Source organism: Neolamprologus brichardi, chromosome 12 (assembly GCF_056152115.1).
Source record: "Neolamprologus brichardi isolate AB-2024 chromosome 12, ASM5615211v1, whole genome shotgun sequence".
Classification (NCBI taxonomy): domain Eukaryota; kingdom Metazoa; phylum Chordata; class Actinopteri; order Cichliformes; family Cichlidae; genus Neolamprologus; species Neolamprologus brichardi.
This window is the reverse complement of record NC_142115.1, coordinates 28,837,556-29,125,913: the sequence shown is the minus strand read 5'-3', so window position 1 is coordinate 29,125,913 and position 288,358 is coordinate 28,837,556. Positions and strand designations below refer to the sequence as shown.

At 38.6% G+C, this 288,358-nt stretch overlaps 10 protein-coding genes and 1 pseudogene across 16 annotated transcripts in view; 4 read left to right on the top strand and 7 right to left on the bottom strand.

Moving 5' to 3' along the window:
- si:dkey-215k6.1 (transmembrane protein 132C) overlaps positions 1-17,692 on the bottom strand; it is a 257,482-nt gene extending 239,790 nt beyond the window's left edge. Inside the window, exon 1 of the mRNA XM_006790028.3 lies at positions 16,875-17,692. Coding sequence (XP_006790091.1) covers positions 16,875-16,956 — 82 coding nt within the window. The 5' untranslated portion in view covers positions 16,957-17,692. The remainder of the gene's footprint in view (positions 1-16,874) is intronic.
- Positions 17,693-62,622: 44,930 nt separating this feature from the next.
- On the bottom strand, positions 62,623-105,465 carry aacs (acetoacetyl-CoA synthetase). Its single transcript, XM_087849297.1, has 18 exons — positions 105,159-105,465; positions 104,047-104,150; positions 103,254-103,374; positions 102,007-102,120; positions 93,760-93,857; positions 92,680-92,794; positions 92,421-92,502; positions 92,186-92,339; positions 89,704-89,784; positions 88,637-88,761; positions 77,604-77,668; positions 72,905-73,027; positions 66,780-66,893; positions 65,789-65,914; positions 65,454-65,523; positions 65,199-65,257; positions 64,683-64,885; positions 62,623-64,566 (listed from the first exon to the last, which is right to left on the bottom strand). The coding sequence occupies exons 1-18, from the start codon at positions 105,295-105,297 to the stop codon at positions 64,429-64,431; spliced, it is 2,031 nt and encodes a 676-aa protein (XP_087705423.1). The 5' UTR covers positions 105,298-105,465; the 3' UTR covers positions 62,623-64,428.
- A 4,975-nt stretch (positions 105,466-110,440) lies between these two features.
- On the top strand, positions 110,441-136,054 carry gak (cyclin G associated kinase). 2 transcript variants are annotated; one of them, XM_087849295.1, is made up of 29 exons: positions 110,441-110,765; positions 115,099-115,160; positions 115,944-116,003; positions 116,574-116,688; positions 117,082-117,224; positions 117,438-117,563; positions 119,559-119,648; positions 119,817-119,952; positions 120,419-120,531; positions 122,248-122,326; positions 124,314-124,431; positions 127,243-127,292; positions 127,442-127,590; positions 127,822-127,944; positions 128,054-128,187; positions 128,294-128,488; positions 128,599-128,716; positions 128,813-128,892; positions 129,068-129,261; positions 129,447-129,608; positions 129,732-129,898; positions 130,041-130,302; positions 130,399-130,593; positions 130,723-130,860; positions 130,976-131,062; positions 131,163-131,429; positions 131,821-131,969; positions 133,338-133,514; positions 133,697-136,054. In XM_087849295.1, the coding sequence occupies exons 1-29, from the start codon at positions 110,624-110,626 to the stop codon at positions 133,796-133,798; spliced, it is 3,933 nt and encodes a 1,310-aa protein (XP_087705421.1). In that variant the 5' UTR covers positions 110,441-110,623; the 3' UTR covers positions 133,799-136,054. The 2 variants fall into 2 exon arrangements, with proteins under 2 accessions (XP_087705421.1, XP_087705420.1); XM_087849294.1 differs by having other exon boundaries at positions 130,976-131,074.
- A 1,148-nt stretch (positions 136,055-137,202) lies between these two features.
- Positions 137,203-149,982, bottom strand: LOC102778502 (uncharacterized). Its single transcript, XM_087849296.1, has 12 exons — positions 149,843-149,982; positions 147,104-147,535; positions 141,840-141,887; positions 140,828-140,871; positions 140,271-140,661; positions 139,986-140,018; positions 139,784-139,834; positions 139,557-139,661; positions 138,618-138,716; positions 138,393-138,506; positions 138,146-138,241; positions 137,203-138,047 (listed from the first exon to the last, which is right to left on the bottom strand). The coding sequence occupies exons 1-11, from the start codon at positions 149,885-149,887 to the stop codon at positions 138,179-138,181; spliced, it is 1,425 nt and encodes a 474-aa protein (XP_087705422.1). The 5' UTR covers positions 149,888-149,982; the 3' UTR covers positions 137,203-138,047; positions 138,146-138,178.
- An 8,190-nt stretch (positions 149,983-158,172) lies between these two features.
- LOC118454098 (uncharacterized) lies at positions 158,173-163,148 on the bottom strand. Of its 2 annotated transcripts, none has more exons than XM_087848751.1 (4): positions 163,122-163,148; positions 159,179-159,275; positions 158,673-158,937; positions 158,173-158,559 (listed from the first exon to the last, which is right to left on the bottom strand). In XM_087848751.1, the coding sequence occupies exons 2-4, from the start codon at positions 159,205-159,207 to the stop codon at positions 158,446-158,448; spliced, it is 408 nt and encodes a 135-aa protein (XP_087704877.1). In that variant the 5' UTR covers positions 159,208-159,275; positions 163,122-163,148; the 3' UTR covers positions 158,173-158,445. The 2 variants fall into 2 exon arrangements, with proteins under 2 accessions (XP_087704877.1, XP_087704876.1); XM_087848750.1 differs by lacking the exon at positions 163,122-163,148 and adding an exon at positions 160,645-160,855.
- A 1,393-nt stretch (positions 163,149-164,541) lies between these two features.
- Positions 164,542-175,822, bottom strand: erap1b (endoplasmic reticulum aminopeptidase 1b). Its single transcript, XM_087849293.1, has 19 exons — positions 175,440-175,822; positions 174,624-175,134; positions 174,138-174,276; positions 173,823-173,957; positions 173,517-173,637; positions 173,028-173,182; positions 172,467-172,580; positions 172,130-172,261; positions 171,768-171,899; positions 171,558-171,641; positions 171,266-171,423; positions 170,377-170,456; positions 170,081-170,264; positions 169,651-169,807; positions 167,371-167,555; positions 167,118-167,279; positions 166,874-167,014; positions 166,478-166,559; positions 164,542-166,331 (listed from the first exon to the last, which is right to left on the bottom strand). The coding sequence occupies exons 1-19, from the start codon at positions 175,474-175,476 to the stop codon at positions 166,161-166,163; spliced, it is 2,880 nt and encodes a 959-aa protein (XP_087705419.1). The 5' UTR covers positions 175,477-175,822; the 3' UTR covers positions 164,542-166,160.
- A 3,361-nt stretch (positions 175,823-179,183) lies between these two features.
- Positions 179,184-188,222, top strand: naaladl1 (N-acetylated alpha-linked acidic dipeptidase like 1). Its single transcript, XM_006790024.3, has 19 exons — positions 179,184-179,562; positions 179,714-179,886; positions 180,305-180,426; positions 181,883-182,002; positions 182,435-182,627; positions 182,737-182,830; positions 182,925-183,029; positions 183,298-183,383; positions 183,470-183,589; positions 183,663-183,748; positions 183,888-183,951; positions 184,206-184,273; positions 184,653-184,741; positions 185,316-185,409; positions 185,730-185,811; positions 186,076-186,249; positions 186,467-186,554; positions 186,658-186,750; positions 187,390-188,222. Exons 1-19 carry the CDS (start codon positions 179,363-179,365, stop codon positions 187,586-187,588), a joined length of 2,250 nt encoding a protein of 749 aa, XP_006790087.3. The 5' UTR covers positions 179,184-179,362; the 3' UTR covers positions 187,589-188,222.
- Positions 188,223-190,514: 2,292 nt separating this feature from the next.
- Positions 190,515-218,269, bottom strand: atosb (atos homolog b). Of its 4 annotated transcripts, XM_006790022.3 has the most exons (12): positions 217,852-218,269; positions 205,618-205,807; positions 202,180-202,322; positions 199,936-200,114; positions 199,459-199,689; positions 197,724-199,032; positions 196,464-196,522; positions 195,668-195,767; positions 193,632-193,790; positions 192,791-192,859; positions 192,288-192,493; positions 190,515-192,023 (listed from the first exon to the last, which is right to left on the bottom strand). In XM_006790022.3, exons 6-12 carry the CDS (start codon positions 198,876-198,878, stop codon positions 191,870-191,872), a joined length of 1,902 nt encoding a protein of 633 aa, XP_006790085.2. In that variant the 5' UTR covers positions 198,879-199,032; positions 199,459-199,689; positions 199,936-200,114; positions 202,180-202,322; positions 205,618-205,807; positions 217,852-218,269; the 3' UTR covers positions 190,515-191,869. The 4 variants fall into 4 exon arrangements, with proteins under 4 accessions (XP_006790085.2, XP_006790083.2, XP_006790084.2 ...); XM_006790020.3 differs by lacking the exon at positions 205,618-205,807; XM_006790021.3 differs by lacking the exons at positions 202,180-202,322; positions 205,618-205,807.
- Positions 218,270-219,506: 1,237 nt separating this feature from the next.
- Positions 219,507-225,670, bottom strand: cenatac (centrosomal AT-AC splicing factor). Its single transcript, XM_006790019.3, has 11 exons — positions 225,407-225,670; positions 223,919-224,085; positions 223,263-223,361; positions 223,103-223,169; positions 222,722-222,784; positions 222,354-222,421; positions 222,130-222,244; positions 221,940-221,970; positions 221,340-221,441; positions 220,982-221,114; positions 219,507-220,316 (listed from the first exon to the last, which is right to left on the bottom strand). The coding sequence occupies exons 1-11, from the start codon at positions 225,521-225,523 to the stop codon at positions 220,208-220,210; spliced, it is 1,071 nt and encodes a 356-aa protein (XP_006790082.2). The 5' UTR covers positions 225,524-225,670; the 3' UTR covers positions 219,507-220,207.
- Positions 225,671-226,794: 1,124 nt separating this feature from the next.
- On the top strand, positions 226,795-229,402 carry LOC102776004 (uncharacterized; annotated as a pseudogene). The gene is made up of 2 exons (XR_015719859.1): positions 226,795-227,042; positions 227,613-229,402. The product of XR_015719859.1 is annotated as an uncharacterized LOC102776004 (transcript).
- Positions 229,403-232,347: 2,945 nt separating this feature from the next.
- Positions 232,348-239,227, top strand: LOC118454096 (uncharacterized). The gene is made up of 2 exons (XM_035907360.2): positions 232,348-232,604; positions 234,730-239,227. The coding sequence occupies exons 1-2, from the start codon at positions 232,433-232,435 to the stop codon at positions 237,204-237,206; spliced, it is 2,649 nt and encodes an 882-aa protein (XP_035763253.2). The 5' UTR covers positions 232,348-232,432; the 3' UTR covers positions 237,207-239,227.
- The last annotated feature ends 49,131 nt before the right edge of the window (positions 239,228-288,358 follow it).

Here is a 288,358-nt window from a genome sequence, read left to right as displayed (position 1 = left end):
TGTATCTGTGTCTGCTGGTTGGAGGGAGTGTGTGCTTTGTGTGCAATGGGCAGTGTGTTCATGCCAGTGTGTTTGTGTTAAGGCATAAGGGGTTTAAGATAAGGTATAAAGGTGCGTTCATGTGACTGTGTTTCTGTGTGTACAAAGCACAGGGGGACGTGTAATAACTTACTACAAGTCCTGTAGCTTGGTGTGTGTGTGTGTGTGTGTGTGAGAGAGAGAGAGACAGGGAGACAAAGAGAGGAATAAAGATGCCTGCTGACTGTGCCACAACTCAGCAGGCTGGGCAACATGACGATAAGTAATCGCCTCTGAACCACTGCACTAATGAGCAAACGCACAAGTACACACACTTGGACACACACGTGCACACAAATGGGCAGAAATGCGCACCTACCATACTATCTCACGCACCATGGTCGTCACTGTTTATACCTGTTGGAACAGACTAAATTTTTTCACAAAAACGGCCTCAAATATATCTTGTATCAGATGACATGAACACACTCTCAGTTAACACAAACTTCCATACACAGAAGCAGATGGCCACACTCATGGAACATTATACAGTGTGTCTAATCCACAGCAGTCTTGTGTGCATTGGCTTTAGCGAGTGATCCATCAGGAACCCTGCTGCCATGCAGAGGTCAAACCCATCAACCCCAGAGACCGCTGCCAGGACAATGCGCACTTCAGCCAAGAACCAATCACAACAAGTCTCGCATGCCTCAAAGCACACCATAGGTCAACCCAATACAGGACAGTCTGAACTAAGTTTCAGCCCAAGCTTATGTAATACAGTGCTGCATAATGTGTGAAATTTATGTAAAGTTGTATGGCCATTTATTATTTGGTCACCTAGAACCACACAACTGCTCTTTTGGGAATTTGAGCAAGCTATTAATCACAAGCGATCTTTGTACAAGGATGCGTGTGCAACCTTTTGTATCAACAGTTCATTACTTGAGATAGCAATAAATTGGCAGTATAGAAAGAAGACTTATTTATTTTCTCCTAACTTCTGCCCTCTCCCCAGCTGCCATTCACTCCTTAACAATTCCCCCACTGTTTTCCAACATGGCTTCCCCCAACATATCCTTGATTGTACATTAAACGTGTTTGTTATGTAATCCCTGTGACCTCCGTGTCCTCTCACCTTTTCTCCCACCACTCTTCACTCCCTCTTCTTTTTCTGCTCGGTGCCTTTGGGTAAACATTTGTCAGTGTAACACAAGTGTCTCAGGTAAAGATATGCAGATTAACTTTAACTCGTTTGCATAACGAGCTCTTATTTGCCAGTCTAATTACGGTGGTATGCCGAGGCTGTCCCAGAGCTGCCCTCAGGTTTCATTAGTGGGGTTCGTTAAGAGGTTTGTTAACGGGCAGTGCTAATCGCTTCCTCCCTCTTGAGCAAATAGTGGAGTCTGAAAGTCCTGAAAAGACTCCCACTAAGCACACAGCAATGTTGGTTTAAAAGAGACACCGACACACATACACACAGCTTTGAAAAGCAAACACACAACTTCCTTCCAAACATGCTGCGCACACATCCACACATATATTTGCTCCGTAGTCAAGAGACCAAAGAGCTGGTCAATGTATTGAAGACATTTCCTTTACACACAGGAAGTTTACTCAGGGTAAAACCACTCACACACTCTGTCTATGAGGACTTGGGATTCAAATAAGGTAATCCATGCTTTTAAAAGAGCAAACAATAGACACACACACACACACACACACACACAGAAGCTCCCACAAGGTCAACGAGGCCTTTGAATGTATTAAAGAAACTCCTAACAGCCAAACAACCAAAAGCCACACTGTTATTTCCAAATAAAGAAAGAAGACATAAAGCCCACCAGTAGAGTAGAGAGTGAATGATCAGACATTTTGAATGGCATCCATTTAGGTAAAAAAAAAATTGAAAAGAAATCAAAAGCTAGTAACAATTACTTTGGATAGCCCTCAATAGAAACATATTAATTGATTTTGCTCAAACTCAACTGTGTTTCAGGGAGAGGGGTCAGAGTAGCATTCCAACCCATCGTTTCATGAAGAATTCAAAGAAAATTGTGCCTGTTGACACTTTCTATAATTGTATTCCTATATTAGAATACACACAAAAAAGCAAGTCCAACTACAGAAATGACTGAGCAAGACAGTTACATAAAAAATGATTTATTGCCGTCTCCTTCATATTATCTCATTTATGCCTGAAAATTCGACCACAATGCCTGAAAATAAGTTATGTATACCTCTAATTTACAAGATTAAATACACTTAGAAGGAAAAATAATGCTGCCCAGACTTAATTTTTATCAGTACTATGAAAACCCGTTGTTAATTAACACAAGCCTGAAGAGGAAAAGGGTGGGCATTGAAGTTCTCCCTTTAATTTAGTCACTGTCACTTTCTTGAAGTCCAGTGCATAATTTATCCAAACAAATAGAAAAGGCTGAATGCTAAAAGACCGGCAGAAAAACCCGTATTAAAAGTTAAAAGTTTAACAAGCAACAAGCAGTAGAAAGAAATTTCAGAACTTTAACAACATAAGGAAATTAAAACAACGAGGAAACTGAAATGTGAGGTTGAAAACAATAGGAAATAGGAAAAAGGTCAGATTGGTGGTTTATAATTCTCTCCAGAAAGCCTGAACAAGACATTTTCTAGGACTATGTAGTATTCACTAAGTATAGTCTCTTTTAGTGAGTCACTGTCTGTAATCACTAAGCTGTCACTGTGATCTTCAACAGATGCGGCTTTAATTGTTCATTTCTTAAGCGCAGCCTGATGCCAAGTCTCACTGAGATGTCAGTGTTCTCGTCTAAGTAATTTTCATGCAGCGATTTTTTAGCAAAACCACTGCCATTTGTTTGCATCTTGATTAGCATGTAGGCTGCTCTGTCAATCATAGCAAATGCACAAGTAACTGTAATCTTTTACTTCAGTAAGAAATCGTTAAATTAAGACAGAGTTCAGCTAATGTTCTAAAAGGAACAGGTACATACGATCGAGTGGTTACAGTTTTGAAAACAAAGCTGGAGTCTCATTTGGGTAACTTTTACTTTATGAGCTTTTTTATTCAATTACTCTGTGTAGTCTTGCCACTACTCCATCTCTGAATCCCTCTCCCTAGCCTCTTAGTAGGCCTTAGGGATTGATGCCCAAAGTCCTTACAACGTCTCTCTTTGACAGGCAGAGTGCAGCCGAGTTGATCATGTTAAACATTATGCAGATGGAGTCCTGAAGCCACTGGGAGTTTTGTAAATAGTGAAAATCTCCACAGTAAAGCTGGCCTACAGGCTAAGAGAAACACTGAATGAAATATTAAATATCTTGCTGTCCCTCGCACTCAAACCACAGCTTTTTCTTCAACAAACACATCTTCTATCCCTTTTTTTGCAGGTATGTTCATCTCCTTGTTTCTTTAACCTCTGCTCCATCTGTTTCCCCCCCTTTTCTGCGACCCATAATTTGTTTGTTACTTCAACTTCAATTTACAATCCCCCTTCTTTCTCCACTTATTTACTGCTTTTCTGTTCTTCTCACCTCATCTAACTCCAATCTTACTCTCTTCCCCCTAAAACTCTTATTTCACACTGCTAGATTTTCATCCTCTTTTCATTTCTCTCTCACTCACTCACTCTCTTCATCTCTGCGTCCTATTTTTTCACAGCGCCCAGATCGTGGCCTGGCCCGGCCTTTTCATGTCCCCCTTTGCTTCTCTCTCCCTCCCTTTTTCTCAGACTGTAGCTAATCCCATCAAGTGTTTGCAGCCGCCCTGAGCCAAACATTCTAACTCTACATACAATAACAAATAAAGAAATAAACACCTGTGAACACAAACTTATTAAAAAATGTTTGTGCAATCACACACAGGCTGTAAGGAGCTGTCAAAAAGCTATCAGCACAAACAGACAAACACGCACATAATCACTTACATTGACATTTCATTTGAATGTCTAATTTTATATTTTACTCACTTTGTGCCTCATGCTCTTTTTTTAAGGGGAAATTATTTATAACAAAAGAATACAAATTTGATTGTCCTTGATTAGTGACAACCTTGAATCTCCTTGATTAGTCCCCTGGTGTGAAAATTTGGTAAGAAAAACACTTTCAATTGTGGTGAACAACTAATTATAGAGAGACATTTCAAGTAAGTCTGTTATCTATCAGTTTAACGAGCACATTTCCCCACCCGATACAGCTGAGACAGCCGTTGACATGCCAGCTACAGGCCCACGAGCTGGTGAGGCAGCCTTATGGCATTTGCCATTCCGCATAAAGTGCTATTTACCATTTTGTGTGGAGGATGTAAAGGAACAATTCACAGTCATGCAGGAAGAGAGACTGGATAGGCACAGGAGGACAATGCACCTATCAGACATAACTTTCGAAAACATCGATTTAGTGGATTCCCATTAAAAGGCCAAAACAACTCTGTCCCATCAGGGTGTGGACACTGGGTTTCCAGGGATCTCTTGTGGTTTCTAGAACTGGGATGTGCTCAGCAAACGATTTGGGGTTTAGGGGGTTATGCTGTCCTTTTTTGGCAATTTTTTCAGACGCTCAAAGTGAGATCTGGAGAGTTTGGAAGTGAAAGTCTTCGGCTCTTTGTTCTATTATTAAAGATTTTTTAATGGAACGTTATCCTAATGTGGGCAACTGATACTGTCAAAGACTGCTGTTGCCACTGGAGGGGGCTTGGTTTGCAACAACGAGGGCTGGTGATACATGTCAAATAACATGTCTGTGAATCACCAGGTTTTTATGAAGAACATTGCAATGCATGTAACAAGACGATTAATGTTATTTAGTTCATCTGTCAGTGACTATGATGTAGCTGATTCAGGTGTTGAACATTCATGCAGTCTCCAAACATTTAAAGATTACGAGGATGTTGTTGCCAACTGGTGCTCTATATCCTAAAGGAATTGAGCTAAACAGCAGCTAATGGATATGATCCATCTAATCATGGTTTCACAACTATAATTTTCATGCCTTTAATTAAAATTGCAACTTCAAATCAATGCTGTTTAGAATACTTTGGATTACCAGTCACCTCTTGGTCGACTGTCTGGATGGGGAGACAAAAGAGTAAAATGGAATCCAAACGTATTAGCCCAGTTCATATGTTTAAGCTCATTGAATTACCCCTTTAAGCACAAAACAACACACTCTCTCAATCTCTGTCAAACCTGCTGCCCTGCGCATGGTTTCATACACAAACACACAGCTGAAGATGGCGCTTTTTGGTCTTTTAGTCTCCCCAAGGACAAGAGTAAAACAACAGACAGGCTAATTGATTTCTGTGCCCTCTCTAAAGTGATTGTCATGCTCCACTAACACAATGCACTTGCTTTCTCACTTTCTAGGGTTTTTTTTCCCCACCACATGCAGTTTCAGGTTCAAAATCAATTTGGCTTGGATGAAAGTTTTCAATTTCATTAGCTTTATCAAATAGAGCACTGTTAACAAGCGGCGGTAATAGAAAATCATTTAGGCCGAGCAGCTCACACACTCTCAAAGGACTGGTTAAGAGGTACTCAAAAAGGGAGATATAGAACTGGAGAGGGAGGGAGAAAGGGAACAGGAGAAAAAGAGGGTGACACTAGGGAAAATATTGACAGGAGACAGCGCGAGAAAAAAAAAAGTGCAAAAGTGTGAAAAAGAAGGTGGGAGAAAAAGGTGCAGAAAAGGGGAGATGATGTCTAAAACTCAGAAGCAAAAGATGATGTGATGGAGTGGGAAAGATAAGAAATAGAGAACAGTAATGACGGAAAATGCAGTGTAAGAGAGAAAGTAAAAAAGATGAATGTGACAAAGGCAGGAGAAATCTAAGACGGCTGCAGCAAAAGATAGAAAGAAACCAAAAGATAAAATGTTAGAGTGATTGATGACCTTATGGAAATGTTTAAATGAGCAAAAATTGCACGTTAAAGCCTGCGAAGAAACAGAATGCAAAGATGAAAAAGAGCAAGGAAGTCAGGGAAATTTGTCTCTTCCCCTCATGTAAGTATTGCCCCATTAAACTCCTATTATTGCTCCTCAGATGTTTGTCAGAAAATTAATGCTGTGATGAAAGAACATAAATAAACGATTAGCCATCAAAAGACTCGGGCCGGTAGCAGACCACCAGCTAAATACTACCACTTCAGTGAAGGAAAAAGCAATAGGAAATCAATCACTAGAATAAGTAATACAGCAGAGGACTGCAGAGGCGAAGCAGAAATCTGACAAACTGAGAGGAGACTACGAAAGAATGATGGATTTACAGACTGGATGTTGGAAGGAAAGTAAAAGAGAAAAACAAAAATTATTGTACTGCTTCTTGCCTGCCTTATGAAAAAAGTTATTTCTAGAAAAACGTTATTGCTCCCTAAGGTAAATGTTGTTTTAGTAGTGGCACGGTGCTGCAAAAGGGCTGCAAAGAAAAACTACATACAGCTTTCTGATTGAAAGCAGAAACATAGAAGGAATGCAAACATAAAAAACACAGTTAAGGTGTTAATTTCAACACTTTTTCATTTCAGTTTGCCTTCTAAAGTAGTAGCATGAAGGAGCTTTTAACACAGTATGAAATTTGAAATGAGTAAACATTATAACATAGTCAATAAAATGTCTATTACCTGTCAAATCCAGCCTGTTAATTACCTAAACAATGCTTCATTCAAAAACATGCAGTAAAATAAACTGATAAGCAATCCAGATTATTGACTTGCAATGTTATTTACCATTTGCAAATGCTCCCAGAGAACTCACAGAGACGGTATTGCAAACGGTAAAGCAAAGGCTCTGATGGCACATAATGTGTCTGATTGTGTTTCTCTACCTTCTTTTCTTTTCATGAGATCTCAGCAATCCAATCTACGTCACACTTTGGGGGTGCTTTACGAGGGAACCAAGGAATTCCAGCATTGGTTAAAACTTTTTTCTGTTACACTTTCACAACAGTTAGACAGCCAGCTTTTTAACAGGCAAGACAGGCAACAGACGAAGGCCATTAGAGCACTCCCAAGGGTTGAAAAACTTTACTTCGGAGCAATGGCTCAAAATGTGGCAACCGCAGCAACCGCAACCCCCCTCCCGCTTAAACTACCAATGGATGATCTGCAATGACATCTCAGTGAGAAACCTCTCTGGAGGAGCTCCCTCGATATCAGCCCACTGGAGTTTATGTTATCTTTAGCAGCGATCAGACATCCTGCTATTTATGTTACTAATATAGGGATTATGTCAAAGCAAGCAACTAATTCAAGTCATGTTTTCATTTAATTATTAAGCAGTGATCAGCTAGCATTAGCTACACTTCTTAGGCACATTTGTGGAGTAGATTTTTACAAAGATGCGCGCACACACACAGGACAAACTCTGCACGCCACACATCTGAATCATTGCAGTTAAAAGAACCTAGAATGTCAGTGTACTTCGAGACATACCCAATTTTTCATATCGGTATTGTATTCTACGAGTTGCAGTCAGCGTAACGGAGAAATGAAAGGCTACCTGTTCGGCTGCTCGTATTTATCATACTTTAGCACTTAATTTCCTTCAAAGCCCCAAACACGCATACCCATACAGCACATACCAATAAATTACATTCAATCAAAATTCAATGAGAGAAATGAGAGCTAATGTTAATCCATTGTTAGATTGCTCTGAGTCATTGTGTCATGGGGATAATGATCAGCCAGCTTCTCTTATGTGCACATTTTCACACTCAGAGTGTGCAGCTAATCAGCCAAGTGAAGCTAATGCAGGGGGAAATGTGTTGCTGATTAGTTCAACCTTAAACCCCAAGACATGACTTCCAGACCTACACTAGTTGTCGCACACATACACACAAACAGACATGCACGCAGGAATGCACACACAAAATTAGTCCAGCTATTCATGCTAATCTGAGGGAAAATGACTTGCTCATTAGCAAGACCCTTAAACCTCTCGACAGGCCTTTGAAACCCGTGCCGTCTCATGGTCACAGAGCATACACAGAAATGCAGGCTCACCAAGCACACACTGGCCTCTGCAGAGGAAGTTGGACTATTCAAAACTACTTAGGCTCATTAGCTGACTTTCAATAAGTGTTGGAGTGGATTCTATTAATAGCAAAAATGTAAACAGAGCAGAATTTACCAATGATGATACAAAGTCCAGAGCTCAATTTACAGAGCAGATGCTTAAAACTTGTGCCAAAATAAATCAATTACATAGGTCATCAAAATTTGGTGAATGGGTGATGATCTGTATTCTATCAGTACAAAAAATCAGTAGACAAATAACCTCTTAATGTGTTTTCATTAAACAAATCCTAAAATTTTATTCCTTCTCCAGTTCAATTTAGCAGTATTACTTTCAGCGTTTACCTTCTAAATGTATACACACACACAGACACACACACATCTCAGAAGCCAGATTTAAGAGGTCTGGTTCTGATCTTTCCTTTTTTTTTTCAACTTTCTGAGGGGACAATCAGTAAGTTGTGCAAAGGATTTTAACTTCTCACTCTCTTTTCATTTCCCGCACAGCTATTTCCATCAGTGTTTCCTTTGAAATGGTCTGCTGTTTTGTATGAGTCATCACACTGACTGGTTACGCTAGAAAAGAACTACTTTTGATGAAGTGTTTCCCAGCCACATCGGAAGCAAAATGTATTTTAGCTGATTCAAACAGCCACACTGAGGCCAAGAGTGACTTGTTGTGCCGTCACATACTAGCAGTATCATTTACGTATAGGGAAAACAGGTGGAACACCTGCATTAGTTGTTTTGCTGTTGATAAAACAGAAATAGATGCATAAAGAAGAAAAGCGATCTCTCTTTCTTGATTTAACTAATGTAATATTGAATACTGGTGTGAGGAAAGGATGCGTCAGAAACTCTTTAACCATCCAATAAGCCCTTCTGAGCTTTAAATTTATTCTTTAAACACACATAAGGTGGAGAATTTTGAAATTATTTTGCTCCAGTGTCAAGTATAGTATCTACATACATATTACATGTACATATTACATAACTTTGTGTTACGACCCGGCTCAAAAGCCAAAAACATAACTAAGGAGACGAACACAAACAAGGTCACCCTGAGTGGAGTCAGTTTTTTTTAAAGAAAGGTTTATTACAAACTATAAACAGAAAACCTACAGGGCTGTGTTCAACATGCCACTGGGCAACCAATTAACTCAATAGGTAAACACAGCTGAGTAAAACAAATGACAACTCTAAACAGGTTAAGCTCAACCAACCCGCAAAGTTCACCACTATGAACAGAGCTGAGAAAGCACAGTTCACAGAGGGAGGCAGAAAGGGCAAGCTGCACAGTCTCCAAAGCAGCCGCCCTGAGTGAAGGATTTCCAGTCTTTTGTAGTGGCAGGTGAGCACGTTCACAGGATTCCCAGGCAACCAATCGCCTATGTGGGTTGACACAGTGCCATCTGCATGGACAGGGGTTGGCACAATCGTCGGAGAGTCCTGGCACTCTTGGACTTGCTTGGAGGGAAAAGGGCGGTCTCACTCCCTCCGAGGCCCAGGGCCGTAACACTTTGTTTCAACCATTTTTTAATTATAGGACCTCAATGAAAGTAAGCCTCAACTTTATTTATACAGCACTAATTCACAACAACAGCCACCTCCAGTTGATGTTTTATTGTCGGATAGAGATAATGCAATATTACAGAAAAAAAACCCAACAAACTAAAACCCAACGATCAGAATATCCTCTATGAGCAAGCACTTGGCTACAATGGAAAGGACGAACTCCCTTTTAGCAAGCAGAAACCTCCAGTACAACCAGGGACAGGGAGGGACAGCCATGTGCCACAATTAGTTGGGGGATTAGAGTAAAGAGGAGAAAACACAACACACACTATGGAAGAGAGTAAATGAAAGTTAACATGCAGTGGTGGTATATAATTACATGAAGATTTAAAAAAAAGAAGTAAAAGTAAGAACAAGTTCAGTGCATCATGGTGTTCCCTAGCAGCCTTATCCAACAGAGGCATAACAAAAGGATGTTCCAGAGTCACACAATTCCTCTCTAACTATACACTTTATCGAAAACAACATTTTCAAGCATAATCTTAAAAGCAGAGTGTGTGTCTGTCTCCCAAAGTTGAACTGAAAGCACTGATCCTGATTGAATTCAAGCAGGTTTGAAGCAAGGGTTTTGTGAAATACAATCAGCAAAACTCTGGCATTACATGAATTACATTTACTTATCATTCACATTAAAATAAACAAGCTACAAAAAAGATAAATATACTAGCAACGAGATTGTACTATACTCTTTCTAACATTAATGCATGAAACTACAAACTAAGAGGCTGTAAATTTAATTATAAATGTACATTGATTCAAATAACTGAAACAGCATGCTCTAAGAATTTCCTTCTAAGCTATGACACTAATTAGTCTTAGTAATTTCATCGTTCTCTCTACAGCCTACCAAAGTATGACATCTCTGACACATACACAAATATTAATGTGAAGAGAGATGATGCTTGTCATGGTCCGGGTGTGTGCTAGTGTGTCTCCCTCCGAGCTGGCATCTCCACCCCTGGGAGGGGCCTCTGTGTTCTGCTGATTGCTCGCACCTGTGGGTAATGAAGCCTGGGACTCATAATGCCAGCGCACTCAACCTCTCTTCGCCAGATTCTCAGCTAACCCTAGTTAGTGCAGGCCACCACTGTGATTTCGCCCACTCCTTGAAAACTACCTTGTCTCATCATGTGTTTTCTTTCATAGCCACGCACCAAGTTGCCAGACACAAATCTCCGCCGAAGAGCTCCAATCCGGACGCTGGACCTCCTGACAGTCCCACGGGCTGTTCACCCGACTCACCCGCCTCCCTCCCTGCCTCAATGCCAGGAATTTTGGACCACTCACCCCTTCATGCCACTACAGACCACCCACGGCAAGTACGCAGTACTAAGGAAAATTCAGAACGAATAGCTTACCCGTATTTCTCCCGAACCATACCTGAACGTCTGTACTCTATTTACAGTGACTCTGACCTTTGCCCCGGACCCAGTTTGACTCTCCCTCCAGCCCAATCCCCGGAACAGCTGTTTCCACTGACCAACCACCAGATTGCTTACTTAGCCCAGGCTGCTTAAAACCCCTTTGGTTTAATTGTGGCATTTAGCACTTGTTAAACTCACATTCCAGTTTCCTGATTGTGAACACTTACTGAGAAAATAAACGTTGTCACTGAAACTACTTACGTGCTGTTCGGCGCCCAGCATTTGAGTCCTTTCCCTTTTGAGGCGGCCTCGGCCGTGACAGTGCTTTGAGTTACATTGAGGAAGAAATTGTATTTAAGGTATTTTCTAGTGCTGATCTTGGCAGCGATACTCTATTTGTAATAAGACATTCTGTTTGATCTGTGTACATTAGAGATAAACTCTAATGACTCCTTTTTGGATATAAAAATGTTTTGTGATGTTTTTCACATTATTCTTCATATATTGTGTTCTCAAACCCTTTGACCACTTGTATCTCTGAGAAATCAGTCTGTTCTTCTGGTCCTATTAAACAGTTCTCCCAAATTTGAAGTTCAAGAGAACTGGACAGGTAGACAGATACTGTAACCAAGAAGCCTAACGTAAATATAATGTGTCTTATTGTGTGTGGCCATGTGCGTGTAAGTGATAGGTGTAAATATCTATACCCTTTGCATCCTTCTTGGTGAGATTTGCTGATACAGAATGAAGTGACACAAAAGGTGAATACACTCACAAGGTAAGATCCTATCTCCCTGTCTGTCACTTTCTTCACTAAAGAGAGATGATGCTCTCGAACTCCAACACATGAAAGATTTTTGTGAAAGGCATAAAGATGAAAACAGGAAAACAAAACAAACCTACACACTTCAGTAACATTCTAGGCTTTGGATAATTAACACAATACGAATGAACGGTGATAAAATCAGGTTCAAAAAGGAAAAGAAAAATAAGCTTAAAGGGCATCAAGTATTCAAATATTCTTAAGCTTTTCGCTTTTGTTTCATGCTGGAAACATGACAAGACGAATAACACTTGAACCTGCCAGCTGGCAGAAGTCTGTATTTTTTTGTGTGGTGTTGAATATTGTTTGCCCAATATATTGTAAGAAATATTCACAACTAATAGAAAGTGAAAATAAAATGTAGATAGTAGTGACACGTCTTTGCTGACAACTCAAGGAACAAAACAGTGAATTAATAAAACCTTCACCCGGTATGTCTGAAGTTTCGGCAGCTTCACAAACTGCCATTTGATTAATGTTCAGCCCTACAATCTTTTCTGCTAGTGCAAAATATATATATATATATTAAATCCTATGCGTTGTTATATTGACTGATTCTGTACTTTCCGGATGACAGGCAAGTGAACGACACCAGCAGCCCTGCAGTGATTCGGTAAATCTGTAGCATGCAAGACACCTCCAAAAAAACAAAGCTCCAAAAAGTTAAACTCATGAATGCTGAGAAAAAGGAGGCAGTCAGTGGAGAGTGTCTCGTGTCCACTCCATCGAATACACCCCTTTTTTTGTTATTCAGTGTCTGTGTGACCTTCTCTGTGCTCTCTCTCTCTCTGTATGTGTGTGCTCTACCCTCTCACTTTCACCACGAGAAAAAGGCTATATGAGCATGTGCATATGTGTATGACAGAGAGGCAAAGTTAAAAAAGGCTCAAACTGAAGTGGCATGATTTTCTAACAATGTGGCGTTTAGGAGTAGCACTCACATCTCACGCTCTCTTTCCCTTCCACATATCCCCTTTTGCTTTCATGAGTAAATGTTACAAGTTCACATTTCCTATCTCTGAAATGCCCCTTGTCTGATTTACAATCTTCTCTGTTGCTTATTTTTCACAGAATAAGCAGCCTCTGTGTGCGGGTGTGTTTGAATGTGCTGTATATGCTTGACAGTGGCTCTGTGTGCACAGCAAAGAGTGATGAGAGTGCGTGCCTGAATGATTCAGTCGGTGAATGAAACCAACAATGAGACACAAAGAACCCAGGGAGTGAAAGCGGCATATAGAAAGGCCAAGGTGAGAAGTCCCGTGACTGTTTTTTTTTTATATCCAAGTGAGGTCTTTACACTGACTGCACACCAAACCATGCAGACTCTGAGTCACTATGGGGACCTCAGTGTTGGTGTCTTCTGTGACAGACTGGTCCGTTCTGTTTCAATGGTTTAAGGTGTAGTTTTAGCTTGTGGTTAGGTTGGGGTTGGAATTAAGGCAGTAGGGAATGCTGGGGGATTACAGTTCCCATAGGGATAGTAAAACAAATGTGTTTGTGCATGTAGGTGTGTGTATGTGTCAGTGATTTTATGTCAGTAATTATTGATGCTCCGTATTCCATGAGTAATGGTGCGTAGTGCTGACACTCTGCTACAGGTTAACGGTGTAGCGCGAAACACGTTTAAGCACATGGGGTGAAACACACTGGGCAAAACACACACACACACGTACACACACATATATATACTGAACAGTGCACCCCCCCCCCCCCCCTTCCCCCTCCTGTCTTTGACAAATAAAGTACAATCTGCCACATAGCTATTCCAGCGACTAATGCTGGAAAGGAGCAGTTCACTGTCATTAACGTCTGTGAAACTGTGGAGCGAGACTGATGAGATTTCCTGATTTACACTTTTTAAATGGCCCCAGTCTGGCAATTAGAAACAAGCATATTCCTTCAATACGCATCAAGAGTATAACCCAGGGCCTATGCATATACTGATATTGAAGAGTTTCAAAAAGACCAACTAAAATATTTATAAATATTATTAAATTCTTCTTATTTTTATTGGTGTGGGGCTGTTACACACTCGGTGTAATAATAATTGTGCATTTGTATGATACATTACATCTACAGTCAACTTATTTTAGTACAAATATCAGTCAGTAAGGAATAGATGACAAAACCAAATTATAAGGATTTTTTTAAAGGAGTTTTTGATTTGACGTCCCAAACTCATGAACGGTGCATAGGAAGAGTAATTTCTGTTATTTCATAGGAAAGTGGTACTAGGAGTGGAATTTTTTTCTCAGCTCATCTGTCATAGCTGTTTCAGTTTTACGCCAAACAGTTACGACAAACCATAAACTAATTCAGTGAAACTATATGCAAGCGTCAGTCGCTTTTGCAGCTAAATCTTTTAAAAAATGTCAAACTATGTACCAAAAAAGAAACTATCAGCCAAATCTCACTGCATGAGAGGGTGTACGTCTTCTAAACCACCCACCCATGACCTCCTGCTAAGATTACAGACCTGAGACATTACCCCCAGTGACTTTTCAGCCTCTGAATCTTCCAGAACAAACTGTTTGCCTCTGAACTGGCACTTGTCAGATCCTTGGTGTTTGAACAAACCTACAATGTCATCCTAGAGATGACCTGGATGATGAAATACCACAATGATGTAATTACAGTGAAACTGAGTGACATGAAAATAGAAATGCCAGTCATAAGGGTGACACAAACGGTGATATATTGGAAGATCGGGGTACAATAAATATCCCTAATTAGGAGGTGATGTGACATGTAATACTTAGAACAAAGCAAAACTATCTCACATCTGAACAAAATGTCTTTCAAAGTTGTTAATTCTGGGACTGAAGTGAGGAGGTGGAAAATTGTGAAGTATTACAGATCGCAGCTACTGTATGACAGACAGCGGCATACACACAAATGCAGATGACTCAGGGCCTATGTGACTAATGGAGGGCACAGACATACACCTACTGTAAATGCGAGCATAGGCTGACACAGCCAATGTAGCAACAAATGAACAGGGAACACTTGCACCAAGGAACCACTTTGACTGTGTACTGAAACGGCAGAATGCACTGGCAGAAAGAGATAGAGTGAAGGCAAGGTTAATCTTTTGCTTTTTAAACAGCCTTAGGTGTGTTATTACACGATTAGAGCCAGATTTCCCCATGTGCCCAATGAAAACTGTTTAACCACAGCCGAGCTGCAGCGGACCTTAACCTGTACAGAGAGAGTGAGAGAAAAAGGGAGAGAGGGGGGAGCAATACTGACGACCATCCAAACCAGAAAAGCTGGTACTAAAAAGCAGTCAAAGAGCAATGTGTACTGTCAGACAAAAGTCACAGACCGTCCATGTCCCTGCACTATTTTGCGTTTCATTCCACTAAGAGAAGAAGTGAGAATGTTACAGGAGAAGAGGGGAGAAATGTTTTAGATAATTTTAGTGTTTGGTTACTCAGCCGTTTTGCGGGACACAGCTGTTTTCCGGCGCGTCGACCCTGCTCGCCATCTCCAGTCCGTGCGCCTTGCGCCGCGAGCACAACGACCACCGTGCTCGGGAGCGCACAACGCAGTCACTGTTAACTGCTAAGTGAGCCGTGAGTGATCGGAGCTGATTAAAACACACAGATACGACCGCGCGCACAAACACAGAAGACACTCACAGGAAACGTGATACTAATGCCGATGATTTGTCATTTGTCTTTAAAACGGAGGCGTAAAATCGCGCCCACGCTTTAAATGCAAAATATTCTAAAGCCTCGTTCCGATTGTGCTTCTTGCCTTTTTTTTCCCCCTCCTCTGAGTCAGGTGGTGTTACCTGAGCAAAATTAATAATATCTCAGCTCTATTTTACAAGTGCTCTTGAGCACGAGAGTGAAAATCCTTTGCGCACTTCGGGCGCTGTGGATAAGAACCCCCCGATGTGGATTCAGTTGATCTTATAAGACCAGTTAAACTGGAGTGTCGTGGTTTTTATGAGTCAGGTCAGATTTATAAAAAGGGGCTTTAAAGAGTTCTGCAAATAAGTCAGTTATTCACTTAACTGGATAATGGAGATATTAACCGCTCTCTTCTTTCTTAATGTGTCCAATTCCCGACAAAGACAGAATCTTATTATAGCTTATTTTAACTTCAATTAACATAGGCGAGTAAGGCAATTACTAGTTTTCTCTGTTCGTCGACACTCGAGTACATTTTAAAAGAAGCAAAAGGGTTGATTTTCTTTCCGTTTGAGGGACTTCGTGTCATTAAAAATCCTTTAGATCTTTTTTCTTTTCTATTTTTAAACAAGGGACAACCTCTAGAGCTTGTTTCATGTGTGCAGCAGAAAATGTTTGCAAACAGTCAGTGCTGATCCCGCCCGCCCCCCAGTATAGAAAAGCAAGTATAGTTTTGTCCAGGAAACACTCAGTCTTTCCTCTCAGAGAACTCAAACTGGCACATGAGCAAGTCAGCAACTAGCCAGGGTTCGCGTGTCTCAGGTGGCACCAGTTAGAATGCATCTGTCATTTGAGCTTGGACTCAATTACTTATTATTCTACACACATGCGCGGATACATGAAGCGTCAAGGTGAATACTGGCTATTCGGTTGTTATTTAGGAGACGAGAAATTGCCTTTTCTTGGAATTTTTAGGCAAGTATCGTGATGTTGCTATAACCCCCTGTCGTTGGTTACCATCTCAGTAAAAAAGCATAAATGGTGTGAATTACTTTAACTTGGTCCAGTGTGACACTTCTAAGACACTTAAGTTATTATTAATATTGTTTCCTTGCAGGATAGAAAGCTGGGTAACTAAGTTTTGTGTTTGGTTTCACTTCACCTCACTGTTATAGTTCAATTTCTAACAGTCTTCAGGGTATTTAATCGCCCTGGGAAACATTTTAACAAAAAGAGTTCATATAAATACAATTATAATGTATGCCTTTGTTGTAAATACTACAAAAAGTTATCCGTTTTGCCTATAATGTCGCATTTCTAAGATGACACCAAATGAAATATCTAGATAAATAATAGCGAGCGGGAAATTCCGTTTTCCAGTCCAGAACAATGAAATAACAGTAAGTAAAGCTGGCAACAAGTTTTTGTTCGCACTTCCATTTCTTACCTTTCCACAGCAGAAGAAGAAGCAGCGTCTTCCAGAGGCGACACCCCAACGGCGCGCCTCCCTTTCTCCCGATCGTCTCCATCCCTCCAGTCGATAAAAACCCCGCGACTGTTCGCAATAAGGATTCAAAGGGCAATATTTTAATTTCTATATTTCTTTCTCCTTTTGTTCCCACAGAAAGATTACTATCGCATTGGTGCCATCAATCTCATTTTCACCAAACTGCGCTCCCGCTGTGCTTGACCTAAGACACCGAGCAGATTAGATTTGGAGTAAACTATAAATCCTTCTTCAGTCAGTAATAAAGAGGAACCCCCCAATGGGCAATTCCGGTGCAAGCTGGCTTCTGTTTTAATCCGCCTCCCCCAAAAAACTCTCTCTCCTTCAAGCCAGAACCGATGAATGAATGAAATTCCCCGTAGTGAGCTTTTCTCCACCAGTGCGCTTCTCTGCCTTATTTATCCATACGGGACGGTTAAAGCTGACGGTTAAAGCGCTGTTCTCTTTGCCTTTGCCGCAGTTTTGTTTCTTGCAAAGTTTTTCAAAAATTACCAGAGGGTCACACGAAGTCCCGAAAAAAAGTGCACTTCACAGTGGACTTTGAAACAGTAAAAAGCAAAGACAACTCTGTCATTTAGGGCTCGCTTAATAAATTAAAATCCAAATTTTGCTCGCTCGGCAGCAGCTCCGTCCGCTCTCCTTTCTTTTCCCTCTCTACCTTTTCTCCGACTATGGTCCTCTTGCTGTAAGTGTTGTCTTGTGTGTGCGCGTCTGGGTTCAACTTGAGAGTCTGTGTACACTCGTCCGTGGGATGGAGTGAGGAGAGGACAGAAGAGGAGGTCTGAAGCTTCCACCAGCCGGCAGAGGTAGGAGGAGGAAGAGGAGGAGAAGGGGGGCTAACAGCGACTGGGGCAGAGGAGGGTGAGGGATAAGGGCGGGATTTGGAGATTTGAATGACAGTAAAGTAACCAATCGAGTGTATAGAACTTTATTTAGATTTTTTCTTTTTTTTTGCCGAATTGTTTTATAAGATGCATTAATATGTTTTTTCCTTACTTTCTTAATACTGGGTCATTGTGGTAAAGAAACAAATACCCACACTGCAACAACAGGAACTCTTTAAGAGGATAGATTTTGCTGCTCTTACAATAATAATGAAAACACGGGAGAACTAGCTGCAGGTGATCTACAATAACACATCAGTGCGGAGGAAACAGGTTAAAGATATATCCAACAGTAATGGAGCTTTTGATGTTAACGAGATTAAGAAAAAAAAGTTTACAGTATGAATATGTCCTATAAGAAGAGGCCTATTTCTCCGCGTTGTTTGTGTGTATTGGTCTCAGCGAAGTGCGTGCACAAAGTCTCTCCCTGCATTATTCATACAAAGACACACGCTACACCTGTTCTCTCCGTAATCGATAGAAGACAACTTCGCACGAGCGCCCACCTATACGCACGCACGCGCGCACCAACCACTTTAACTGGCAGCTTGCACAACTGCTGAATGTGATCCATCAAGCACCTTGTGATAAAACTCATTCACTTTATATTGATAGGATCTCTCTCTCTGTGTGTGTGTGTGTGTGTGGGACAGAGGGATGAACAAGTGAGAAGAGAAAGAACATTAGGCTCTTCTTTGAGTCCGAGATGATATTTCATATGGCAGCATCCCTGGTTCCCTTTGTCAGCTAAACGTGTAAAAGCTAAAGAGATGACATTGTGACTTATTGAATTGCAAATCAGTCAGGGAGAGGATGGGAGGATTTCCGGAGACGGAGATAGTCCTACGTGAGCCTTACTGCCTCTCTGCCCGTCTATCTGCTTGTCTGTCCAGCGACACGGCAATACGCTAAGAAGGAGCGACAGCCCCCCCTAGTGTCGCATTTAAAGAAGAAAGTCCAAGTGACAGACCCCGCTGTCCATTCATCATTAACCTGTCTTTAATTAGCAGTGGGCCTACATGTGATTATCACTGAAGAAGCCCTGCTGCTGATGTAAAATATCGCTCTGTCACTTCTGTCTGTTCCTTTCACAGTGCTTACCCATGTGTGCTTCATTGATCCGACATGCTGTTTTTCCACTTGTCCTTTTCCTTGCTCCCTCACTTTAACCAAACACATTTTTCTGGCCTCTCAGTCACAAGGCAGTAACATCCACAGCATTCAAGCAACTGCCAACACAGCTACATTATAGTGCAGAACTGAATCAGTGCATTTTAAATTATTGTTATAGTGTCAAGTTATATGGTTTTTTTTTTCAGCCAAACTATGCATCTTGGGGCTACAGCTAAAGCAAATAATTAGTTCAGCAAGCATATGGTAGAAACAAGTAATATTTTTTACAATATTAATGTCTGGATACCAGTGAGGCCCCCACTGGTTGTAGAAAATAAATTTGATACTGATTAATACATTCAGATGTGACTAAAAACTCTTGAGCCAGGGGCGATCCTGGCTCAAGAGTTGGGAGTTTGCCTTGTAATTGGAAGATTGCCGGTCCGAGCCCCGGCTTGGACAGTCTTGGTCGTTGTATCCTTGGGCAAGACACTTCACCCGTTGCCTACTGGTGGTGGTCACAGGGCCCGGTGGCGCCAGTGTCCGGCAGCCTCGCCTCTATCAGTGCGCCCCCAGGTGGCTGTGGCTACAATGTAGCTGCCATCACCAGTGTGTGAATGTGTGGTTGGGTAGTGGTGGGTGGTGGTGGTTGTGTAAAGCGCTTTGGGGTCCTTAGGGACTAGTAAATGGTAAATGGCCTGCATTTGTATAGCGCTTTACTCAGTCCCTAAGGACCCCAAAGCGCTTTACACTACATTCAGTCATTCAGTAAAGCACTATACAAATACAGGCCATTTACCATTAAATATATATATATATATATATATATATATATATAGAATTTGGAAAATCTGTCTAAAAAACAATGCTGTAGAAATAACAAAAGATAGATCATCTTAATGTGTTCTGATTAAAAAACACAGCCACACAGGGTAATTTGAGAGCAAATAAATACTTTTCTTTTCTCCTTCATTTCAGTTGTCACTATTACAAATAAAATCTAGGAAGGGAAGGAAATATTCACTAAAAGGAAGGCATTCATCACCAAGACTGCACTGTAATTATTAAGGGTAATTACTAACTAACTATAATTCAACTGCTGATTGCAAAAATGGGGTACTATAGTAAAACAATGCAATGATTTGCAAACCACTAAACACTACAATTATTTGTGATATAGATATAGATATAGAGATATAGATAGATATAGATAGATATAGATATAGATATACATATACATACATATATATATATATACATATATATATACATATATATATACAGAAAGAGAAAGAGAGAGAGAGAGAGAGGGAACCATAAGGATGATTATGATTAAAAAATTTCCTCATCATTTTAAGAACTCCCTTTCTCCGTGTAAAATGACAAACATTTTATCATGGCCAGTACAGTAGATGAGTACTAATGACTGTTGTCTTCAGGTTGTTAGGTAGCACTGTACTAAGCAGCTTTAGCCTTACCTACTGTTTCTCTCCATCTGCAAGCCACTTTGCAACCCACCTCATCTGTAACTCTTCCTTTTTATCATGTTTCTTTTGCTGTTGATGGTAGATCTTTTTTGTGCTGGGGGTCTCGCTGCTCATCTCCCAACCGCTTTCCATGTATATAAAATGGAAGATCACAGAGAAGTGCTGCCCCATAAAAGAGACATATCACAAAAGTTATCATATTATTAAAATATTTGTGTTTTGACAATACTGGTTTTGACTTAATTTAAATTTGAAATTATTGTTGGAAATCGTGGACTAAATGCTTAGCAATTTAAACCAGTATTTTTAAAACAGTTTTTCTAAACTGGTGTCCTGAGGAAACACTTTAAAGGGTATGCCTTTCCTGGCTTCCTCCTCTTATACTGTTGGGTTTGGTAAATGAGTTATCTCATATACAAAAATGGAAGTACGGCAGGATGCCGTAGTGAACAAGGTTCATTGCCTTTATTGTGACAAGGTTTGCTTATTTCAACAAGACAAAGTCAGCCCAAATTCTACACATATTACAGCAACAGAGTTCAGATGCCAAGGCCCTTCAGCCATTAGAAACATTTGGTTGCATTATGAAACAAAGAGAGCCAAAGAGGCAATGTACTGTTGAGCAGATTAAATTTTGTTTCAAGCACTGGAAAGGTTTTGCTTTCAAAAGTACAGCAATTGGTTTGCTCACTATTACAGTTTCATTAAAATAAGAGTATATGCAATACAGTGGTAAAATGGACTATGGTAGAAAACATGCTGTTGTCGCAACCCTTGTGAATCCTGGACAAAATTCGAAATTAGCATACTTTTTTTGATGAGTACATGGTATCAATCAAATTTCTGGATTATAGAAATCCCACATTTAATCCTAAACACTTTTTTCCATTCAATAGATTTACAATACATACAATATATTGCCAAAAGTGTTCACTTACCCATCCAAATAATTGATTGCACATTGCATTGTGTTCCAATCACTTCCCTGGCCATACATATATAAAAATCAATACCTAGACAAGCAGACTGCTTCTACAAATACTTTTGAAAGAACAGGCCACTCTCAGGAGCGCAGTGAATTACATCTTGTTACTGATAGGATGCTACCTGTGCCCAAAATCCAATTAACTTTCCTTACTACTAAATATTCCAAAGTCCACTGTTAGTGATATTAAAACAAAATGAAAGTGACTGTAATAGCAGCAGTCATTACAGTCACAAAGTGATAGTTGACACTGACCCAAATAGAGTGGGGTCAGCAGATGCTGAGCTGTATAATAAGAGAGGTCAACGTTACAGCCCGTTACAGACCTCCGAATTTCATATGGTCTTATTATGGTTTCCATGGCTGAGAAAGTGCACCAAGCATTGTTTGTTTTCAGTTTTCAGTTAGACTAACAGTTAACATCAGATCCAAAATCCTATTATTAAAAAGACAGTAGCATAAAACTGTGTTATTATAGTTATTTGTCATATGCAAGTTGGCACAGGGTCAACATTGCAATGAAATGTATTTGACGAGCAGAAGACAGTCACTCAATGCATACCGTCAGATGCAGTGGTGTAAAACATACTGCCACTGGACTCTAGAGCAAAGGAGATGTGTTCTCTGGAGTGACAAATCCTGCTTCTCAATCTGGCAATGTGATGGACACGTCTCGGTTTGGCAGTTGCCAGGAGAAGGGTATTTTTTTTGACTGCATTGTGCGAAGTGTAAAGTTTGGTGGAGGGGAGGTTATGGTGTGGGGTTGTCTTTTAGGTGCTGGGCTTGACCTCTTAGTTCCAGTTAAAGGAACTTTTAATGCTTCAGTATACCAAGACATTTTGTAAAATGTAGTGTTCCAAACTTTGTGGGAACAATTTAGATGGTGCTTTCCTGTTTCAAAGTTACTATTCAGCAGTACACAAAGCAAGGTCCAAAAATACATGGATGAAAGAGTTTGGTTTGGAAAAACTTGACTATCCTGGACAGAGTCCCGACCTCAATTTGAAAGAACACCTTTGGGATGAATTAGAGCTGGGATTGTGGGAGCCAGGACTTCTCGTCCAACATTGGCGTCTAACCTAACAATGCACTCCTGGTGCACTTGTTAAGAATTCTGTTAAGAATTCCAATAAACATATAAGCCATGTGGAAAGCCTTCCCAGAAAAGCTGAAGCCATTCGGCTGTGCAAAGGGTCAGCCTACCTACATCATTTTAAACCCCGTGGATTAAGAATAGGATGGCACTCAACTTCATATGCATGTGGAAACAGACAAGCGAAAACCTAGCAATACAGTATATATCAACTAAAGATTTTTGTTAGAACTGAAGGTGCAAAATCAAAGTTCAGTCCATTAGATTTAATTCAATTCAATTTTATTTATTCAGAGCCTAGAGAATTAATCCAGTACTACAATGTAAAATCACTTTTTGGGCAAAGAGTGAAATCAGTTTCTGTCTTAGCACCGAGTCATCATCTGTGACTCTGTTTTATCCAGAATCAAATTTAAAATATTCGCTTGATATACAAGACCTTAAATAACCAGGTCCCATCTTATCTTAAGATTTCATAGTGCCATATCACCCCAGCACTTGACAGGCTGCTGGGCGCTGATGCACTATTTCTTCTTCCCTTACCTCTTTTCACTCTCTCCGTTTATTCTTTGTATTTAATCACTAGTTATTAATAATTTCTGACTCTTTTCTCATACTGTGTCTTTTGTCTTGTCTTCCTCCCATCACCCCCAAATTTTCGCGGCAGATGGCTGCCTCTCCCTGAGCCCGATTCTGCCAGATGTTTCTTCTTTTTAAAAGGAAGTTTTTCTTGTCAATCTCCATCAGCCACTTAGCACCAGTGGGGTCAGTGTCATGGTTTTTATCTATAATATTGCAGATATGCTACTAATATCCGAATCAATAGCATGAATATGCTACACTAACAGCTTCTCTCAAAATAGATATTTAACTCTTCCACTGCCAACTTGTGGACCTACATTCCCACCCACATGCAGATACTGAGGCTATACACAGGATATTTGCCTTTCACCATGACATGTCTTGTCTTGAAATAAGAAAATTCCACTCTGAATTGTCCTTTATTGTTCGTTGAGACCCAAACAGCAGTATTTGAAAAGAAATTGTCAGTGTGCAGTCTCTACCTGTCTACTACCCAGGTAGGACTAACAGTGCACAGGTTTATCCAAAATCCAAAAAATGGTTTGATTCAGGTTTACAGAGATTTCCCATAATCCGATTGCTGGCCACACCATTTCACAATCATCCAGAATCTCATTAGGCTGGGCTCGGCATCAGTGGTAATCCAGAATCCTTTCTAGTGGTTCAAAAAAAACAATCTACACAAACAGTACAGAACAATTAACTTTTATTCTATCTTCTGTTCTGAACATGAGCTGATCAACTTCTTTTCTTCCAAAAGGATAAAATCAAATATTATCCATCATGTATAACCAAGTGTGTAAGGGTAGCAGCTAGCATCGCATCTAGTATTACAAATGTCACTTCTAGCATTACAATGTTTTAAACGCTTATGTTACACTACAAGGAACAACAAGATAAAGTAAAAACAATGCACAACATTTTCTGGTTTGTAGCACTGAATGGATATCTTTGTCTTGCTGCAACACACTTGACCCATTACTGGTTGTCACTACCCGATCCGTACAGGAAACCCGATCGATACCACACATGTGCAAAAGGCTACTACTTCCGCTCGAAGCATTTTACGATTGTTACGGGTCAGAGTATCTGTTAAGATATTAACAATAATAAGTATCAAAAAAAAAAAGATAGTTACGGATCAGGACTCCCCGGTCTTTACTGCGCATGTACAAAATCGGGACTGTACAAATCGTGTCTACCTGATTCCGGTACGGATCGGGTAGCGACACTTGGAAAGATCTTACCAGAAAGAGATAGATACCACTTCCTGTGCATAAGGTAAGGTTGCTTTTTCATCCATTAGGTCATGTAGCATACCTTGTTGTTTAGCCACTTTGTTCAGTTCATCAGACATGAAATTAAGCGATTTCCTAATCTCCTCTTCAACTCCTGGGTTTGCTTTTTTAGGCGGCATTTTGAAAATGATGAGATTGGTATTACCTTGTGATGGCCCGTTGAAGTCACTGTCAATTTACTTGTTGGTGCCTTACTAGAAGAGCCTGGGCCCAGTGGCTGCTGGAGGATCCTGGGCCTGGTGGAGCAGGAGGGTCCTGGGCCTAGTGGCTGCTGGAAGAGCCTTGGCCTAGTGGCTGCTGCAGGAGCCTTGGCCTAGTGGCTGCTGCAGGAGCCTGGGCCTAGTGGCTTCTGGAGGATCCTGGGCCTCAATTGGTTGTTGTACATGCAAAACAGCCTCACAGCACCCCATGTGACAATAAAGAGCAATAACTATAAATAATAGGGGGGTTAGCAGCCCTGCATTGTAACATGGGTTACAAATAACTGCAGAATTTAAAATGTATTTTAGTAAGTCTGAGAGGGTTTGGTAATGTGTAGAGGAAGGATAATGGAAGATTGATGGATGGCGTGAAGGAGGACCCACAAAGTTGATTCTCTTCATCTGGACATAATGTCTTTAGTGAGGGAAGTGTTTCATCACTTATCCAACTGACTTCTTAAGCCTGGGACTAAAGAAACCACTGGGATCCCTTCAACCACTTATGTCCAGATGAATAGAATCAGCATTCAGGGATTTCCTTACCTGGATTATTAAGCGTTCATCAAGACATAATTAAGAAGGACTGTGATGGCAAGCCACACGGGGTAACCGCCACACCTCACCATTAGTTGCTTCACTTTAGTTTGCTTTGCATTCACTACTTTAAATATATTCTACTTATTGTCCAATATTGTTTCTTTATTAAATTCATTTATTTTTTCATTACACCTTCGAATGTTTATATGGCTTGCACACACATTAACAATGTGAGGTCAAAGTTCTGATTTATGTTATATTAAAACATCTTTCTTTGTTTGAGTTACCTGGGGTTTGGCTTCTCCTTCCTGGCTGGCAAAAGACGTGGCAAAGGGCTGGGAGAGCTGAAGTACTGCTTGCAGCCTAATTGGATGAAACCACATGATTCATTGCCTGGGGGGGTGTTTCAAGATTGTTTAATTGTTTTGTATTAGTTGGTTATATGGCAGCCATTTTGTTTTCCCCCTTGTGTGTCATTTGGTTTAGCTAAGCCAGTATTTAAATTCCCTCCAGGAGGTCAGTTTGTCTTATGTTTGTTTGAGGCTTTGTTAATTGCTATTGTGCTGCAAAATCACACAAAACACAATGGAAATAAGAAAACAGAAATAGGAAAAAACACAAAAAGTGTTTCTGGGGAGACAATAACCTGACGGACCAGTTGCAGGAACCCAAAACATGGTAGCCGTGTTTTATTATGATTCATATAATACTGATGACAGATTTTTAGGCTAATAGTTAGGCTAACACACTTACCTCTCATCTTTTCTTTCCTCACAAAACCGATAGATCCTTCACTTCTTTTAAGTGTCTCCCAGTGCAATTCTTAGCATATTTTCGTTCCTGCAACTGGTCCGTCAGGTTAATGTCTCCCCAGAAACACTTCCCTTGTGCTTTTGGAAATCCGTTTTTCCTATTTCTGTTTTCTTTTTTCCTATTTCCGTTGTGTTTTGTGTGCTTTTGCAGCGTTTTTCTTATTGCTGGTGTTTTCTTAAGTTGCAGTCCGTTTGCCCTCTCAGGGCAACAGTACAATAAACCCCTTTTTTGAATTAAACACCTGTGTCCTTTATGCCTTACTCCTTGGTCCCTGACAAGGACATACAGAGAGTTGGTGTGGCAGAACAGGATGCTAGGGATAGGGTAAGATAGAGGCAGATGATCCTAGTAGCCAAAAGAAGCATGCATTGCCTTATGAGTTTGAGAAAAAGAAGGCATCTAGACTTCTTAAAGTTTTTTGGATACATTCCCCCTCTTATCCAAGAGCCTTTCATGTGAATCATCACATGACGCAAGTTGTGAAAAACGTTGTGGGTAATTACCATCACCGAGGTGTGGGGATGAAAACAGTAGGAGACCTTGCAATGTAACCTACTGAGGTCAAGACAAGGTTGAGTGCGGGTCAACACCTTGGCTCTTGTGACGACTCGCATGATCAATGGTGGGTCAATGACCCTCAGGATGATCTCCAAATGGGGACAACCCCTTACAAGCATGGGTTAAATAGCTGGACCTCTCCAACTTATGATCTTAGAACTGTGGAACTACATAGTAAACCATATTATTATAATTACATTTAAAATGCTCCACAAGGCACCAACATCACAAAGATGGCAAAGGAGAGACACAACAGGCAACTACTAATGGTAGACGGCTTTCATTTATAGCCACCTGTGCTGCTATACACCTGTTAGTCAAAGCAGCCACATCCCTAATAATCTTTAACTGTTAGCCCAAATACAATTTATATAGATGTGTTATAAGAAAAATTATTTCTGCAGTCAATAGTTAAAACTATTCTATGAACCAAATTGCCCGATTGTACAAACTCTAGTCCATTTACTTCAAAGCAAATAGAAAGGCATAACCAAGCACTAAGCATAAGAGGAGACGCTCATATTATAATCGATATGCTGATCTTGGGTCAGAATAATGTATTTTTTTAGAGCGTATTAGTAAAAGTGGTTCGTTTGTTGCAGTAGACATAACCTGCCTCCTTTTAATCAATGGCTGACAAAGACAATGAGAGAAAGGAGATTGATACAGAGAGTGCTCTTCTTTCTCAGGTCAAATGGCCCTTGTAGAAATCCTGTCGACAGGTTGTTCAGACGATACACTCCACTTGGCAGGTGGAGGAAGATGACCACAACTGACAAAGCTTCCTATTTACTTCTAATATCCTCACTTCCTTCTCTCTCCCTCTCTCCCTCTCTCTCTCTCTCCAGTCAGAAAACCATAGCCATCACTTTGCTCATTGGCCCAAACTGAATACATTAGAATCCAATTAAAGCTGGTGAAGAGAACTGTTCAAGCTTAGAGTTGTGCAGTCATGTGTGTGTCTCTGTGTGTGTTTGTAAGCTCATGGGCCTATTGTGGCGATAGCTTAGGCTCAGACAAAGTGTGAGGAAGTGTGTCGGAAATTTATATTTTTTTCGCTGTTGTTTGTTTTGTTTTTTTCTTTTATTCAGGTAAGGTTGGGGAAGAGATGAGATGAGCAGGTGAGGGATGAGTATGTATGTGTATTTGTGTATGTTGCTAATATGTGCGTTGTCATGGTGCACTAATAGACACCTAGAATGTTTTTCTGTCTCAGCTCATCCAGTTTCTATTGCTGCGCTTATACCTGGGAAGATGATTTTCGGGCATGGTAAATAGGAGCAGTAATATGTCCGAGCATGCTCACACGTGTGTGCTGTAAGAAATCAATAACTCTGTGATGCATGACATAACGCTCATGTTCAATTTGAAATGGGACAGAGTTGTACACATACACTATAAACATGCACAAAAATGGCCTCCTGAAATGTGGAAAGTAAAACACAAAGAATAAACTGAAAAGTTTACTAGCAACTGTGCACAGGTTACAGTGATCCTATCTCCCAGGAGTTATTTTTTTATTTTCAATTAAATTGTAGCTAAAAATAATTGCAGATCAAGTTTCATAGCAACAAAATGAAGAAAATGACTTAGTTAATGTATTTGCAAGGTCACAAATATATAGATATTAAACCTATAAGTGACACAACTTTTTTTATCACTTTATTTTGGTGAAAATATCTGATTGTATCAACATGTAATGGCTATTTCTATACTATATTTCTTCCATGGTAATCTGGACTCACAGTGTTTAAGGTTGAGACTATGGAAAGATCATGTCAGAGATCATTTCCTATGTTATTTATTTAATTTTTGTCTTAATTTAATTTAAACCTTTTTCTAACTTTTTCTGGGTTCACCATCCAGTGCCTAAAAACTGAGTGCACTGATTTTTGAGCCAGTATATATAACAAAGTGAATTTCTTCTACATATATCTAGTGTTTGATATTTAATGATATTTTATTGCACTATTATTAGAAACTTTGTTGTTATGTGCTGTTTGTTCTGTCCTGTAAATGGCCTGTATTTGTATAGCGCTTTTACTAGTCCCCCCTAGGGACCCCAAAGCGCTTTACACACCCAGTCATCCACCCTTTCACACACACATTCACACACTGGTGGAGGCAAGCTACAGTTGTAGCCACAGATGCCCTGGCAGACTGACAGAAGCGAGGCTGCCATATCGCACCATTGGCCCTTCTGACCAACACCAGTAGGCGGTAGGTGAAGTGTATTGCCCAAGGACACAACGACCGAGACTGTCCGAGCCGGGGCTCGAACCGGCAACCTTCCGATTACAAGGCGAACTCCCAACTCTTGAGCCACGTTGGGACTCTTGAGCGAACTTGTATTTCAAGTTTGGCGTTGTTTGTTCACGTCTCCATCACGTCTCCATTTTATCATTTGTATCTGGTTTAAATTTATGTATTTTAAAGCCCCAATCTTAAAATACACATTGTAAAGTTGCTCAAGTAATGTGGTATTTGGCACTGATTCATCTCCCATCATTAGAATAGTTATTTATTAATACACATAATATAACACTTTATGTATATGTATATGTATATGAGGAAATATGTATATTAATAAATAACTATTAACATTATTTAACACATGTATGTAGATTTTCCTTATTCATTTTTCCTTTGTACAGCTACTCTGACTAGCTTTTCTTCTTATGGACTTTATGAAGAAGACCCTACAAAAAGAAATGGTACACAACAAATTGAAAAGCAACATAATATTCATTGGTTGTAAATTATTCTTTAGAACACCTTCCCTATAACAATACAGTTTTATTATTTAAACAAAATACATAAATTATATTGCAAAGACATGATTTATATTGGTAAACTGTCTTTGTAAATGTTAGTGGATTTACAACATGTTTCCACTTGTCAAAAGTAATTTGCTTTAATATAAAGGTAAACACGTTCACACAAAGGATCTGTCTACTGCAGAATATCTTTTAAATGGCTACATAATTCTTTGGGTAGTAAGATCCTTTGTACACTTCAGCAGTTCAGTAGCATATCACTTACTGTAAAGAGGGAACATTAATTGTACCTTTCCAGATTTTAACAAAAAACTTCATAAACATCTGCTACTAGCCTCAGTAATGTTGCATGTATTGTTTTCACTTTGTGTGATTGCATGTGTTAAATCACAGCAAAATGTGGTCAGTGAGATGGTTACTGTAGCTGGAACAAGTGCTTTTTGTACATTGGCAGGCGTATGTCTGTTTTTGTTACAGTTACTTGTTACAACCATGCAAGAAACACTCACAAAACTGTGTTGATTGCAACTGAAGACACATTCAAAGATGGATGCGGTGCCACCCATGCATGTTAGTAGTGTATCTATAATACCATATGTACACTTTATAAACATGGTATATAAATAAATACTGGGGTAGCACGGTGGCACAGTGGTTAGCACTGTTGCCTCAAAGCAAGAAAGTCCTGGGTTCCTGGAGTTTGCATATTACCCCCGTGTGTCTGCGTGGTTTCTCTGTGGGGGCTCCAGCTTCCTCCCACAGTCCAAAGAGTTGCTGTTAGTGGGGTTAGGTTAAGTGGTCTAAATTGCCCATAGGTGTTAATGTGAGTGTAAATAATTGTCTCTCTCTCTGTGTTGGCTCTGTTACAGCCTGCCCCTCACCCTATGGTACCTAAAACAGTCTGGTTCAGCAGCTTGAATTACCTGAGGTGATGCTTAGTGGACAGCTAGTGACCTAATAGGTCTAATAATAACTTGTGGTTGTGCAGTTATCATAAAAAGGAAAAATTACTGATGGAAACCAGGCTTTAACCATGTTTATTTCTGCTATCCCACTGAGCTCTTTAATTAGTACCCAAGGGCCAGTCTTGTTCATAATTCAAACAATTACATTTCAGCTACACACCTGTAAAGTGTGTTGAAGATAATTTCAACAGACAAATTTTCCCATTGGTTAAGGTGCCTTCAAATCCACATTTTGCTATGATTGTGCAAACTCAGACTCACACACTCACAAGGTGAAAACAATACCAGCCTTTTTACTATCACTGGTAATAAATTAAATTGCCTTAGAGATCCCTTAACCCCTGTCCAAGTATATGTTCCAATCAAGCAAAAGGTTAGATGTGAGTGTTGTGCCATGATGTCACCACAAACACACGGCAAGATCAATTACAAAGAAACCCCGAGCTCCTCCCCACTTTCTCTCTCCCACTACAGATGCAATTTACTCACCCACCGTAAATCAATGAAGACAAGTGGGGCTAATTTAGACCACTTGATGTCAATTTGGCCTTGACCCCTCCTCGTCACACACACAAAAGCATACACACACACATACACGCTTGCTTAATGACTCCCTGCACTAGAGTTTATTACGCAGAACTAAGTCACTGGCAAGCACACACAGACACACACTCATGAACATAAAAGCACAAAACAACTCTTCTTCCTGTGTCATGCACACGCTAACATTGAGACACACACACACCATGATACGGGCCATAACTCGTGGTCTCACTGCCCACGATTTCCATATTGGTTCTGTCAGTGACGATTTTGTTTACAGGGCCCTTTGGATGAAATAACAGCACCAGGCACTATCAATTACTGTAAGTGAGACTAGAGTGCAGGAGAAGGAGGGAGGTAAGGATGATGAGGAGGCTGGGAAGGGAGAAGAGAAAGTGATAGGTGGGAAGAAAGAGCTGGAGAGTAGAAGGGAGTAACAAGATGAGAGACAGCAGATTATCGCCAAAGTGAGAGATAGATTTACTTCCTGTACATAAGAGGCCAAAACTGAGGACAAGTTCTCTGACCAAGATCTGTGAACTGAGGTATGGAAAAAAAGAAAAGGAAAAACACGGGTAATACTACCTCGGCTTTTCGTTCTATCTTTCTAGGTTTTAATAGACACTTTATGTTATCAGGAAAGTACATCCTGACCAAGCAAACAAAATCATGTTGAGTGCTAGTACACAAAAGAGGGGTTTTCTCCTCAGGCAGAAGATGTTGAGCTATGAATCAAAGGTCATGTGAATCGAGGTCATACTATAGGACTACCTCTGTTTTCTATTTTATTAATAATCTACAATTTCTGTATGCTATTCTCAGTTATATCCATGTATGCATGCAATTACACTATATCCTATTCCACTGTGATGATTTGGTATTCTACGAACTAGGTTGCCAGATATATAATAATAAAATAAATGTTTAAACAAATATGTTGCAAGCATGCCAGAAGCTCATGAACTCCTAGTCTAGCTCTCTTATTTCACTTTCACGTCCCAGCTAGGTACATAGAAAACAACGAAAGAGTCCAGCTGACCAGCACTGATAGCTACTGTACCACGAAGTCATGGCTAAAGTGTTGGAGATCTGCGTTCTTCCAAAGAGACTGCTTTATATTTTTATACATTTAATATTACAACACTCTTTATCAGTGCAGAATTAAGCTTAAATTCTCAAAGTGTTCCTCAAACCTATCTCCATCGTATATAACGGGCTCTGAAAGTCTTTATTGAGTGGTGCTATTTTTACGAACCATTATACGGTGCCTGATACACTTAAGTGGTTGCTGATTCAAGATGACAGTCCCACTGATATGTTTTCAGATACATTCATTTTAACTGTCTTTATTGCATAAAAGACTTATTTGTCTGTTAATCTTCAAATGACTCACTAAGATCTGTTCTGCTCCTCTGATGGTTTCATTTGCTCGGAGGAAATTGATGAAAAGCTTTTATACTTAGCATTAGTTTTCTATCCTCTTTTCTTATGTTTCAGCACAAACAGTTAGATTTGTCAAACTCCCACACCTTAATATTTATAAAGATGTAAATTATGCCATCCTTTTTAGAACAAAAACTAACCAATCAGCTGCAAGTCAGGCTTAATACATCCACAATAACACAGTAACAAAATATATAGAGAATTCATGGAAATGCCTCATGAGTGTGAAAGTCCATTAAATTAAATTTACTAAGTGGTTAGTAAATCAACATATGGCAGGAACCCGTAACACCAGAACACCAGTCTTTTAAAACACAGGTCCCAGGCTGAACACCGGTGCATTTTACATGCACCAAGTCTTCTTCCTGCTTTTTTTTTTTTCCCAGATCTTGACACCAGATTTTGACTGCACCACAGAGAGGAGCCACTATGAGAGGCTTTTCACCACTTCAATGAGCAATCCCTCCAGATTCACAATATCATTTTAAGGATATTTCTGTGCTTAAAGCCTTAGAAAATGCTCCCAGCCCCTGCTGTCAGCAAATGTTGATATTCACCATTGCAGGTTTTTGATTTCAATCTGTGTCTGTCTTTACACTATTCTCTCTCTTGGCCTGTCTCTTTGAATAAAAGCCTGTTTGTTTGTGTGTGTGTGTGTGTGTGTGTGTGTGTGTGTGTGTGTGTGTGTGTGTGTGTGTGAAGTACTTCACGAATGTGCATTTGGTGGGCAAGAGATTTAGAGCAATATCATAGAAGGTTTTCTAAATATTTCTCTTTATGCCATCCTAATCTCTGCATGTTTCATGCAGTATATGCTCATAAACCACAAAGGCATGCTGATATTGTTTACTGAAAGAATAACAGAAATCTGTAACAACACTCATCATTGAAGAATCAGTGTTTTTAAGTTGTTTTCACACATCTATGAATACATAGATACATACAAATTACTGTTATGTTTTGCAGCCATCTGATTCTATGAGCTCAAGTAAATTCACTAAATATTGGGATTTAGTTTCTATTTTCAAGCTCTTGCACAACTTGTGTTGAGTGGCCTTTATACCTTAGAAATTGGTGTCCTTCAACTCCACTTGGCCTTCGATTAATGCCAATTTAAATAGAAACTGCAAAAATGGATGATGGCTTATTTTCCTTCACTGACCTTAAGTGAACGCTTTATACTTGGGACACTATGAAAAGACCATATCCAAAAGTAGCAACATATTAAGATTATTAGGATTGCTCTGTGTCTCTTATCAAACTAAATATGAATAAGCTGGATAAATAGAAGAAAATATAGATAAAGATATAGATAATATAGATTATTTTTAACTGATTTGAGTGAAAGGAGAGTGGAATTCTGTTGCACAGTGTAAACCACTGCATTTTATTCCCGGTTTGTGATGGATGCTGTGATATCAGTGAAAGCAAATACATTTATTTAACTCTCTACTGACATAAAAACTTCCAAACAAATCGAATCTAAACTAATTTAAAGCAAGAAGGTGTTGGTGGAGTTTCAATCCACTGGCTGGCTGGGCTCTTTCTGTGTGGAGTTTGCATATCCTCCCTGTGCCTGCATGAGTTCTTTCCAAGTATCCCTCTCACAGTCCAAAGACATGCTTGTTAGGTTACTTGGTGAATCTAAACGGGCAAAAAGTATCTGAACATGAATTGTGATCTGTTTCTTTGTTATTCCTGCAATTAACTGGCTACCTGTCCAGAGTGTATCATGCCGTTCGCCCTGCAAGAGCTGGGATCATGATTATTCATGCATTATTAAATATATCTGTATGCTGTTGAAACTGGAAAAGGTCATTTCAATTTCTCTGTGTTCTGCTGAAAGTGCTTAACCCATAATTTATAATGAGAACTGTAGTGTGTATTTTTCTAATGAATCTAAAGTTGCCAAGTAACTGTTACTATATAACTTATTCTCAAAAGTTTGTTTTTAGATAGTTCAATATTGTAGTTATTTATAGTGAAAATCGAGCTACCAAGATGTTAGTAGTTAGGTAAAGTTTTGTACCATTTGTATTAAAGGAAATCCTATTGATAGTAAATAATGTGGTTGGTGTCATGATGCTAAACAACAAAAGTCTGTATAAAGTTTGATTTTATCTTCTACGAGGGAAAGGCAGAGGCTCTGTAAAAACAGCAGTAAATAACTTTGATAATGACTACTTTCTCTCAGTGTTAGTAAATAGCACTCTATTGATTTTTAAGCACACAACACGGGCGCACAATTAAAGTCTTACACATAAATAGAGCCAGACACATGAAAACAGGGTTAAGTACCGAACAGAGAGACTCAGTCTGAGAGAAAGGCACCACAAATTTCAATGTATCACAGATGTACACATTCTGCTGGATAGCTTTCACTTATCTGAACAAACATGCAAAAACGCACACACGCAGGCACACAGTGTCCTGAACTGGATAGTGATTCAAACATCCAATTTGCTGGGCAGATTACCCAGGAGGCCCCCGATGTTTGCCACCTGAGAGGGAGTGGGAGGTGACTCATCGGGAAGATGCTAATATGAGTTTTTACCTGCGCACATACGCACCAACACACGCATGCACACACAGCACACACACAAACATGGCCAGTAAATATTAATTCTCAACAGAAGCACACAGCGACTGGCAACTTAATTACACTCATTTCGCTGTGATTGTCTCCCACAGGAGCACAGAAACACAGACTAACACATTATTGTCATATTGGATCATTTCCCCTATGAGTGTGTGTATTTGTGTGTGTTTCTATGCGAGCTTGCACTCTGTGCGCAATAGGAACCCAAAGCTGCAATTATTAACTGCATCGGCACAACGTTATTCTGCCAGATTTTATTTATTTATTTATTTTTTGCCTTCCGTTTGCTGTTATTTATTTCACATTTTATACAAATCTCTCAAAGTTTCCTCCACAATGATATACACTGACTTGCTGTAGAGAATATGCTGACAACAGATGTCCTAAATTGATGCAGCAATCACAGAATGATAATATATCTCATAATTAAGACAAAAAATGGAAAAGGCTTGTTGAGCAAATTTAAACAAAGGTTGTCTTCTAATTTAAAGTCATTAGAGTAACACAGTGAGGAAGATTGCAGGGAAATTAGTTTCTACAGTTGTTATCTGGTTATTTAAATCTTTGATTCAAAGTTAAAAGTACATTTTATAGTATCATCCCCAAAGTAATTTCACAAAGTACTGCAATTTATTATGATATGTTACTTTTTGAAAACTAGTTTTCAAGATTGCATTGATATATGAAGTTTTTTCCTCTTCCTTTTTTTTACACACTGGGTATAATTTGCTTTAGTTTATGATCAGTGTTTTTTTCATGGGTTGCTAGGAGAAGAGTTCTACAAAGGAAAGAGTTCAGAGCAATCTATTTAAAAAAAAATTAAAAAAGTGATTCTGAACTTCACCATCGTGGGGTATTGTAGGGTCTTTACACTATAAAAGGTTTCTTGAGATCACTGGCACTATATAAATAAAACTGAGCTGAGTCCAGCTTGAAGACTAACAGAGTAGTTTTGATTTAACTACACCACAGCAGTGTCCACAAATGGACAAAAACAATGCAAAACAAAGATAAAGGCAAGCTGGGAATATAGTGACTACCTTCAGCAGTAAGAACAGAGTTTGCATTGGTCTGACAGCATTTTCCAAAGTGCCTTTAAAATAAGCCCCACAGATGTAACATTTCATTCTGAAAAAACGAAAGCAAAAGTTGAGAATACCTCTTAGATAAAATAGATGTTTTATTTCTTTGTTGATTTCCTATCTACATAGGCCACATAAATTCTAAATGTGTAAAGCAGGTTGTTTGATGTAGAAGGTTGGAAAGAAATATGTCAGTGATTTTTCAGTTTGCTAAGCTTGAATATAAATTAGATTTTCTTCAGATTTTTAGCTTCGCTGTAAGACGGCAACCTCATACAGAGAAGAGTCTGTTGAGAAAAGAGTCTGTAGAGCACACTGACCACCTGTCAGGAAAGGATCAATCTATTAAGTTTGATTGAATGTTTTGGATAAAGTTCTCTCTCTCTTTAATCCAAATGGAAGATTAGTAAAGATTGGAAATTAGAAAAAGAAGACATACAGATGGAATTATAAAGCGAACAAACAACAACAAGGTAGAGGAACAAGGAAACTGCGAGATGAAGGTATAGTGACTGAGACAGACAGGCAGATGGAGAGAAGAGTGAGCAAATAAGAGAGAGTTTGGGATGGATGGATGCTGTGATATCAGTGAAAGTAAGCAGGACAGAAATTGTTGAGCTGGTTGTTTGGACAGATGGCTGTCTGTGTGCTAATTACAGACTGAGTGCTTGACACTGTGAACACAATCAAAGAGGAAACTAGCTTTGTTTGTTCAGCTTCACCCACACATAGGCATGCACACAGAAAAAAAGACACTTATATACACATTAAACACCAATGAAAACAGTTTGCAATGCCACAGAGTGGCACAGGCAAATACACAGAAACTCACATTAATACTTACACCGAGGCCCAAAGTGAGACCTGCACTGAAAACACTCTTATCACAAATTTACTATGCACTGCTTAACTGAATTGCCACACTGTCCAAAGGTACAGGATGACAACTGAACACAAACCTTTTATCTTCTATTTTTGTTTTGCTTTTGCTTCTTTTTATTGTTTTAAAAGCTAAATATTTTTTTGGATTTTGGATGGATTGGGTGGATTTTTGGAATAGAGGAAAGGACGGACGGATGGATGTTTAACATAAAAAAGTAGAGACATTTTATACTACAATTTGCTCATGAATTTCTCTCATAAAACATAATATTTAATTGATTCATATTTCTCCAAGGCTCATTATGAACATAAACTGCAGTACTGAGTCACCTCTTATTTCTTTATATTTTGCCTCCAGGGACCCAATTTTCACCCATTCAGGCAAGGCGATGACAGGGCAAAGGACACACTGTAAAATATATCATAAATATTGTAAACATTAGAATTTGTTGCTTCCTGTGTAGTTGTGTCCCAACTGGTCTGAATTTACAAAGCAAAATAAACATGTGGATCTAGAAATTTTAATAGGTATTTTTTTAAAACTATTTTCTAAAGAATTCATTCTTATTACAGAAGGTATGTTTGTTCTCTAGATTTAAACACTAGTCCTAAAATAAATCCTATCTATAAGGGCTAATAATAGAAATGTCAATCACATGTGAGAACTGTTTCCAAGCACTGACAGGTAGGGCTGTTCGATATAACGATATATATCGGATGACGATATAAAAACATCTATCGTTTCATTTTACGCTATCGTTTGTTTGGTGGTGTCGCAAAATAAACTGTTTACGGCAATATTTTTTCATCGTTCTGATTGTCACTGTAGTGGCTATATTAATTTCTTAAAGTTCTCTCTTTCTCTTATATGTAATATAACCACACTACTGACGGACAAGCGCCTGTTTTTATGCGTTGTCGTTAGCAACAACGATGGTAACACCTTCGCTAGTCCGCTTGTTTATGTTCCACATAAACCTTTCACAATAAAGCTCAAGATCCTGTTGAGACTTTTCAAAATAAACTGATTCACGTGAAAGAGCAGATTATTTATGGATGAGAAGTAAAAAAGAGCCGCCAGGTGCTAAAAAATAAACCTTAGACTCAAACGTTAGAACAGGCTTTTCCCCGCAGCACGCAGTGTAATACTCACAAAGAAAACGGCGGCCCTTACAACTTATGTCTAAAAATGTATCGTTTCGGTTAAAACACTCGACTCCAGCTACATGACGCGCAGCTGGAAACACTTCACGCAAGTCGAGCTGCCCGATTCACAGAATTTACAGAAAATGTTACATTTTTGTGATTTATATCGTTATCGGACGATAGAATTCTTATATCGGGATATGAGATTTTGGTCATATCGCACAGCCCTACTGACAGGAGGCTTTGTTGACATCTGAGTCAGCTGACTACACTCCTTCTATGGCACTGTGCACCACTCTAATAAATGCTATTAGCCAATATTTGAGAAATTAAAACAACATTTATATTAAAGATACAATGGGTGTTAAGCTTTTGGTTTTTGCTTTTTTTTTCATTCCAAGTAACCATCCTGCTTAAGCATGTATAATCAATGAGTCCTGGAAGAGGACATCTGTTAGGTTTACTTGAGCTGCAGTGATTTTTTCACTGGCATAAAATCTTTTGTTTGTAGTCTGTTCAAGATGTGTTTGTTTGTATTTTTTGCCTTTATAATTGAATGCATCTGTGACTTACAGGGGGACACTTAAACCTCTCCACTCTAGCCAAAATAAACAGAATAACCTATGAGGCAACAGACTGTCTCTACTTCACTTTTATCTGTGAAGAAAAACACAAACACAATAAAATGGCTATTTTCCATAAAAATGTTCCAGCAGCAAAAAAAATACACCACAGCACTGTAGAAATCATTTTTAAAAGCATAAAGGACACTTTATACCCAAAAACCTGCAAGTCATTCCAAAGGACACCACTGTGTGTACGTATATTCCCATTTGCCCAATTATGTAAAATGGATCATGTTGAAACAATTATATGTATTTCAGACACATAACACAAGCCAACAACTTAACTGAAATGATAGAAGCACACAATTATCAACCAAGGAACTATGAAAATTCAGTCTTTCTTTCCTTCACCAAGAAGAAAACAGGTATATGTGGATTAATTTATTAGGGTTGATATTTTTGAAACCCATGCAACAGACCATTAATGCCCCATGTGATATAATTATTATGATAAGGTATAAATTATGCCATTTATGCTATTCATAATAGGATGGAAATGAAAAAAAATTGTACTTACTCTCTACTTAGATTATGAGCCCCAAGAATTTTCTAGGAAACCACTTAATTCTGGTGGGAAAAATGAAAGTTCTTATATCAAGAGAAAAGGTAGCTTTCTTGACGTTTCTGAGTAAAAAGAAAGAAAAAAGATCAAACCAGGAAACCCAATGAGTTTTTGGAATATAAACCATAAAGACGCTATATGAAATATAAGCAAAACAGGATCAGCGACTATGGTCACTCACATTGGTGTTTTTAAACTATAAGCTATAAACCTCTGCTATGGGTAAAGCTGGGGCAGAGCAATGCTGGGAACTTCAAGAGTTTCAGCAGCATCTCATTAGGACTTGTGGATTGGTGGGGAATTTCAGTTTTGGTGAAATTAAGCACCACCAAAAAGATTAAGATCAAGAGTAAGAGTAAAAGACAGTTTAGTTTAGATGTGCAACTGGAACTGGAACTCTAACTTGGGCTCCCTTCTGTCTGCCTCGCGAGTCCCCCTTCCTTATTGCTTTCCCTCTCTATTCAAGGCCATGTGTAAGCTTGTTGCATTAGCAAGCCACCCATTCCCACATCCCTTCACAGCTCAGTCACCTCCAAGCAGCCTCATTATCAGGGAAACATAACGAGTGGGGTCTTAACGAGCTTAACGAGGGCCTAACGAGGTGTTGGTGTCTGTCGTTACCTTGGCGTCTGGTTGCGCCTCATCAGGCAGCCATACAAAACAAGGTAACGGGCACCAGATGTTCTGTTAGTTTCAGTTTTTGTCTTGTGTTGCTTATTTTTCTGTTTTTATCACCTAGACTTTATTTGGATTTTTTCATACTTTCGTAATTGAAAAAGTTGGTTAAAATGTGAATTATTTTGAACAAATTCTTCAGTTTTTTTCACTGCAGGCATTTTCGTACATCAAAGCAGGAAAAACACAGGTAATAATGATGGCTGCATTCAATGCCCTGCAGTTACTGATATTGATTCTTTACCATGCCTTCCTGCAGCACTTATTGGACTTGACCCTATGTTATTTTTTTTTTTTAATAAAGTAATTATTTTTCAAGTTAGGTTTTTTTTTCTATGCCATGAAAAAGTGATTGATTTGACCTTTTTTGCAGTGGCCTACTTTTTGTATGCCCATCAGAAAAATTGTGCATCTACACTTCAGTTATTCCCAATAAAAAGCTTACTTAAAAAATTAAATTAACATGCGAAATGGAACTAGATGGCCATAACAGGATAACTGATCAACCCAGTCATTATGACCATCAATGTTTTAAACCAGATTTAAATAGCAGCCATGCTTGCAGTCAGCATTTATGCTGGTAATTTTGTGAAAAAGGTTTATTTTAGTCCAGATTATGAGACCCTAAACAAATAGTTCTCTTAATTAAAACTAATCAAACAGGAATATTTTTAACAAAATATTGGCAAACCGGTAATCCACAAATTGCACAAAAAGTGACAGTAAAACAGGACATTGCCTCTAGCCTTGTGGGTGAAAGTCTTTGCAATGCAAAAATAAGCACCTCATTCTTTGAGTCCTTGTGAAACAAACTTTTGTTTGGTTCTTCACAGTGACTGCAATTTTAATGTGAGAAAAATTCAGAGAGTACTAATAGTCATTAGCACTTTATGCATCTGTCCTTATATACCACTGTATATGATGTTCGCCCCATTTTGTCTTTCTCTTGGTGGGTTTGACTAGATAGTTTAAAATGAATAAACTAAAATATTTTTAATTCTTGTACTCAATCTCTTTTGCCCTTTTGTTGGCTTCTGACAATAAGTCAGAGAAGTTGGTTAAACTTTTGCACTAATCCATAGGCGAACTTATCTTTTTTGTTTGTTTTTGTTTTTTAGACAGTGCTTACTGGAGTAAAACAGACCGTTCTGTCATCTGCCAGCTGTCGTGAAACGTTTGCTGCTGACAAGGCCGCTAGCCTGGCTCAGACTGAGCCGCTAATCCTCCAGTAAGAGCCGTTAAACCACTACAGCTGCGGCAGGCAGTCTGCCACCTGAAGCCAACTGGACTGTCTCAAGACACACACATAGGGATAGACTCAAACGCACACACAAACTCAGTGATGTACATCATATACAGTAGAATGTCAGACAAAGACACCACATTTTTCCTCTCGTTTAATCTCTTCTGACAGTCTGTATTTGTATGCGTCTTAGATCGTTGGATACGCACAGGGTCAGCTGTGTGATATTTGTCTGTGTATATGTGCACATGTATAAAGAGACAGACAGCCAAAAAGACCGAAAAAGAAAAGAAAACACAGCAGGACAGAGCTCATGGTTTTGCCTTTTTCTATGTTTTACACAGTAAAACATACATGCAGGAGCTTAGCCCTCTGCCTTAATTATCCCAGTGTGTGTTTGTGTGTTGTTTGTCTATATGAAGCAAAAAGAGAATAATAAAACAAAAGACAATTAAATGGGTAGGTTTGAGAATGTGGCGAAAGGGGCTTACCTGTTTATTTATTCATTTAGGGTCTACACGCACACACACAAACTGACACACATTTGGACAGACCTCGAGTGAAACAGCTTGCAATGAATATTCAGTGAATAATATTGTATGTGTGTGTGTGCGTGCGAAAGAGAGAGAGAGAGATTAATATGGAAGTATGGTTACCGCCTTGTATAATCCCACTCAACAGGAAACCTACACTCCTGGGACAGGACATTTTGTGAGCTGTGTGTCTGTGTGTTAGCTCTCACAGTGAAGTGCTTTAGGGACATGGGGGTACTTGTGTTTCTGAGTTAAGTAGGAAATCAGCACAGCGAAATACAAAAGGTTAGGCTAAACAGAACACAGACACATGCAAACACATCTTTAGCTCTCGGCTGTGCTCATTTTTTATTTAAACTGTCGTGTACAATTCTGCATTGTGTGTCATTTTATATGTAATTATGGCTTGCGTGCTTTGCTACAGGCCAGCTTTTACATTGGGAACAATTAAACACCTAGAGCATGAACTAGATGGCTCTTCAAGCATATGCATAAACAAAACAAAAAGAAAATGTAAATAGAAGATCATATTCTACGATGTTTTAGGAATCTGCACATGTAGGGGACTACTTCTATAATCTACTGTTCTTTACATATGAATAGTCAAAAACAAAAATAACAGACATTCAGTCAGACTTTATGCATGCATTAGGAGATGAGATGTTCATCAGTCTTTATTAAGACACTTTAGGTAGCATTCGTGTGTCTAATTAAGATGCATGTAGTTTCATAGCTTGTTTGGTGCAGAAAACAAATTGGATGATTAATGTGCTGATGAGATGTGATTGGATAAATTGACAGCAGGATCATTTTATCAGCTAGTTATTCCATCTGTTATTCAGTCAGTGAATCCAATATCAGGTTAATTAATCAGTTAAACAGCAGTTGGTTAATCAACCAACCAATCATACTTTAATTAGTTTATTCCTCAAGGAGGTTTTACTTCTCATCACCCCGTCTACCTCCACTATCACCACTATCACCCTTTTAGATAGTTGTACATAGCAATTCAACAAGTCTTGACTTCTCAGAAAAAGGTAAAGGAAGGAGGAAGTTCTCTGCTGGTGTGCACTTATAATACAAAGTAAAGAACTATTATTGCTCTGCTATTAGCTTCTTTGAATGGTTTAGTGCTTAGCTTAGTAATTTAAGCTGTTAGGTTTTGTATTTTGAAATTATGAATTTTTTTTTTTTTTAAAAATCTGACTTCGCATATGAAGAGAAAAATGTGTAAGTTCAGTATTTTACTTATTTACTTATATGTCAGACTTCTGACTTTTTGTCATCTTTACTGAAACATGAATGACTAACCCTTTGAGCTCCTTTTGTTTATAAAGAGATACAAAAAGGACACTTCAACTGTTGCAGTTCCTACAGAAATACTGCTCATAATATAATTTTCTTGCCCTACAACAGACTGGCAACCTGTACAGGGTGTAACAGCTGGGATAGCCTCCAGCGCATTGGCGACCCTAAATAAGCAAGTAGGGGATGGATGGATGGATTTTGTAATGGAATGATTTGAATTGTCATAGAAAAACATAATTTTGCCCTTGCAAAATTTACCCTGCATTACATTTTACATACACATACATAAACTTTCATTCCCCTTATCCAAACAAACATGTAGGCCTGGTCTACTTTGGGTGGCATGGTTGTGTTTTGGTCTTAACAATACAAAGTTTGCCTGCATGGGTTTCCTCCAAAGATCTGCATGTTAGGGTAACTTAGTGATTCTAAACTGGCTGTGGATGTGAGGAAGATAAAATGCTTAAGATCATTGTATGATTGTATGATTAAAACACTTGAACTGGTGCTATTTATTCAAATTCATATTACACTAGTTTAAGGAAACTGCAAATACCACATAAAGGATAATTGATGTGACAGTATTCATGATGCATTACTCATTACCATTTTCAAAAGGTTGCCCACAGTATGCATCCACCTACTGGGAGCACAGAACAGTAAAGGGTTAAAGCTATGGCTGTGCATATAATTACTTCTTGACTTTGTATTTTTGGCTGAATTTATGGTGTTTATATATGGTTAAACTAGATGTAATGTAGCTATTGTTTCCTGATCTTGATCTTAACATGGGGTACATAGTATTTAAAAGTCCTGCACTTCCTCCAGCATATTTCAATCAACCTGGGCAGCTGACATTTAAAGAGCTCCTGTAACTGAGATCTAGCAGTTGCAATGAATGTTGATTAGCAGCCACTGCAGAATGTGAGTCTTCTCAAACTGCAGGGGAAATTATCAGGAGTTTGTGGGATAATTCATAAAGCTGTACAACTATTATAAAAAAAATTCCCCTCTCACCCCTGCGGGCGGTCTATCCTTCAAGCTCGGGTCCTCTACCAGATGCCTGGGAGCTTGAGGGTCCTGTGCAGTATCTTAGCTGTTCCCAGGACTGCGCTCTTCTGGACAGAGATCTCTGATCTTCCTGGGATCTGCCAGAGCCACTTGCCTAGCTTGCTCACTGCACCTAGTGCTCCGATTAATACTGGGACCACTGTTACCTTCACCCTCCACATCCTCTCCACCTCTTCTCTGGGCTCTTGGTACTTCTCAAGCTTCTCGTGTTCCTTCGTCCTGATCTTGCTGTCATTCAGTATCGCTCTAGTCCTCATACTAAAAAATTGGAATTAGTGCATAATTTAATTTAAATTTTAAAATTTCCATTCACATGAGTGTGCTTAAAAGTAAGTTTCTAATACTTTACACAATGTTCAGATGACAACACTTGTGTTTGACATGATTTATTACATATCTTAACACTATGTAGTGCATATCTATATCCCAAATACTAATAATACACATAATTCACATTTCCAGAGTAAAAAAGAAAGACAGAAAAAGTCCACATTCTCTAACAGGCATGGGAACAGGAGTGTTAAACAGTAAAATCCTATAAAAACCTTAAACCCTCTCCTTGGGCTCCTCCTGGTGCTTCTCTTCCTAACTTTGCCCCTTTAGATCCAACCTAGTCTACTTTGTTATTTCTGAGGCAATTAAACATGTTCTTTTACCCAGTCTGTGAATGGTAAAATGGAGTGGATGGCCTTCAGGATAATCCTAGAGAGGGGGCAGAAGGATGCATTTGTAGCAGGTCACTGAGGAAAACGACACAAGAACTGTGTGGTAGTCTGTGAGTGAGGCAGGTAGAGACCGACCGAAAGAAAAGAAAAGAAATGAAAAGAAAAGAAAGCTTTTCCACAAAATCTCAACTCTTTAAATTCTTAAAAAGTGTAGAATCAGCATAGCCTAAACATTACGACTGAAACATACCTAAAGCCAGTCTGGAAATATCACTGATTTATGTGAGAACTGTAGACTATAAAACATGTAAAGTGAATTATTGTGGCCACTAGTAGTAGTATTAATATTATATTATTTAGTTGTTGTAGTTTTTATTGAGTTTGCTACTTATGTGGGTTTGTGAGGGGGAGCATATTTCATTTTACTCGATGGGAGTCACTGAGACTGTTATGAGACGTCATCAGTGAGGTCTGTTTGGAAAACTCAAAGACAATCAAAAGACCAAAAAATGTAGTTTTGTGTTACAGTGGTGCTATTGCACAACAACATCCCCTGTTACCCTTCAACTATTTAACTATCTTTCTGGCCTTTAATTAGTTTCTGTCATCACTGGACGTATTAGCATCAGCCAAGATATTAGATATTCATAAAGATATCCATGCTCCCTTGAGACACTGATTAGGATGAGAAAACACTCCCGGGTGAGGGTTCTTCAGCCCTCTTTAATATCTTAGATGGAGATGAAATCGATCCACAATCCCATTCGGAGTGCTGAGGTGAGGATCTTCCCACAGTGAGCTCACGATGTGTTATATAAAGCAGATTAATATCGCTGCCATATTTGGACCTCCAATAATTATTCCTCAACTTAATTTACAAGATTGTAAATGCTGCACTGAATGCATCTGAACACTAATAAAATAAAGTTTGCATGTCTGATGAAAGTGCGTGTAGTTGATAAGGAAGAAAGACAAACAGACTGTCTTAAGCCGAAACAATAAAACCAGTGTTTGTTTATTATTTAAAATTAAAAGAAAATTTTGTTTTTTATTTATTGCTGAAGTTTCTGTACTGCATTTCCTATTTTGTGCTGCACATTATTTCTTTATTTATAAATATTTATATAAAAACTGGGTTACTGATGTGAAAACTGGAGTAATAACCACAGAAAAGGGTGAAAAGGCAAGTGTAAAGTATATTCGCTGCACATAAATTTTCATTAAAAACACAATTTTGCAAGCTAATAAGACTTCTATGCCTCAGTGAGTAGCATGTTTTTTGCCATATCTGCATTTTACATGCTGGTTAAAGCAGAAGCAGACCTGTGAAAAATCATGTTTCTCATTGATGCTTCCCTTCAATTTCATGCAAATATGCACATCCTGCTCAGCTCAGAGACCAAATATGGATGTAATCCCCATACTGCAAACTTATACATGCTCACAGGCAAACAAATGGAAAGCATAAAAGGACAAAAATGCAAAAAGAAAAAAAAAATGGCAGTGAAGCCGCACTATTACTCTGACCCATGAAGGGTCTATTTCCACCTGCCTATTTACTATTAGAGAAAGTATAAAACAACGGTAAAAGTGTGCCAATTTAGCCAAAGCTAACATGGTTTGATGAGGAGTTTGACATCTTTAGAAACATACATTTCTTAAAAGGAGTTTGATGACAAGATAGATTTTTTTTTTCATTTTTTTTATTTGTTAGCAGAGCAAAAACTAGTATCCAGTGATACAGTATTACTAAGCTCTTGCTTAAAGTAGGCCAGGTTTGTCAACTTTAAATGTGTAGACCACAGTTTCCCCCATTGCTCAACAAGAATTTGGACCAGAGAAAAACACACCTCTTTATAATTATGAGCTCCCTATCCATTTTATATATACTGACAGCTTCATGCATCCTGCCACATTCTTTGTATGGATGTCTTTACTTTTCTCCACTCCTTCCTGGCTGAAGAATTGTAAAATACTTACCATTAGCTAACGTAGCAATACCACACAGTGAAAAAAACTCGCTACATTTAAAATTGGCAAACTGTATCAAAAATAAAAGTTAGATAAATGTTAGTGTTATATGAATCTATATCACTGGTGTAGATTTTTATGGCTGAGCTTATTTTAAATATTTTATATTCAGTTTAATCACCAGTAATGCATCATATTCTCTACATTTATAAATTTATAAACATATTCATAAATGTATTTTTTTATTAACCTGTTTTATTAAACTGGACATGGATGGAGATGTTTGCTTGGTAACGACTCTGATAACTGATCCCGGAGCAATGAAGATTCCCATCGCCATCAAGGAGCTGGACCACATGCATGTGTAAACAATCAAAAAGAGCTGCTTTTGCTATCGGAACATGGACTTGCCTCTCAAAATTACAAGCGCTACTGATTCCAGTGAAATTGGAGTAAAGCAGTAAAGAGTTTATCATGCTTCTAGAAACACTAACCGCAAATTGGCAATAATTTAAAGGATGCAAAGGATGCCTGCTTTATGACAGAATGCTATTTTGAAATACAAGGAGAGAAATTGCTTTGATTTTTACTCACAGCTAATTTTAGATTTCCGTGGAGAAGCATTGCCTGTCTTGCTTGTCCAGTTACATCTCAATTGTTTGACTTTATTTCCAGCATTATAACTCACAAGTCGCATGAATTTTTTACACAGTGTTTTATCATTATTGCACACTTATGCAGCCCCTGCTTGGTCTTACACCAGCAGCACACAAGCTGCTGCACCACATCATGCTCTTCCTGCTGAGGTGAGGCAGTTGTCTGCAATATATTACTTATATTATACTTTATATATATATTTTTTTAAAAAGTATAATCATCCTGGGGTTTGGACCCAGGATTTTAAGTTCTCAATTTATATCCTTCAGTTTAGGATTTTCTTTATTTTTTATAATAATAATTAGGGTTTGATCTATTGTCTCTTTGGATTGTTTATATCTCATTCCATGTGCCTTGGTTTATTCTCAGACCTCCCTTAGTGTTGTGAGACTGTGTATGTTTGTGGTTAGTCTGTGTATCTGTTGGTTTATTTCCCCCTAGAACTAGACTCTGTCCACCTCAAACATATATGCTGTGGCATTGCTGGTCCAGTTGTTGCATTTAACTCTTTCTCACAGAGTGAGTCAGAAACTTCAAGGAATTACCAGGAAGCAAAGAATTACTTTGAGAACCAGGAATTACTCTGAGAATGTTACAGGAGTCTTAGTCACAAGAGGTTGGCTGGAGTAACACTAAAGTGGAGACCAACAATCTGTGAGAGAACAGTTGCCACAACTGATCCTAAAGTAGCACGTACAGATGAGGGATATGAGCTGCAGGTGTAAAGAAGCAAGCTTGGGAAAAAAGATGCTCCACCCACCTCCCACCCACCCAAAAAGAAAGGGTGAAAGAGAGCGCTAGGGCAAGATCAAGAGATGGAAAAAAAAACAGAAAACAGAGAACGAACCCTAGCCTGTCCGTAACCTTAACAGACCACATCAGAGTCTTGTGTTCAAGTCCTAAATTCTGAAATTCATGACATCAAGGCCGTGAATTTTTCCAAATGCTCATGTCAGTTTCCATTTCATGTTGTTTTTATGGGCCAGATTTAAAAATTAGGGTTCATCCAGGACATTTTATGAAGCTAAAACATCAAATTATTTAAATAAGGGGAGCAAGCGTTGACTTGAGATGTTCACTGATTGAGTAGCCTCTTTTATATTTGCTGTCCATCTGGCTTCCTTACACTGAAAGATTTTAGTTTAGTTTTTTTGCATTTGTGGGTCCCGCTTCTTGCTAATAACATGTGAACACTGCAAATAACTCAAAAAATAAATAATTTCCTTAAACCCAGACATCATTATTTTATGATGCATGCTGTGGCACACAACTGATGTAGCAAAAGTGCAGAAAGTTTTAGTTCTAAAAAATAAAAGACAAGGACAGACAGATGAGACAATGGAATAATCGAATACAACATAACCTGCATCTGGATGAACTGCGTAATGTATACAAGAATACACACCTATTTCTATATCTGGGTGTGTATTTGCTGTGTGTACACAAGGTGAGCAAATGCAGTGTGTGTTTAGTCTTTGGGTCAATATCAAGAGTCAAGCCTTATCCCTGTGTAATCCAGCTACCCCGATAAAGCTTTTTTTTCTGTGTGTATGTTTCTGAAGCTCACATACACACACACACACACACACACACACACACACACACACACACACACACACACACACACACACACACACACACACACACACGCACACACACGTGTTGAGGATGCACGTTTTATCCCTGTGTAATCCACTGAACTTGATAATCATGAATGGAAAGTGATACTTCAAATAGGTTTGTTTGTATGATGAAATCCTTTCTCCGTTTTTTCTTTTTCAATTGTATCTCCTTGGGAGTGTGATCTCATAATCAAGGACACAGACTAATGAGCATTTGCAGTAATGGACCGTGGGAAAAATCAACATGACTCATTTTATCCAGACTAATATCAGGTAGACATTCATATGGTCCTTAGAGAGTATAGTTTGGGTCTTCTTTTTTCCTGCTTCTTTCTCTCTCTCTTGCCTTCTCTAACCCTTTCTAGGTGATTATTGGACTGGCTCTGTCTTGCAGGTGCACCTGTTTGAGCCATCCCTTCCACACTATTTCTATATTGTGTAATCAAGTTTCTGGTATTTAAAGGCTGGATGGTGTACCCAGTCTCCACCAGACTGTCTTCATGAATATGGTTGTACTACTAATGGTTGTGGCTTTTGGTCTGTAACGTCATGTATCCATCTTCTTTTCCACTTGGAACCCAACCTGAAACCTGTCCATCTGGTTCTCCACTAAACTGAAGAGTCTTACAAGAACCTCAAGCCAAATCTACCCACTTCATTCTGTTTCTCCCATTCCCAGCCAAGGAAAGGACTTACCTGTGCTCCACCTGCCTACCCACTCTCCACCTGCATTCTCAAGGATTCCCACCTGCCATTTGTGTACGTCTCTAGAGGCCCTATTGAGGAAACAAACAAGTGAGCCAGTGAAAACACACTTAATTCTAAGCAATATTCTATTGTACTCACTTTGGCAGTTGCTAACATCCTCTCTCCTCTCTGGCAGGATTTCCAGTCTCTGCCCTGCAAAATATACAACCTCAACCAGCCATTCACCAGTTGTTGTTTTTTTGCAAACACTTATCTTTCATTCAATAATCCTTTTAAAACTGCCAACTGTTGTTTGAGTCTGTTCTCTGAGTCTGCTTTAAGCCAATACATGACATTCAGAGACTTCTGCTGGTTCCTGAGCACTGAAGGTCATCTTGATTGTCTTGATATGAGTCATGTTTTAACATATATTCCATGTCTGAACCAAATGTGTTTATAGATTCATTACATTCCAATCAGTTTTACTAATATAACAACAACAGTCATAATACTAGTTACATCATATTATAAGATAAAGACCCTGCAAGGTAAAGCAATAATAGAGAGAAATTCAGAGAAACCCCCAACAATCAGAGGACTCTCTATAGAAAAATCTCCCTTTTAATGGGAAGAAACCTCCAGAAGAACCAGCTTCAGGGAGGGGCAGCCGCGTGCTGTAACTAGTTGGTGTTTATGCGTAGGAAACAGGACAAAAGTCAGACTGTGGAAGAGAGTCACAGTTTATTAATGAGTAATGATTAAATTCAAAATGGTGTGAAGAAGAAATATTGAATTTATCATAGGAAGCCCCAGCAGCTCAGGCCTGTTGCAGCATAATCGAGGGGCGGGCGTGGGGGTGGCTGTGTGTGTGTGGTGGGGGTGCAAGGTCATCTGATCAAACCTTAATTATAACCTTTATCAAAAAAAAAAACCCAAATCTTACAAGTAGAGAGGGTCTGTCTCCTGAATCCAAAGAGGTTCCACAGAAGAGTAAATAAAAAGTAGGTCCTTGAAAGACAATTAGACAATTCTACCATCTATTTTTATGAAAAGGTAACTGAACCTAATATATAATATAATATAATATAATATAATATAATAGTACATGGGAATGCAAACGTTAATCCCATCTAAATTCAAAATCTCACCTCGAATCTGTTCTGTATGGCACAAGCAAGTAAAAGACACGTTTTTAAAAAAATAACCATTTACTTATATCTGCATTGTAGAGGTTGACTTTGCCTCCACACTTAAAACAGAAAAAAATGAATACAATCAAGGGTTCATTGAGGGTTCATCCCCCAACTGCCAAATCTCATGGCATCTCATGGCAGTTGGGGGATTTGGCAGTATACTATGTGGGGCATTTCCATCCCCCACACAGTATACTATCTTTATACTAGACAGTGTAAAGCGGGTACAAAGGTTTAGTTAATAATTTGAAGTATAATCAGCTTGTATGCAAATTAATGTTTGCTACACTTGATGTAACCTAACTCTGACCATGAGCATCACAGCCACTGAGCACCAGTCCAACACAGTGCACAGTTTACTAAAAAAAAACATTTACCACAGCTAGCCAACCTGAGATGAGACGAGTCCACAGTCAGAGGTCATAAGAGGACCATTCATCCCCTTCATTTGTGCTGTTTCTAAACTTTAGGGATCCTGAATCCTGACTGAAACTCTTCAGATAAAGACAACAATTGTCTTTTGTCTTCTTTGTAGCTCTAGCTTGTCTGTTTTTTAAATCTTCTACATGACTATAATAAATATTATGTATTCTTTTGTCTTCATCTTCTTTCAGTTGCTCCTTTTAGGCGTTGCCACAGGGGTTCATCTGCCTCTTACCCTATCCCTGGTATCATAGGCACAACACCCCTCTGTATGCCTTCACTACACTTATGAACCTCCTCTGAGATCATCTGCTTTTCCTCCTGCCTGGTTCCTCGATCTTCAGCAGATTAGTGTCTCCTGTGTTATATATTTTATTTATTGATGTTTCCAATTTGGACTAATAATTAAGGCATTTCTGGTTACTCCATCTGAAATCAAAATAAAAACTAGTATTTTTCCAGAAAAATCTAGTTGGATAGATCATAACTTAACTATGAGAAAGCTGCTTATATCTACCCTAGGTCCTGAAAACGTGGAGTGACCAGGGAGTTTGTTACAAGAGGCAAATAATATGATAATAATCTGATTGTAATTTACACTAATCTGCACACAAATAGAAACCTTATCAAGAAGTGGAGTGGGTGTGCTTAAATTTTACTGACATATTAAAGTTTGCCCAACGACAAACCATAAAATTTTATTTTCAGGGTTTTTGTTGACACCTACTGTCAAACCGTAATCTATACAATTATATCAAGGCTTATATGGTACTTTTGTAACAGTCTAATTTGTACTACATGACAAAATAAAAAGGGTACATTAAAAAAAAAAAACATAATGGCCTACTTTCTTCATCAATTTTGTATATATTTTTTTCTGCAGTGATCCATTTCTTCACTCTGGCTGAATTTCTTCCAATGTAAAGTAACTTGCAGCTCAGAAAGCTCCTTCAGCACTGCCTTTCTATCATTTGCATTGTGTCATCTCTAATGCCATTCATTTTTTAATTCATTCATGTTTCCTGTCTCCCTTGAATAGATCTGTATCTGTCTGTCAGTCAAATGTGAAATCTCAGAAGTCAGTGATCCGTTTTTTGGCAAAACTCAAAACCGCCATATTTCCATTTTTTCTGAGATTCCAGGTGTATTAACTCAAAACAGCTAGTGAGACACTGTGAAAGAATGGGTCACTTTCAGGATCACAGTGATTTCCAGTGTGGTACCATGATAGGGTGCCACCTATGCAATAAATCCAGTCATGAAAATTTCTTACTAAATAGTCCACGGTCAACTGTTAATGGTTTAATAACAAAGTGAAGGCAGTTAGGAATAACAGCAGCTCAGCTACAAAGTGATAGGCTACATAGAATTATAGAGCGTGGTCAATGGATGCTGAGGCTCATAATGTCCAGAGGTCACCAACTTTCTGCAGGATCAATCGCTATGGACCTCCAAACTTCATGTGGCCTTCAGATTAGTGCAAGAACAGTGCATAATGAGCTTCACGAAATAGGTTTCCATGGTTTAGCAACTGCACCCAGGCCTTATTTCAATGCAAACTGTCAGATGCAGTAGTGGAAAACACACTGCCACTGGACTCTAAAGAAGAGTCTGGTGTTCTCTGGAGTGACAAATCCCACTTGTCGATCTGGCAACGCAACTTACAAATCTGGTTTTGATGGTTTCCAGGAGAATGGTACTTGTATGACTGCATTGTGCTTAGTGTAAAGTTTGGTGGAGGGGATGGTGTGGTGTGGAGTTGCTTTTTCATATACCAAATATGGGCACGTAAACTAATCTCACTTTGCTCCTTTGAAGCTGAATGTTCAATTAGCTTTGAGCATCCGTGAACCTACCCAGAACAAGAGAAACTGTAATTAAGCATAATCATAATTCCTCAAGCATGCATCCATCTTGCATTGTTGTACAATGAGTGTAAACACACACACACACACACACACACACAAATAAAAACAGACTGGCAGTGTTTTCCAATGTTTAGTAAAACTATTTAAAATGCATCTGACTCGTTATCCATTTTTCACCAAACTAATTCCAATACACAAAAGAGAACAGAGCTGTATCTTCTCCAACAATCAGTCTCTCACTTAACACTGAGTTTCAGATTTTGTTGTGGCATAGGGGAGAGCCAAGATTTTTCAGGCAGTTAAACTGATGCACTTAGAAAGTCAATGATGTCTCCAGCAGTGGAAACTTGGTACAAATACACACTCGCAAACTGCACTCAAATAACAAAACTCATGCTGTGAGAGGAAGCAAGTGAGTACTGGTTATTTTCACAAAGCAGGAAGACACCTACAGATGAACAATCCCACACAAAAAGACGGAAAGATTGACGGGTAGAATTGGAAAAAAATCAAAATGTTCATGGCGTTCAGCCTGCCTGACTTATATTTGTGACTTCATATATGATTCATCTTTTTCTCTTTCATTTCTTCCCCTTTTTTCCTTTACTTTCTTCCCATGTTTGGTTTGTATTTGTGTTTCTTTACACCATCATTTTGCATCAAGATGGATTAGCTCCACTTTCCTCCAACAGTCCAAAGATTTGCATTTTAGGTTAACTGATTATTGGCTATACGTGTCTCTCTGTGTCAACCCTGTGATAGTCAACCCAAATAGCCCAAAAGAATCTCAAATCCCATTTAAATTTATTTGAGCTCAAGTGCTACACCTTAGAGAGAAACAAGATCTCTTTGGATACATGAGCAGAAAGTGCAGTCACTGAATTATTTTCATGCTATTCAGTGACCATTACCAAATAAAATTAACAATAAGTGAATGAAAGACATTTCAATATTTCTCAAATTTGATTTAATTTTGGAATAAGGTCACACTGACGTCTTTCTTAATTGTTTTTCTTTTCGCCCCTTTCACTTTATTCTGAGGTTTTCATTTAGGCAAGCAAACTAAAATGTGGCGCTTAAATGAATGCATTATGTATTAGCAAATTGTACTTAACACAACACCAAGTGAGGGTGTGGGTGGTACCTAGAGTCTTTGCAGTTGCAGCAGACAAGTGCAAAGACTCCAGAATAATAACACTGCTCCACAGGCAACTAAAATGACTAAAAGTGATGCAGGGGAGCAAAACAGAAACTCTTGAAAACAGCAGTGAAACATCGGGAAGCCTGATTCCTCAGACAGCGTTCGCTTGAGAGAGCTTATGGGGATACCTTGATGTTTTCTACTTAAATTGAATACTTTTATCTGTCAGGCACTTGTCAGGCGACAGTAAGAAAAAGTTACTCCTCAGGTAACCTAAAGTAACTGCTGCAGTCTCTTTAAAAGGACACTGCTCGGCAAAAGTTAAGAATGCATTTTCACAATTTCTCAGTCAGTGTTTTGAAAAGACAACAAAAGGCAAAAACGATCAAATGTAATAACTCAGATAAATAACTAGAGGACTTGAATGAACACTTAAGAGGCTGATAGTAAGGTAAAAGCAATTTGACTGATGATGATTTTCAAAAGCATGACTTGAGAAAGGTCTTAAAGGACCATATGAGTAACATCAAATAAAAGGGAAAGACATTTTACTACACTGTGCATACAAAATAAGTGTGAACCAGATTTTTAACAATTTTATAAAATTATTTTTATTGACAGTAAATTGATCATATAAAGACATGGACAGAAAAGAAATAATGAGAGATATAAAGAACATCAGAGGTTTGCTTGTTGCAAACAGGTTTTTTTCCCATTATTTATGATTTTTAGTGATTGTTTTTACACTGTGTTTAATAAATTTAGATGAATACTGCTGCCATTTATCTTTCAGGAGGATCAAGGAGGTATGAAGAGTTGAGAGGAGTGAATTGAAGGTCAGTTCATTAATAGTATGATGCACTGTACGATGATGTATGATGAGACTGTGCACTGTATGGGAAATATGGGAAATGTTAAATAGGAAGTTCAGAATAAGTGATTGTTATTATCACCATGGCAGTCTGATCAGAATGTAAAGACTACAGTCGCCAGTGTTGCTCCAGCGCTCATTTTATTTTTAGATAAAGGCACTTTTAACTACATGGACTACTAAGCTCAGCTAAACCGCTCCACATGAAGAGAGTGGAAGGGAATGCAGTCCTTTAATCATTTGTGCCAGGTGATTTCCATTAATTGACAAAGTAACACAGGAGCCAGTCGGTGATAAGAAAATAAGGACAAGAATTGACATACAGGAGCTGGAGGAGGAAGCATGGATAAGCGAGAAAGGGTAAATAAAATAGGAATCTTTACACCACATTGTCATTATATTAGAAACTGTGCCTGTATAAAACATGCTCATCAGTTAATCAAAACTTGGGAACTAACTATATCATATGCACACAGCAGCATTTTTTTCACTTGCTATAGTTGCCTCAAAATATCTTTGTGCCTCTGTGGCTACTGCCAGGCTCTGTAAATCCTTACAAGAGCTGTAGTGCAAAAGAAAATTAGTCAGGTGACTCATGGAAAGGAACACGATGCAAATTTAGGAGCTGATGAAGAAAACGATACCAGGTGTAGAGGTAGAGGTCAATGCTGAGTGTCAGTGAGGGCAAAAAAAAGCTGAAAGCAAGTGCAGGCCAGAGTTCTTGGACAAGAGGATTCAGTTAGCCGACAAAAAGCTTTACTTTGTTCAATGTTTTAACAGTAAACAACTTGAAAAATTATGTCACATTTTTATAATAACATACTCAGCTCCTTAGCACATTTAGAGCTCAGTATTCTCTCTCTGGATTTGCAGATGTGATTCGACATGGGAGGAAAAAAATCAATAACTCTAAAGGTTATCAGGTTTAAGGATACATGTACATGTTTCATCTGTTTTTCAGTAAAATAACAATACACCATATACCTTTGTATAGATTTTTAAAAATATTTTTGTTATGCAGAATCCTAAACATAGAATTCATTGTCACAAAAACAATATCAGCCTGTCTTGGTTACCCTGACCTGATCAGCTTAATTATTACAAAAAAAAAAACCCCTTTCTGCACCGCATTTTGTTTCATATGAACATTTGGAATGAAAGTGACAAATTATGAACATTACTTAAACCTGTTGCCACCAAATGTCCTCTATGCTTAGTCCTTTTGTCACGTACAAAGGTAAAATTTATGAATTCATTGTATGTCGCACGGATGTTCCCCACATTGCACCGATCCATCATGATGGGCAGACAGAACATGTATCAATACATCAACATTTGGCATTTTGCGTCCGTCATGCTTTGCATGTGCATAATTCTACCGTATTGTCCTTTAACCTCTTTATTGATTATTCAGAATAAATGAAGGTGGCAGTTACAGTGAAATATAAGCTTTCGGGTTAAAATAGGTTGAACTAAATTGTACATTTCCCCTTTACTGTTGTTTGATTTGGGACTTTGTTTCATCCACAATCCCCTACCCACTCTGTCATATACACTCATGCCTGTGGCCTTTCTAGCGCAAAATAAATTGCGTCTAGTCGGCTTTTGAACAGTTTGAGAACAAGGAAATTGCCATTCACAGGTCCCAGGTTCCATGGAGACTGTAACATTTAATTAAATATCCTTTAAACATTTTTTTAAAAAATTACTATTTTAGGGGACATAAGAAAAAAATTTCTATGTGACAATCTGAAATCAGAAAATATATTAGAGCCATTTGCAAAACTGCTCATCTCAATCTGAGCCACTCTACCTAGCCGCGACTCCTTTACATTTTAGCTGCTTCCTGTGTCAAACTCAATTGATTGACCGTATAAAACAAATTGAAATTCAATTGCTTGCAGGGGGACATGAAAGAATTACTTTTGGAGATAACAGAGTGAAGGGAAGAGGGACTCCTCTCGAACAAATTATTGACTGTGAATATGAAATAAAAGTCATGCTCAGTGTGTTCCTGCGAGAAAACAAATCTAAAGATCAAACAGGAAAGGAAGCAGGAAGAAAGCAGACTAATTGCCAAAGTCACTTTTACTGTGTAACTAATGGATGGCTATTATGAATTCTCCTTTTCATTATATGGTTATAACCATACTTTGGGTTTTTTTGTTGTGTATGAAATAGATATGCTATAGCATACACAATCAATGTTGTGGTTTTAGGTGTTGAACATGATTATTCACACCTTTTTTGTAAATCATCAATGTTCATGTTCTGGTTTCCAGTCAGTTATACTTTCTGCCTCCTGCTGGTTTTATGCTCCCCTTATAAGATATCTAAATGCATTTATAATGTATATACCCAAACATCAAACACATTAGCGGCTGTATAAAGACCTGCTTATAATAAGATTTCCCCAGCTCCTAACCCTGCCAACATGTTGACCAAATATGCAGTAGCTTTTACAAAATTACTCGCTACTAACGGGCCCCATCTTCAATGTTATGTCACTGAAATATCAAAACAAATAAATATCAAAGCCATCCAATTTCTGCTGCTAGAAAGGACAAAAGCAGATCTCCGCAGTTTAAAAGCTTCATCTTCTATAGCATCTTATTGCAATCTATTAAATAGCTGTTGCAATATTTCACTCTGGACCACACTGGTGGATTTACCACCATCTGACCCACATTGCCATTCCCAGAACTATATTCCTCGTGCGTCTAAAGATAAATCAAAAGTTTGCAAGTTCAAGGCTAGCTGTGTTTCACTTATTTTGTTTCATTCATTTGTTTAGCTGAGCAGTGATTTAGTCATATTTTGACATTATTAACTGAAAACAGGAAGCCTCATCCACCCCCTGCTTAGAACTACCTCAGATTTACAGCAACCTTTCAACCTGGGCGACAATATAGTTTGGTTTAAGGCACAGAAAAATATAGGTATTATTATCATATTATTATTATTATTCTACGAAGACTTTGTGACTCTGTAACTATGTCACCTCACTTGCTCCCCATCAAGCTTGAAAAAACAACCTATGGAGTTGTTTTGATGACGGGACATGAAGCAATATTCATTTCCTGCAGAATCCCTGCTTACCAGATTTCTTCTGAATTACAGTAGACACTTAGAATAAATAAAACTCTCCCTTTCTCCTCAACTCCCCGTGGTGATCCTGTGTCCTTTGATCAGCCTAAAACGGAGGCTCCTTTCCATTCCTTATATATGAATATGACAGAAACTGGGTGAGGTGCTTCATTTTCACTTCAAGAACAAACATGTCTCAGCTACATTTCTGTCACCACAAAGTCTGTTCAGAAGTACGCGTGTGCAAGCATGTGGAATATTCATTGATGTTGTGATCAGCCTTTCAGGAGAAAGTCCCTTTGGAGCAGTTTAGATTTAACAAGTCTCCAGTGGGGGGTGAGAAGCAAGGGATGAACAAAGTCACCTGAGGATAATTGGGAATGCAGACAATAAAATAGACTAGACAAATTAAGTGAAATGGGATGACAAAGTAAACGTGGAGCTCCCGAATAACTCCACTTTTGTAATGTATGCTCTTCTTTCGTATAGCGTGATTGATCTAACATTTTGTGTGATATCTGTCACGTGACCTCAGAAATGTAATAAACCAAGGTAAATGTTTGCAAACAAAAATATCTTTGTGATTTTCATAATGTATGTTGTCTTTAAATCTGTAACCACATAAACATCAACTACACACATACTGCAGCTAAGCCCCACAGAAGATTGGATCTTCTTCTAACACCATAAATAATATATCAGTATTAAATTTAAACATTGTCATTTAAATAAATCAGTATTGTGACCGGAGAACAACCTTAGTTGATTTCTTTCTCAGTGTCATACAGTTAGTCCCCATAAGTATTTGCACAATGACACAATTTTACCTCTGTACATCACCACATTTGATTTTAAACTGAACAAATAAAGCAAATAATAATAATGTGTGACTGAAGAGCAGACTTTAAGCTTTACTTCAAGAGGTTTAACAAAAGTATTGTATTCATTGTTTAGGAATTACAGCCATTTTGTACATATTCACCCATTTTCTGAGGCTCAAAAATAATTGGACAATTAACTGACAGGCATTTTGTGTACAGGCGCGTCCTATTCCCTCATTATTCCATGACAAATTTAGCGGGTAAAATATCTGCAGTTCATTCCAGGTGTTCCAGTCGTATTTGCTAGCTGTTCACGGAAACACTGTTCAACTGGAAAGTAGAGATGCTGATGTGATGAAGTCATTAGGCTGAAAAACCAAAATAAAGCTATCAGCTATCAGCTTTAGGAGTGACCAAATCAACAATGCAATACATTTTAAATTCTTAAAAAGAATAAACGCACTGGCCAGTTCAGCAATATCAAAAGGCCTGAAAGTCCGCTGAAGATAACAACAGTGGATGACAAGGAGAAAGGCAATCGCCGCCAAGGTTTATAAGGTACAAATCATGATGTTACACTAAAAAACCAGAAGACCTGATTAGGTTTTGTCAGAAAAGTTAAGAGCCTGAACACTTCTGAAGATAATGATAACAATATAATTTGGGGGCTGACAATTAACCTGCTCCAGAAAATTGGGTAGAGAAAAGTATGGAGAAGGAAGGGAATAGCTTGTGATCTGAAGTATACCACATCATCTGTCAAACATGGTTGAGGTAATGTTGTGGCATGGCTCCAAAGTGAACTGAGTCATTAATATTTACTGATCATGTGACTCTTGTTGTAAGTAGCAGAATGAATTGTGAATTGTACAGATAATAAAAAATACAGAGAATTGCACACTGCTCAGATTCAGCTAAATGATGGAAGCTGGCTGGATAGCACTTCACAGTGCAAATGGATAATAACTGAAAGCATACTGCAAAAACAGACCAGGACTTCCTCCATCATTTCCTCTTTATTGTCCAAATACCTGACTGTAAAAAGTAAATATGTTACTTGACCCAGCGGTTAGCTCTCTTTAGCATAATAACAAGAAACTATTCTCTAAGTCACAGGTGTCAAACTCTAGGCCTCGAGGGCCGGTGTCCTGCAGGTTTTAGATGTATCCTTGATCCAACACAGCTGATTTAAATGGCTAACTCAACGTGTCTTGCAGTTCTCCAGAGGCCTGGTAATGAACTAATCATTTAATTCAGGTGTGTTGACCCAGGATGTTATCTAAAAGCTGCATGACACCGGCCCTCGAGGCCTGGAGTCGACACCCCTGCTCTAAGTTAACAATATCAGCTTATGATCACCACTAAAGTGAAACGTTTAAGCTTGATACAAAAATAAAATAAAGAGCTTAGAATCTGTTGTGTAAACTTCAGAACCATAACATACTGCGGGCAACCTTCATAGGAGTGTCAAGCATGTAGTGTGACTTTAAACACATGTTTTACTGCCACAACTATACCAAGCCCATCTATGAGGGCAGTGTTGGTTACTTTTAAAATGTATTCCATTACAGATTACAGAATACATGCCACAAAATGCATATTGTAACGTATTCCGTTACTTTACTCAGTGAGAGTAACATATTCTGAATACTTTGGATTACTTAATATATTATTATGCTTTTTACAACTGCATGAATGTACCATTGCTGTGTGATTTATTACTATTACTGAAGGTTATTCACCATACCAATAGCAACTAGATTTTAAAATCTCAATATAAAATGAGTTACAGTAGGGTGGACATTAGGTAAGGCTGCACGTTTTGCAGCGATCTTGTATAGAAAACTATTCCGCGTGTATATAAAACAGGTTTGCGGCTCCGAGCCGTAAAGGGACCTCCGTCGGGTTCCGTGTCGGGCTCGTAGCTGAAAACTAGCTTTACTTTGTTGTCTGGGTCAGCTTTGCTAAGGAGAGACAGAGAGAGGCGTTGAAAGGCGGCTCCAACGGAACTTATTGTTTCGGAGGAAAACACGAACACAGTGTACAGTCGAGTCTTAATAGCTTACTTACAACTGGGCTCGTCAGGCACTCTTCTTGGCTGCAGTGGTTATTATTATATTTATATGCTTCCAGCTCCCGTTTCTGGTCAGTGACAGCTCGTACTTTTCAACTCTTTTTCTCCCTCCCTCGCGCTCACCGCCACATAACGGGTATGTATGCCAGTCCATTCTCCCTGTAGCACGGACTACACTGCCCATGAGGCTACATTCTTTAGGGCTATGCCTCTAACACTCTGCCTTCATATTAAATCATTTTTTGAACAGTCATTTTAAAAAATATTTCTTCACGTCATTATGAGACGTGAGATTGAGACACAGGCATTTGAGCCTCTTAATGCGTGTTTTGTTTGGGTTTCCACCGGCGTGGAATTACCAAAAATAGAGAGGGCATAGCCTAACATATGAAACAGGAAAAGACCGCCGTGTAATCCCTTTATTTCAACAAAGTAACTATTCTGAATACCACCTTTTTAAACGGTAACTGTAACGGAATGCAGTTACTCATATTTTGTATTTCAAATACGTAACGGCGGTACATGTATTCCGTTACTCCCCAACACTGTATGAGGGTGACCTTAGTTTTGATCTCACACATGCAAAGTTTTGTGAATATGTCCTTACATGATCAAGATGTTATAATTTTGTCAAAAATTGCTCACAAACCAGCAGTAAACACCAGCCAACATACTCAGAACTACCTTTGTGTTAGTTCCCACTACAGGAGACTTCGCCACAACCACATTATTTGAAGCACAAACAAGCTGATACACAGACACAAGGTTCTGGATGGTAATTAGCAGTCAACCTATGTAAAGTGCAACATCAGGTGGTAAACAGTCATTTCCTGGTTTGTGATGTGCTCTCTTATGAGACTGTTGGGATAAATCAAACAACTTAGAGCCCCTTGGGGAACTGTTTGGTACTCAGCACTGATATTTGTTAGCCTTTCTACACTGGGGAACTGGACTCTAACCAAGACTCCCTGTTTCTATTTTTCTCACTGCTACATTTTGAAGTTTGGGTGACTGGCAGGGCTGAGCATTCACACTTATAAAGGTTATAGGGAGCTTTTAAACTGCCAAGTTTATTTCTAAAAGAGCTGTCTGTCAAAATGACTGGCTTTACACAGATCAAAACACACAAGCTGAGACACAGTTACTCAAACACACACGTGCACACACATTTTTTGCTATTCAATGAGTGTGTCAGTTTGTTTTATGGTGTTTTTTTCCACAGTTCGTATGCCGAGTTGTTCATCTCACATCGAAAGCTATAGCACCAGTGCTAATTTAGTAATATCATATTGGCTGTGGATGAAGATAAAACTCAAATAAGCTGTATACCTCAGCTCAGAATATTTAAGTCTATAAACTTTTGGCAACTACTTATTAGTTGCTGGTAGTTTTGTGTCAGAGCTCAGAGGTAAATATTTTAGTTAAGCTGTTAAACATAAATGTTGATTCACGCTCCTGTTTACTTCATACATGTGTGCTGTGCCTAGAAAGCCTTGGATAAAGAGCTTCCCAGTTTATCTTAGGAAAGCAATGTGGATGCGTACTGTAAATTTACAATAAGCATAAAAGGCTTACATTTTGGAACACAAAACTTTTTGTTTGTTCTCAGACTGGCCTCACTTTATTGGTTAGCTGACAGTTTCCAGCCAGAAAATGCATACAACAAAATCCCTGTGTTAAACAGCTTTAAAGTTGTTTCTTACACAGATATTCCCTCGGAAAACTCAACAAAGACAAGGTGTGCAAATAGCATTCACAATCACACAGCTCGAAACCAGACCTACACTGACCAACGTTATCCCGTTATCAAAAAGAACATACAACCTAGAATATCGTCCAAAACATCTGTCATGTTTGATTCTTGCATTCTCAAATTAAATACACACAGTAAAAATGCTTTATCATAAGAAATATTTGATGCCTAAAGAACATATATCCACATGTATCCAGTTAAATGGTTTACAGTTATACCAAATATTTAAAATAATCATAAAGAAAAGAAGCTTAACACACCAACTTATACAGGAAACCACACACACAATAAGCCAAATGAGAAATTGGTCCCTATTTTTTATTTTTTTCAGTTTAATTCTTATCCATAGATCAAATGGCTCTCTGACATCTGTTCCTTTGCACAATTGACACTCTGCTCGGGTATTTGCTTCTCATGGAAAACGGAAATCAAACCCAAAGGAATTGTGTTTTATTACAGATTTACTAGTGCCCAAACCACTACAGTTAATAGCATCAACAAGGCTACAGAATTTGTTATTATAATTAGGAAATTTTAAATAAATAACTCATTTTTCTATGTACAAAGTACAACACATGCTTTTCTTAGCGTTGTAACAATCATGGAACAAATGTATACAACAGGCTTCTGTGGTGAAATGAGAAATGTGCATCTTGACTGAATCCTTGGTACAACAGATTGATAGATAACGACCTATTCTGGTTTTGGATGGGGGGACAACATTGAATAGAGGATTTCGAAAACAAAGGTTCAGAATCAAGTATGAAATATGATATAGCTTTTTAGGCAGAAAAAAAAGCTATATTAGTTATTAGTAAGCTATATTAAATTATATTATATTAGTTTAGTTTTCTAGGCTCCCTTATTCAAGAATTAAGTAAACTAGAACTGTTACACAAACATAATACAACTTCCATGACTTTGGTTAACAAGTTTGGGTGGCTATCGTTAAAGGCATAACTGTAAAGTCAACACAGTTTCACAGTCCCAAAATATATACTGATGTACAAATATATCCACATTAAGATAGCAATCCACACCACATAAACATGATATGGTGATATGAGCCAAAGCTGAGGCGTAACTCCAAGATGCGTGGGTGGATTTATCTACACACCTCCATGGATTTTATTCAGGGACCCACTCAAGGTTACAGGCAGGTGACACAGGGAGATATGGTTCTTCAGTAGCTGATAACAATCAAAGTGTGAAGCAGAAGCAAAGCACTTTATGCTGCGTTTCATTTCTTCAAGGGCTTCAAAGCATGAGCTTATTCACAAGCGCTGCTAAACACACGATATTATATCCAAAGCCTCCTTCAGTGTTCCATTTCCAACACTTAATTGTGCAGTATGGTAGACTATGAGCAGCTGCTTGATGACTTGTGGAACACTATGTCTCTCTGTCTGCCTGATATCATCAATTTATTATTATAATACATCTTGTTTGGTATTGTTATATATTATTTTGACACACATCATCACCTTTTTGCCCTGTATGCAGTGGAGGGTGCCTGTTTGAGGAACCCATGCAATGAACTTTGCACATCACCCTGTACCTGTAAATTTACATAAAGTTAGTCTAAAATCAAAGCTAAAATCTTTTCAGGCTACGTGTCTTTGCCGACCCTCTCTTCAGCTCTGTGAAGCCACATCTCTAATAGTTTTGCAGTTCAGGAATGTTTTTGTAGAGGTCCAGTGAGTCAGGATTGGAGAATGCTCCTCTTTGTGTCACCTCCCGACCAGCAATCACTTGTTTTACAGCTACCTCCACCTTCTTACCGCTGATGGTATACTGTAGAGGAATAAAATAAAGGCTGTCATTCAAGAAAAATGATTTTTCTATTTGCAGCCTGACAGAACAATATAAAGTTTTTTCATAACTAACTGATAGATTTTTTTTTTTCTTACAGGAATGTCTCTGGTCTCCAGCAGCAGGGCGGGTACGTGTCGAGCAGACAGAGCTTTTCTAATGGCTCCTTTAATCTTCGCCACCAACTCTGGACTGAAGGGCTTACCAGGTGCCATCTTTAAGAACAAAATAACTCTCTCTTCTCCGTCAGCGTTGTACTGTGGAACACAAAGACTGTCTGACACTTCCTCAAACGCCTCCACTGCAGAGAGGAGAGCAAAGGAGAGGGCAGAGGGCAAAAAGGCAAACCAAAAAAGATAAGACACAGAGAGAAAAAGATGTGAGAGGTGAAAAGAAAATGAGAGTAAAGATTAAAAGAACAGAAAAGACAAAAAGTGTCCAAACTAAGCAGCGTGAGTACGTACGGAGAATGGCAAGTGAGTAAACTTTAAAAAGTGGACAATGGGATGGCAAAGTCTTATTTTTCCAGGAACATAAAAAGAACCATGACTCAGAACCATTTTCTTTTATTATCTTACACCCACACCCTACTCCATCTGCAGATAAAGACTCACCAATGTTGTAAATCTCTGAGCTGCCGAATCGGACTCCGTTGGGGTTCAGCGTGCCGTCACTACAGAAAAAACAGACTTTCTAAATTCAGAGCTGGCGTTCCTGTAATTGCGAGCCATTTTGCCACAAATTTCCAGAAGAAAAAAATGACTCTACAGCCTAGAGTTGTGACAAAATATCACGCAAAAGGGTATGAAGTACATTTAAGCCTGTCCTGATGAATCAATAAAACGTATTGATTGCAGTTAATGGCTGACCTTCTGCCCAGCATGACAATGCCCCCTGTCTTTGGATTGATTTTACAGTAGTCTCCGTGGGCCCACACCCCTACAGAATGAGAAAAGGAAAAATTTGTCTGAAACTTTGATTTTTTTTTGTGCATACCTGAAGAACACATACTAAAAACAAACATTAAAAAATGAAGGAGCAATAAATGCTAATAAAAGCAGTTACATAATGTAAGCACAGATAAATTTAAACTGGGTGATATTCCTTAAAGGGTAGCTGTACAGCAGGGGTATTACAGGTGTCTCTTTATGTACATGTAAACTGTAAATATGTTTCTATTTTTACACAACATTTGTGTGGTTACCGGGATATGTAGAAAAGTATGCTTTATGATATTTGCTCTGATTCTCGTCATTCCAGAAGTGTGTTGGCTGGCAGGGGATTGGCTTCAAGCAGACAAGCTCCCCACTCTCTCCCCACACAGGCTCACCTGTTAAAACACATATTTCACAGGAACAAAAAGTTGCGGTGTGTGTTTCCCTGCAACCCATATAAACCTGGGCACACATCCATATGCACAAACACATACGCGCATAAGAGACACAGTATAAATCCTTCTCTGATAAAAACAAAAAGAATGTGTGTCGCTCTCAGAGAACCTGATACCTTTAGTGTGTGGTTTCACACAACCCTAACAGCCTCCCTCAGGACGGTGTTATAGGCTTAAAGACTGACTAAAATAATCCCAAACTCTTTCTACAAAACTGCCTTTAAATTATCCTTCAATCCACTCTCCTTTGAGGTGGTGGAGACATGCCAGTACAGCCTGCAGCAGGGAGCTGGGGAAAGAGGGACTGAAATCAATGACAGAAACCTAGAGGGCTTTGAAGACTTCCACCATGATAAAAAAAAAAAAAAGAACACCCTTTTTATTTGAAATTAATAATTTAAAAAAAATGTGTTTCGCTAAAGTTGGTCAGTATATTGGTCCAGGGAAAGTTCACACATTCCTTCAGTTACTTTTTGGCCTGGCATATATATATACATATAAGCTCCACCATCAGTGACATGTAAAATAAAGGGAGCATTTCTAATTTCCTTGGTAACAATTTTTAAATGTTCTTGTGATTAATTTTCCTTATATATATATATATATATATATATATATATATATATATATATATATATTAATACAGCCTGAACCTGAAAGTTATTTAAAAGCTGAGCACAATCCCTTGACTCTGTTGCTCTATTGTCCCCATACAGTAAATCTCTTAATTGCTATTGAGGTTGAATGAAACAGAAAGTGGTAGGAGGGATTATTAAATTCTGAAGAGATTCACCCAGAGTCTTACCGTCAGGGCTCCAGGCTTCCACAGCCATGCCGAGATTTCTTGATTGAATCTCACCTCGATACACTGGAACTGTTGGGTTCTGGCCCATGAAACACGACACTATGTCAGTGCCACCTGGGAAAAGAGTTGAGAGAAACCGGGAAGTTTTCCATTATATTTCTGCAACAGACATATAATTTTTCTAAGAAGTTAAAATTGACCAGCTTGTGTCTTAAGATTTTGTCATTAACGCTGTTGGAGGAACCTTGACCTACAAATAAGACAGAGCAATGGGAAGTCTGTTAACTCTGTAGCGTCTTAATAAATTCATTGCTTTGGTTTTCATTGTACCCTGAATAAAGTCAGTGAACCCTATAACAGTTATAGCAAGGTTTTCCCATTATAACAGAGTACCATCTGTGTTTCAAAGAAGTGTTCTTTTCTTTAAAAGCAATTCTTGTTTGTTTGTTTTTCTTATTCCTCAGTGAACACGGAGCTGATGAGCGATTCTAATTGTGATTTCTCCTACAAGCACTGTTGCTCGTCTACATGTATTTTAGCAAACTTTATGCTGGCTTTTTTATTTCTGTTTTAAAAGTGGAATCTCCTCAGCTCTTGCCACAAAGAACCTGGGCCAAACATTACTATTGCGCCTGTCCTCTGGATCTTAAACTTTATAAATAATAGTAAGAGCTGTGGTAACAGGAACAGGAAGTTGCTTTGGTGATTCTTCTAGTCTTAACTTTGACCATGTTTGGCATATACTTATGACGCCTATGATAAAGACAATCGTTAGTTTCCATATTTCCATATTCCACTTATTTATCACCATTTCTGAGGGGTACCAATAATTTTCTCTACAAATTTTTATTTCAAAAACTTTTCAGGAAGGCGTAGACCATTCTTTAATCCTTTAGAGTCATTGGATGTGCCAGTTTAAGATGACCTAGCAGCAAGACGCAGTCTCCCTTTTAAATTATATTGAAAGTGCAGACAAAAATAGATTGAAGCCAACAAAATTGGGTATGCTTCTGTTTTAGACACATTTTACTGTAAATAGTCAGAAGTCTCTTAGATATTTTATGATGTGATAAAGATAATGAATCACATTTAGTGTGGTAGTGTGGTAGGACTAGGGTTAGGGTTAGCACATATGATGACTTAGACCTCAAATGGTGAAACTGGTTCGAGGGAGGCAATTTGTACGTTTTTACCTTATTTCATTTAGTTTGGAATACTTGGAATGTACAGAGCCACACCCATATCACGTAACTACGTAAAATATCAAGACATCCCTCTTTTTATGTATTCTCCTTTGAACTTGTACAGTATCTTAACTCAATTAAGAACTCCACTAACCCAAAAGCTATAAAAACTATTGGTGTTTGTGAAAAAATCCAAATCTTTCAATCACTTTATTCTTTGGCTTGATCAGTTACTTTCCCCCTAGCATATTTATATTGTTGTTTCTGAATACTGTTCTTGTATTTGTTTATTTATCCATACAATTCTTTTGTAAGTACAACACCATTATTGTGGTACTGTTTAATTCCATTTTGTATTGTACTGATGTTTAAATAAAGGTTTATAAAAAATAATAATAATAAAAAAAACTACGTAAAATATCAGCAAACACTGACCAAGAGACATTGTTACACTTAATACCAGTGTCTTATATTTTTTTGCTCCACACACAGGCAGCATTAGCTCGCTGCTCCACCTTCATTGACCTATATAGGAGTTCCTTCCCTTTGCAGCACTTTCCTAAAACTGTCATGAAGACGCACACATCTATTCATCTCTTTCTACCTTCCAATCATATACCATTTCTGACACGTTCTATTCATCTCCCTTCTTATTGTTTGTTCTCTACCTCCCTATTTCGTTCCACTCTGCGTGACAGATACCATCCATCCATCTTGTTTGCTTTCTCTCAGTTGCTCTATGCCCTTCTACTGCTCCTTCCTCCTTTCTCGCATTTCTTTGTTCTTTACACTCGTTTTCTCCGTCTCTCTTTCCGGCAGGTTCTTTATTGAGCTCTAATTGGCTCCCAGGAGGAAGTAGAAACTTTGTCTTCTGATTAAACACACACACTTATAGTAGGACGATATGCAATTAGATTAATATTACATTTACCTTAATAGGTGAGTACAAACACACAAAAATACATACATACACACACAAACAGAAGCACATTTACGCCAAAAGTCAATGTGGTTTTCTTGGGATGCCTTCCATCATCTGACATGTAGTGTGCATGTGTGAGTAAGGTGTATATACACAAGAGTGCAACGTGTCACACTGATCTGATGCTCCTAACAGCAGTGACTATTTTGAAGTGAAGAAAAAGGTTTTTTGAACTCCCCAGTTAGTTTTCATAGATTTTTTGCACATGTGAGTGTGTGCACACACACATCTTCTTTCATTTGTGGAGGTGTTACTGCTTTGAAAAACTACCGGCACAGTTTGAGGTCAAACAAAGCCACCGACTGAGACAAACCAAGCAACCTACACAGCTAACCTACGCACGAATTCATATATCCAAAAATGAACTGAATTGAAACCAAAAACTAAAGGAAAATTGAAAAGATGACTTGGTAAATACTTCAAAATTAACAAACAGACACACAGAAGAGAAGAGAAGAGAAGAGAAGAGAAGAGAAGAGAAGAGAAGAGAAGAGAAGAGAAGAGAAGAGAAGAGGCAAAATGGGTGTGGAGAGCTGACATATGGAGAGTCAGATGGAGGTATATTAGGATTGAGTAAATCCAGCAGTGAAAGTGTTAAAATCACCCACTGAAGAGCAACAGGGGTCTGAGGTCCCTGCTGAACAGAAAACACACAAACACTCTCCTGATATACACGACAATCTCCATTAAAAGTTTTCACAACCCCAAGTAGACTTTAACTGAAGCACATGTTTATACACACACAGTGACACGGGGTAAAATCAGCAAGGGACCCACATATATGAGCATTCAGAACACACACACACACAGCATTGACCTCATGGGTCAAGGTTAGGTCGGTTGGCAGCCAAAAGGGTTGCAGCCCTCTGTTGCCCTTGGCAGCAAGATGGAAAGTGACTGGGGCAGGACCTGCTGTTTCGAGTCACACATACATTCACAAAGAGCCAGCGCTATAATTCCAAAAGGACGAGTCCAGATGAATATCAAATTGGGTCTTCTTCACAATTCACCACTTTAGCTATCATTTTGTTCAAATATTATAACACTATACTGTCAGAGGAACAGGACAGGAACAGGTTGAGCTCTTTGGAGACAAAGTCAGAGAGGCAAAGCTGAGATGGTTTGCACATTCTAAATAAAACATGTTTGATGGCCAAGCAGCAAGGTATACAGGCATCTGAAATCTTCTACTTTTTTCCTCATACTTCTGCTGCTGGAGTATGGCAGTCCCAAAACCTTATGGTAAAATATAATGTAATTTGGCACAATGGCTGAACTGATGCACCTCAACGGCACTGTTGGGCATAAACTCATTTTTCTAATACCAAAAGCTACAACAGTTACAGAACCTACTGTTTCCATAAGCCATTTGACTCATTAAAAAAACCTTTACAAAGTAACTATAAAGAATCTTTAAAGTGGAGGAAGAAAACAGTTTTATCTGTTCAGCTAACATGGTTTCTCAGTGCCTCTGTTAAGTGATACCATTTAATACTGAACTTGTTTTATTGACTTACTAACGCAATTAAAAGGGGGATGAATACAGCTTTGTATTTACATGGAGCTAATAAGCAAAAACTTATTTTTCCTTGATTCGTTCTATGTGTTTGTCTCATAAAAGTTGTTGATGTGTGTCACAAAATCGTATGAGTTGTTGAGTAACAACCTATAACGCAAACAAACGAAAATGTGTAATTGCCATAACCAACTATTTTTGAAGTTTTCAGCAGATTCTTAAGCCTACAGCAAATTTTGCACAGACCACCTTCCTCACTAAACAGATTTCTTTCTTCACTTATCTTACAGACTCTGCAGAGACACAGATATTTACGACAAAAATAACCTAAGAAAATCTGCTTGCAGATTTCTTCTGTTTATTTTCCATCTCTCACCAGATTTCTGCCTGTGATTGACATTTCAGCTGACGCTTGTGTCCAGCATTTCGACTTACATGTCATTGTGAGCATGTGCAACTTTGCATATGTTTGCTTGTGTATTTGAGGCTATATGCTGTACCCATTTGGGCTGTCATTCACAATGGCTGCGTGTATGTGTATGCAAGCGTGACATTCCAAGCTGCTTCTCAGTGTGCGTATGTGTGTGTGCTTGTGTCTGTGTTTAATACGTCAGTCACCCAAGCTCTGCTAAATGTTAAACGTTTCAGGACTCACAGAAAGAGACAGATAGCATTCTACTGGCCTGACAACATCACAATGGGCTGAGAAGCACTGTGTGCGTTAGACCCATGCGTGTGTGTGCATGTGCGACAGTTGTGGGTGGTGAGGAATATGTAGCCTTCTATACAATTTATTGTTTTATTATTATGCATCAGTCCTTTTGTGCTTGTGTCACAGATGCTTTTCTGTTATAGCTTTAAAATTTCAAAATACAAATACAGTATATATTTGAAATGTTTTAAAATACTTTTTTTTTTAAGTTTTCTAAGGTTTCTGTCATAAAGACATTGGGAACCAAACAATTTGTTGCTCAGACATCACATTATGCACCAGAATCATCTTGGATATAAATATCTTGATTTGTCAATATATATAATATATAACATTAGGTTAAATATAAGTAATCTTACATTTACATAATCCTTTTTTTCTTTCATTTTTGTCAGGGATGTTCCTTACAACTAACTTATTAGTTGTTTAAACACGAGAGAAAAAAATCAAAGTGGTCAACTAGTCTAAATTAAAGAAAACACTCAGAACACATCTAAAATAAACACAATCTAATGGACAAGGCAGGACATTGCATTTGTATTTGGGATCAACAGGCTTGCTAGTTTTGCTAGTGCATGTGTATGTGTGTGTTCTAATGTGCTCTTCTTCAGTTTTGTGAAAAGCACTTTAGGGAGAATTTCAAAAGGTCAGAAAAGCTCATGTTTCAACAACAATGAAGTATTGTACAGTTATGATAAATGTTAAACTGGCCAGTTCACACGTTAATGTTAGCTGTTAGCTGTTAGCAATTAGCCGTTTACCAAAAACCTCGCCTTAGGGTGTCACAAGCTAGTGCCAGTGTTGGTCCCAAGCCCAGGTAATTGGGAGGGTTGTGCCTGGAAGAGCATCTGGCATAAGATTTTTGCCAAATCAAATATGTGGATCCAGCTGCTGTGGAAACCACTGGAGAAAAACACAGAGCAGCTGAAGTTACCTTTATCCAATAGCCACCTTAGCCATCTGTTATCATTAAGGTAGTGGTTAGCAGCTATGGCTAATATTAAAATGATAACATTAATGTGAGAGCCAGGCAACAAACACCATCAGTCTTGTCTGCAGAGTTGTAATGGATGGTGTTAATTTTACAGAATAAAACAATTACGTAAGTCTAAAAAATGCCAAGTTTCTCTGAAAGTACCAGACTGAAACTGAGGAAAGTCTAGACACAAGATAACAGCCTACCTGACTAACTCTATTTGATTGGTAATTAAAATGTGGATCAAATTAAAAATAAACAGAACTTGGTTTCATTTGTTAATGAACAAAACAGACAACAGATCTTTAGCAATAACTGGAGAAAAAAAACAACAGCTGGCACAATTAATCTTTACTTATTGTGCAGGCATTTCATGCATTATGTTCCTAGTTAAGCAGCTATTAATTTGAAGCGCCACAGATTGTCTGTCAAACTTTTATAAAGAATATATTATAGACAATAGTTTTTTTGTCAAACCACAATCTGATTAGCAGAAAATGCACTAATATACACCAGTTGAATATTTCATTCATTAAAAATGTATACTATAAATTGTTCTTATTGAGTAAAAGCTTGACATTTTTAAATTAATTAAAACTGTAATATTAATGTTCAAGAGAAATATTTATCTACAGTGCTTTTTAATGATTAAATGATTTTGTGTCATAATTCTAAAAAAACAATATGTTGTTCTTAAATTCTTAAGTATTAGAAAAATAATATGTGTCCTAGCAGGGTATGTGTTATTGAGTCACCTGAAATGGAGCCCAGCAGCACGGTGCTCTTTATGCAGCGGTAGACATAGTCGTAGACCTGAGGTTTGAGAGGAGATCCAGTAGACAGGATAGTGTGGAGGGACTGGAGATTGTGTGTTTCTGCTAGAGAAGGAAAACACAAAAGATAAAAATAAATAGCGAAAGAAGATGAACAATAAATTCCGTAGTTTAGTTATTAGTAATACATAACTGCGTTTGAAGTCACTTTTTGAATACAACCTAAAATGTTCCTAAAATGTTGAGTGTTAAAAAGTCAGTGAGTTCCGGAAGTACAATAAATTTGGATTGATTAACTGGTCAAAAATAATGTGGTCAAATTGGAAAATCTGAAAAGATTATTTGGGATACTCATTTGCTTAAAGATAGAGCAAATGAGCAAAAACATTGGTTTTTGATCAGACTCAATATGCAGTTGACCTTCTTGTACTGAGACAACAATAGTCACACTTTTATAGTGAGGCTGCACATATTTTAGAATTACTGGTCTGGGATCAGTTATCACAGTGGTTCCCCCCCCCAAAAAAAGCCCAAACCTAACCAAGTTGGAGTCACCAATCATTTGAACCAAATTAGTAAACCAAACACATAAAATGGGTATTCACATTTGAACAGCTGTGGCTTGCCCAACTTGTTGTGTTATTGTAGTTTGCCACCCTGATGTGACAGAGCATGCAACGTACCGCACACATCGCTTTAGCCATCCTCAAGATCCATGTGCATGTTCTCTGTCACACACATACGCCCAAACCACAAGCCAATAACACTCTGGGAACTAATAAGGTTCCAGCAACTGGCCCTTGCTCTGCGCACACACACACAGTTGGACTTTTGCTACCCCCCACCATGCCTCCAGGTGTCCAGTCCAAATGTCATCCTAGGGAAAAGGGCCTCTCCGCTGGGGCAGCCAGTGAAGAAGCTCCCACTATCCTCCTCGGGCCAGTGGAGGCATGCATGTACACACGCACGCACACACACACACACACACACACACACACACACACACACACCAACATCTCCCTTTGCCACGCTCTCTTTCTCTAATAAGCATCCAAATGCACACACACAGTGCCAACTGGATCAAGTGGCTGGCTGACTAATAGGGGTGGGGCAGCGAGCGGGAACAAGAGAGCGAGACAAGCACAGAGACACAGCAATGTTTTATTTTTTTTATGCCTTTCTGTTTAGTTTTAGAATTAGGAATGGATTCAGCTCATTTAAAGTTAAAGAGAGACGCACAAACAATGGGCAACAAATGCAGATTTGTGGCGATTATCAGGATGCACTGTGCTACATGGTGACACTTGGTATATGCAAGTGTCTTCTGTTTGCACTTCTGACAGAAAAATTGTTAAGCCTGGTGACTGCAATTTAGCCATACACTACAAATGTTATTACTGCAATGTGTATGGATGACACACACAGAGCTCTTAACACACACAGCTGGTTTGGTACTTTACTTGGAATCCTATTTCAGTGTCCCACTATTTCCTGTACATTGTACTCCTGAGTGTAGATGGACAACAAAGTCAATTTAGACTAAACTCACATTAAAACCATTATATTTTGATTTGATGAAAATCATGTAATGTTTCTGATATGCCATATAGGCTTAATAAATCCTGGACTTCACTGTGATTTCTTCATGTTTGTTTTAATTTTTCCAGCTGGTAGCGGATGTTTAAACCCATCAATTTTCTTCCACAAATTAGGATAACAGTTGGGCTACAGCCTATCCCAGCTGCCATAGGACAAGAGGTTGGGTACACCCTGGACACAATGCCAATCTAAAGAGAGTTAACACAGAGAGACAAACAGCTATTTCTGCTCACATTCACACCTATGGCCAATAAGAATGTCTTCAGGCTGTGGAAGGAAGCTGGAGAGAGAACCCACGCAGACATGGGTGGAATACAGACAGCCTGTGGATTCGAACCCAGGACCTGTGAGGAAACAGTGCTAACCACTGTGTTACTTCAGAAGTAGCTAAAAATCGCCCCCCAAAAACACAAGTGACTGTAGTTTCGGTAGAGCAGTTCATCCACTTACTGAAAGGTTGGTGGTTCCCTGGCTGCTCCGGTCTGTATACCCAAGTATCTTTGCCCAAGATACGTAACCCCAAGTTAGGGGGTATACGGTAGAAACTATATGAATTTGGCCAGCAGTAGAGATTTTGACCATACCACTCTACTGCGATAGTGCATGTTGATGGTAACAAAGAGACGTAGCACATTTTGGAATATGGGGAAAGCCAAAAACTCCACTCCTCCACTTCCGTGCCATTGATTCATTAATGTTGAAGTCTCTCGCAGCTGCTATATTCCCATGTTGTTGCAGTATAATGACTAACCTCGTATTGCGGATGGATTATCTCAGCTGTTCTCCTGACTGAAGTTTGGTCCGTTTACAGCATCCTGCCATATGACTGCATTTGTCCCTAACCATCAGGAACCCCCCCTTTAATTTTCATCGAGTGGAAAAAGGTTAGCGTTCATCCTCCAGCTTCACTGTTTATGTTATGCTAACATTACTGTGTCGCTAGCAATCACATAGAACATCATTAAATACCAAACTCCAGTAACCCTACAAACGCCACTGCTGTTTAGTTTTCTGTCTTCATTTATATTGGAAGTGATAGCAGAGCTGTACGTTTTAATTTTTTCAGAAGTCTCTCAGTCAGAACATGCTATATCATGTTTAGGTGGAAACTAGCGAGCCAACTTCCTGATACCTTCTAATTCTGTTAAATTTAATATATTCTGTTTTCATGGATGCCTGGATGTTAAACTTGTTATACCTGGTAAAGCAGCAACGCTGATCATTTTATTAAAGGTGAAAGAATTTAGACGGTTTTTAACTCTCAGTGATGCTGCAGTGTTCATTTGACTTTGGGACCTGAAGGGGACGGAGTTTTGGACCCAGATTACTCTGCGAGGCTCCTGACTACGGTAGCCATAATGCTCCGACAATCCATCAAGCGGTGCGGCTTCGTAGCTTAGCAAAGTCGTAATAAAACATTTTTTGACAATTCAGATGAACCAGAATTGGTTTGTAAAAATGGTGCAACTTCAGTGGTGTGGAACTAGTTTGTCCTTCGTCCGTCAGACACACACCGAAGCACAATTTTTGGTAGATCATGCAGGCGGGCCGTCGTTATTACCGTACTGATTTTAGGTGGTACACGGCGCTCAAAAATCTGTCAAAAATGTTTTAGTACGACTTTGCTAAGCTACGAAGCTGGACCGCTTGATGGATTGTCGGAGCATTACAGCTACCGTAGTCGGGAGCCTCACGGAGCAATGCGTACTGTGCTTCAACATAATATTACTGCATTGTGTGCGTATAACTTCTTTTTAGGTTTTGTGGATATTATACATTTTTATGCAAAGGACATGTCTGCCAATTTCCACTGGAAATGCCTTTTGGTTGAACTGTCAGCAAGGAATTTGCATTTGCACTGTTAAATTTTTATATAGCTTTAATGCACATAAAAAAAACCGGCTGCTTGTTTAAGTGAAAATACATCGATGGTGGTTTTTTTGCACTAATAAAGTTGTGGAGGAGACAAAGTATTTTGTCTCGCGTCAATTATATCGTCAGTTATATCGTTATCGCAAATTTTCAAATATATATTGTGATAAATATTTTTGGCCATATTACCCTGCCCTATTGACATATCTATTGTAGTAGTACGGAGGTGGACTACAATGTCAAGCTCAACTGCAATCTGATCAGATCTTAATGCCAGCCCACATCGATCGATGGAAAATCTAATATATTTATATCAATATAGTTAATCTGCTTCAGACTGCCTGCAGTGAATGCATATCTGCAGGTATCTTTAAAAGCCACCTCCGCCACAGCTCCTTCTTTTATGCTGTGTTTCACTTAATCAATGTAATGTCTGCTTTCATTGATGCTTGCTCTATTTTGTGCTAACATCTATGGATGTGGAAAGGCTGGTAGGTGTGCAGTCCCAGAATAGAGGCATCAGATATAAATTACTGAAGATGGAAATAACTGTGTCTCTCAAACTATAGTTTTGCTGTCTAAAATATGGCTGTGTGAAACTGAAATATAGCTTAACTAATTTAACTAGAATTCCTGTTGCTTTCCAGTGAAATGAACACCTACAATAATGCAAAACAGGTATAAAATCTAGAATTCTTACAAATAAGAAAAACCTGATGGAAGTTACTATATAGCAAAGACTAACAACTATGCTGTGATAGTGTTTTGTTCTAACACAATACAGTATCTAATTTATTGCTGCACAAGTTCCAAAGAGTAACCACTACGTGAAAGCTAGCAGCAAGTCAAAAAAAAAAAAAGCACCAGCACAGCTCTGGTTATCTGTCCAGATCTTTTTCTTTCTCTAGAAAATTGTGTCACTAAAAGCAATTAGGTGGACCTATCCATGACTCATATGAAAAATCATAACAGCCTTTTTATCCTTTCGATTCAGTGTCAAACTCCAGAACACAGGGCAAACTGTTATTTCATCCAGTTAATGGAATAAAGGACATTCAGAGTCAAACAACATTGCTATTATAATCATTATTGTGTCCATCTGCTCTTATTGCTACAGATTCCATTCTCATAAAGTAGGTGTGTGTGTCTATATGTCTGTGACCATGCTCACATTTTCTTTTACTCTTTTCTATCCATGAACACAACTTACAGGGTGTCAGGTTCCTCTCCTGCAGCACAGACAGCCACTTGGCCCCGGTACCAAAGATAGTGATGCTGATGAAGAAAAAAAAAAGATAAACATTATTCAGTTTGCCAAAAGTAGCGAGTGTTCTCATATACTTTGAGAAGAAAAAGAAAAAAAAGGAAGAAAGAATTTGCGTCAGTGTTGCCAACACTGACAGTCATTGCAAAAGGCCTCCTACATACATGTACTATATTCTGCATTGTGACAGCAGGAACTCCAAACAACAGAACCAAGCTAGCAGACTTTATGAGTGGGGGTGGCATAAATATTGTTGCCAAGTTTCACTGCAATCTGGCTGGCTATTTTGGAAGGATGCTGCTGGACAAGGTGATGGATGAATAAGTGATAGATTCACAAAGCTGCCAATGATCCTTGTGACATCACAATCTTCACCATCACTGGGATATTCCTGAGTGTGTCAATCACAATTAAACATACCCTGTTTTAGTTCTTGGATGCTTTTGATTAATATCTTTAAACAAGAGAGGTGGTGAACAACTGCAAATATTAAGAGAAGCATTTTTAAATTCTTAAGGAGTTTTGTATTTAAAACCCTCACAAATCTGTGACACCTGTTACACCTACAGGCCAGTAGACACTCTGTCAATGATGAGGATATATACATCCTGGACAGGGAGGAACGCTGATTTGAGCGAGGAGTCAAGGAGGACATTTACGTGAAAAGGGAAAGACCATCTATGAATCGAGGAGGGGGCCTAAGGGTACATCTTTCACCACCTTACAATGCTGTTATTGCAGTAATTCACCAACTCTCTATGAATGGTACTCATGGCAATTGATCAATGGTCATTGACCAGTGGCCATGACAATGAAACTGACCTCATGGCCCATTGTTAGTCAGTGGTGCTAGTTTCAGTCATTATGTAAATGTAATGTTTAAAAGGTTGGGAAAACCTTTTACCAAAAGTCATTTGGATGAGTGACGAAATGTTTATCACACTGAAAATGCTGCATCCAGATGAAGAGAATCAATTTTTGGGGGTCTCTGAATTCTAAAAATGTGACACTTTAGATATTAGATAGTATCAAGGTTATTTAGATGCAAAAACATTGTACATCGTTTTAAACCAACATTTCTTGGTAACAAAAAAAAAAAAAAAGGTGAAGAGTAAATTCAGGTAAAATTAGTCATCAGCCAAGTCAAGTACTGTTAAGTTTATCTTCTTTGTAACATTTGCCAGATTGTTTGCAAGTACTCTACTCTTTATGGGTTTCAAAACATTTTTCAGTTGTCCTATGAAATCCATTGTCAACAAACACATGCATGAGTGCAATAAAGCCCTTATATATCTGTATTAACATCACTGTACATTACTATTAAGGCAACGGTCAAGTAACTTCTGAATACAACATTTGTGATACTTGAAAGACCTGCCAATCTGCTTAAGACTTTGGTACTGAGACTGAACTGTAACATGGCTTCACTTGTTACCCTGAATCTATGCCGACAAGGGATAATTTCATTGTATCTGCTCTGAATGCAAAAACATAAAAAGGGCAACAGTTATTCAGCAGACCTTTGCCCTTAATCCCATGTGCTCCAGTGGAGCTGCTCAGTAGTCTGGTTGGACAAGGAAGCTCCCAGCGGGGGAGTGTGTGCCACTGTGTAAATGTAAAGGAAGGTGATGTTAAAACAGCTTGTGTGCTCATCCTTCTAGACAGATAAAATTTTAAAAAGGAAAGAAAGGGGGGGAAAAAACTGGCAAGGACAACTTTCAACTGGGTAAATACAAAAGAGAGCCGAAAAAAAATAAATAAATAAAGACAAATTGCTTCATTTTTAGATGTTCCGCAAGAAAATTGTTCAGATGAGAATGCAACAACACAACGGTTGCTCACGACAATTCTGGGAAAAATAATTTTAGAAAGTTTTGTCTGCGTGAATTGATGTCACCCTGACAGCTGACAACAGTTGGGAAACGTGGATGGTAAGAAGCGACAAAACGTCACTTTTGTGTTCCCCTGCCGTTTTAATTTTAAAACAAAGGGCCTTTTCAAGCCTGTCTGTAAATGGGTTTATTTGTGTCTCAGTCTATGTCTTGCTGTCTTTTTAAGTTATTTTTGTTGACATTAAATCAATCAAATTTCATCCATCGCTATGGTAACCATTTATGTCAATCATAAAAGGGCTGTCTCTATAAGAACAAACAACAGCTTGATGAACAATAATCAGGAATTGTTTTGCAGTGCAAGATCTCCTTTGCTCTCGGTGGCTCATTTTGATTAGTGGTGATAGGGGTAAATGAAGAGAGTGAGGATTTGATAACGGTCTCAAGATGCAACATGAAGTATGATTACGCAACTGTTGTCAGTGCTCTTTCTGTCAACTCACACTGAATCAAGTGTTTTATCTTGTTTTACCTTGTGAGTCAAATGTTATATCACACTATGTGTAACATTAAATGTTAAACCTATCTGACGTGATCAGACTTAACCAGACTTGGATGGCCATTTTCTGCAAATTCGGGAAAGAAGAACTGGGACCAGTAACAGTGGTTTATGACATTCATACAAAAACTGTGTTTCACTCTTGTCGTCCTGAAAGCATGCCAGTGTTTTGTGGACCACCCATTTGGCACAGCTATAATACCTCAAGGGCACCAACTGTACATGATGGAAAACCAAAATGAATGCTAAATTTTCAAAAGGTCCTTCTCCACCAGCATTTGTACAGATGATTTAACATGGAAACTTACAAGACTTCGGGAAGACAACAGAGGAACGTAAAGTATAGAAAGTACAAAAGTAGAACTATAGTGTCTAAAGTGCCGACGCCTTAGACGTGTGCTTTCAAGCTGTACTTCTCATTCACTTACAGTGTGGTTCATAATAAGGTAATAATATATTTCATGATATTAAAAATCTAAGAAGATTCAAACAGAAGAAAATATTAGAAAAACAACATACTTTATAATACTTATGTATTATTTTGTCAGTAGTTAATTAAGTTCTTTTAAAAATAGATTTTAATCATAAAATCTGTACTTCATCAAATTAATTTACAAAATTATTTCCAATGATATACACTGCAAATGTATTCAAATCCTTTAAATATTAAATATAGTGTGCTTGTTTTAGTTTAAAAGAAAAAAAAAAAGAGAAGATCACACACCAAGCAATTTAGACATATCGATAGACTAATGGATGTTTTTTCTGCATTTTGCATGCAGACCCTTTTTTGTTCTCTAAACCTACATACAGACAGTCATTATCCATCCTATCCATCCATTATCCATCATCTCTGATCCGCATATGAATTTTTTGGTTTCTGGCTACCATGGAAACAGTCGCTCTATTCTGATTGGAGGCAGGTGGCCAGGTGTAGCTGCTAATTGGGTGCTTAGGATGGAGGGTGGAGGAGAAGCTGTGAGTCTCTGTTTGTCAGAGTGTGTGACAGCATGTGCAAATATACCCGTGTCTGTTTCAGGGAAGACATGTTACTGGAAGCTACTAAGTCAATAAAAGACACTCAGGAGCAATCAGACACAAGAGGACCTCTGAGCAATTATCATGGTAATGTGTCCCTACGCGTGTCGTGATGTAGCAATTGAAGCTCCACTTGTCAGCGGAGTTTACAAATTATTCTCACACTTGTTCTCCATCACAGTTTGAGTATGTTGGAGATATGAAGCATTGTCCTCTTCACGTGTGCGTTAGACTAGAAAGAACAATGAGTAACTCCTGTTTGACAGTACATTTGTTTATTCAAATGTGAAAAATGAGGGAACTTTAGTGTAACTGCTATAGTTTACACCCTAAAGCTGCTAAATCAACGTAACCTGGTAACCTGGTAACCTGGATTTCAAAATTAAAGTCGTGACATTCTTTATAAGGTAAATATTGCATTTTGGATGTAAAAGAATTGTTAATTATGTTAATTAATTATGTTAAAGATTTGAAGATACCAGAAAATCCCATTACAGATAAGCTTTGAGTGCTCAAATACAGTAGAAAGCTCTGTATATGAACTATTTACCATATACGATAGATAGATGGATCCAGCTTGAAGAAGTGGATATTTTAATTGTTAAGCCCACATGTCTAAAACTGTAGCTGAGCTGGCAAGATGCAATCTGTTAAACTGTCTGTACTGTACTGAATCTCTTCCAAAGAATAAAATTAATAAATAACTGAGAATTTCATCTGGCAGTAATTAAAGATAAGACTTCCACACAGCAGTCGCTGGCACAAGAGTGGAGGAGGAGTTTTCCCGGACATAGTAGTTCAAAACATAATGAACAAAGGATTGAAGGGAAAACCTTTGAATAAATCTTGTGGCCATTTCATACATAGAACCCATTGAATAAAATTTTATTTTTTTGGCTCTCCTCAGAAATAATGCTAATTCAATTTTTACTCTGGCTGGTAAATCAACTAAAGTATAACACCTTACTGTAATACATTTAGTGACTGACTTTCTTCCTTGAAAGACTTGGAATGCCTTCCATTCAATTAAATGTTTGTATTTCTTGCTTGTCTGAATGTTTTACTTTAGAGATGACATCCAAATTAACATTTTCCATCACTGGGTCCCTTTAGGTATTCAGATCCCTTCATGGCTTTTGGCAGGTTTTACCACTACCTAAGTAAATACAGCTTACTGCTTTTCATCAAAGCCCCATCGTGACCCATTACTAGTGGTTATTTTCCCTTCCTAGCTCTAAAAATTCTTGAATTTTATTTCCATTGATATTCTGATCGGTTAGTAACCCAGCTGCATAACTGCACACCTAGAAGGTTTGATTGCAATCAGAGTATTACCTTTGGATTAAGATAGCAAATGTGATACTAGGCTATGAAGATCTATACTTGGCAAAAGATCTTAGAGCTATTTGTGTGTGTGTCTGTGTGTGTGTGTGTGTGTGTGTAACTGCCACAACTAAAAGATAACATGAATAGCTTTTTAATAAGAATTTAAATGTCTCTGATATTTGCCTGAATCCCAACACTGAAATTAACTCAGAAGCAGAAAGAGAAGACTTCTAAAAATACTATTATCTCTAATGAAGCTTACAGGATGTTTCTGAGGGACAGCTGCAGGGAAGAAAAGAGGGGACATGAAAACATAATACTGTTTTAATAATATTGTGTGGTGGAATTGAGCACTAGTCTCCCAGCCTTGTCAACCCTTTCCAGTTTATCTGGATGTTGCCTAGCAACACAAACAGAAATTTAGAGGCCCAGAAACAATTTCATGACATTTAAAATAGGAGACTGAGATCAAAATTGAAGTGAATTAATGACAGATATTTTTAAGTGATTTATATGTGGCATTTTGTAGGCATTTTGTGGACTGGATTGCAACGACGTGGTCTCGAAGTATTGGTGGTCGATTTTTTTCTGCCTCATAACCATAACAATTTACTTGTACACAAAGAACTAGTAAAATGCCTAACATTTGTTATGGATCATCTCAAAATCAATATGTGCAACCAATTAAAATAAACATCTCTACAGAGATGCTCCGCAAACCTCAGCCTCCCCTCACCTTTTCTTTTCTTTCCACATCATAAACACAGCAAATGTGCTCCAACTGCTAATCTTTTCCTATAATTTAAAATTATTTTATTCAGCATAAATTCAGCTGTTAAATCATTATCATGAAACACTAACCAATAAAACTCGAGGCAAAATGGGGACGCTTCAGTGTATGTTCCACACTTCCTGGGGCTCTAGCAGATTTGGTCCCAATTAAAATGTCCACCTTGAATTGAGAAGATCAATCTGTGAAAAAATTCATGTCAGTCTTTCCCAGAGGATTTTTGTTTTAAACATAGAAACTTGCTAATAGCGCTGACATCAGCTCTTAGCTGATCTTCACACAGTTTAAAAGGTTCTATCCATCTTTCTGTCATGGTGGTAGTCTTTCATTAAATTACGTTGGTATTTTTGCTAACCGCACTCTTACCTTGCTCATTGAATCGTTCCCTGACATACAGGGCCATAACCATCTGGACAATTCTACTTTTGTGTCATTATGCTTCTTTTTTACCAGAACTGTGCGGACACTTTTAGATGTTTTCTGGCAAATTATAATCTGCTCCTCTTGTTCTTGACTGTAACCAGTGGTTTGCACTCTATTTGTAACCATTAAGACATCTCTTGATTGTAGACTCTGACAATGATACGCTTCAGAATATTCTTGATTTCGGTTTTCTTAATAAAGGAAATAATTCTGCGATTATCTGCTTTAGTTGTGTTTTTGTAGTCTTTCGGGCCTTTTGCCGTTAAAATTTTTCCATCTCTCTGATTAATTTATTTTAGGTTTTAACCTACAGTAATAAGAACCTTCTTTAATTGCATCAATCTCTTTAAACCTAATTTCCAGTATGCTACAAATTCCACACTTTTGAGTCAACTCCAGATCTTTTATCGGTTTAATTTGTGATGGAATAATGAGGGCACAGGCCTCATCTGGCAATGAAACTGCTTGTGTCAATTGTCCAATTACAACTATGAACAAATATGGCTGCATTTTCTAAACAGCTAATGCAATACATTTGTTAAAGCTCCTGAATTAAAACTGAAAATCTGACATCTTGAATGTTTAACTTAAAGATTATAGATCCTAATATATCCGATCATTGAAATGACTACTAACAATGAAATTTGGTGTCAGGACCTACATACCGATCCTGTTAATAGTTTCTGCAGGAGTACTTTTTCTTGGCACTTGAGCTACTCCCCATGTGTCAAAATGTTCTCCCCATTATTCCAATTCTTGCTGAAGGCAATATGCCATCTCTGAAGATGGGTCTGCTACCTTAAAGGGTTTTGCTTTTGCTGACCACAGTACATTTCTTTTTCAACTACAGCCTGGCTGAGCATATAAAATAATGCACAGTTACAGTCATGAGTCCCACATCACAAAATATATGACTGTTGCTCGAAATTGTGCAATTGCTCAAAAATGCTAAATACAGGCTAGTAAATATAATAATGGATTGCATTTATATAGTGCTTTTCGAGAACCTCAAAGCGCTTTACAATCCCACTATTCATTCACTCTCACATTCACACACTGGTGGAGGCAAGCTACAGTTGTAGCCACAGCTGCCCTGGGGCAGACTGACAGAAGCGAGGCTGCCATATCGCGCCATCGGCCCCTCTGGCCAACACCAGTAGGCGGTAGGTGAAGTGTCTTGCCCAAGGACACAATGACCGAGACTGTCCAAGCTGGGGCTCGAACCGGCAACCTTCCGATTACAAGACGAACTGCCAACTCTTGAGCCACGATCACTCCCAAATATTATAAGGTACATTGTTTTTTAATTAAATGCAATTCACAATCCATGTAGATGGACTGCTACTAAGTATAAGAAAAGCAAATATTTCTGGTGTAATAATAAACCATTAAGTGTTACTGGGCATTTATTTGGGGCAAGTTACATAATACAGTTTACTCTATCATCTTTATCATCTCAATCTTTCACTTTTTGAACACTTTCTAACTATAATCTCAATTCTTTAAAATTGTGGCAGTAGGTTATTACAGAGAGACCATTATCATATATTATTTTTAATGAATAAATTACTGTATTCAGAATCTATCAAAAATACTCAATATCAGTTTTGTTTCCAGTGGATGATCAAATATACTGCTGGTCAAAATAGCATATCATACTACTGCTGGAAACTTGTATATTGTATTTTGCAGGCAATTATCCCCTGCTATTTTCCACTTTCTCACAGACCATTATTCCATGTCCTAAAACTAGCATTTTAATTGGAAATGCTATGAGTATATCTACTGGAGCAGAGCACTTGCATAGCTTTTGAGAAGATCTACATAGCAAACAATGAGGAAAAATATGTGCTGACCATCTTCTCTATCATATTTGAATCAATTAATTGCTTCTCTGCATGCACACACTTGAATCCTTGACCATTTGGTCTTTATCCCTTCTGCAGTCAAATGATAACAGGGGTTTAAGGTTGTGCTGGTGGATGATGATGTCAGGGAGTAACACGGGTCAAAGCGATTGGCAACTGCTTGCCAATTTATGCATTAAATTAATACAAATATAAGATCCATAATAAATTTCATCTGCCTTGCTGTAGTTTCATGTTGCACATCTACAAATAACTGACACGTGCAACACAGATGTATCTCTGTGTGCACAGACACCCGCACACACCTTCTCAACTTCATGCCCAGACTTCTGCATGCCTTCAAATTAAGTTTTAGAGTGGAGCAACAACACCGATCAATAAACATCACCATCATTATTAAAATCATCAAATGAGAGAGAAACAGGAGGATATTTCTGACTGCTCGTTTGATTTTTAAATTGGAGCGTAATGTGTCTGTAGATTTGCGGATACATTTGTTTATCACTTCTTAACTCCCGCACCATTTTTTTTTTTCACCTAGCATTTTTGTCATAAAAAAAAACAAACTCTGCTTCAGCATCAGAGTACAATGCAGAGTGGAGGACAGACAGATGAGATATTTTACACAGAAAAAAAATAAGTTGACAATGTAGTCAATTAGGTCTAAGGGAAAAGTAAAGAGCGTGCATAAAAAGGCTTAAGGTGTTACCCTAATGAGTGTATGTTAACCTCTCTGACGCCGATCCTATTGGTTATCGCTGATGTCACAGGGCAATGACAGAAGAACTGAACTACGAAGCAGATCATCCAGTTCTACAGAGGATCAATACCCAGTTTAACATTTAATACTTTTGATTCTGATAGTGGTGGTGGGAGGTGTGTTTAGGACATTTACCAAGATAGAGGATTTGCTGGAAATATTGACATTGTAGACTAGACAGTTTTAACAACGTCAAACTCTCGAATCCCAGTAGCAAACTCACCTTTAAATCTTGTTTTACATTATCAATTTATCTCGATGAAGCAAATTTACATTGGGGAAAAAAAAGATAGAATCTCTGAATTTGATAAATCTTGACGAGCTTCTAAACCATGTTTCCAATGTGGGCATGACATTCAAAAATGAAATGAAATTCCTGTCTTAATATGATCCACATTGTGCATCCTTTGAGGTGAACGTCCTCTGAATTGAATACCTAGATCCAGGTTTCGGTACCTGTGGTTGTCTTGCATGGGTTTTTAGGTTCATCCAAATGAACATCACCATCAATCTCCACATCAAAAAGCTTAAAGGACTGCTGACCCTGCTGACTTGGAACAGTCTGTTCAGCTGAGCGCAACACTTCACTGTGCACTTTCAAAATGACAGCAAGGCAGCTCATTTGTGGCGATCAATAATGGAGTTCAGGGTGTCTTTTGTAAGTTTGAGCTGGTTTCTTTTTGAGATATGTGAAACTACAATTATGTTTGGTCCAAATACCAATACATCATATGGTAAAACTGTCACATAGCCGCTGCCTGGTGGCTTGTGACATGACAAGTTTTGGGAACTTTTAAAAACCTGTTTGTTTTTTTTGTTTTTCAAACATATTTTTTTATCCATATAAATTTGTTTAAAATATTCCAAAAATATAACAGTTATCTCAATTACCACTATATGTTCCCTTCATTTCTTCCATGTCTTCCTTTACAAACAATCCATCGTTTTGAGATGATATTCCTTTATCTCTTCTAATTTCATAAGTAATAAGTTATATTGATTGTTAAATATTAATGTGCTGCTGCTGCTGATGTTAACTATTGTATGAACATTTACAAGGGTCCCAAAAAACAAAACTGTATGATTTTCTCTGTATTCTTAATATCTATTTTCTCACCACTATACAGTTAAAGGAAAACTCACTTGTTCTTATCCCTTATTAAGAATGCTGTGTTTCAGGTCCTGGACTTCAGGTCCAGTAAAGCTACAATAGATGTCAGTACGATCTATTAAGAATTTGGAGTGTCCATTTTTTAGACAATTAAGGCACAATGTTCTATCATTTCAGAAGCCCTGGTGCCAAAACCTAAAGCTTCACTTACTAAAGTACAGTCTCAGCTAGGGATGCACCGATACCGATACTGGTATCGGGGCCGATACTTAAAATGTGTGTGTACTCATACTCGTAAAAGTTAACCGATACCATGAACCGATACTAACTTATTTCATTAGTCAGAGGCTGGCTGGTCATTTCTGTTGTAGTTTTTTAGATTGGTCACTAGGGGGACATCCCGCGCTAAACAGGCACAGGGTTAGGCGAGTGAGACTGGCAGCTCCAGATAAAAAAGAGAAACTGGAGGCTGCTGTAGCTAGGCTAAACAAAATGTCAGCAGTGTGGACCGGAACAGCCAACTTTAACTTAGGTTTTGGAAAAGCGATGAAAAATGTCAAGAGAAAATCCACAGGCAGTTAAAATAACAGAGGGTCTGACTCATGTTATCGCTCTGGATGACCAGCCAATGCCGGTCGTGGAAGCATAGGATTGAACAGTCTTCTCAGCATACTCGAGCCGCGATATGAAATTGGACACTCTGCAATAATTTAAAAGTTTATTTTATTCTCAAACCTAATTTGTATTTATTTTATTCCAAACAGAAGTGTTTATTTATTATTCTGAAAGCTCGAGACAGTGCCCAATAGTTCAGTGATATTTTGTTAAATTACAATGTGGATACTCCGCAATAATTTAACAGAAGTGCTTATTTTTCACTTGAAAATTTTTTTGTGGTCATTTTTATTACGATTTTATTTTTTATCGGCAGAGAATAAAATAAGAGCTGACTTCCAATTCATTGCATTTATGTGTGTGTGTGTGTGTGTGTGTGTGTGGTAGAAGTATCGGTTTTTGTACTCAGTATCGGCAAGTACTCAGATCCAAGTATCGGTATTGTATCGGTTTGAAAAAATTGGTATCGTTGCATCCCTAGTCTCAGCAGGTCAAAACATTGAAAACGCTAAGAAAATATAAACAAAAATGTTAAAAACAACTTATATAATAAGTACAAAGAGCATATCCTCTTTCAGCACAGTTAGCCACTGTCATTTCCTTTTTTATCCTCCCCATGTGTGCATGCGTGCGTGCGCATTTGTGCGGCTAACTCACCCCAACTGGTCTGTCAGGTTCCACAGTACATTGGGAGTCGGCATTAGTGGTGAACCGTCATACAAAACAACAGAGGCTCCCACTGCCAGCGCAGATACCAGCCAGTTCCACATCATCCAGCCAGTCTAAGACCACACATGCAAACACAGTGGTCAGTTTATCTGGTATAAAACACCTTTCGTCTTAACACGGATAAAGCAGAGTGTAGCAAAATGGACATCTGCAGCAGACTGTGATTCGCCTGATTATTTTTCTCATTTTACTGCATGCTGAGATACTGCTTTGGCACCTGTCTTCACATGCGAATAAAGTGAATTTTGGTTCTGCTGCACAAAAACTGTCAGTGAAGAGACTTTTACAAAACCGCTGAAACTGCTGAAACTCAGTAAATTAATCAGTTTCAAGAAAATGTCTCAAGAAGTTTAATTTATTTTAGGCCGGTATTGCCAAACATTTGATGAGTTGTTGCTTTTCGTGATGTTTATCTTCTGACTTGCTCTAAATAATTATCATTTGTCCTTCTGACTGCTTTTTAGGAATAAAATACGCTATTTAGATACATCGACTAAAGATTGTTATGTATATATTTCAACAGATTACTTGAATCCAATAGCTGGAACTTCACTGAAATTTAAGTTGGTGCACGCTTGGACACCACATCAAAAAAAACTGTCAGATTTTCACATAATCCAATGAATATTTAAAAAAAAAAAAAACATGAGTAAAAGAAAGTAATTTTGTAAAAAGGAGTTACAGATTCCACGATAGCATTCACAAGACACTGGAGTGGACTTGACATATTCATCAGAGGTTTGTTCAAGTAAATCAAATACTACTATCAACTAAAACTACTATTGGTTAATGCAAAATAGAAGGATTCACTAGTAATCTCAGACTTTTCAACCCAACTTGCACATGAAAAGTTAAACTTTTAATCATTACACACCAGCTGGTATTTGAGGTATGGGAGAAAGAGAGTGTGGGGACCTGTTAAAATACATTTCTTAAAAAGGACTTGAAAATATTCAAACCATGAGTGTGTCACTTTGAACAGGTTGTGAGCTTACCGTAGTGTAGTAAATGATGACATCACTGCTGGTCATATTGCCATGGAGAATGTGTTCTTTCAGGTGCTGGATGAGCGAGCCCTAAAAAGACAACAAGTATTAGAGACTAACGAGTAATCTAATGATCTAATGGTGGATTTATCTCATTATTATCTTTCAGTAAAATTTAGTTCATTTGAGCTGACACAAATTTGACACGTGTCACTCATATTTAAAAAAATTCTATGCAACAGTTCTGACAAGGCTTCGACACATGACACTTTATTTTTAGACTAAAAGGGAAGTTTGTGGTTAAGTGTGAATTATCTTACAATCTCCAGCATATCACAGCTGGGTGCATTATTATTGCTGGTGAAGGGTACGCAAGTATCTGCCCGTGTATTTCGGTTTTGAGCCCATCCTTACAAAGATACAGGTGCTCCAAGCATTCGTGTGTGCATATAGTCTTTAGCTGGACTCAGCTGCCATACCCATCCTTTGGTGCGTGCCATCTTGTTACTGACAGCATGTTAACAGAGCCGTAACAAAGCAGAAAGCACAACAGTACCCAGGCTAATTGGCTGAGCCAGAGAGGACTGCCAGCGTCACAGTACGAAATGTTTTCACCAACGCATTACTGTCCAATTATCGGCTGCAAGGGGAGAAAGGGGGGTGGGGGGTTGGGGGGCAAAGGAAAGAGAAGGGGACAGAGCGAGAGACAATAAGGGAAAGAAAGAAAAGGAAGCTATACTGTAGGAGAAAGAAGGGAAAGCAGAGGAAAACTAACCTGATGAGCATCTTAAAAGAAGAACTAAGAAAAAGGAATGCAAGTTTAGAGCATAAAACCAATGTGAAAGGAAGGTGAGAGACTAAAAGCCAAGTTGGAAGCAGCAAAAGGACGAAAGGAAAAAAACTGGGTGCAGAGAGGCAAAGTATGAGCCCATTAAAAATCTAATTGAATTTTTTTCTTTTTTAAGAACCGCGCAGCTGTGTCTCAGGTGGTAGAGCGGGTCATCTACTAATCGGAAGGTCAGTGGTTTGATCCCTGGCTGTCAAGTTGGCCTTGGGCAAAATACCAAACCCTAAATTGCTCTTGATGCACCCATCAGGGTGTGAGTGTGTGCATGACAGGTAAAAGCCTTTAAAGAATAAAGTGCTGTTGGAATGTGGCTTGTAGTGTACCCGAGCCCTCGGTAAGAATGCTCGTTACCTTTCACATTCTCTCAGAGTATGCTTTCAATTTCTTCTGGTCCATATGCTGAGCCTAACTCACTGTTGTATTCTTATGTCGCAATTATTTTATTAAAAGATAACAGAAAAAGTCCTAAAATAAATTTTGTTTTTTGGGGGAGACTTCCCTCAGACAGATAGAGTGCAAGACCAACTGTTTAGTGAAAATGCATGAATGCATTTGTTTGAGTGGGTTAAACCTTTTGAAATGGTGAGTGCTCCAGCTTTCCAAGTCCAGTGGTCCTTTTTGAAATCAAATATTCTTCTCACACTAGCCCTACCTCTGATGTGGTGTGTTGCAGGGAAATGTCATTCATGCACTCTCTGGAGAGCAAGTAACCTTTTCTAGGATCTGCTGATGGAGGTCTGCTGCCACCTTGTGTTGGGAAGCGGAATGAAACGACAGACCACTTCAGCAGATGTCTTACTGGAGCTGCTTTGTTAGGATACTAAAAGTGATCTCAGTAAGATGTTCAACAGCATTAAAAAATAATAAATTGGATTAATGCCCTTTCAAAAAAGAACAATACAGATAAGACCATGAAGTAATCTGCACTCACACAATGAATATCATAACATTAATAAACAGGTTTTTTCTCATATTAAGCAGGATGTGTGTAATCACGGACATTTTATTTCTATAGCACACATCACAAATCATCCAGCAACTAAATGATTTTTTTTTATTCTGTTTTCAAGGTTGAAAATTAGCTTCAAGACTCAGCATAAATGAGAAATGCTTTCAATGTTGACAAGATGGAAATCCAGCAATCCATAATCTCATGACAACTGGGCATCAATCTGCAATCTGCTGACTGATGCGCTGATGTTTGACTAATGATGATGTGATGTTTTACTGATCAAATGCTTCCTTAAAATTTTCCCTATTTGTCTTCTTGAAAACATTAATCTAGTCTTTTAGAGAGGATCAGACTCTTTACACATGGGTCAGCCCAGGAGAGCTTTGCAAACAGATGTGACCAGAGTGGGTTTTTTCTAAGTAAGTGAGACAGCTGCCTCTGCCTCTCCCCCTTGTGGAGCATTAACAAAGCATGAGCTACAAAAACAGCAATTATGTTTTATGTTATACAAGGACAAACAAGCATACACAGCAACCCATGGGCTTTAATCAGTGATGGCATTGTGATTTTTTTTATTATATAAAGTTATCAGCCGTGTGCTTGTGTTTATGTGTGTGAAAAATACCGTGTATTTGTGTATTCAAACTAAAGACTTTTAATTCAGAGCAAGTGCAAGCCATTGTGTTTCTTACCCCAGCAGAGTGGACCATACATTTAGGAGCTCCTGTGGTTCCAGAGGAATACATGATGAAAAGAGGATGATTGAAGGGAAGCTGCTCAAATTCCAACTGAGGGAACTGGTCACCCTCGCCACGCCCAGATGCCAAAAAGTCATCCATAAATACACTGTGAAAAAAATAGACGTAAAGCATGTCTCTTTTTGTTTCTCAGTTTAAAAACAGTGTAATTATATTTACAGACACACACCTGTTGGGGATTTTGGAAAGGTCAGTTTCATGTTTGGTGCGAGCGTAAGGAATCACAATGACTTTCTGCAAGTCTGGCAAACCTAGAAGACAGAGCGAAAAAGGCTAATGTTTTATATTCTCTTTCATCCTCAAACACAGTTAAAGTCAGCAAGTTGCGCAGAAATTCTGATTTGTAATTACTGTCAGTAAACATACATACATATGTATATATATACATAATTTGCTGGTAAATGTCTTTCTCCAATGTGAAAACCAACCTTTCACAACACTAATTAGCTTTTCCATGTGGTCGTGTGTTTTCCCATTGTACACTACAGCAGCAACAGAGAAGATCAGTTTAGGCTGAATTTGAGAAAACCTGTCAAGGACACCCTGGAAAAAAAGAGAAGGACAGAGTTCAAATTTAGGAATTTAACAAATATACATAAAACCCTTATTTCTGAGAAAAACACACACCTTCCAGAGAAAAAAACAAACATATAAACAAACAAAGAAACCCCCTAGAATAATAATGGAATACAATAATAAAATAGAATAATAACATACATAATAAAATAAAAACATTTTATAACAAAAAGGAAACAAGAGTAGAGCAGAATCCAAATCCACAGGTTTGTTTCATGGTAGCAATGGTAATTCTCTGATCTGCCAGTAGGGGGAGTAGAAGCTCAAAAAATACCGAGACCAAAGGCAAAAAAAGTCTCTCAGGAAAGAAATCTCAAAGGCAAAGTTTACTCCCCGATCCTCCAATATGAGCAGATGAAAGACCAAGAGGAAATATAATACAACAACCCTAATACTACTACGGGTATACTACTACCTAACTTACATCCACAAATATATAAACTACATCTAAGATGTCAGATTAAATACAGCTGGTTTATTACAGCTTTAATACATCCATCCATCCATCCATTCGCTTCCGCTTATCCTTTTCAGGGTCGCGGGGGGCGCTGGAGCCTATCCCAGCTGTCATAGGGCGAGAGGCGGGGTACACCCTGGACAGGTCGCCAGTCTGTCGCAGGGCCAACACACAGAGACAGACAACCATTCACTCGCACATTCACACCTAATGGCGATTTTCCAATTAACCTATCCCCACAAGCTGCATGTCTTTGGACGGTGGGAGGAAGCCGGAGTACCCGGAGAGAACCCACGCAAACACGGGGAGAACATGCAAACTCCACACAGAAAGACCCCGGCCTGATGTTGGAATTGAACTCAGGACCTTCTTGCTGTGCGGCAACAGTGCTAACCACCGTGCCACCGTGCTGCAGAGGGGAAATAAAAGTCCGACTCAAATATATATAAATTAAGAAATAAAGGAAAGTCCTTACATTGACTCCAAAGTCAACAGATGTTGAGCTCCAAATAGCTCCGATGCTGGCTGCTGCTAACATTGCCTCCACTGCGTGGATACCATTGGGTAGGTAGCCTAACACGGGAAGAGAGAGGAGGATAATACAGTTCAGTGCAGAATTTTAAATAAAGGTTTCCTTATTTAAAAATTTGCATGAAAATGATGACTTTTAAAAATATAAAATATAAAAAAGTAGTAAAAGTACACAGTAACTCGTTTAGAACACTTCAGAGACAGAATGCACATAGATTAATCTGATTTCAAAGCAGCAAAAATTAGCTTTGTTTGTCAAGTTCTGTAGTCATATGCTATCCAAAATTAGTACAATAAAACAGCTGGGCTTTTGTAGTCTTATCTGTAGTCATACTGAAAAACTTCACAGTCAGTTCACATAGAGGGGGAAACTTAAATGACAGAATATTGGAAAACATCAAAGAAATGAAGAAGAAACACATGTAGAGAGATACACTGAAATAAAACAATCTGGATACAAAGAAGAGCGAGGAAATACTCTGGCATATTTCATTCTTAACAAGTAGAACTGAGACCATAACTACTGTCTTGCAGTGACATATTCCCAGATCAATAAGTGAAAAGGGTGACCAAGGCAAGCACACAGAGAAAAGTAAGGAATAATTAATTTTGTGTTTTTGGGACAATCCCACTGTAAACTGTTCAAATTAACTTCCCTCCAGCCTCCAGTCATCATAAAAGTTCAGAAAATTACCAAATCTACTGCATTTGATTTTTGGTGATCAATGTTTCATTTGAGCAGGAAAAAAGCTAGATCATTATGACATGCATGACAAAGTAGCAATAAACGCATGACTGGAGCTACCGTGCTACCTTTAAACATAGAGCTGTTCATAATGTGTCTTATCTACCTAATAAAACATAAAACAACCGGTAGTTCCTGCTAGACAAGCTGACAAATAGCAACTATATTGATAATCTCTATGTATAAATTGATTTTTATGGTTGTTATGCATACTCTTGCTGCAACAAGGATGCTGATACTGCCTGATAACATCTCGGGCTGACAGATCACCACCCTGCTACGATGGCTCCTAAACTATTATCTCCTTACCTTAGCCGGGAGCAAATTACGTCACGGATCATATTCATACTACAAAATCCTGTTTGACGACCTCTGTGGCTGTTATTAAGAAAGACTACTTTGTTACACTGTGAGAGTATTGCTTACGCATCAGTGTAACACACTGCCCTACCAGTTTATTCATGCATGCTAAGCTGTCAAGTATACGTGCATGTTGGCAATGAATTAGAGACTAATTTCTCCTCATGTTGACAGTAAGCACTTTAGTGTGATCCAGTTGTTTAACCACACTGGATACTAGAATTCGATGATGCTTTCTTTTCTAAAACAAAAGAATTATTTAAGTAAATACCTGGGTAAAACTGAAAACTATATACTGAATACAGCCTGCAAGGTTTTAAATAAGCTGGGAATTGCTGAGCGAAGTGATTCCCGTTTTTAAGTTTTGTAGGTAAGTGCTTTTTAAATTCATTTTACTGCATCAAGGCTTTTTGACTTTGTCAGGAGTCTCAAATTAAACTTTATTTAAACAAAACAAAAAAGAAAAGAACAATTTCATTAAATTATAAAATCCTCTGATGAAAATTAGGATATTTGTGTTGTCGGTTTTGAACCAGTTATAATATAACACTACAAAAAAATAAAAGTGCTAAAACTGAAATCATGAACACACTCTGAGCTCACCAACACTGTCAGAGAGAAGTTAGGGGCTTCTCTATTTACCTGTTTGTCTCCTTCCCTGAACAAACAGCCCCCTTTATCCCCACTGCCTCACTGAAAATGTCCAGACGGAAATGTACAGATATGTAATGTACGGACCAACTCAGTTTAGTTGGTGACTTGCAGAGTACAAATCTTCAGGTTGTAGCATACAAAAATAAGAAGATTTACAACAAATCAAGCTCTGGATCATATCTTCTGCATCAACAGCAATATGGATGACCCTCTTTCTGAGAAGGACGACGACTTAGATAAATATAGATACATCTGATAAGGAGGTAACAGGTGCTGAAGCTGCTCCTGCTTCTGCTGAAACATACAAATCCAAAAGTGGTTATATCTTTTGGAGTCCAGTACCTCCTGGCTTACATGGCAGGGCAACAGCTGCAAATGACCCCTGTCATTACCCAGTTTGCTGTGACAAGACATGTTTTGATCAGTTTATGCTATTGTCACCAAAGAAAGTCACCACTGCTATCACAGACGTTGAAGGAAAAAAAGTCAATGGCGACATTTAGAATGACACTGATGATGAATACTTGAAGCAAGGGCTGTGCGATATGACCAAAATCTCATATCCCGATATAAGACATTTATCGTCCTGACAACGATATAAATCACAAAAATGTAACATTTTCTGTATATTCTGCGAATCTCGGGCAGCTCGACTTGCGTGAAGTGTTTCCAGCTGGGCGTCATGTAGCTGGAGTCGAGTGTTTTAACCGATGCATGAAACGATACATTTTTAGACATAAGTTGTAACGGCCGCGAGTCTGAGTCTATTTTTTAGCACTTGACGGCTCTTTTTTGCTTCTCATCCGTAAATTCTCTGCATACTCATTCACATGATTCAGTTTATTTTGAAAAGTCTCAACAGGATCTTGAGCTTTATAGTGAAAGGTTTACGTGGAAAACAAACAAGCGGACGGCAGAGCCACGCGATGGTTTTACCATCATTGTTGCTAACAACAACACGTAAAAACAGGTGCTTGTCCGTAGGTAGTGTGGTTATATTAAATATAAGAAAGAAAGAACTTTAAGAAATTAAGATAGCCACTACAGTTACGATCAAAACGATGAAAAGATATTGCTGTAAACAGTTTATTTTGCAACAACACGAAATTAACGATAGCGTGATAGGAAACGATAGACATCATCCGATATATATTGTTATATCGAACAGCCCTACCTGAAGCCCTATACTGGTGTTCCTTTTGCTGGAATGTACAAATCCAGCAACGACACCACTGATAATCACTGGGAAACATCAACAGGAAGAACTATCTGGTCTTTAAGTTTGAGTTCATGAGCTTTTTCCGGGTCCAAACTCCGCTTCAGGTCCAAAAGTCAAATGAACACTGCAGCATCACTGAGAGTTACAAACTGTCTTTCATCTTTAATAAAAATGATCAGTGAGGCTGCTCCACCAGGTGTAACGATCACGTTTAACATCCAGGCATCCTCGAAAACAGAATTTATGAAATTTAACGGAGTTAGAAGTTAGCAGGGAGTTAGCTCGCTAGTCTCCACCCAAACATAACATACAATGATCTGACTGAGGGATTTCTTAAAAAATTAAAACGTACAGCTCTGATATTGTTTCCAACATAAATGAAGACAAAAAACTAAACAACAGTGACGTTCTGTAGGGCTACTAAAGTTGGGGTAGCTGGTCTATAATGATGTGCTACATGGTGGATAGCTACACAGCTATGGTGAGCATTAATATAAACACAGTGAAGCATTAGGATGAACACTAACTTTTTTCCATTCAGTAAAAGTTAACGTGAGGATTCCCGATGGTCAGGGACAAATGTAATTGCATGGCAGGAAAAAGATGCTGTAAACGGACTAAACTTCAGTTGGGAGAACAACTGAGATAATCATCCACAATACGAGGTTAGTCATTCATTTACTGCTGCATGGGCTGGGCTGTAGTTACATGGTAAGGTTTTAAAAACTGAGCTTTAAAATGAATAGTGGTAATAAAAACCGAGAGAGGCCAACAATGATTACTGACTTTTTTAGGGGCTTGTTCAGATTAAATAGAACAAGATACAGAGCGTTAAAACATGTTAAAAACAAAACAGCCTTAATAAACGCAGAGTAGTTTGGACGCAGAAGCAGTGTTCATACATCATCACTTAAAGACCAAATTTTCCAGGTAACAATATCACTTCAGACCTTTTGAATAATATCAAGAGTCCTCAGATTTTAGAACAGCGATACTAGAGCAACATCTGACAAGCTTGCTCACATTAGGGATATACGGAAGAGATGGATCCAGCTCTTTTCACTGATGTTCAACCCAGGGCCAGAGGTGACAGTAGATGAATGTTTTGCCCCTTTCCATGGAAAATGCTCCTTCTGGCAATAAATGCTCAGCAACTCAGGCAAATATGACATAATGTGATGCGATCAAAAACCAGCTATGCATGTAATTGAAGAGGACTGGAAGTTTTGGAAAAGGCAAACCTTCGAGTGGCATTCCTTGAGAAAATTAAAGGAAAACGTCTAGTCCTTGATAAAACTACTGGACTGCAGGGGTCACAATATCACATGTAACAATTTGTTTGCCATCTATGATGTTGGACAAGAACTTCTCAGGAGGAAACGTACCATGGTGAGCAAAATAAAAACACAACAAAGCAAAACATTTTAAATCTGAGCTGCCCCCTGAAATTTTGCAGCTAAAGGACACCACTCCACTTTCTTCAACATGTTTTTATAGACAAAGACACTGGTGTTTAATATTGTCCAAAACAAAACATTTAAAAAAAAAAAAAAATAGAAACACTTTTTTTAAAACCCGTTTCTTAAAGTAAATACGCACGAGTCAAAATTGATCTGTAAAACCAGAGATGTTACTATAGTTAACAATAATAAAATAAAAATAAATAAAACAAATTTAATTTTAGAGATGTGATCTAATACTTCTCAGTAGTAGTAGTAAGGTAACATAAGAACCTTTTATTTTTTTAATATTAATATTAGTATTAAAACCAACCAAATTAAAACCAAACTATTCTTGGACAGGAAGTCTAACGGGGTAGCAAATAGCAATTTTTTTAAACCTTCTGTTTGTTTTAGCTTAATACATAAATGCAACTACACTGCAATTGCTAGAACTGAAACACACTTATTCTCCGTATACTTAGTTTAGTTTTAGTATGTGTTTAAATAACACAAAAATCGAAAGAAGTAGCAGCTGAATGGCGGTCAGGCAAGATAGGGGCTTTTTAACAAAGTGTAGGATTATGCTGAAGTTAAAGCGACCAAGGAGAGCAATGAAAAGCACATGAAAGGGAGAATACATGTGTGTGTGTGTGCGAGTTTGGCCCAGGGTCCACTATAAAGCATGCCAGGCTTCATCAGCTAAGTGCTTATATATCTCCTGGATTACAGACACTGACAAGACATTTCAGTCACAACTTGGGGGACAAGGACATTTCTGTCTTAAACACTTTGAACACACACACACACACATACACACACACGCACACACTCTTGTTTAGACATGCGAGGAAAGTAATTGGGATAAAGGAGTAAAAAGGAATGATGTAGCTGGTCTCTCTCCTTTTCCCTGTTTCTCTAGCCCCTCTCTGCCTTTCTCCATCCTTCTTGTCTTTCTAATGAAATTCCCACAGAGAACAGGTCATTTAGCTAATGGATCTCCCTACCGCAATATTCCTCTTCCTTCTGAACACACATAGCCAGAACCTTTCATATACACCCTGACCGTTCCTCCACAGAACCGGCTCAGAAACCAAACAATAAGCTCATAAACAGTCTTAGAGATTTACCACATTGCTGCCTTGTAACAAAAGCAGAAACCCCTCCTTGATTTACTTTATGACTTTGGATTCTAGCACCCTACTGACGATGGTCAGAATATTTTGTTACACATACTAAGATCTGAAAAATCTTAGTGTAACTGAACTCCCTGATAATACCACAGTATAGACATGTCAATAGACACTCATTTCCATGACATCTACCAGTCTGCCACATCCCAAACATCCCAAAGGTGCTCTATTGGACTGAGATCTGATCTGATGGTGAATAGAGTGAATTTACTGTTATGTTCAGACAGTTTTAGATTTTTGAGCTTTGTAATATGGTACATTATCCTACTGGAAGCAACCATCATATAATGGATACACTGGCTATTTCAGCGTTGTGTTTGGTTAGATGTTCATTGATAAAGACATTAGATCCTTTTAATTTTCTTCCTTGTTTCAGTAGCGTAATCTTGTGCTTTCGATTTACAAACCTTAATATAATAGCCGGTATGTTGCCGTTCCTCCTGGGAAGAGGGTGGCATGCTTCGACAGAGTTACAGTCCAGGGCAATCCCTTTGGACCGCAGGAAAGCAGCCACCTGTTGTTCGGTGTAGCTAATGTCAAGATCTCCAGGTTCCTCATTGCTGTCAGCAGTCACCGCCTGAGCGTATGACCGGGGTTTAATATGGAGCCCAGTGATAATAACGTCGTTTATCCTGGAGTATTGTTCCAGGTCAGCGACCTTACTTTCCAGGTATGCAATCTTTTTATCTTTTTCGGCATTTTGGATGCGGAGGAGCTTTACCTCCTCCACAATTTCAATGATATTTTTCTGCTGCAACCTGATAGTAGAAATTTCCTCCATTATGAAGTCAAGAGACTTTTTAATGTCCTCGACTTCCTCAGCTGTCGGTGTCCTCTTCGGCCCCATTTTATCTGGTTACCCTGGTAGCAGGTTCAGTCAGCTGATTCCTCAGTCAGCTGTTAGCCTGGTAACGTGTTGGCTAGCCTGCAAGTACCTCGTTAACTCCGTTAGTCCAGTCCAATATCCTGTATCAAAGTCGTAATCCAGACAGGGTTGTACCAAAAGTTCCAACAATTTGAGTAGTCTTTGCTCCAGAAATTGATGGCCAAAAATTCAAAAATCCACAGGACACGATGAAAACACAACTTTCAAACAAATGGCAAACAGGAAGTGACGTCGTGACACTGTGGCCATAAAGCGATGGACACAGTCAGCAACAATACTCAGATATGTTCTGACATTTAAACAATCTTCTATTGTCCAATTTGTGTGAGCCCGTGCAAACTGCAGCCTCAGCTTCTTATTCTTAGCTTCCTTCTTAGACAGGAGTGGGACCCACTGTGGTCTTCTCTTGCTGTAGCCCAGCTGCTTCAAGGTTCCACGTCTTCACAGATGCTCTTCTGCATATCTTTGTTGAAATGAGTGATTATTTGACTTGCTTTGCCATCAGCTTGAAGCAATCTGACCAGTCTCCTCTGACCTCTCTCATGAACGAAGCATTTTCACCCACAGAAGTGACGCTCACTGGATGTTCCCTTTTTCCCCCCTTTTCTATAAAGACCATTCTCTTTGAGATGGTTGTGTGGGTGAATCCCAGGAGATCAGCAGGTTCTGAAATACTCAGACATTCTCAGGAATACCTTCTGGCACTAGCAACCACGCCATGTTCAAAGTCACTTAAAACAACTTTCTTCCCATATCTGATGCTCAGTTTAAACTTCAGCAGGCTGCCCTGGCCATGCCTACGTGCTGAAAAGCACAGAGTTGCTCCAGTGTGATTGGGAGATTGATTAGATATTTGGTTTAACAAGCAGTTGAACTAAGAAAATGGCAAGTGCCGTGTCATTGTTGGATTTTTGTTACATACCACATAATGAAACATAGACAGTGATTGATAAGGCTCAGTGTAGCGAACCATGCTTCACCTTTAAAGTATGAAGAAATGACGAACAATTCAAAAACTTTATAGTGGCAAAAAAAAAAAAAACCAAAACAAAGCAAAAGGTAATCTCATTATTTAATGATACTCATCTGGATCTTGTAAATGTAATTTTTTATATTAATCATAAGTACTACAACAGCTATAATCAGACTGGAATGATGCTGATAATAAGTTCGCCACACCAAGTCCACAGTCTGTGTTTGAAAACTCCAACGTATCTAATCGCCAGATAGCCCAGTGTATGTTTCCACAGCCAGCAGCAGTGATACAGACAAACTTGCAAAAGAAACCCAGATTGTAAAAAATAAAATAAATACTTAATTTAAAAAAAAATGACTTGAGAGACGTGAACAACTGCATTACAACTTTTAAGATTACTGTTCACTGGAAGGTTGACCTCTTAACTCTATATGAACAAACTTAATGGTGGTGGCTGAAAAAAACCAAGCACCTCCCTATACAAATATGAACTTTGAAAAAATAAATGGTGCCATTCAGAAAGAGGCTGCAAGCTGAGCCAAAACAGCCAGCCAACCTTCCCAGTGCGTACATGGAACACACTGACAGAGAAGTAAGGGATGAAGTGAAGAGGTTGTAAAGGACAGGAGTTAAATGGAAACAAACTAATACATCACAGTGAACTAATTTATGAGCTATCAACCAGTGTGTGGCTACCAGGCTTTGAACACGAGACTCACCTACGACCCTGTCTCCAGTCTGGACTCCCATCTTCCTCATGGCTGCAGCAAACAACGCCACATCACGCCTCAGTTCTCCAAAAGTCACCTTCACAATTTCCTCATTTGCCTCCTCTGATAGACAAAAACACAAAGTAAATTTAAGACACCTACACAGAAACAAAAATACATTTGTAACATCCAAAAGGTTAATATGCAAATCAGTAAACAGGAATTTAATCACTTGATTTTTGATATTGTTGCAATAAAGTTGCAAGAGGAGTGGTGCACATATTGCAGGTTTATCAGCTTCAAACGCCTTTTTCTACCACTGGTTGAGTTTAAGCACTAAAACTACTTGGTTAGGTTTAGCCTCTTACAACTGCTTGGTTAGGGTAGAACAAGAAGATCACATGCCCCTTTGCACCTGTTATCCTTCTCATTCAAAAAAAAAGTTGGTAGTGACAGCCCAGTGTATCTGATGTCATAACCTGGCATCTCGCACATTCCAGAAAATTGAGTTATATGGGTAAGATAAGATTTTTAAGAAAGAAAGAGCAACATCATCCACAGTACCACAGACAGGAAGAGTCCTCTTATCTCTCTAAGTAATAGTTTACTGACATTTAGAGGCTGCATAGCATTGTGACCAATGGGGCTTCTTATAATTGTGTTACAGCTCCTGAGGGAGCTTGCACACAGGAGCAAGGGCTCAATTTGCCTCATATATATACACACACATAGCAATAAAAGCAGACCTATCCATTAGTACCTGACAGAGAACCATTAATCTAATAACAAAGTGACGTATGAAGCCTCATGCACAACAACGCATCAATTCTGTGCCCAACTACCCTCCCAACTCTGCTCAAACACACATGAAGATCAAATAAATCACTAAGTAATTACAATCTGTGTGACACGGGGAAGAAAAACACAAGAGACAACAGTGCACAATTAGTGGTGGAAAAGGGACATTAAAATTCACCATTAAAAGAAGGACTAGTAATAAAAACAATAACAGCAAAAAAATCTGAACAGAAATGCAAACATTATATGAGCGCTAAGAGATGTGTTTATGATGGAGAATAAAGAGAAAATGAGTGCCTTGTGGTGTCATTTTAAAAATTCCCATTAACATGTATGGAGTTGGCACCAGGATTAGAGAAGTTATTCCCCATTAAAGCATCATAAATTCCGGTGCAGAACTGTCCTTTTTAATTTCTTATACCTTCATCAGCATAATATACTCTTAAGTATATACATACTTGCAGCGTAGAGAGCCACTTTGTCATGGTCTGAGTGTTTGAGCAGGTTCTCAGCGTAGTTGAGCCGAGCTCCTTTAAACCACTCGGGAACATCTGAGATGCGTTTGGATACATCCACCACCTGATAAAAACACACGGAGGGGAGCGACACATCAGAGAAGCGCTGATGCTTTCTATCTTTCTCGTGAAATTGTCCAGACAATAATGTTTCACAACTGCTATGCTCTACTTTTGTTTTTTTACTGTATTCGCAACAAAATTTAAGAATTGCGAACAAAATTTGAAAAGTAAGATAAACAATTTCCTAGAAAACTCCAAGGCAACACTGGGATATAACAGTGCAGCCCACAGTGCAAGACTGTAACAAAACGTTTGATTGACTGGCTAATTGCTTGCCTGTCCTCTATTTATTGTCTGCTTAGACAAAAGAGTGAAGAGGAAACATTAACCATGTGTACAGAAGGGGCGTGTGAACTACACACTACGGTGTGAGACACTATTTATTACCTCACACACCCACGTCAGAGGGTATATCCTGGAACTAAGCAGCATTAAGCCGATGAAACAGGAAATTATATAATTATCAGAATTTAAAATCACTGAACCTTACTTCAATTCTAGTTGGGTTTTCAGTTTAGCATGACCATTATATTGATGTACAGTAAAATATTAAATGTTTTAGTGACCTAAACTGTTTAGAAATGTAGTCTTTGGCTTTAAAACTGGGATAAGAAATACACACATTTTTCTATTCCCATTTTTAGGTTATGACATACATGAAGGTTGGACTCACCTCTTCATATGGCTTTGAGCTCACGACTCCACAAAAGCGCCAAACCTCTCCCCAGAACTCTGGGTAGGAGTCCACTGACCACTGGTACAGGTCACTGTAGTTGGCTAGAAGACAAAGGATTTGTCATTATTTGAGAACAAAAGTTTCCAATTATTATTGTATTATTGTAGAGATAAGAGGAAACGTTAGTGTAAGCACCCCTTAGGCTTAGACCAACTGAAACATTTTGGTATCTCTTCTTTCCTAAATCCTTACTCAAAATAAAATGTATCTGGAAAAACCTTCAGCAGAGAGAAGTGGTTCTTATTCCTGAAAACTAGATCTTTTTATTTACAGGAAAGGTTTTGCTGTCCATGAGATCTACTTAATCACTGTAGGAATGTAGGAATACTGTAAGGATCAGAACACCTGGTGAAATTAGGAACACCAGATTAAGGAAAATAGAAATCTGGATATCAGCACGTTGAAAATAGGATGATACTATTTTTATTGTTTCAATTACACATTCCTTCTACACTGCTCATCTACACTGATGTACCAATCCTATCCTCGTCTCCTCTCTACTTATTCATTAGCCAGCTGGCAAGTTTTTCAGCATTCCTTTAATCCTGTTTCTTTAAAATGTCACGGTACTGGAAAGACAATTGAAACAGGCCGCTCTCTTCCATCCTAGCAGCTCTGCAGGCGCAGTTTTTCAGTTCCGAGCTGGAAGTAATCAAAACACCACAGGCTTGTAAACGGCTAATAATTACTGAACAGGGAGTGTTAGAGTGGTTGTAGGCCATCCTTAATAAAACTCTTCTAAGACAATAAATTCGTAGATTTGTTTATGCTGATTCACCGCCTATACATGTTCTTTACATGTGTTTAAATGGCAATAAGCTAGCTTGAAATGCTCCACAGCAAGCCATCACTACACTGTGCCGACTGTGAGGTAACGTACTGCCTTTAAAACATGAACTGACACATAGCAAAAGGGAGAGATGCTGCTCGTTTCTGTTTTTCTATCTGGCTGAGTTATGCAGCTTCGTAGGCTCAATAATCCGACTTGTATTCTCTCCAGCACACCTACTCTGGAGCCTGTCTGGCTCCCTCCCTCCGACCCCACTCACCCAGATTAAGCCCGTAGTCCTGGTTGACCTGTATCCTAAACTTATCCATCAGTGTGTTCCTCTTAGAATCCGGGTACCACAGAACCTTGCTCTCCATATCCATAATTTTCTCACTCTTTCCTTCCGTGTCTTTGGACATCTTTGTCGAGTCCCTTTGTCGCCTGTTAACAACGAGTTAAAACGAGTCCCGAGCGTCTTATAAAAGCTAAGTGCTCCTGAGGTGACAGCTCTGGGTAAATTAGATCACAGGCTAGCCTCTGAGATTGAATGGCACTACACTCCAGCGCGTGACAGTAGCTACGCTCACTGTCAGTGGAGAGCGTGGGGCTGCCTAGGAAAACTGAGAGGCCACGCCCCGGCGTCGTCACGTAGCAGGGCAAGTTCGGTTCAAGATCGACTTTGGTTGACAAGTGTTTGACAGTGTTACGAAGAATGCAAGCAACAGTTCCTAATTCGTTTCTTTCAGACGTCACAATAGGCATATATGCACACTTTTAATCCTATCTTAAATAAATAACGATGATTCTGAAGAAGGAGGCCTTACTCCTGACCAAAATATTATATTTTTTCATCAATACATGTTAAATAAAATGTTGATATGATGCAAATATGCAACGGTAACAAGCAAATTCTGAGCAATATATTGGTGATCACCTGTAACACATCATCATTGACTGACTGTATTTATCAGATTGCCACGGTCCTTCTGCTGTTGTTCATGTTTAATCATCTACATTATTGTGTTGATATTTTTTAATGATGTTTGCACACAAAATTCTGATACTTAATGAGATGACAAAGGAGGCCGAAGAGAACCATGAGAGGTGGAGGTATGCACTGGAGAGGAGAGGAATTTAAGTCACCTTTAGAGAGCCAGTCAAAGATCCAAGGATTAAAATTGGTAGAAAAATTATCTTAAAGCCATTAATTCCACCATTCAAAGCAGTAGACAGCGCTGAAGAGGGATACTGAAGAGACAATGGGCAGGGTGGAAGATGAGTGTCAAGGGGGATTTGTGATAGAAGGATAGCACCAAGGGTGAAATGGAAAGTTAACAAGACAGTACTGAGACCTGCTATGGTGTATTGTTTGGAGAAAGTGTCGCTAACAAAACAACAGGAGGTAGAGCTGGTGGTGGCAGAGATGAAGATGTTAAACTTTTGTTGGCTGTGTGCAGGACTGAGAGAATTGAGTATGTTAGAGGGACAGCTCGGGTTGAGCAGTTTGGAGTTGGAGAGGCAAAGCTGACCACCACCACTGGCCCTTTATGCCTCTTTTCATTAAAAGTTATCATTCTTTAACCCGCGCACAAAAGCTGCAGTTGCAGAAATCTTGAACATCTCCCGCACGCAAAGCGAAGGCTTTCGATTGGTCCTCAGCGCACTGGCTCCACATCAGCCGACAGATCGCTCTATGTGGGAGGCGCATAGCTGTCAACGGACTGGCGTCTAGGTTGCTCAAGGGAAGGCTGTCTTTTAGGTTCACGATGTGGTTTCAAAAGCATTTGAACCAGTCAAAGAGCAAGAATGTTGGGGTCCGGTTTGAGGGGTGTGCCCAATTAGAATCGAGAAATAACGACACTCCTTATTGCGTGGTGGTGTCATCCAACCTTGTTTTCATTAATTGATGGAAAAGCTTCTACATAATTGTATCATGTCCTGACTGTTCTAGTCTAGATTACATAACATACCAATAGTTTTTTTTCTGTTACTATATTAATAATAATTTGTATATTGATATTAATCCCCAAGCCCAAAATGAATTGTAATCCACTGATGTCAATCTATAGCCTTAAAATATCCATGTACACATGATAGTGAGCATGAAGTCAAAATCTCTAGTTCCCTAGCTTTGGAGTCCAGATTATAATACCAAAGGCCTCATGGCCATTCTACCTGGAGAAATATGGAGCCAACAAACACAATAAAATACTTGAGGAGCTCTGAATAGCCCCAGTGTGTCTTTTGATTTCTTGATCTCAGTGTCTTAGCAACATGCCTTGAGTATACCTTGATAAAAGGCAAAAACAAATAGGGAAGGACAATGAATGTGTTCTTGTGTGTGTGTGTGTGTGTGTGTGTGTGTGTGTGTGTGTGTGTGTGTGTGTGTGTGTGTGAATACATATGTGTGTTTATAAGTCCGGTTAAAGGACGTGTTGCTGAATTTATACATTTTGAGAAGCATGGATATTCATTTTTTCCATGGCAGTTTGCAATTAGCAAATGGAAATTTTCACATACTTTTTCATGCAGGCCTGGTTAGGTTTGGATAGATGGGTTACTTGGGTTGTCTTTGTCTAATATTGAAATTTGTTTATTGATCTGAAACATGTAAGTGTGACAAATATGCAAAACAAAAAAACAAAAGAAAAATACTTTTAAAAAATCAGGAAGGAGGGAAACTTTTCACAGAACTGTATAAGACTTAGATTCAGCCTGCATTGTGGTTGTATATAAATGTATTCATAAACCTACAAAGTGCTTTATTCACATGGGGAAAGTACATGAATCAAAGCAACAGCATAACTTATACAAACATTCTGTGATAAGGGGTTGCTATTCAGTTGAACATATTACTGGTTTGGGAGCTTGACTGTAGTAGAATTAAATGCATAAATGTCACTGCATTTGGAGACAATTGTATTTAGATGTAACTTTTTCAATATTTTCCTAATACATTGAAAAACTGATGTCTAAAAACCCATATGAAACATATATGTTCCATAAAATCTGTAATATTCCTCATTCATTTTTTAAAATAAATTATATCAAATCATGACCAATGACGAACATTTTCATTCAGACTTAAGAAAAGTCTCCCAACTTCTATGTCGTTTTTCTTTTCTTCTTTTCTATTTTTTTGTCTGTTTTTGTTTAAATTGCTTGTTTTAAAGGTCAAAATTCACAATCAAGTGGATTTTGGCTTTGAAAAGGATTTTGTCCAGTTGTAAAATATTGTGCCAAGGTATGAGATTGCTTTAACCTCTTAAGACCCGAACTCTTCCACGGCATGCATTTTTTATTTCTCTTTGATATTTGGGAATATTTGGGCCCGATGAATGTAAAAACAAAGAATTACCAGATTTTTTTTTACCTTATTTTTGTTTTTAAGAAAAATAAGAGCCGCATATGAGGATATTTGTTTAAAACTTTGATAGAACAGTAGCAGTATAATGTCCTAAGTGGATATCAGGCCCTTGTAGAGCAAAATTGAGTAATTTGGTCTAAATAACCCAAAATGTGATGTCCACATATGTGGACGCCAGGTCCTAGGAGGTTAAAGACTTGAAAGAGTTGACCTTTAGGTAGCTTGCTTCATTGTTAGTCAGACAAACCTTCTGTCACTGAATTTAACCCGAAATGGACTCCTGTCATCACGCCACAGTCAGTGTTTCCTTTATCTACGTAATCACATTTTGGCTCTGTATGTCTAACGTGGTCCAGCCATATTTTGTAACAAGCTATGACCACATCTGTAAGTTTATTTTGAATTATTTCACAATGACTGGTCTTTGGATTGCGCAACATAAAATTGACAAGTAACACATTCCATATGGACTGGTTATAGTTAACTACAGCATAACCAACCCTAATTTTGAAAATATTTTGTTTCAAGTTAACCAGCTTAGACTGACATAGGATGACATAGTGTATGTAGAGCTTTTATAATGAATTTTCTTAGAGTGAAGTACAAAAAAGTGTTTGCTTTTTTCATGTGTAATCTTCAGGTTTAGCCATGTGATTTGGCTGGTTTGAGTTGCATTATGCATGTCAAGTGAATATATTATGATAAAACACCTTGAGGATTTAGCTTCTGAATTTTAAACTATTAGGTCTTAAATTTGAGTTTATAAGCCTCCTTTTAATGAATATCACGGTCCAAAGGCCACTTGGATTACAAGACCTTGGACAAACTGAGCAGCATTTAGTATGCTGCCAAAGGGCAGTTTGTGGTTTATTACATTGATTTAAAGTTCAATTTGAAAGCATTTTATGAGGATTGGAACGAATGTTTGAGACTTGTAGTCAGAGATAAGAGCTATAGGAGTGCATCATATCAGTGAGAGTCATATGAAAAAGAGAAATGTCCAAATTTTCATTCTTTAGCTATTACAAAGGTAAAGAAATATCTGCACAATGCACATTGCACGTTAGAGGAAAGTGCCCCTCTAACTGGAAGCATCAAATTCTCCCACCTTATTCTAAAATGGAATATAAATGCAAAGAAGTGCCACCTAGTGGCCAGAAATAACACGATGACAAAACAACAATTGTCTAAATTACATACAGAAACCAATGGGCAGTAAAAAAAAAAAAAAAAAAAAAAGTAACAAGGTATAAATATTGTTCAGTATTAAAGAGGAAAAGTGTAAATTTTGTAGTTCCGTTGGCCTATCCCCTTAGATTTGATGCGCAAGTGATTACGTGTTTTCTGACCTATTATTACAATTGACAAATATGTGCTTGTAGTATTTCCATTATTTTACACTTGATTATTGTTTTGTAGGACTCCATATTAAGACAAAGTCGTTGTTAATGTGTTAAAATAGCCCTCAAATTATTTTCCAAGTTTCACTTGATTTTGCCACATCGTTCATTTTTTTCATCTTGTTTAGCATAACCCTATGGCACCCTGAGATAAAACAGCAAACATGCATTTTAATAAGCCTGTTTCACGTAAGGTTGATTTCCCATAAACTGTGAACGAATACAAAATACTTTATTATCTTAAAATACATTGCTCCAGTAGATGGCAGACTAACATCATGCAGTTGTATCCAGTGATAATCCTATTATTGTTTGTGTGAATAATATTTATATATTCTTTCATATTCATTTATTTATACATTTTCCCCCGAAAATAAACGAACTTAACAAAGGTCTGTTGTGCATACAAGAAAAAACATTCTTACAACGAGCGTAAATAAGATTACTAATAGTTTTGTTTGTAATAATTTTTTGTTTAACTTTTACAGTTTCCCCCCTCATTTTGGAGAAAGCTACGTCTTTTTTATTTTATTTTATTTTATTTTATCGCTTCATTTAGCCTACTCAAAATTGTAATTCCATTCATGCAGAACGTTTAGGGACAGTTTTTAACTGATTTATATGGGGATCTCAAAACAAGATAATATAAATATTTTTTCCATTAAAATTTAAACAAATGTTAATTTTACCAGTTCTTAAAGGTTCCTTACGACACTTTTAAGTCAAACCTACCTTTATTTTCCTTCTACGTCATATGACTGAATCGTGTCACGACGTCATCACCCTTCACGGAAGTCGGTGCGGTGATGATGGTGTCCCCGTTTATGTAGCAGCAGGAAGAGGATGTTTGCTTCCATTGAAAGAATAATATCACCTGCTTGTACATATTTGTAACGTAGTGAACTGCTGTAGAGTTTTTCTGCGGACCCGGTGAAGATTTAGACAGCTCACTCCCTCTCCCGGAGGCGGCCCGAAAACATGTCCCTGTTCCAGTCGGCACTAGATTTCTTAGCCGGGCCCGGCTCCTCCGGAGCGGCCAGTCGGGACCAAAATGATTTCGTCGGACAAGTCGTTGAACTCGGTGACATGAAGCTGAGAATCAGGAGGGTGATCGCGGAAGGTGAGATACGTGCGCATCACAACAAGAAATTTTGGTCACGTCTTCAGCGGCTAGTCATGCTAGTTAGCTGAATTTGCTAACATGTTAGCATTTGTGAAATACCTCTACTGGAGTAAGTGATAATATAGTTAGCAAGTGCAGGACAGCGAGTCGCCGAGCAAACGCCAGGTGATAATTTGGTTTCGACTGTATCTAACAAGCGCTAAATCGATTTCCAGAATTAGGTACTTCAAGGAAACGAATAGACATTTCAAAGTTAAATTTGACGTGTCTGCTTTGTGTTACCGCTTTACACCTCACTGAAGGCTGTGTGCGTGCAGGCAGAGCTGCGCTTTACGTGTCCACCTTTACCGTCTGTCTTTCTTGGAAACACGGCACTCTTTGCTTCATGAGAAAGACTTGATAAAAGTGTGAGTCAGGCCTGCCGGGCCCCGAAGATATGAGTGATGACGGTGTTGTTGCTTACCAAACAAATTGATTATCTGTAACAGGGCAGGCTGGAAACTCTTTACAAGTTTCAGTCGAAACAGAGCACTTGAAAAATTCTGCTGGATTGTTTCTTGTGACGTCAACAAGAGTGGCATTCCTGTGCCAGCACTGGTGCCTGCTTATTGAATTCTTTTTGTTAAGTATAAAAATATTGTCCCACGTTTGTGGTTAGGGCTGCAGTAGAAACAAGTGAATACCACAGATGCCATAAGGAGAAACCTACTGGTAGGTTTGTGACAGCAAGGAAGGGTCTTGCTGCCTGGATTACTGCTTTTTGAGCGTGTAATAAACGTTTAATATATCAGAGTAGACCAATTATGTACCAATTTGGACTGATAGTTTAGCATTACAAAGCACTTAATTTGGTAATTGTCAACAGTTTAGTGTGATCTGATTAGTCGATTAGTTTGGGTTTTTATTTCACAAACTAAATATTGTCTTCCGAGGCAAAAAGGAAAACGCTGATCTGGTGTTCCTGATTTTTCGAGGTATCACTGATTATTTGTTTTTGCTGTGTCAGCAAGTGGTATATTCTGCTTTTTGAGAGCAGGTGAGAAGAGAACATGGCATACCCTGTCAGGTTACATAACATGATCTACTCCAACATTGCACACAAACAATCAAATAATATATTTAGATCCATGATTACTGATGTGATCTCCACCTGGTGTCTTGCAGAAAAGTGCTTAGAATTTTGGCTGATTATAGCTTCAATCTCCCAACTCTATAACTAGAACCTCCAGTTGGAAAGCCAGCATATCATTTCTTCCATAGCAATTTCCCAGACATCCAAAAACCCTTAAATCTACCTAGGGCATCTTTTTATCTATATTGAATACACTTTTATATTCTTAAAAGTGTTTTGGAACACATCTCTATATATCTGTTTTAAAAACCTACTCTTTGACCTACTCTAGTAGACTGGTCATGGTATATTATTTTATTTTGTATGATGCCCCCTGAAAGCTGCTATGAATTTAGAAACTGTGGAAAGCAGTTCTCTCTGAGGGTTAAGGGTGGGCTTCAAATAAACATGCTCCACTTTTCCTTTAATTATCTGTTTGTTTTTTTTTGTCTTGCCTCCTGTATGGTGTGCACCAGCAAACATGACTATGTTGGCAAATAAGATGGCATTTACTATTGTCTACGGCTGATTTCTACGTGTTTTGTCACATCGATTTAAAGTTGACTGAATATGCAAAGCTAGTGTGATATAAGACTTTAGTTAAGTCGTGTTTTTTTTTTGTTGTTGTTGTTGTTGTTGTTTTTTAATAGAGAACATGCAAAATTCACATAACCAGGAGTCCTCTAGCTGTGAGGCATCATTGCTAACCACTGTACTACTGTTCTTCAGATATACTATCAACTTTCTCTCTTTGTTAGTATTGTGATTTCACTTCCCGGTCCACAATAGTTTGATTCAAACAGGTTAAAGGAAACGCACAAGACCTTCCAAATCAAAGCAAATGGAGTGGAGATCATTTTACACTAAAACGCTGCCTGTTTCAAACTCCCATCATGCAATTTCAAAGGTGTCTTTGTTGGGACCTTTTGCTGAGACAAAAACAATGGATTGCTGTAACCAGATGGTTCTGTTTTTTTTGTTTTTGTCTACTACACCAGTTATAGTCCTACAATTGTATAACCCAGGCAAACATATTGTTTAAGAGTGAGATTGAATAAATTAGTGTTTGATAAAGAAGGATTTAAGGTATTTTTAAATACCTTTCTGTATTTTTTTCTTAGACTCGTTTGGAAATTGGAGCAGAGAAAATGGAGCTTCTTAGCTTTCAGTCTCTTACCTTCCGTTTTACAAAATAGTGGAAGACATTTAATCTCCGCAGGGAGGTTATCAAAATGAGTCGCATAACACAACATAACCTGTAAGGAACAACACGCTTTGTTGCGGTTTGATAGTCAACTGGAATGTTTTTTGTGTGAGTTGAGAGTTGAAGCACAGGCAAATAAATAAATAAATGTAGGCAGGCACGAGGTCGTTGGTGAGAGTCCCAGAAAAAGAGGTTTTATGAGAACTGGGGAAGTGACCACCATACGCACATGGGCTTATGCAAAGCAACCTGTTAAAGATTAGATGGCTGGTAGTTGATTTACTCATGTCTGTGGTAATCTTGGCATTTCCTTGTTTGGCTTGGTAAGTAGAAGTATTTGAGACACACACAGCCAGACTGAAGTTTCTCCTTTTCTAGTCACAGTGACCTGGGGAAAAGAAAATCAAAATAATGCAAAAACCGCCCCCCAAAACATTGTTCCATGACTGCATCTGCTGTTTAGACAGTTAGCTTTTATTAATCCCAGATTGATAATGTTATGTCAGTTTAAGGGACTGGCTTTAAGCAGCACAGAAGTTTTTCGTGAAATACATTATGATGAGACTGGTGTTGTTCCCTATGACAGTAGTGTCTACAGAGCGGTATACTACGAAGGAAGTTCAACACAGTCAGGCTTTCTTAGTGTTAGCTGGCTCAACCAAACCTAAAGCCATAGCTGGAGATAACGGGTCTCACAACAGTGGTTATCAACTTTCTCTTTTAAGCATGCTTTCTATTTCAGGCTCTGTGTGTGCTCACTTAAAAAGGAGTGTTTTCATAGGTCACAACTCCTCCACACAGGCAGAGATCCTATCAGATAAAATAGTAATCTAAAAAGAACAGCAATAGACGAACAGTAAATATATAAGATAAAATAAGATAAACCTTTATTAGTCCCACACATGGGAAACTTTAAATTGCAACACTCTTGAAAATAAGACAAGAAAGTATTGCTACTGAAAATCATTAATCTGGTGACTTTGCCGATTGTTTCTAACATGAAAGGTGCTCTTTAGAGCTCTGATAGTTTAAATTTGATACTTTTAAACATTAAATTAGGTTATTTGACAAAATCAATTTGTCAGCACATCAGAATAAAATACATTTTCTTGATTGAATAAGTATTCTTGGTCTGTTTTCTGTTTTATAATTGCTGCATTTCTAGCAGTGTAAAAGAGAGTTAGCAACAGATTAGAATCAAGGATAACAAGGTTTAAACATTTCCTGCATCACCAAATGAATACATGTTCCACTGAGAATGCAGGTGTCCAGTTTGCATTGCTTTAACTTTACAGCTGGGCTTCATTTGTGATCTTACTAAGGTGCAGCTTAACAAGCTGCAGAAATGACACATATTCCCATAGGAGAAAATCTATATTACAGTTGAAACTGCTGTAAATAAAAGAATAAGTAAAAACTAGGCAGCCAGATAACTTTAGACCAAAACTCTGAATGTAACATGTGCCACTTTTGTAACACAGAAAACTCATAGCTGTTAATGTTTTATTAATTGTAATTTATAAAACAGCCCTCTACTGTGTAAATATGGAGAGCGATTATTATAGAAAAATGGATTTGACAACATTATAAGCAGTCAAGGTTTTAGCTGCATCTTCAATGAACAGGATACCCAGTAGGGCTTACAGTCAGTATTGCATGAAATCAAGTGGTGCATGCTGTAATGGTTCTATTCCCAAGTTAAAAAGGAAAACAAGCGCTTGAACACAGCATTAATACAAAAAATAATAATACATTTAAATATTAAACATGTCATCCCATGTGGTTTATTAATTAATTGTCAAGTGATTTTGTCATTTTAATTTCAGAATAATTTAAACATAGACGTTTGATAATAATCCAGGACACCAACTAGACAGTATTACAATATATCCTGGTCAGTATCACAAAATTCTTTCAGTATCCTGAACATTTGAGAATCGTCAACCCACTAACACACTAAATCATAAAAAACTGTAAATTAAATCCTCATCTTCTTTTTTTTTTTTCTTTTTAAGGTGGATTTGCTTTTGTATATGAAGCCCAGGACATGAGCAGTGGTAAAGACTACGCCCTCAAGGTAAGATAAGGTGTACTGACCCACACCCTCAACGTTAAAAATGTTCCACTGTTACGTTTTGGCTGTGTTGCTCATCACTGAGCATGTATTTGTTAATGTGCGTGTCATTGTGTGCACTGTATTACCCAATGCATCAAATCAGGCACATTTGCTCTCCTTACATTGGTTTTTACATTCTTCAGCACCTGCTTTTAATATGCAAAACAGACAAAGTACTACAGGTTATTAGTACATTCACTTGTCAGCAGTGGAATGTATTATTGTCTGCATTACACTGCTGAATCAAAACATGCAATTGGACGCGTCCCTTAACAGAAAGATTTTCCCTTTTTATCTATACAGCTGTACTAATGAGACAGTAACTGAAAAAATGTAGGCTTAGCAATGTGGACGGCCGCTTACCAGGTAGTTTGTTGTTCATATGCAATATGCAATTATTATTTATATTAAAGTCATTTTGTACAGAATGATGAAGCTCTAAACAATTATGTTTGCACCGTTTCCTACTTACTCAATTCTGTTCATGCTGTATCATATATATATATTTATTAGCTTCTCATTTAAGTATAAAAACCTTAAATGCTGAACAATTAAAGTGTCCTTTGAGTGTATTTATCAGATAACCACATAAATTATCTTTAAAGTAATTGTAATTTTACTATTATTATTATTTATTTTGTTTGAAGCTAATGCTTTATAAGCAGTATGCTAGTTCAGTCCTGTTAGGCATGTATTATGTTGATCACAGAACAAAGCAATGGTTTGTATGCATTTTTTTTCCAGAGACTGCTGTCTAATGAAGAAGAGAAGAACAAAGAAATCATACAAGAAGTCTGCTTCATGGTATCCTTTAATTATTAAGAATAGAATAGAATAGAATAATCCTTTAATTGTCCCACAAGGGGAAATTTGGTTGTAACAGCAGCCAAAAAGACACATACAAACAAACAGTACACAGGACACGGAACAGAAATGTACACAATTTTTACATATTTACATCAAGGACAGTGGTTACTATATACAGAGAGTACTGTACAGTTATTAAATAAAATAAAAATAACTACCGATAAGAGGCAAAGCAGGTTAATGAGTAAAAAGTGTTTCTGTAAAGAGTTGTTTTTTTTAGTTTTTAGTTTTTTTTACTTCACACCAAATGTTAATATGTAGCTGACACTGAACACCCATAGATCATCTGCCATAGCTCTCTGAGTAGTTTGCTTTTTGGACACCTGCTGCAATCTAAAACTGCTGATAGCTTAAACAAAGTAGGCTGACATGCGACAGGTGAAAACCAGCAGCTTCTGCCAATAGAAACTGGTTATGATTGTGATTTATGAAACGGCAAATTTAAGGCGAGGCTTGTCACAGCAGCAGTGTTTATTCTGTATGTTCCTTCACCTGCTGGCTCTATAGAAAAAGCTGTCCGGTCATCCAAATACGGTTCAGTTCTGCTCTGCAGCCTCCATCAGTAAAGAGGAGTCGGACACGGGGCAGGCTGAGTTTCTGATCCTCACTGAGCTGTGTAAAGGTAAAAACACACACAGTTTTGTTTCTTTAGTGCTGAATCAGTTCTTACTCATTCATGAAATGCGCATGCAGTAATTCAGGGGTGCTGGAACTGTTTCTGAGTAACTCCCACTGAAAGGCAATCATGATGAAAGTTTCCTGTCTGTAGCCTTTGTTTCCTGCTCTGCTTCCTTTTTGTGTAGTTACAGCAGACAAGGTTTTTTCATTCAGCAGTTTTTCAGCTTTCTGGGCAAATACTTTACTGCTTACCACAATAAGTATGTTAACAGAAATAAATCATTTGTAGGATGTGTGCAAAGCACTTTTTCTTTAATTTTGTAATTTTATTACTAAATACAAGACTTTTATCTACAGTTTCGCATTCTTTTGTCTTTTTGTACCTCTTTCACCTCAGGTCAGCTGGTGGACTTTATTAAGAGGGTAGAGCAGAAGGCTCCTCTATCATGTGACACTGTGCTAAAAATCTTCTACCAGGCGTGCCGCGCTGTTCAGCATATGCACAAACAGAAGCCTCCCGTGATACACAGAGACCTCAAGGTTTGTCTGCCTCTGGTATTTAAAGGATGACTGATGTGTCAGAGGGGAGAATAAAGAAAAATGCACAGTATACAGTGCAGTTATTTAGTTGGTGCTTTTACTTATGACCACATTTTCATCATATCATGTGCTGCCGCCCTTGTTCTGTCTCAGAAGTCTTACTTATGGCAATTAAATGAAATGCTAACTCACTGCTTGGTTGATGTGTTGCAGATTGAGAACCTCTTGATTAGTAACCAGGGCACCATCAAGCTGTGTGACTTTGGCAGCGCCACCACAGTGTCACATTATCCAGACTACAGCTGGTCAGCACAGAAGAGGTCAATGGTGGAGGATGAGGTACCCAAGCATGCAGACAGTTCTTGGTGATCTTAACAGTGACCTGCTTATACACAGTGTTGGGAAGGTTACTTTTAAAATGTGTTCCATTACAGATTACAGAATACATGCCCCAAAATGTATTCTGTAACGTATTCCGTTACGTTACTCAATGAGAGTAATGTATTCTAAATACTTTGAATTACTTAATATATTATCATGCTTTTTACAACTACATGAATGTACTATTGCTGTGTGATTTATTGCTATTACCGAAGGTCCGTGGCTCCGAACTGTAGTAAAGGGACCTCTGACTAATACGGCGGGTTCCATGTCGGGCTCGAAGCCGAAAAATAGCTTTACTTTGCTTGCGAGAGACAGAGAGAGGCGTTGAAAGACTGCTCCAACAAAACTTATTGTTTTCGGAGGAAAACACAAACACAGCATACAGTCGAGTCTTAATAGCTTACTTACAACTGGGCTCGTCAGGCACTCTTCTTGGCTGCAGTGGTTATTATTATATTTACATGCTTCCAGCTCTCTCACCCAGGAGGCACAGCGTCGCCCTGTAACCATGGCAACCGTAACGCTGCCGCCTGGAACAACAGAACATAGCTGTCAAACAAACCCAAACAATCCTGACCTGCGACAATATGAAACAGGAAAGTGCCGCAGTGTAATCCATTTATTTCAACAAAGTAACTGTATTCTAAATACCACCTTTTTAAACGGTAACTGTAACGGAATACAGTTACTCATATTTTGTATTTTAAATACGTAACGGCGGTACATGTATTCCGTTACTCCCCAACACTGCTTATACAGTACATGCGTTGTTAAGCTGTATTGGGTATTATATGAGATGATATTTTCTGAGTTTCATTAATATTGAAGTCTGTCTAAGATTTTGAACATATAGATGGATTAATATATGAATTCTAAAGTTATTGGATTCAAGTCACTTATTATAAAGCAGATTTAAAACAACAGGAGGAGGAGCCACCTCTCATTTCCTGAAATTTTGTTTCCATGGAGCCAGATTTTCTTTTAATTTTTTTTAAGTGATCTTTAGCAGTAGTTCTCTACAATAGTTCTCCAGGCTTTCTGAAGGTCTGTCTTTGGGCATTGGCTCCTTTCAGTCGGAAATACATTTTTAAGAAATGAGGGAAGCTCAAAATATTTGCACAGTACTGTAAATAAGGAAAGGAATCAAAAGTATCCTTAAAGTTTAAAATAAAAAAAAAACATGACAGAAAAAGCAAAATGCTATTAAAGATCCTCAGAGTGAACTAAAAGCAAGAGATAAGCAGCGAATGAAAACAGTAAATAGTAATTTCATCACTGATCACAAGATTGTGTTGATATCCTTGAATATGTGATTAGAGATTAAAGGTTGAAATCTGCTTCACAGGTAGACATTTTATATCGTTTTAATATTTTAAAGAAAACATAAAAGGAAAACTGCAGCCACTTTGATTTCATTTTGTTTCCTTTAGTTGCTTTGTAAAAAGTAGGATGATTAATTGAGAAGACAAAAATACACATACCAAGACAGAGTGGGTCAGTGGCAGTATTGATATGGTGTTGAGCATAAACCAGAAACCTTTAATTGGATTAACAGCCAGAGGTCCAGGAAGCCCTAAACAATCATGTAAATTATATTTGTACCATAACCACACAGCTGCCCACTTACACACTGGAGCTTTGCCACAGATGAACTTCGAATGCAGAACACCAGACGTCTTGGCTTGTAAATCTAATAGACTTCTTGTTTACCAGGCACATGTTGCACATAATAGAATAGAATAGAATAGCCCTTTATTGTCGTTGTACATCTACAACGAAATTATGGAGATGTGAGTAATGTACTCATCTTGTGCACTTCTTGTACAGAGCACATGGCTTTTTCAGTTCTGTCTAATCGGGAGAAAGAATTTTACAAAGATTTACAAACATATGACTTAAGCTTGATATTTGCTTTCATGTCAATTCATTTTAAAAAATGTTTTTCTGTAGATAACAAGGAACACCACTCCTGCGTACCGAACGCCAGAGATGATCGATCTCTACTCCAACTTTCCCATCAATGAGAAGCAAGACATCTGGGTCAGTCATTTTCAGACATTAGTGTAAAGCTCCATTTATAATTTAGACACAACTGACTTTCTCTTCTTCTGCCTTTGTTTTGATTGTCTTTTGATGCATGTTTTTGTTTTTTTGCTGTAAACAAAGGAGTTTGATTATTGTACTGATCATGTGTCGTCTCACATGCAGGCTCTGGGATGCATCCTCTACCTGTTGTGTTTTAAACAGCATCCATTTGAGGATGGAGCCAAGCTACAAATTGTCAATGGAAAGTACTCCATGCCTCAGAACGACGTGAAATACACTGTGTATCACGACCTCATACGTATGTACTGCCCGTCAGGCACCCAGTCCATTTATTAATCGATACCAGCTAAATGCCTACAAGATAAATCTGATGCCTTAAGCCACATTATACCTTTACCAGACTGCCAGATGTTTAGCATTGCACTTGTAACAATAGCATTCATGTAGAAATGTCATGCAATTCAATGCAGTACAAAAATGCATTAGTGATTTAAAAACTTTTAACAATGTTAGTTTGGTTAAACAGTTTACAGTTTAAAGTAAAAGTCTGAATCTTTTTCTTTGTTCACCTTGATTTCTGTGTATGTGATTGTTGACCAATCGGTTATTAATTAATTTTAATCAGCTTTCTGCCATTTTTATTAATATTTTTACAATTGTGTTGTCCACAAACACCAGTTATGCTATCATAAATTTTTATTTGTATCTTTTTTTATAATCATACTAACTTCAACCCACATTCTACACATTCTCCTCCTCTTCAGGTTCCATGTTGAAGGTGAACCCAGAGGAGCGTCTGTCTATTACAGAGTTGGTCAACCAGCTCCAGGAGATAGCAGCAGCACGCAACGTCAACCCCAAGTCCCCCATTACTGAGGTAAGTGCGTGTTCTACCCTCGTCATTGATGTAAGATGTGATAATACGGAAAAAAACACTGCACATTTACAGTAGTTATGGTAAGGCTTGCATGTCTAATCCTTTAATACGTGTAAAGTAGCTCTTGAATCTTCATCTTGAGTTCATCAGACAAGTTGGTAGCAGTTAAAACGTTTCTGCTCCAGGTATCGTGTGACAGCTTTCACAAGTATTTTAGAGTAAACAACGTGATTGGTTAAGGGCACTGAGTCTCATCCTCAGTGTGTGCCAGCCTGTGAAGAGGCTATTGACAGGCCAACCACACGGCTTCTTCCTCTGTGTGTGTATGTGTAAACGTGCACATGTACACACACAACTTGAACACTCTCAAATTGCTGATGCGGTTACATTTGCTAAGCCTCACATACACCACACACAGACGCACAAACACACAAGCACAAAGGAGTCTGTATTCTCTTTCCCAGCGGCCTCTCTTGGCAGCTGGTAAGGTCTTAATGGGCCAAAAAAGAGGGAGAGAGACACACAGAGGTGAAGACTGAGAGAACTGAAATTTAAAGCAAACATGAAGTGATACCGACAGTTCAGTGGTAACACTGTGTTTTCATTGGCATGGTCAGTGTTATGGCAGAAAACAGCTTTTTTGTCACCTACACCGCGGTAGCTAATTGAGCACAATCAGATTTAAGATTTAATCAGGGTTTTGGAATAGAAATCGTTTTACGCTGCATGATGGCTGACCATATTCAACCTATCAGCCCCAACTCATTATGATTCTTACCGCAAATCCTTAAAAATCCAGGTACTTATCACTAAATCCTCGGTCATTGTTGTGATTGACATAAAGCTGCTTTCAGTTTCAACATTTGCCAGGTTTACACTGATTTCATTGCATTTTCCTTGTTTTGTGCTGAGTTGGTCAGTGTCAGTATCCTGAACTAAATTTATATTAAAGTACCGTTTAATCATTAGGTAATTAGCAAATCAAGGCAGATAGACTTTTTTTTACATTTCTACAAATTTCTCACTAAACTGAATCCTGATAAGGCTGGTAAGCGTGTGCAGAGTGAAGGCAGATTTGGCGATTGCTGATCTGATTAGGGTTAAGAAGGGGTTTCCCTGCTGGATGTAAGGAGATTATAATCCTCGGACTTCTACTCCTCCTCTTCTTCCTCTCCCTGCTGCAGTTCAGCACAGACATATGGAGAGGCTGAGAGGAGGGAAAGGAGAAAACTTGTGAGGGAAGTGAGACACTGAGAGGGAAATAAGCAAGACAGTTATGCAGAGGCAATCATCTGACACAGCCTGTTTTTAATTTGTTGTAATTTATCGACTTTTTGGAGTTACAGATTTCTGTTTTATTTTATTTTTTTCATTCAGGGACCTGACGTGTGCTTAACACATTTTTTTTTTTCCCTCCTCCTTTGTTTAAGGCACTCTGACTGATAATTTTCTATCAAGTTCTATTTTTATTTTATATATTTAAAAATTGTATATTTTTGGATTTTCTTTTCTTTTTTTGGATATTTTCGATGATGTTTTTCTTTCCCGGGGTGGTTTAGCCATTGTGGGTTTTTTTTTAAACACAGACAGTCTAGGTCACAGAACATCTTTCATCATAACTTTTTTAAATATTGTTGACCCGCTCGTTGGCTCGTTGCAATGTTAAGTACGTACTACTGTTGGCGTCCAGTGTATGATGGATATGAATGTTTGCAGCTGCTGGAGCAGAACGGAGGTTTTGGCAACAATGGAGCACAGCCATCAATGCAGATCCACAACAGCCATAACAATGCAGGTAAATTGTTTTTTACATTTATTTTCTTGTTGTTGTTGTTGTATGACAGGGTTTTGGGTCAGTGTTTGTTAGTTTGTGTTTTTATTGTGTTTATTTGTTTCAGGTGTTAACACTAAAGTATAGGAGACTAATACTGAAGTTCTTGAAAACACTATTATCGATATTTTTATATTATTGATATTTCATTCTTTCCTAAATGGAAATGTCACAACATCTTTATTTGCACATTTCATATTCATGATCTGTATAACCAGCTGTGCAGTGTATTTTAGTAGAGTTGCATTATGTTTCGAGAAACTGCCTACTACTCATTTACTTAAAGTTGAGTTCTGTACCACATAATGCAAATCAGTAATGACCTACATACGTCAACATCTAGGAAATCCTCTAAACTACCTGTTGCTGATTTTAACACAAACACAGATTAAGCACCTGCGTGGTTTCTTTAAGTCCTTTTTTTAAAATTAGTTTAAAAAAACAACTCTGGCTGGATTGTTTTTCAGATAGACGTTCACAGGCAAGCCAGTTTATTGGTTTCTGTTTGAAATCCCTGCACAAACAGCCCTAGCACAAATGTACTCAGGTCTTTGCCTGATTGTAGAAGGCTGAGAGAAAGAGAGAGCACCTGTCAGTCGCTGTTTGGTAGAACACCAGTCAAATGTCTGTATCGGTGAGAAAATGCGTGACTCCTTTTGTTGAAAAATGCCCCTGTGGGCAGGTACCATTAGAAACTGCCAAATCCACATCTTTCCTATAAAGTTTACCGTTGAGCTGTGATTGAACATGACATTTAATTTCTCAACCGTATCCCTGAAAGTCACGCAATAAATACGGTAAGCTGGTATGTTAGTCACCATCCAGCTGTTTACACATTTAATACACATGCCAGGTCTTGCATATACAAAGTCCTGTGAGATCAGTAAAGGTTTCCTCTTTGTCTGAGTGAGGACCCAGTATGATGTACTGTCAGGAAACCAGCTATTTTTAATGGTAGAACAAATCCTCTTATTTGTTACAATATCTGTTCAGGTTCCTGGCATGATGAGTCAGACAGTCACTATAAATGCTTCTCAACAATACCACCTAATAACCAAATATTTTTTTCAATCTGTAACACACTAATTTTGATGTATCATTAGCTGTAACCTGCTAAGAGCCTCTTGTGTAGTATAATTAACAATGTTTATATCACGGCTGATAGTGGTGTGCTCAGATTTCAAGGGGTTTTTTTTTGGTTTTGTTTGTATGTGAATCTGTTGCAAAAAATAATTTGATTCAAATACACCTTAGGAAAAAAATAAACATTACATATAGAGACCAACAATAGAGACCAATGTGACTGTCCCACCATACAATAACGTCTCATTTAAATGAAGTAAATCATGAAGGATATAAAAATAACTAATTTATATGTTGGTTTTTTTGTGGGGGTTTTTTGGAAAAAGATTTAGATTATTTATAGCATAAGCTCTAAGTGCTCGTTGGGAAAATTATATTTGTGTCTGTCTGTTTATCTCAGTGAGCATAATAGGCTTATTTTTCACATAAATATCCACACAGACTTGTAGGCACACAGACACACACACAGACCTGCAAGCTGTCTCCTGTCCACTCACTAAGAGGATTTCTGCACTGCCTGTCAACCATCTGTCGAAAGGCAGAATATGTTTGCTCTTTCCTGTGAGGAGTGGCTCCAACTGCCTGTTGTTGCACCTCGGCATCAGGCAGCTGCATTGCAGCTAAAATAAACTGATTTTATCTGAAATATTTAGTGGTAAAACACTTCCTTTTGAGACCTTTTGATGAAGCCCAGAATGTAATTAAGTATTTATATGTGCATGATCATTTGTCACAAGTGTCACACCTCAGCTAATAGGTGCTGGGTGTGCTTTCACCAGCCAAACCGATTGTAAGTGCTTAATCTCAGGCATTGCCTCTAAAGTCATTATATTTACCATGTTCTTCTTTTCCTCACCATTTCTTATAGGTGTATATGACCCCGATCAGTCTGGCAGTGGCCTGTTTGATATCTTGAAGGGAGGAACAGAACGCTTCCTGACAAACATAAAGGATACTTCCTCCAAGGTCATCCAGTCAGTAGCTAGGTAAGAAGCCTCTCGTTATCAGGAGTATTATTGTTACATTTATTTATTTTGCACTTTTAGTCATATGTCTTTCAGTTAATCTTCATCATTATATATGTATTTTTCATTTTGGGAGTTAACATATATTTCAGTTAAACTTTTCACATTTGACATTGGTTATTATAACTTAAAATAGTTCCACTACGGTATTTACTTTGGCACTGACAAATTTGAATTTCCCGTAATGAAAGTATGCACTTTTGGCCCTATAACAAATTTTTAATTCAGACATCCAGCAAATGGCAACCATTTTTAAGCAATACTGTTTCTCAGTCATGTCATCATCTGTTATCATGTTTCATCATAGTTGCAAAGGCCTAATGTGAAAGCAGTTGTCTGCGTATGTCTCATTCTCACTCATACCCTGATCCCAGATTTACCTTTAAAAGGAACATTTTGTTGTCTGCTGGTCAAAAATGTGGTTCTACACTCAGATTTCATGTGTAAGGTCCCAGGAAATCACACACCTTAGTTCATCTGTCCTCCTTTTATTGACCATTGCTATACAAGCAAGTCAGTGGATTTTCTGGGCTGCTACACTTGGCTGCACTGGCCAGTGAAAATGGTAATGATTGCTGAAGGTATAGAAAGATTAAACAGCAAAGTGTTCCTTTCATAGTCCCATTATCCGCATCTTTAAAAATTTGCCGTCTCATTTGGTTTTGTCATTGACTTTTTTTGATGATTTTGTTTTGTTTTTTTTGTTTTGTTTTTGTTTGTTTTTTCTTCCTCTCTGTCTCAAACCCTCATGGTCCCACTATGTGTCCATCTCCTAGCAACCCAAGGTAAATATGGGTCAGCGGAATGCGTCAGTCCATGCGTTACTCTGTGTTCTGTAGTGTGTGCTTGATTTAGTAGGAAAGAAATGTTGCACATCTTCTGTTGCTCAGTGCCCACCATCCTAGCTTTCTGATCCTAACATCACGCATTCAGTAATTCAACTGAGTGAATGCAGAGCATGATGTGAATGGACAAATTCCCATACATATTGGTGAAATAACTGGAAAATTATATCAGCGAATGACACAGTAGGGCAGACTCACTGTCCGTGAGTTTTCCAGGAAACTATTTTCTATTTTATGAGAACTTTGTTTAAAGATAACTAGAATTGGTAGCATAGCAGTGATGGCCTTTGATTAAAAGGGTAAAGTACTCATTAACTTCAAATAAATGGCCTTTAATATAGCAATCATATTTCTTGCTATAAATTTTAAAAAATATGCATTTTTCTTTTCTGTCTGAGGGAAACAACAACCTTTTGATTTTTGCTTGTTATTTTTGTCAAATCAAGTGTGATAGCTCATTTAGTTCAATTGATTTCTTACTTTTAGAGAACCTTTAACTTATAACTCCACTAACATATCCATAAAAAAATTCACATGTTAAAAATAATTAAATTTTTACATATCTGTATAAAACTGATGTCATGGACTTAACATTAAGCAGTAATTAAACAAACAATATAGAGCTTAAATGACTTGTTAAGCCTGAGCCTTCGTCTCTGATTCTTCAAACCATGTGACAACACTTAACTATGGACTTGCTAAGTAACTATGTCTGGAGCTGAAGATAATGAATCCATACAAAAGTAAGCCAAAAGAAGTATCCAGCTTGAATATTTGCTGGAGAACAAATGCAAAGTCACATGACTGCAGGAAGCTGTTGTTTTGTCACTGGAGTTTTGGTGTAGCTTGACTGAGCTGAGCTTTTATGATTTACATGGAGAATCCCATGATGTCCAGTATTACTTTTAATTTAACTTCAGCTCAAAAATCAAAAAGGATATTTAATTTACATTTGACTGTTTTCATCTGTTTGACCTTTTTATTACATTTCTCTTTTCAAACCCGTTTACCCGTTTTATCTGCTATCTGAATCATCACATTTAATTAAGTTGTCATTCAGTTGCATGTTTTGCTTTTGCTTTTCTTTTTTGGCTGTCTTTTTCCTTTTAGGGTTCACTTTAACTCAGAATGTCCATATTGTTTTAATTAAAGTAGCTTCGGCATGGGTTGCAAATGTATAATTGCAATCGCAACTTTATATGTAGGCTGTGGTATACAGGTATGAGTGACTGTTTGACTGAATGTTGGAAGTTTTATTATGGTTCCACTACTTACCTAATATCATTTTCAGTTATATGTCTTAATTTGCATCATCTATTTGTCCTAATACTGATTAATACAGATGAATTTAATCATCATAGATGGGCCAAGCAAAGAAACTGAGCTATGGTTTGTTTGTCTGTCCTAAACTGTGCAGTAGAAATCAGGCTGTGTTCTTTTACCTGTTGTCATTGTTCCAGTATGATTGCATGTGCAGTGAGATCCAATGTAACCTAACTACATAAGTTTACTGCCAGTATTACTTAATACTCACTACTATTTGTAGTAATGAAAGTTGCCGTAATGAATGCTGACAACAAGCATCTGCCAAATGCTTGTGCTATAATAAAGACTCAGCGGAAGGATAAACTGGGGACTGTCTTAATCAATTTTGCATAATTATTGAGGCAATATTCATCACAACTGTTTAAAATTGTGTACTGAATGGCTGCTCTGGCAGAGATTAATATTTTCAGTTGCTAATATTTCAACATCTGAGATTCTAAACCAGAGTTTTTGTCCAGCTTGCATCTGTTGGATTTTCTTTTTTCAGTCTCCCAGACATTAATCACCAGTTTAATTTCCTCTATTTTCTTAAATGTATCTTTTATGCTTCTAACTTGTTTACATACTGCTTTTATAACAGCACTTGTCATTTCTGTTACAGCTATGCCAAAGGGGACCTGGATATTTCTTACATCACCTCCAGAATTGCAGGTAGGTAAAGTGCCCGAACACTTTAGCATTCAGTGACTATTATTTGATTGTCAAGTAATTTAATATTACAGGACAAGCATAGCATCATTGGTTACCCGATTCATACATGCCTGTAATGAACGTGTGCGTGCGTGCGTGTGCGCGTGCAGTCATGTCTTTCCCAGCAGAAGGGGTGGAGTCTGCGATAAAGAACAACATTGAGGATGTCCGTCTGTTCCTCGATTCACGTCATGCTGGCCACTACGCTGTGTACAACCTCTCCAAACGATCATACAGGCCTTCTCGATTCCACAACAGGGTACGCACTTTGTGATACAAGGTTGTGTCGGTGTGGGAAATAACTTAAACCAAGGCTAAATTATAGCTCTGTGTTATACTTTGTTTACTCTCAATGATCACAGGTATAGTAGTGTTTATCTGTGCTTTTGTCATGCATAAGCTTATTATTGCCACAACGGTAGCTATTGTTGAAGCATGTGTCCTTGTTACGTCACTATTTCAGTAATTTGTATTATTTGTGCGCGCGCAGGTTTCAGAGTGTAATTGGCAGCTGCGCCGTGCCCCTAACCTCCGCAGTCTCTACAGCGTATGTAAGAACATGCATCTATGGCTCAAACAGGACCAGAGGAACATCTGTGTGGTACACTGTCTGGTAAGTAAGTCAGTAATTTGCGCCTGCTCTTGTAGAGACGAGTACATGGCGTCAAATTGAATGGAGTGTCACCTGTCATAAATTTAATGTGTACCCTTTCTGTGTGCAGGATGGCAGAGCAGCATCAGCAGTGGCAGTTTGCTCCTTCCTGTGTTTTTGCCGCCTTTTCACCACCGCTGAGGCAGCAGTCTACATGTTCTCAATGAAACGCTGTCCACCAGGCATAGCACCTTCACACAAGAGGTATTGAAAAATATTCAAGTTTAAAATGTGTAGAAAAGAGGACTGGTGTGTGTTGGTCATCCTTAGTAGGTCACGTATCAAATACTACATGATCTCAATTTTGCAGGTATATAGAGTATATGTGTGACATGATGGCAGAGGAGCCCATCATCCCTCACAGCAAGCCCGTAGTTATTCGCTCCATCATCATGACACCAGTGCCACTGTTCAACAAGCAGCGTAATGGGTGCCGGCCATTCTGCGAAGTCTACGTTGGGGACGAGAGGGTGCTCACCACATCACAGGAGTATGACAGGATGCAGTAAGTTTGTTTTTTTTGGTTTGTACAAGGATGGCCTGACAAGTTTCCCTTTATTTTAACAATCTAACATGTATGTTACTGTTTTCCTCTCTCACAATCTCATGTTTCAGGGATTTTAAGATGGAAGATGGGAAAGCGGAGATTCCTCTCAATGTTACCGTTCAAGGAGACGTGCTGGTGGTGATCTATCATGCAAGATCTACGCTGGGAGGACGTCTGCAGGCAAAGGTATAAATACAGACACCCTTGCTTAAAGCCTCAAGGTGGCAACGAATATGAAGAAATGCACTTTTCAGAGCATTTATAATAATAATTGTCTTTCAGATGGCGTCCATGAAAATGTTCCAGATCCAGTTCCACACAGGCTTTGTACCAAGAAATGCAACGACTGTCAAGTTTGCCAAGTACGTATGTTGCCTTGATCCATAACATACTGCTGCAGGTTATATTTTCTTATTATTTATTAACAGCTGAATGTGGTCTTCATTGTTAAACTTTTACAGCTGCACTGCTTGTAACAAGTAATTTAAACTATACTTTCTACATTATTTCTTTTTTTATCTGCTTGTTGTTTTTCAGGTATGATTTGGATGCCTGTGACATCCAGGAGAAGTACCCAGACTTGTTCCAGGTCAACTTGGACATTGAGGTTGAACCCAGGGAGAGGCCCAGCACCAAGACTCCTCCATGGGAGGGCTTTCAAACCAAAGGCCTCAACCCCAAGATCCTTTTCTCCTCTCGTGATGAGCAGCAAGAGATCCTCAGCAAATTTGGTACATGGCTTTACTTTGCCTGAATGTTAGTTTAGTAGTGGAGAAGCGTTGGTAGAAAGTGTTGTCATCTGTTTATTTTATTTGTATATTAGATGTTTTACTTCTTACGTGGCTTTAAGGTGCTTTTAAGTTCTTCTAAGTTTGCTTCTACAGATGAAATAAACTTGGATCCTTTATCACTGCAGGTAAGCCCGAGTTGCCTCGTCAGCCAGGTTCTTCAGCGTTTTATGACTCAGAGTCGGCCCAGCCAGCTCAAACCCCAGACAGCTCCAATGCAACAGAACCAGAGTCTCCGATGAGCAATGATACTAATTCCAGCAACTTTTTCCAGACCCTAGACTGGGAAGGTAATGTACTGTCATATTCTGTTCTGTTAATCTGTAATGTGTAATTCTATTAATCTGTGTAGCATTTTCTTAACAAACCTTTCTCCCTGGAAAATCTCACTGACTAGCTTCCTGTGATTATAGATGTACGTAGCGCTCAGGATGCCTCAGACAGTCAAGAAGGAGGATATATGAATGAACAGGAGGATCTGAGTGATCAGTCAGAAGGAGAGTCCTATTCTTACTCTGCCACCAGTGGAGAGCCAATGTCACGTGACCACAGCGAGCCGCTGTTTGATTCTGACTTTCAGGTGCAGAAAATCTTTGGTTGGCTTGTATTATCTTATCAATAAACTATTACCCCGTTTATCACACTGTTAATTAGTACCAAAATTCTTTATTTCTTGTATCCATGCATTTCTTTATTTTCTTGGTTTCCTTGTCTCCTCTCAGACGGCTTCTCCTGCAACACAGGAGGCTCCTCCTGAAGACACAGCTGACCTCTTGGGGTTGAACTCTGACCCTCAACCTCCAACCATGTCCTCAACTTCGTCCTCTGCTCCACAACACGGAGACCAGGGAGGAATGAAAGGTGCTTCTAGCAACAGCGACCTCCTTAATGACTTATTTGCACCTCCTGCTGGTCAGACTGGAGCAGTGCAGGAAGACTTGTTCTTCAGTGGGCCAGCCAGCGGAGCCACACCAGACCAAAAACGTAAAAGCTGAGGCTTCACACATGCTTACTGCATTATTCTGAGATTTCTTGGGTTGCACTTAATAGATATTTCCTGTCACTTTGCCTGTGTTGCAGCCATGGGGGATCTTTTTGATCCGTTTGGGATGGGGTCGGGTTCTGGTGTTGGCTCCAGCGTTGGTTCATCTCGACAAGCCTCTGGACCAGACCTGTTTGGAGACTTGTTGGGTTCTGATAGTTCAGCAACCAGTGGATTTGGTTCAGCTCACAGTAACGCCACTCCTGCTTCCAACACCAGCCTCTTCAACCTCAGTAAGTACATCAGTTCCTTGACGTCCAGCTATCTTTGAGATGGATTTCATATTCTTTCTTCTGGTAACATTTTGTATTTACAGTGGAAAGAGTCCATTGTTGACACTTAAGATGGTTCTGTTATTACAGATAAGCTTGTAAATGATACCCCTAAAATGACATCATCAGCCAGCCAACCAGACCTGCTGGGTGGGTGGGACAGCTGGGCAAAAGGAACCACTGCTGGCATGAGCACCACTGCCAGTAAACCAAGTTATACCAACACAGGTAGGAGAAACCTTTCTTACAGATCTTTTGGTGACTGAAAAATTTTGAGATTTAAAGCCAAAATCAAAATTGAAACCAGATAAAAGTGTTGACTTGTATATTTTGATCATTTTAGCTTCTGGTATGCCATCCATGTCAAAGGCCAAGTCTCAGACCTTTGATCCTTTTGCTGACTTAGGAAACCTGAGCTCCAACTTGCCAGGTAGGAGCTCAGGTAAGCTGAGGAGTTATTTCCATAAAAGAGGAAGTCTGTCAATCTTATAAGCCTTTACATTTATCTCATCTCCATCTTTTTCCTGTAGGTTCCTCCAGCAGTAATTTTTCTGGGCCATCCTTCGGCACAAAGGGTCCTTCTTCCTCTTCATCCTCTGCTAAGCCTCAAACTCAGCCATGGCAGTCTGCAAGACCCACCTCAGCCCAGAACAAACCTTGGATATCTGGATCTGGCCCCAAAGGGTCTTCAGCTTCTCAGCCTGCAGGAACACAGTCCTCTAAACCCAACTACAACCTTAACTTCTCCAGTGTGATCGGTGGGAGAGAAGAGAGAGGAGTTCGTGGGCCTGGATTTGGTAAGAGAGACATGATTACAATACTAGTTATCTATTTTGAACAAAACAATACCAGTGCTATTACAAAGTTCAATTAAGTTTTTACAATTTAGAAAATTAAAAATGAGTAGAAAACCGATTGATTCAGTTAGTTTGTCCAGAATTTTGTCTTGCACTGTATGTAATTAGCAGTAAGCAGGGGAGACCATCAGCAGCTTAAAACAGAGGCTGGAAACTAAAAAGATGGAATTTGGAATATTTATGTTCATTACTTTGCTGATTTTCTGTTATTATTTTATATTTTCCTGGTCTTCTTATAAAAGGCTTCTCATTGTATGACTGACCCTAATAAATGCCCATAAAATTTCCATATCATAAATGATTTCGTTTTATCTGTGCTGCTGACACTCAGGGCCCAAGCCAAAGGTAAAGGAGGATGATTTCGGGGATCTGCTCTCAACTCAGGGTTTTGCTTCTAAACCTGACAAGAAGGGACCAAGGACCATTGCTGAAATGAGGAGACAGGAGATCACAAAAGACATGGATCCTCTCAAATTACAGGTAGGTAGCAAACTGAACACACATGTGAAGTCACTTTTATTTATATGCCACATTTAAAAACAGAAGTTGTCTCAAAGTGCATTAAGATATAAATAAAGTCTAAAACTCACATAACCATGACTGCAACCATAAGAGTTAAAAGGTAAATGTGCTAAGAACATGGTTACAGTAAAAAGGAAAGCAAAAATTAGAAGTGAATAAATGCATTTACAAAATCATTCAAATATAATAGAATTAAATTATTAAAAAATAAATGAATGCATAAAACTGAAACATGAAACAGTAACCAACTAAATAAGCTTTTAAAACATCAACAAAAACGATAAAGACTTGTCTGAAGGCAGCAAAAAATTGGTAGATCTTTAGAAATGGCTTGAAATTTTCAGCTGTTAAATATGATTTATTATGTCATATTTATGCCATGACATGCCTCTGTCAGTGCGCCCCAGGGTGGCTGTGGCTACAATGTAGCTTGCCTTCACCAGTGTGTGAATGTGTGTGTGAATGGGTGGATGACTGGATATGTAAAGCGCTTTGGGGTCCTTAGGGACTAGTAAAGCGCTATATAAATACAGACCATTTACCATTTACCATGTTTCATCTGTTTTTATTATATCTGCAGACAACAATGAAAGTCACTTTTTAGGCAGTAGTGGTGGGCTAACAGGAGATGATGGGAGGATGAGCTAAGAGACTTGTGGCAGAATATGTGAAGGGCATGTTGGACACTTAAAAACACACAATGTGGAGAAAAATCTAATCCTTGTGAAAAGAGTCACCATTGTCCACAGACACAAAAAGCCAGCCAAGGGTGACGACCAAGAATCTCGGCTTCATAGAAAAAAGAGTTGAGCAATGATAATGTCAAAAACAACCAGATTTTCCAGTGTTTGCAATGTCATCCCATCTATATGCAATATCAGTTTATGAAGTGCAAACAGCAGTGCACTACTTTTCTCCAAATCCTCATGCAACATGCCTGAAAATTGTCCCCTTACTGGTGACTTTTCCATCTTTAGCCTGTGGTAATAATGCGGTGTGTACCGTGAGCAATCAGCTGATTTCTTGGAAACGTGGTAGAGTTGTGTTTTGTTTTTTTGTTTTTTTTATTACAAAATCTGTTTGCATTGTTATTAAAATAGAGTGATTCAAAGAATGGTCAGAATCGGACATCTCTGGGTTAATGAACATTTTGGGCTTGGCCACGTTTTTGCATACTGCGTAACACATGTAGCAGGTGATTTTACTAAACAACAATAAGACTGAGTACAGCTAGGATGCCTTTTGGCAGGTGAAACTCTGCTTTCATCAGCTCATTCATACAGTAGCTTCCAAGTAGTAAAGATTTGTTTTGTTATCACGCTGTAGATCTTGGACTGGATCGAAGGGAAGGAGCGAAACATCCGAGCACTGCTGTCAACTCTACACACAGTGTTGTGGGAGGGTGAAACGCGCTGGAAGCCTGTGGGCATGGCAGACCTGGTGTCACCTGACCAGGTGAAGAAATACTACAGGAAGGCTGTGCTGGTTGTCCATCCTGATAAGGTACAGTATCAAATACTGTGAAAGTGCTTTAAAACTTAAAAAAAAGGTGCAGCTCCTCTGTTTGTGAAACAGGAAATGAGATGAATCTCGAGTATGAGTTTACGGTCTTCTTTCAGTATGAATGCTTTTGTTTTTCTGTTCTTAATTCAGTATTAAACTCCAAACCTTTGAATTCTCTTCAGGCAACGGGCCAGCCTTATGAACAGTATGCAAAGATGATCTTTATGGAACTGAACGACGCCTGGTCAGAGTTTGAGAACCAGGGATCCAAAGCACTCTTCTAAAATCCTGGCCTGGATTCCAGCTAGACCAGACCAGACCGGACCAGGCCGGACTGGATTTGGCCTAACAAAACAGGAGACTGGGCCAGATTGGACAGGACTGAGCCCACATTGGGCCTTAGGGGCAAAAAGCCTCTGAGAGGTGTCCTCTCTTCCATTCCCTCCCCCCTCCTTTACTTTCTTCTGTTTCTTCGATCAAAAAAAAAAAAAAGACCTTTTGCCTCATGTCTGGCTGTAATGAAAGTTTCCTTGCTGGTCTATAAACAGCCAGTTAAATAAACATTGTGATCGGTCTTAAACTCACTGCCTACCTGCATGACTGCCTGAGTGGTGCTGCAAACATCAGGAGGAAGGATTAAACAACAATCACTGAGAAGACAAAGTGGGAACAAAATCAGATAATACAAGGACTTCTAAAATTATCAAGATGACTATCATGATAGTGATATTCAGATAAAACACCCCAACACTAATACATTAGCTGTAGCTGAATAGTTAATTCATTTGTGCTCGACACTTGTGCAAACAACCGGTCCTTAACTGAGTGGCAAACCTAAACTGAGCGTGGCTGTAAAATAGCTAGCATGTCAGCCAACATGAACGTTTGCAGAATGTTGTCCTGAAAAATCAGTTTTTATGTTTAGTTGCCTCAAAAGAGCCAATGCTGCTGCTGAATCATACTTGCTGTAGCAGGGATTGGATTTTTTTTAAAAAGATCCTGCAGTAATGCAGAAGTAGGATTTAAATCTCCCCAGGATTTTTAAACATAAGATCTATTGAAAATGACCTGTATTACCTGTACTGCTGCACCTTCAGGGGTGAAGGCTTCTTTGGGGTTTGTTCTCCAGACAATTGCCTGCTGAACACTACTAGTGCTGCTTGTACCATGCTAATTTATTTTTGCTGCACACACTCCTGAGATTGATGTTAAATCATGCTATAAACTCAAGTGGGCAGTCTGTTGTTTTTGAAGTGCTCTTTTAATCCCTCCCACTCAAGCTACACCATGTAGCTAACTGCATGCTCTCCTACACCAGACCTCTAAACAACTTGAGGTAGTATGTTTGATTTTTTTTTTAAACCAGGGTAGTCCACATGGGCAGCAGCTTTTCTTCTTTTTCTTTTTTTTTTTTTTTGGATGAAGTGCTCTTTTTCTTGTAGCAGAAATGGAGAAGGGATCTCCATCGTAACTGTCATTAAGCCCTCTCTGTCTCTTTAAACTTCGCCCACCTCCAGCATTTAGTTTTGTTTTTTGCAAGAGGAGTAACTGAAGGATCGAAAAAGAGAAAATGGTGATTTAACCTAGTTGCTCTGTGTTTTCTGTTTTCTTGTTTTTTGGGGGTCCATTCTGTGTCTGTATTAATCTGTTTGTTGGTTAATCATCACTTCAGTGTAAATATGAAAGTACTATCCATCAGGTGGTTAAGAGAGCTGTTTTTTTGAGCTTCATGGCTGATTGTGTGAATGGTTGTGTGTGGGTGTGTAGAACATAAAGAAACCTTGTTGGATAAAATGCTTTCTTGTCTGCAATCACATTTTTTTTCTTAATTTAATTCTCAGCCTGTCCCGCACTTTGTTATTATTGTGGGTTCACGACTCTTTCCAACTCATTTTACCTTGTTTTCCCTTTTTTTTTTTTTTTTTTTTTTTTTGTATTTCACATTTTACCTCATGGACCAATCAAATCACCTGTTTTCTTATTTATTACTATGTTTTTGGGGGGAGAGGGAGGGAGGAGGGGTTGGTAACATGTATTCGTGCATATTAATGGCACAAATTGACCTAATATATATAAGTGGAATGTGATGAGTTGAAATGGGAAAGTGGTTATTTGATCACAGTGAGCCTCTTTGTTACTGTCATTCCAAAGTATCAAATATCAATACGAATGTGCTTTTACAAATATATATATATCCTCTCAATTGTTATGTGCTTATCAGTTGTCCATTCATTTGCCTTTTTTTTTTCTCTTAAAACAACTTTTCAAATTTTTGCTTCTGTTTTCCATTTTGAAATTTTGTTACCATTCAAACAAGGGGGCCAGCAAAATGAAAAGAGGTAAAAGTTATTTTGATGCTTGAAGTTTACTTGAGTCTCTCATCCACAATATGACATAACAGTATATAGAGTGTTGATGGCAAAAAAAACAAAAACAAAACTACACATCGCATCGACAGTGTGCTGTACCAAATTACATCCTACTAATATGAATGTAGATTTCATTGCAAAAACAAAAAAATTAAAATCATTTTGACCTGAGGCAAATATTTGGTTGTTTTCTTTCTTTTTTGGTGGGGTAAGCGGAGCCTTCACATTCAGAACCAAATCGTCTTCTAAATTAGGAAAAGCTCATGAGTACCTTTAATTAGGCCTTGGTAGAAATATGCTACTTTAATAATTGTTTGTTTGTTTTGGGGGTTTGCCTTTTCTCAGCGTAGTGGCATTACATTTGGGGCGACCGTGGCTCAGGGGGTTGGGAAGCGTATCTGTAACCGGAAGGTCGCCGGTTCGATCCCCGGGCTCTCTATCCTGGTCTTTGTGTCCTTGGGCAAGACACTTCACCTACCGCCTACTGGTGTTGGCCAGAGGGGCCGATGGCGCGATATGGCAGCCTCGCTTCTGTCAGTCTGCCCCAGGGCAGCTGTAGCTACAACTGTAGCTGCCTCCACCAGTGTGTGAATGTGAGAGTGAATGAATAGTGGCATTGTAAAGCGCTTTGGGTGCCTTGAAAAGCGCTATATAAATCCAATCCATTATTATTATTATTATTATTACTACTGTCTTTGGAATAATAGGTCAAGGATTCAAATCCTGCCCAGGGCATGCATCCAGGATGGAGCTCCAGGAAACACGAGTGAAAGATATTTAATTGAAGCCAGGATTTTATCCTGTTGGAAGAAGCCAACAACAGAAGATAGAAGAAGGGATCCAGGCACGATGGATCCATTGTTTATGCCAGATTTTACATGTTGCAGCAGAAATTGAGATTCAGCAAACCAGGAAGTGTTTTTTCCAATCTTCTGCTATCCAGTTTTGGTGATTGTAGCCTGTTTCCTGTTCTTATTTGAGTTACTGTTGCCATGTTCAAAGAAGTGCAGCTCAGGTTGAAGTAGCTTGCAGACTTCATGCTATTTATTGCAAATATTCTTTCGCATCTTCTGGCCCAAATGCAATTTCTGAACCTTTAGTCCCTCTATTATTTGGCTTTTTTAGCTGCACTCCCAAGGGATTAAAAAAAAAGAGTTTTACTAATAATTTTCTGGAGAAAACAGGCATAAAGTTCTTTAACAATCACAAAATAAAAACCTGTACAGACGTTTTGTTTTTGGAAGACTTTAAAATTGAAGTTCTTGTCAGTCCAGCACTGACTGATTCTTTGATAATAAAGTAAAATGCAGACATCCCAATCAGGTACAGCTTTATTTCAAAGTTTAGGTATGCCCATCAGCAGCCCAACAGCAACCCAATTACATTTCCCCTCCAGAACACAGACTTCAACACGAAACTGTAGCACGTCATGTTGTCTAAATACGATGAATTGCAAATAGGAAAAGGTGAAAAGGAAAAAAAAAAAAAGAATCAGAAACTGACCTCATCCACTCAAAATCTGCCAGTGGCCAGTAAACCTAAAACTGTAACTTCAGGATGTAGTTTTAGCATCACACCAACCTTAGCGCTGGCACTTACTTGAGACAGAGACAGTTCAAGGACAGAGAAAAAGCTGTATGTATATATCACATATGGTGGAAAAATACTACTAAGCAGTAAGTCAGTGATTTTGAAACAAGTAACAAAAAACAACACGTTTTGAAAATGGGTCTAAGGAAAAACTGGAGGTGCATTCTTCAATGCTACAGTATTTACATGCATGTGTGGAAGCAGATGTTCTACAGAGACGGGGACGTGCTGACAAATATCAGATCCTGTCCAGTATGATTTGAGAGAATCATCATCTCTGCAGCACTTCTGCTTCCACTGCTGAAACAAAATCATTGTACGTGGTTTTGGGGGTAAATGCTGTATAAAAGGAGCCACAATATGTTTTATTCTTCTGCTCCCTTGAATGCAGGCATTTTTTGCATGTTGACATCTGGTTTGATGTTATAACAGAAACCAGGGCAGGAAAAGGCACTTCAAAGTGTGGATGTCTCTTCGATTTCCTGGCAGTTCGGTCTTAAGCCTTAAAAAATGAAAAGGTCAGCTGGTTGCCTCCCTGCAAGCTTCGAGTCCTCCAAAAGAAAAACTGGGGACTCTGAAAGAGACACTGAGTCATTTGAAGATCAGAAAGTAAAAATAAAATACAAAAAAATAATAAAAGTCCAGGTTAATGATGTACTTTGAGAGACTTACAAATAAAAAAGATCTGAGCTCTGTGATGTGGCTCTAGCCCTCAATAGAGACCTCTGGAACAATGTGTGCATTCAGCGCCGTCTCCACTGGCACCTCCTGTTGATAGTATTGACAAGACAATGTTACTACTAACATTAAGCTATCGCTCCTCTCTGAATACCTTAGAAAAGCCATACTGGAAATATCTCATTTTTAACTTTAATTCTACTCAGTAAATTTACAATGCTCCTTAAAAAAAAAGTATTACCACTGAACTGAGCTGCACAGACTCCACAGAGATTTCCATCTGACATTCCACATCACGGATTTCTGACTCTGATGCTTCTGACTGCCTGTCCAGACATTTTGACTCTGCGGCATCCTGTAAAGGAAGAGAGAGAGAAAAACGAAGGGAAGTTCCCAAAATATATGCTTTAGAAGACAGCGTTCCATACAAAGCTACAGTATATGAATGTTAAGAAAGTATAATGACCGTATGTTCTGCATGTGCAGCAGCAGGTTCAAACTCAGAAGTCGTCACATCCACGGAGTCTGGTTGGGCACTCAAAGTGTCATTCATGGGTAAAATTTCCTAAATGCCACAGAAGAAGGGTATGTTAGATGGTTAAACAAATTGGGCTTCTGAATGAAACACAGTAAAATCCTCCTGCCCATTCCATTGAACAGACTAGAAAAATTACTTACAATGAAAATAATGCATCAGGATGGAACCAGCTACCCCAGTAATTTAAAACTCAAGTCCAATACACTCCAACTGGGCACAATTTTAAATAAAGGAAGAAAGCATCCTTGTGACATGGTGTTCAAATGTAACAACAGGAACAACGGCAGTTTTTCTGTTTTTATCATGAACATTATACTGCAGGTTTTTGAGCAACTGCTCATAATAATTAACAAAAAAAAACCCCAGAATAATTTTAACGTTTAAAAAAAAATCCTTGTATTATAATTTAATGTATAATTTTAACCATATATTTTTATGTTCTTATTCCTTATTTGTTTAATTCTGTAGTCTCAACGATTTCAAGAAAGACTTAAATCGGACCCTAAATGTCCACAGACTGAAAATCTTGGGCAATTTCATTACCTGGAACTACACTTAATTTAGCATCACTTTATAATAATACTACTACAGTACATAGTGCTCTATAAGCATTTAAATATTTACTACAAGACATTTAAACTGCACTCCAGCAATGAGATTGCTACATATGACGGAGAAACATATCCCCACCTTCTTTACCATAAATTCCACCCAGGATTAGTCTATAAATGTTTGCCTTTCCTTCTTGTGTCAGTCACTTGTAAGCCTCCTTTAATTTCAGTTAATTTATTTGACCTGATTAGCCTTCAGTGATTTTCTGAACCGTTCATATGTACACTGGTAAATTCCTGTTTGCTTAGCTGTCACCTGCTGGACAGCAGCAGACTCAGTGGCAACTTCTACTGCCGAGACGGATTCTGTCACAACAAACTCATCAACTGCTGTGGCATCAATCAGCGTGGCCACAGCATCCTGAATGTCAAAGGAGAACAAGATGAGAGAGAAAACTGTTCTTGTAAAATAATTAAAATAATGGTTTTTAGCATATGAGTAGTACATTTCTGTATTGAGGATTACATTTAAAATCTTTTTACCTCTTTGGGTTTAGCCTCTTGTGCTGTAGCCTCAGGGCTGGTGTCGGGTACCTTGTGAAACACAGGTGCTGATGTCATTGCTATGTCATATATGGAGATTGTACTTTTTTTTCCATGCAAATGCTGCCAAATAATCTAAAACACAAGTAATAAGGGAATTTCTACTTTACTTTTTTATCGACAGAGAGGGAAAAATACTCACTGCAGCAGCCTCCACAGAATCAACAGGAGTGTGCTGATGTAAACAAACAAACAAAAACAAACAAACAGGACAGAGTGTATCTTTAGTCTTTGCTATTAAATTTTGGGAAAAAAATACCTTACCCTTGTGATCATTTGTTCTGCTTATGACAAAACTTTCATTAATATTTAGGCCACATGCTATACAAACAGAAGATGGCTGCAAAATGTGAAAAAGTCAGTGTATTCTTGTAAAGACTAAAAACACAAAAAGAGAGAAGAAGAAAATATTTTCATCAGGTGTCACCTCTGTTTTTATAGCAGTCTCAGAAGGGACTTCGGGTGCATTCTCCTCCGCCAACACCTCTTTCCCATCTTCAGCAGCTGGGGTTGTAGGACTAACAGCCGCTTCAGTCACTCGTTCGCTCTCAGGTACATCTGTGACAACCTCCACCACTGATTCAGCAACAGTCTCTGTAACCACCTTGCCCAGAGGAGGCTCTTCTTCAGCAGAAGCTTGGCCACCGCTAACTGCATCTCCCACTGTTTTTTCAGAGGCTCGTGTCACAGGCTCTGGTACGGCAATATCTTCTGTGACAGCCACCTCCACTTCGACCTCAGTCACAGCACCTTTCTCTGCCAGAGCCTCAGCTTCTTCCGGTCTCTCACATTTATCCTCTGTCTCCATGTGCAAAATCAACACAGAGCACATTAAAAAACATAAAACACGACACCGGAGAGAAGAAACAGTGATTCTTGGTTTTTTTAGTACAGTTCATACAGAACAAAAGTACATTTTCTTAAAATATACCATCATTCTTGTCGTTACGATGATGCAATTTTAATGTCAAGACATGTTTTACCTCCTGAGTCTCAGTTTTTATGATCGCAGAATCAACTGTGTGAATCTGGAAAGGAACCAAGAAAAGGACACTTAACAGCCAACTTTCATTATGAATGACTGACAACTAAATTAATCAGAACACGGTTAAAGGTTAAATCTATCACATTTATCTTCAATTCAAATGAATAGTTACAACTGCAGTGTGTATGATATATAAAAAGCCCTAATAACTGTCATTTTGGGTTGTTTTGATTCCCATTTTCTCATTTCTCAATTCATTTATATCGTTCGTATATTAAGCTGTTTGCAGATCAATGAAACTGTAAAGAAAAATATGATTCTTTTCTCTGAAAACTTTTGGAGTTCTTGAGCCAGATTGTGATCTGAGTGCTTGCATAAGAGGAAATTGTCCTGAGGGAAAACGCGTAGCTGCTATTTATTCGATGTGAGGCTTAAGTCACAGGAGTTTTCAACACCTTTCTGTTGAAAGAATTGTTTCTTGTTCAGTGACTGCTGCTATGAACTTGTAAAATATGAGTGGAAACTGTGCGTCAGGCTGTTTTTATGCATGTCATCATTTCTGCAACTGTTTAGGTGTCAGCAAAACCAGCACATACACAGATCTATGTGTCTGTAAAATGTAAACTTTGTATTTAATCTATGCATTTTACTTTTTAAACTATAAATTTTTGCAACTAATTAACAAAACCAGTGTGCTTTATTTGTCTATTAAAAGTTGACAGAGCATGTTTGTGTGAAAAACGCCTCCAGGGGGACCTGTAACGTAAGAATTCCATTTCCAGCATGTGCCAATGCTTTTTGCTCCCACTGAAGAAAAATGTTCCATAGTATCTACATAAGCAGCTCAAAAATCAAAGTCTAGCTCACTTGTAAATCATCAAGTTCAGCTTTTGTTCAACTGTTACACGATTAGTCTGCTTCTGGCTTAGCCTAAAGATACAACACACTAGTGTTTGGTTTAAATGGAGACAAAAGAGGGTGTATGTGAATAAAAATACACATTTGATTTACCTCAGTTTCAGAGGCAGCAACCACTGGAGCCTCAGATGAGGGTGTGACCTATGAGCACAAGAGGTTAAAGAGTGTATTCACAAGTTAGCAAAACATGAAAATACACATGCTTCATCCAACAAAACAGAGTGTAGATGGAAAAAAGAACATAACCTGAAAAAAGGCACTCTGGGATACGTTAACAAGTGTATCAGGCAGTTAAAAATATGTGCCTCTTGTTGCACTGGAGCCAGTATTGACTTTTTAAAGGTTGAGCTTTGGGTGGGGCACACACCCATACGCAGCAGTACTAAAAATGTGCCCCGAGCCAAATAATCTTCTATAAAACGGTTCATGTGGCAGATCTGTAGCTGTGATGAGCCTGAGGATAAACTGCAGCTCGAGTCTTTTCTGTATCCAAAAATGGAAATATTTACCAAAATTAGAAGTGGAATTTGGACTGGCTTTCTAAACAAACACAAATATACGCACTCCCCTTACACTTTGTGTGAGCATAGCTGTAGCTGGGCAATTACAGGGGTATTACAACCCAATGCCATGAAAAGCAGTTATTCCCTCTTTTTGCTTCCCTCTGTATAATCCTGCAACAGAAAACACATTCACATCATGAAATCTGTGTTCTCCCTCAAATCCTTTCAATACAAAACTACTAAAAATTTAAATATTAAAAATGTTTGGTTCCATCTTTTTATTATAAACTACATACTGTGAACATGTTGCCACTGGAAAAACAATCAGATATTTTTAATACTGAAATGTGTTTGAATGATTACATGTTTACCAGAATACAATAAATGTCTTGCAGTTTACACTGATTTGCAACCATTTATTATTCACATCACAATATTGTTAGTATTACTCATAGGCGCGGTTATTTCCCAGACAATGATTTACCAAACAGCTCACATAGTGATAGAATTCATCCATATTTTTCCATCTTGCAGCCATGCTGCCAATGGCCAGTGGCACACCAACTGTGCAACCAAGTGTGTTGAGCTATAGTGACAATCACAGAGAGTGGCATATAAATATTTTAAATCTTCATAGTCTGACTCAATTATTTAGTCTGTCTTGTGCCAGTTCTTCTTCAATATAGGGCAAAGTCTACTGCAGGCTGCTAATCAGCAATATGAGTGGTTTTTTTTTTTGTCCAGAATCACTCAAACTGATCTATTTGGACGTTGAGTGACACACGACAACCTGATAACATTCAAAGATATCTTACTACCGCCACGTTTTTCTTCATCCTCCAGGTACTGTCATTTCTTTAACTTTAAAAAAAAATTATTTCATTAAAAAATAATTTTGTACATTTTACATTGCTAAGTTATGTCCTTCAAGAAACAGATGCATGCTCATGAACTCTGAATGTATCTATTGAAAATACAAGGGAACTGGCACTGGTTTTTGGAGGTCGCCATGTTGCCCCGCCCCATATGGACATCGTGTTTCCGTCTAATTTATATATGTGGCTAGAGACTGGCCACATATGTCGTACGTCGTACTGGCCACTTCAGACTCAAGATATGAAGAATCGTACCTATCTTTTACCGCCTTAGAAGGGGTCCCCTCCACCAAAGAAGCGACAAGATGACCTGCATAAAATGTCACACTTCTTTCCCATCTCAAGCCTCATGTCCTGAACTGGCCAGCACTAAAAAACGCTCAAAAATGTGCATTTTTATGTGTGCAGATATTATAATTACTTATTGTCAGCAGATTAGACGTGTGACCCTACTGTCTTTGGACACCTGACAATAAGCCAGGTAAACAACAACAGCAGCTGGTTGTAGACCAATATTATCCAAGTAATGTCCAACAACAAGTCCAACAATCATAGATCCACTTCAAACAAAATTCCACTAACAGCGGCAAAATACAGCAATGCTAACGAACAGAGAAGTTCATGTTCATGCTAACTCACCTCAGAATAATCCTTTACAGCCTCCTCCACAGTAAACAGACATAGGCACCAGCAGAGGTAAACAGGGAACTGACAGCCTATGCTCACTACAGAGTTGTTTGCCCTACAGTGGCTACCATAGCTAGGATTATGCATTTGAACTGGGAGAGGTAAGAAAACAGAATTCAGATGACTCCAGTCTCCATTTTACTGACATCTAGTTGTGAGATTTTGAACACAGTAACTTTAACATTTTTTTTTTTTTTTTATCAACCTCTGATAGATTATCAACCTAGCCTCTGAGGAAAGAAAGCAGTGGTTACACAGTGTCTATACACGCCGAACAATTTCTTCCAGCACCAAAACAGCAAGTACTAAATGGATTTGCACAAAGATCAAATTCAACAGTCTTTCTAAATCAATTAGAAATGATTCATAAGAGATAATTTTTTATTTTTTGGAACTGTGAACTATGCAAAACATCACTAGTGATGGAATGAAAACATGAAGTTAGAATTGAGCATAATAGGTCCATTTACAGGGGATGGGACATTTGTATGTACAATATTTTCTTCATTTTAAAGGTCAAACTACACACATATACAGACACACTTCAAACAGACAAATTTCCTCCCAGCATTGAATTAAATATTTAGTATTCTCCAGCTCTCAGCCCACCCAGCAAAGAATCAATTAGACACGGAACATGTAAAGGTTCAAATCACACGAGTTCATAAGGGATCATAGCCTGACACAGAATACTAACAGAAGTCAGGAGAAGCAGCATGCAGAAAGGAAAGGAAAGAAAATGAGAAGGAGAATAGACAAGGCAGAAGAGGGTGAGAAATAGTCATAAAGAAAGTGGTGGGAGGGTAGAAAGTGTAGAGGCAGAGCAGATTTATGAGGAAAAGAGGGGTAGCAGATTGGACAGGAGAGGAGTGGAAGAACATGGGAGAGGAACCAGGTACAAAATGTTCAGCCTACACAGAGGGTGAGTTGCACTGACGGTTGCTTCAGGCCACAAAAATGTAAATGCACTCAGTGAGTCTGTAGAATCCGCTGTGAGTTTATACTTTCTGCAGCCACATCCAGAGGTGGTGGGGCGCCTCTTGGGCCCGAGGGGCACATGAGTTAAAGCCCCATTAAACCTCTTGGTCAGTCAGCTGACCAACTGTCACCATCTGTGGACTTGTGATGTTACAGATAAAAGTCACAGTTTTAACAGTGCAAGTGCAAAAGTTGTCTGCGAACAAACGTTGATAAATCTCAACAGAATAACTTGCAAATTGTCTCAAAATTAAGAAAAGTTCATAATATAGACATTAAATATTACATTATTAGAATGACAGTCAATGATGATACATTTAAAATTTTGCATAAATGTCCAGTTTTTGTTATCTGACCTGAATCTGGCAGTGAAGCAATAAGGGTTAGAAAGTGGGATTATTTGGACCTGCACACAGATCAACTAGAAGTGAGTGGCATGGTGAATGAAAGCAAAGTCCTGAGACAGTAGAAATGACCACAGCACTACAGTATGACTACACAATGGCAGGCAGTCATTCTATAGAGATGTCTGTATGCTGCCTGTAAGGTTCAGTGGGCATAACCCATAGAGGGTTTACAAATAGAACTCCTAACTGAATGGCACAAGTGAAGTGAATAAGATGGACCCACTGGAAAACTGGGAAGCAGTGTAACACTGAGTGAAGTCTTAACAAAAGGCCATGCTATAAATACTGTAGCACTGCCTCTCTCCTCTTATTTTAGGCTAGGCACACATGTGAGCATATACATGTACACCATTGGTTGTTGTCTATCCAGACATTTTTTTTAAACTGCTTATCTAACTAGGGTAGAGTAGGGCTGAAATCTAGCCCGGTTAATACTGGGGAAAAAGGTTTTGTTCAGTTGCTGGAAGAGAAGCCGCACAGATTTGCGCGCATGTGCAATTTACTGACTAAAACAGAACATCCTGGTCACAAAACATGTGCAAGATGGCTACAAGGCACAAAGCTCAACTTACAATTTAAAACTGCAAATAGTAAATTATAGATGAGGTAGAAACAATGTTGAGAAAACATTACTGCATAGAGGAAAACCGCAGAAAAAATTGCAACTATTTAAAATTAACTGACAACAGCCATCCATTTCTTTACAAAGAACACATGAACACATGTAAGCTTTTTAATTGTATCCACAACCTTCTCTGACTCAAAACCACATTATGTGATGGCAAAGGTAAAACGAATGCGCACGATGTAACGTTTGAAAGATTTTCTCACAACACGATAGTAACCGAAAATAAGTAACTGATAACAAACTCAATATCTGTGATAACAAATAAGCCTGTTCAAAAAACAACAACAACAAAAAGCGTGCATGCTCAGAGTCACTATTTTGTTTTAGTGTAGGTGATAATAGCCATTTAAAAAGTTGTTCCCAGCGTGCCACCGATGATTCTTTCAGTCTCTCTCCTACTTTCCACCTTTTTGCTAAATAGAACATGTTGTTCCCTTCGCTTCACTACCTTCAACAATTCCAGCTCCCTTTTCCCATAAGGCCCCAAACACAGCAAATACTATTTGACCTGGCAACAACAGAGAAATAGAGAGAAACCATCTACAAAAACAGCCTGTTTCCATATAATCTCATACAAACAATATGTAATTTTGATCCCACTGGCATTCATTTAAAGGAAGCATTCATTCACCTATGAGTGGACCTCATTCACTCATATGTCCATAGAACTATATTTCTGACGAAACGTGCACACTGGTAAATTTGATTCTTTCTGCAACTTACCAGGCTTGTAGAAGATGTTGACAGTTGCTTATTGCTAAAGCCCCATTCACTCGGGCCTAGAGATTGGTCAGCAACTCCCAGACAACTGCTGGCCAGTAGGGAAATCTGTGTGTTCTGCAACCAGTTGGCAAATGGTTGCTGGCAATGGCAAAGAGGTATATGGTGCTCGACCAAGATTGTTTTAGTCCCTAGCAGATTGTCAAAGCTACTAGCAGTGTGCATGGATAACGATCACTTGTTTGTAAACTACTCACCAAGTAGTAGTGAAATACAACCCATTCACCTTTATAGTAAACGTTTTAGAATTAGCAACTTCCAGAAATCACTTTCCAGGTCGTTAAACACAAATTTAACCAAAAAAAAAAAAAAAGATCAATCTTTCCCTAAGGTGGGATAGCTGCAGAAGCTGAGGCAGTGATCCCCATGCCGGGTGAAACATTAGAACTGTTGACTCTGGTATGTGAAATGTTGGAAATATTCGTAGACATGATTTAAGTTTAGATTTCTGCATACAGAGGCACATGGGAGACTTATGGCTGCGATATCTGTTTCTTACCTCAGTTATTGGTTCTGTTTCAGGAATCTTGGGTTCAGGCTCTTGCACTACATTAGCTTCAACTGTAGAGGGCTTCACTGGTGGAGTCTCAACAGCTCGTGCTTCTACAGTGACAGGTGTTGGGACTTCAATCTCAGCTGTCGCTGGAGTCTGCTCCAACAGCACAACCTCAGACTCTGGCGCCTGTACTTCATCTGGAATGGGCTTTGCAACAGGTTCTGCTTTTGGTTCTAGTTTGGGAGTTTCTACAGTAGGAACAGCAGCAGGAATGGACCGTGAGATCTTTTCTGGAGCTGGAGCTGGAGGCGGAGGTGGAGCTTTAGCTGCTTTTTTTGTGGTTCCTGCAGGGGGTGCACTCACTGCAATCCCCCGGCTGGCTTTCACCGGTGGATTGGCGGCATGTTGTTCTTCAAGTGCTCTTCTCTGGGCTTGCTGCAAGGCAGGAAAGACACAATGACATCTGATTACCGTTCTGATAGTAGTATGAGAGGCATTATTTAAGTTTTTGGGCATACAGTTATCTTAACCCTGACATGTAGTTGGCTCATGATAACATGAACTGATATTTTCTTTTAAAAAAAGTGATATTTGGAGAATACAAAGTTTGCAAACATTTGCCTTTCCAAACAAAACAAAAGTGACACTTCATTTATAATGGCTTCAAAGACATGTTCAGTATGTAAAACAAAGTAATAAAAGATAAAAGTGAAATACAAAGAAAGGCAAATGACAGTGTATGAGGTATGGATGTTCTTGAGGCTTTATCGTGTTCAGATACTGATGTTATTGTCAGTTTAGCACCCAGGAATACCAGGCATGCCATACCAGCCACGTCCAACATATTTTTCAGCTTTGGACAAAACCCCCTCAGGCTTTGATGGAGGTTTTAGTAGTACAGACCACTAGAGGGAGGGGGAAACTGGGAGTAGACACAGCAAAGCTAGTTAGATAATGGGAGCTAATTAGTTGAATCAGACCGGTCCTGACAGGTTTGGTGAAGCGGGAACGGAAACCGTGCGAGTCAGCAGCACTGATGGGTGCCCCGCAGGCCAGACAGTGGGGCTAATCACATCATAATCAGGTTATAATCAGGTTACAATCACTCCCTGAAAATGCTTTTGTTAGGCTGAAGGCCAGTAAGGTATTCGCAGTGCTGCACCCATGCTGTAAGCCAAAAGCTCATGTGTGTGAAAGCGCATATATCTCTGAGTATCTAGCTAGACACAGTCAAAACAACATAAATCACCTGTAAACATCCTTATGACACAGTAATACATTGTTTCCAATGATAAAAAGTTTTAACCATATTTCTCAGACTTTGTGAAACTGACACACATATGTACACATACAAAGGCATATGTGACCTGAGTATCATTCAGCTATATGTCTGAAAGTTCTAAAAACACATTCGCTTCCTGTGCTCTGATACCTCTGAGGTAAACCAATGATAAAATTGAATTGTGAATGACTTTAAGGGTCATTTTCATCTGTCACTGCCAGACTGTGGAAGAATGAGAGAGACAGAGTCCACTCTGGCTAAAGTGGGGCAAGACATTCCTTCAGTCAACACATTACCAAATACAGATGTGTGGTGTTCAGAGTCATGCACTGGTCAGCCAGCCAGAAGCTTAAGTTTGGTGGGGGTTAGGGGCAGAGGCAATGAGGAAGGATGCCAGAAGAAGTCTGCACTGAAAAGGCTTACCAGAGCTGGATGACTGGGCTTCAACAGTGGATCAGTGCATGCTTTTATTTTTTAGTTGTTGTTTTTTTATATTAATATATATTGTTAATGATTAAACATATGCTAAAGAACAGTATTGGGTTATGGAGTATGGCGTTATGGAGATACGTGTGTGATTTTCTCATTGATCTCCCCCCACACCCACCCCTCCAACACACACACACACACACACACCACACACCTTTTCTGCCACACCCCTTTTCCTCTGGGCACTGAATGTTGAAAAGTTACATGTCTCCAGGCATTCGGCTGAATTAGCGTACAACTGGCAAAGCGCATTCATCATACTGAATTATAAAGAGCAGCACTGTATTGTGTACTGCACTGCATTGTGTGGCCTACTGTATTTTTGGTCCAGAACATGAAAAACAGGCAAGTGGTCATTTCGTAGTATATTTAAAAAAATACTAGAAAATGGAACTTATCGCATTTTATGATAAGAAATTCAAGATGTGCACAAACGTTTAATCTCTACCCGTAACCATTTAACAGAGCGCACCGAGAACATCCATGGCGCACAGGAGCTGAGCACAAAATTAACAATTTCTCTGTCTCCTTCTTCTAATATAGAAACCAGGAGCACGCTCGTTAAAATTAAAAATAGGTGTGAAATTTATACGTTATTTATTTAGGTCCAGTTTTGGTACCTTTTTGGTACGGTCTTTTGTCGTTGCCAGATTTTACGCACGGGTTACGGAGCGTCTGAGAGAAGCAACGACAAAGTGGAAATCTGCCAAACAATCACCAAACTGACTTAAGTATAACAAAAATAAAATCATGCGCAAAAAAGGAAAGAAAATGTAAACGAAATTTGTTTTACAATTTAAGCACTCGCTTCATTCATTTTTTTCACAGAGGCACAAACGCGTATTTTACATTTAAATCCATGTTTTTGCAGATCATTATTTTACAGTGAATTGAACAAAGAAATCCCATAATACTCTATACTTCATTTAAGAATAAACGCCTGACGGAAAAGTGCGCATGCCACCACTTACCACCCTTCTCATACGACGCTTGTTCTTCTTTCTCTTGCTGGGCATTTTGGTGCGCGCTGAGGAGAACGAGGATAAATCAAAGAAATGGAACAAGCAGAGAGGCAGAGTGAACAAAGTGGATGTTTATAAAGCCGACTGTCTTTCTGTTACCTCTGTACCGAACCTATAGGAGGACTTGGATGAAAGATAGGGGCGTGGAGAAAGAAAGAGAGAGGAGAGAGAGAGCGCGCGCGCGCACGAGAGCTCAGTCAGTTGTTTGTATTGGAGTTGGTCTGCCTAGCTGGATGTCGAGTTCTGTTATGTAACCACTCCATCAAAGCAGAGAGAGAGAGAGGTGCGAGGTTGTGTGGTGCCACACCCCCTCCTCTCGATTTGTTAGAAATACTTTGACGCAAATGGGAACACCGACGCACTTGATCTATAGTTTTCTGTCCTGTGAGACTTTTAATGTGTCGCTTCTGGAACAGAACATAAACATAAAAAGAACATAAAACACGCAACCATTATAACCTAAAAGCCATATTTGTTGAGAGAACAACCACAAGAGGAAAATACAGTCAGGCTTGTGCAGAAAACAGTGAAAACAGCCTCTGTCAGTCTTTTTTTTGAATACATTAAAATCATGAAGCCAAATAATAGTGTTCATTGTGCTCGTTTTTCATGCAGAGAATAAAGAGAAACAAAGCTTGTACATGTGTCTATGCCCACCGCCCCCCTGGTCCCTGCATCAGTTGTGAGAACCCATTGTTTCCAGTTCCTTGTGTAGCGTTGTGCCAGTTATTGTCCAATTTAAGTAAATGCATAAGTTCCATAAACAAATTTTATACTTCCCGTATGTTTTACACTGATATGGATGTTTGCGTTCAGTTTTCTTATCTGAGAACGATTTTAGTGTTTGGCCGATGCTAATAAACTGAAATAGCAATTTGACAGCATACACTGTGGCAGTTTTTGCTGAAGCCTTGCTGCTTGAGTTACTCCTCAACAATGTGCAGAAGAGTGCAAAAGAACAACAGGCAAAAAATTATTGTATTGCCAGAAGCATGCCTATGCTAATATTTCCATTCAAGTTGCTATAGCTCTGGAAAACCTCAGTCAGTAAATTACTGAGGTGGATTTTCTCGACCTTTGAACAGGAACCACCAACCAAGTCACCAAACAGTCACCAAATCTTATAATAATCTGAGATTATTAAGTGTTTTAATGCCCAAGGGAATAATAAATACACTGTGATTTTCTTGTGTGTTTTATTTTAGGTTTCTTTTCCATTGTCAAACAAAAGTTAAGCTAATTTGTAAGGCAGACATGCAGTCAAATCTCAGTAGATTTTGGGTTATGGTCCCATTACCACCGGTCAATTGTTGTTCAGTCTCGACAAGAAAGTGATGAAGTAAGCCGAGTATTTCCAGACAGCATACAGACATTTCCTCTCTCACCCCTTAGACAACCAAATGTTTCTCGGGGGAGAGAGATCATGAAGATATAGTGGATCATCTGCCTCCAGCTCACCCTATCCCTGGCATCCACTTCTGTCACACCAGTCTTCTACATCTCCTCCATCACTGCATCCATGAACCTCCTCTGTGGTCTCTTCCACCTGCTCTGCTGCTCCAAATTCAGCATCCCTTGTCCAATATATCCTCTGTCATGTCCAAATAATGTCAGCTTTGTCTTTGTTTCCAAACCTCTCGACCTGAGCTATTGTTCTGATCTACTTGCATGGTATTTGCATGGTTGATCACAGGTATTTGAACGTCCAGCTTCACTTTCTCTAATACTTGCATCATCACCTTTCCACCTGCCTTCATCTCATTTGCACGCATGCATTCTGTCTTGCTTCGTTCCTTTTTTCTATTTAGCACACCTCCACCTTTCCAGGCTCTAACAGATTAACAAAGACATGGTGACATTTTGAAGACTCTGCATTTCATGTCCACATTTGGATGACAGGCTTACTGTTACGACCCTCCCACACTCATGAAAGCCATGGTCTGCTGTTGATTGGCTGGCATGAGAGGATCAGCTAATTTGTGTCGCCTGTGTCTTACAGACTATACAAGCTGGCCCAGATAACCTGCTTAGTCTCTCTCTTTCACTCCACCTTACATCAACTTATTGGTGATCTTTGTGTCTTGGTTAGGTTATCTTTAATAAGTTATTTTATATTTAAGTGAATTTCTTGTGTGAACTCCCTCCTTGCCACCGACTTTAATCCACCATGTAATACAATTTAAATTTTATTAATTATTTAATTTATTTAAATTATTATTTAAATTAACTGTGTATGTTAGGCATACGTAGGCATACTATGACTGCAGGAAAATGGGATGGTAACTCTCCGTTAAGGCAGATGGAGCCCCACAACAAGGGCTGACACACTTTAGCTATCAGCTGGTCAGAAGTGAATCACCATCTTTAAATAGATTCACAGTGTTTACCTGGGATAAACTGGGTTATCATGTCAGCACATGCTTGAATGTTGTGCATCAACAACACCCCTCCGAAGCTTGGCTCCATGGTTACCAGTCCTGTACTATTAATGAAACTAACGCATGCTCACATGCAGACACATCAGAGAAAGACAGCCCAATGCTATTTTTAGGTTTGGGAGTTTCACCCACGCCCCAAGAGATATTTTTGGTTTCCAGTTAGATACAATAATGCAGAGTTATGTACAGATACTTAATTGAAGCATTTATATAACATAACATACAAATTCATTTCAATTTAAATGGGATCCAACAAGGATTGCCATAATTTGTTCGTAATTATGATTCTTTAATGTTGTATTTGATGTAGAACAGTGAAGATTAATTTTAACAATGAAGATAGTAAATAAGTAGCACGTCAATAACATAACGCGTTGTATATAAAAAATTCTGTGTTGCGTTCTCATACGTATAAATATTATTTTTGTAACTGTCATGCATTTCACGTCTATTATTTTAGGGTCTTTACCTTACAATATAAAGCGCCTTGAGATAACTGTTGTTGTAATTTGTTGCTATATAAATAAAATTGAACTAAACTGAACTGAACCGATTGTTCATTTTGTTTAAGGTGTGACTTCAAATGCAGGTTAGGTTTGGTTACATATCAGCGATTGGTACAATAAGTAGCACTCTGGAGTTTTGAAGCATATCCAGTAAGGAGTGTTTGCCTGAATCTGGTATTTTAGTATTGTTGCTGTGAACAAGGGCAGTTTTATCATTTTGTTAATCATGAATTAATCATACATTCACAAGACTACTGGAGGAATTCCATATGAGCTGGTTTTCCCTTTGTGAAGCTTGTTTTATTCTTTTGGATTTTTTTGATAACTTAGTTGGACAGTGAAGTTATTTTTGTCATCTATTTGTTCAGCGATGTAGCATAGCAGTACAAACTCAGAGTTTGTTGGTAAATTTGCTAAGTCCACCTTACAATCACGGGTTAATCTCACATGAAGAAGAATACAAACAAAACCAGAAATTTGGCAGCTGAATTTAAAAAGAAGAAAAAAGAAAGAAAGAAGCTTGAAAAGGACAATGATCTCCTGCAACTCAGTATCCTGGATCGGAGGTGGCATGTGTCAGTGCGAATGTCAGTTACTGTGATTAGCAAATGAGTTCACAGATAGTGCAGGGAGTGTTCATTAAGAGTTACAGTCCTCTGATGACAGAGGCCAGACAAAGATAGCAGCACAAGGAAAGACCTGACAGAGCAATGCCAGGGACTCTCCAGTGCATGTTTGAGAAGCAGCAGACAAAGAGAATGAAGCAGGGGGAGAGGGATACGACTGTCAGTCATCACAGAATATTTTCTTTCATTTCTTAACGGTTCTCTTGCTCTAAACTTCTGTTCTGTCACCGTCACATTCACAAATCTATCCCCATGCATTCCATTTTATATTATCTGCATGCTCCTCTCTGTCTGTGCAGCCTCGAGGGAGTTTCTTTCTCGAAATCCATCCCACATTTCTCTTTCAGAACGAACAGGGTGAAGACGTAACACAAGTGGACTGAAACAGTTTTAGCGGATTTCTTTGTAGTTTGGCTGAAGGACCGACCTCCAGAACTGCCCACATGTCAATTTAACCTAATTCTTTCAATTCAGTTTTATTTATATAGCACCAAATCACAGTAGAAGTCACCTCAAGGTAGGCATGTAGCATGTAGGGAGGCTAAGAATTACTTAAACCAGCAGCTGAGTTCTTTAAATTGTATTTCAAAATTGTTTACTAAACAAGGGAAGAAAAAATACTGCATTTCTCATTGTCTTTCAAATAAATTAAATGAAAGCTGAAGGACACATTATATTACCAAACCCCATAGGAAGTCAGCCTTGTGAAGCTTCAGTCTACCGCGGGGGTGAATTCCCGCAAGTTTTATTTATACACTTCTTCCAGTGTTATACTGGGAACAGATAAGTGTGTGACACTCTTACAGAGAAACAGTTAGCTACATGATGTACTAGTACCTGATTCTAACCAGGGGTGGCATAATCAAAGCCATTTCTTTACACACATACAGGTGTTACATTCTGAAATATGCACTATATATGGCTAAAAATATGTCAAATTCAGCAGGTACAAGGTGGTACAAGATATAAAACTAGGGTGGCACTAGGGGTGGCAAGAGAATATTTTAAGGTGGCAAATGCCACCCTATGCCACTGTGGTAGATCCGCCCATGATTCTAGGTGTGCTTTGGAGAACAGTTAGCAGAAGAGCCACAACAAGGCCTGAGAAAAGGACAGATTAGAGCTTACTTCAGCTTACTGAAAAGAGTGTTTTAGCTTTAATTTCAGAGAGTGTTGCATAACGTTAATAATTTTTCTATCAGAGGAGCATAGAGAGTGCTTGGATTCAAGTTTCTTTGTTTTGTTTACCCCCTCAGGCAGAGTTAGTATTCAGCAGACAAGTCATTTATTCTTTTAATATATATTTCACAAATAAGACCGACAGCTAATCGTGTAAATATATTGCAACACAGAAAAAAAAAATCCCAAACAACTTTGCTCTTATGTATTTAAACAATGATTGGATCTACACATTATTGCTTTTTGAATGAAGAAAATAGTAAAACATGGCATTGTGAGTATAAAGTATTAAAGGCAATAACAGAGACTGAGAAAAAGAGAAAAGGTGGGATAAGTACACGGTGTAACAGCAGCAAGAGAAGCAGAACTTTTTCCATTTGTGGAGGTTATTGTTCTGACTCCTATCAAGGCTGAAAGAAATGTCAAAATCTCCTCCTTTAGTTTATTTCTCCTTGTGCAATCATTTATATCACTCCTTTAAAGAGATGTGTCAGTAAGTGAACATACAGGGTTTTATTTTAACAGTCCATATAGTCTAGCATTATCCCAGCAAATACGCCTTAGCAGACCTAACCATGGGTGAACTGTGGGGCTGTGTGAGCAGGGCAAATCCACTCTCACCCATGCAGGACTCAAGTAGATGTGTCCACACAAGGGTCAACAGCAGTTTTGCCTTTTGGGGACCTTGTAAGAGCTTGACAATACACATTCCAGGTGTTAATCCTAGACTGCTTCCTCCAAAGTCTTTAATAGTAAGAGGCTTATTTAATACTTGTAGTATGATACTTATTCACAAAATGTAATGTGGTTGTGCAGGAAGTAAAAATAACCAGATTAGCCTCAGAGTAATATAAACCTTTAACAGATCTGTGACCATGTTTTTAACAAAATTATATAATTATAACAAAACAGATAAATGTGCGTTTAGCAAAGTAAAGAAAGACCTGGAAACTACAAGATGACAACAAAAAAGCATGAGTGTCTACACGCTTGGAGTGCCCCCTGGTGTTAAGTTTGGTCACTGTTAGATTGGATCGTTTGACGAGACACTCCCTATATGATATTATACTGTCATAAAAGAAGGACTTTGGCTTCTCCTGTGATTAGTCATTTTGCTATCAGGAAGCTGACAGAGAATAGTTCGTGCAGCAGGTTAGTGGGTTGTTGCTCTGAAGTTTTAAAAGCTGACATAATGACACCATGACTGTAGTTGATATGTAGTTTTATATATAAAATAAGCATAAGTGTAACATATTAAAGGATACATTGACAAAAGTGAACAAAACTACAATTGTCAGGCAAAGTTAGATACATAAGTATATGGACAATGGCACATTGTCTCTGTACACCACACAAATGGATTTTAGATCAAACAATCAAGATGTGAAGACTTTCAACTGTAATTCAAGGGTAATTCAAAAATAGCTGTTTAGGAATTGCAACCATTTTTACACATAGGACCCCATTTTCAGAGGCATTCCTGGTATTCTGTGACAAATGAAGCAGATGAAAGAACCTGGAAATGTGTTAAACGTGCATGTGGTAGTTGTTGACTGCAGCTGAGATCCAAAGACATGTCAGTGCAAGTGACAGGAAGCCATCATTAGGCTGAAAATAAATGAATAAATAAACCTGTCAGAGAGCTAACAAAAACTGTAGGAGTGGGATAAAGAATCATTCTTTCTTTGGTTAGAAAAAAAAAAACATTCACAACATCTAGCAAAATCAAGAAACGTTCTCAAGGAGGTCAGTGAGACTCTCAAGAGATGACTTCATGAATAGAAATGCAGTGAGTTTACAAGGTGTGTCTTTTGCCCCGTCTTCTTCCTCTTACCCCCACCTGGTCATGCAGACGGCTGCTGCTGTCAGGGTTCTTGGGTCGTTGAGCCAGTGTTTTCAGTCCGTTTACGTTCAGTTTATTTCTCACTCGTTCACAATTCCTGTTTTGCTGTGCCAGTTCCTTTCCCGTGTGTCGTTAGTTTGATTAAGTTCAGCTGTATACTCACCGGTCTCTCATTATTATCCTCGTCAGTCTGTGTATTTAAGTCCTCAGTTTCCACTCGCTCATTGTCTTGTCATTGATGTTGTCACTGCCGTCGTTCCCATGTGTGTTTTCAGTTCAGCCAGCCATTCAGTCATCCAGCCAGTCAGCGTTCGTTACTGTTCTGTTCATCCACTCACTACACTAAACACCCTTGATCCCGCACCGTGAGTCCTGCGTTTGGGTCATCTCTTCCTCGCATCCACACGTGACCCCTGACAGCCGCTCCCTGAGCTTGTCAGAGGTTTTCTCCTGTTAAAAGGTTTTCCTTCCCACTGTGCCAAGTGCTTGCTCATAGGAGGTCAACTGATTGTTGGGATTTCTCTTTGTTATTGTAGCATCTTTATCTTATTGTATGACTGCTCAGATTCAGCCAAATGTTGCCAAACTAATTGGATAACCCTTAATGGCACTTCAGAGGACAATGACTAAAAACCTGCTGCAAAAGCACCTAAAGAGTTTCTTAAGCCAAAGAAACTGGAAATTCTTCAATGTTTTAAGTTGCACCGAAGTGAATCTTTGTAAAACATTTCAACTTTTATTCCAACTTTGTTAAAATTTATGACAAGCTTGATTTAGTGTTTTTCTTTATTTAAACGTATCCACAATATGTACATGCGATACAATCATTATTATGAACATATATTTACATGAAAAATTTCCTAAACATTGAAATCTTTTTCTAACCTCTGTTTCCAGGTTCATATTACAGACTTTGTTGGAGTGTTCAGTCTGTTCAGAGACCTTTAAGTAGACCAGCTACTATAAATATCATTTACATTTATTTTTTCCTGAGAACAATTTGAACAATTAATTTGTGAATTTTGTCTATTTACAAATTTCATTTCAGTAAAGTGACTGTTTCATTAAAGTCTTAAAGCAAGTTTTCAGAAATCATAACAGTAATTGAATGGTACGTGAACAGCTGTAATAAATAGCACTAACTGATTGTTCGGCCATAACCAACGGCTGAACAATCAGTTACACCTATGCAGTCCCTGTCACGAGTTAAAATGTCTGCTGTGAAAAAGACCTCTTCTAGCACAATATGAATACAACATCACTGCAACCGTGCTATTACAGTCGCATAAGTTAATCGGCATACATATATGAAAATACATGCTTGTCAGGCACACTTCATTCAATATCATGTACTTCACTGTATGTGCTTGTTTAGAACATCACTTAAAAAGCAACCAGAGAATACATGCTGCGCTTTCCAAAACAGTCACCCAAAGCTAATATTTTGATGAAAGAATGAATAGCGAATATCTAAACCCTTTTAGTAAATAAACAGAGTGTGAACAAGCAAAATGCAACCATTTCAGTTTCTCACAGTGTTATTGTAAATGCCATGATCCCTTTACTGTCTGTTGAAATGAAGTCTGTAAAAGTGGTGAAAAAAATGCATCTTGTCCTCAAGATGTTGAGCGCAAACCAAAACAACGTGTATTTCAGTTTAGCTCTGCGCTAAATGTAATAAATACCTGATACACTTCTTTGATATCCTGCTAATAAACACAGAGAGAACAAGTTGAAACAGAAACACGTTTAGAATGTTGTAACTTTAAAACTTTTCCATTTCCACAACTTTGATTCTCTCCGTGCCGTCATCAACTCCCTTAAAACAATAAAGAATATGAGTCTAACAATAAAACCAACCCTTAAAAGATTAGAACTTTTCGTTACTTATGTCCACGAGGCAGTGCAATATCGTGAGTGTCCGTAACCTCGACACAATAATGATTTTTCCATATGGTTGTTACTGTGCCTGTGGTTGAACCATGTCTGGGCGAGGCGGAGGGGGTGTTATGGGATACATAGAAATGCTTTGTTCATTGTAAGCAGGTGGGAGATCATCAGGCTTAAATTCCAGCTGAAGATAGAGAAAAAAAGAGCTATAATTTAGCAATAGCCGAAATGTACTGATATATGGGTGCATTATTTTGTTAGCGCAAGAGAAAGAGATGCAGAGAAAATCATAATCACCTCATTATAGGCAGGTGGGGGTCCTGAGTAGACTGTTGTGCTGTATCGTGGTGGTCTCATGGCATCACCACCTTGATCTTCGCTGTCCTGCTGTGATATGCTCCTGGGGAAGGGAATGAAATATATGGACTGCGGGACCCTGCCCCGGTCACTATGTCTTATAGGCCCCGGTGATATATGGTCATCCCTTTGGCGATGGCATACTCTGCATAAAGTGGTGCAGAACATCATGGCGAGACCAAAACCCAGGATGCCCAGGAAGATCCTTGGAGAAAGACGAAGATGTGGAGAAAGCAGAGAACAGGTTATCTAACAACTCTGGCACAATTTGAAAACTCTCAGCCTTCCCTGGTGGTGGAAGATGTTACCAGTTTATTAGTTTGCTGTTTTAATAGAATAAAAGAAACTGAAAAAAAGGATTTTTTTTCAGCCAATAATACACAGTACACACAGCACAGGAAAGTAATTACCATAGAAAAGTATCAATGAAAAGAAATGAGTCTTACTGTAGAAAAACACTGTAGTCCGAAAACATCCTTAAACCTGGTGGATGAATTCTTAATGGGCCAAAATGACAGTGGAGTAACAAACCACTGAATGAACCTGAAAGGCAAAGATGTAAAACAAAAAAAATAGATTTTTTTTTTTTTTGTCATCAGTGATCTAAAAACAGTGCAGTTAAAATGTAAAGATCTTGCTTTCAAGAGCTTATGTGGTCACTCTTTCAATGAAAATGTTTCATATTTAGATCTTTCCGTATCAGTTGGAAAATGTGTACACTTTGAACTTTAAACCCAATGTTTTGTCATAGGAAAAATGAAATCTCCAAGGAGCTTTTATTGCCTGTCTAGGTTGTACTAGGATAGATAAGATAGGATAGGTAGGTTCTGGAAGCAGATTTCTTACAAAGCAGCACTTTGCACTACAGTAGCCTCATATAATTTGCAGTCATTTAGTTTAACTATTGCTGTCAGTGATCATTCGCAAAGACGGGAGGACTGCACTTGTTCCATGATACCCATAAAGCAATCAGGTGATGACTTGGAATATTAAATTGATTACAAATAGGTATCAATTTCATAGCCTGATAGCAAATCAAATCTTAGCTTATTTTAGGCTGTTGACATATTAGTGAGTGTGGATTTCAAAACTGTGAATCAGAGAGGTGCGACGGATGAGTGATTCCACAAGTTACCAAATTCTGATTTGTGGAGTCATGTTAAATGATGTAAATAAACCATGACTTACTCAGAAAACATTGTTTTTATACAACATGATTATAAGAATGAAGTGTGTGACAAATAAACCTTGAATTCAATTTGTGACAGTTCCTTTTTCATGAGTAAATCATAATATTAGACCTGTTTATCAAATAATTAAACGTTCACTATCAGATGGAATGGAAAGACAGATATATTATCAAAGGCTTAAAAAACACAAGATACTAATACAGCTGCTGCACCAAGCCAAAAATCAAATCAAGGTATCCACAATAAGAAGAAAGGTCTGAAGAAAGGCAGCCTTGAATTGAAAAAAGTAGGTCACTGTGTTAAACATGGCTTTTAAGGCTGGCTCAGTTGCCAAAGTTAGGGTTTTCCCAAAATTATCTTGTTATTTTCTTAAATGTAAAATGCTGGGAGGGCAACAGATTACAAGATTTTCAACATAATGAAACTGTGATAGTAAAGCCACAAAAACTCTGCTGGTATTGAGGTGATTTAGCATTAAAAGTTTAAATTAATGATTAAACAAAAGCGAACAAGAGAACCCAAAACAATCACATGAGAAGTAGGCGAGGTGAGCACATGGTCGGTAAGCACAGCGGGAAAGCGGCCTAGTCTGCGCTTCTAAAACAAACAGCTTCTAGTATTTTCAGATTTTTATTAGATTCAGTTTTATCAGCTTCTTGTAACTGAGCAGAACAGTCAAAACAAGGAATCAGAAGAAAAAAAGGCCAGCTCTGTGCTCTTACCTTCGATCCAGCCACAAGTTCTCTCACGTATGAGACTGGGAGGGAAAACTCACTCACACTGGAGCAGAGTGCAGTTTTTATTATGAGTGTCCTGATAAGAGGCGGTGTGTACAGTGTGTTCAAGCATGGGGGCGAGTGCAAAGAAAGCACGTTTAATAGCACCTGAAATACACTGAGAATTGTAGTATTTTTAATTGTTACCAGGGTTTTTCACCTCTGCTCATCTTACACACACACACAACAAAAACTTATACTTGTGATTATAAGCCAGGGGTCGGCAACCCTGGGCACGCGTGCCACAGTTGGCACGTGAAGGGTTAAGTGATGGCACGACCAGTGAACTAAACTTCAGGTAAGAAGTTATGACCTGCAGTCTATCTGGGTCAGATATAAACCAAGTTTAGGTGCAGTTTATTTTCGTTGTGCTGACTTTTTACAGTCAGTTACAATAACTGTACTGCGTGCTAGCTAGCATGACGGAGAGTCTATACAGCTGGGTGGGTGCTATGATGTTACTGATAGTGAACTTTATTTTATTCATAAGGTTAGTTAGTAGAGTTGCCAACCCTCTCGTAAAAAGACGGAATCGTCCCGCATCCAGAGAAAATATTACGCGTTTGGTGTTGAGCTGAGAAGGGACGCAGTTTGTCCTGGACTTCAGCTACAATGAAAAAGACATAAAGCTGGAGCTGCACAGCTGCCTCTTCTCTCATTCTCTCCCCTCTCTCTCCTGTTGCTACTTCAATCATGAAACTGATCAATGATCAGCTGATCGGCTTTTCTCTCTTGTTTGTTTATCCCCCACTTTGCGCCAGAAAGAGGAAACCAGCAGATGTCGCGCTAAACAACAGCAGCACGTTTAAGCTTGATCAGCTGTTGTTAGAATTTATTTAATATTAATTTCTAGTATCAGCTGATGTTTGCTGGAGTCACAGATGTAAAACCTGCTGGTCATGATGTCGGTTTGGTTATCTGGTGAGAGGGAAACATGCAGATGAAACCAGGAGATGTCCTTACTGAATCATCAGAGCTGAACAGGTTTTAGGTGACATGAATGAGTTGAAGGGTTGGGTTGAATATTAACAAACATGCCATATTGGCCCAGTTTATTTCTCTTATCATTGTTGTGAGGAGACCATGAATAGGATTTGTATTTTCTGCTGTACAGTTCATTTGCTGTTGTGGAGTTCTTGTTATGGATAAAAAGTGTCTGTTTTTTGTTTCAAAACAGCTGATAATTATTCGCTGATAGCTGCCAACATCTGCGAACAAATATAATTCTATGACGTGGTTCTATATATTGTGTAACTGTTCATATAGAGCAGGGGTAGGCGACCTTTCTGATGACGAGTACCATTTAAAATTTCCTCAGAGGTCAGTGTGCCATATGATTGCATTAGCAATAAATCTAATAACGCTCTATATGAACAATTACACAATATATAGAACCACTGATAAGATAAATAAACTGGGCCAATATGGCATGTTTGTTAATATTCAACCCAACCCTTCAACTCATTCATGTCACCTAAAAGGTAAACCTGTTTCTCCATCACCTGTTCAGCTCTGATGATTCAGTAAGAACATCTCCTGGTTTCATCTGCATGTTTCCCTCTCACCAGATAACCAAACCGACATGATGACAAGCAGGTTTTACAGCTGTGGCTCCAGCAAACATCAGCTACTAGAAAGAAATATTAAATAAACTCTAATAACAGCTGATCAACTTTAAACTTGCTGCTGTTGTTTAGCGCGACATCTGCTGGTTTCCTCTTTCTGGCGCAAAGTGGGCGATAAACAAACTAGAGAGAAAAGCCGATCAGCTGATCATTGATCAGTTTCATGATTGAAGTAGCAACAGGAGAGAGAGGGGAGAGAATGAGAGAAGAGGCAGCTGTGCAGCTCCAGCTTTGTCTTTTTCATTGTAGCTGAAGTCCGGGACAAACTGCGTCCCTTCTCAGCTCAACACCAAACGCATAATAGTTTCTCTGGATGCGGGACGATTCTGTCTTTTTACGGGCGGGTTGGCAACTCTACTAACTAACCTTATGAATAAAATAAAGTTCACTATCAGTAACATCATAGCACCCACCCAGCTGTATAGACTCTCCGTCATGCTAGCTAGCACAGTACAGTTATTGTAACTGACTGTAAAAAGTCAGCACAACGAAAATAAACTGCACCTAAACTTGGTTTATATCTGACCCAGATAGACTGCAGGTCATAACTTCTTACCTGAAGTTCAGTTCACCTGACACTTGGACCGGCGGCTGCCTCGGGTCTCTCCTCTTGCCTCCCCTTTCTCTCATCCGCCTGCTGGCCTCCACCACTTATTAATGTTACTGAATCTGTGGAAGCTTCACCATAGCCACCACCAAACAACTGAGTTAGTTTTTTACACACCGACCAGCATCTGGCCAATCCACCACTTTCATTATATACCGTTACAAAAAAACCCCAAATCATCGGCCACCGACCAAATGCCCGGTATGCCCGATGGCCAGTCCAGTAGTGATGTGTCGGTCGCGAACGAAATGGCTCTTAGAGCCGGGTCTTTGACGTGAACGACGCGAGCCGGCTCCTTATCGCGAGCCGTGGTATTTTTTTTTCTTTTTCTCACCCTCTCTCTCTCGCACTTTTTTCTGCTTCACTCCACTTGCAAGCTTTGTGCTTTGCGCTGAGAAGAAGGGGGGAGGGGCGGTAGTTACACATGCTAGGTAATGACGGGAGGAAGAGACAGAGAAAGAGAGCCAGGGACAACAACGTCACATTAGAAAGGTATAGTAATGATCCACAACTATTTTCAGTTGCGGATGATAAAGGATTCAGAAAGTTTATTCATGCAGACCCATATGACAGAGAATATGCATGTTCTTTTTGTTTTCATATTTTAATTTATATTTAATTGTATTGTGGTTTGCAGTGTTTTGTGTTGTTTCACTTTAAATTTGTAAAAGGAAAAAGCTGAAAATTTAAATAGTTAAAAGTTGAAATGTGAATAGTGGGTTTTTGTATTATATGATTTATTTATTACATTTTATGTGGAGTGAAAAAATAAAAGTATATTTACGGTGGCCCCTAGACACAAAGCACGTAAAAATTCCAAAACACGTTAAAATACCAAAACACGTAAAAACTGCAAAACACGTAAAAACTCCAAAACACGTAAAAACTCAGAAGCACATAAAAACTCAAAACACGTACAAAATACAACAGAAGTGTGCCAGGATGCTAGGGGCAGTGTTGAGTTTTGCTACCTAGTGGCTACAGAAGCCAGCAAGTACCAACGATCGGATTTGGTGTGTGGTAGTAACAGGTAAATGAACATTTTTTTTAAATTATTTGAATATATATGAGTGCATGTGTATAAATACACAAACAATACACATATGCTTTCAATTGTGTCATTTAAGTGATCTAGGTAGCTCTGTTTTGGAAGTTCAGTTAATGCTAGAAATGTGTTTTGGAATTTGTACGTGCTTTGTCTCTAGGGGCCACCAATATGTAACAATTTGTAATTAATCTGGACACACTTAGCTTAATAACATCTGATTTTTCCTTCACTATGCATTCAGGTGCTGTGTCATGACGAGTCTTGTTAAAAGGTTTATTCCAACCATTTATTTTACACTTCTATAAAGACTCACTGTTGTGTGAGTCTTTCAGAGCAGCAATATTAGCTATTATAGGCAGGATCAATACACTGCTGATCCTAATTTATAAAATCTTTTTGGTGTGTGTGTGTGACTGAGAAGAAAGCCCAAACAGGAAACACTCCCAAACTGGAAGAACACCTGCTGATCAGAGGGATGAGAAGATACAAAGGTTATATCCATAAAACTCACAGGTACTGAAAATATAACCCTTATCAAACTACTAATAGAATTAGAACACTATGCTGTGAGGAAAAAAATGCATATTAGTTTAAAAGAAAAACTTTATTTGTCCAACGTTTAATCAAACCAACACACATCTTTATTTTTTCAACAACGGTTTTAGTAACAGGAGCATAAAAATGGAAAGATGCTACTCTGTTCAATCAACCAAAAAGCAAACAAAACAAACAAAAACAAAACACACACACACATAAAACATTTTTTCTTACAGTGCTTTTTGTCTTGCCGAGCTTACTCATTTAAATAAACTGTACCAAAACACACACCAGCGCTGCTGGAATCCATGTTTATCTCCTCAGTATTAAAATTTACCCAAACTGTGGAAAAATATAAACGTACAGAAGTGTAATCTAATCTTTTAACGACAACCAATAAACTGTAAAAATATATTAAGTGCAGCGCACTACATTGTCTGTTTCATTGGTTTTGCAGCATTCACTCACAGACATGCCCACATTTTTAGGTTTTTTTTCCAACAAAAAACTTAAGTCAGACATTCAGTGCATTTCTTTTGCACTATTTATATCACATCGTATAATCTTCATGCTGCTTCGCACTGAAGCAGAATTCAACATTTACTGTTAAAAAACAACAACTGTGACTTCATCCAGCCAAAACACAATTTAAACTTCACAGCTAAACATACACACTTGCACAAAGACATACTCAGCACACACAAACCTCTCTGTGGAAAAAAAACAAGATCTTTTCTTCAGAAAAAAAGAACAACAAATAGGTTCATTTAATAATTATGTTATATGCTAAGGGTGCTTTTCCCCTTACTAAGGACTGTTACGTTAGTGTGCTCACATGTTGTTTCGCACCATGCCTGTGCACGGTTTGACCTCTGATGTTCTGGCCGGTTTGATCATTGTGTAACATTCCCTGGCACACTTACACTGTTGAATGAATGGTTACACATACTGTGTCTGTGCTCACTTTAAGAGTTAGGCCACAGATCTCACATGTGATTTAGTTGGACTCCTGTACGATTGGTTTCCATGCATAAAAAAGTCTCCCATTAACCCATATAAACTTTAAAATCAATTTCATTGTGAAACTTTTTGGAAAGCAGGTGTGCTGGAAACTGAGAGGAAAACACAAACACACATCAGCAGATTGAGGGAGAAGGAGGGAGGAAGGGAGAGAGAGAGAGATGCTGAAGCAAACTGAAGCAAACCTGGGCACAGAGGGTTAAATGCAGCTGGACTGGAGAGCAAGAGACTTTTAGGACATTCTTAGAATGGTTCATTAGTTTTGTTTGGATCTGAAATGCACCTGTTTAACATTTTTTTAGGCTGTAGTTTAAACAGGTGTAATTAAAAAACTCACTAGTGTGGTCAGTCAGTTTCAGGGTATTAAATAATACTTATAATGACCCACAATCTTTCCCAAAGCAAGCTCATTTTTTTGTAAACTTGTGGGACTGGGTAGAGATTTAAAGTGATTTTGACACAAAAAAACATCCAATTTAAGTCAGGACTTACTGCTATTATAGACAAACTTGAGCTGAAAAACAACCGTCATTGTGATCAACTTCATCTATTTTGTGGTTTGAGTTTACACAAATTTGTTTCTGTTTGTAATGATTCACTATTCATTATTTTAACCCTCCTGAAGCTATAAATCCTCATGAGACACTCGTCGGTTGCGCTTGTCCAGCCAAGCCTGCAGAAGAGGAAGATTTTTGTCCATCCAGCGGATGTTATCCTCAATGGTCTCGTAGGTCTGCTGGATGCACCTCATCTCTGAGCCCGTCTCCTCTGTCAGGGAGCCGAAGAAGCTTCGTACCTGAGTCGGTGTAAAGGAGGGAGACTTTGATCGACATTCTAGCGTCCTTAATATTTAGATCCAGGCGATATTCTTGTTATCCGAAATACGGACATGCCTTCTGATCGAAATAATGAACACCCATGTAGGCATGCAGCCATACTTACCTCATCTAGCATCTCTCTAGTAGAGTACTGGTTAGTTACCCCAGTTACCAAGTATGATATAGTGCTGGAGCCGAGGTCAAACCTGTGACATCAAAGCAAACAAACACTAAAGTTCAGATTTTTTTAACCAGTGATAGAATTCCCTGTTTTGTTAGGGAATGACTTCATATCAATATATAAATAAAAAACAAACAAAATTTTCTGTATATAAATAAAGTTTATACTATATGCTATTCTACCAATTTTAATACTCTTGGCACAAACAGTGCTCTCTCCTGGCTAAACAAAAGTATCAATATGTGCAAAACTATCATCATTTGTCATAATCTAGACTGAAGATTTAAGGCTGATGGTGTATTGTGGATGATAAAACATGTGTGTGATGGGCTGACTGACTTCTTGATCATAGTGCGCCAGTTGGCTCTGAGGAAGTCCCAGGCCAGCTGGTAGCCATGGGGGTTCTTGCTGACAGAGACGACTACGTCTGGGAGGTCCTGAGTCTTCATTATCTCACCGATGAGGCTCTGCTCCATCATCCTGCAGACAGAAAGGGAAGAGTAAAGGGAGAGCAGGGATAATAATATCCCCTTAGCTTTAGCTAAGAAATACTGATGTGTCCCAGTTCCCATAATCTACACACCACTTGAGCTTGTCCTGCAGTGGGCTAACAGCCATGGCAGTCTTCATGCGGCTCTTGACCGACATTTGCAGCGAATGGCGGTACTTCTCAAAGAGGAAATCCCAGCCCTCTGGTGTTCGAGCTCCAATCACAAACACAGCCATGGTGATATCAACAGGAAGGCTAAAAACAACAACAAGGAGGCTTTCAGTTCAGATGTATATACATAGTAAAATCAGATTCTCTTGTGCTATTTTTGACTATGACTCCAAACCTCATGGTGCCATCAGAGTCCTTCCACTGGTTAAAGAGCTGGGTGGCTTTGGTCACACAGGGAGCATAATTCCTGACACAGGAAAACACCAGCAGGTAACTTCTCAACACTCGCTGAGACACGGAGCCGGAGTCATTCCATTCCTGCTGGTCAATCAAATCCTGGAACAAATCTACAATATAGCTCTAAAAAACAAAAAGAGACATTAAATCCTCCTTAGAGAGTATACAGTTACAATCCACATGCTGTATGTTTGTTTTCCTGCAAAGAGGAACGTCAGACACCCCTCGAACGATGTTTGAACCAAAAGAAAAACATTTTTTAACCAGTTTTTCTAAATTGGAGTTTTATTACACAATCACAGTGGACATGGTTGAAAATAACAGGAAAATGCATTTAAGGTAGCATAGATTCACTGCTTTTAGTGTATGCAGTAATACTAGCGAATGACTTCAGGGGTATACTAGCAAAGTGATACTTTTGTATCAGGGTTTTCCTGGTCCTTACCTTACCTTCAATTTTTTAACAGTTAATTAATTAATTCTTTTAGTCATTTATGAAATAGAAAATTATCACTACAAATTCATCTTAATAATGGGGAGACATAAATTAAGAAGCCAAATGGCTCTTAACAGATATTAAATATGATATTTTGTCACTAATAAATCAAAAGCATGACTTTGTTTTTGCTCACTTTTTCACATTTCTGTATTTTTGAGTATGGATTAGACAAGACTAGACAGAAATCAGCTGCTTCCTTTAAGGTTTAGCACAGCAGACCATCTGCCTCCATCTCATGCGTTCCCTAGCATCCTCCTCTGTCACACCAACCCTCTGCATGTCCTGCTTAACTATATCCATGAATCTTCTCCGTGGTCTTCCTCTTTCTTTCTGCACGGCAGCTTCAGCATCTTCTCACCAACATATCCACTATACCATCTCTGCTTGTGTCCAAACCACCTCAGCCTTACTTTTCTATCTTTGTGTCCAAACTGGTCTGCTTGAGTTAAGAAGTGAAATTTCTAAAACGGTCCATTCTTCATCTCCGCCTCCTGTCTCTTTAATAAGTATCACTGTCTCCCAGCATCACTACCATCTTGTAAACCTTCTCTTTTCACATTTGCTGTCATCCATTGTAAAATTCTAACAAACTAATTGTAATTATAGTGTGAACCCTGTATAATAATTTCACATTATAAACTAAATTATATACAAAATGAATCTTTCATTACACTAATTTTGGGACAGTACTTTTGTTTTGTGACAAATTTTCCAGACTGGACAATACACTTTATCATAATATTTCATATCATATTGCACTCTGGGGCACTCGGTGTTAGGAGTTGGTGGGGTTTCTCTGGTGTGGTGTCACGGGGTCTGCTTCTGTTTTCAGCTCAGGTAGGCGGGGTGGTGTGTCACGGGATGCTGACACACCGGCGGTGCATCAGACGTCATTTGATGGAGCGTTACTTAGGAGCAGCGCGACTGACGTCTGGTGTCGGAGTATTGCCACCTCCTCGAGTGGTAACGTGTTTAATTCTCCGCGGTGTGCATTACGGCCAACCTATGTCTTGGATTTTGTTTGCTTACCTGTTGTCCTGTATCCTCAGCCGGATCCATCGCCTGCTTACCTGTCAGCTGTTTGTGAAGCCGCATTTCCGGGATCACTACGGAGATCATTTACAGCGTTTCTCCCACATCCCGAGAATCCCCGCCCGAGCCCGTACAGCCAGTGTGACAAGTGAGCTCTCCAACTCTCCCCATGTTTATTGCTGTTTCTTACCGGTGGTTTGGCATCTCCCTCTAAAGTTTCGTTTTTCTTTTTCTTATAGATCCACCCTGCGTGCGCGGGTAACCCCTTTCCCTCCAAATACGTGTCAGCCTCCTCCCCTGGTTTCCCTCTGTTTGTCCCTCTGTATAATTTCATCCCGTGTAAATAACTTTGACACCACAAATAAAGAGCACTCCCTGCATTTTCTGCGCTTCTGTGTGTTCTGCCATAGAGTCCGTTTACTCAGCATAACACTCGGCTTATAAAACGTGTAAAGTCAAAGCCTTTTTATTCTTTTTCAGTCCAGTGGTTGATATGCGTGGAACACCTGAGGTCAATAATTCAGATGGGTGAATGTATAGTTTTACCTTAAACTACTGTAAAGGCAAAGCTTATTCTTTTTTTCCCTAATTGGGGCTGTGCTTTGTTGAGCTTGGTCACACTATGCCACTGAGTCACATATGTTGGTATAATGTGCCAAGTAATGTGCAATGTGCCAGCAAACTAACCTTCATCTGGTTCTCCAGCACCTTCATGTCTCTCTTTTCCATCAGTTTGTAAAGCGGCACAAGCTCTCCAAAGCCCTGAGTCACGGCCATGATCTTGGTCTCTCTGGACAGGTAAAGCGACAGCTCCAAAGCCGTGTCGAGCCTCACCTTCTCTATACTGCAAGACAGATGTCAGGTAAACATCCTGCTGCTCCTTTCTCCTTTCTAGCATACTGTGTGCTTGGATCTAAACATAATTTTAGCTGATATATTTAAAAATTCTTGTCTTTAGAACAAAGAGTAGGGAAAAAGCAATGTATGTGGAATGTATAATACTTTGTTTTTTTCTGCAAAGCTTATATTTACTCAATATATCAGACTGCTTCACTTAAACTAGATACCAAAGGATAGACAGATAATTTTGGTGTTAATATGCAATGTTTAAACAGACCTGACAAGCTGGAAGACATTGTGGATGAGGCTGGCACGGTCATTACCACTCAGGGCTGTGTGATTGTGTTGCAACAGCTTGATAATAGAGTTCCACCCCTCGCCTGCATAATGAACCATGTAGTAACCACTCATGTCCACGTTGAACTTCACCCAGTCTACCTCTTCTGGCAGGAACAGGACATCTGAACAAGACAGAAGAGTAAAGAGAAGCTTTCAAGTGATGATGTATTGTGAAATTTAAATGAATATTGCCGTTTAAAAGAAAACCAAGGCTCAATGTCATCAAGTACTCACCAGTCTTTGTCTTAAGCAGAAAGCGGTGGACGGTGTTGGAGGCACTGGTCTTGTACGTCAGCGGGATCTGCCACAGGAATCTAGACACACAAAATAATGATTAATTAAAAGGTAATGTCTTTGTTTAATCATGATTAAATCAAGATAAGCAACTGTCAAACTGTTTATTATAACAATAAAAATACTGGAGACCGCCAGGGTGATCCCTCTGCCTCATAGCAGACACCTCTATGGTATCAATTTCAAAATCCTACATTGCCAAGTTATTGCACTCACAAGAGTTTCTGAAAACCTGACCTCTGACCTTTGATTTTTTAGGTCAAGTTCAAGTCTTGACCGTGAGTTCAAGGTCAGAGGTCATTGACCTTGAAATCAAGGTCACTGAGAATAGAACTCGTCCGAGATTTTTAGTAGATGCAACTATGGTATCAATTTTAAAATCCTGCACCACTGTATTCTTCAGTTATCACATTCACAATACTTTGGGAAAATTTGATCTCTGACCTTTGACCTTTAAGTTGAAGTCACTGAGATATTAAGCTGTCCAATATTCTTAGTAGATACACTTATGTTATCAATTGAAAGCTCCAACGTCTCCTCATTCTCGATTTATCACATTCACGAACTTAGTTGTCCCCGCCGCCCGCCTGCCCGCCCAGCTGGGTGATGATAATACCCCATCAACCTTTTACAGCTGAGGGATAAAAACATAAGACTATTATTGGCCGGAGAAATGAAAGTGATGATTTTTCACTGTAAGCTTCAAAGACGGCTACACAGTTACAGGAACTGTTCAGTAAACTACACCCTGCTTCCTGCATGCTCCAGGCTGAAGACAGCTTAATGCTGTAAACTTGCATTATAACAGAAAACGCTCCTGACAGCATACCCTTCACTCGGGGAGGGGTCGTCTGTCTTCAAGTAACGCTCCTGACTGAGCCTGACCTCCCGACCTCTAACCTCCACCGTGACCAGTGGGAAGCCTTCCTGCAGAGTCCAGGTGTCCATGATGGCCCTGACGTCTAGCTCATCACCCGAGTACCACTTCTGTATATACAGACAAACATAATGTTGTATAAATACAACAACGTCACAGGAGTTTATTGTAATTAGTAAAATATGCTCACAATCAGAGAGCTTTGTTGAACAAGTTTGCCACCAAGCATCAAACAACAACTTACCGAGGCTCCGGACTGAGTTTTGCGTTTAGAGCAGAATTCTGTGTGTTTCAGTCGACCTTCATCCAGACCATCTGAGCTGCAGATCTGATGCACATTTAGCAGAGACGTGTATCACGATGAGCCACATTCAGCATTCGCAGTTACATAAGAAGAAAAATGACTGATGAAAAATCAGTCCTCTAAAAGAGAGACCGCTCACACATCACTCACATTGGTCAGGCTCTCCCACAGGTGGCTGTTCACAGTGTTTTGGTAGCTGTAGCGCTTCAGGTATCGGACGATGCCAATCTCAAAAGCCTCAGGAGTGAGGAAGTCGCGCAACATATTGAGAATGCATGCACCCTGAAAACAAAATACAAACATGCTTCTAAAAAAAAGAAACAATATGAAACGTAGATAAGTCCTTCAGTGTTTTGATTCAACTGCGCAGTGTGGCTTCAGCTTTGGGAATATCTAATTCATGTCAAATATTAACTGATTTTACATGATGATGAAATACTGAGACGATTGTTAGTTTCAATATCCTACACAAGTACAGAAACATGAAACAGAATGTAACAGCCGAGGTTAACCTTGTCATATGACACATCGTCGAACATCTCCTGGATCTGTGTGGGATTTTCCACAGGGGTGGAGACTGGGTGGGAAGAGCTGAGGGAGTCTACTTCCATAGCCTCAAAACATTTTGCCAAGAAGAAATCATCCTGGAAGAATGAGAGGATGGAATCATGTTTATGCACATCTTTGTAGCCTTATCCAGCAAAACATTGTTCAGCTAATGTACACGACTAAAACTATGAGACTGTGACTTTAATGTCCTTCTGGTTTTAAGTAAATCATTTTAACTGATCTGTATGTTCCAATAGGACCTGGGATTAGTCAGTTTTAAACAGAGTTTCAAAGTCTCACCACATGAAGTTCTGGGTACGTGATGTCGAGAGAAATAAACTCCATGAACTTGGCGAAACCTTCATTGAGCCACAAGTCATTCCACCACTCCATCGTCACCAGGTTTCCAAACCACTGGACAGGTAGGAAAACATGCAAGAACAGCATTAAACATGCTCTTTCACCTTTAGTGTTGTTATACTGTACTAACGACTGAAAAGTCAAACAAACCTGTATCTACTGCACATGCTACGCTCAATCATACTGACAATAAATTTAAGCAAATTATCTTTGTAAAGCTCTGACTTGGAAAACTTGGTACAGACTGATGAACTCTGACACTGATGAGTTTATTTTTATTTTTTTATTTATTTTTTAGATTTTAAGCCTTTATTGTGACAGAACATTAAAGAGAAAAGACAAAGCTGGGAGGTGAAGGTGAAGACATGCAGTAAATGGCCTCAGCACTGATTCAAACCCAGACCTCTGGATTAGCCCTACAGCACATGGGTTGTCTGCACAGCCTAGGCATCCCCTAATGCTTTACTTTTAACTTAAAACAAACAGAATCAGTGCAGCTACCTGGTGCGCAAGTTCATGGGCGATGACCTTGGTGATGCCCAGCTTGTCTGAAGCTGATGACTTTTCAGGGTCAAAGAGGAGGCCGGTCTCTCTGTAGGTGGTCAGACCCCAGTTCTCCATCGCACCTGACTGGAAGTCAGGAATAGCTGCCAGGTCTGCAGAGGGAACACAGTCACAAATAATGTGGTACAGTCATGTCACCTCACTGTTCGACTAGGTATCACTTACGTTCTCCTCTGATACATCTACAGAGCAGTCTATACCTAAATTTACATATTTGTCCTGTCAAAGCGTTAAAATATGAGGTATCATGTGATCCTGAATGTGTGCACAAAGCACAGTTTCCACACAGGCGAATAAAGGATCAGAAGCAGACAGAGACTTATGACTCATCAAGTCTTTTCTTGCTGTTGTAATATGTTACAAAATAACAACTGCTACACCAGTGTCTGTCTCTTAACATGGAAACGCCATGTGATTTCCACTGACCTTGTTTGGGAAGTGGGTAAGGAATGTCAAAATAGTCATCATAGAAGTCCAGCAGCTTGACAGCAGCATCCAGTGCAAAGGCTGTCTGGTCGATCTTCTCAGGGACAGCATAGATTGAAATCTGAAGGGAATCACAGTAAAGAACAAAGAACAAGCAAGTTTTCTCAGTTAGTACAACAGTCGTTAGATGACACATCTTATATGCTTCACACCGTGTAGATGTATACAGTACCTATGCAAAGTATTTTAGTCAAACTGCTGACTAAAAAAAGTCTTTTTATAAGAAGCATCTGGTGTGCATCTCACCTTGACACCATGCTGGGTCGTCTTGCTCACAGACTTGAAGTCCGACACAATGTAGGCAACCAGGTAGGTGCTCATTTTCACAGTGGTGTCAAAGTGATCCTCAAGCAAACCACCCGGCAACTCCACAGTTTTAACCTGAGAAACGCAGGTGTGGTTTAATAATTAAGAAAAGAAAGGAGAGGTCCATAATATTATTATTGCAGATGTGCATATATAGTCGTATGTATATAAGCATGTTGCTATTTTGTTCTTTTTAATAAATTCATATTTCTGGCAATTACTCATTTATGCTTAAAGTAGTCAGTCTACATTTACCATTGGCATGTTGGATATGGCTATGTGGCGTGGCTCTCGAATAATTCGTATGGTGAAGTTGGCTTTGAAGGCGGGTTCGTCAAAACAGGGGAAGGCTCCACGAGCAAAAGTCGCTTCAAACTGCGTGGACGCCAGGACTCTGAAAATGTAATCAAGCACAAAGTGAAAGTGGATTAAAGCTGGTGTGATTAGGAGCTTTCAGCACTAAATAATCTTTTTTTGGTGAACTTTAAGCTTTTACTTGCACTGATTTTATAGCCAATTCTAAAGTTGCACTACATTTACAATAAACTCTTTGTTTTCTGTTGCAAAAAGGAAGATTTTACTTCAGTATCTGATAACAGCCAATAAAATGGAGGTGAACAAGGATGCCATTCATTTTTTTCTCTGACGTTCTTCAGTTATTTTAGTTATTTGTCAAAAGAGAAATTTTGTATTATTAGTAAAATAAACGCAGAGAACATTCAAAATGCCTCGTGGCCTTACCTGACCTCCCCGCTGCTGGTGCGGTAGCTTCCCTTGTAGAAACCATGGAAACTGTCAGACAGGTTGGCAGCAAATGCCAGATGAACTTCATACTTCCTACCTTTGATGAGCACTGAGTCTGACAGCAAGGCTAGCTGATGGAAGCGAGGATACTCCAACACCTTAAGGCGCTTAATGCCTTCAGGTGCCAAGAGGAACACATCGGATATCTGCATTTGCTTGGCATGGAGAATCACAGTGTTGGTGTCTTCATGCACATCAAGCTCAATACGAACAACGCCAGTGAAGTCCAGGGTGGTCAGATTGGGGTGTATGGCCAGGTCATAGTGGAGTGGAGTGACGGTTGTGGGGAGTCTCATGCGGTCCCAGGGGAAGGGCTGACCATTGGTGGCAATAGGGAGGTCTTTGGCCTTGGTTTGATTTGGTAACTGTGCTCCAGATGAGGGAGAAAAGGGAACGAACAGCACCAGCAGGAGAGGAGCCACTAACATGGTGACAACAGAGGCAGGACCTGAAATACAAACACAGAAAACTAAATGCAATATTTCTCCGCTTACTTGTAGTGTCACACAGCAAACACCGAACATCTCAGGATAGCTGGACTGTCAAACAAACTACTGCTTCTCATGGTACTTTGCAACACATGACAATGGACCGGGAAAAGCATTACTTTCGATTTCACACAAATGGATTCGTTGTATAATCATGCATTACAATCAAAATGACTCAGATTTTCAGAAGCCATAAAGCATCTTAACTTATATTCTCATTATTTTATAAATTATGTGAGCTATATGTAAAAAATTGCTAACTTACCGCTTCGTCCCCTGCACGCAGTTTCAGCAGAAATCATTGAAAAATGAAAGTGAAACACAGAAAGGGGGGAATTGCATGCTGGGAGAAAACGAAGGAAAGGTTCACTAAGCTGAGGTGTCAGTTTAGGTAATTTCACTTACAGCTGTGGCTGTAACTCTGAGTCTAAGACCTGATAATGACGCTTACAATTCAGGGTATCCTGTCATGTCTGCAGCTCATGCTTATATTCCAGCTGTGAGTTATGAAAACATACCGCCTATTTTTTCTTTATCAAACACTTCTGGTGCACATTTTTAAACTACTGACTGTGTTACTCCACCATCACAATAAAAGTGGACAAAACGCACGAGCAATTTGTATAGGAAATCGACGGAAACAGGAACTTCCGTGTTTACAGTCCCCGCAGTAAATATATTTAACCACTAGAGGGCAACGTTGCTTCGATTAACGGTTATTTCCGTGCGCTTACTGTCTCAACTCTCTTGTATTTTGGTTTTCAATTGGTCCTCGTCGAACATTTTGCAAGAATCCGAGATTAAATAACGTGTTAAAGTTTATTTCTTTTGAGGAACACTGATCCATCCTCAGTGAGGATCAGTTCCAGATAGAAAATATTAGTGTACGCTATGGTCACCTGCAGGTCTACAGTTATGGACCACATGTACCCTTTGGGTGTCAGTGTACGTCACTGAGTGACAGAAGATAAATCTTTCATTACTGTTGGGATTTTTCTGGTTGAACATAACAAGTAAAGTAAATGAGTCATGAATACTAAAATTAGTTGAGCTCAAGCTCATGGAGTGGCTGTAACTAAGGAGGTAGAGCAGGTCATCTACTGATCAGACAGTTGGTAGTTTGTTCCCTGGCTGCTCCAGTCTGTATGCTAAATATCCTTTGGCAAGATACTAACCCCAAGTTGCTCTCTGATGATTTCATCTGAGTATAAATGTGTGTGACTGATAGATTTAAAAAAGCACTTCAGCGTTGTCTGGTGTGAATGGGTGAATGAGGCATGTTTAAAGTGCTTCGAGTGCTCTGGGAGAGTAGAAATGTGGCCACATTAGAATATTTATATTTACCATATGTAGGAGTTTTATAGTACTGTGCTGAGTCACCCTACATATCTTTATATTTTGTTTCCAAGGAGCGAGTGGTCTGCAGCAATAGTTCTCCAGTCCTTCAGAAGGTCTTTTAACGTTTTTCAATGGGTATTTGATGCTGTTTCATTAATTTTCAGTCTGCTGACCATTTTCAGAGGAATGCAAGTGTTGTGGAAAATTTAACAATAACCTGCAATGGGGAAACCTTTTGAATACAAGAGCGCTGATTCACACAGGTGTGCACACAGATAGACATAAACTACACCTTTCTTGGCTGCTACCTCAAAGCACATTGTGTGCTGTCGGTCCTGCGTGCTGCACCACAACATTCAATATTTAGTATTTACTGCTGTTTACACTTAGCTAGATTAATGCGATGGTGTTGTGTTTATTATATTGCTCTCTTTATTTGCTTGTTTTCTCTTCTTTTCCTCTCAACAGGTGATCCAGGAGGGGTTTTTTTTGTCTTTCTTTCTCTTTTTAAGCACCCTTTCTCACTGTCCCTCTTCCCCTCTGTTTTTCTTTTCCTTCATCTTTCTTTCTCCCTTTCCTATCCCCTAGTCATGTCTGTCCCGTCTGTAACAACTGAAAATAAAATAAAATAAATAATAACAACAAAGATTGATCAAATGAATCAATACGGCAAGGCCGCGATGATCCACTTGGTAAAGTAAATCCATTGGGTATTCTTGCTGGCCTTCAGACAACAATTCTGACAGCTAAAGAACCAAATGAGACAGCTAAAACAAAACAAAAATAAAACAATAACCTGCAACACACCAAGTGAGCTTGATTTGAAGTGGGTTTAATAAGCAGATTGCAATGTGGAGAGAGCATCCCAGTGAAACACTAGGACTATCTCTGAATTGTGGCCACTGCCTTCACATCTTATATACAGAGACACAGACAAAGAACATTTCACAAACTCTTACATGTTGGCCTCTCTCACGGGGGCTATACCTTCTCCCTCACAGAGAGAATTATGACCTTGTTTTCTGCTTAGCCATCACCTAAGGATTTACATCCCTGATAAGCAGAATGAGTCTCACTATCTGTATAATGCCATTGCAATGGTCTCACTGTGTTTACATTCCACATGCATGCAAACTAGTGACAGGAGTGCTCTTAATATAGTAAAGTGAGAAAGTGATATTACTATAACTAATGTGATATGATTAAATATGTGATTAATACATGAGAAAAGAAATCTACCTCCACATAAGCCACTAAACTCTGACCTATGCACATAACAGACAGCTTAATAAAAAACCCACTGCATCTTTAGGCACTTTGTTACTAGCTTCTTGTTACAAAGTTGCACATTTTGGCATTTCATTCGGCATTTCAGCCTGTGATATTTGGGATATTGAAAAATAAAGATGGTTGTACAAAAAGACTTTCAAGCTTGTCAGCATGAACTCTTTTTTTGCCTTATAAACTGTATTTCCAGTTATGTTTACCTGTTTCAATAGATCACTGCACTTATTCACATCTTCCTTGCAAAATATAAAGAAATGAGGAATTGTTCAAGGCTTTTACAAAGTAGTGTCGAAAGCAGCCTGCATGCAAAGCATGTTTAGTTAATGTGTTGTACGACAACATTAAGGGCTGAAGGATTTCTGCATATCTTTGACACACATTTATTTCTTTCCTTACCTCTGAATTCAAACGGTACATCCAAACAGTGCTTACTGTAAGATAGACTGAGCATTTCAGGCTGACTTACACAGATTGAAAAGACACATTTTTTATTGGCCTTAAATCAGATGTAGTGAGCATCACATTGTCTTCACTTCTCTAACATTTGAAAGCTCTATAAAATTTGAAATATGATAGTTTAGCTTCATGACTATGTTATTGCTCCCATAAAGATCATCTGAGAAACAAATCAAACAGTTTCACATCTCACATGCTTTTAAAATGAAACAAAGCATGAAAAAGGTTCAAGTTTATTCTAGTTCCATGTGACAAATTTTCTTAATCGGTCCACGTTACAGTGTACTTTTTTTTGTTCTCCACATAAAATTCGATTCTTTCAGGTTCCTTTTTTGGCGTGCTATCATGATGCAGTTAAGTAACAGGAAGTCATGCATGAAAGTCATTAGTCCCAACAAAGATTGTGTTTATTTAGCACTGATACCAAATAACTCACCGTAGTCTCACAAGATCCATCCATTCATTATTTAAAGACACAGGCAACAGTCTCTCATCTCTTGTGTATTAGGAATATTTGGACATTCCCATTTTGGTACAACTTCGGCATTAAACCCTACGTGGATTTAAAGATTTCAGTGGATTTTCCTTTATTGGTGATATTTTTTGTTTGTTTTTGTTTGTCTTGTAATCTTTATATTGTTAATATAGTTTTTAATTACATTTTAACAATATTCTAACTCTTATATATTTTTTACTTTAAGAATTCTTTAAATATAAATATACATACATAAATTGACTTGAAATTAAGTTAAGAAATTGAGAATTGAGTTGAGAATGACATGTTTAAAAAGAAAAGAAGAAAAGGAAAAAGGTGTGCAAACATAGAAAATAAATGATTTTCAGTCCCCTCACACACTTACACATGAAGGGATAAAGTCCAGCGCATCTGCAAACATTAATGAGTAAACTTTACAATGACCATGTCGTATGGGAGGAGACTGCAGGGGCTGCACTGTCATTACGTTCAGGAATTAACAATGGTGACTTACATAAGACGGGATTCATAAAAAGCTTACAGGTCAAAAAAAGATCTTTGGGGAAGACTCACTGTCAGGGTTCAGGTCCAAAGAGACTTTTTCACAGGAGGATCTCATCTCTGGGAGGAGTATGATAAAACAGGTGATAATTGGGGTTGTGTGTGGTGCTGCCGTACTGACCGTAGGCATCCTAATTGGTCACTTTGGTATTGCCAAGAGCGGCACCTCTGCACCATCGTGGCTGGAAGATGTGGCCAAGGATGTGGACGAGAGCCTCATTGAGAAGTTCATGTCGGAGGTGGACAACATTCAGATTCAGGAAAATCTCAGGTCAGTTTCCTTATTTTTTAAACAATGTTATAAAATCTCACCAGCACCTCATTTAAAATCCAAAGAGTATAATTTAATACCATTACCATTCATTCAAGTATTTCAAAGGCTAAATTGCCATTGAAGTTTTATCTTTCATCTTCCTCCACAGGAGCCTGACAAAAGTGCCTCATATGGCTACCACAGCTGGAGATGAGGAGACTGTACAGATAATGCTTAAGAGATGGCAAGACCCTGAAACTGGACTAGACAAGGCCTGGAGAGAGGAGTACTGGGTCTACCTGTCCTTCCCTGACAAAAATAACCCTAATACAGTCACTGTAGGTGAGTGAAATGCTTGTGAAAAGCGTGATGACAGAGGGAATGGTTACATTATCTTGGTCAAAGTAAACATTACAGTATAAGAATGAATGGTTTAGTTAGCTTGTGTTGTATGATTAACTACAGTGAAAAAGCTGCTCTATCAGCATTCATAGGATTATTCCATGGAAGACAAAATCCTTTAAGTACTTTTACATTGTTACGTTTTGGTTATATTGTATATTTTTTTCCATACATACGTATTTTGTCTTTTAAGAAAGTTCCATTCCATACTCAGTCCAACATACCAAGAAAACTGGTATTAAGCGAAAACTATCCACTCTCTGTATTTAACACTCTTTCTAACACTGAGAAGCTCTTTAATCTGCAAGCGCCCTGATGTCTCACAAACAGACCTTTCACCATGACTTGTTAATTTCAGTGAGCCCAAACGATACGGTGCTGCACACAATAAGAGAAAAAGAAAAGCCTTACACTCCGGACCAAAGCGATCCTGAGGTGGTTCAGCCGTACGCAGCATACTCCCCTGCAGGACATGCAAAGGTAAAAAGCTACAGCCTTATGCATCAAGTATAAATTCAACTTATAAATGCAAATCACTCAAAATAAAACTGAACACACATCAATTATATTACATTTAAAATAGCAGCTTTATTCTCATTAACCAAACAGAGTTGACCAACAGCTTTCATCCTGTTCCTGAAATGGGAAAGTCTGGCAAAACAGTCCTCAAAGAAACTTCCAGTGTTTTATTGTGTGTTTGTGCACAAACACTGAAATATTCTGTGTCTATGGAACTCCTACACCATTTCTGACCATTAAATTACTGAAAGAATGATAAAATAATAAAATCACATGATAGTCATAATTTGCTTACTTGTTGTAACCTGTGAGGCTGTACGTTGTATGCTTACTGAAATACAGTCAGTATACTTTTAACTGTTGCAGTTACATGACTGTATATTCAAGAAAGATGATTAAAAACCTCTGCTCTGAACAATGATTGAGTTGTCGTGCAACAAAAGCTAACAGTGTTGGGGTTAGTTCAGAGTGTTTATGTGAAAACCTTAAAAACAAACAGGGAATGACTATGTGACACAGATATCTCCAGGTGTAAAAGAGATGGGATTTACTATGATCTACTATGAGAAAATTTAACATTGAATGGAAAAAAAAAATGAATAAATACGCTACAGTCACAGATTATTTTAGTGCCACTCTTTTCAGTAAATTAGGCAATAGCGCTTGTTTATTGGTGCCATAAACTTCTCAACATCAACTTCAAGGCTAAAATGTCTTTCACTGACTTGCCAAGTACTGATAATTTCACGAGTTATGATGTAGATTGCGTTAGCAAAACGTCAAGAGCCAGTCTGTAAAGATATGTATCACTGTCAAGCTTTCTCATGGCAGTAAAAAAAATGATACCCTGATTAGGAAAATAGACTGTTCTTGCCCGACTCACTTTATGAATGCAGAACACACAATAATAATGAAAAAAAAAAACTTTCCTCAGAGACAATACAAAAAAAAAGCAGGCAAACTAACTCCAACTGAAGGTGGCAGCAAAATGCAAAGCAAAAGTAAAGTCAGGGGAAACTGAAGCAAAGTTAAGACAATAGTAAAACACTTGAACGCCAAGAGCTACATAAAGGTTCAAACAGGGACATAAAGTGATTCTGTGAAGTACACAAACTGATTACTAACAACCAGATTGATACCAGATTGATATTGATGATAACAGTGTTCTGGACTATCAGAGCCAATGAGGGAAAGGCAGACAATGACTAAGGGGTAAAAAAGACAAAGACAGGAAGCAAACTAGCAAAGATACAAAATGTAAGTGGCAAATAAAAGAGGAGCATTAACAGACCATTACATAAACATTAAATGTTTTAAAATTTGGTTACATAAAAATTGAAATCACCTTTTCTTCATATCAGTTCACTTTTTTGAGTTTCTGTTGCTCACAGAGCGTTTCTATTTCTCATGGTTTTAGGGGAAATTGGTTTATGCCAATCAGGGGAAGCCAAGTGACTACAGCGAACTGAACAAGACAGTGGACCTCAGAGGAACTATTGCTATCACCAAATATGGTGGCGCAGGAAGATCGGCTAAAGTGAGTTTCAGAATGCATCATTAAATCACCGATTTGTACATTTTCAGCCCAATTTTGTTTGGTTATAAGCAAAAACCATCAACTAAGCAACAGGGTTAATTCTTATTGCCACTAGTTACATGTTAGTTCAATCTCTTACTTTAACAAATGGCATAATTTTTTTTTACCTAATCTACATAAACACTATTCTGTAGTCACAAACTTTTATATTAAGATTTAAAATATAATACGCTGACATCACGTGAACTAAAAAAAATGAAGATTACCGCCACACACTTCTAGTAAATTCTAACTTTATTAATATATCACTTTTGCAGCTCAAATTCCTCTAGAGCGGACAGGTTTAATGACAACTGAAATGTAAATTATAAAAGAATAAAAGTGTAAACCAACAAATTACTGTTTACAAAATGCATTATGTGTCTCATCCAGGCCATCAATGCAGCACCATATGGCGTCGTTGGAGTGCTTGTCTATACAGATCCTTTGGACATGAACGATGGTCTCATGTCAGACGCCAATGAGACGTATCCTCACTCCTGGTACATGCCACCCAGTGGCGTGGAAAGAGGTTCCTACAACACTGACTTTGGAGACTTGCTGACACCTCACTTGGCTGCCAAAGGTTAACCATTGCACTTCTCCACACTCCAAAAAGATACAAGCTATGTTTAATTACTTTTTTATTATTTCACTTTTGTATCAATTCTTAAATGTAACCATTTATTTTACAGAGGAAACATACAGAATCAGTGCCACAGACATTACAGGCATTCCTCCTATTCCAACTCAACCAATCGGATTTGAGGATGCCTATCGATTGATCTGGTTTGTGACAAGATAGATCTGCATGTGTAACTGATACAGCCTAACAAAGGTGATGATTACTTTAATAATATATTTTTTCCATTGGTCATTTCAGTGAGTTGGGAGGAGAACCAGCTCCAGATGCATGGCAAGGAGGATTCAACTGTACCTACAATTTTGGTGGTCCAGGGTTCAAACTTACATCCAGTTTCAACAACAGGTAACCAACAGTATAAGTAAAAAGTTTTAAAAAGTAAAAAACCTTACAGACCTTTTCAACTTAACTATTTTTGAATAATTCAATTAGATCATTTAGAATCAGTGTAGTAAAAATTTAATTGCCAGCCAACTTGATCATTTTTATTCACTATACAATTTCATGTCAGATGATTTACACTTGAATATCCAATTACATTTATACAAATACATGTTTTTGGAGCAGCAGTTAAAGCCTCTTTGTACCTTTTCTGTGTTGCCTTTCATGTCAGCGATGTAAAACTGGACATCTACAACTATGAAGAGGTGAAACCCTCCTCTAATGTCATGGGTTTTATCAGAGGAAGTGTGGAGCCAGGTGAGACTAAGGTTGGATCGGCAATTTAAGATCAGCTGTTTTGATGTTGTGATTATTTTGTGTAAGTGGTGTGTTTATATCCACAGACAGGTATGTGATATACGGCAACCACAGGGACAGTTGGGTTCATGGCGCGATAGATCCAAGCAGCGGCACATCAGTCATGCTGGAAATTACCAGGGTGCTGGGCAAGATGGTCAAACAGGGTGAGGAGGAGCTGGAATGAATGACTGTATAGAGTTCTCGATAAAGGCTGACCTCTGTGGCTCTCTATTGTAGGCACCTGGAGGCCTCGTAGGTCCATTATTTTTGGAAGCTGGGGAGCTGAGGAGTTTGGCCTTATTGGGTCTGCAGAATACACAGAGGTGATTTGCAATTTATCCACAAGACTACCCACAACTCCAAGCAATATGTAAAATGGCCATCTGTGTTAAAGAAAGTCTATATATGAGATATAAAGTGCACATTCTTCTACACTTGACCTCGTTCTTGTTTCTGCTCCAGCAATACTTTGCAGCACTCAGTGAACGAAGTGTTGCTTACATAAACGTGGACATTGCAGTATTTGGTAAGAAGCTCCACACTGCACCTGTACATCAGAAGTAAATTTAAATGTATTCCAATCAGCCAGTACAACACAAACAGCTAACAGAAAAAAAATGCTCCTGGAGTTTTTGAAAAAATGCTAAAAATATAAACCTAAATCTGATTCTTTTGCACATAGTCTGCATGAAATGAAATGCTGTGTTAACACACCTAAGATGAATTTACAGGTTTAATAGTGATGCTCTTGCAAAACAATTGTTGTCTTGCATTATTCAGCTAATGCTACTCTCGGAGCTTCAGGCATGCCATCAGTGCAGAATGTCATCTTTAAAGCTGCAAAACAGGTGAGCCCTTTGACAAACTACTATCTAGACAAAACCAAGACTTTTACTGCTCAGAAGTGTGGTTTTTAGCTAATCTGGATCACTTAAGAATCAATGAGCTTATGTGATAGTGAGGTGTCAATTCCGTTATTCACAAGAATCGTTACTGCTTCCTCATTTTGGTTAGATTTTAGTGAAACTTGAACCCAATAAACATCTGATAGGTCTTCGCACTTGTAGGTATTGGTCCTATTTATAGGCACTTATCCATTTTTACAAAAATCTCTACTCGTCCTAGATGATTCTAGAGTATCTTTCTGACTTTACATTGCAATAGTCTGTCAATCAAGAAGGATTTTTTATCATATGAATTACTGCAACACTGACCTTTGTTTTCTAGGTCAAAGCACCTGGCCACGAAAAATCTGTGTATGACAACTGGTTACAGTACACAAACAAAACCAGCCCCACCCATGGATTAATTCCCAGGTAATAAACTGCAGCCATATCTTGTTAATCTTGCATTGAATCTTGGAAGAACAGTTGTCTGGGATTCTATTCAAAATAACTTGTCTCTGTTTGAAAGTTTAAAACAACAACAACTAGATATTATATTGACATCATAGATTTTATTCCGCATGTTTCAGATATAAACATATTAGTTTTTTATAATAAATTACCAGTGGCCACAGTAGTGTTAGCTGGTTCATTGTTAGAATGTAAAAGACTTGTAAAACACAATCTGAGCTTAAAATGCTCCTCAGAAAAAAAAAGCCTAATCAGAAGCAATTAAGATATGCAATTTGCATAAGTTGTGTATTCACAATAATGTATGAGATACAGAATTTGATTTTTTGTTTAGTTTTATTGGTTCTATGTCGTCATAATCATTTAAATTATCTAACAGACAGTTGGTTTGGTTGGCCAAGTCCTACTTTCTTTGTGATATGTACTTTCACAGAATTTTGCAGTGTTTTCATTATATATTCATATTTAATTCTATCCTATGTCTCCCTGCTCAGAATGTGCTCCCAATGTGATGTTTTCTGTCTTCTTTCAACAGGATGGGATATCTGACAGGAGCAGGGAGTGATTATGCTCCCTTCAGCCATTATCTAGGAATCACCTCCATGGACATGTCGTACACATATGACAAGGTACTAAAGATGTACGATTGCACGATTTGACACATAGACAGAATAATACTGCACAGTTTTGCTTTTAGAGCCTTTTTGTGCAGTCGCAGTAAATGTGCTTTAACTAGCGTGTACTGATTGTGTATTAAAAATAAGAATGATAGATACAGTTAAATGCTCTGGTCATTGAAGCCAGTTGTTCATTGTACATTTTAAACCAAAATAAGCTGCAAAAAGTGTTTTATTTTGGCATTCACATATATTAGGAGAAGGCAGGTGTTAACTGAGCTCATTAAGATAATATTGTAACTATTATTGTATATATATTTGTCTTCACACAGACTAAAACAAATGCTCGGATTTATCCTGCATATCACACAGCATATGACACTTTTGACTATGCTTCAAAGTACATTGATCCTGGTGAGAATTTTTTTCCCCCTAGTAGTCTACTTCTTGCACAGTAAGTAGAATAAATGAATCCTTGTCTAACCCCTTTCCTGTCATAGTGCTATGACAGGAAAATATTTGCAACACTTATATTCTATATAAGTGTTGCATTTCTCAAGAAAATATTTTCTAAGTTGTGGTTTTTCTGTTTTCAGATTTGATCACTGAAAATAAATAATTAGCTGAAAAGAATCAAATTAATTCCTTTATAACATTAGTTCATACCTTCTCTTGTAGGCTTTGTCAGTCATCAAGCTGTAGCAAGGACTGCAGGAAATGTCCTGATCCGACTGGCTGATAGCTTGATCCTGCCATTAAACTGCGCTGACTATGCTGAAAGTCTGGAGGAATACCTCAGCACTGCTTTGGACCTATATGAGCAGAAACTTAAAACTATGAACATTTCAATGGGTAAGTACAGGAGATCTTTTGAGAGATGTGGGGGGAGGGGATCTTTTTGGAGCTAGGTAACACATCTTATACTTTAATGATACCCTCTGAAAGTGTCTTGTGCATCTATGTTTTGTCTTGTATATCTATGTTCTACCCCAATAATCAAGTGTAATTAGAGAGAATAAAAGAATACAATCATCACTGGGTGACTGCAATCATCTGTATCTTGTTTCAGAACCCCTTAAACATGCAGTGACCAGCTTTCGTGCTGCAGTTTCTAATTTGGAGAAGGTGATTCAAAGTCCAGACCTGGCAAATGAAACGTAGGTGCACACATTACATACAGTATGTGCACAGTCATATCCACATCCATCCAAACAGAAATGAATACCAGCCCTCTTTGCTTTACCATGTCTTTTTCCTCAGGCCGCTTAAGGTTAGATGGATCAATGACCAACTCATGCTTCTGGATCGAGCTTTCTTGGACCCTCTGGCTTTCCCAGATAAATATGGATTTAGGTAAGAATGTGGCCCAGTGGATTGCACAGAGATTTCTGTGGCTTTGGAAAACAATAAAATGATAGTGCCTAGTGGAGTCTTCTGTGTCATACAGGACACAGTACACAATGAGAGAAGAAGGATTATGGGGGTTAGTGAAGTCCCACTGTTAATAAAACATGTTAATCAAGACACGATTACAGTGGTTATGCCTACTATCTTAAATAGGACCAGAATAAGGCCTCAGGCCTTAAGTAACTTTTTAACCCCCACAAACAGCAAAAGTTTATGGAGCCACTGGAGCTGGCATAGTTGTTAATACCTATAGTGAAAGAAGTAATAGTGATACACAATAATGGAATGCAACAGTACGGCATTTCTGGGGCAAGGAGCCATTGTGAGAAGCTAGTGAACAATATGCAGAAGGTAAACACATGGAATTAAGACAATGTGTTTTAACAGTACTAGTGATTTGAATATGGCAGTGCCAGTAGGTTAAATCTTGGCCGGCCGCTGTTACGCTCTGTTGATTGTTACATTTAGTAGTCTTTTGACAAGAGATACCAAGTGTAGTTTCAACAATTGTTTGTTTCATTGTAACTCAGAAACACATTTGATAACACTGTTGAGCTAATCTTTATTTTGTTGTGTGTTACACAGGCATGTTATCTGGGCCTCAAGCAGTGCTGGCAAACAAACCTTCCCAGGTCTAGCTGATGCCTATGCTAATGCTGAGTCATCAGGGCAGGCCAGCGACTGGGACAAAGTTCACTACCACCTGTCTGTATTAAGCCAAGCCATACTGGGTGCCGCCAGCACACTGACTGATGAGATGCAGACTCAAACTTGGAGGAAGTAACTGCACTAACTCGGGAATTTAATCAAAATGCCAATGGCTTTAAGCAAGATTAACTATACCAGCTGTTGTTAATAGAGGTTGGTTTTGTTTTTGATTACTTTATGTAGTCTTTCAGAAATGAATGAATAAAAATGGAGGAAAGAAAACTTAAAAGGCAAATGTGTTTGGGGCACTAGTCACCATGAGGCAGGAACGTCTTATCAAAGGAGATTAGACCACAGTTTTAATTTTTCTCTTTTGGTTACAAATGCAAAGATGGCTTTGGTTTCTTTGGTAGAAAACTGGGTTTTGTATCCTATAAATGTATGATATAAATATTGTCTTTACTTTTCAAAAGAAAGCTTTGAGTCTTGAGCATATGGTGCCATTTTCCTCCCACACATTTGTCAGTAATATTTTCACAACAGTAACAGCTGAACATATGCAATGAGAATGTGCCAAGATTTTATCATTTGTTAGGAGCCCTGCAAAGTTGTACCCCTGAACTTCTCAACTGTCTCATAATTAGGAAAAAAACATACAGAATGCTGTATTTAAACTGGATTTAAGGCCCATAAAGGAATGGTTAAAAAACTTCCAGTGATGCTATTGGATGGTGCAATGGCATATGGAGCAATAAAATTTTACTCGGAAATACTGGTGCAAAGGTTTGTGTGATGAGTCCCTATCAGCAACATAAGAGTTATAAAGGAATTTATGGCAATCAGCATAAAGTAAAAGATGATGATCTGAGTTTTAAAGAGGTTACATTATTTGTATGCAAGGTACAGCTGGAAAAGAAATTCTGAAGTTATCTATACGTGGTTTAGTTTGAATTGACTGACAAGCTACAAGTCAATGAAAACCTGAGCACTTCATAGGCCTCCTGCCAGTGCCTATGGTGGAGCTGCAGTACTGACTCCTACCAGCAGGGGTCAAAAATACTTTGACACTTGACCAAAATTTGGTCAAGTGTTGCAAACCCAGTCAAACAGGCTGTAGAGGTACTTTCACATGTTCTCTTTCAGGGATTCTTCCAGGAATTAATTCACAATGCAAAATTGAAGCAAATGTATTAAACAAAAAAGAAAATCAAAGAAGTCTCTTTGAAAAGAATTTAGCCAAATTATAAAATCTGGTTAAAATTTAAACAGTGTCATTCACCCTCATTTAATCCATCCAATATGCTTTATTGTAAGTTACACAGAGGTAAATCTAATTTGTCTGCTTTGTGATGTTTAAAGATGCATTCAAAGCAATGTGGAAAAGAGGCAAGCTGCCTTTGAATCCCCCACATTAATTTTAATGTATTTATTGACACCGTAAGGAAGGATTAAAATCTCTGGAGATCTACCTTTGGCAGCCCATACCTTGGGAGGGGTAATGGGCAGTAGCAGTAGCACAAATAAACTCTTTAGGTGCAGACACTCAATGTTTTCCTGAATAAGGTGTAGGATCACTGCATACTTTTTTCTCCTCTCCAAAATCTTCCCACACTATAACCAGTGTAATTCAGGAATGACTGCTTGTATTGTTGGTGTGATATATATAGAGGTTCTTCAGTATTTTTACCAGGGGAATACTTGCAGGCCATGGATTTTTTTTTTCCTTCAGTAGTGCTGTGTGAATAGCATTCACAGAGTTTGACATTCATATTTGCAGAGTTGCCCAGAACAGCAAAGGCAGTCTGTTTTTAGGCCACTCAGCACATTACAGCTTGAAGAATTCTCTCATGCAGGATAGTAAACACTTTGCAAGCGTTGGATTCAGATGGATGAAATATGCTCAGGCTTTGTTTTGCAACCTCTACTCAGCTGTTTCCCCCGTATACTATGTACTATATAGCATACAGGCATTCCCTGACATTTTTTTGCTCAGAGAAATGCTCTTTTTCAAACCACTCTTCATAAACCCTAGAGAGGGATCTGCCGGAAAGTTGAATACTTTCTGCAATGCCAGTTGAGAGTAAATATTGAACACCTGACATGCAGTGATAAATCCGACAGTATTATCAATGAGTGCAACCCCTTATTTAAACATCCCATTTGCATTGTGACTGATGAGGAAAACTACTTTTGATATATGTCCACACATACACGGGTATTTTTGAAAACGGAGATTTTCCGTTTTCGTTTTAAAAAATAATCCCGTCCAGGGGAGAGGCAGAAATGAAGGAAAACGCTGCTAGGAACATGCCAAAGCAGCAGGTGGCGCTATATTCCTAACCGTGTAGAAATGTTGGCCAATCAGAAGTCTAGAAGCCTTGGCGGGAAATAGTAAACAAAGCTGGGGTATAGAAGCAGAACCGAGTTGTATGTGTGGAGGGACAGTAACTGTGTGTATATGTAAGCATTTAAACACTGCAGAGAGTACAGTACAGTAACAGTATTGTAGAAATTCATTTCACCGAAACAATAACGTGGCGCACAGTGTGACGTCAAAAAAGGCGCACATCTTTGACGCTGCGTTTTCTCCGTTTTCTCGTACACATGTAAATGCAAAAACGGAGTTTTAGAAAATATCCACCCTGGCCGGAGTTTTTAAAAATCTCCGTTTTCAGTAAAACGCTGTTTACGTGTGGACGAAAGGTGCAAACGCATAGAAAAATCTGCGTTTTCAAAAATACCCGGGTACGTGTGGACATAGCCATAAGTCTGGACTTATTTAGTCCCTTTGACCCTAGAACTGAAGAAGCTTCTCGGATGAGAGGTGAAACATCTTCAAGCAACCTAAAGAAGTCCAGACGCTTTTCTTTCCAAGCTCCTTAGACTATGATAACCTGGATGACTGAGAACCTTCCCAGATACTTTTGATATAGACTATAGTTCCATCTCGACCTTGAACCATTTCACATGGCAAAGTCAGTATGAGTGTGAACATCAGCCATAATGTTATAAAAACGAAGTGTCTTTGCAAAGCCATTCAAACAAGGAGACGACGCTGGGGCTTTACTTGCCAGTCACAGAGTTTATTATTTTAAATATACATAGACTATCCCGTTCTCATATTAAATACCCCACAACCCGTCCTCCCTCATTATTCCTCCCCTCCCTCACCCTCATTTTTCTGCTTTCTTTGTTCTGCCTCCAGAGAGAAAGCTTGTCTGGCTGAAAAACACACTCTACTTTGTGCAGCATATTGCTTATTAAGACATTTGCGAAAACATAAATTAAAAAAAGAAAAAAAAACTACAGCTTGTCTTTTTTCCCCCAATTTCTGCTCCAACATCTGACTGTAGAGAACAGAATCTAAACAGGAGGAAATAAAAAAAAAAAAAGAAAAAGGAAAAAAAAAAAAGAAAGAAAACAGCACAGTGTCCCTCAGTCTGGCTACATACAATGAAGTGGATTCCCAAGTTTTCGTTTTTTTCGTTTTTTTTTTTTTTTAAACTCGCATGTATACACAGTGGTCTGTACCGTGACAGATAGACAAAAACAAAACAAAAAAAGAGAATTCCTTTCTTCAACAAATGTCCTGAGTTTGGTCAGATCATGTCGCCGTGTTGTTGTCATGTCGTGTTGTACATGAGACATCCAATCAAAGTGGCCGATTCAATTTCAGCCCTTGCTTTCACTAGTGTTTGTGTCTCTGTTCATCTCCTCTCTGCTCCTCGGAAGGTAAATAACCCTCACGATCAGGGGATGGGACTGTTGTTTACGGCTTTTTTTTTTTCCTTTTTTGAAATTGCTGTTACAATTATTGGTCCAATGAGGCAGTTGGAGCTGCAGGCAGAGTGAAGGACAGTGTGATACGGCACTAGAGGAAAATTCAGGTGTTTAAGTCACAAGGCATGCATGTTAACACTGAACTCAGAGTCACCACCAGAAGTGTTTCTGCTGTTATGCTTGTATCACGTCCCGGGCATGAGTCTTGTCAGTCTATTTTGGTGTGTGTTTGTGTGTCTGCGTCAGTGTTTGTGCATTTTTTTTAAACTTTTTTCTTTTAAACAGATTAAGGTCCTGGAAAAGTCCTGCTTTTAATACCATCCATGCTAGACTGCCCTGACACCAAGATTTCATCTTTTCAGCAACTGAAGGTGCAAAGAAACCCATGCTTGTTCCTGTGATATTTTCGATCTGCATGTGGGCTCTCAGTGGAGAATAAATGCATAAAAAGCAGGTCTTTTCCAAATACCAACACTGTGACATATGTGCACATGTGTCTTCTGTGCTTCTGGTATTTCTCATGAGTCTTTTCAAAATTTTATATCCAATATTCTAGAAGTCCGTTTCCCCTCTTCTCTTTAGGAAGCACACGAGGGACTGAGTTGGCATTACGGAACGTCAAAAGGTCAAGCTGGGATCACACACGGGGGGAGTATTTGGGGTTTCTTGGCACCTCGGTGAAAGATTTCAGCTCATATGGGATCCCCGTGTCCACTTCGATGGATTTGCGGGAGAATAGCAGCCGGATATCGTTGTGCAAGTATATCTTTCCAGATTTGGAGCTCTGGAATCTAAGAAAAATCAGACCAATAACAGAGGTTGGCAAAATAAATACATTCCACTTCAGCCAAGAATATGACTAAAAGCACAAAAAAGGTTGCAAAACTTTTTAATATTCAATGAAAAATTTATATAACACAAAGTTTTATTAATGTTTTAGTATATAGACGTTTCAACTAAGCTTTTAAAGTCACATGTTAATGGAGCATTTTAGCCTTTTCTGGCATAAAAAGTAAAAAAAAAAAAGCAAAACGCATATAAAACCTTAGTTGTACCTGAGATGTATAAGGTAGCAGAGAATCTTCTTCCTATCTAGCATTCCACTTCCTGGAGACGCCTCGCCTTTTCCCTCAGCTCCCTCCTCTACTGGCACCAAGAAGATGCGGTGTCGCAAGAACGTCATATGATTAACAGGCATGTCATTAAAGTTGTAGGTCACCAGGAACATCTTCACCACAGTTTTGTTGGGATTAAATAAGGTCTGAGGACACAACAGGAATAGATGAGATAGCTCAGCATGATTTTAATTAAATGGTTTAGCTATAATAATTACAGATATGTGACCCTTAAAAGTATAAACATGACAACATCAAAATGTCTGTATACATACATACATACACACACACATATATATATATATATATATATATATATACATATATACACATATATACATATATATATATATACATACATATACATATATATATATACACATACATACACATATATATATATGTATATATATATAAAGATGTAAAGAATGACATAAAATTACCACTTGAATGGTCCCTGCTTTGGGTATGCTGTATCCTTTCTTTCCAAGAGGTTCGAGGGATATTACCCCCTGTGAGAAAAAGGAGACACACAATACATATCCTCAGTCACTGCAATGATGAAATAATCTGTAACATTTTAATACTTAAAACCTACATGAAGACTATGTGCCATGAAATAAAATGTAGGGGACAGCAGTAGTTTTCCATTTCTGTTCCAAAACACAGATGAAATCTGCATATCTGTAGTGATAACACATGTAAAACCAAAAAAAAGAGAAAATTCAGAAATGAAGTTGATGAACTCTAAAACTACTGCAGCAGAGCGCAGTTGTAAAGGCAGCTGCATGGAAAGTCAAATTAAGAGTTCAAAGAAGTGAATCAAAGGAGGCCTGACCTTCACTATACACAGCAGATCAAAGTAGAAATGAGGAATTAATCTAAAAGTGAAACAGCTGCTTTTCCATTTTTCCAGCAGGATTAAAGCACATCAGGGCTTCCTCATAACACTGCTAAAATGCTTTCTTGGCATATGCAATAAATGTACATTATTTCCTGATGAACTGAAGAGATGTGAAGAACAGCATCGTAGCATATGCACAGAAAGACATTTTCCACATCTGCTTGTGAAGAGGCAAATCAACATCAATCAGACACGCGCATTGTTTTGGTAGCTCTGATCTCTAAATTGGGTTTATTTCTTCCCCAACCAACAAACCACAAACCACAGCAAACATTTTGTTTATCTTTTTTTCTTTCCTGACTAAGGATATACACAACAACATAAAAACATAGCACAACACACACACACACACACACACACACACACACATACACACTGACCAGGAAGGGTGAGGGTGCGCTGTGCTCTGAGATGTCATAGTATGTAACCTGCACAGGCAGGGTGACGTGCTGTGGGCAGTAGGAGCCGCTGGCACCGATCTCTGCTGTGAAGCCTTCAATTCGGCCTGAGGGGGAGAATCGCCCCTTCAGTATGGACTCCTGGGAAGCACAACAGAAGGTGAAATGGGTTGTAGACTTAGAGAGTCTATTAAAACTGTAAATGTCAATTTGACTCACGAGTCAAACTGGGTGGTGAATCAGATAAACCCGTGACTGTGAAATCCATAAAGATCCACATTTCATTTGTTTATTTTAATGGAAACCAAAGCTCAGTTGGACAATGTTAAAATATGCATCTGTTTACCAGCAACACTGTGAGCATAAAAGCATAAAACTGTGAAACAGCAATATTTATTTATTTATTTGTCTGTTTAATTAACAAATGAAACTCTTGAGATTGAGAATCCATCTTTTTTTTTTAAATCATCATTTGTTACAATTGTTATGAATGTTTTTAAAGTCTTAATATGTGAATGAGGTTAACATATTTTCAGCATTACAATAGTAAGTCTTGACTGTGGAGGCATTTCTCATCACTGACAATTAAATGTAGAGGCTGTAGTGAAAAACAAAAGTAACATCTTGACAGTGTTCTCATGAGAACACCTGTCATCATAAACCAGCTTCTATCCTTGTTTCAACTGCCTAATTGGCAAAGTCCTCTTACATGCAAACAGTTTAAAACCAATTTGTGCCAATAATAAATCACAACTGTCTAAACACAACCCTATACAGATTACAAAAGGCAAATGATCACCGTATTAGGTGCATCAGTACGAAAAACTTCACTGTCAGAGCATAATTAAAATAAATCTTCTGTCATCGCAGTCGTGGTAAAACCTAAAACCGGAAGGTCGAGGGATCTTCTAATTCTTTTTACCCAGTTTCATATCAGCACTTTGAGCACTCTAGAATCAGTTTCAAATTATATTTATCCATTTCAGTATGTCCCGTTTACTTTCTTCTGGTTTATTATTAATTCCAGCTCATGTTGGATTTAATTAGAGAACAAATTATTATATGTATTTTTTTAAAGATCACATTTTCCTTCCACCAAAGCTGTCAAACATGACCTTCGGGTTGTGACTGCAGGTTGTCGGGTTTATATTATGTGGATTTTGCATTTTTTAAAGCTTTAGCCTGTCCAGGCTGAGAAACTTGGCTCCAGTCTAAGGGGGATTCAGGAAAAACTGTTTTGGCAGAGAGCCACACTTTTAAAATGGCCATGCCCTGCAGAGGCTACAGCATGTGGACTTGTCCTCCCAAATGCTCCTTAAAACTACATGTGTTTTTTAAAAAACAAAACCAAAAAAAACCTGTGATACAAACACTTTCCCCCAAGTTGTGTAGATGAATGGGAAGGAAAAATATCATTAAAATTCTTGTTTTGTTTTTCCAAATGGCTTTGAGTTGGAATTACAGGTTAAAATTTGTACTGAATTACATTACATTGCAAAAATGTACCTTTGAAGGTTTCTCCAAGTGTATGCTTCCAAAGAAGAACCAAGATTATCCCCATCTCCATGTGGGACACATTACACTAGTTAAAGGAGACCTATTATGTTTCAGCTTGGTTTTTGTCATATATACTACTACACTGGTGGATAATAAACATGGCTAAAGTGTACGCTCAAGGAATTCCTTTAAGACAAACGTTCTGAGTGTTCTTTATGCACATTTTCAGTTTTCTACTCTTGGCTGTGTAGTATGCCAATAAGTGCAAATATCTTTAATATGGTCATCTTAGGCACAGCAGCCTCCTCCCATAAGAAGCTCAAGTCTTCTGTTTGTGAAAGGCAAGCAGTAAGAATAAATGGTTTAAATGGAGGACACTTTTTAAGTGAGAAGAGCTAAAACTGTTGCTGTCAGATAGAGAATGAGCTGACAGGATGCATAATGGGGACCTATTATAACAATCATAATTGGTCCTCGCTAATGTTTTGCTTTTGCTGCAAGTAATAAAAAAAAATTCGCACCTCAAAGTTGCCGAGCAGGGATCTGCTGATGGACGATGCAGGCCCACTGGAACGTGTGGAACGGCCGGTGTCTGTGTGACAGCTGCTGCGCAGCTGCCGACTGAATATGACCATAAACACACACAAAAGAGACCGGTGGTTAGTGGTTAAGATTACACTAATTTAGTCTTAACCAATATGTCACGTGCCTCCGAGTGTGTCTGAATATTCGAGTACAGGCACAAACCCTTTAATTTAAAAAACAACAGAAGACCTGCTCTAACTCCCACTTCCTTTCCCAATGTTGATTTTGGTGAAGTCAGTATGACATTGGCTGAGAGTTTTTATAGATAAGTGCGCACATGTGTGTAGGTGGGTGAAAACAGTTAATAGAGTCTTCAGACCAAATGTGAATAGCGCTGTGCATTTACAAAGTCTATTCAGAGATGCCGACTGACACAAATTTGCATCAGACATTTTGAATAGCGGGAAATATCCATCAATGCAAGTTCCAAATATTGTGAAAGACTTTCTGCTCAGTTTCAGCCATAGACTGTGGATTCTCCTGGCAATCAGAAATGGGCCTAAACCTTATTACAGTTTTTGGGCAACTGCAGCTGTATGATTCTACTTTGGGACGGTGAGGAGAGGCCTTGGAGCAAAGTCAGCCAAACTGCAGGACTCTTACGCACAAATATTTGTGGATTTCCAAAAACATTTTTCTTCACGTTCAGTCTGAACACAGCCCAAATTCATTTTTAGTATATGCTGTCTCTTTAATATTAATATTTGAGTACAAATAGAGTGGATTACTCACCTTTTTAACCGCAGTCCATTCTTTAGTCGTCTTCCTGATCTTGTGCAGTCTGTGGAGGTCTAAAAAAGTGAAGACAAATAGAGGAACGAGTATGATTTGTTTTTTTCCTCTGTTAACATCCTGACTTATCATTAAGCTACTGATAATCATAAAGGAGTGCTTGTTTTTCTATGGTCCTGTGAGCTAAATTGTTAAGTGTAATTACATATTTCAGGTGTCCTACTTACTGTGCACTGACTAGTGGTTGTTGTGTCACGCATGCATACATTCCCCATTTCCAGGCTTCCGATGACCATAAAGGCCACCCTATTCTCAGGTGACTCGTCACTGGCCAAACCCATGCTGCCTGTTAGCCATTTTCTCACAGAAAATCTCTCACTCATCATTAACTTCTCGTTACTAGCTAATCCTTGGTTATAGTTGCTCCCTTCAGAGCTAGAAGTTCTTTGTCAGCTTGTCAGCTCGTACTCACATTTGGTTAAATCCAAAGATGGCATTTTGAAAATTATCGTGTCCCACCGTTCCGTATGACCTAAAATATCTTATTTCCAGCCTTTGTTTACTGAAATATTGCCTGTGACAGTCTATCCTAGCTGCTTTTCTTTAACTCTGCCTCATCTGTCACTGATTTCCTTTCCTGCTTTGTTTTGTGTTTTCTTAAGTCTATCTGTTTTCTCCCTGCTACACAAACACACTAATCACTTGCAGTCACAATGATCCCACCACTGCATGAAACCAGTGAAACTAGTGAACCCTATTCTAACCATTAGCATACTCGCCATACCACAAACTCAAAGCACTTTCTGGCCTCCCAGTGTTAAAAAATTCAATTCCAGAACCATTTTTAAGCAGAATGTATCAATACATATGAGCATGAGAGACACAGCATACTCATGTGGGGGAACAATGGGCCCTCCCTGAATGGGCTTTATTCTGGAGCTGCTCTCCCTGTTCCAGCGTGGCATGATAATGAGCCAGCCATCACCTCATTCTTTTTACCTTTAGTTGTTCTCTCAGCTTTTGTGTTTTTAATACCTCAAGCCCTTATACAGGACTGTCAGGACTAGCAGATTTCTTACCTATACTAATTCAAATGCATTTCATTAATCACAATTCAGTCTCTGATGGCTCTGCATACAAGTTCTACAGGTTTCTGGTTTAAAACGATGACAGTTTCATGGGAATGTGCCACTGCTGTTCATTAATGTGTGCTGCATTAAAATGACCACGAGACATATGATAAAGATGATGTGTGCTAACCTTAGGCCGGTCCCAAACAGAGGGCAGCAGGTGGTTCCAGTAAGGGGCAGCTTTAGCATCAGTGCTACGACATGAAGCAGGCCCCAGTCCTGGAGCGATCAATGACAGCCTGCTTCTCTTTGATGTGGAGGGTCCCTCATCTTCTGAACACGACTCCCCTGTATCACTTGGAGACAGCAACCTCTTTTTGGCAGGCCAGTGGCCTCCAGAAAAGAGACGGTGGCCATTAGTGCTAGGAGTTTTCTCACAGGAAGCCAGGCCGTTAGAGGAGGTGGCAGCCTGGGTGGCACTTCGCTCAGGTGGGGAGGATTCAAGTCCAACTTCCCATTCTGTTGCCTCCCCTGGTTCCTGCAGCTCTGTATGGTGTGGTGGGGAAAAAGGACCTGGGGGACTGGTTGGGCTGGCTGGGTTAGGAGTTTCATATGTGGACATTTCATACAAGTGGGGGCTGGGCTGGCCTCCAGATGACCCATTACTACAGCTGTCGTTTCCAGGGCTACCTAGCGAGTGGGTCGGTGTGCGGCTCCCATTAGGTATCTCTGTCCTAGTTGAGCTTCCAAGGGAATGACCCTGGTCACACATTGGGGCTGATTTAGGTGAGAGTGGAGCAAATATGTCAGGACATGGCCTATCTTGATTGTACTGAGCTGGGCGTCGGGAAGGATTGTGGGTAGGGGAAAGGGGTGGAGACCTGGGTAACAATCCCTCCTCCGGGTCTTTGTGCTCCATCTGCATGCAAGAGTACAGAGAACCAGATCCACTAGGCCCACCAGCTAACCCCATTCTTGCACCTTGAGCTGTGACTGGCCCACACAACATCCCTCCTTCAAGCCCCTCCCTGTCTGGAGAGTCCCCCAGGTGGGGGCGCTTATGAGTTAACTGAGGCTCCTCTAACCCCCTTTTCACACCTGATCGAATAGGCCTCTGCTGGGCATCAGTGTGGGATTCTGTGGTGGTGGTAAATCCTCCCAACTGAGAGAAAATAGAGAGCTGGTAGACCTTTTGGAGTCTCAACTCCTCCTGGTCAAGGTGCCTGGGTGCCCCCGGTCTGACACCAGGGTCTAAGCCCTGTGAAGAGGGAGGCAGGTCCCCCTCCTGTGCCGGAAGCTCTAGTGGAGCCTTTTTGTGGGCTAACTCAACGTGAATGTGCCGCATCTTTTGACGGCTGAAGGATAAGAGTCTAAACTAAGTTTTGTGCAACAAGGTCAAGTAGATCCTCACAAGTGCAAGAGCAAGATGATCCACAGGAGTGGTAAGTCCTACACTTCTTGCAGTGATGTCAAACACAGGACACTTGGCCACAAAGTTCCTGAGAGAAACAACAGACAATTTTACAATTCAGGGAACGTTTAATAAAGCAAATATTATTTTGTAATATTTGTAATTTAGGCTCTTTGACATTTGAAAAGTAACTTTAACCAACTTTTTGTTATATATATATTTTATATACATATATATTTGGCTGACTACTTCAAACAAACAGGAAGACTTAAAACTTGCAATAAAACTCATTTTTTTAAAAAGAAATTATTAAAAGACTCAAGTTTTAAAAGAAAAGCAGTTAAGCAGGGATGCTAAAAATCCCATCCTGGCTACATAGAAAAGGCATACCTCTAATAGTTCAGACACAATGGCTTAACAAATTTTTAAAAGAATGTGATTACTATCTTAGCTTTAGTCAGCTAAGGTTGGCTGCCCTGCCACCAAACCAGAGGACTTATATTCAAGCCAGTACCTGAGAACAACAGCTCATCTCTGTGCCCGTCCTTGTCCGATTCTCCCTGTGTGGACAAGCTGTATCTGGCACAACATCGGAAAGCTGTATCTAACAGCATACTAAAGGAACCCATCTAACTCCATGGCAGCTCTCAAAAAAATGAAGCCAGTATCCCAGAACATGTGAACAGGAAACACCAAGGAGTCAAGAACAAATCGGAGCGAAGGAGGTAGGCACAGGAGCCAAGACCTGAGAGAAAATACAAAGGTCAGTGTTCTTGTCAGTGACAAAAGAAATCAGCACCATTACAGGTATATGTACTTATAGTCAAAGTTGCTGATTCAAATTTATGAGGATAAAAAGGCTTTTTTTCCTTTTCAGTACTACAGCCTAACTTAGGAAACCATGTTAGTAAATATACAATGGACCACTTATTGCTTCTTTGTATACAAAAGACATACGATTTGGATTTGAGCAGCAAAGGTTGAAATTTACCAGTGGTGGAGAGTGTCAGTGATGTAGCAGGCTCTTGAGAAGAAATATCTCAAAGTTGTTACTAATTCTAATGGGCTTCCCTCTGTGATTGGCTGAAAGCCAGACACGCCCTCCTTGGTCACCTAGGCGTGAGATGTGGCATGGCTGAGGCATCATGACAGGGTCATTCCACCCAGTATCTGTGAAGAGGCAGGACACCAAATTAAATTACAGATTTAGGAACGAGAAGGAGAGAGAGTTAGAGTGAGAAACGGGTAACTTAGAATGTCGATATTTAAGCATGAATCAATTAAAAAGCAGGCCATTTAATATATTTTACTATTAATTTTATGTTACCAAAAAGTCAACAGATTAAAAATTGTCTAATCACTCTCACATCTGTATAAAAAAAAAATATCCCATTTGAGGATGAAATGAGGAGGAGTCATTCGGAGAGCTAACTTGACACTAAATCATGCTAGGCCAGGGGAAGCTCTTTCCAAACCTACTTGGACTACAATTTGGGAATGTGGGGGAGCGGGGGCACAGTGAGCCGTCACCGTGGCAACCAGTAGTCCAAGGATAACGACTCCTTTGTGCTTGGCCACAAAGAGGGAAAAAGACACACTGAGCTAGAGAGAGTGAAGGAGACAGGGTGGATGGTAGGGGGTGCAGGGGGGGGTAAGGGGGTGCTCGTCAAAAAAAAAAAAAAAAAAAAAATATATATATATATAAAAAATTGGGAAACATTACAAAATAGCAGTCTTCCATTAAATCTCTCCAGCCAACTAAAAATTTCAGGCCACTGTGACGCAGGCCTATGTTATATCAAGCTATCAAAAATAGTTCAATTAAATGCTTGGATATTTTATTCAAAGCTTGAAAATGAAGAACATTAATCTGACTTTCTTCCCCTGGCACTCATATAAAAAGAGAAGTATAGTTGGTTCCCACTGAGACCTACATCACAGAAACCAGGTACTTCAGCTTTTTTTTGCATTTAAAACATTATGATGAAACTGCGATGACGCAGGCAGAAATCTGCAACGTGAAAAGAAGTGATGACACAATCCTAAAGATCAAGCAATAGAAGAGAACTGGAGTGTTCATGCATATTTTCCAGTACAGGGAAATACGGGTGTAATGTTTCCAATGCTGGAACTGGATGCTGAATAAAATCCCCCAAAGGCTATACTATCTAATGATATGACTGGCTGCACTCTTGACCTTCAGCAGGTGTTTGAATTACTGAACAATAACATGTGACACTAAGTAAACATTCTAATGTAGTTGCTTTTCAGCCTGTATATGTATTAGCTCAACTATAAGACCATCAAGAGTATTCCCCAGTTACTTCCTAGTTATTTTCTTTTATTACGAAAAAAAACTGCTCCACATAAATCACAGTCTTAATATAATTTGCCCACTATGGATCTTAAGTGGGATTTATTTTGTGTTAAATCTATGCCAAAGGCACATCATAACTGCAAACCCTACTGAAACCCTAACTTACTTCTGCCGATATTATTTAAATCAATCGAAAAAAAAAATGGATCAGCTCAAAGACAGAAATTATATCGCCAACTAGTGTTTTGGTAGTGACCGTGCAGAACAATGCTGGCACACTATACACAAGTATGAATGCTTGTAACTTTATTGGCCGCTTATGTAAAAGATGTAATGTCGCCTAAGTTCAAAAACGAAGCATAAAACACAAATCTAGGTGACAACACCACAAGAATAATAACTCTCTCTTAATGGCACTAAAAATGTTAAAAGAAATTATGTAACAAATGATTAATAAACAGCCAATATGCTGCTAATAAGCACGTCAGTAAGAAACTACACAAGCGGAAAGTGTTTGTAAACACAGAGGTACACATAACAAAGTAGATCAGTCTGATTCTTTACAAGCCAAACTACCCATACTGGTGTAAGATTTCTTTACTATAAACAGGAATATATGAGCAAGAGGACATGACAGGACATTTCCAACATAAAGCCAAGGTCATTCAATTTTTTGTTGATATTTGAGTAGGGAGTGCCAAACCAGACCTGGTGTTTTTACCAAGTCAGATAAAGAGACATCATAAAAGTTCACTGCGAGTAATCATATCACACATAACTATACCCACAGACACACAAATACACACAGAGCAATCGGGGGGGGGGGGGGGGTGAGAGAAGAGTCAGCAACAGTATTTATAGTCATAGCCCACTGCATAGCCCAGTCGGCTCTATGCAGGATCCCACTTGATTTTTGACCTTATTTTGAACGAGCAGGAGTCTGGCAGATGCTGCCCAGCCCTTCTCAGGCTTAATCCAGTAACCAACAGGAGGGAACGGCCTGGCTTCACCCCAAAAATGTCTCAGGTTCCTGGATATGGTGCCAGTTCAGGTCAGAGAACCTATGAAAACCATATTCACATCTACAGGTTAAATCTGATCTGCTTAAAATTCATATGACCTATGCAATCTGAACTGTGTGCTTCTCACACAGTTCAGATTGCAAAAATCTGCACTTATAGTGACTGTAAAAGCCCACATAAAGTATATGCAATTTATTATAAAATGTCCAAATGAACTCTTATCCAAAATATAAGCAAATAAGATAAGTTTTTATCACCACACAAGAATTGTTAGATGTTTTTTTTAATTAAACTTTTTGTTTTTTGAAGAATTTCTTACATTTCACTAAGAATGCATTGCTAAAAGTAATAAAGATGTTGCCTATCACTGGTGAGCCAGTTGCAAACAACATAACCTCTGCAGCATTGCCTATATATCGATCTGCATTCAGAAACAGACAAAAGAGATTGAAAAGGCCAAGATGAAAGATAAAAGATTTAAAAACACCTGACAGCAACCAGTGGTCAGAGAAAGCAAAGAGATAAAGGATGAGGGGAACCGAGAGAGGCCAACCCAAACCAAAGACCTTGAGGAAGGTATAAATAGAGCCCCACCCCCAAGTGTCAGGGGCAACCTGGCATGTTCATGGCTACATATTAACGAGCAGTTATGAGGCCAGTTGGTTCAGAGCATATAAAATAAAAAAAAAGACAATGTTAAAAAAAATAAAATAAAAAAAATTCAAATATAATTTTTTAATTCTAACAACACACTCCTTGAAAATGGTTGAATGCAGAAAAATCTTCCAACATAAATATTGCAAAAATAAAATAAAAACTAGAATAAAATAAAATGTAATATCTTTAAAATAAGCTAAAAAAAAAAAAGAGAGAGAAAAAAAGATATGAAGTAAAAAAACAAAACAAAACAACAAACCCAAACAACTAATGAGTCATAACTGAAGTTAATATTGTTTTACTCAGTTTGCTTCAAATCCATGTTAAAATGAACTTAAAATAGTAGGAGTAGTTTTAAGAAACACTATGAGCATCCTCCAGGGCAAAGAAGATTGTGGTCATGAGGTTGAATGCCAACAGTGTTGGGTCAGATGACTTATAGCCCATCAAGAGGCCCAGAAGAGTTTAACTCTATCATTATGGGAGGTGGTGTTAGGGATGTGGTAATTGCTAACAATAAAGCATATGGCTTACACATACACTCTTAGTTCCACTTGAAAGACTAATCAGAGCTTATGAGACTAGACACCCATCAGTAATGTGGGTGGAAACTACTAAACATCTGCAAAACAGGCAAAAGCACACTTAACACCCTGTGGTTTCTTGCAAACAAAGCTGCACATGGATGGACTACATCCTTGAAAACACACTCAAGCTATAATAGTCATCTTCAAAAGGTGGGGTGGGCATTAATGTTGGGACATGGAGCCACTCCTGGTAAGGTCAAGACAACCCATAGAAGAGAAAAACATGAAGGTGAATAAACTATTTTAGAGAAAACAAACCACTAATAGTTTCCTGATGCAGCTGAATATGGATGTTTTTTTATTCTTAGAAACTGATAAAATTGTGGGATTTGTGGCTTGATTTTTGGTGTGGTGAGGGGCATGAACTGTTTTTGGCCTCTAACAAGGGGGATGTCAAACCACTGGGCTATACATAAAGGAATGAATGCAGAAAGATGTCATTAAGAGGTAAGTGATCATGCAACCTAAAAGCAGTTCCCAGTAAAATGTATGGAGATGTCAAAGATCAGACTCAAAACCTAGCAATTTAATCCTGCAACGGCTTGGGTTTGTTTTCAACCCCTCAACTGATTTGAAGAACAACAAAGCTACTGTATACTTTAGATATTTTTACTGCATGCTCTTTGTCAGTTACAATTTCTCATAGGTGGAGTCCTCAGATAAAAACAGCTGACCTTCTTACGGCTGTGAAGATTCACTTCTTTTAGTATAGAAATGCTTTTATTAGAATACAAACATTTTGTTAACTGGGAATTTTTGCAGGTAACACAGCAAAAGCACACGTTTTAGTTTTTTAGCTATCCATAACATTTTTCTATTCCAGCTATCATAGAGTGAGAAGCATCATACACCATGGACAGGTTGCAGTGTTAACATAGAGAGACAGATAGCCAGTCACACATGAATTTACACCTACATCCAATTTTGAATCACCAGTTAACCTAAACTGCATGTGTTTAGACTGGAAAGAAGCTGGAGTACTCCGAGAGAACCCACACAGGCACAGGGAGAAGACGCAAATTCCACACAGAAACCACACTCTTCGATTCAAACCCAGGACCTTTTTGCTGTGAGGCAACAGTACTAACCGCTGCACTGCTGTCCTGCTCCCTCATTTCATTCATTCATTCGGATTCAGAGAAAAGTGTGAAGCAAAAAAAATCAAACTGGGATAGCTAATGGTAAATTTCTAGTCTCTCTCCAGAGGCAGACAAAGACTTCACAGTGGCATTATGCCAACTGTGTAAAATCGATGATTTTTTGTCCCAGCTTGCAAGATTAAAAAACACCATGGGATAGGGTTAATTGCCCACCCTTCTAAAGAGGTAAAATAGTTTGTTTTCAGTCAGTGACATAACATCTTTGGCTTTTGTGAAACCCTATCTCTAGGTGGTCAGATGCACTCTGACCTCTTTATGTCCTCGGTCAATCATCTATAGAAATCTAGAGGCGTGATAGCATCAGCATGATGTCAGTAACCTCCCAAATATCCTGATTGTCTCACCAAGTTTTAGCAGATCCCCACCCAAACTACTCCCATGCCTGTACTCTGCCTGAAGGCTGATAAACAAACACAGAGAGGAGGGAAAAAAAGAAGAGGAAAAAAAAGCACCACAAGAAAAAGTTACTGGGTGTTTCTACAAACAACCAACTGTTGATTAGATTACTATAGTCTCAGTTCACAAGGGACTGGAATGACAGCTCACTAAGTCTGTGAATGTGTTTATGTTAAACAAAAGGCAGAAGACAGGAAGTGGCAAAGAAAGACAGAACACAACAGAGAGGTAAAGTTCAGTGAAACTGATAAACGAGAGCGAGAAAGCGTTAGAGTTGTCACACACACAGCATTCTGACTGGAGAGTAATTGCAGTCTGAACTAAGCTGGCTCAGTGACATAGTTGCTGAGAATGCCTTTTTGACACAGGGTCTGTTTCTGTTTCTCCCTCCCTCTGCCTATCTGTCCGCCTGCCTTTCATGTGGCCATTTTAGGAGACATTGAGTCATTCGAGCCCAGCTGACAATATGACAGCAATCAACAGGAACAGCTTCAGTACACTTGACTTCACACCAAGAGAACTTGTCTCACTCACCCTTGCAGAAAGATTATCTCGCTGTCTCACTCGGTCTTTCTCCTTCCTTCCTCTATTTCATCAGGTGTTCTTGAGGGGCGACTCTGTTGTGTCTTCTCTGTGTCCTCTTGTGTATTTCTGTTTCTACTAGATTAGGGTGCCTTATTGGTCTTAACTCCCTGGCTTCTCATCGGTCTTTGCTTCCTTCCGTCTAAATAGGTAATGTCACAAGAAAGACAAGTAGTTTTTCTGCATGCACTAATTATCTCTCTCCCTATGTATCCTGTTTTCTTTCCGTCTACCTCTCTCCACTCTCAGTCACACATACACAAATGAAAAACCCATCAACAAACTTGCAGCCCCGTTTTCTCACTGGTTCCCTCCCTTGCCTTTTCTCTTCGGAGTCCTCCCTTTTCCCGTTTTTTTCCTCTCATTCGCACACCTCCAAAGTATCTTGAATACAAAAGCGATTTGGCATGCTACAGACCCTTCTCACCTCCCACTTCTCCTCTTCCTCTATGTACTTTCAGGCCCCTCCTTTTAAGCTTTCTAGCCATCCTATCCTCTCTGTTGTGTGTGTGTGTGTGTGTGTGCGCTTTTCTTTCTGTTGGTTTCCTCTCAGCTGATAGAGTGAGGCATGCTTTGCGCACTCAGCAGTGAAGGCATACAGGGGAGAGGAATGGGGGGGGGGTGTGCTTCCAACTGATTGGCTCACCAGAAGGGGGGTCAGCTGTAGTGGCTGAAGCCCTGATTGGCTGGAGGAAAGGATTGCAAAGGGGGAGGAGGTGTGAGTATCCATAAGCCCTCCCACCTGCTGAAGCTTTGAATGTTCTGCAGAAGTAGAGTGCAGGCTTTAAGAACACTTTGCGTAAAGTGTGTATTAAAACACACAACTCATCTCCAAGCATGACGAGTTTTCTTTGTACAGTCAACCACATGTAAAGTTGTGCATGTGTGCTTGAATTGGTTAAAGAATAACAGTTAATAAAAGAAGTTAATGTCTTAGAAAATAAACCTGCTAATAACTATGCAATCACTCCCTCCCCCTTTCTCTGCTGCCCTATTTCTTATAATGCTCCTCTGTGGAACATTAAAGGCAGGCATGAACTATAGCCAGCAAAAGCAGAAGGCTTATCTGTGGTGGGACTGATAGAGCAATAAGTGCATGTGAAAAAGTTTATCAGTAGGGGACCAGGAGCAGTGCTTAGCTGTGTGCTTATGAGTGTGTGTGTGTGTGACTATTGCAGCATCTGTGAGCTAATAAGGAGCAGGATGTCGATTACCCGAGAACTACTTCAGTTTGGTGTTGTTGAAGTCCACACAGCACAGCGCACTGCTGACACAAGCACGCATACAGCGGGTGGAAACTGCACAGAAAGTTGTCCACAACATATCTTCGAGGCTGTCGAGCGAGTGCATATTCAACACATATTTAGAACACTTCTTTGTCCGGCGCTCCTGGAGATGCACACTCACACCTCCCTGTCTATGCTTTATTTTTTTATTTTGGAACACTGGATTGACTTTTTATCAGATGTGCACCGGTTGAGACATGCGAGACCAACATACTGACAGCTACTCGTCACTTTAAATTTCATTCACTTTCTGTCATTCTCTCCCTCTAGGACTCCTGACCTACAGGATGTCTACCTTCAACTCAGTTTCCATCTGTGACACCCTTCATCTGTTGCCAAAACAATATGGAATATTTATTCCTGCCAAGTTACTGCAGAGTTTCTGTATTGTCTCTGTTTTACAAGAGGGTGGACTGGGCATAAGCTTTGTGGTGTCTCTTTTAACAAATTACTCTAAGGTTATGGCTCCTTAACAAATGATTAATGCTTAAAAATATCCTTGTACAAAATAAAAATCTGTCACACACATAAGATTTGATCCTACCTGCCATAAATATGTGCATATACCTGCATACAAAATTAATCTCTACCACTCTTACAGGCAAGCATCCTAGTTTACATCAACAAGATTAACCATTTTGCCTCATAGACCATGTACTGACATGTACTTATTCATAGGTGGTTCCTTGGCTGAGTGATAGTATGGTTGCACTTGTTTTTTGGTTTGTTTGTTTTTGGTTTTTTGAGTGTGTGAACAGTAAAAGTTAGCAGAGAGGAGGCTTGAAAAACAAGACACGTCTTCAGCCACATAGCTCCAAATATAGAGATGTGGGGATAGGGGTGAGAGCGGGGGAGCGGAGGGAGGTAGACAGGGGAGGAGGAAGCAAAAGAAACAGAGCAAGACAAACTGACAACTGAAGATTGAAATGAGATTCAGGTGATTCGTCCGCTGCTTTTCACAGAAAAGCTGGTAAAGAAATCTAATAATGGGATTTTATGTTCCTACTGTTTAAGCACTGTTTAAGATTCTCAGTTTCAACGCAAACAAACGAAGACAACTACACCCTGCTGTCCCTTTAAGAGTGAACGTTGCTTTCCATATTTGGCGATAAAGGGGTGTGTCTTCCCTCTGAACACCTTCCCCCATTCAATGGCATTGAGTGGAGCAAAAGAAAACGATGCATTGAAAACACACACTCACATTCCAACAAAAACTCACACTGATGCAATTTTGACTTGAGCGCATGGCAGTGTTTGTTTTGATGTCTACATGGCAGCGTAGGGGGCTGGACTTTCAGCCTTGATAAGAGAAATGCTGCTTGACACACGTCTTGTTTTTGTAGGCCCCTCAAAGTGACACCAGCTGTGTTTATTCCATTTTCTGGATTAAATGGGTTTCTATGGGTTACATGGCTTGTAATATAGTCTCAGGAACAACATTTACAATGCATATCACCTGCATTAAAAAACAAACAACGCGTAAAAATAAACAATCTGTGTTTCTAAACCAAAATATCTAAAACAAGCTCCTTAACTCTCTCACTCAAACTGGGAGTGAATAAAAGGAAGGATTAATGAGGGGAGGTGGAGGAACAAAAAGTGTGCACGTGTGAAGAGAAGAGCATGGTGCCTGTGCAATAATAAGCATGTTTAAAGACGCACAGACTCATTCTTGTTTTGATGTCCATGTCTGCGTGTGGAAGTAAAGCCGTTAAGAAGCTAAAAAAAAATATTTACAAATAATATTTGCAAGGGTATTACAAACACCGGTGCATGTTGATGACTCGCTTTTTTAAATACACTCAAACTTTATGATGCAATGCCTCTGACTTGACTGTAACAATTACACGAATATGTCTGCCAGTAAAGGGTAGACTAAGGTACATATATTGTAGGGTGGCTGATAATTACTATCACACTTTTTGTCCTCTGGTGAAATGTGAGAGTACATTTAAAGCAATTTCAAACTTTTTTTATTTTTTTATACAACCTCCTTTTTTTAGTGCTGCAAAACTTCAGCTGTAAAATGTAAAACTAATGACCTAATTGGTATATAGATGAATTTAGTTCTGCTTTCATATTGTGACGTAGACCCTACGATGACACAACAGAGAAAACCCTAGCAATCATATGACCTCCTATGAGCAAGCGCTTTGGCGTCAGTGGGAAGGAAAAACCCTTCACTTTTAACAGGAAGAAACCTCCAGTAAAGCCAGGTTTAGGGAGCGGTGGCCATCTGTTGTGAACAGTTGGAGTAAGGGTAGGAAGACAGGATGATTAAATGCAGAGAGGTTTATAAATACATAGTGACAATAATAGGTTTCCTATTTTCAAACATTTCGGCTCTTATTTCAACCAGCACTTTTGAAGTGAACTTTTGAAATTGACTTTATGCAAACAGAGCTAGCAAATAAGCTAGATCTGTATGACCAATTAAACACAATGGTTCGATTATAGAGCTCCATAGTGTAATGACCTTATAATAGCTGGATCAACAGAATTATAGATATGTTGTCAAACAATTGTTATCATCAAAAAGTAAATATGACAATAAAGGATGACGGAAGCAACAGGATTAAAACAAAAACAAAACCCCCAGATGTGTACAGGGGCAGTCTGTTTACTCAAGTCACGTAATGTCATGTAAAAGTCAGGCCAGATTGACAGTAGAGAACCCACAATGAGTAAGAGCTCATTGATGAGTGCAGGGAAGATGCAACATGTCTTTTAATGCCAGTCGGTCAAAAACTTGAGCAGCTTATTAACGCTTTAGGATATTTCACAAAACACACACGTTTATCTGCCCAAGTAGTTTTAAAACATTGACATCAACACAGCTATACTGTATGTTGATCATTCTTATTAAATGATCTTTCTACACATCAGTGGACTAATGAGACTGGGCACTTCTACAAGGTGTGCACTTTTTACATTCAAAATAACTGAACTGAAATGCAGAGCATGTAGAAAAAAAATGTAAGTTTCCCAAATTAAATAAATAAACTATAAATTAAAAAAAAAAAAGATCTATTTATTTCATTTTAACCCATTCTGAACTCTTATACATCATTCCTGAAATAACATTAGTTCCCTTTGTTAGTTTGTTTGGCATCTTAAAACCAATTTCCTGTGTATCAATCGTATCGCATTTCAGAACTCTGATTATATCACTGTGAGATAATGTAAAACGTATGAAAGGAAAGAAATCGAGTGGATGGGGAAAATATGATGGGGAGGAGTGTGGCACCCTGAGTCTTGGTGACAGGCTAGGCCAGCTCAGAGGATGGAATGTTCCAGAGAAATATGTTGCCTATTCACACAGGACAGGAAATGTGTGTGTGTGTGACTGTGTGTTTCGGTCTCCTCCTCCTTCTCCTAGCCTTCGGGTACTTTTTTCCTGTCCATCTTCTTTCAGTATGAACCAATTCTTTTTTGCCTTTCATGCTTAGGAAATTCACATAGCATGGTGGTGTTGCACCATTCTGACTGGTAGAGGCTGAATGTAGTACCATCTGGGCAGTGAAAGGGGGGAGGGGGGGGGGGGGGGGTAGTTCATCCACGTAGTTCATCCAACAATCATAGTGTCACTATTTAACCAGTTAATCCAACAGATAACTGGTTACTAACCAAAGCGGATGGCTGAGAAGATTACGATGGCACTTAGAGGTCATTGACACCCACCTTTTCCAGGAAGTGTGTAATCAACAGCAGAATGAAAGGAAAACACAAGCAGCAAAGCATACAAACTTAGAGAAAAATGTTGAATTCAGTCACATAACAGCATGTTGGTAGACACACATTCACAGGACATCTCATCAACTTAAATGTTGGTGATGTTTCAGTGTAAAGTAGAGAGTGACGTCTGACTAGGGTTAATCCTGAGATCCATTTAACAAACATCCACACACGCATTTGCGGCTATTAAGCAGAACTTAATAATGAGAAGCTTTGGCAATATAACTGCAGCTCTCTGTTTTAGGCTACACCCACCCTAAGATACTTTCATGAAAAATAAACATGATCTGGTTCCAAAAATGTATTTTAGCATAATAAAGTCAGTGTAGAGAGATCAAAAATAATCTCTCTACACTGACACACTTGTAAATCCATTTTACATTCACTAGTTGCGTACATCGGGTCTGTGGTGTTATAAATAGCAAGCAGCAAATTTCTTTTTTTGTAAAAACACAATATGTAGGTAGAGCAGAAATGAGGAGAACTATGAGCAATATTTTTTTTCCCCATCAGGCCAATAAACAAACTCTAACTCAAATTATAAAGCAGTCAGGGCAGTGGAAATAATATTGTGAATATTATGCCACAAAGTAAAAATATGGGGACATATTAGAGTTGTATCAGGACCATTATCCATTGCCAAAGAAAACCAGGCAGTGGGAGTGGAGTGTCTATAGAAAACTGACCAAACATACAGTACAGGCACCCTGATGGCTGCGTCGGTGTGACTCCTGGCTCAAGTTTACTGCACGCCATTCCTCTGCTCTCTCCTTTGCTATAATTCCTGTGTCCACTTCAGCCTAATTGGTGGCTGCTTGTCCTCCGCATGTTGCATCAGGCAATACACAGAAGGGATCCTGCTCAGAACTACTATCAATGCAGTATGGAGAAAACAAAAAAGCTTTTTCCCTTGCTCTGGTGAGACATGCAACGTGAGCCAGTAATACACACATACTGTCTGTATGTGTGTATTACAGAACATTTGTTTCATGGCATACCAACACAACCAAACCATTAGTACGCAAAGTCAGAGATAATCACTTATAGGCCTATTTTAGAAATACAAACAACATAAAGTGCTACAATGCTCTCAATGCTGTAGGAAATACACTGTTGTGGATATTTGTTTAATGTTGGCAGACCTAAGACTTGGTAGGTGATGTACAATAAACTGTTTAAATTAAACCCTACATACTTCCAATTACACTATACAGGTATACTGCAAACATCAGCTCTGCGTCGCTGCCTTGGAGTCATTTTTTTCATTTAGTGTAAAATTTTATGCAAGTCAGGCGTGTCCTACATACCCAGAATCCACAAGACAGATGGGAATATGTACTATGCACACATTGAGGGCTTTGATGCTACACTTGTTCCCCTGAGTAATGGCAACACAGTAAGAACAAAATGGAAAGCTTATAAGTGACCGATGTAATGCACAGGATTACACGTCTTCTTTCCAAGACTAACTCACAAGACTACATTAATACAATGCGTTTATATGTTTTGTTCAAGGAGACTTATTTATAAATGCTAAATGATAACTCCTTGGCCACTTCTTTAGATATATCTGTTCAGCTACTTGTAAATAGCTTATAACCATATTTTATGGCAGTTGGGCATGAAGACATGGTCAAGATGACCTGCTGAAGTTGAAACAGAGCAACAGAAAGGGAAAGGAAGGTGACTTAAGTGACTCGCAATATGGTGATGCTGTTTGTGCCAGACAGGCTGTTCTGGTATTTCAGATTTTCAAGCACAGTCACATCTACGGTTTACAAAGAATGATGAAAAAGAGAGAATATCTAGTGACTAGCAGTGGGTACAAATTTGTTGTTCATGTCAGAGGTCAGAGGAGAATGGCCAGATTGCTTCAAGGTAATAGGGCAACAATAACTCAAATAACAACCAGTATACACAGAAGAGTATCGCTGAATGCACAACAGATCAAACCTTGGAGCAGGTGAGCTGCAGCAGCAACAAAATCCATTGTTCTCCTTCAGACCCTCATGAGGCTCAGCAGTGGCTGCAGATGACAGAATAGTATCCCATCCTGATTCAATCAGTTCTTTTGTATTGCCTCACCTCCTGTTTCAGGGGATACTGGGGATGGAGCCACCAGCTCAAAACGATACCGCACAGGACCAGCTCAGCCAGACTGCTTTAGATGATTAATCTGTTTCACTGGTGCCTTGCAGCTTTCTTTTTCACTTATGTGGAGGAACATCCATTTAAATCCTCATAATATTCGGGTCAAAGATCAAAATAAGTTTGACACTTTGAGACATATACAACAATGAGAAAGATTTAAAATGTCAGTATTGGTGAATTTGTTCCTGCAATGAAAGCTCTTTTGATTCCAATAGCTCATTCCACCACCTTGGACCAAGAACAGAAGAGGGTGAAGAAGAGGGTAAAACTCAGAAGAGTACATAAGCTTTGTGGTAACAAGGAGCAGTTTTCCTTGCTTCTCTTTAAGTTAACATTAGAGTTTTAAACTAGATATAGGCAGAAACAGAATGCCTTTGTAAAGAACAAAGAAGTGCTATGGAGAAACTTGGGGGGTTTAACAGCAAAAAGGCAACAGTTTACAAGATTAGTTCTGAAAGCCTGATGACACTTAAGCAACCTCCATTGCAAGGAGGGAGGCAAATACATCAACAGGAGTGGCCTGCCACACCAATATTTGCAGAGCATAACAATCTATCAATACCACGGTCATTCCTAGGTCATTTATCAAACTTGGCAACACAACTGTGACAACCAAGACAAGTTTGAACTTGTCTTGGTTGAGCCTCTAAGATGTAAAGCAAGCAAGCAGCAATGTGGGACAAACAGCTTAGAAAATTTACAAATGCTTCAAGTACTTTACATGATGCAATACCATCATGGAAGCTTGTGACTTTATCCAAATTCAATCTGCAGTCAGTGTCATAAAAACTATGTTCGGTGGCAAGAAAAACAGAGTGTTCTGTAACAGATGGATAAGGCCTGAGCACTGATCTCAACATCATGGAGTTCGTTTGAGTTTACCGTAAGCCAAAAAACTCAACTGTGTAATTCTCCAACATGTGTCGAAAAACCTACTTAGTATCTTCAATTCCTATTATTGCTTAACACACTTTTTGTGAAGTTAATTGGCCACTATTTAAGGTAGTTTTAAAATGCATCATGATGGTTCTTCTAGAGCTGTACATACTGCAACATAGTTATTTAGAATGCCCATATAAAGCCTATATAACACACATATACACAGAATTGGAGACGCGTCTGTCATTTATAAAAAGATGTTACATACTTAACTTAGAGCAGACACTGAAGCAGCTTGGTATAACAAAAATACATATATTTGAGATCATTTATTTATTTTTAAAAATACTGATCCCCAGCAGTTATTTCACCCATAGTTACTTGAAGTTGTGGAATGTAATTCACTTTGCTCTACCATGTCACTGCAAACTGCTTCCACTCTAGATGAAACCTTAGATCTGTCATTCAAGCCACTCCAGCATAATACGCAGTATCTTCCCTTTACAAGAGCAATCAAAAGTAAAATCTTAGATTGACAAGAAGGCAAACTGGAACATGTGAACACTTTTAGGCTGTTTGAGCAACATTTAATATACACTTGACCTGTTTATAATTCCTGAGTCTTCATTATTGCAAAGCTGTCACAGTTCTGACTATCCGTGACCACCATTGTAACATTGCTAACTTGTTCCAAGGATCACAGAATTCTTTGGCATTTTCTTCAATAACCTCCACATTGATTATTCTGAAAACTACAGTAATAGAAACACAGGGACACTGTATGATTGCAAGAGAACTAACCACTTCCTCTTACTGGTAGACTGTTTGGAGGACTGTGTGACCTTTAATGGTAAGATTGAAGCTAAGTTTGGTTAATGTGTGTACCAAGCCCTTTTTACACATGCTCTCTGGACAAAGTCAGGTAAGGATATTTCCAAAGCCGGGGCAAAGGCATGTTTCTCTACTCGGTTGCATTAATTCTTCTTTTTACAACACTTTTTAAGTGTTTGGGAAATGAGGAGCCCAGCTGCGGTACATTTAAAAACAAAAATGTTTCCTCATTCTGAGTGAGGTTGTACATCATCTTTATGCAATACTTAAGGCCTTCCCTGAAAGAGATATATGGATGGCATTAATGGTACCGTCATAGATGTGCAACTTACCCAGGCTATATGCACTAATTGATTCCTATGCTGTTACAGACTCTGGCTTTTGAACTGTGGCCTCTCCTATTTAGCCTTGGGAAAAATAATGACAGATTAAAAAAACAAAAGAAAAAAAAAAAAAAAAAAGAATACTTTGGTTATTAAAATCACAGGATAGGTTTAAACTTTGGTCCGTCCTTTATAAATGAAGTCAGTCCCAGAGAAGATCTTATTTTATTTTTTCACATTTTTTTATTGTTCTTTGTCTTGACATTGTCCTGTGTTTTATTCTATTGTTAAGTGTTGGGTGTCTTAAAAGACGCTTTTAAATAAAATGTATTATTATTATTGTTTTCTTTTGCGTGGTAGAATTTTGACTTCAGATGTACTGACACATATGGAAAAGAAATAGTAAAAATTTAGATGATTTACTCATGAAAGTGGCCACTTTCTCATTACTTTTATATATTGTTTTAGTAAGTATACAAAACATACAAGTTTCATTTATATAATTTTTCAAGGGATCTTATATCTGTTTTCACTGTTGTATGCTTTTCATACAAGTTTCACACAAGACAGATACAAACTTTACAAGATTTATATATATATTTTCCATATGGGGATGAATCATGTTTAGTTATACTGATAGTGGTTGTCAGAAGTATTCCCAAGCCTATGCAGTCATTTCCAGAGTCATATGCGCCACCAGTGCAGTGCTACCTGACGACCTGAGATCACAGAGATTTCATCCTTGTGTTTGATCTTGTCCATTGCATATAGATTTTTTTTTTATTATATCAAGTAGAATCCCAAAGTGACATTGAAGAAAAGAAAACTCTATTCAGAAGACCCAACAGTGGTAGTCTCCCTGCATTTTAAAATGAGAAACACTATTCCTGTCAGCTGGTCACTGCTTTCTGTGGTTTAGTACCAAAACTCACATTAAATTCTTGTGCATCCTTATTATCTAAATTGCATTCCTCTTTTCTTAAAGCTAACAATTTATGCCTAGTATTTTTTTGTTTATTGTTATTCAATAGACATAATTTAGCTCCCATAAGGATAGAAGCACAGTCGTGCTTGGGCACACTCAGTCACACATACACACTAGAGATCAATATAGCCCCAGAGCAGTGCTGAGTACTCGATCTAACCCACACAATCATCTGTAATCTCTGACATCAAATCCTGCCGAGATACACTGGAGAGCTGACAACAAGCCTTCATCAACAAGCCTTCATCTGCTCAACGCATTTAATAGCCACCCCCACTTTTTACACAATCAAATTGCTGCCAGGTAGAAATGCTAAAGAACAATCGTGATCAAAGACGAAAACCACCATAAGAAAAATGATACAAAAGTTATTTTTGATTTTCTCAAAGATAGAGTGTATACAAAAGTATGTAATGTTGTTTTTGTGGACTTTATTTTATTCTCTTCCAACAGAACCATTCATTCCCTTAGCCTAAATAGATACTGGTGGTCCTCCAAACTACCATTGGAAAACAGACTGTTACTCATGATCCTACTCTTGCTTAACTCAATGTTCTTGCCTGCTTAGTATGCACAGAAGCATGCAATTTGATTTAATTTAATTTGGCTGAATGTGTTGGTTGTTATATATTTTGAAGCAGAAAAAAAACCCAACAACACGACGGGGGCTTTCCTCTGGCTATTTTCTTTTCACGCAAGGAGGTTACACTTATCCATTCTTGTATTTGATCCCTCCCTCTCTTCCTTTTCTTTGAATGTGAGAGGATTATCCAAGTTTCTCTATCTCACCTGAATAGACTGAATTCATTTTGTGTTTTTTTTTAAAAAATTGTCCTTGTGTACCTAAGCATGAGGGAACTTAAGTAAAAGGTGTTTGAGCGTGGGACAAGCCCAGACCCAGGCCTGCTGAATAACATGCATCTTGCCTTCGGGGCTGGATACAGCAAAGATCTACATGACGTCACACTCAGCTGAGGACAAAAGCCCACTGCTTTCTCCCAGACAGAATAGTGGGGGGTGGCTGTCAGAGCAATGCATGGACAAGCAAGAGAAGAAGAATAATGAGCCGCAGCTGTATTTGGTGCTGCAGTGTGTGCTGCATGTGTGTGCAAAAATCTGTAGTTTCCATACATGTAAGACAGCTGCTGTTTTCCCATATGCACGTGTTCTTTATAGATGATGCAGTGTGAGACTGCACACACATGCCTAATGTGTATGTCATTGCCTTCATGCTCTGCTTGTCAGGACAATGAGAGATGGTGCACTGCAGCTAGCATATTAACAGTGCAATATAGGACTCATTGATTTGTTACATTTATATATTTATTTATTTGCATATGCATGTGACAAAGGTTCTGTGCCATCATCAATACTCTTCAATGCATGATGCAATGCAACTCCCAAATGCAATCCAAGGGAACAATACACCGACTGCAATCACTTATATGCCCTCTTCTATTAGCTGTACAATGTTCATCATCACTCCACCCGCTGAGCTATAGTCACAATCTCACAGATATACCGCTGCTGGTTGATCTTTCCTTCTTGCCTGGCCTATATATGCACAATCCCAGGAGCACAGTGTGCAGTTACAATAATTAAAAAAATAAAAACCGTTTTATCTTATAATCATTTTAATGCCACGCACACTATTAATTTTGATTTATGCATTGGGATTTCACTGGGAAATTCTAGCACTTTGTCCCCAACCAATGCAGACTGTGCACACATAAAGAAAGTGTGAGGAAGGCAGACAAAGCAGGGGAACGCCCCCTACATCATGCAAGCTACTGTCAGGTCATCAGCTGGCTCAGGCTGGATTTCGCTCATTCTTCTGCCAGACTCACAATTATGATAAGGAATCTCTATGCATGATCACAATGAAAAGGATGTAACTTAACCCATTTCAACACACCCCTACGTTTAAAGTACACACAATGCAGAAGATTAAAGGGAAGGCAACCAGCCACATTTCAAGATTTCGAAGTCTACTCACCTCACGAAAAATATAGACTCAGATCATCAAACACAGCCAGGCAGTCTGAAGTGACGTCCGTTTAGTCTGGGAGTTTGGCCTTTCTGCTGTCTGTCTGCCGTGTTGACTGCTGCGTTGTCGGTTTCTAGGTAGCTGATGTTATGGGCCGAAAATCGACTTCGAAGCTAAAAGACGTTAGCAACATTAACCGTATATCAAATAGGTAAAATATTCGGACAGTCTTGATCTCGTCCTTTCACTCTATAGTCCAAATAGTTTGTTAGCTAACAAAGCTACCTCCCTTCCTCTCTGTGCCAGTCTTTTTCGTGCACTCCCAGCTGTTTTCGTTGTTTCAGCCTTTGCCTTAAATTCCTCCTCTGTCCCTTTAAGTAACAGGATTTCCGGGGTTTGCGTGTAAAAATACCAAAGGCGGGGCTTATTCACCAGCTGAGCGCCTGTCATTTAAGCGATTCGCCGCTTGGATTTCCCTTAACCAATCACCACTTGCAGTTTTTTAAACTATGCAGATTTATTCAAACATACTGTTCTCTGATTGGCTTAAGGATTACCTCAAGAGCCGCCCAGTACACGTGCATTTTCTTCCCTCCTAGTCTTCAGTGCCAAGGATAGCTTTTTGTGCTGGAGCTCCGACAGTTGTTTTATCCATTAGTGTTTAAAATAATACATGACACGAAATTAAAATTAAAAAATAAGACTTTAATAATTACTGTCACAGATGCGTGGTAATTCATTTAGTTATTTATGCACTGGTTAAATTCACAGTACTGTAGGTAACCCCCTTCTTTTCCTTCCATTTGCTCTAAATCAGCTATAGCCATGTTGTCACAGAGCTAAGAATAGCTCAGCAACATGTATCCCCATATTGCCTTGCAGCTGCACTGAACTCCACGCCCATCTACCCAGAGTACACTGGGGCCTGTGCTGTGACGACGATGCAGCCTAAAAGATAAAAAAGACTGCGTTTAAGCTCTGCGCCTGGACTATAGGATACTGAATTTGATGCTCTTGGCTGTTACTTCTTAGTACTTTATCTCTTAGTAATAAACCCAGTGTCTGTTACTGAATAAACTCAAAATTACTAAATCAGTCAATGAGTCATTTGTTCTTATTTGAATTACCACACAATTCTAATTTGTCAAAAAATAATTAATGCACGAGTTTAAAAACGTGTACCACATAATCACATGTGTTGAGGAAAAGTGGATTACTCCCCTTTGTGCATGGCAAAGAGAAAATGTCCTTTTCCGAGTATCATATCAGCGTTCCTATGTTCTTTAAAAGTTATCTGAACTTTATGCACAGGCACACAATAGAGATGTCTTATTGTTCATATATTACTCTCAGATCCAGCATACACTTGATGGGTATTATGGTGGTAACCACATAACAACTCATGTTATGATACCGTCACAGTGCTCTCTGTTCTGCGTTAATAAAGGTGATATTTAACATTGGTGTATTCGTAATGCATTGCAAGAGGAAGTGCTGCTGTATCAATAATTTGTTCCACTTCTTTTTGAAGTTTCCCATTAACAGAATATTTTTGGTGCATGATTATTTTTAGTTTTGGCTGTGGGACCACAAAGGTGGAGTCATGACAGATGTTTTTAAAAGACATTTATCCAAAAGCGACAAGATTTGCATGCGGTGTCTGCAAACATTTTCCAGTAATTCATTCTCTGAAAAAAGGAAATGAAACCTTATTATTTGGTAAAAACGGCTGTTATTATTATGTGTATTATTTTTCACGGTTGCATTGCTTCAAAAAGCACAGTAGTATTCAATCACATACGTTTTCCTGTCACATAAAGACAGAAAAGAACCTTATCATTAAAAATGACAAACTGCACCATGCCTGTGTTAGCTTCATCTTGGCACACAAAGGTGCTTTTTAGTTTAGCTCCTTGCGCCCCCTTCTGTTTACTTGCTGTAACAGTCGTATTGCCCTCAGATCTAAGCATAAGCAAACTGCTGATCAGAAACCAGGACTTGATAAAAGTCTTTACAGTTGATTAAATAAGCACCAGTTGGTTTGAATGTCCTGACCTATACTATAAGTGCAACATGCAGATTATTTTTTTTTATTTTTTTTTAAAAAAACAGAGCTTACTTTTCTTTAATAAAGAATAGCCAATAGTTATAATACAAAATTAATGTCTTTACAGCAATACTTGAAATTTGGGTTTTTGAAAAGATGTTTGAATACAATTACATGTACTGCCATGCATGTACAGGTGTCTTATCAACCTAAACATTTCCAGTCCAGCTCCTTAAACACTCATTATAACCATAAATAACAAGTCACACACTATATACATCACTATCACTTCTCTATTCTCACACGCCATGCTAAATTTTAAGTGTTCAGCTGATCAGTTGTTTTTATCTTCTTTGACCCTTCTGTGCCATGTTCCCTCCTCCTCTTCTGTCTGTGCTTCTGCCCTTCCTCTTGCCTGAACTGGTGCCTGTTGTGGGAAAAACAAAAACATATTCACATGCACTGACAAGAGAAGCTAGTTTACTTGAGTTGAATCTCAAACAACAGGGACAACAAAAAAAAAACCCTATATGGACAAATTTGGCTCAGCAGTAAAGTGCTAAACTGTTTCAGGCTTTTTTTTGCAGCTTTCCTGAGTTTCCACGTGATAAAATACAAAATTACACACTAAGTAAAAAATGCAGAAACAAAACTTAGTATTGTCTGACTTGCAGTAAATGGTGTACTGTAGAAGATTCAAGTCATCTTCTACAGTACACCAATGATAATCCACTGAAGGTCAGCTTTTCCTACATCACCGGTCATTTTGGCATGTGACTGTCATACTTTAAAACGTTTAACGCATCAGCATCTTGCAGACAAGAATCTGGTGGATATTAAACAATATGTTGATCTTCTGTATGAATCTAATCAGGTGGGCTTTATTTCCCTTGTGTTGATGAGATCTTTAACATTTAAAAAGTGATAGCATGATTTCATCCCCATGAAAGCAAATTTAACACAAATATAAACACCGTTGGTACCATAGATTTTAGACACATTCTCCTGTCTCTGTAGTCATTCCTCTGCCCAAACATGTCCCAAAACACCATTTATGGAAACCAGGTGCAATGAAGAGCTTTGTCAACTAACCTGGACTGCCAGCGTCGACCGCTGTTCCACACTCTACCAAAGGAAGGAAGCCAGTTGGCGTCTGTATGTGAGCTGTGATCGAAGTTGGCCCCCACTCTGTTCGGAGGAAGCTTCCTCAGCTTCTCTTGCTCCTCTGGCAAAAGAGAGATGTCATTATACTCCCATTACAGGCAGATTTTTTAACTGGTTTTATACAAGTCTATGTGGATATGTTATTTTTAATTCCTCACACTAACTCCAGCAACAGCAGCTTTATGATTGCAGCTCTAGTGTTTACGAAAATGCTACTTATAAATGACAGTGACGCAACAAATGCTTGACACTGCTACATGTCATTTGATGATAGCATCGTCCTTACTATGTTTGAGGAACTCGTGGAGTGATGGGCCAATCTCTGGCTCTGCAGCAGTTCTGGAGGTCCCTTCTACAGGATCATCTTGGAGCCAAGGAGGGACAGCACCTACAGCACACACAGGTTAAAATGCTTCATCAAGCAGACAAAATAGTTTCATGCAGAAGCTTCAGAAAGGTTAAAAAACACAACAGGAAACCAGTAAACAATGTTTTAGCTTAACAGAAACCAAGGTTTGTCCACTGATACACAATGCAGTCAGGTCAACATCATTAAGCACTTATTTTTAATTCATCATGCAATATGACTAAGCAGATGTCTGATGTACAAGCTTGGGGACAAGATCACAAGATATCATGTCAATAAGGACCAAAATGTCTAAGTAATCTTTCCAGCACCTTGTTGAATCTATGCTACCAGGGATTAAGGTACTAGCAAGGAGAATCTAATATTGTTCCCAGTGAGTATATATACTGAATTTATATGTATTAATGTTATAAATAGCAGGAACAGTAAAAGTTCTGCGTAACTCTCAAAAGCAGTTGTTTTGCACAACCACATATATATATTTTTTTCACCGCCACCTCAAGTCATACATCACAGTACCTGTATGAACGTTTCCACTGTTCGATGAATCCTGTATGAGAGAAAAAAAGCGTTCATGTGAGGTCATTGCATTTGTATGCTAAGATAACATTGCATATATATATATATATATATATATATATATATATATATATATATATATATATATATATATGAGTGAATACTTTTTGAATAAAAGCTGCCAGTCTACCTGATAACCTATGAATGTCAGGCCGTGTCCTGCTGGAGTCCACGGCATTTCACCCATCGAGTCGACAAAGCTGCTCCCCGCCTGCTGGTCTGATCCTTGACACATAAACTGTGAGCTGTTGCCCAAAGGATAAGGTGATCCCCAAACAAAAACACAAGTCATTTGAAGTGAGACTGATGAGAGTGTAGAATAGCTACAGTGTTGCAGATGGGACAATGGTTTACCTGACAGAGTTCTCTACAGATGAGTCTGTGCCGTTGGGTCCGTTTAACAACTCAGGCTCTGCATCACGCTGATATTGATTCAGGAAAAGCCAACAGTGGTTCACAGAGGAAGTCTGACATCTAATCATGTTTCATCTCAGCTTTTATCATCACAATCCTTACACACAACATTACCCAAAATGTTAACATAAACCTCGTGCCCTTCTTCTTACACCAAAAGGTTAACCAGCCACACTATTCTTTAAGAGTTAAACAGAAGCCTACAATTATTTAGCTGAAGAATGCTGGAATTTGCAATCTTACATGCCAACAAACAACAGTTAATGCCACAGTGATGGATACTGCCACAGCATCGTTGGAAAACAAACCTCTAAAAGCGACTGTAAGACCTCCTGGCGATGCTTTTCCTGGGCTCGTATATGCTCAGCATGCTGCAGTCACAAAAAAAGAGAGAAAACAAAAAATAATTACCAACAAAAGGTTTCAAACCTGGATAATGTACCATTCCTTAAGACACTAATAATGCTGAAAAAATGACTCTATGGATGAAAACAGTCTCTAAGTAACTACATCTGCATTTCAAAGCTGACTTTCAGATGTTGAGATGCTGGAAAATTCAGCAATAAATTGAACTGAACATTTAAAACACCTCTATATATGCAACTATATTAGCATTTATCAATACTGTGCTTCACTACTCCAAAACCAGAATGCTATGTGTAGTTCATTTAAAAACAATGTTGCAAAACCTGTTTAATGTATTCATCCTCCTTCTCCACAAATGATTCCAATGCCTTTGCCACCTCAACTTTAAACCTAAAGAAAAATACAGAACAGTCAATGCAGATACATTTAATTTTACAAACAAACTTTAATAATGTCTGAATACTTTTGGCTCAGTAGGTCTACCTTTCCGTTTCCTCTTCTGTGACGATGACTTTGTCTCTAAACTTCGGGTCAGCTTTATTGTCCCACCAGAACTTGTGTGTATTCTTCCTGTGTTCTGGGCTGAAATAAAATATAGTTGAACAACTTTAAATACACTCTCATATAAATTTATATGAAAAAATAAAGCAGGTGTACTATATTCATTCAGCAAATATTTGAGAAATGTGGTCAAATGGGTCTTGGTGACCTCTGGACATATTACATATTTTTGTTGCATGTAGTAGGTTTGGGAAACATCTTAAAGATATTTTAAAAAGTCAACTTGCAAGTTGGCACATAAACAGGAAGAAATGGAAACAGTAATTCAGGCGTCAGCGTTTTCTTCCTGATTGTGTCTTATCAGTCACTTAAGGATCTTTCCTGTTTCATCACACGTAAGCAACTAACCCTATCCTTCTTCTTTACAACAGCATGTGTATACACAGCCAGTTAAGTAATACGCATTTAAATGCAGTTTATATGGGAAAAAAAAAAAACAGTTTTTTGAAACTGTGTTAAAACACTTTTCCAGACATGGATTGCTTTAAAACAGCAGAGGAAATTGAAGCAATCTGAGCAATCAAAGGCAATCAAAATGGTTCCAGACAAAACAAAATACAGTGAATAAAACCACTCACGTGGCCATGTGTTCTAACAGGCCTCCATAAAGGACAGTCATGTTGCCATCTGTAACGTTTTTCTCAATTTCACACCTACAGCAGTAGCACCAGAATGTCTGCTTGTGCTGGGTGCAATCAAACTTTTCTACTTGGGGTTTCTTAAGTGTTCGGCGAGCTTCCTTCACCTGGGAGACAGTGGATGAAACAGATGTAGAAAACTGACAAAGTTAGACTCTGATTGGAGCTAAAACATTTTCACACAACTCTACAATTGTATTTAAATATTACTTTTTATTATTATTCAAATTAAAAAATACAAATTAAAAAAAAATATATAATCAGTTTGGAGAGTGTAAATTGTGGTGCTGCTGAATTATATAGGGTTATATATATATATATATATATATATATATATATACATACATATATATATATATATATATGCTTACAAAACAAAAGAACTAAAAGAGCTGATTCAGAAAAAGCTAACAGTAGTTCACAGAGGACGTTTAAACAGCTCAGATTGGCCTTGTTGACTCCCATCTCTAAATAAGATGACATTTACTAATGGCAGTATGTCAGTGTTTATCTGTCGATTTTGTGTTGTTTCAGATCAAGGCTGCATTGGCTAAATACAAGATAATGTGATAAAACTCTAAAAGACTTAAAAACAACTTTATAATGAGGATGTATTTATTTCACTGGTAAAAGAGGACAGGAATAAATAACAAGAAAATCCCCAAACAACTGCTACTAACATGTGCAAATCTCCAACTACAGTGTACATACAAACGAAATAGACCAAAATTACTGACATGCAAAGACATACTATGCAAGTATGTACATTACAGTATTTGAGGACATATATAAATGAACTGTTTAAATATTTGTTTAAATAAATTGTTTTAGGGAACGAGTCTGAATCCTTACTGATAAAGAAAAATATATGTAATATACATGATAATAAATCAGATTATATTACTGTCCGATTTCAAAGAAATATAACAGTAATATCATAATGATATATACAGATGTTGTATATCGAGTAAAAACAAATTGTTAAAATATATAATACACAATCAGAAAAATATAATATTATTAATAATAATAATAATAATAATAATAATAATGCTTTAAAGTTATTTAAGTTGTATCGTGCATTAGATATGAAAGGATGATCTCAAGCTACTTAATCAGAAGCAGGGCACATTACGCGTGGCGTGCTGGTGGTATTATGATTATTGTGAATACTGACGCACCTCATGGTGGCCGTTCTGTAGACTTAAAATCATATACATATAATAAGGAAGATAATGGACTCACAATATTTCGCTACACAACTTGGGAATCATACTTTTTAATGTTACTCGGAAGGAAAACAGTTCAATCTAAGATTTTAACAACAGTTTGTCTCCATCACTTCTACCAGGGTCAGATCATGCTGCACAAAACACAGACTACTCTCAATATCAAATATCAGTTAAAAAAAATCTATGATCGGCATACCTTTTCTGTGAATTTAAGGAGAACCACTCTGAGTCGACTTTGATGAGTTTTTCCGAAAATGTGTCCCTTCCCGTTGAATGCTGTTTGTCTACAAATGGCACAGTAGTGTGCACCCATTTAGATTCTGTGGAAGTTACCAAACATATACCGAAACCGAGATGAAACCAGATCCGGCCTAAAACCAAACGTAACAGTTTTATCTTTGTTTATCTCGTATCCCCCTTCACCACAGCAACTACCCCTCATAGCTTAGCGTAAGTTAGCCTTTGCTGCAGGACGTAGTTCCGTCCCGAAATACTTCCCCCTTGAAGCAGAGGAACGGGCTTTGTGTTAAGACTTTCACAAGTCTTTGAAATGACTTTTAGTACTACGAATATTGGTAATATTTAAAGTAGACTATATACCAAAAGCGGAGTAAGATCATAGATAGTAGAGGCACAGCCTTCTTGCTAAATGAAAAGGCAACAAGTAAAGGCGGAACGCAGAGCTGCCTGACTTTCAGTGTCGGAACACTGTACGAGCCAGTGGAAGTAACGTGGAGAGTGAGAAGATCAGTGACAATCAGACAGCAGCAGTATTCATGCTCAGAAAGAGCACTACTGATGAGACATTTGCTTTGAGTGGATGCTCAGGCATCTCCGCCGTTACATTTTAACGAAACTACCTCGTGCCAAGTCTTAAAGATACGTAGTATAATTACAGCAGCGCAGAGAAAAATAACTAAAAGTCCCCGTGAAAGCGACTGGAATAGATCAACTACTAGGAGGGAGAGGAATGAAAGGGTGAACTCGCTTCCAAAGCCGGTGTTGTGCCAAATTAGGTATCCCCGACAGAATTTGTTTCCCCTGCGTCGGGAGCACACGCTGGACTGTCCAAATCACGGACAAATAGTATCCCACATTGTTGATTTTTAGTTTACAAACACTTCTTATAATGACTAACTACTCCTGACATTTTTTAGATGTTAGCTCTTTATACAACGAAGTTATAGTGGGATACAAATAATATCAGGCTGATCCTGCCACAATTTGTTCCCCCTGTGTAAAACACGGACAAACAGTATCCCACATTGCTGATTTTTCGTTCACAAACACTTCTTATTATGACGCATTACTCCTGAAACTTTGGAGGATTTAGCTCTTTATATAGTAAAGTTATAGGAGAATAAAAATAGTTATCAGCCAAAACGTTAAAGGTTTGTTAAAAATAATCCCATCTGATACCCGTGAGCAATAAATATATAATTTTCTGTTGTAACCCTCAAACTGAATGGTAATGTAACGATACTAATTTTTCACTTTTTCACAAAATGAAAACATCAGTACTTCTTAATGCTCCCAGCACAGGGGAAACAAATTCTGTCGGGGATACCTACTTTGGCACAACACCGGATCTTCTAGTGTGACACCGAGCGGGAGTAAACAGAAACTGGCTGGTGGCGTAAACATGTGTAACAAGGCAATTATGCATTCAGTTCAGCATTTTAGACAGTTTTTCAACGAGCGACTAGCTGCTGCTGCTGAAGAAATATTCAGCGCTTTTGAAAAAACTATCCTCGAGTACGAAGAAGAGATCAGCCGTCAGCGCAGGCTGCTGGACATCGCCTGGAAACCTGCGGTGAAGTTACCCAGGATAGGTCCGCAACACCTTAATTACACGTTTGATATAATTTGCAGTTAAATAATGGAGGCTTTAGACTTATATTAGATCCTGTTCGTTTAAAGTCCTATTAGTTTGTTTTCTTTATCCCAACAGGGTTGTGAGGATGGGAATATGGACGTGCCTCTATTACCACAGCACGTGTCGAACCGACCTCAGTCTATAATCTTTGTCAGTGTGAGAGAAAAACTGGGAGTCGGTGTTTGCTAAGCATTTTTTTCTATTCTTAAATGTTTTAGTTTTTTTGATCAGTCAAAACGGAAGAAAATCTGAAATTTATTCTACAACATTGTTTAAAATATCAGATTTGGCAACATTAAAATTGAGCGGCAACTACAATGCTATTTATTTGTTTCAAATCCCTTCCACCTCAAACGTGTTTTATTGGGTAGTTTTCTTTATTTTACTTTTTTTCTGTTACTGACATTGGATTACACACACCAGTATATGGAATATTTATGAACTTTTTAGGTGGGTAGCAAAATCTGTGTAGTTTCTGTCAGTGTGTGACTTTTTGTTTGTTTGTTTGTTTCACTTATCCCGCCAGAGCTCCCACATCAGCTTGCCTGTAAAGAGGAGGAGGTTCTTGCCTCTGACCAGCAGCCCATTTTCCAGGAGAGGAACCCCAGGTTGGATCAAGAGGTTAAAGGGGAACTCTGCACTAGTCAGGACAGAGAGCATCTTGTACTGAAGCAGGAGACTGATACTTGCATTGTGCCTCTTACTTATGAGAAAGGTGACAACGCTGAAGATCAGACTTTGAGATTGAATCCGAGTGAATTAGTAAGTGCAACAGAAAAACAGTCCTTAGTCAAAATATCTATTAAAACCTCAGAGGAAGCAGAGCTAAATACCAACCACCAGCTCTTTTCTCACAGTTCCTATTTATCTAAAAGCCCTGACAAAGAAGACGAGCCTGAGGATTGTATGTCAATTGGAAATGCAGAGACAAAACCACAGAAGATAAGTCACAAAGGCTATCATATACATAATCCTGAAATGTTGATGAATTACTGTAAAACACACGCAAGCAAAAAGTCTTTCAAATGTGACACTTGTGGAAAAACATTTCCATTTAATTCCAAATTAATCAGACACCTGCGAATCCACACGGGCGTGAGGCCATATTCTTGCAACATCTGTGGTAAAAGATTCAATCAGACATCCATACTGAACGTTCATAAACGAATCCACACAGGCGAGAGGCCGTATTCTTGCAACATTTGCGGAAAGAGATTTAACCAGACGTCAATACTGAACGTCCATAAAAGAACTCACACGGGCGAGAAGCCATTTTCTTGTAACATCTGTGGTAAAAGATTTAATCAGAAGTCAATACTGGATGCTCATGTCAGAATCCACACAGGCGAGAAGCCCTTTTCTTGCAAAACATGCGGGAAATGTCTCAGGAGTCGTTCTACTCTGTTGGTTCACATGAAAAAAACACACGGGCGAGCAACCGTATTCTTGCAAAATATGTGACATTTCAAATGCAGCTATCTTGTAAGTCCATGTGTGAAGCCAGACGTTTGCCAGACTATATGTAAAAGAAACAGCACACGAAAAATCTGCATTTTATAATTTTTGTGTGCAGCAATTATGTGAAATGATTCTTTTATGCATCGAGCTTGATACGGTATCTAAGGCTGCATTCGTTCGACTAAGTGTTTGTATATGCAAATATAGATACAATCTAGAGTTTCAGTTTTTCACTTCAAGACTAAAACAAACCACTAATATTTAATTACACCTCAGTCTTATACTTCAACGCTTACATTTGATAATAAGTGTTAGGACTTTTTAAAAAGCATTAACCTGTTTAGGGGATACACAAATAAGGCAGAACCATCAGCTGTGGGCACAAATGGGTCATGGCACACTCATACGTTGAGCACAGATGGAAAAGTCCCACTTATAGAAAACTACATTCGGCTGCTTCATTGACACAAGGCGTAGCCACAGTGGATTTTTAGAGGGGACTGTAAAAGGGATTTATGATTTGTTTTCCCCCGCTCTGCCTTGCAGATTGGTTGTGGGGTCTGATATATGAAAAGCTGCTCCTCCTTGTCTCCAAACACGTCTTTGGTGACTGTAGCTAGAGCTGTTCGATATAACGATATATATCAGATGACGATATAAAAATGTCTATCGTTTCATTTTACGCTATCGTTTGTTTCGTGGTGTCGCAAAATAAACTGTTTACGGCAATATTTTTTCATCGTTTTTGATGGTCACTGTAGTGGCTATATTAATTTCTTAGAGTTCTCTCTTTTTCTTATATTTTATATAACCACACTACGGAAGGACAAGCGCCTGTTTTTATGCGTTGTGGTTAGCAACAACCATCGCGTGTCTGCTTGTTTATGTTCCACATAAACCTTTCACAATAAAGCTCAAGATCCTGTTGAGACTTTTCAAAATAAACTGAATCACGTGAAAGAGCAGATTGTTTACGGATGAGAAGTAAAAAAGAACCGCCAGGTGCTAAAAAATAGACCTTAGACTCAAACGTTAGAACAGGCTTTTCCCCGCAGCACGCCGTGTAATAAATACTCACAAAGAAAACGGCGGCCGTTACAACTTATGTCTAAAAATGTGTAGTTTTATGCATCGGTTAAAACACTCGACTCCAGCTACATGAAGCGCAGCTGGAAACACTTCCCCCAAGATGAGCTGCCCGAGATTCACAGAATTTACAGAAAATGTTACATTTTTGTGATTTATATCGTTATCGACGATAGAATTCTTATATCGGGATATGAGATTTTGGTCATATTGCACAGCCCTAACTGTAGCTACAAAACCCCAGTTTTGATTTCGTGACCCAGTCACCACATGACTGTTGATGTCGACTTTTGTTATGAGGGTGTACGTCAGGACCATGTTGGCGTTTTAGGTCTCAGTGATGCATGATGCTCATTCACTCACGTGTCAGCAAAACTTTCCTGCAGCTCCTTTTCAAACACATAAGGGTTTGGAATAGTAGATTTTCATGCTTGAAGTGCCTTCATGTCTTTATATCCATCTCTTGCATCGTATAAATTCTTACAAGTCTGTTCACAGTATTTGTCAGCTGGTCAAATTTCAGCTGGCAAACTAATACCACTTGCTGCTTCGGCTGGCTTCGAAGGCCTAGAGTTCCTGCCTTTAGAAGAAGACATGCACACGCCACAGTGTCTGTATTAAATAAAATATCTCTAATTGTAACAGTATACGCCATTTTCCTCTCTGTGCCTGAATGTTCGTATGCAACTGTACGTCTTCTTTTCGAGAGCTCATGAATATTTGTTTTGTAACTTCATTGCTTTTTTGTGTTGGTGTTGTTTGTTTGTTAAAGTCCAAAAGTAAAAGTATCTAGCAACAGTGTTGCGAAATACCCATCACAATTTCATACAACTCCAGCTGATGTTTGGAGATATTTTATTTTGTTTAGCGAGGAGCATAAATGTGCACACTTCAGTGTGACACAAGGTGATTGGATTGAAATGTTCCCAGTTAAACGTTTAGCAGTTAGAGCCAGACTATGTTTGGTGTTTCTCTTTACAAACAGTAACTGTTTAGCTTATTGCTCCTGATTATTGATCCATTATATCATTTAAAAGGAAATGCAGTACAGCAGGCTGTCTCTCAGTGTATTTCTGCTGTAATTGTGAATGAGATGCTGTGTGGAACTTTTGAAAGCACTGAAACCCTCAACATGAATTTGTTAATTACAACATATTTATATCTGCCTTTATTGTTTTTATTCTGAGGCTGCTCTACATACCTCAGGCCAGCCTAGCATTCATTAGGTTACATGTGAATGTTTCTACTTTATGGTAACACAGTGAAGCCTTTTACTTGTCAGCGTTACAGTTTCCCTGTTAACAAATGGTAGAAACAACAAAACTGAAATACTTACAGAAGTTACAATATTGTTTGCTTATTTTTTTTTTTTAGCTTTTCTCTTCTTCTTCTCTTCTTTTCACTTAGTAAATTTGCCCGCCAGTATACACTATTACATATATATATAGCACATAGCAAAGGCTGATTTTAGCTAACCTCTTGTAACGTGTACTGTAGAGAAAAACAGTTAAGATACATGATGCTGGATCTAAATGTACAACATGTTTATGTCGTTATCAAACTTGCGTGTTGTTTAACTAATGAAGGAAGTTAATAGTTGCTGTTTAAAATTAGTTAAGGGGATTGATTTATTGAAGTAACAATAGACAATAAAGGTAGCATTGCCCAGTCAGTATTTTAGGCTATATAACTTGTTTTACTGTATTCATCTGCATTTATAGATATTTAGATACCAAAAAGAATTCTAAGAGCCATCTATGCAGTCTGAAAGTCTTTGGCATTTTGTGTTTATTTTGTTCTTTGCAGTATTTGTTGCCCTGAAATTATTGTATATCTATGTAATGTTACACTAAATGCTCAGTTTGACTATATCCCTGTGTGTGTTTTGCATTTTTATTTCACTCACCACAGCACTGTTATCTTTCCATAACATCAAATTGTTCCTCACAGCAACAGGAATTGGTTTGAGGAGCTATAATATACAAAATCTTTGTATTAGTATTTCTTTCTCTGTCTGCCAATTTGTCCTACAAGCTCAGTGATCAACCATACTTGACCCGCAGATATATCTTAGGTCCTTCAAGGTTCTTATGACCCACAAAATGACCTGTTTTTAGCATCTGTGCACCTATAACACCTTAACCTATGCCTCCCTTTATGCACTTAAAAAACATCAAAGCATCGTGTTTTAATTCCATAGCAATCAACGTGGCCAGTCCAAACAATACTGTAGTATATCATATAATATAATAGCATATCATATTATGTAATACTGGAAAGAGAAACTCATGCATTTAATTCTTATCTTTCTTTCAAACTATTTAATTAAAGCAACCACTGTATCGCTTTATATATGTAAATATTGATCATAGTACTCTTTACAGTTCCACAGAAAGAATTTCACAAGTACATAAAACAGTGTTCAGGGGTTTTTGGGAGGAAATATGAGATCACTCTGTGTGTTCTTTGTGGTCAGCAGTGTGGGCAATTTGTTTTTCACATAGGGCCAGGTTTGTAGAGTTTTTTTCCCTTACAAAATGAAATCATCATTCTAAAACTGCATTTTGTATTTATTCGAGTTATTTTTTTAAATGGTTTTTCTTAATATTAAAAATTCTATGACTATTTGAAACACGTGTGACATATGCATGTATGCGTGCCTTTAGCACGCCGGACAGTAGGTGGTGGTAGTGAGCGGGTACAGGATGTGTGTATCGCCCAGTATCACTTGCGGAAGTTAAAAGAAAAGTGCGCAAGTTTAGGCAGCTTCGAAGTCAAAGCGTGTACATTTTAGATGTAACAATGTATCCCGTTCAAAGCATGCGTAAGTTTGTCTGTGATCGACTAACAGCGGCTGCCCAAGAAATACTGGGAGCGTTTGAAAAGAGAGTAGAAGAGTACGAGTCAGAAATCGCACGTCAACGCAGACTGCTGGATACGGTGTTCACACCGGAGATAAAGTTGCAGAATAAAGGTCGGTCAGATTACCTTGCTCCTCAGTAAAGAGTCATGTTATGTCTGAAACGATAACTGGTTAAAATGAATCAGTCCTTGGATATTCATTTCTTAATTGTGCCAGGATCACTGTGTGGTCAAACCAGTTTGACAGGTATAACGTACTATTTGGTTTCCACTGAATTACACAATTTATTTTATTTTTAATAGCTGGATGTTGTACCTCGGTAATGTAACAAAAGCTGACACAAAGTCCTCAAATCCTCAGCTGAACCAAAAATCAGTGTAATGCTGGGCTTACACTGTGCGATTTTTTTTTCAGTCGCGCGATTCAGCTCCTGCTCAAACTGTACGATTGACTCGCAGGGGTTAGATGTTCGTAGGTCACGATGCAGGGTCTCACACTATACGGCCCGATGCTCTGAGGCGAAATGAAGGTTATAACAGAAATTCTGTCGCTCGCTCTCTCTTTCTGTCTTTCGCTCTCACAGACACACACACCACCACCATCAACTTTGCTAGAATGCTAATGAAAAACATTAGCATTGCAGCTGTGATTGAGCAGCAGTGTAAATCCAACTATTTTCACGTTTGTTGTGATAATTTTGTGAGGCCACATCGAAAAGGCTCGGATGAGCTTGCCATAGTTCTACAAGTTGTGCCTCCATCGCTTGTGTCCAGATCACACGCTGCACTGCCGTGCTGCGCCGTCTTCTTCGCTGACATTTGTGTTTGCGCGTGCGCAGTGTGAGAAGCTGCGGTGACACCCTCACGACCAAGCGATTGATTATCGGGAGCAGTGTTGCCAACTCCTCGATGCATGTCTTGGGGAAGTCGTCTCATGTCACGTGAAGGTCGAGCGGGTAATGAATTATGGACAAGGCAATCATTAACACATGTGTCTCAGCAAGCAATGGTAATAAACAACTAAGCGGAGTTATTAGATATAATACCGAGATACAATTTTTAATCAAAATTTCGGTGACATATCACATCAATACATTTTTTGCATTCAAACTTCCCAGCAGGTTTCATTTTAACAGCTAGAACAAAATGTATCCAGTGTCTTACTATTATGTGTCTCAGTTGGCGTTAATGATGATGAGGACACATCCTCATTAATTATTAGAGCTGTAATTTGCACGGTCTCTCCCAAGCACGGGGCTTGTCCTGTTCTGCTTCTTAGTTCACAGAATGATTTGCACAAGTCAACAGGATCAGATGAGGAGATAAATAACTTTTGATGTGCCAAATAATGCCTTTAGGTGAGGTTGCATTGGGGTTGCCGTCTACATTTTTTGCCTCTGTCTTTAAACTCACAGAGAATAATTTTTAGTGTGCTTGGTGGTGAGTCTGGTTTCTCTACACTTGGGTGCTTTGTAGATTTTAAAGAGGCAGTCCTATAATTTTAAATTTAGATCCTGAAAATGAAAGTCGGTTGATTATTGAGGTTGAGGTCAGTTGAATACTACAATTATTGTTTTTTTTTGTGTTTTTTTTTATCAGTTCCGTAGATAGACTTTAGCTCTAAACACCCACCTACAGGTCTCTGTCCTTGTGACTATAGCACTACTGGAAATGCTATTTGGAAATGCTTTTTACAGAATGAAACTTTTTTTGCTCCTTTTTCAGAAACCAATACAATAATTAATAATGTACAACAACTTTAAAAATGAATTTAATTTTATTTATGCAGCACCAATTCACAACCAAGTCACCTCAATTCGCTTTACATTGTAGGGAAAGAGCCCACAGTATTAGAATGCAAACCTCAACATTTAGATGTCCAGCCAAAATCAAATAATTACTAATGACTGAATGCAACTGTGATACATAAACACTCAGAGTGAAGATAGGTGAGTGAAACAGAAATGCTCAGTGCATCATGGGAAGTCCCCCAGCAGTCTAAGCCTATTGCAGCACGACTAAGGGGCGGTTTAAAAGCATGTTACAGTTTTTATCGGCAGTTTAATCCTTATAAGTTGCCACAGAGATGAATGCTGTCACATTCAAGGTGATGCATGGCTTTTAAATTCTCTCACTAATAAACAATGTACATACAGAAAGTGTCATTTTTAGCTAACGGCTATAAGCCAAAAAATAGTATTTTAAACACTGTCCCATTCTTTCCTTCCTCCCTCTAGATCTTGCAAATACTTCTTTGAGTCAGCAGCAGAGTGACTCCACTGTTCAGCCTGATATTACACGGATTAAAGATGAGCATGAGGAAATGTGCATCAGTCAGGAACGACAGCAGCTCAAACAGCAGCAGGCGCCCGCTGCTTCTAAGGTGACTCCAGCTTCAATTGATCAAAGTGTCCGCAGTGATCAGTCTCAGCCTTCAGGTCCTGACCAAACAAATCCTGCAGCAAGTAATGATCCCAAACCCAGTGTCTCTAATGAAGAGGAACGTGACAGAGAGAGTTCTCCAGTACCACCTCCAGATGATGACAACCACTTCTTCTGTCACAACTCAGATGAAGGGGAGAGTCAAGCTGACATAACTTGTAACTATGGAAGTGAAACACCAACAAGAGGCGATACGGACAGATCATCAGCTATTACAGCAGCGCAGCCGTTAGATAAGGAAAACAATGATGTGGGCAGCACAGCAAACAGTGGTACAGAGGAAGCACAGGTGTGTACCAATGAGAGCAATGAGCCAGCATCAGATAGAAGATGTAACATGGAAAACACATCATCAACCAGTAATTCTGAGTTAACACCTACTGTAAGATGTAACAGTGAGACCACATCAGCTATGAGTACTGAGCCAACACAGAACAAGAAACATATAGATGGGAATGAAACGTCAACTGCAACTGCTGACCTAACGACTAACACAAAACAAAGTGGTGACTACACAACATCTACAAAAAGCACTGAACAAACACTAACAAAGAGCCCAACAGAAACTAGATGCCCCGATGTAACGCCACATGAGGAACACGATCAAACGAGCCCCCCGTTAAAAGGGAACGGTGAGCCAGCGGCAAATAAGTCAAGTCACGATGGGGGATCAAGCTCATCTGTCAGCCTGTATGAAAAAAGCAGTGGTAAGAAAACATCAGCTACAAGTGATGAGTATGCATCTAGAAAGAAACGCAGCAAGAAAGAAACAAGCAGAAGTACTGATTTGGCTGCAAGTAGGAAACCCAAAGATGGAAAAATGTCATCAAGTACAACTCCTCAGTTAATGCCAAATGAGAAGCATAAAGACTGGGACGCAAATGATGTCACTGAGCCTTCACCAGACTTTACATGTCACGACATATCAATGGAAAGTACTGAGCCAATTCAAAATAAGACTAGTGACCATGAACAGGTAGCATCAAATGAAAGTCCAGTTCAGGCAGAACCCATTGAGGGGAACACATCCTCAATTTCAAGTCCTGACCTAGCACAAAAGAAGCAGAGTGAAGGAAAACTAGCTTCTCCTTCAAACACTGAAATGGCACAAAGTAAGAATTCTAACAGTGACGAAGCCACATTGGCCGAAAGTACAGAAACATCGCCAAGTAAGATGCCTGGTGATGAGACTACAAGTACTACATCAACCTCAAGTAGGAACCATACACATCAGAGAACATCATCAACCAGAAGCAGGGATTTAACAAAACACAAGAAGCATAGACATAGAGACGCAAAGTCTTCAAGTAGTAAGGAAGCAGCACTGCTGAAAAGACAAAATGATGGGAGCGCAACATCAGGAGGAAGCACCGACCCAACACAACGGAAAAGACATAAGGATCAGAGTGGGGAATCCACCCAAACTACAGAGGCAAGACACAGTAAGAGAAACAACAATGGGAGCAAAAAATCAAGTGGAAGTACTGATCCAACACAAAAGAAGAGACATAGGGAAGGTGAAAAACGCTTAAAAGCATCAAGCCAGAATGATGGTGGTAATGCCAAAGATGAGGAAGATCCTTACAAGTGTGACCGGTGTGGCAAAGTGATGTCCAACTTCAAAAACTACAAATTTCATATGAAGAGCCACACAGTTGAGAAGACGTTCAAATGTGAGACTTGTGGCAAGATGTTCCGGGAAAGTTGGGATTTAAATAAACATTTAGTGATTCATTCAGCCGAGAAACCCTTCAAGTGCGACGTCTGTGGAAACGGGTTCAACCGACGTTATAATCTCGACCTGCACGTCAGGGTTCACACTGGGGAAAAGCCTTACAAATGCAGCACCTGCGGGAAAAGCTTCAGCGCCTGTGTGAACATGAAGAAGCACATGAGAATCCACACCGGTGAGAAGCCTTACACTTGCAACGAGTGCGGTAAAGAGTTTGCGGATTCTTCTGCTTTCAAGAATCATTCGCGAGTGCACACGGGGGAAAGGCCCTTCAAGTGTACCTACTGCAAGAAAAAATTTGCTACCAACACGACTTTGAAAAGGCACACCAGAACACATACAGGTGAAAAACCGTATAAATGCACCGTATGTGATAAGGCGTTCAGTCACAAAACCGACCTGAAAGGACACATGAGGATGCACACTGGCGAGAAGCCCTACAAATGCATTAGTTGTGGGGAACAGTTCTCCACCTGGTTAAAACTTCATAAGCATAAAGCACGTGCACATGCAAGCGAATCAGAAAAACCCGCCGAATAACTGGTCGTACCAAATGAATTAACTTGTTTTTGCTTTTCGTTTTCTTGTGATTTACTTCATAGTTTTGAATTTTTTGGACATTCCTGGTGTTGAGGTCAAACAGGGTTCTTTATTGTGTATTTTTTCTGGTACTAGTCACTTTGGTCACTTTGAGTAAAAGATCTGCAAAGAGCTATGCTTTTCAAGGCTTACAAGCAAATACTGGAAATCCTACAGAAAGCTTTACACTCTCACACTGAAGACAGTTTATCATTTGTGACAAAAAGATTGTATGTTTTCCCTTTCCTTCTTGGCTTACACTTTTCTGTTACAAGTCGATGTGAGAGCTTTTTTTTTCTTTCCTTTCTGTGTTATTTTTGTCTGCATTTCTCAGAGAAGGTTGCACTTTTGCACTATGTCATTCTAAATACGGCCTTAACAAGGCCAGTCTTATTATGGCAACTCAAAAAGAAAATTCTGTATCAGAACGGTTAACCCCTAAAATGAATAGAATAGAATAGAATTCAACTTTATTGTCATTGCACATGTCACAGGTACAGGGCAACGAAATGCAGTTTCCATCCATCCAGAAGTGCTTTAGCCATGATATAGATATATTACAATATATATTAGCAATAATATAGATATGCAAGTATATTACAGAAATGGGTCTGTTAATGTATGTAATGTGTACACGGTATGAAGTATGTTATGAATATGAATATGAATATACAGTTGTCCATTGTGTGTGTGTGTGTAGGTGGTTGTGGGTGTGTGTATGTCCAGTCCATGTGTTAACGTGGGTCAGATGTCAGGAGGCAGAGTTCAGGAGTCTGACAGCTGTGGGGAAGAAGCTGTTTCGGTACCTGGTGGTCTTAGTCCGGAGGCTCCTGTAGCGCCTCCCAGAGGGCAGGAGGGTGAAGAGTCCATGTGATGGGTGACTGGGGTCTTTGATGATTTTCCCGCTTCCTGTAGATGTCAAATGCTGGCTTTACCTGGACCATTTTGCACTGGACATCATTGTCGTTTATTACTCACAGAAAGTTTCGATGGCTGGACTTTTCCATCTTTACGGGTTGTTGGTAGTTTCCATTTATGTGAAATGGTGGCTGCAAACTGCATTACCACCACCTCCTGGGAGTAAAAGCACATTAGATAAGAGAGATAAGAGATAAGATAAAACTTTATTAATATCTCGGGTGGTTTCCTCTGGGAAATTCGGTACATTACATCCTGTGACTGATTTAAAAATGGGAAACTATATTTCAGGACAAAACCATAGTAAGTCAGTTTTATTTTTATAGCAAATGTTAAATTATTTGATAACTATTAATTACTAAATGCAATGTAAATATTATATCAGATCCAACTCTGCAGGGAAAGCTGACGCCTCTTGGTATTTCCTATAAAAAGCTGTTGCATTTTTTTTAAGGTTTTGTAAGATAGTGAACTTTTACGTATTTATAATTCTGTACCATTTGCTCTTGCTTAAGCAAATGCTTTGGTTTTTGGATTGTTTTTTTACATCTGTAAATATTCTTGTTAAAAAAATCTGGGAATTACATCAGACAGATCATGGACAACAAAGTCAGACGAGTCAAAAGCCAGTGGTTGTGACTTTTGACGAGCTTTCCAGTTGTTTAAATACAGTACACAGAAGTGCTTCTTGCCACAAGAATGCCTTCATTGCCTCAATGTGTTAATAAGGTGTTGTACTAGAACAGGAAGCAAAAGGAACACAATGTTTGTTTGTTTGTTTGTTTTTTGTCTTGTTGGTAATGGTTTTATTTGATTTTTTTTCAATGTTTTTTTTCCCCATTTTTGTCATCAGAGCATAGACTTGTAAAGCAGTCAGTGAATGTCTTATTAATGTGTTTACAATAAACCACCATGCCTTTTGTAATTGTCAATAAGTAATGTGTGCTCTTTCTGAATCTGTAGGATCCACGTTGATTTTTGTTAAATTATTTGTGATTATTGAGACAAGAAGAATTAAAAGAGATTCCTTTTTGTGTAAGTGAAGAAGGAGAAAAAAGTTACAGTGCAATAAATTCAGCTCTTATTAAACATGTGTTCTGATGATGATTCATTATTTAGAGCATATTAGTAGTTTTTAAAAAGACTGCTTAAGTTGCTTTTGAAGCCTGAAGTAAAGTTACAAAGGTCAGGTGTTAATATTTAATATTTGCGTACGCTTGTTGAACACTTTTCTAAGGTACCCTTTGGTAGGACCTTTTTCACACAGAGAACTGTTGATCAGTGAATATTCTCTTTTTCAAACCATTCCCTGCACAGCCTAGAGATGGTTGTGTTTGAAATTCCCAGTAGATCTGCAGTTCCTGAAATACTCAAACCAACAACCAAGTCTCATTCAAAATCATTTAAATCAAATCAATAAATATTTTAGCTATTATGATGCACATTTTGAAATTTAGCAGGTCGTCTTGACTATGTTGTTATATCTAAATGCATTAAGTTGCTGCCATGTGATTGGCTTAGATATTTGTGTTTAGTAGTTGAAATAATGTACCTAATATAGTGGCTGGCAAATGTGTTTTCACATGTATAATGTCAGGTCTATCTAAAGATATTAAAGACCCATTATGTTTTTATTTTTAGTTTTATGGTTTCCAAATAATTAAAAAATGTTAAAATAAGTTTTAAAAATGTTACAAATGAAACTACTATTTTTTATTGTTCTTCACAAAAGTACATATTTGTTGGGTGAAAGAGTTCAAATGTAATTTGGAAGCTAACAAAATTGTGGTAATTTGAGATACATCACATGGTCACGTAACAGTGAGTGGACACAAAAAAATTGATTACTCGTTTACTCAGTCCCATTCTGCCATCATGTGGTCCATTATATTTTTGGCTGCATCATCAGAAAATGTGATTTAATAATCGATTTTTAAAAATCTGCAAATTGAACTGCTGCTTTCATGCTGCTATCAACAATCACTGTACAGTATTTTCTATTTTTTCCCCACAATATCTTGAAACAACTAGAAAACAGCTAACTGCTATAAACACCTGCAGCTGATGACAGAACAGCTCTCAGAGCGCACGGGCACGACTTCAAAGAAGATCACAGCAGAATTAAAGAGCAGAATCTGGAATAAATAAATATATTAACAAACAAAGGCAAAACACGAAGGTCCTGGGAAAATATTTTTACAGTATGAAGTTAAAACTCTTGTAGTAAAACTAAAAGCCCTTTTTTGGTCATTGTTTATCTATTTAGCTAAGAACTAAGCAGAATATCTGGAAAACATCTTCAGATTTTTTATCGCAAAACAGTCTAGCTGTGGATTTGCTTCTTTTCCTTCCCTTATATGCTTTATCTCCTCACATTTCTCTCTGCACTGTTATAGTTACACAATAATCAAAAGTTTAGTCAGTGCAAAAATATTATTTTAGCGCAGAAGTTGCTGTCAGATGTGCATTTATATAGTTACATATACAGAGTGATAAGAAATTGACAACAGATTCTTACAATGGAGCGCAGGCCAAGACTACCTATCTGTCTGTATAAGAGACCACCCACCTGCCTCTTTGTACTGTATATTTATCAGGCTTTGTTGCAGTGCTTTATCAGTGACTCTGAGTTACAAAATCACAGTGGGTCCACTGTGATTTCGGACTATTAGTAACTCACAGGTGGGTTCATGAGTCATCCAGACTCTGTTTGTACAGCTGGCTGCACCGAACCCCCAAACACACACACACACACACACACACACACACACACACACACACACACACACACACACCAACCACAACCATATCAATTTCAAACATGACTTGTTACGTGTAACAATTCATTACGTGATTAATGGAGCGCTACTGTGGCGGGGCCGGCCGAGAGCACAAACAGAAAAAAGACAACAAACAACAAACAATCAAAGTGAAAAATGCACTATTTTTTAATTGCCCCAAGAAAAATCACCTTACTCATAATTTTAATCCTCCATTTAGAGCACAGTTGTGTTAACAAATAGAAACCCCCAGAATCCCAACGATATCTTCACTTTCAAACAGTTTGACCACAGGATATAGACCAGCAGCACTAGAAGGGGCCACAGTTTCACTCCCCCAATCCGTCTGTCATACCAAGGAGCAGGCCACACACACCGTTAGATACTTGTTTTACTGCCTTCTTGTTGTGTGTGTCGGCTAGTATAATCTGTTTGCATTTTCATGCTTCTCTGCGTCAAACTTAATCTTTCTCAGAATTCTTTCAATGAACTTTTTTTAAAGCATACTCTAATTAGTAAGCCATTATCATAAGTTATTATCCTAAATGACAAAATAAACCCATGCTTGAACTTTTAATTGTAAACATTATGCCTTTATCAGAAGTAGCATTGTGGAGCACAGCTCGCAGCTGATCCTGTCAACTCCATTAGCCTAAAACATCGAGGGAAATCCTCTTCATTACACCCAGACACTGAACGCACCTCTTCACCTTTGCACGGCGTGTCATTTGGTCTCCAAATTCCTCTGCAGATTATTATACTCCAATACTACTCCACGGCAAACGTTACGCTCTTAGCAGTATGTATTGCATTGCATTAGAAAGGTTAAACTATCAACAAACCGAACGTTTTAATCATAAAATACATTCACGCCCAGCTGCAGGCCTCCTGCTCCTTCAAGGTAAGAACTGTGTTAATATGCAAAATGTGAGTTTGTGATGTCACATCGGCTCTCTTCGGTCAGTTTTTGTGCTCGTGGCATGGCGACAGGCGTCTTAAAAGCCGAGGCTGAGGCTGCAGCTGATGCGGACTGTTTAATGTTCTGTGCAAATTTGCTTGTGGTTTCTTTGTTGACATCTGGCTGGCTGCTAATTTCTGCTCTTTGCTGCTCCTGCCATTGGGACTGATATGTTTTCATGGGCGCTCCACGTGAATTTAACCACTTCATTGTTGTTGGGCCAATATACTGTATGAATGAGAGTTTTAACATAAAAGATTTGGTAAGACGTTTTTCCAACTAAGCTGCTTTTTATTTTCTTTTTTGGTGTGTGTGTGTGTGTGTGGGGGGGGGGGGGGGGAGAGAGAGAGAGAGAGAGAGAGAGATTTGGGTCTATATTATTTCAACATGTCTGCTTTCTGCATGCATGAGTTTATTATTTCAATGTAATCCTAAAATCCCACATTTGTTTGTTACATGCTTGAGAAGCAGTGGCTTTTAAGGTTTCTTCCACATGATATATTTAGCTAAGAATCACACTTACAGAAAGATTTCAACTCAGGGATAATTTTTTCTTGGTTTGCTTTAGCTTGTTCTTCATCTCATAATTGCATCTTAACTGCAGAGCTCGGAGACAGTTGTTTCATGCTGATGTTGCCTTTGGTTCTAATCTGCTGCGTAGTGTGCTGCACAGCATCAAACTGGATTTTAATACCAGTTACAAAACCATGATTTATTTGGATCTTAAATTTGATTTTTGACTTTTTCTGATGCACATTCATGATAAGAGAATATTATGTAATTTGCTCCCGGTGCAGCGCTCATAGACTGTCTGATGTAACAGTGCTGCAAACACTTGCAGGCAAAGTATCTGTCACCCACTGTTTTCTGATTATTTTTTTAACCGACTATGGCATCTATTAAAAATAAATCGTGCAAATATTCTGATGAAAGTTGAGGGCGATGAAGGGGTCCTCTTATTGTAATCAAAAGAACACAGCTTAGTCTCACAAATTCAGGGAGTCGTGTTAAAGTCAATTCAGGAACAAAGTGCAGTCATCATAAGGATAAGAGCAGTCTGACAAAGATGTCAAGAAGTATACTTGTTAATGTTCCTCTAATACATGAACACAATAAACAACCTTATGTGTTGTGACAATTACAAGACATCTATGTGCAGCACAACACGTGCACTTCACAGGACCACACATTTGTCGTCTAGGTGCTATCAACAGCTTCATGAGAGACTTTAACCTAATCAAGAACAGCCACCAAAGCTGAAAGAACATGAAGTGGTTGCTATTTTCCAAGAAAAGGGTAGAACTGTAATTTTAATCTTTTAATCTTGTGCTTTTGAAAATTTCTGGCAAGCATGCAAGCGTAATTGTTACATTACCATTTTACTGCTTTAATATTTTTAAGAATGCAAAAACACTCAGTGGTGTAATGGATAGTATAGCTGTCACCAGAGGACAATTAATCGTTTTGTTTTGCTGGGCAGTTGAAAGGGGTTATTGTGTTTAGCATTTAATGACATCTTTAAAGTTAGAGGCATAATTTATTAAGTATGTTAATTTGGCAATATCCACAAAGACGCCATTTCTGTTTGTTTTTTTTTAGTCTTGTCCACTTTCATTTTAGCCCAAGCTTTCTAATCTGCTATTTTTATTTTTACATTTTCAAAGCCTTGTTTTTCAAATGCCATCCAGAATTTTACTTCTTTTCAGTGCGTCTGTTGACTTTTTAATCTGTTTTATTGCTTGCCGATAAATTATCTGATGCAGCTGTCTTAAAGACAGCCTGTGATCCTTCTCATTGTTTTAGAATTGAAGAGGCTATAGAGAACTTTCTTTTAATCGTTCAGTCTTCCACCAGTCCAAAGCAAGACTTCAAAATAAGGGTCTGTGCGCCAAATGTGCATCCCCAGATGTGGAGCTTAGAGGAAATGCTTCAATCACAAGGACGTCTTTGAACAATAGTCAGATATTTTGCTTCACGTGATCAAATAATTACATTTGGTTGTTATTTTGGGCTATAGTACAGGTATCCTTCTTTACATACTTACAGAAAACTCAACTCTTGATTTCATTAACAGCTCTGTGTTAGTCACTGCCCATGCGGTCTTGCTGACAGTGGGGAAAATTGCATCAGACAAGTGGTCGCAGCTGGAAGCTGAGCTATTCTCTCAAACCGGTGCCAACAGAACACCATAAAGAAAACATAACAGACAATGTTTGGCTTTTACCTTCTGTCACTCAGCTTCACTCTTTTTCTTTGTCAGCTTTACACACACACACACACACACACACACACACACACACACACACACACACTGCAGAGTTCAGGTTTAATAAAAGAAGTCCATCTCAATATCATATTTTCCACCAGCTTCAGACAGTCCAAAATGGACACATAAAAAGATAAAAAGGATTCTGTATATTTAACCAAATTACATAAAAGCTTAAATGGATTTGTGATGAAACCCAAAGCTCAAAAACCGTGTCTGCAAAATCCATCATGGTTTTCACAAGCTTTCCCAAGCGATTAGCATTGGCTGGAGTGTTGGCATGTGCTCCAAATCAAAACCATATTCATTTTGGCCCGACACACTTGTGTGCTTTTAGGAAGTGTCTCTGTTGCTAACCCGGTGATTTATAAACGTTTATCTCACCACAGTGGGTGAATCAAAGGCTTGGGGAAAGGGAACAAATTAACAGAAAGGTTTTTAGCTTTTCTTAGGGACCTAATTTTAAAAACCACAGTATTCATAAATCCACAGTGCATAATTATGTTTTTATAGCTGTATAAACTAAACTAAGTCACCTTGCAATTTGATGGTTACCAACATAGCAATTTTGAGACCCCAGTTTTGTTTGGGCTTTGTTTGTTTGTGTTTTTGTGTAAGGATTTATGCATGCTTTTTTAAATGTTATGTCTAATTTTCACAGGATGTGGGATTTTTAAAACTGGAGCAACAGGTGTACCGTGGATGTTGGCATGAAGGATAGATGACGCATAGGTCTAAAACAATTGTTCATATAGTGACTGGCTGTGGCGGGAATTAGTGCTGCATTCAGACTTTACCAAAGCAAAAGATTTTCTTCCATCAAGTTTACATGAACGTACATATAATCGATGTTAATGTTAACTCATGTAATGTTGCAGATCCATTTACACGGAGGGTCACTTTATTAGGTACACTTGTTCCATTGTTTGTTAATACAAAAAGTATAATCAGTCACTCACATAGCAGCAACTCTGCATTAAGGCATGCAGACATGGCTGAGAAGACCTGCTGAAGTTCAAACAGAGCATCATAATAAGGAAAAGAGGTGATTTACAGTTAGGCAGACATTATCTTTGTAGTTTTGCCTCTGAACACCCACCACAGTAGATTTAAATCACGCGATCAAAGGCAGAGTTTCATCTTTATCAAAGGGGTTTTACAAAAATTTTGCATTTTTATATGACATTTAGTGGCTCATACTTGGACAAGCAAATATAATTTTTTAATTGTAAGGATTGTTTTGAATACCTTTATCAAAAAGCATTTGCAGTCAATGACTCCCTCAAGTTTAGAATCCATGGACATCATAAAAATGATGTTTCCTCTCTTGAGATGGTCTGCCAGACCTTGCTGCAGTCGCTTTCAGTTGCTGTGTTTTTCTTTTTTTGCCTTTAGTTTTGTATTTAAGGACTGAAGAGCTATTGCACTGAGATCAGGTACTATTGAAGAATATCCCATTTCTTCACCATGAGAAACTCTTCACTTGCTTTTGGATTAGACTTTGGCTCATTATCCATTTGCACTGTGACATGCTATCCACATCTTGGTTTCATCTGACCAAATAATATTTTAAACTGGTCTAAACTGGTTTTCCTGTTCAGGAGTGTAACCAGTGCCGTGCACCTTGTTGTAACCACTCTGTATGTTCATTCATGAAGGCATCTCGTGATTGTAAACCTTAACAATGATAAGCCGGTCTCCTTGATAATATTGTTTAAGGTGGTTTGATGCTGAAAAGTTGTTTGTATTTACCAAGGAAATTGTTTTATCATCATGCACTTTAGCTCTGTTCTGTGCATTCATGCTTTTAAAGAATACTGAATTGGTTGCACTGAGATCTCTTTAGGCCCTATAGTTAAAATTACAGTAGAAAGCTACAATATAGTTAGACAACGTTAAGTTAAACAGTTTGAATCAACTTCATTAGTCATAAATGACAACGGAAGAGATTTCACCTCTCCATAAAATTGTGGGACTATGTATAAAAATGGCTTGAATTGCTACATAGAACAAAAAAAACCATCCAAAGCAAAATTCTGAGCTGAATGAATGTATTCCAGTCAACATTGATTGACTGATTTTAAATACCACTGTGGTGGTGTACAGGGGCAAAACTATAAAAATTGTCTTTTTCAGCAAATTATGGACTGTAAGTGACTTTAAATGTGGCATAGGTTGTTGGTGCCAGACAGGCTGGTCAGAGTATTTCAGCAACTGCTGATCTACTGGGATTTTCCTACACAACAATTGAGTTTACATAGAATGGTCCAAAATAACAGAAAATATCCAGTGAGCAGCAGTTCTCTGGATAAAAATGCCTTGTGTATGCCAGAGGTCAGAGGAGAATAGCCAGGCTGCTTTAAGCTGATAGGAAAGCAACAATAACTCAAAATAACCACTCTTTATACCAAGGTATGCATGCACAACAGTCTGAACGCACAACGTGTCAAACCTTGTGGCAGATACAGCATCTGAAGTGAGCTAAGAACCGGAAACTGAGGTTAAAATTGGACTTTAGATATTTGTAAAAATGCTGCTTTGTTTGATGAGTCGCAATTTATGTTGCAATATGTGCAAAATGATGGTGGATCCATCCTGCATTGCATCAATGATTCAGACTGATTGTGGTTGTGTAATGATGTGGGCCATAGTCCCTTGGTACACTTTGGGCCTCTTAGTACCAATTGAGCATCATGTAAGCCCAATCAACAACAGTATTGTTGCTCAATCCCATAGAGCACCTTTGGGATGCTGTGGAACAGATTCATATGCTGGATGTGCAGCTGACAAATCTGCAGCAACTGGGTGAGGTTATCATGTCCAAATTGACCAAAAGCTCTGAGGAATGTTTTCAGCGCCCAGTTGAGTCAATGTCATGAATAATTCAGGCAGTTCTGAAGGTAAAAAGGAGTCTAACCTTCTAATAACAAGGTTTATCTAGTAACGTAGCCAGTGAGTGTATTTTCTCCAAGTTGGTTATATTTCCCATCTTACACAAGCATCAAAGGATGACTGAAGCTCTTTTGTTCTGGATTGTGGCTAGCATAATTTATGGTGGCGGCTCTCAGGGAATTGCTGACAGAAGTTTGAACTCTAATTCCACAGTCTACGTTACATACTGGAAGTGCTTTTACAGGAAAACAGTTTAAGCAGTACCAAAAGCCAAGGAAATATTTCTCTTACGGTATTCCCATGACCTCAGTATAATCATTTAAGAGCTCAGAAAATAAATAAAATGTAATGAAAGGAGGAAGCCAAAAGTTTAATGGAAACTTTGGAGCAGAAAGCAGAGTGGGAAGAGATTGTTTCAAGGTGACACGGTGTGGAAATATTTGACGAGATGACTCCTTGGTGTTTAAAAGGAAGCGACTGCCTGATCACAGCAGGGAACTATAGAAGATATTTTTCTAGTGCAGAGCCAGAAAAGGTAGTTAGAGTTGTGTAATAGTGACATTAATTTTTTGGTCCTCAAACGTTCGACATTTCCCTTTTAGCTGTGGGTGACAGGTGCTCTAATTTCAACCGGGCTTCCCGAGATCTACATAAATAACTACTGCTCAGTTGTTGCAGTGATTTAGACTGGATGCAGTGAGATCTTTTTTCCCAAATAGAAATAAATGTGGGCTATAAATTGCCCTAAAATCTGGGTAGGCAGGGGTGCGGCGGAAAGGAAAGCAGCAGGGGAGGAAAATTATTCAGCCACCTGTTAAATAATGCAAATAAATAATTTATATGTGGTTGTGTGGTACAGCGGGGTTTTGCTGTCAGCACAGTTTAGGATGAGGAATAGATTTGTTGCCATCCATGTCAATGTGCATCATGTCAGCGTGGTATGAATGTTTCCTCTATGAACGGTCATTTTAGTTTTCTTTAATTTCTTTTTCTGCTGTGAAATTTTTTTTTCAACTTATTTGAAGATATTAACTTTAGAAAATTAGAAAATTTTATATTTAGAAAATACCTTGGGGAAAAAAAAGTATACGCAGCCCTGTAGGTCATACTTCTATAGAACTGGTTAATAGCAATTTTCCACAAGGTGAACTGCACATTGAATAGTTTGTCCAAACAGCAGCCCAGAACTCAACAATATTTAATTTGTATCACATAAAAGATTTTGTAATAAAATATCTTAATTAATGGTTTATTACTGGTATATTAAATAATGGGGCACTCCTTCCTTTGTCAACTAAATACAGATTACATGAATAATTTAATTATGGATAACTCAAATTTCTATGGTTAGTTTCAGTGTATTATTTATTTAAATGTACTTGAATTACATATTAATAAATGTCCAGATGCTGACAATAACTGCAGTAATCAATCGGTTATGCCATTTAACTAATAATTTACAGTCAGCCATGAACCCAGCATTTCTGCCAGGTCAGATGTATAAGGAGTAGGAACAACTTGACTTGGAACACGCTTTTGTTACTTTTATATCTGTAAATTAAATATTTTATTAGAAAAAATAATAATATTGTTTATCACCTTTAAACAGGTGTCTTGCTGGCACGGCTCTGATCAGGTGGCCAGCAGGGGGTGCCAGTTCACTTCTTAATTGTGCTTTAGGCCCTAGTCTAACACTCAGGTTTCCCTCTGTTACTATGGGGAAGGTGGTCATAGCATTTGTCAACATGCTCACATTTTCAGAAAACAAAACTTGGTTTCTTATCATTTCAACTTCTTGTATTGGAACATTAATGTATTGGGAAAAAAAGAAAGAAACAAAGACATCTAATTGTTGCAGCTGTAAAAAAAACTAAGTAAAAATAACACATGTATAGGTTATGCTAACCAAGCAAACCTTGTACTGTATGCATTATTGGATGAGCCATCCCACTTACTGAATTAGCAAGGTGATATTTTTGGCGTTTATGTGAGCCTTTATGAGCTGTGTGGCTGTCACCAGCAGACAGTGTTGAAGCAGCTGTAGGAAAGCAGAGGTGAGCAGGACAAGCTGTAAATCTTCTTCAGGCCACAAAAGGATTGGCACACAAACCGAGCGACACAACTTCAAAGAAAACCCCTGTCTCCAATGAGCTTCTTGCCTTCACTGATACAGGTTTAGCTTGCCCAGCTGTTTCAAGTGTTTTGTTGTGAGAGTGTCTGAATGAGTTGTGTGGGTGGTTTAGTCTGGAGATGGACACTATAAGGCCACCAACCAAGCGCAATGATTGACACCCTTTGGTTGAAGTTTGAAGTGTGTGCATTCTTGTGTGTATGAGTGTGGGTTGATCTTTCTAGACCCATCAAGAAGCTACAATTTGTTTCCTTTGCAAAAACAAAATCAATAGATAACATAGATAAAAATGACCATTTTTAAGCAACCAACTACTGAACCCAGCTTCTCTGATATTTAACTTTACAGCTTGTTCTGTGATAGCATGAATATGTCTGTGGACAGTTGGTCTGCCTATTCAAAACATTTTGAATATATCATCTTTGAGAGTTGACATTTGATGAACCAAATAAACCTGTTACTTAAAATCTGGCAAATTAATTCACAACAAATATACCATCAGATAAACATGCAGCCCATCTAGAGAGGTAATATCATTAATAGCATAATTTTTCATTTTATCGGCTTGTTTTTCTCTTTGTAGATAAGCTGTTGGCAAAAGGTCAATAAAAAAATTGATCTGCAGTGAATCAACAGAACAGACAAAAACACATATTGGATTTTACATTTATGAGACAAAACTGTATTTTTGTTCCAGAAATCTGTCTCCAAATGAGTAACATGAGTTACAAAAAAATGAAAATAATATCTACAAAGAAGGCTGCACTAAAAAGTCAGCTGAAAGTCTGTTTGGGTGTTTTAGCTCACCTTTTTATTTTCCCGAGAAAGCTTGAAGAGATTATACTGAAACTATACTAAAGCACAGTCTCTTCTGACTCATTTAAAGAAATGAAAGTTGCAGTTTGCAGTTATTAGAGAAAGTCCAAACACCCCTGTGCTCACAAATTATATATAATACAGGGGCTGATGTTTGAAATTGTTAATATTACTGCCAATGGGACAATGACTCTGACTCTGTCTGGCTTTCGTTTGCTTTGAAAGCAGTTAAGTGTGATTACATGTGCTGACTTCCAGTACCTTTCTAGCGTACTTTGTCTTTTCTCTTTTTAATGGAATCCATCGTTTTTATAAGTTTGTTCTTTACCATCAGCCTTTTGCCCATCTCCTTCCTTTTCCTCCTTCCTCCCTCTCTTCCCATCTCTCTTGTTGGTTGTCTTTCCGTGTCAGAGACTAAGCAAACATAGTCGTGTGTAAGTGGCCTCATAACTCCACGTTCCTGAGAGACTAGGAGCTCTCAGATGAAGCAGCTGTGTCTTCATTTGTCGGCCATGTTCAACATTCTCTAGATATCTCGAGGAGGCTCCCTGTCTTTTTCTGTGTTCTGGTTTGACCTAGTGCCATATGAAATGCTCTGTAGAAGGTCTCAGATGCATAGATACATGAGATGCATGATTTAGGGAAAAAAAATCTGAGTGTTTTGGTGAACTCGCCAGGATTTGAGCTCCAAGGATCTGTTAATTTTTATTGGCTAGAACATCTTCTTTCACTAGCTGGGACCACATCCTCATTTTTGGTTTGACAGCATTTCTAGTAGATAATGGCAGATGGCTCGAGCATGGATTGAGACTGCGGTTTGGGGAAGGCCTCAGTGGGGACTGGCGGCAGCTCCCGGGCCGGGCAGATCCCCATGTACTAATGAGAAGTGAATGAATTTAAAAAGGGAGGGAGGGTGGGGCACAAAAACAAACAGTTTTAAGTGCCGGGGGTGGGGGGGGAGTCATATATAGACGAGAACCACAAGGTTTGTGTATGTAGATGTGGTCCCACTCTTGAAAATCAGATAAATTATCTCCAATAGATGCGTTTGTTGTTGTTTTTGTTACTGATACACAAGCCTAAACTTTGCCAATTCAAAGAATTGAGTTAACAGGAGAAATAACAGGGGAGTCATCTTGACATCATCTTTCACCTGTAGGAAACTTCTTTTCATGAAGAAGTTAAGTTTTTAATTTTTATCTAACTTTTAGAAATACAAATAAATTTTTTTAAAAACTATGTAAGATTCTTTTCCACAGCTTTATAACTAACTTTTATAACTTTGCTGTAGAAGAACAGAATCGAAGGGAAAATTGAATTTTGTTACACTAAAATAAATTGAGTCCAATGTGTACGCTGCCTGGATGGATGATTAGATGGATAAAAAACAGAGCAAACACTGGTTGCTGTGCTTAAAATTTCGCTCTTTATTTGCTTGGATTAGTTCTTGTTCTGGGCTCTCATCTGTTCACCTAACGTTCCCCCACTGCTCTGCACAGCCAGCAATCTGCCCAGTTATCCATGCATCTTTCATCCACTCTGACCCATTGAGCCTTGCAATTATTCATCTTCTGTCTATCCACAGTCTTGTAACAATCACATCTAACAGTAGCTTTGTCCCAAGATATAGCAGCCTTCAAGTGGTGGGGTTTTCATTTTAAGAATTTCGTACCTCATTTTAAAATCCTTATGGAATTAAAATGCTTCCTTTAGCTAGGGTCTAACTCAGCTCTCATACGATTCGATCTAATAAAAATAGACCATATCACAGGAAGCAGTTCATTCCAATCACCTATTTAACATTAGAAAGCTGGGTTAAAAGACCTAAGAATGGACATGTAACACAAACTTTGGAGAGAGGAACAGCCGGAACAATTTTCTTTCGCCTGCCAATAAGGGAAAGGATTTGCTGAGGGGTTAGTGATTCCTAAAGTGAAGGGAACTCCTAAAGTCCCCTTCGGTGTCCCTTATAGTCCATTACAAAAGATCTGGCAAAAGATCTTGCTGCTGTTCTGTGATAGTGGATTGTGGATCCTCTGTTCTCTATTTCAACTGCAAATCCTTTGAAGTCCTTGACACATTGCTCACAGTGAAGGCGTAAGAAGAAAGAGCCAAGTGCTTTCTGAAATATTTTATATATTTTTCCTAATATTCCTGTTGCCCTCCCTCTCACTGCCTTGGTTTCTTGCCCTGTGTGATTTCTAAATGCTGAAGTTCAGGGTTTTTTTTTCTGTTTTCAGCAAGTCATGGTTTTGCATTTTCCCTTTATTCATTCATCTATTTATTCATTCATGTACTGAATTTTAATACCACCACCGTCATCATCATCAGAAGATGTTTACAAGGTGTCACAAGAAGGACCATCATGTGTTTTGTTTTGTTTTTTTTTCTTCGGCTTGGCCAAATGAGGTTCACACGTCATCTTTTTTCTTTTCTCACCTCCTTTCTCCTCATCGCCGACTGATAGTCCCCTTCACCTCTCTACTTATTTTCTTCACCTTGCAGGTGTGAATCATCAGACGCACACACATCTGTTTCTTCTCCGCGCTCTCCGTCTCCTCCCTGCCGTGCCTTACTCCTATTTTACTTTATCAGGCTCCTTTTCAAAATCAGTCTGTCTCTCTCTGTTACTCTCTCTCATCTGTTTTCTCCTGCATCTGGTGAACATGAGCCGTGGAAAGACAACAGACAAGTAATGGGAGAAGTGTGTGTATGTAATATGTGGGAGCGGCCTTGCCCATCTGCATGGGTGCACATATGCCCAGATGACAAAGGCAGCTGCATGTCTTTGTCAAATAAAAAAAAAATCCCATCTGAAAGTATTTTCGGAAGAGCTTTTGGTTCTGTACCCACACTGAACTGACACCCGCAAAACCACTGACACTCAAGTCACTAAGCTGTCCAACGTCAGCTGCTGAAACCTCTTTATATGTTCCAATCCATCATGATATCAGAAACATACTCTGCATTTCAAAAACTGACAAATGTGCCTTGTGGCAGCAGAGTTCATTGTGTAAAAGTAGGATCAGAGATTCATCAAGAGCAGCTTCTATCTGTCTTGGTCTCAACAGCAGCTGGAATCAAACAAGAATGATTTTTCCGAGTATTTTGTACAAACCTCGCACAGTTATCCAGATTCAGTTACAGAATAATTTCAAATCAAATTCTTGATTTTATTTTGATTCTTTTATTGCATTTCTTGGTTCAGTTATAATGCACAGCTCGTGTTTTTATATAAACGTAGAGATTGGGATTAATCTGCCACCGAAGACTTTTTTTTTTATAATGTTGAGAGATGTCTTGATGTATGCTCAATCATCCAGGTAAGTAAATCTCCAAAAGTTGATTTTGTTCATCTGGACGTAGCGTTTTGTGGGAGAAACATTTCGTCACTCATCCAAGTGACTTCTTCAGTCTCAGCTGACTGCAGGTTTCCCCAATCTTATAAACAGTACATTTGCATAATGACTGAAACGTTTCTCCACAAAACGTTACGTCCAGATGAACAGGATAAACTTTTGGAGATAAGGTTGAGAGATGCAAAGTTGGGTAAAAGTGTTAAAAACATTGGTTTCTCTACATGGACTAGAAGCTAGACTTGCATCCTTTGTTTCAGTGTCACAGAATTCACGGGCTTGATGATGCATTAAATAATCAGCAAAGTTTCATAACATTTATTTGAACCATTTAAAAAAAGTACAAATGACATTTACCTTGATATTTCCTTACTCAGTGCAGTAATTTTCATACATTTATTACTGAAATGTCCAAATCCTTCTTACAGACATTATATTGTATGTCCTGATCCTGAAAGGGGAATATTTTCTTTGAAAACAAAGCACTTCACTCTCAGACTGCTGAGTTCTGCTGGAGGTTTCTTCCTGTTAAAATGGAGTTTTTTTCTTCCCACTATTGCCAAGTGCTTGCTTATAGGGGCACATCTGATTGTTGGAGTTTTCTCTGTATTGTTGTAGGGGCTTTACCTTATAATATAAAGTGCCTTGAGGCGGCAGTTGTTGTGATTTGGCTCTATATAAATAACTGAACCAGAAGAATGTTGTATAAAAGGAGGGGCAAGGCTGCTAAAATGGCTTAGTTCAGGGAATGAACAGAGGTGCTGCCACAAAGGCCAGTGTAAGGTAAATCAGGATTATTTTGAACTGCGAATCATGCAAAGCTACTCATGTGGAGTCCAATAATAAATGTAATTTTGGAAATGAGCATTATTTAAACATTTAATTAATCATTATAATGTTCAATAATTCTCTCTTAGTCTGCTAAATAACTTACGCTTTCAAATGGATACTTTGCATGGCAAAAATCCTATTGCATAATAATGTTAGGAATGTAGTAGTCAAAGCCAGTCTACTTATAAAATGGAATATTACTGGAACTTATCGTCTTTATAAACAAAATTTGGGTTCCTCAGCACTCAAAAAGTTGTAGGCCTATTTTTATCAAGTATGCTTAATTGTCACTGACTGCTGTTTACTGACGAAACAAATGGAAGGTAAATATTTTTCAAAAAAAATATTCTGAAACAAATTCCTGCTAAATACAGATACTGTTACCTCTAAGTGTACTTTGTATATAAACTTTCCTCTGCCATGTGCTGCTAATGAATGGTGGGTTTGTGGTTCAGACCACACAGATGCCAAGCTCTGGATGAGCAGTGCCAGTGACCATTGGTTACAACTGCAAGTAATATTACAACCTGCTGGTGAGATTTACTAAGAAGCAACATCTGTCAACCAAGAAAAAATATAATCTGAAGTACAAACATTTGAAGGTTGTGTCGGTTACTGTTCGAGGCACTCTAGTGGTTTTGCACTTTCAGCACACCTATGAAAGAGCGCAAACCGTTGACCACATCTCTTCCATCTCTGGCCTCACTTTGCCCGAGGTTTCTCCTTTAAGTACCTTTGCTAGCACCTTGCAAGCCACAAAACACAAACTGACTTGGGGAAGTGACAAATTGAGAGGGTTTGGCAGTCTGCTGGCGGTAAAACATGCCTGTTTACATGGGAGGATCCCACAGAACCACAGACATGTCCCTGACAGCCAATAAGGGAAGAGGTAGGAATGATGGGAAAGCTGTAGGGAGAGGGAAGAAGAGGGAAAATAACAGAGAGAGAGAGAAATAAGAAACTATAATGGAACATATTTCCAACAAGGTGGAGATGCACATTTATCAGCAGGTCAAGCACAGAAGCAAACTTCATGCACTGAGAGGAAACTACATTCTCAATAAACTGGCTGTGGGAACCAATAGCACATCTCACAGTATGTATGTAGACTATATTTAAGCATATAAGTTTAGTTTGCACATTTGTTTGTTTGTACAAAAAAGGGTAGGTCTTGATAAGTGTTAAACTTCTACCTTTGGAATGAAAACATTTATATACCTTCATGAGTTTTAGTATGTCTGATACTAACCTCACTGATGTATAGTGTTTTTGTATTTTATTTTTTATTTATTTGTTCAGAATTACCGGCCAACTAACCAACCAACTTAACTTTTTTGTGGTATTTGTGCATATGCAATTCCCAGAATGTATAATATTCTAGTAACTTGAACTGAACAGTGTTTAATCAATAGCATTTATTCTCATTGCATCATAGGAGTGGAAATATGCACATTGATCACATTGACTTGTCATGTCAAGTATCATAGAGACATTCACTGCTCCAAAATGATACATCTTAGAGCGCTTGATGATCTCCTAAATTTCCCTTAGTACTAACAAGATGTTAACGTCTATGTTTTGCAGCTTTAATTAGATTCATCAAAAAAAAAATCAATCTGTAAATTTGCTTAAGTTCATTTGTTTGGTCGAGTCTCTCTTAAGATGCACCATAAAAAAAACATTGTTAAATAGATACATTTTAACTTGGTTATAAACAAATGTTTCCATGCCAACACGCTAAAAAACATTGGTGAAGATATAAATAAATATGGCTGTTAAACATCAGTATGTCAGCATTATGTTAGAAGGCACTGCTCTCCCTCATCATAGCCCAGAGATCTGTTGACTGTAGCCTCTAAGTCTTGTTAAGTTGTTTGAAATCCATGTTTAATACAGTTGGCACCAAATTGTGCCACGTTTAAACACCAAGTGCAACTGTTCCCCTTCCATCAGACTTTCACTTTTTATGGCTTTTACACCAGACTTCTTCAAACCCATAAATTACTGACAGGCATTGTCTTCAGTAAGTGTGTTGATCTGCCTCTGGAGCAGGGCTCAGATTTCTTGGCCAAGACAAAGCTTTAAGACACTGACAGAAATGTCTGAGAAAAAAGAAACCCTATTCTCCGCATGTCTTTGTAATTCAGGAATATTATATGATTTAGAGGGTGGAGAGCATTGGGCTATGGAAACACAGAACCCAATGGCAGGGAACACAAAGGATGTCTGTTCTTTCACAATGAAAACCTTGTTGGCATTTTCTTCGTGCCCTGGAGAAAGCTGAAGAATAAACAACACTTTGCTGTCCCTCATGTCCTTTGGGACTGTATCTTTGACAGCCATGCCTAAATGGAAATAGAAGGGATTCAGATTAATCTGAGACAAAATATTAGATTTATCTGGTCAGCTCATTATATGCCTTCATTGTGAATCTGAAACTTAAATCCACAGTATGCACCGCAGTTGTTGACAACAGAGTGGCTGAAACTCAAATCTGTTTATGTGTATCTAAATGTAATTTTCAGAAAGTGACTGCAGTGTCTCCACTTCCTATTCTGCTTCTACCAGAAACAGAAATCCCTTTCTAAAGTGTTTAACCACAAATGGTAACAATTTGACATTGTAAGCAGATTTTAGTGTTTGTCCACTTTAGGTAACATTTGTTTTGGTCATTGTTATATGTTTTGCATGTCTAAGTGTAAGTATTGTCAGAGCTTGACTGTAGACGAAATCTAATACTGAAAGTGGAAATTTTCTTTGTGCTACACATCTGAGTTTTAAGATGTTAACCTCTTAAAATGATATGTACACACAGCATATGAATAAATAGATATGACGTAGAAACCGAAACTGAATGCCTGCGTTGTAAAAACAGCAAGTTTGGACTGCCAGTGATGCAGGACCTCTGAAAGAAACCAGAAGGCTTACATGCTCATTTGGCAATTACTGATCTAATCAGTATTTTTATATTATAATGGTGCAATGAAAAAGGAGCTGTCAAGATCTCTGCAGTTAATCTATATAAAGCAGAGCATTATTATAGGCTGTGCGCTGCCATAGCCAGTAGTAAATACAGTCGATACCAGAATGTTGTCGATTTAGCAGCATTCATTGTGTCAGTTAATGGAGACTAAAGCACAGCTAATAGGACAGTTAATATTAAACGATATAATATGATATATGTGTGGCTCATACATCATGTCAGACATCACCGGTGGCACCTGATGGAAAATCTGTCCCACACCCCTTAGAAAATTGGTGAGCAGCTCAAAGTACCTTTGCGTGAGTATAACGTCAGTGTGAAGGGTAGTAGCATCATCGCGCTTGCATTTTATGCGTGGAACCTTGCTTTTGTTATGCGCCTGTGTTAACTGACATCATGAACCAGTGTAATGTGTACAGTTTGTTCCACTAACCCATCCCAACATTATAGTTTTATGTGTATTTCTCAGTCATGTCATTTAAATCAAAAAAATGATCCCTATCAAGTGTTGTTTCTGGACCTGTTTGGGTCTGACACCGTGCATAAATTAATAATTAACATTACAGACTTCTCTAGGTAACATATAAGCATAAATGACTGCTGGAGAACATTGTGTTTGAAAGTCGTGGTACAGTTGCAGTCTGAAGTAGTAAACATTCACTACTCCCAATTATTTCTTCTGCCTGAGGCACTAGAGGAGTTTCATTTGAAGAAAGATCCATTGGAAATTATTTAGAGACGGAAAATGTAAAAAAGTTTCATATGAGATTCTCCAGTCCTCCTCCCCCCCCCCCCAGGAAGTTATACTAATGCTGTACGAGTGCATGGCCTTAAACATCCTATTTATCATCATTAGAAAAGTTCAAAAGCATGTAGGAATGCCACTCTCACTGACATTTCTTTAAACAGCTGGATACGCAAAACAGCTTCTCTTTGAAAAGTTATCACTAAGCAAACAACATGTGAGCTGTCAAAGGCTTATGGCTTTTGCAGCTCACCTCCTACAGCTGCCTTTACACACTCTGCAGGTGATTTCCCAGAAGGAAAGCCAGGAAAGGCTGACACACGAAACACAAGCATTTACTATCATCCAAAGTAATGGCAGGTTACTTACAATGGCATAAAGGAATTATCATGTGTGGCTGAGGAATCAGTCTTTCTCCGAATGGAAGCTCATTTTGTCCCAGTCAGAAAAGAGCAGGGGGTTTTGCTCTTGGTTTGGATGTTGCTTCGTCAATGTGTTTTGGAGCACATCACTGTAAAGAACACAAGATGATGAGTTGAGCAGGTATCTGAGCATGCATTAGTGTTAATTCAAAAAATAGCAAAAAAAAGGCTTTCTTATTAGATTTTGATTTGTTCTCTTTAGAATTCAATTTCGATTTAAATGTGTTCTATTAAAAAGGAGTTTGTAACATAGCAGGATAATTTGTCGTGATAATGAGAAAAATGTCTCACCACAAAATTATCTGAAAGAAATTCTCATTAGAGCAAAACCTGAATATTTATTTTCTTACTGTGAATATAATATGCTTCTGTTGTTTCCAGTGTATTGCTATATGCTTCATACTCTACTTCGCACAGTGGAGTAGAATAACAGAAACAACATGATTTTTTTACCTGAGCATTTAATTTCTTGTGCTTCACAGCAGTATAGATGGCTAAATATTTATTGAAGGCTCAATTCCCTCCAAGGGATTATTGCTGGAAATATTAAATGTTTTCTTTCTTTCTTTTTGTTTTGTTTTGTTTTTATTAAAGCAATTCTTACCCTGGAACAAAGGTTATGGTACATACTGCTGTAGTATGTATATAATATGCTTAGTTTATCAACCTTAAGAGTGAGCTTCAAATCAGAAAGACGCGTGTAGTCACACATGACGTGTATTTCTGAAAAACTTTCCCTTTCCCCCCCTCAATGATGGATTTGTTCAAACTGAAGGAAACTTGGCTTCATTCAAAAGACTGGCTAGGGTTTAATCAATTTTCTGCCATCTTGATTATCTGGCCAAACTGCCCACCACTCAGAAGCAATTAGGCTGTCCTGGAAAAAAAGAAATCTCCTCCTCAACCTCAAATGTGCATTTTGTCCAACTTATCAGTCTGGTGTGTGCATCAGTGGCAGGGACCCATTCAAGTTCCTGTGATTACCTTTGGCGTCATCTGAGCTGCTATCTCCTCTCCTGTGTAGTGAGTTCAAAAATGTGCAGGCATTGAAGGGGGACTAATGGTCCAGATGGCTGCAGAAGAAATCGGTCTAAGCTGACAGTTTATCCAGGCATCCGACAATTACAGCCTCCTACTGGAATAAAAGGCAACAGTTGGATATTTCATTTCGATCTTAACAATAAAAAGGAAATGTCAAAACACATTCCCACACACAAATGGAACCATATGGCAGCCATCTTACCTGGGTTTGGTTTAAAACCTGCTATTAGAGGGTATATGGAAAAAGCAGCATCTGCAACATGTATAATTATTAGTCTTACTGTGAACACAGTTACGCAAAATAGCCACAAGTATCCATTAACTGTTTTTGGTCGACAAATGCTAGACATCAGGTTAGGCTCTAATGTTTGTATTGGAGTCCAAAGACACCAGTAGAAGTGTGCTCTTCATTTTTGCCCTGTAAATACACAAACACAGTGTCGTTGTGAGAAACAGTTCCATTAATTTAATTCAGTTTTACCATCTATGTTAAAGATTTATGTCAATGTTCTTAATAGGTTAAAATAAAGACAACAACAACATTTTGCAAAGAAGACCAACGACCCTCCAGTGATCCTCTGTAAGTTAGCATTTAATAGGGCTGAGGACCTAGAAGTCAAGGGGTGAACCAGTTTGTGTTAATTCAAAGAAGAGTTTTAAATGTCTTTCATAAAGCCTGGAAATATAGTATATATTGCATTTGCATTTATTTTTCCACAATAAGTCAATGCAAATGTTTCCCTTTATCCTAGCAAATATAAAGAGCCGAGTGGTTTCACAAGACTTCTGTACAATATTGTAGCTTTGGGGCATAAACCTCACCAAAAATGTTTTTTTTTTTTTTTTCGTGTAATTTTCTTCCCAGTCTATTCTAAAAATACAATTACAGAGATGTAATGATACCACATAAGACACAAACCGCGGTCCTCTCGGTGAAAGTTTTTATTTGGCGTATGCCAACACCATCAACTCCTGGTGGACTTTGTAGCTTTTTCTACGCTTTGCAGAGAGAAAAAAACTTGAAAGTCATGTAATATTGACGCAGTCCAGTAAAACGAATATCTACATTAAACTTGTGTGGATTTCCAGCTTTTGAAAAGGCTGGAACTCCATGCAAGTTTGCATTAAAGCTGTTTATTCAGCTAATTCTTTTATGGGACACAATGAATATCTTCCTGGCTCCAGCATCCCTTTTGTTCTGATTTAGGCCTTCAGATTGATGGCTTCAGATATAAACGCGCTGAGCATGTATTTAGAGTGTATATAAATATATACATAAAGCCTACAAAAGCATGTGGTTAAAGGCTGTTATGCTCCAAAATATAAAGCTCAGCAGAAAGCTTTCATATCCCTCATTAGTTTGGACAACTGGCAAGTGATAAAAGATTCCAAACATTCATTCTGAGCGTGTTCAATTCATAGAAAACAAAACAAATGAAGAGTGAATGAATAGCAGATGGTTTGGTGTAATACAGAATCAATTCCCACACATCTGCTGCAAATAAGCCAAGGACACATGGAGAGAAATAATAATTATGCGTGCAACTCAAATACAAACTAGATCAAAGCTTTGCTTTTCTCCAGCAACATAATGATACAATAACACATTCGCTATTCTACGTTGGACATCATAAACCTACATAATAATTAAAGAATGACTGCGGGATTTCAGCATTTCAAGAAGGGAATGGCTGTGTGCGTCCACGTAAACGATGGGTGTCTTAAATAAAATGCAATAGTGATATTGATTGAAGGAGTTACATGTTTAGTTTTGGTACATGTCTTAGTCTTCATGCACAAATGACTGGATATGATGACTGGTTCTTGGCAGCAGGTATACTTATAATTTAGAGTCAAGCAAATGTTAATTTATTATTCTGTAATACAGCACACAAGCTGGGACATGCTTGAATTTTTTTCAGTTCAAACTGTATTTGTTACCACTGAATCAGTCGTGCCATTTTGCTGATCAGCAGAAAAAAGAACTCTTGCTGAGAGCCAAATTAATCCTTGGAAAAGACTGTAATATCAAAGTAATGAACTTCATGGACAATTTGATTCCAAGTACATGCTGATCCATAGCAAAAAGTGATTTTCATGGATGAATAATACAACTGCGTGAGACAATGCTCAAGCCATACTGATCCCTCTATCTGCATTGAGAGCTCTTCAAATCCTGGCAAACCGGACTCAGAGCGATGTGTCCAAAAATAGAAAGACAGATTTATTGCACCCCAGATGTGCCTGATTTATGACCATTGTTTAATCTGCAGATTCCAACCACATGAAGGTCTTATATTTTGAACCTTAATTTATGGAGCTCAGAGAATGCTGGCTTAATGTTTTCTCTCTCTGTAGAAAATGAGCCAGCGCTGTGACTCAGGCAGATAAACAGATGCTTGGATTAACACTGATCTTATAAACATATGTGGAGAAAAGGTTATCTCTTAAACAAGCTCCATTTGTTTTGGTCAAATACAGAAACGTGGGGTTTAAACCTCATTGAATCAACCATGGAATTATTATTTTTTTCTTATCAAAATATATACTTTTTTTTTTTTTTTTTTTTTTTTTAGGTTAAAATTTTCTGAGAAGAAATTTAGAAGCCGTAAAGAGTCCACAGCAAAACTTTCACTAAGCAGGATTTTAGAGCTGGTAGGAGGCAGGACTGTCACACAAGTAATTATACATCATAATAGGTCTACAATTTTCCTTTTCCCACCCCTTGGCGTCATATGCAAGTTCTCATTACCAGATCGACTGAGCTTACAGCCCCAGGCGGACGATTTTTTCCCTGCGAGCTGGGGTTCTTCTGTTGTGGTGGGAGGGTCGGCAGAGGCGACATGGGCCAATGTTGCTGTTTATTTCCATTCTGTCATGTGTGTGAATCTGATTACAGGTCGCTAAGTCAATATTTAGCTTCTGCGGACAGCATCATCGTCGAGCAGTTTATTTTTTCTGGGCCCCGCCACATCTGCTGCCAATGTCATGCGCGGTCGCCAGCGTTTGCTGCTACCGGGAAGGAAAGCAAACAATGAGTCTGCAATCCTGGTCAAGTGAGTCAGGCAAAAGAGTGGCGAGTGTGAAACCATGATTTGCAGCTAGAAGTCAGACTTGTTGGTGCTTCGAGCAGTTTGAGGGAAACCTTAATGGATTTGATGAGGGGGTCAGAGAAGTCCATGGTTATTCACAAAACAGCATCTTTCATATATGGGGAAAAAAAGAAGCACATATAGCTACATATAGCTAACTTGCTCAGACTATTTTAAAGTATGTTCAAGTGAACACTTTCATTTCACTTGTTTAGTAGAAGCAACTCGTACTCATATGCTTTTATATTGCAGAAGCTGCGGGGACAATAATTACATTTCATGCATTTTTCATTTGATTCCTCTTGTCTGAGAGTCTTGCATGGGGGCTGCCACTTTATTAGGAGCCAAGAGGAACACTAGATGGAGGCTTCTTTTCATCTCTCCCTCAGGCAAGAAGGATTTGATATTTATTAAAAATGGAGAGCAGTATTTTTTTTCCAGTCATGACTCTAGTTTATTCCAGTGAGGCAGACCACACACAGTCACTAGATCAGAAACACCTCCTCTGCTTGCCTGACCTAGTATGTAAATTTTAGAAGAATTGTGGACTTTCTGCCAAAGATGTGCTGCTCAGGACTTCATTAGACTCTGAACTGATTCTGGCTGTTACTTGAACTAAGTTGGCAATTGTACAGTGTGTGTGGACTTGCTCTGTTATTTTGGCTGCATTAAGTGTATCTGCGTTTGAGTTTATCGTAACTCGTAAATTATGCTGCTACTTTTACTGCTGAATGCTGATAATGTTCTTTAGGAGATTAAAGGCAGAATCTCTCAGCAAGACTTTGGAGTCTTGCCATGCATAAGGGGTCTGTATGACTTTTTTTTAATTTTTTTTTTTAGGTACATATATGCATTACTGTACAAAAAACGAACAGCTCCTCACAACTGCCAGCATCCCTCCACCCTTTAAAATTCACTTTCGTCTGCAAAACATCTGGAATTCATTGAGTGGAGGAGGCTGGGGGAAATGAACTTCGACAAGAGTCTGTAGATTTGGGTACAACCCCCTTCTTTAGGTTCCCTCAGATGTTGAAGATAGGTTTACAGACAAAAACGTGCCACTCTCTCTCATTTTGTTGTAACGGTTTAAGAAGAATAAGAAGAATAAAAGAATAAAAATGATTTTATTCCAATTAAAGAATGCAAGAACTGCAGACATCAAGATTGAATTGTAGTGTTAATGATACTTTTCCTTTGATTCAAAGTCCTCTGTTTGCATGTAATGACCTCATAGAAATGGACTGACTTGGGGTGATTTGTTACACTAACTCATTACTTTACAACACCACTGTAATAAAAAACACTGTGAACCTCAAAGACTTGTTGGATATCCCTTTTAAAAAGTGAGTCATTATATTAGTCAGAGTGACCAAAAACAAAAAGCTGGAAAGCTGGCATGCCCTCGCTTACAGATGTTATTGGTCATTTTTTCTGTCTGGGAAAAGAGCTTGTACACTTGTAGCAACGGTGAAGTGTCCAAATGTGCAAGCGTACTCCAACAAGGTAACAGAAATCTGGTAAAGTTATTCAGATATCTGAAAATAAGGGTAATAATTATTCAAAAGCAGATGATTCATTACATAAGCTTATGTGTGTTCACATGATGCACTTGCAATACTCATCATCATAGCAGGTCATTTAAATGCTATGGTAGACTGGAAAATTTGTTTCAGTGTTACTATCAGTAATTTGGGGCTGAAACTATCAAAACTCCCCATGCCTTCTTCTCCTCTCTATCTCACTTGCAGCACACGTTCTTGTGTTACTCTAAAGACATACAAAGACTCCAAAAGCAGAATCATGACGAGGATCAGGTCTTTCCTAAGAAGTCGATGTTTAACTCTCCAACCAATATCATCTATTTTCATTGGTGGTAGTTTTCTCAACTTTGTGTTACTATATGAGAGAATCCTATGCCTAGAAACCCTTGTTATGGGAAATCTACATGTTGCAGTGCCTGAAGCAAATAGTTTCTCAGTAATACTTGTGTAGGGGCTGCATGGTGGCCTCTTCGTGAACAGAATTACATCTGTTTTTTGTTGGTCTGAGACATTAATTATATCCTTCTGGAGCTGTCTACAGGCTGAGTTGGTGTAATTGATAGTAACACAAAACACTGCATGCAATACTCACTTTTGCTTTTATGTTATACTCACACCAGCGCTTGAGTTGTATATCTGTTTGCTACTCATTTCTTGATTTAAAAATGTAAAGGCCATAGCTGTAGTGTAAGGTGTTTTCCCAAACTGCTATGATAAATGGACTGGTTCTTATTTAGTGCTTTTGTACTCTACTTGAGCACTCAAAGGGTTTATACAACAGGCCTCATATATCCATTCACACATATTCATACATCCACTTTTTTCTCTGCCTATGTGCTTTTTAAATTTTAAGCTCCAGTGAATGCGTCAGAGAGCAACTTGCCTAAGGACACTTTGGCATGCAGACTGGAGCAACCAGGGATCCAACCACCAACCTTCCAATTAGTAGACGACCTCCTCTACCATCCAAGAAACAACAACCTGTATTGTTAATGAAACAAATCTGTCTCTTTGCTTGGTTTGTTGTTTACCTGATTTTACCTGTAAAATCAGTCAACTGACTCCACAATGTCAATTGAATTGTGATGTAGGCCTGCAACGATTCCTTGATTATAAAAACGTCCTTGCTTTGTTGTTTTCATGTAACACACAGCTCTGGAGTGCTCAGTTGTCACCATGTAACGAATTATAGAGTTGGAAAAGAAACATATCCAGGAGCAGCCATGTGAGTATGACACTCAGACCCCAGTTTTTCAACAAAAAGACTGATAACACAACAGCAGCAGTGATGATGATGTTGTCATAGTTTAACATGGAGTCTGTCTATACACACGGTGGAGAGAAAATGCGTAGAGTGAAAGAAAGCAGCAGCTCTGTTCCTGTAATCACAATTAAAATCTTTACTGGGAAAAAGCCTAGTGGGAGTCCTTCATCAAAGCTTCTGATCAACAAACTCTGACATGAAGAAGAGTGAACTTTGTGGCTGCTCCATCCACCACAGTTTGTTTTCCACAGTTAAAAACCTCCAGTAAGGCTACAGAAATTACATTAAAATATGCAGATGAACTTAGTCTGATACCGTGTTTAAATCAGGCGTCTTGCTGAAGGCTCATGGCAGCCATCGTGTTTTCAGTCGCAATGATACCTGAGGAAACAAAGGGGAGTCTAAAGGGGAGCGTGGGGTGTCAAGGCTTTTGTAACATTATTTTTCAGATTTAAAGTGAAATTACATAAAGTTTGTTTTTTAAACTTAGTAATATTTAAAATTTTAAATATAAAAGTTTTTTTTTTTTTTTGCATTTCAATAAAAATGTACATGAGCCAGTAAAACACTGACCTGGGGACACTATGTTGGACACTGAATTAACATTCATTATTAACATTCACACCATCATAATGCCTTGTTATAGATGGAATACTAGGCTACTAAATAGTTGGAGTTCTACTATATCTGAAGTTTGCTATCCTATCACCAGAAACAGCTGGTAATAACAGTGAGTTATTGCACACAGTAACTATATAACAACGCTTAGTAGTAACAAAGCTTATGACTACATTTGAGCTTCTTAACCGACAGCTATGTGATCTTTTCCCAAAAGTAAAACCCGACTGAGTATTAAAAATGGAGATCTGTCAGGAGTAATTTTAGCTTTTCTTGGCCCATTAGAATTTCACTGAGGACATTAGCCTTTCCACTGTTTTGATGTTTGTTATCTTTAGTAGGAAATGCACCAAACAATCTGGGTTTAACAAAATGACAGATAAGCTGCTATAATAGCACTAGGCTTAAAAAGATTTTTCCTCATGGAAAAACTAAATACACTACTGTTTGTTGGCTATTTTCTTTTTACATTGGGGATCTCACAGCAGAACTGCTGCAGTAGCAAAGGTGCTGTGTTTTCATGTAGGCCTGAAATGTCCTCATGCACGCAACTAAGGATAAATGTGCCAACAGAGTTCCTGTTGATAATCAGAAGTATTAAACAAGTCATATGAATGTGATTCAGCCCATTTCTAATGGAAAGCAATAATATGAACAGAAAGGGTGTGATACACTCCCAAGAAACTCCTCTGACTCAAGGTTCATTCCCTGTCACCGCTGACCTTCTCTGGTCCTCCTGTTGTCTTAATGTTTTCTTTACAGGGAAGTTAAGAAATCATTATTACACTAGGGTACACTGTGCAGTGCTGTCAGTTTGAGGTAGTTTATTGCACAGAGAGTTTAGCAAATGAAAGGAATGCATCATCAGCAAGATTAACAGTGTTTGAATAGCACAGGTGAGATCCTCAAGGCCAAAATTCTTGCAGGCTGCTCGTCCATGATGCTCAAAGACAAATGCCTTGTCAAAATTCCTTCTCATCTTACCTTTACATGTCATCTGTTCTCTACACCCCCTCCTTTGGATATTCTCTGCTTTAAGATTCAGTTCTGCCATAAGCTCCAAGAATGGCAGGAAAAACCTCTGCAAGCTAAAAAACCCCCAAACATCACTTTTCTCATGTTTAATTGGTTTTCACGTCTGTTCCAGCTAGGTTGTAACTTTTAAACACTTTTCTGTGTTTGCTTCTGTTTTCCTAAAGCAGCTGTTGCAAGAAGTTATGAAGCGTTTGAGCAGTCGTCTCAGTAGCTCGGAGGGTGGAACTCTTTGGATTATCGTCTTAGCCCTCAAACAAGGCTGATAGCTGTGGAAACAAACTTTCTTTTTTTTCACACTTTCTCAATATGCTGTACTTTTTGGCCATGATACTAAAAAATAAACAACGGGGAAACTGCTGTTGCTGTGCTAAGGATTTAAGATTTATCTATCTATAAACTTTTGGCCCTACTCAAAAATAGTAAACAAGGAACAATTTTAGTCTGGTTGTCAGCCAAGGTAAATGGTTATATTATGATAACAGGCCTATTTCCTGCAGTTAAGATTTTTGTTTAACATTAAGCCCTATTCTCAGCCTGCAACTGGCAAGGAGCAGTGGCCCAGTTTCGACACTCTTAACCTCTGCCTCAGCCATCCGACCAGATGTGGGTTCCCTTAAGCAAATTATTAGCAGTTCCTAGTACACGCAGGTTCCTTACTAAGTGTTTCCAGCTCAGATTTGGCAGGACACAGAGGAGACATTCCAATGCTACAAGATCATATTTTCCCTTTAGCATAGCCACAGTAACTAATTATTTATTGTGAAAAAATGCATTTCTAAACTCAGCTAATGTGTTATGGTTTCTTATTAGTTTTTGGATCAGAATAAAAAAAAAAAAGTTTTTTTTTTCTCCCACATTGAAATAGTTTGGGAAAATAATGATACAAAGTCTCCAAATGCTTGGAAAAAAGGCAAGAAGAGTGAGACTGTTCTATGATTAGTCACGCATGTGTTTTCTTTTTAAAAGAAACATCTGATTATAACACTCAGGTCCTATTCTGGTGCACATTATCCTAGAGTCACTAACCTTGTAATGATCACGATGAAGGTATTTCTTCGACATATTTAAAGTACAGTCTGCTCATATAATACATTTGTTCTCATATTCTTGTACTTGTTGCTTTGTCACCAGATACTAGAGGTGGGAATCACCATACATCCCACGATACGATATTATCACAATACTTAACGCACGATACGATATTATTGCAATTTTTTAAAAATATTTTGCGATATTCAGATTCTGTACATAAAGGTAAACTTTATTAATATTCATTTTCTCTAATATCAAAGTCTCACACTCAGTCTTTCTCTCATTTCAGTTTTATTGTTGACAAACTGAACGGTTTGTATTACAGTCTAGTCCAACTTAACTGAATGCAACCATCTGGTACAATTATAGCTATTCTGAACTATGCAATTTATGAAAACTATGCAGCCCCTTCAGCAACTGAAGAATTTGAAAGTAAATTAAAACAAAATATGATTTTACATTAAATAAAAAAGTTTTAAACTTAATTAAAATAAAACATGTAAAAATTAAAATAAGTAAACTGTCATGTTTATTGCTGCCAAAAAAAAGTTAAACACATTTGGACAGTGAAGGAATGTCAGGATTCTTGCTCAGAAAAAGGATCAACATGCTCTGAAGTCAGAGCACAAAAACCTTTTTTGTAACAAAATATCGATTTCTGCTGTCCCTGTATCGATACATTATTAGCAAACAAAATATCACGATACTACACAGTATCGATTTTCCCCCCCACCCCTACCAGATACATGGTATAAACTTGTTACAATATTAAGAGATTTTTTTTTTTTTTAGAGAAATCAGCTGTTAGTAGTGCAGGTGCATACCCTAAACTTTGCAGTCTAATGTGCACTCTTATGGTTTAATAGAGTCTTTACTTTTTCAGTTACGTCAGACTTGATGGTCTAAAAATGTATAGATCGGGACTCCAACTTAACTGTTTCTCAGTATAGTTTCCACCACCTCAACATTAACCCTTGCAAAATGTTTATTCTTATGTCATAATGCCTGTTGTCAGTCTGTCCAGCCATCCTCTTCAGCTTTCTCTGATTCAGAGTCATGGTGGGACTGTCACAGGGCAAGAGACACAGTACACCCTGGAGACGTTCCTGGTCTGTTGCGGCTTAAAATAGTTGTTGAACTTAAAGCAGTAAACTAGTTTACTAGTAGGGAATAACCGTAGGACTTAAAGACTTCTCTTTGAATGCTCTGGGTTCTAAGGCTGTTACTTTACATCACTGATTGGGTCACTGTCAAGTTCAAAGAGGCTCATCACCTTGTTTGATGTTAAATTGATTACCGTGCATACTGCCTTAAGATCATCTCAGATCAATCATTTGAACTAACCTGTTACAACGACCTATTTCTTTCACTGTATAATCCTCATGTAGACAGATGTACAGTGTTTTCGCTGACTGAAAATCCCTCAGTCTGACAAGTAATCTTCAACAGTCCCTGATGTACTGTATCAACCGAACCACCTCTGTCTAAATCTGTCTGAGCCCTCCCCTTTTTTTTTACTATGTCAATGCTGGCAGGGAGGGCAGCCGACAAATGCATAGCTAAGGAAATATTTACAGTAAGAGAACACTCACACATGGTGGTTCTGTCTCTCTTGCCTGAATTGATGTCGGTTGAAGGTGGTGGGTCTCCACAATGAACATAAACAATCAGATGGAGCAGAAGCCTGCCTGGTGCTAACGCCAAACCCTTCGACATATAAACAGACATCATTCAGCTTTGTGAGTAAGTGGTCATATAAAAGTGAAAGACGCCAGCATGTGGAAATCGGAAAGTTATGTTCTACGGTTGTGGTCTGTTTCAGCATGTTGGTTAGCAGCTCTAAAATGTAGTGATATAGATGGCTCTAATTATGAGAAGTGAGCTGATAACTTTCACTATGTTCACTTGATCAGAGCTAATGTTAGTTTCAATAACACAGCATTAAACTGTTCCATGGTTGTTACTCACTTTGAGGTATTAGTCCCTATTATTGAAGAAACTATATATGAGTGGTCTAAGTGGGTTATATGGTGTGTGTGTGTGTGTGTGTGTGTGTGTGTGTGTGTGTGTGTGTGTGTGTACATATGTGTGTATATATATATATTTTTTTCTTTCTTTTTTCTTTTTTTTTTTGTTCAATGAAAATGATAACCAGCCCATATTTCCCTCCTATTTCTTGATGTGAAGAGTAGTCATGTTCACAGACCATATAAGGAGCATCTTCAGGATGATGTTCAGGACTACATCTCTGTTTTTTACAAAAATAATTTCACAACTGTTTTATTGCTCTGGTAACTAAATATACAAGACGATGCATTTTGGGGATATGTCAAATCTTTTACTGTGGTTGGCTGTGAGGTATTTCTTCTGTTTGACATTATAGATAAAGATGCTCTTGCTATGTTTTAGGCAGCAAAAATCCCCCAAAACTTAAAACTCCTTTTCTTATTGCACTCTTAGAGAGAACTTCCTGTGGGGACTCTTTGAGGGATGTTTTGGTCTTGGTCTTGACTCTTTAGATGACCCCAAACCCAAAAACCGCAGCACTCATTCTTCTGGCTCATGAAATATGTTTTGGACTGAAACCCCTCCCTAACAAATCATTAATACAACACTGTGTCTGTGCTGCCAGCATTCACTCATAGATATTGTCTTTTACAGGAACACAGCACAGAGTTAACATAATCACTGTACAGGAGGGCTAGTTCAGCTTGTTCTGCTTAAACAAGATGAAATGTTTACTCTTTTCACGTTGCGCTTTTAATTTTCCAGTCAGACGCTGTTTGCATAAAGTGGTATCAAGCTATAGAAATTGTCTGTTTAGTGCAATTTCTCGGTTTCAAGTTTTCAAATTTGCACAACTCTCAACTCCTATCTACATATTTCACTAGCTGCAGACAGACTCCCTGTGCAGTCAGTCACTTGGCTCCTGCTCCCTGCCCTCGTTTGTTCTGAGAACAGAGTGAAAGCTCAAAGATAGATTTTCATTGTCAGGTTGTATTTACATTTAAAATTGTTCTGAGCAGTGCTTGTCTCAGAGGCTGCCAGGAGTGTATACTGTTTAATCCAGACACACCAGATAAATTGCAGGCAGTCTGGACAACCACCCTGAGCATTTTCTAGCAGGATCAAAATGACATCTATCAAATGGACAGCGCAGGCCTAGATAATAAAGGCTTGTTTATGTTCCCTCCTGTAAAAGAAGAAGTCACTTCAGTGTTACAGGAAAAGGTCAGAAAATAAATGACCAGTAAAAGAGAGAGATCATAAACAGATTTTGGATTACACTAGATATTGACAACAAAGATTTTCTGTAGAAACTAAAGAATTAGTGATATGGTGAATTAGGGGCACGTTTATCCAGTTTACTGTGGAAAAATGTCTTTTCTTATCAAGATCGAGCTATGTTATATCCCTTTCCCACAAGACTACTCAAAGAAGTTCTATCATTAGTTAATGCTTCAATATTGCCTAGAGTCAATCTATTTCTGTTAATGGGCTACACACAGGCCTTTAAGGTGACAGTGATTAAACGATCACTCAAAAAGTCATCGCGTGACCCAGCAGTCTTGACTAATTATAGGCCAATCTCCAACCTTTCTTTTAGATCAGAAATTCTTGAAATAATAGTTGTCAAACAGGTAACTGATCATCAGCAGAGGAATGGTTTATTTGAAGAGTTTCAGTCAGGTTTCCAAATTCAACACAGTATAGAAACATCTTTAGTGAAAGTTACAACTGATCCTCATATGGCCTCCAACATTAGACTCAGTTCAGTTCAGAACTGAAGAAGCTTCTCGGATGAGAGGTGAAACGTATTCAAGCAACTTAAAGAAGTCCCGATGCTTTTCTTTCCAAGCTCCTTAGACTACGATGACCTGGGTGACTGAGAACCTTCACAGACATGATGCACTGAGTTTTTCTTTTTCCACCTTTTTTAACTCACTCTGTATTTATACACCATTCTGCATTTTCTTCCAAAGTGTTTTTTCCCTGTCTCCTTCGCCTCACCTCCAGCTGGTCACAGCAGATGGCTGCCAATCCATCAGCTTTCTTCCTAGTAACAGGGAGTTTTTCTTCCCCACTGTTGCCAAGTGCTTGCTCTTAGGGGGTCATCTGATTTTTGGGGTGTTCTCTCTAATATTGTAGTTACCCTACAAAATAAAGTGCCTTGAGGTGACTGTTGTTGTGATTTGGCACTACATAAGTAAAATGTATTTGAATTTAATTATACAGTCACTTGGTTTGCAGAGATTTCCGTGCATTTATCTGAAGAAACTAATCTTATGTTAGGTTCAGGGATTTGTACATGGATGAAAACCGCTTTAGATCAACAATTAATTTCCTGCTGCCGACTTGTCATTCAATTTTATAGCCCACTCACCATGTTTCAGATGTTTAATAGATGCTGTTACTCTGATGAAGCTAAACATTATGTTTCTAACAATGAGATTTAAGGAAGCCAGATAGATAACTCTAACCTCGATACATAAGTCAGACTGTTGCTTTATATAGATACGAACTAGCATCCCCCTTGTCTTTTAAAGATTACACTAAAGTGAAGACAAATTGCTATACAGTTATTTCTATCAAAGAGTTATTTTAGACATGGACATGGGGAACAGTGATAGCATTATCAGCAATGGCTTCGATTAACAGACCAGACCACCTCTGGTTAATGTTAATGTTGAGTGTTACTCAACATTCCAGCTGTCTAACAAAAGAACAGAGCTTATTTTTTTTAATCTTTAGGTAGATTTAGTAATGCAGTTTCTAAATCTAGTGTGTTGTTTGAATTATTATAGATAAGTTGTCTTCTGTGAATTGCATTGGTTTGTTTCAAAGTTTATCAACTGTAGGTTTATCTACAGAAGATTATGGTATTTTGGACTTGGCACAAAATGTTGTATGTCTTTATTCCACCAGATTTTTGCATATGGTAAATTCTTGACTTTGTCCCTTTGTCTTTATTGTTTTATGCTGCTTCAAGCTAGTTTTGAAAATACAGCCTAGCATTAAAAAAAATTGAAACAAGAACAACGGAATAATAATAATAACGGAAACTATACGATAATTAAACTCTTTTTTTACCAACAAAAGTGTGTGCAGAAAGACACAAATGGCACTAGATAATAATAACAATATGACAATATAACATCAGAAATTGAATTTATAATAGTTCAAGCAGTTTTAATATAATTATGTCAGTTAACAGATATTGTCTATAATCTGTAGGTTTGTTTAAATTCACAAGAAAAACTCTTGAAAGTGTTTGTGGTTATATTGTATTCTGTGCCGGTTTTCTGTCTGCAGCAAAATCTGTCCTCGCAGTCAACCCTAAAGCAGCACTGACAGAAAGCCACACTGCATAACCATTCTTTCAATAACGAATACAATTGAAGTAGAGATAGAGGGAAACACCTTGAAAAAGACAAAGTCACCAACTGGGTTTGGAAATGATTTGTTGAATCCTTGATAACTTTTATTTTACTGTAGGCTAGAGAGTGCAGACGTATAATCTCACACCTCCTGATAGCGTGCAATTTACTGGTCTTAGATTGATTGTTTTTGGAAGCCGCTTTATTTTCATGCGGCTTGTGTACCAAGAATGATCATACTGACAATAAAAGTACAGGAAATCCTGCAGTACTAAAATTGTTTAGTACAATTTTGTAACATTCAAATGTATTTATTTGGCTGCTTTATACCCAAAACCCCAAAAGGTAAAATATACTTGATGTAGATATTAAACAATTATTTCAAGGTACATTCTTGATTATTTGACAAGACAAGGTTGCGTAAGATGCTGTTATAGTCCCATGCTGCTCACAAAAATACGATACAAAAGTAAAAATGGATAAATGGAATCAATAGAAGAAGTTTAATACCAAATTTCTCTCCTTATCTGTATTTCTCATAGCTGTTTTCTATCCATATTGAAGGGTAACCTGAATGTAAAAGAGTTAAGAAAACTTAACGAGGTCTCTGAAATTTATTCAGCTGTGTTGTACCGACTTAGGTTCAGAAGTTTAATCATAATGTTATCTTAAATTTATCATATTATATATTATTATTCAGATCTAATTCTTTACTGGAGTTGAATCTACTGTTTGAATTTTTTTGAGATTACTGCCACATATTAAAACTGTTGTATATATGTGTATGCTGCTCAAAAAATTAAAAGAACACTTAGAAAAACACATCAGATCTAAATGTGAAACAAAATTGTGTACACTGATATGGACTCCGTGATGGGCTAGGAATTAACCTCTGGAGGAGACTAAGCTAGCTCGGGCTGTCCAGGGCACGCAGAAGGCTCCACTGTTGACTGAGGCTGATGTTGAAACCTGGCCACTCTTCTCTCGGGAGAAGGTGTGGGTGCAGGGACGGACAGGACACAAGGTGCTCCCAACTGACGAACTGGTATGGGTGCAGGAGTTTGTTGGGTCAGCTGCCCTCACCTGGGGAACTGGTGTAGGTGCAAGGAAAGGCCAGATCGCAGTTGTTCCCACCCAAATTAATAGGTATGGGTGCAAGACAAGGCTGGACCCTAGCCGCCCAGGGAGCAGGAACAGGCGGAGAAGATGGCTCAGGGGTAGGAGGAGCAGCATTTAACCCTTTAACCCTCTGGGGTTAACTGATGCACCAATTTAAAAAGGCAATTAAAAGCCAATTTAAGATGACATAGCAACAAGATGCAGCCACCCCGAGTTTCCATTTAAGCTTGTGTTGAAAGTGTGGATTTCAAACTATATATCAGTTTTTAAATTTTGTTCATAGGCCACATAAAACCAGAGTGTCATGGGCTGGGTGAGTCTGTGTTTTTCCAAAGTGCCTGGGGCTCCTCCTGTGGGTGGAGTCATCATCACTCCTCCCAGGGCATCCACCTGGAGCTGATTAGAGCAGCAGTACTTAATACCAGCACGCATAACTAACCAGAACGTCTGCAAACCTTTTTCACGGAAATACTATCTCCATCTTACCATAACTTCTCCAACCTGGACGCTGGTCACTTTTGCTCCATCAAAGCCGGTAATGTCTTGGAATGCTTGGAACCTCAAGATCAATCCTCACTGTACTCACCTAGACCACAACCACTCGCCTTCCCCTCCAGCTCACTCCACCTGCAAATAATGTCCCTGGTCTGCCGACCCTCGAGCCACAGTTTCCCTGCCAAGCCCAGCCAGTTTTAAGCTCATGTTGCCAGCCTTCCTGGTCTAGAGTTTCAAAGCTCATGTTTCATGTAGTCTAATGTGCAAATTTGTAGTTAACATTCATAGCCTTAGCTCTTGGTTATTCTGTTTTTCACGTCATTTTTAATAACGTTTTCTGGAATCTCAGCTCTGAGCCTTTGTTGTGAATCTGCTTTTGGGTCTGGGTTTCTCATTGCTGGCTACTCAGTCTTGACACAGAGTTATAATAAATAAAAATACACACTATGGTTTTCCTGAATACTATTGGCATGTTTACTGAGGGAATGGTAAGAAATGGCAAAAACTGCATTTTCCAAGACCCAACACCCCAAATAAACACTCATTTCCTATTAGTGGAAAAATGTACCGTGTCGAGCAATCGAAAACTTATATGGCAACATGTGACATTTGGTTGTTTAGGAAGAAAGTTTTGGGAGTGACGGTGGCGTGAGAGTGAGTGTGAGAAAGCGAGCAAAAGAAAGAGAGAGATGGCGAATACTGGAATACTGTTTGGAGTGTAGTTAGTGTGTTGTCTTGTGTAGTTAGTGTGTAGTGTAGTCGTTTGTTTTGTTTTGTGTGTCAAAACAATGTGGCGACTGCTGAATGTCACAGGTGCTGCCAAAAAGCCACCAAAGGCACACTGCAGTGTAAATGCTGTCTCCAGGTAGAAAACAGGAGGAGTGATGCACCTCCTGCAGGTATCAGGCTTGTGATATGCTCCGGTGGCTTCTAGTAGACAGAAACTGTTGTTTAGAGTGGCAAAAATAATTTGTGTGGCATCTTATTTGACGCAGAACCACCAGATCGTTCTGTAAATAGGCATATTTTTTTTTAAATAACCATTTAAAACTGAGGCATTGGCTGCATTTTTAGTTAAATAGTTGCAAATAACTATAACAACGTTGTTTGCAAATCTTGTGCATAGGTTTTTAAAATTTACAATTTAGATTTGCATTTCAAGTTATGAAAATGATTTGTTAAACATGTTTGTGGTTTTTAACAATAAAAATGTAACTTTTTTCTACTCTGATGTTATGTTTTTTGTCTGATTTTAGATCAGGTGTGTTAATAACTGTAAATTCAGACATGCAAGGTTATGCTGAAAAGAATGACACCAAACAAGGAAAGAGAAACCGTTTTTAAAGGTGAACTGTAGAGGTAAAATAGTATTCAAAAGCAGCCAATTACATCCTGGACCCCAGGTGGTGAAACAACTCTGGAATGGCTTGCTCAGCAGTGAACTCAGACCTTTTAGTTGTAACAACACCACCCTGTTTAGTCTTTAAACATCCTGGCTTAGCAGCAATTTTTTCCTGCTTGTCATTAAGGCAATGTCTGTGAGACATTGTTTTGTCTTCGGCAGGTGCAAATACATTAAACTGAGTTTTATCATTAGCAGGCTGCAGAAAACCGGATATTATTTCACCACTGATAAACTCTAAAAGGAAAAATTCTCAGTTTCATAAACAGCTGGCTCAGACACACCACAAGCAGCCTAAAAGTCAGCTGGCTGAGAAGCATGAAACAAAGTCTGAGTTGTAGCAAGCTTCTGAATTAAAAGCTGAGTTTCATTATGTGCCAGCTGGAAACCAGAAAACTCAGTCTTTAAACAGGTTGGATCAGGAACAGAAAGCTCAATCTTACTCACTGGAGCAAATGTTTCAGTAGACCTGATGGTGACAGGTTCAGGTGGAGACGCTGACTTTGGGTATTGGCGAGGGTGGATACTGACGGGAGCCTCACTTCCTCCTGGAAGAGGGAGCTTGCCGAGCTGCAGCAGCATATGCCTCGAATATATTGTCTGGCTGTGTATGCTGGGGTGAGATCCCAGTACTCTGGATCAACATCCAGTGCCGCCTATGGCCAGACGAGTCCCAAAGTAGGACAACTCATGCTCTGGCACATACCTAGATACCCACCTCCCTAACTCACCCAGGTAGGAGGCAATTGCTTGTTGCTAATACTTAGTTAAGTTTGCTGGGTCCATTGTGGCCGCAGTCTTCTGTCATGTAAAGTGCAGACTCACAGGCAAGATGGAAACTGAACTAATAAACAAAAACACAGCTTTATTGCTGGAATTACAGTTTACAAAACTAACATTTGGAATACACTATAAACCTAAACTAAAAGCCAGGACACACATACGGGAAATGAGTGAAATCACAACACCCAACGGATGTAGACGCAGAGAATATATACACAAGAGGGAATTATAGTCTAACTGATGAGACAGGACAAGCAAACCTGAACATGATTTACGCAGGACAAGTGACTATCAAAATAAACAGGAACATAGGATGACAAAGGATGCCACATGATTTGATGCAAATGAAAATTATCAACTTACAGAACGTTGAATTCAAAGATACCTAGAAAATCAATATAAAAAATCCGAGGTACAGTCTTGCAGCATTGGATGAACCGAAATATAATCTCCCAGAGGTGTTTTATTGGATTTAGGACAGACAGGTGCCATTGACTGGGGGCCAGTGAATAATATCAATTCCTTCATCATCCAGTAACTGCCTACACTCTCTCGCAGCATGAGACCTGACATTGTTATGCACTAGGAGGAACCCAGGACCAACTGCACCACTTTAGGGTCTGATAGTGGATCCAAGGATTTCATTCCAATCTTTAACAACAGTCAGGATGACGTTCCCTAGCCCATAGAGGTCTGTATACCCCTCCATGGATATATGGAGGGGTACTCACTTACTCACCTTCCATATTCACTTGTCTGCTCACACTACCTCGGATCTGAGTTACCCTAGTGGCTGCCTCCCCAGTGCTCTTCCAACCATTTTCAAGTAAGGCCATTCTGTAAATCTCAAAATACAACTGAGATTCCATTGTGCTGCCATTCAGTCTCAGTCTTTTCAGTTCCTAGCACCCATCTCCTCTTCTTTTGGACCATGAATCCATGCGGCCAGTCTGACCCTGCTGAGACCTCCCTCTCACACAATTCCCTAGTGAAACTCTCTATTGTATCAATAAACTTTGTAAACTGTAAGTTGCTGTCTCCTGGGTCCTGCTTTAGAGTCCGCTTGGTGAACTCGCCTTTTAAGGCCATGGTAACTAGAAGAAGGCCCTTAGACCACCTTTATGAAGCCTGTTTCTGATCGTCAGAGACATTCACACCCCACTGGCCTGCTTGAGATCATTTTGTAGGGCTTTGGCAGTACTCATCCTGTTCCTCTTTGCACAAAGGAGCAGATATCAGTCCTGCTAATGGACCTGTCCAGCTCTCCTAGAATAACTACCTTTCTCCTGGAATGTTTTCCATCCTCTTGAGACTGTGTTGGGGGAGAAGGGACATGTGGCATTGGCACCATATTGACATATGCCACTGAAAGGGTTGGACTACTTGTGCAACCTTTGTAGTGTCCAGCTATTGCCTCAGGATACCAGAAGTGACACCAACTCTGGCCAAATGCAAAACTGATTTAAATATTGCCTGTTTTGTCTTTATTCAGTAATTACATGATTCTTTTTGATTAGAACACACACGTGCACACACACAAAGACTGAACCTGACATGAGCAGTGAACAGAATCTTAAACAAAAGAAATTAAGTGATCAGTCAGGCTGTGCAGAAATAACGGCCAGTATACTAAAATAAATTAACATCTTTTTCTATTTCCTGATGTTCCATCTGCATCATCATCATCAAAGAACGGAGTTAATCTCCAATATTTTCCATGACTCCAGCTCTCATCTCTGGGGATCAATTGTTTTTCATTTGCTCCCATGGTCTAGAAAGGAATAACATTACATCTTAAACATTAACATGCCAAAAGGGGGCTTTTGATTTAATTAAAAATGTTAATTTAGGCTTTTTGTGCGTGACTGCATAACCATGACAGGTTTCATGTGGATTCCCTGCACGTGTCTAAGTGTTAAGATCCTACAGACCTCAGGAAAACCTTATTGTTCATCTTACTTCTTCTCCTCTCCTGCTTCTTTTCTCTCTGACATTGGGAAGATACTGAACTACCTAGAACCACCTGAGACCTAACACACACTCACAGGTGGGAATAAGGTTTCACATTAAGTTGAAAGTGATTATTGTGTCTTGAAACAACCCTGTCTACACACCAGCATGTCAAATAAAGCTCAGAAGAGGGTGAAAAAAGCCAGCGTTGTAGCATTGCAGCGGATCCTATAGGCCGCAGTAGCCTGGCTGCCCGCCTGCCGCTTGATGTTTAACAAGCTGGTCATTTAAACACCGCTAATAAAACATCTCCTGCTGAGAGGATAGGCTCTTCATAAACCTTCACTTCACAATGTCGAGCGTATGCTTCCCTTTGCAGCAGCCTCTCTCCCTTTCTCTCCCTCTGACCAGTGAACATTCAAACAGGCACTTATGTAGGCGTCATGTTTTTAACTATAATTGGAGTGATAAAAGTGAAACAGCCACCACATTATAGCAGCTGTAACTCATATCCAGCCTAGGGTAACATATAGAAACATTTACATGCTGTTTAGGGATTATTGCTATGTAAAGAAAGTAATCCAAATTTACATCATTAATAGAACATAACTATGGTAAAGTGAGCTGCGATATTAGATATAATAGACACCAATATTTGACTCAAAGGATTTGTTAATTTTGTGGAATACGCTTAATATCTTCCGGGCTAAAAGTTAGATGAGAAGATTAACAACATTTACACCAGTAAAACCAGCTGCATCCCTAATCCTGATATTGTGTGGGTCCACCTTGTGCTGCCAAAGCGAACTCTGACCAGTTGAAGCTCCACAAGACTCGCCGAAAGTCTCTTGTGGTTTCAAGGACCAAGATGTTGGCAGCGGTTTTGAGATGGGGCTCCGTGGATTTATCTAAATGCATCCATTGATGCTCAATTGAATTCAATTTTGGAGAAGCCCAAGTCAACACTGAACTCTTTTGTCATGCTCCTCAACCCGTTCCTAATAACTATTTGCACTGTGGCAAAGCACATAATCTAAACCCAAACCATGGTCTTTCCCTAAGCCTAACCAAGTTATTTTTGTGGCTTTGCCTAACCAGACCTTAACCATAACATTATCATAGCATTAAAAAATGTGGACAAACAATGATGCTGTTTAGGTTACCAATAGTGAAACTTCTTTTTTATATTCTGCTATTTGCATCTAGAGCAGCCTATAGAACTGCAGTGTACTAACCTTTGAAAACCGGTGCAGCGATTAGGGACTGTGACTCTCTATCTCAAACACTCTAGCACCATAAACTTCATTTACATTTAGAACAATACGCCTAAGTTTCAGAAATGAGATATATTTACATTCCTTGGATCAATACAAGCTCAAAGTGTTGAATTTCATGAAAGTACAAAAATCTCTTAAATCTCTTAGTTTCTGTCTCTATTTGGTGTTTAGATTTGACACCAGCAAAGGTTTCTGCAGCAAGGTTGCCAAACAAGAAGTTGGCAGCAGTGCTTGCAGTGCTTTGATCCATCAAATTTGGTATATCTACTCAAGAGCTTATCATTGTCATTGCAATTAACATCTGCTTTACTAATTAACTACCTAACTGCCTGGTGCCTTCATCACTTCTCTCATTGCTTTTGCCATCTTTATTTAAGGCATATCTCATGCAGGCATCACGCTCCTATGAGTCATAACAAAGAAAGAACAACCGACATCATCGTTCCTTTTGGAGGACTTGCAATCAAGTATTGAACTGAAATTTTGAACTGGTAACATTAAAAACATTAACATTAAATGGTCAGTGTCTGGAAAATAATGTGTGCTCGATAATCACTGGCTGAAAATCTATTATTAATGACATAATGTATTTCAAAGCTAACTTATTCCTCTAACTATCAAAACTTACACAGAAATAAATGATATAGTTATATTTTTAGAAACAATCTGTGATGTGAAAAGGGCATTTGTAATATTCCCAAATTGAGTTCAGTGCAGTTTTCACTTTTCCCAGAGCTGTCAAAGAAGACAAACATGAGAAATGTAGAAGTAATCAAACAGATTTGGCTGAAGAGTTGATAAAATTCGTGTGAGTTTCTGGGTTCCAAGACTCCTGGGATTGACCTCCCTGAGAAACAGCAGGTCTGGGTCACATTCAGGCCAGTGAGGGAGGTTTCTCCTTTATCACGTTCAGCCTGTAATATCTCTTTCACCCCACTGTGGCTCCAAGTCCTAGAGCTTGATTTGAGATACTATCGTCTGTATTATTGTGCAATTACAGAAAAAAATGTCGAGGTTACTGGATAATGTTTTTGGTCTCGACTAAAGACTTAGGCTAATGGAAATTTCCCAGTGCTGCAAGAAATACACATAGTTTATGATAATGTGAAATTCATAGCAACGCAATTGCTGGAACTTAAAGTGTAGTTTAATTAATGTGGAAACAAAGTCTGAAGAGCACAGTGCAACATAGCAACTGAGAAACTTTCTGTATTCATGTTCTTCTTGACAACAGAGCTAGTACAAGCTATCAGGGAAGCACATCTTACAAATTTCAGTAATCAGTAGCTTATTTCTCTTTACAGACAGATAATCTATGACTGGCCTGAAGTAATTTTCATGTAACATTCCTGTACAACCAAAATTGCTGGTTTCATTAGAGTGTGGCTTTAGGAGGCTATAGCCTAAAACCCCTTGGGGCAGAGATATATTAGGTTTCCTCCAATCCAGATGCCAAAGTTCTTCAGTCATTGCAAACCTGCAGTCATTGGACAAAAGCAAGATTACAATCCTGAAATGTAATACACAATTATTTTACACCTCTTGTCATGGGAATCTAAATTTTCTTTGCAGAATGACAGAAACTCTTAAAATAGTGGATTCTAACAGCACAATAAGCAGAGCAATAAAGACGTAAAGTACAGGAAGTGGTTTCAAGGACAACAAAATGTCATCTGGATAAAAGGTGTAAGCTTTATAGCATAAGATAAAAGGTTGGTTGAACACAAAGGAAAAAAAGTGATTTTATTTATTTAAAAAAAACCCAAAACATGTGGGTATTTCAAAATGGCTATCATGTTGCAGTCAGTCTATAGCCTCCATCTGCTTCTAGACCCCTACCATCATGCAGCAAGGCTGCAGCTGCATCCCCCCTCTCTCTCTCGGCTCTCCCTGACCAGCTGTCACCAACAGAAGTTTAGGTATCCTGTTTCCCTTCAAGTATTTGGCCCTTGCTTTCAAGTTATAAATGGGAATTGATATTAACTACAGAAAATTCTTAAAACTTACCACTTCTCTAAATATGTACCAACAACTGACAATGGCGCAGTTTCCCTTTTCACAGCTCTCATTTTCTACTCTTTTGACAGAAAATCCAGTCAAAAGAGCAAAACCAACAAGCAGTTATCCAAGTAACTAGTATCATATATGGGCCCAGAGCCTAAATGCTTGGTGCCATGTCCAAAAACTATTAAAATACACACACAGGCACGCACGCACACACACACTGATCACCCACAGCTTTGCACTGAGTGACATTTTGCTTCATTATGAGTAATGTGGGCAGTGGATTTTTTTTCTTGCTGCTATAAATGTAGTCATGTTAAAAAGAAGGGTTTTTACAGGAAATTTATGCAGTCTTATGAAAACCTAAGTGCACCCTGTGATTCAGTAGCTTACAGAACCACCTTTAGCAGCAATAAATTGAAATACTCATATTCTGCATGACTTTATTCAATCTCTCACATCATTGTCTAGGAATTTTAGCAAGCTCTTTTTTACAATATCGCTTTTGTTACTTAATGTTTGTGCGCATTAATTTATGTACAGCTGTGTTTAGGCCCAACACAGCATTTCAGTCATGCTGAGACTTTGAGTGGGACATTGACCGAAAAAGAAATAGAGCCGTTCTGTTAGAGATGTTGGTGTGCTTGTCATCATTTTCTGATTGCACAACTTAGTTTTGACCAAGCTTTACCTGTTGGACCGATTGCCTCACATTTGACTCTAGAACACTTTAGTATACTGCACGGTGCCTAAGTGCTCTGGCTGCAAAACAAGCACAAATCATTACCCTTCTACCACTATGGTTGACAGAGTCAAGGCTGAGATGTACTCTTGGGTTTTTGTTTTTTTGTTTGTCTTCTTCAGCTTTATTGAGACGGCCACACTTGCTGATGATCAGTTAATCAAGTACATTTGATTATCAGGAACTGGCTGTTTTACATGGATGCAATAATGGTGCACTTGGCTTTTCACAAGACTGCATAGAAAATGAGTATTCATCTTTATCTTATCTCTAATAAGATCTCTGTAATTTCTCACTGTTTAAACGACCTCAGATTAATGTTTTTTATTTGAGATAGTGAGGGTCTCAGTGCATGTTAGAGATCCCATATATCTCATCTGATTAATATGTTAATGTGAAATCTGACTTGCGAGTGCATGCCAGCAGCCTGCACTACATCCTTAATCTCTCTCTGTCTTTCTGATTGATGCAGGCAGTGAATCTCTAATGGAGGCAGTTTCATGCGGGTGTGCAGCTGCTGGTAGACTGAAGTTACAGGTTGAAAGAGACATCGGCTGCAGAATAAGAAGGCACTGCATTCTTTTTTGTTGTTGTTGTTCAAAGAACAAGCCTTCTTTGTGGTTTATTAGGGTTTTATGAAGTACAGAAAGACAGAAGTTTTGTAGATATACTTTGATTTAAATCTGTCAAATTCAGCTGAAGTGAAGAAATTCCAGCAGGGCTTTACCCTTCTGTCTGCAGTTAGTTGAAAGGATTTTCAAATGTTCTTCAAACCTAACACCTTCACTTCTTACATTTGCTGTAACTTGTTTCTAACTGATTTTAAAAGACTTTTGCTAGGCAGACCCTAAGAGTGATTTTAGAGGTAATCTGTTATGCTAAACTGTATTTTAAAAAATACTAAAGTGATGTACATTACCAGTAAAAAGTTTGGACGTACCTTCTCATTCAATGTTTTTTTTCTTTATTTTTACTACTTTCTACATTGTAGATACGCATTGAAGACATCAAATATATCAAGCAAGATGTATGGAATTATGTAGGAAAGAAAAAACAGATAATTAACTCTAAAAATGTTTTATATTTTAGATTCCTCAAAGTAGCCACCGTTTGCATTGTTGACAGTGCTGCAAACCCTTGGCCTTCTCTTAATGAGCTTCATGATGTAGTCACCTGAAATGGTTCTCACTTCACAGATGGGCCTTGTCAGAGTTCATTTGTGGAATTTCTTGCCTTCTCAATGGTTTGGGACCATCAGTTGCATTGCCCAGAAGTCAGGTTGGTACACAGCTGATAGCCCGACAACTGTTAGAATTCATATTTTGGCAAGAACCAATCAGTTAAGTAAAAAGAAACAGCACTCTGTCATTACTTTAAGAACTGAAGGCCAGTTAGTCGAGAAAATTGATAAACCTTTGAATGTGTCCCCAAGTGCAGTCGCAAAAACCATCGAGCGCTACGATGAAACTGGCTCCCAGGAGGACTGCCCCAGGAAAAGAAGACCGAGAGTCATCTCTGCAGCTCTAGCAGGCACATCTCTACATCAGCTGTTCAGAGTAGACTGAAAGAAGCAGGCCTCTATGCTCAAATAGCTGCTACGAAGGAAAAGCAACAAGCAGAAGAGATTTGTTTGGGCCAAGAAACACAAGCGAGTGAGTGAATGGGTTAAATGCAGAGAGTAATTTCCCTACAGGGAAAGTACACAAAGAAAAGAAAGAAAAGAAAACTATTTCAGGTGACTACCTCATGAAGCTCATCGAGAGAATGCCAAGAGTGTGCAACTGAAGAATCTAAAATGTAAAACACAAAATATAAAGACATCCCGCATTTCTTTATATTTTACTTCCACAGAGCCAGACTTGGTCTTGAACAATGGCTCTCTGGGCTTTCTGAAGGTATTTCAAAGTTTGTATTTAGACATTGGCTTTTTTTCATTCATTTTCAGTCATATCCTTGTACCTGGGATGTATTATTTGTTTCGCCACTTAATAATGATGTATGAATCATTAAAGAATGAGAAGGCACCAAGAGATAACATACTTAAGAACCAATTTTAACCCTTTAAGACCTATAGAACCAAGTCCGCCAGAGCTTATATTATATTTTTACATGTTGTAGTGCCATTTTTGGGAGCATTTCAAGTTGCTATACATCAATACAACCATTATAGCCCATATTTTTAATAATATGTATGCATTAAGTCCATAGTAACTACATTAATTGCAAAAAAGTGCAATAAACTACAAAAAAAATGAAAACATTTTTTACATATATTTCTACTTGGAGAAATTTAAGCAGCTTATCCCTCAAAACTTTAAATACAAAAAAGTTGCAAAAGACAGTTTACAACAACAGGAAAGTTATTTTGAGTGGCTTCATAGTTTTATTTTTGAGATACAGCAATTTTTATATACTGCAGGAAAAACGAAAAAACAATCCTATGATACAAATTTGCAAAGAAAACAGCATGTGCATCAAAATAAACTATTTCCAGCAGTGCAATTTGAGTTCTAAGCATCCCAGAAACTATTCAGAAAAGAGTCAAACATGACTTATAAAAACACCAGTATAGGCTTTTAAGTCCTACAAGTAAAAAACTACATTCTGCGAAAATGACGTCACTTCCGGTCTCGGGCAGGAAATGGCCGACATGCGATCGTTAGCGCTGAGGTCTTTTTCAATGTGGGAAGTGTTACGAACAGCTGATCGGATCATAAAGCGTGTTTCTGGAATATTATGTTTGTGTTGCTGCAAGCGCTTTTAATGCAATTTTTGCAAAGCTATATGTGGAAGGAAACCATGACCTAGGACAAGCTGATGGCATAAGATGTAAGTACAACTCCTCTGGTTTCATATGCAAAAAAAAAATTATTGTGCTAGCGTATGCTGTTCCGGTTCTGCCGCTCTGACCAGCTTTAAAGGGTCAAATGGTATCTTTTGCAGTTTTCTTGCTATCTGCTTCTTGCAAAAACACATAATTTGTTTCCATTTCTTTAGTCCAATATAAGAAAAATGCCAAAAAACAACAAAAATTTTATCTTTGGCATTTTTGTGCCAATGAAGTGATTCCAAAAAAGCAGTCAGCTGAAATCTTGGCATAAGTGATGTGAAAGCTACTTAGCTACTTGCAGTCAGACTGTGTCGAAGAATAAAGGTGGTCATGCAAAATATTGACTTTCAAGCTTGTTGGAATTGTACAAACACTGTTTTGGCTTTATATACTACATTTAGATTTAGGGAAAGGGAGGGTCAAGGCTTTTGCACAAGCTTTTTGACTCATTTGAGTCTTTAAGAAAATGTTCGCTCTATCCTTTTCAAAGAAAACTGCTTACAGAGTTTAGAGAAAGATTTCTGGATCTGCCATAAAACTACTTAAGCTTAAAGATAGTTTTGGCTGAAGAGCTTCTGCTGTTTCTTTCAGCTTTAACAGAGCTAGAACTTGGCTTATGGAAATTTGAAAAAGGTTCAATATTTAATCTAGTTTTCATCTATAGAGTCTTCATTCAGTGCACTATAAGTACAGTTTACTTTTTATGGCCCAGTCAGGGGCACTGTTTGTGCTCTCACAAAGCGTGAGCTATGTAATGCTGCACATTTTGGTGCCATACAGTCTGCATTTTTACTATATGTGTGCGTTTGTGTATGTGCATGCCTTGTTTTCCTTGTAATTCGTCACATCTAAAGCAATTGGCATTCTCATAGCTACTCAGATTGTAATCTCATCATGGCCATCATGGTAAGGGCATTACAGTAAATCGCTCATGTTTCAAGGGCAGCACACCAGATTACAAGAAGGCAGATATGTTGTGCCATTATCAAAGAAGTGCATTATTTAAATTACCATCACTCGCCATAATCGGCAGCAATTTTATGTACTTTTTGTAGTAAATTTTGTTTTTCGTGTGGATATTTAACAGTGGGAGTCTGATTGGGCAACTACACTTGAGTGCTCTGGGGACCTATGGCCAACACAGTGCGCTTGTTTTTCACTGTGAGAACTGTGTTCAAATTGACCCTTGCCTTTTCAGATACTTAGAAACTTAACTAAATAGCTTAAAAGCCTAAGTAAAATAGTATATGGTAATCCAGCTGAACTTGAATCAGTAGACCCCTCACAAATGGTTGTTTGGCTCCATTTTTTAGATGTCGCAGCTTAATTTCGTCAGTCACAAAGAGGCTTCTATCTAAAACAGTTTTTAAAGATTTAAGGTGACTCCAGGAGTAGCTGATGCAACAAAAGAGTTTTTGACTTAAACCTTGTGTTGGTCCCTGCTGGAGCCTAAGTTCTCCCAGAACAGGCCCCTGGACTAATTTTGATCCAAGTAGGAGAGGAAAGCAGACACAAATCTGCCTGTTAAAGTTGGAGTGTGAAACATTTACTGTAACTTTACAGTCACAATTGTTTTTAAACTTAAAAAATAAATAAATAAATCAACTCAAATTACTGCGATATCTTGCCATAAAAAGCTGCTTTTAACTTTATAGACAAAATATATTGAAACTTTTGACATTTTCTTTCTTTCTTAACTTTAGAATGGAATAAGTAGAAAGTATGGGCTAAGCCAATTCCTCATATTTCTGTCGAGGTATGGAAAAATATAATAAAAATAATTTGAATGTGCTTATGGTTTAGGTTTAGAATTTTCCTCGCTATTACAGTGACAGTGACACATTTATTTTGGAATCGTTTCTTGTTGACCGAACTGTGTACTGTGCCTATCTGCACATCAAAACCAGGCCCTGAAATTGATGCCAGAAGTTCCCTTGCAAATGAGTCCCATATGGTTTCAACCAAAACAACTTTCTTGGCCTCGTCTGCATTTATACAAAACTGCAGTATCTTTGTGGACTACACAGTAGTTTGACTACATGCTTGTTTATATGTGTTTGTCTTAGCATTAACACTCCTTAACAAAGCCATTTTTCACAAGTTATTGTTTTTTTGTGCGAAAGTCTTGAAGTCTCATTGTCTATGGTCTCTAGCTGTTTGGCATTTTCTAATGACTGAGTCTGTTTTCTAGACTTTCAGCTTGTGCTACTGGTTCAAAATGCCCAATTATTTTGTTATACGGTTATATGGTTTTCCAAGCGCTAATTTATACGATCTGTTGCAGCAACTTATTCCATGTCCTTCCAAAAATGATAATTGACTCAGTTGTCCTAACTTTCTCAGGCTCATGTTTTATGCATCAGTGCTTGCTGTCTGCCTGCTTTTGCCATTGATACTGAGCATGGCCTGCTG

Bases quoted from the DNA above. Each gene is read 5' to 3' on its own strand.
- aacs (XM_087849297.1), bottom strand. From the start codon at position 105,297: ATGTCCAAAGACACGGAAGGAAAGAGTGAGAAAATTATGGATATGGAG. The intron at 92,340-92,420 runs GTGTGTGTCTGT...TTTTTTTCACAG, and splicing joins CTTTCCAAAATCCCCAACAG to TGTATTTATGGATGACTTTT. The intron at 88,762-89,703 runs GTAAGCTCACAA...GTGTGGTCTTAG, and splicing joins TCATCATTTACTACACTACG to ACTGGCTGGATGATGTGGAA.
- gak (XM_087849294.1), top strand. From the start codon at position 110,624: ATGTCCCTGTTCCAGTCGGCACTAGATTTCTTAGCCGGGCCCGGCTCC. The intron at 117,564-119,558 runs GTACCCAAGCAT...GTTTTTCTGTAG, and splicing joins GGTCAATGGTGGAGGATGAG to ATAACAAGGAACACCACTCC. The intron at 131,430-131,820 runs GTAAGAGAGACA...GCTGACACTCAG, and splicing joins AGTTCGTGGGCCTGGATTTG to GGCCCAAGCCAAAGGTAAAG.
- LOC102778502 (XM_087849296.1), bottom strand. From the start codon at position 149,887: ATGCCCAGCAAGAGAAAGAAGAACAAGCGTCGTATGAGAAGGGTG. The intron at 140,662-140,827 runs GGTAAAACATGT...GTGCTCTGTGTT, and splicing joins ATAAAAACTGAGACTCAGGA to GATTTTGCACATGGAGACAG. The intron at 139,662-139,783 runs GTAAAAAGATTT...TTTGACATTCAG, and splicing joins AAGAGGCTAAACCCAAAGAG to GATGCTGTGGCCACGCTGAT.
- LOC118454098 (XM_087848751.1), bottom strand. From the start codon at position 159,207: ATGTTTTCGGACTACAGTGTTTTTCTACA. The intron at 158,938-159,178 runs GTAAGACTCATT...TCTTTCTCCAAG, and splicing joins GACTACAGTGTTTTTCTACA to GATCTTCCTGGGCATCCTGG. The intron at 158,560-158,672 runs GTGATTATGATT...CTCTATCTTCAG, and splicing joins CCCCACCTGCCTATAATGAG to CTGGAATTTAAGCCTGATGA.
- erap1b (XM_087849293.1), bottom strand. From the start codon at position 175,476: ATGATTTCTGCTGAAACTGCGTGCAGGGGACGAAGCG. The intron at 173,183-173,516 runs GTCAGTGGAAAT...TTCCCTCTGCAG, and splicing joins TTACCCACTTCCCAAACAAG to ACCTGGCAGCTATTCCTGAC. The intron at 166,332-166,477 runs GTAAGTATGGCT...ACACCGACTCAG, and splicing joins CTAGAGAGATGCTAGATGAG to GTACGAAGCTTCTTCGGCTC.
- naaladl1 (XM_006790024.3), top strand. From the start codon at position 179,363: ATGATAAAACAGGTGATAATTGGGGTTGTGTGTGGTGCTGCCGTACTG. The intron at 183,749-183,887 runs GTGATTTGCAAT...TTTCTGCTCCAG, and splicing joins GGTCTGCAGAATACACAGAG to CAATACTTTGCAGCACTCAG. The intron at 186,555-186,657 runs GTAGGTGCACAC...CTTTTTCCTCAG, and splicing joins CCAGACCTGGCAAATGAAAC to GCCGCTTAAGGTTAGATGGA.
- atosb (XM_006790022.3), bottom strand. From the start codon at position 198,878: ATGCGGCACATTCACGTTGAGTTAGCCCACAAAAAGGCTCCACTAGAG. The intron at 192,860-193,631 runs GTCAGTGTGTAT...TTTTTCTCACAG, and splicing joins GCGCACCCTCACCCTTCCTG to GGGGTAATATCCCTCGAACC. The intron at 192,494-192,790 runs GTAATTTTATGT...TTGTGTCCTCAG, and splicing joins AAGCAGGGACCATTCAAGTG to ACCTTATTTAATCCCAACAA.
- cenatac (XM_006790019.3), bottom strand. From the start codon at position 225,523: ATGGGTGCACACTACTGTGCCATTTGTAGACAAACAGCATTCAACGGG. The intron at 223,170-223,262 runs GTAGACCTACTG...ATTTTTCTTTAG, and splicing joins ACAGAAGAGGAAACGGAAAG to GTTTAAAGTTGAGGTGGCAA. The intron at 221,115-221,339 runs GTAAGGACGATG...CTCTTTTGCCAG, and splicing joins CCACGAGTTCCTCAAACATA to AGGAGCAAGAGAAGCTGAGG.
- LOC118454096 (XM_035907360.2), top strand. From the start codon at position 232,433: ATGTATCCCGTTCAAAGCATGCGTAAGTTTGTCTGTGATCGACTAACA. The intron at 232,605-234,729 runs GTCGGTCAGATT...TCCTCCCTCTAG, and splicing joins GATAAAGTTGCAGAATAAAG to ATCTTGCAAATACTTCTTTG.